Source organism: Diuraphis noxia, unplaced genomic scaffold, assembly GCF_037042655.1.
Source record: "Diuraphis noxia isolate RWA-SAM2 unplaced genomic scaffold, SU_Dnox_SAM2 contig0003, whole genome shotgun sequence".
NCBI classification, from domain to species: Eukaryota; Metazoa; Arthropoda; class Insecta; order Hemiptera; family Aphididae; genus Diuraphis; species Diuraphis noxia.
This window is the reverse complement of record NW_028301713.1, coordinates 53,943,562-54,169,050: the sequence shown is the minus strand read 5'-3', so window position 1 is coordinate 54,169,050 and position 225,489 is coordinate 53,943,562. Positions and strand designations below refer to the sequence as shown.

The 225,489-nt window shown below is 28.0% G+C and overlaps 24 protein-coding genes across 34 annotated transcripts; 12 read left to right on the top strand and 12 right to left on the bottom strand.

Annotated features, from left to right (window-relative positions):
* Nucleotides 1-2,284: 2,284 nt before the first annotated feature.
* Nucleotides 2,285-16,530, top strand: LOC107170223 (uncharacterized). The gene is made up of 3 exons (XM_015520289.2): nt 2,285-2,987; nt 12,239-12,551; nt 13,805-16,530. Exons 1-3 carry the CDS (start codon nt 2,915-2,917, stop codon nt 14,202-14,204), a joined length of 786 nt encoding a protein of 261 aa, XP_015375775.2. The 5' UTR covers nt 2,285-2,914; the 3' UTR covers nt 14,205-16,530.
* A 113-nt stretch (nt 16,531-16,643) lies between these two features.
* On the bottom strand, nt 16,644-19,069 carry thoc6 (THO complex subunit 6). The gene is made up of 6 exons (XM_015520290.2): nt 18,797-19,069; nt 18,452-18,706; nt 18,065-18,232; nt 17,827-17,989; nt 17,527-17,766; nt 16,644-16,974 (listed from the first exon to the last, which is right to left on the bottom strand). Exons 1-6 carry the CDS (start codon nt 18,898-18,900, stop codon nt 16,894-16,896), a joined length of 1,011 nt encoding a protein of 336 aa, XP_015375776.2. The 5' UTR covers nt 18,901-19,069; the 3' UTR covers nt 16,644-16,893.
* Nucleotides 19,070-20,703: 1,634 nt separating this feature from the next.
* On the bottom strand, nt 20,704-22,730 carry Burs (Cuticle-tanning hormone bursicon). The gene is made up of 4 exons (XM_015523916.2): nt 22,610-22,730; nt 22,260-22,447; nt 22,048-22,173; nt 20,704-20,881 (listed from the first exon to the last, which is right to left on the bottom strand). Exons 1-4 carry the CDS (start codon nt 22,635-22,637, stop codon nt 20,744-20,746), a joined length of 480 nt encoding a protein of 159 aa, XP_015379402.1. The 5' UTR covers nt 22,638-22,730; the 3' UTR covers nt 20,704-20,743.
* A 3,200-nt stretch (nt 22,731-25,930) lies between these two features.
* Nucleotides 25,931-29,895, top strand: Pburs (bursicon subunit partner of burs). Its single transcript, XM_089222927.1, has 4 exons — nt 25,931-26,085; nt 26,169-26,294; nt 26,382-26,506; nt 29,424-29,895. The coding sequence occupies exons 2-4, from the start codon at nt 26,174-26,176 to the stop codon at nt 29,592-29,594; spliced, it is 417 nt and encodes a 138-aa protein (XP_089079053.1). The 5' UTR covers nt 25,931-26,085; nt 26,169-26,173; the 3' UTR covers nt 29,595-29,895.
* Nucleotides 29,896-32,408: 2,513 nt separating this feature from the next.
* Nucleotides 32,409-50,950, top strand: htt (huntingtin). Of its 2 annotated transcripts, none has more exons than XM_089223421.1 (52): nt 32,409-32,734; nt 32,794-32,977; nt 33,073-33,197; nt 33,302-33,455; nt 33,823-33,976; nt 34,038-34,201; nt 34,295-34,460; nt 37,765-38,129; nt 38,227-38,419; nt 38,482-38,681; nt 38,743-38,895; nt 39,738-39,898; nt 40,006-40,118; nt 40,195-40,289; nt 40,349-40,461; nt 40,533-40,645; nt 40,714-40,799; nt 40,918-41,035; nt 41,154-41,257; nt 41,336-41,521; nt 41,579-41,893; nt 42,108-42,268; nt 42,347-42,486; nt 42,558-42,700; nt 42,779-42,997; nt 43,069-43,277; nt 43,365-43,498; nt 44,317-44,515; nt 44,593-44,659; nt 44,720-44,899; nt 44,957-45,099; nt 45,216-45,329; nt 45,446-45,601; nt 45,808-45,958; nt 46,025-46,147; nt 46,213-46,443; nt 46,663-46,861; nt 46,921-47,035; nt 47,121-47,415; nt 47,517-47,650; nt 47,718-47,855; nt 47,931-48,025; nt 48,094-48,206; nt 48,265-48,465; nt 48,533-48,741; nt 48,805-48,964; nt 49,054-49,198; nt 49,917-50,001; nt 50,075-50,237; nt 50,307-50,467; nt 50,534-50,621; nt 50,706-50,950. In XM_089223421.1, exons 1-52 carry the CDS (start codon nt 32,670-32,672, stop codon nt 50,802-50,804), a joined length of 8,097 nt encoding a protein of 2,698 aa, XP_089079547.1. In that variant the 5' UTR covers nt 32,409-32,669; the 3' UTR covers nt 50,805-50,950. The 2 variants fall into 2 exon arrangements, with proteins under 2 accessions (XP_089079547.1, XP_089079548.1); XM_089223422.1 differs by having other exon boundaries at nt 44,593-44,669; nt 44,739-44,899.
* Nucleotides 50,865-53,016, bottom strand: Tcs4 (Threonyl-carbamoyl synthesis 4). Of its 2 annotated transcripts, none has more exons than XM_089223425.1 (8): nt 52,796-53,016; nt 52,452-52,671; nt 52,140-52,398; nt 51,932-52,063; nt 51,662-51,866; nt 51,434-51,582; nt 51,157-51,365; nt 50,865-51,056 (listed from the first exon to the last, which is right to left on the bottom strand). In XM_089223425.1, exons 2-8 carry the CDS (start codon nt 52,634-52,636, stop codon nt 50,960-50,962), a joined length of 1,236 nt encoding a protein of 411 aa, XP_089079551.1. In that variant the 5' UTR covers nt 52,637-52,671; nt 52,796-53,016; the 3' UTR covers nt 50,865-50,959. The 2 variants fall into 2 exon arrangements, with proteins under 2 accessions (XP_089079551.1, XP_015379533.2); XM_015524047.2 differs by having other exon boundaries at nt 52,814-53,016.
* Nucleotides 53,017-53,103: 87 nt separating this feature from the next.
* Nucleotides 53,104-54,594, top strand: Ufc1 (Ubiquitin-fold modifier conjugating enzyme 1). Its single transcript, XM_015524056.2, has 4 exons — nt 53,104-53,448; nt 53,532-53,663; nt 53,721-53,888; nt 54,140-54,594. The coding sequence occupies exons 1-4, from the start codon at nt 53,332-53,334 to the stop codon at nt 54,221-54,223; spliced, it is 501 nt and encodes a 166-aa protein (XP_015379542.1). The 5' UTR covers nt 53,104-53,331; the 3' UTR covers nt 54,224-54,594.
* Nucleotides 54,595-55,286: 692 nt separating this feature from the next.
* Nucleotides 55,287-62,152, bottom strand: LOC149057538 (uncharacterized). Its single transcript, XM_089223424.1, has 4 exons — nt 61,280-62,152; nt 60,936-61,082; nt 60,693-60,857; nt 55,287-58,132 (listed from the first exon to the last, which is right to left on the bottom strand). Exons 1-4 carry the CDS (start codon nt 61,401-61,403, stop codon nt 55,626-55,628), a joined length of 2,943 nt encoding a protein of 980 aa, XP_089079550.1. The 5' UTR covers nt 61,404-62,152; the 3' UTR covers nt 55,287-55,625.
* Nucleotides 62,153-65,120: 2,968 nt separating this feature from the next.
* Nucleotides 65,121-66,518, top strand: LOC107173309 (B-cell receptor-associated protein 31). The gene has a single exon (XM_015523799.2). It carries the CDS (start codon nt 65,603-65,605, stop codon nt 66,242-66,244), a length of 642 nt encoding a protein of 213 aa, XP_015379285.1. The 5' UTR covers nt 65,121-65,602; the 3' UTR covers nt 66,245-66,518.
* Nucleotides 66,519-67,922: 1,404 nt separating this feature from the next.
* On the bottom strand, nt 67,923-75,037 carry LOC107173028 (spindle assembly abnormal 4). The gene is made up of 8 exons (XM_089223418.1): nt 74,833-75,037; nt 73,400-73,494; nt 72,005-72,326; nt 71,106-71,929; nt 70,886-71,038; nt 69,631-70,142; nt 68,492-68,687; nt 67,923-68,214 (listed from the first exon to the last, which is right to left on the bottom strand). The coding sequence occupies exons 1-8, from the start codon at nt 75,035-75,037 to the stop codon at nt 68,080-68,082; spliced, it is 2,442 nt and encodes an 813-aa protein (XP_089079544.1). The 3' UTR covers nt 67,923-68,079.
* Nucleotides 74,901-82,026, bottom strand: JMJD5 (Jumonji domain containing 5). 3 transcript variants are annotated; one of them, XM_089223420.1, is made up of 9 exons: nt 81,729-82,025; nt 80,966-81,108; nt 80,744-80,897; nt 80,542-80,691; nt 80,195-80,412; nt 79,981-80,130; nt 79,716-79,887; nt 79,467-79,548; nt 74,901-75,042 (listed from the first exon to the last, which is right to left on the bottom strand). In XM_089223420.1, the coding sequence occupies exons 1-9, from the start codon at nt 81,841-81,843 to the stop codon at nt 75,021-75,023; spliced, it is 1,206 nt and encodes a 401-aa protein (XP_089079546.1). In that variant the 5' UTR covers nt 81,844-82,025; the 3' UTR covers nt 74,901-75,020. The 3 variants fall into 3 exon arrangements, with proteins under 3 accessions (XP_089079546.1, XP_089079545.1, XP_015379377.1); XM_089223419.1 differs by lacking the exon at nt 74,901-75,042 and adding an exon at nt 75,281-75,443 and having other exon boundaries at nt 81,729-82,026; XM_015523891.2 differs by lacking the exon at nt 74,901-75,042 and having other exon boundaries at nt 79,366-79,548.
* Nucleotides 82,027-86,585: 4,559 nt separating this feature from the next.
* LOC107173248 (uncharacterized) lies at nt 86,586-107,420 on the bottom strand. Of its 2 annotated transcripts, XM_015523706.2 has the most exons (10): nt 107,065-107,420; nt 94,071-94,124; nt 91,510-91,733; nt 91,344-91,416; nt 91,092-91,251; nt 89,405-89,553; nt 88,894-89,320; nt 88,760-88,819; nt 88,120-88,624; nt 86,586-88,040 (listed from the first exon to the last, which is right to left on the bottom strand). In XM_015523706.2, exons 2-10 carry the CDS (start codon nt 94,111-94,113, stop codon nt 87,885-87,887), a joined length of 1,797 nt encoding a protein of 598 aa, XP_015379192.2. In that variant the 5' UTR covers nt 94,114-94,124; nt 107,065-107,420; the 3' UTR covers nt 86,586-87,884. The 2 variants fall into 2 exon arrangements, with proteins under 2 accessions (XP_015379192.2, XP_015379202.2); XM_015523716.2 differs by lacking the exon at nt 88,760-88,819 and having other exon boundaries at nt 107,065-107,412.
* Nucleotides 107,421-111,403: 3,983 nt separating this feature from the next.
* Nucleotides 111,404-116,870, top strand: LOC107173037 (uncharacterized). The gene is made up of 4 exons (XM_089222371.1): nt 111,404-111,719; nt 112,282-112,956; nt 114,947-115,331; nt 115,642-116,870. The coding sequence occupies exons 2-4, from the start codon at nt 112,291-112,293 to the stop codon at nt 116,292-116,294; spliced, it is 1,704 nt and encodes a 567-aa protein (XP_089078497.1). The 5' UTR covers nt 111,404-111,719; nt 112,282-112,290; the 3' UTR covers nt 116,295-116,870.
* A 4,023-nt stretch (nt 116,871-120,893) lies between these two features.
* LOC149057537 (uncharacterized) lies at nt 120,894-123,146 on the top strand. The gene is made up of 8 exons (XM_089224000.1): nt 120,894-121,302; nt 121,358-121,565; nt 121,638-121,773; nt 121,845-121,990; nt 122,258-122,428; nt 122,488-122,635; nt 122,761-122,847; nt 122,911-123,146. The coding sequence occupies exons 1-8, from the start codon at nt 121,280-121,282 to the stop codon at nt 123,030-123,032; spliced, it is 1,041 nt and encodes a 346-aa protein (XP_089080126.1). The 5' UTR covers nt 120,894-121,279; the 3' UTR covers nt 123,033-123,146.
* Nucleotides 123,147-123,227: 81 nt separating this feature from the next.
* Ndc1 (Nuclear division cycle 1) lies at nt 123,228-125,039 on the bottom strand. The gene has a single exon (XM_015523405.2). It carries the CDS (start codon nt 124,807-124,809, stop codon nt 123,385-123,387), a length of 1,425 nt encoding a protein of 474 aa, XP_015378891.2. The 5' UTR covers nt 124,810-125,039; the 3' UTR covers nt 123,228-123,384.
* Nucleotides 125,040-127,126: 2,087 nt separating this feature from the next.
* Nucleotides 127,127-127,854, top strand: LOC149057536 (KRAB domain-containing protein 2-like). Its single transcript, XM_089223446.1, has 2 exons — nt 127,127-127,161; nt 127,491-127,854. Exons 1-2 carry the CDS (start codon nt 127,127-127,129, stop codon nt 127,852-127,854), a joined length of 399 nt encoding a protein of 132 aa, XP_089079572.1.
* A 4,723-nt stretch (nt 127,855-132,577) lies between these two features.
* On the top strand, nt 132,578-136,984 carry udt (protein undicht). Its single transcript, XM_015523775.2, has 9 exons — nt 132,578-132,850; nt 133,043-133,306; nt 133,388-133,539; nt 133,655-133,802; nt 134,361-134,570; nt 134,697-134,913; nt 134,988-135,142; nt 135,222-135,710; nt 135,767-136,984. Exons 1-9 carry the CDS (start codon nt 132,802-132,804, stop codon nt 135,916-135,918), a joined length of 1,836 nt encoding a protein of 611 aa, XP_015379261.1. The 5' UTR covers nt 132,578-132,801; the 3' UTR covers nt 135,919-136,984.
* Nucleotides 136,985-137,129: 145 nt separating this feature from the next.
* LOC107173338 (beta-keto L-gulonate decarboxylase-like) lies at nt 137,130-144,393 on the bottom strand. Its single transcript, XM_015523848.2, has 7 exons — nt 144,172-144,393; nt 142,944-143,042; nt 140,633-140,808; nt 139,763-139,936; nt 137,830-137,926; nt 137,570-137,736; nt 137,130-137,421 (listed from the first exon to the last, which is right to left on the bottom strand). Exons 1-7 carry the CDS (start codon nt 144,374-144,376, stop codon nt 137,248-137,250), a joined length of 1,092 nt encoding a protein of 363 aa, XP_015379334.2. The 5' UTR covers nt 144,377-144,393; the 3' UTR covers nt 137,130-137,247.
* A 3,002-nt stretch (nt 144,394-147,395) lies between these two features.
* On the bottom strand, nt 147,396-153,626 carry LOC107172521 (beta-keto L-gulonate decarboxylase-like). Its single transcript, XM_089224386.1, has 7 exons — nt 153,319-153,626; nt 151,223-151,321; nt 150,944-151,119; nt 149,180-149,347; nt 148,215-148,311; nt 147,870-148,039; nt 147,396-147,782 (listed from the first exon to the last, which is right to left on the bottom strand). The coding sequence occupies exons 1-7, from the start codon at nt 153,419-153,421 to the stop codon at nt 147,642-147,644; spliced, it is 954 nt and encodes a 317-aa protein (XP_089080512.1). The 5' UTR covers nt 153,422-153,626; the 3' UTR covers nt 147,396-147,641.
* Nucleotides 153,627-158,702: 5,076 nt separating this feature from the next.
* Nucleotides 158,703-163,197, bottom strand: LOC107173636 (endoplasmic reticulum transmembrane helix translocase). Its single transcript, XM_015524245.2, has one exon. The coding sequence runs from the start codon at nt 162,546-162,548 to the stop codon at nt 159,111-159,113; it is 3,438 nt and encodes a 1,145-aa protein (XP_015379731.2). The 5' UTR covers nt 162,549-163,197; the 3' UTR covers nt 158,703-159,110.
* Nucleotides 163,198-163,703: 506 nt separating this feature from the next.
* Nucleotides 163,704-169,798, top strand: LOC107172703 (uncharacterized). Of its 2 annotated transcripts, none has more exons than XM_089221774.1 (10): nt 163,704-164,166; nt 164,245-164,307; nt 166,219-166,292; nt 167,218-167,701; nt 167,812-167,902; nt 168,077-168,241; nt 168,306-168,459; nt 168,563-168,673; nt 168,983-169,240; nt 169,333-169,798. In XM_089221774.1, exons 2-10 carry the CDS (start codon nt 164,294-164,296, stop codon nt 169,608-169,610), a joined length of 1,629 nt encoding a protein of 542 aa, XP_089077900.1. In that variant the 5' UTR covers nt 163,704-164,166; nt 164,245-164,293; the 3' UTR covers nt 169,611-169,798. The 2 variants fall into 2 exon arrangements, with proteins under 2 accessions (XP_089077900.1, XP_089077901.1); XM_089221775.1 differs by having other exon boundaries at nt 163,704-164,171.
* LOC107173062 (FGGY carbohydrate kinase domain-containing protein) lies at nt 169,711-200,675 on the bottom strand. Of its 5 annotated transcripts, none has more exons than XM_089221772.1 (11): nt 200,657-200,675; nt 181,197-181,392; nt 180,654-180,765; nt 178,294-178,537; nt 177,758-177,888; nt 177,464-177,643; nt 176,573-176,774; nt 176,085-176,235; nt 174,621-174,695; nt 172,962-173,281; nt 169,711-169,906 (listed from the first exon to the last, which is right to left on the bottom strand). In XM_089221772.1, the coding sequence occupies exons 2-11, from the start codon at nt 181,368-181,370 to the stop codon at nt 169,822-169,824; spliced, it is 1,674 nt and encodes a 557-aa protein (XP_089077898.1). In that variant the 5' UTR covers nt 181,371-181,392; nt 200,657-200,675; the 3' UTR covers nt 169,711-169,821. The 5 variants fall into 5 exon arrangements, with proteins under 5 accessions (XP_089077898.1, XP_089077897.1, XP_089077896.1 ...); XM_089221771.1 differs by lacking the exon at nt 200,657-200,675 and adding an exon at nt 200,275-200,452; XM_089221770.1 differs by lacking the exon at nt 200,657-200,675 and adding an exon at nt 195,500-195,632.
* Nucleotides 189,333-192,822, top strand: LOC107173525 (uncharacterized). The gene is made up of 2 exons (XM_015524104.2): nt 189,333-189,493; nt 191,892-192,822. Exons 1-2 carry the CDS (start codon nt 189,434-189,436, stop codon nt 192,546-192,548), a joined length of 717 nt encoding a protein of 238 aa, XP_015379590.2. The 5' UTR covers nt 189,333-189,433; the 3' UTR covers nt 192,549-192,822.
* On the top strand, nt 199,732-214,291 carry shd (cytochrome P450 family 24 subfamily A member shade). Its single transcript, XM_089221776.1, has 11 exons — nt 199,732-199,979; nt 204,026-204,160; nt 208,327-208,458; nt 210,823-211,021; nt 211,424-211,614; nt 211,684-211,879; nt 211,962-212,118; nt 212,907-213,073; nt 213,153-213,231; nt 213,315-213,512; nt 213,580-214,291. The coding sequence occupies exons 2-11, from the start codon at nt 204,028-204,030 to the stop codon at nt 213,685-213,687; spliced, it is 1,560 nt and encodes a 519-aa protein (XP_089077902.1). The 5' UTR covers nt 199,732-199,979; nt 204,026-204,027; the 3' UTR covers nt 213,688-214,291.
* The last annotated feature ends 11,198 nt before the right edge of the window (nt 214,292-225,489 follow it).

The following is a 225,489-nucleotide window of genomic DNA, read 5'->3' as shown; positions in this document are numbered from 1 at the left end:
TAAAGAATGTAATATTAAAGATGGTTCACTCAGCCTATCTATTTTTATCATATTGTTCAACTTTATAAACTAATTGTCAAACAGTTTCTTAACTACTCTGAATCAACTATACACAACTATTATCTTCATTTAAAATTGGTGTATATAATTGAATTAATATTACTCAAATGTCTGAAATGATTTGTATCAGCTCAGAAAATATTAAATTCAAATGTGTTTTTACTAGATTGTCAAACGACTCAGCATTAATTTCATCATTATGTCATGCAAATCGATGAATAATTAAGATATTTTGTTAACTTCAACTGCACATAGTATGTTATAAAATATTACTTTTTCAAAATGTATGTTGAATTTATTTAAACATATTAGATCCTATTTGTCCCTATGTAGTATGTATATTATATTTTTATATTATATAATAAATAATTAATGTCCATTATATGATCGTGTAATTATTAATTAAGCAGTTAGTTCCAAACATGTTACAACATGTAATATATCTTATTATATTATAGCAAAATACGAATAGATTAATGATTCATATAGGAATAAATAATGCATGCATATTGTGGTTGTATTATTAAACTGTTATTAATAAGGATGTTTATAAATTAAGTTTATAAGATGTTTTGTGAAAGACATCATTGCGGTAGAATTTCAATTACTGAGATGTTAAACATACTTATATGGAGCGCAATTTCTGAAGTTACATATTCCAAAAGAACATCATATTTACATTGCTGGAACAAAATATTGTACAGTGGGTATGCATATTGTATATCTACGTTTTATTATAGACAATAGTAGGTACAATACTCCCAGATAAAACCATGTAATATATGAAGCACTTGGACCCAATCATGAAAATACTGTCAAAATCATAAAGTTTCTTAAAATAACCAAATTGTATAACCTTATCTGACATTTGTATTTGTATTTGTATCTATTTTGTACTTTGTATTATTTTTTTGTTTTTTATTTTTACTTTTATTTTTTATTTTCATCTTTCTCTCACTTCCAATGCTGTACCTCTATATATTTTAACATTATACCTTTATAAATAATCTACATTGTACTTAATATTCATAATATTGTCTAGCACCTAATTTAATTTTAACATTGTATAATATGCCAATAACCTTACATAGTTGTTGCGGCTTTAATAAAAAAAAACCATGTAATATTTTTACTTTTTTTTTATATTATATATATAAATACTCGTATAATTTAAAATAAGTTAAATGTCTTAAACAATATTCTTTAAAAAATTTAAAATATATTTTCCTAAAGTATACCTACGATGATTAAAAATTCTGAAAATCAAAATTAAATTTGATTTAATATTAAAGGAAAAATTAGTGATAAATATGTTTAGTGTGAATCACTGCAGTGTATATATATTTCAAAAAACGACTTTATAATATTATGTATAGTGTATTATATTCTGTGCAATTGATTACGAAAGTGATCTATTATACCTATAGGTATATCATATTTACTTTACTATACTTTAGCCTATAGATCATATTTTAGGTACCTATACGTATATACCTTTATTGCTTTATATTTTTTTGATCCAAATGTAAAAATGTTCGTTTAAAAATACTAAGTTCAGCAAATATAATACTATATTAAAGTCAATCTCATGAATCTTTATAGTGAAAATTAATTTTTGGATTAAATAGCTTCTCAAAAGACGCAATATAGGTATGTATACCTATACGTTATTATATTGTGGAGTTAATAATTGTTCAGAGGTTTATTAATAAACTATGTATAACTTTCAATTGTCCTATATAGCAACGATACGGTTTTATGTTCCTTTTGAAAAACTTGGCAAGCTGCGGAGATTGGTCGTGATTTTATGGTTCTCGGGAGATGAAATATTATAATAATAATACATGCGATTAAGAAGAGCGGCGTCGGTGGTGGCGGCGCGTATTTGCGTTTTCAACGGGGACGGCGTCCAACGGGAGGGCCGGGCTCCGGAAAACGCGGACCGGCCAACCGCAGGCGCGCGTAAACGACTACCCCTCCCCCTTCCCGATGGCGCGTTGGTATGTACCACTTGGCGGCGTGGTGAGAGGGTGGACCGCTGGCCGCCTCGCAAATTATGCTTCACAGCGTAATAAATAGTAATACGCGTGTACCATAATATTTATTATAATATAAACATGAGCGGAAAAATACTCGTGTCCGCCGGCGGTGGCGAAAAACGTCGGTTTTTCTACATATAATACACCAACGTATACATTTATCACGTAGATGCGTGTGCGCGTGTACGTGCGTAAACCACGCGATGTGTCACCCCGACAAGCTCCTCCTAACGACTCTTCACCGCGAATGTAGTTTAATCAACCGCGCACGGGCGAGCACCGCTACACGGCCAACAGCTTTTCGTCGAACGTTTCCAAGGACGCTGCAGTCGACGACGACGCGTAGTACATATACCACTATTATATTATAGTACCTACTATATCATATTATACGCGGATCAACACTATTACCTATACTCTTACAAATCTCATAACGATTTCGCAATATCGCATTACTATTTACCGTTTACCTATTATAGGTACAGTACGTAATATCAAAATATGGTATAAACCACTTAAATATATGCTTGCTGCGAAACGGTCTTCTACCGCGGTACAGTCTACAATAGTGTATCGTATATGATACGACCCGCCAATACTATATTATTCTTGAACCCGGCTGCGTCCTTTTTAGATCACGATATCAATTTTAATATATTCGTATGCGCTTCAAATATAGGTAATTTAATATACCTATTATACCTCTATATATTTACGATATACGAAGCTTTAATATCATAAGTACACCTTAGCAATATAATATAATATAATATATATATACATTGCTATCAAGAAACAAATAAAGACACGTCATCATGGAGTGCCCCAAACCTTCGTTTCTCATTAGAGACTTGATCAGAGACGTCTTACAAACTTCAAAATCTTCAGGTAAGCTATAGTTTTGATTATTGTATTATTCTCGCGTGATGTGCAATGCGCAATGCATAATACCTATAATAAAATGTATTGAAAAAATTATGGAAATCTGTATATAGTGACAAAAATATCTACTCGTTGAAGATTTTTTTTTTAACATTATATATTTTTAATCGGTTTAAAAAAATCCTGTTCAATATTCATTGAAATCATTAAATTGTGGAGTCTACAGTTCCAGTCTCAGCAGATGGGGAATTTTATAATATGTATGTCATGTCATTTCATAGCTGTATATTTCGTCCGATTGTAATGTACCTAATTTATTCCGATAAAACATGTATACAGATTATTGATATTGGATTTGTATATTATTATTTTATTTTTTATCTGCATAATTTTATCACTATAGCGAGTAAAGACATGAAATAAGTACAACGTAGGATTAAATGACTATTTCCGCCGTGCAAGTATAAATCAGTGGTATATATAGTTAAACGTCGGCAGGCCCAAACACCTACTAAATGTTTTTGCGGGTCCAAGTATAAAATATTTTTTAATACATATAAAATAAGAATTCCTATCATCAGTATCATCATTTCAATATTTCAAAAATTACGAATTCATTCCAACAGCCTCCTCCCTCTTATAGGAGCCGTAATCGCCGGTACTAGGTAATGATATCTGCCTTTAATAATAATAATATTTATAACATAATACATTTTTAGCTACTATTATTTGTTGACATAAATTTACTGACAGAGTCTTACGTCCGTAAAATGAGAAGGAAAATATATTTTTTTCAAATTATTTTTTGGACTTCATCAGGTTATTTTTTTTTTCTATTGGTATAATAGTATAGCATACTATATACATATAGTACCTATACTATATTAGTATAGGGGTGCGTCGATATTATTAATTAATTTAGAAATCAGATCGCGATTATACCTACAATACAATAACATATTATAATAATGTAGTTGTAATAGATACTAAGTAGGTATTATAAGCTTGATAACAATGATAACATTTATTTATATAAGATCTATATTTAACACATATACTGCAGTCATATAGGTATATGTATAACATACTTAGTATAATTTTGGTAGAAGTTCACAATATATTTTCTTAAATTGAACTAGGTAAAAGCTTGGATGGAATTTAAATACAAAATATATTTAAATTATCTTACCCGAACAATTTCTAAGCAGAATTTATTACCAAGAATATTTATAGTTTTCTAATTTTGTATAGATTTTACATACATGCACCAAAAACAACCATTTTGAACATATTCATATTCTTGGTTATACTGAATTTAAATTGTTAGTATAGGTATATAGTATTGATACAATTTAAGTTTAAAATAATGGTTCTTCTGTTAATTCTTGATTATTAAATATGTACCTACCTATTACCTATTTTCAAATATTTACCCGATCAGTGACTTCAACTATGTTATAATGTAGTAATGTACCTACTTTTAATTTTGTATTAAAAATAAAATAAATTTAGAAATTTAGAATGAAGCAAATGTTGAATTACGCAGTACAGGTGCATATTTCTTTTATTATTCTAATTAACATATTTTAGAATCTTAATTAATTGAAACGGTACCTCATTCGCACTCTGCCTCAAATAAGTATTTTGATAGGTATAATGTAAAAAAATATTTTTTGAACTAATAATAAATACGCCTTCTCGGGAATCAAACTGCATATGTAAGAAATTCTATTAAAGACAATAATTAAGATTCCTATTGTGGGGTAGTGTAAAAAATTCGAACTTCAATAAAATTCAAACCTTTCAAAATATCGCCTTCTGAAAATTGATAAATGCCCCAATTTCATAAAAATTATTTACACGGTAAATAATCAATATATTCGCATGGAAATAGACAAGTAATTCTAATCAATTATATAAAATAAGTATCTAACTGCAAAATAAATCATACATAAATAATTTTGTAAAATCTTTAAAAACAACACTCCTTCACATCATAATATGAAAATATTAAGTTCTATAGAGCCTTATTTTAATCCACTTGACATTTTTAATATTAGATAATAATTACAAATACCAACCATTGGTATTAGACTTATTGTATTTAAATTATTAACAAATAATAATAATTGTATTTGCATCGTTAGAAATAACTAAATCAAATTGCAAGTCCAATATATATATTTATATAATTATATCATATTAGATACCTATGTCGGTACCTATAATCCGAAAAGCAAATAGTAAAGTTAAATAACACATCAGCTTATTGATTTGAGTGAATACTATTGTATAGAAGACCATGATTATCACTTATTAGTTATTATAATAGAAATAAAAATATTCAAAAAATTGTAACCGCCTAATAATATTAAACGAGAGTTCTTACTTATTAGTTATTAGCAAAAATAAAAATAATGGACAACATGAATTTGGTACATAGTTATCTCGAATGCAAAATCTTCGATCATATTTATTTTCACTAGAATAAAGGAGACCAATGGAGTTCAATGGAGTCCATAGGTATAATTCTCGATGAATAATATTTTATCTTTGAACCAATAGCTGAAACCAAACCTACACCACATCCTCTTTTATAATATTATGGACCTTTTTTTTTAGTTTTTACCAATTCGATAAATATTAAAGTTGTGAAGAACCAGTTCACTATATACGAGTAATTTATACAAGTATCACCATGTAACTTACGTTTTTATAAGAAAAATTAATCGTAATCCAAATCATGTACTGAAAACCATAGAGTACTTAATTTCGCTTCAAGTACCTCAATATTTTTATAGTAAACTGGTTAATATTTACGATTTTTGTTATTATTTTTATAGATTTATGGCGTTTTTTACAATTGATATATTTAAGCAATTATAGACCACTTCAGTTATACGAGTTGAAAACTATTTTTATGATTGTATTCGAGTCTATATATAGTGGAGTTCGTTTTTCGGAACAATAGTTGAATTAGTTGAAATATACCTTTAATACAGCGCATTACTGAATATGTCGCTCCGTGGAACCGTACGTTTCTGGTTTATAGTTCTCCCCTGCATAGACACTCATTCAAGTTTTGTAGTTCAATGTCTCCCCGGCCTATAAATAGACTCACGCTTCGCCACTGAAATTTATAGTTTAATGTGCAATTCTTGTAAATGTTAAAATGCAATTTCTATTAAATAAATATAATTTAAAATATAACCAGTATTATTTTGATGAAATATTTCATTTAAATACATATTATATTCTATATATACCTAGGAAGTATAGACGGTACGATTTATATGATACCTATATGTTTGTATTCAGCAGGGTTTAATAGCTTATGCAGTTATGCTGATATTAGGTAAGTACTAAATAGGTACCAAATACTAAATTATAAACTTTACCTAATTTATTAAATTTTTTGAAAGTACCTATAGTAAAATTCTCTGATACTATATCACACTTTATCTTTGAATGTAAATTATTAGTTCTCGATTTTTAAATATTGATTATTAGTATTATTTTCCAATTTTTATTATATAGATACTTAATCGATGTAATATTGAATATAACATTTATATCATGAGTATATTATATTAGAAAACTAAAAATGACATCATTAATAATTTCAACATTTTATTCATCACTCATCTTACTTGGAATTTCGTTTCTTTTTCGAAATGTTTTACAGAACTACACTAGTATTACGCTATCCGTATGTAGATTTCAACTATAAACTTTTACCATTATAACCATTAACCACTATATGTCAGATACCTATATTTATTATATAACTTTTCAGCCCCTTCTGCTATATTTTAATAGATACAACAATAAGGCTGGTTTTTCAATTTAATAGTTACGATCCTTTTAAAATGCATGCACTGATTGCGATGATATTTTGTTCATTATTATTTATTTATGGTGATGTAGTTTTTAATTTTGTATATTAATTATTAATGGTGTAAATTAGTTTGTTTTCAATAAAAACAACTTCAAAAATAAAAAATATAAATATCAAATTATGTTCTCAGCACTTAAAATACTGTATTACAGTATATACTTTACTTTTAAAAGGTAAAATAAGCTTTTAATAATTTAATACATAAGCTGAGTGTACTTGAGACTTAACGACATAATAATAATCTGAATATTGTATTGATTTCTTGACATTAAAGTAAAATTGTAGAAGGCCATACTTATAGCCATTATACCTATATACATTTATTCAAGATAAAGAAGTTATAAATTATCACAAGTATTTCTAGTGGCTAGTCTTAAGATCCAATAAGATACTAATATTTCTCAATTCTCATCAACAATTAAATGTTAAATAAAATTGTGATTTGTGAGTACATCTACAAGCAAACTTAGAACTACTCTATTTGAACATGAACAGATTTAAATAATATTTTAAACTACGTTATATAAATTTCAAAATAGTTAAATCTTATTCTCAGAACAAGATACAAACTAGGTATTTGGAATTTCTTATAGGTAAAATGAATCGAGCATATTGTATAATATTAATTATATCAATAAAATATATAATAAATATTTCAGTTATTCAATAGGAGTGAGCAATTTAATTAATTTTCACAGAAAAATATAGCATTTTTATTACTTTTGTAATTGACTTAGTGTTTTATTCAAACAAGTATAAATATAAGCTGCAGTATAATATAAAAGTTTACAGTATGAAGATGTTATATTTAATAAAATTTCACCGTTTTAAAAAATACGGTAAACTTTAATGTAAACAAATGGTCGACAATTTTCAATTATAAAAATAAAGTTACGAATCGAGTTTATATAACTTTATATACTTTTTTAATTGGGCTCTAAATAAAACGCTTATGGTACTACACTACATATAGGTACTATACGGTTGTTAGATTAAAATTGTCTGGTGGTCGTGTTAGAGAAAGTCTGATATTCACCCGTACACCCCCGTGTAAGTATACGAGTGGTTTTAGAGAATCGGACGTGCTCAAGAGGGTCGCCACATGCGACGGACCATTGAATTATCACGACAGTAATTGCGTCCTTTTATCTGCGAATACCTCATGCTGGGCAGTATGAAAAGACTTAAAACAACTCCCCTGTATGTTTGATTTGGTCGTGTTTTTTTTCTCATTGATAATGATTTGAAATGCGTTTCATTAAATAGGACAAGGGTATTACGTATAAATATTCGCAATTATACATAAATAGAAGTTTACCCCAAAAATCACGACAAAAATGATAATAGACTTAAACTACTGGTTCCACATATATTTGATATATATATATATATATATATATATTTTATAGGGATATAGGGTAACTTTGGTAGGTACCTATATTGTTGTTAAGCATCCAATTGCCAATGTTTTTCTGACCCTAGTTGAAATTATTAGTTGCTAATACGTAGAATCATTGGTCTAGCTATTTGGTATATTATTATAGTTTATTATAGTTTATTTATACAAGTCTTACGAAATTGAATAGTTGTCAATCAGTCAGTTTCTGTATTTTGAAACACGTAAGTATAAAATTAACATAATATTATATATTATAACTTAACGTTTATTCTACATTGTCTTCTCTGTGATGGACTACAATGTATTATAATTGTAATGTGTACTATAATATGTATACAATATTGCTATTTAATATATAATTAATAATTGATTTTCCATTAGAATAAATATAGGTCAAATAAAGAAGATTTAACTTTATATTTTGGCTGAAAACTAATTAATTTGAATTCAATATCAATTAACACAGCAATACACATCAATTTATCAATTTTCTTCTTATTAATTTTGTTTTCTAAAAATGTTTAAATTAAATTTTATTAATATCACGTATGGGTATAGTAAATTTTGAGATTTATTGATCATTGATTAATCCGATTTACATATCACATTCTTCAATTTTTTTATAGATTATTATGAATAAGAGTCATATAGTAGACACGGGCGGTTTGCGTTTGGGCGAATTACCTTTTTACCTGTATAATAAAAGTAATGTGTTTGGGCGAGTTAACCGAGTTTCTTATAATGTGTTTGGGCGAGACAATATATTTCTTTTATTCCTGAATTTTGTGATCGGGATTATCACTTTTCGTATTTTGTTTATCATTTATCTTTAGATTAGACATAATTAGTTAGCGAAGGTTGTGGTTCGACGTAGTACTGAGGATTCAAAATTATTAAACAAGTGATTGACGTGCAGTGCGGACGGTGCGACACAATATAAAAGATAAAATTGTAATGATTATAAGATAAAACAAAAAACAAATATATTTTTTCAATTTTAATTATATTTTGACTTCATTTTTAAAAAATCTAAATCATTTCAATTTTTAATTACACGCGGACACACATAAATAAACAATCCATTTTTAATCATACCCGTGGAATTCACGGACAGTCCTAAGTCTGTCAAAATAAGAGGTAAAATAAAATACAGCATCCCAGGGTATTCAAAATAAATAATAAAAAATGGTCACCCAAACGCATTACAATGTTTTAAAAATTCACCCAAACGCATGATGCCCAGTAGACACAAGGGTGTGTTGACCCTTTTTTTGATCAGGACTAAAAGGTTGTAATCATCATAATAAATTCATGAGTAAATTATACACGCATTTTTTTTAAAGCTGGTCGGGGTATTGAGAGACTGAGATTTGTTTATTTGTTTAAAAAATGTATAAACATAATAAAATATTTTAAACCATTTTGTATTATCTTTATCTCTGTTTAAATTATCACCTTCGCTACACCTATTTCATTATGTTTTAAATACCTATGCTAGGACTAGCTGTTACTGTTAGTTAATAATAATTTTTAAACATAGCATGTATATATTATGTAATTTTTAAAGAATTACAAAAACAGTAGCTTATAATTCTTCTTTTTTAGATGTGATATTTAACATAAAAAATAAATTTTCACAACAACTAAGCTGTATGTTATATAATTTGCGTTTAGAGAATTTGGAATGAACCATTTTTTTTTATTTACAAAATGTCTGAAAATGAATTCTAATCTTTCAATATGTTATAATTTGTTAACTTGATAACATTATCTGTGCATGTGGTTGAAATTTGGTAACACTTAAGAACGCGTGGAGTCACCACGTATCTTTTATTATTAGTAGTGAAATAAATAAAATAATATTTAAAATTCTAAAATAACATTTACTATACAGCCTATATACACATAATCAGTGGCGTAGACATGAAAGGGAGGGAAAAGCTACATACCTAAACAGGAGGGGGAAATGTTGAAAAATCCCCTACCCTTTAGATCAGTATTTAGCGAGATATTCGTGTGTAAAGATTTTCATAAATTGTAAATTAATAAATATGAAGAATCGGTCTACGTGTGTGTACCTATAGCCTACCAAGGTATTGCAAACGATGACGGTTTTCCGTTTATATGAAAATTCATTAAAAATTGTGCAACCACGTTATCAGTTTTAAATATTCATAGTTAATTGCAAATGATCTATAAGCTATATGGCAGTTTCATGTACAATAAGGATCAAAGACCTTGTAGTCACTTAGTGGATGGCTGGAATTACACACAAATTATGTGGAATCACCTTCGGCATTTATTGCAAATTTTACGCTTAAAAATTAATTTAAAATGTAAAAATTATGCGATCGTTTTGAAACTTGCACCGTTAGATTATACATGCTCTTATAGCTATCATCCTAGTTAGTTTCATGTACAACAGGATAAAAAACCCTGTCATCAATGATCAAATAAAACATGGAAGATTATCCACTCCAATACTCCATAAAGTCAAGACTTTGAACCGAACCATCTAAACCTGAAGCGATAATAATTTCACATTCTCATAACTTAATAAAAAGTAACAACGATAATATTCGATAATATTTTAAACACAAACATAATATAGTTAAATAATATAATCATAGACCATAGATCAAATATAGTTGTCATCAACTATTTTTGACCAAATAATTATTATTTTACTACAAATAAACGAAAATAAAATTATATAATGATATTCAGCATAATTGACAAAATCTTCAAAATTCAATAGCTCGATAGATCATATAATATGACAATTTTGTCATTAAACTATTAAAGTGCATCCTACATTCCTACATAATGTAAGCAAAAACAAAAAAAAGCCAATGGGAAGGGATCTAGCCCCACATCTTCCGCTTGTGTACGTCATTGTACCTATACAGGGTGTCCCGCGAGGATTTACCCATTGCGATATCTCACGAAATAATGGAAATATCAAAATTCTGGTTTTATAATAAGACTCACAGGGATAAGAAATAAATTATTTCATTTTTTAATTTATTTTAATGTTTTTGTAAAACATTTAAAAATATATTATTTTTTTATTTAATTATTTCCAAAAATATTAAAGATAGCCATTTTGTAGTTTTTTTTTTTTTGAAAATATTGACGTTTCAAAATTTTATTTTCATTAATTTCCTGGTTTTTAAAATTTTTTTTAGTTTTGAAGAAATAAAATATGATCATAATTTATAACTATTAGGAACACGGAAGGTATTGGGCAGGCCGTATGGGAATGCGCGTGGCGCAGCACCGCGGCGGGTCACATGTTTGAAAACATTAGTGTTAAATAATTCGTATTTTTTCTCGAAACTAAAAAAAATATTAAAAATCAGGAAATTAATGAAAATAACATTTTGAAACGTCAATATTTTCAGAAAAATAAACTCTACAAAATGGCTATCTTTAATTTTTTTGGAAATAATTAAATAAAAAAATATATTTTTTAACTTTTTTACCAAAACATTAAAATCAATTAAAATATGAAATAATTGTAGTTATTATCCCTGTGAGTCTTATTACAAAACGAGAATTTCGATATCACCATTATTTCGGGAGATATTGCAATGGGTAAATCCTCACGAGACACTCTGTATATTATAATTGTATCTTAATAAAAGTACAATGATTTTCATACAATATTTCATGGATAATATGATAATATAATTATGTAAATCCACTAAAATCTAAAATATGTCTCTTATTATAATATAATATAGTATAATATATAATATATATATATATACATACATACATACATATATATTATATATAAATAATATATGATTAATTAGCTATATAAGAGTAACAACTATGTTTTTCTGTCTTATCGATAGACTATCAGACATCATAACGTACCTTTATAGTACCTAAATATAAATTACATAGTCAAAAACACCTAAATATAAAAATAATTTTGCTATCTATTATAAGATATGTCCAGCGACGAAGGCGCCACCGATATGGATGACCGTACGCTGGCAGTCAGTAATTTTTCTGCACTTCCATTGTTGGTCCAAAAACACCACCACCACCATCACTACCAACAACATCAAGACATGATGACTGGGAAGTCATGCGGACGGAAGGTTAGGCGCAGGAGAACAGCGTTTACACACGCCCAATTGGCTTATCTCGAACGCAAGTTTCGTTCTCAGAAGTATTTGTCCGTAGCTGATCGCAGTGACGTAGCTGAAGCATTGAACTTGTCAGAAACACAAGTCAAAACGTGGTACCAAAATCGAAGGTTTGTGATTTGTAAATCGTTAAATATAATAATAATATTTAATATTATGTTTATTGTTTATACACACATACGTGTTCACACACCTGTAAATCGAACGATGGTCAGAGGTACCTTATCTCCCATACAATAGCATCATTGACATATTTATTAATATGTCTATGAATAGCATATATACTTTTTTTTTCCGAGAATGGGTTATACTTTTATAACACCACATGAATGTAAAATCACTAAAAATTTAAAAATCTTTATTTGTAAGTTATAATTAAATTTAAATTATACTATTGAAACCTATTATAAAATATATAATAATAATTTATTAATTATTTTTGTTTAAGGTTTAACACGTCATACTATATGTATATATAAATTATAACGCTATATATAATTATATATTTTAGGTTTTCTTACTCACCTAATTTTTCTTATAATTATTCTGAAAAATTAAGAAGCCGTTTTATGAGTGTTGATATATACATATCCGTAGTGGTATATAGATGGATAGATATAAATAAAGAAGATAAATATAACAGTATAAATACGATTCTGCAAAATTAAAAAAAAAAATGTATTAAATGTATTAAATTTATTGATTCAAACATACAAAATTAAATAGGGGTATCTATTACCCAAGTAAATAAAATAAATATTGAATGTAAATAATAATTAATGTACGTCGATAACTTTAATCTTTAGATCGATGGGTGTGAGGGACACTCCTCATGCTGTTTTTATGGGCGTATATCGATTCCGAGATAAAAAGGCTTAAGATTTAAGGCGAGTCTTTTGTTGTGGGTGTGAGTTGCCCAAATTAACCTGCGCTCTAAATGTATATCTAGGTATCGGACATTTTGGGCGGTTGGGAGAGGTACATTGTTGAGGTAGATGGGAGGGCAGACTATGGACAATGGATGGATTTTGTTTCATTGATTTTTATACCCTAGTCTTTATACCAGGTAGATAAGAGATTGTGAAGATTTTGTACGAGGTTTGAGGCTGTTTCGGGGTCGGAATGGATCGCTAGAAGTGCCTTATCGTCAGCAAAGTCACCAGTTGTAGTGTTGGGGCCTTAGGGGGGATATAATTATAATATTAATGGTTAAAAACCCTGCAGTAGTTTTCGCACACATGGTATACTTGTGTTATAGAACTAAACGTGTAGCCCACCTTTATACACCTACAATAATAATCGTTTACATATTTTATATGACGTCGTGTTCTGTTGGACCCGACGTGTGCGTATGTTGTTATAGGACGAAGTGGAAGCGTCAGAACCAATTGCGCCTTGATCAGCTGCGCCAACAGTCGGTTGAGCCGCAGTCGGAAACATCAGCAGCCGCCACCGAGTACGGACAGCACCACAATAAACAACAGCATCAGCAGCACAGGCTGCACTCGGCGGAACCGCACCACGGCCGACAAGAGCACAGAGTGTACGTACCGTCGTCGGCAGCGTCTACGGACTCTGACATGCAGGCGGCCGCGGAAGTGTCGGCTGCATCATCATTGACTTCGTCGACAGCCGCAGTGGCTGCGGCCGCGTTCATCGGCGCGCCGTACCCGGGAGTGGCCAACGAAGCGCGGTGGAACTTTCTGACCACGGCTGCGGCCATTGTGCGGAACGTGTCGTACGTGCATGGGTGTCACATGTAAACAACAAATTAATAATAATTATAATATATAGGTAGTTTAATGTTATAATTTATTGCAATATGATTTAGTTCACATATTATTATTTTTCATTCACATAATCGGCACGGATTGTATACAGGGTGGTCGTACGAACGATAATATCATAATATTACATACCTACTATATTACTATAGCAAAGTTTTAAATAAATATAAATATATTTGAGCAATAAATCTTCACGCACAATATGTAACGTACTAGTTTCATAAAGCTTTTTGAAATTAGTTATAAATAGTAAGTACTTCATTTAACCTTGAACCGTGGTCTTCTAATTTTTTTGATGGGGATAAGCTAAGTCAATCTTTGTCTTTTGCATGCAATTTTTGACTGCATATTATATTAAGGTATTTGAGTATTGCGGTATTTGAGCTTCCTTTATAAATATAATTTAACTACTTAAAAAGGTCATGGTAGATAATTGAAACGGACTAAGATATTCTTCTTCTTCTTCTTCTTCTTTCGGGTTTGTCGGCCATTAAGACCATCCCGCCGGCCACCACACATACAATTCTCCAGCTTTCCCTATCCAAAGCTCGTACTTTACAATCAGGTCCTCCATTCAGTTCCACCTAACTAAGATATTATAAAATACTACAACAACAGCATTTAAAAAAAGCTATATAGATATGTAATTTATGATTTTATAACCTCCCTATTTGAAAATACCATTTAAGGGAGTCGAGTATATGCACCGACTTCCTGCCTGTTTTGGATACTCGCTTCACCCAGGAATAAAATTTAAATATCACAAACATAAATCATTATATTTAGTATAAATAGTATAATGATAATTACCTTATAGATAAAATTCGAATTTCCCTTTGTTTCGATTTGGTGTGGACTGTATTTAAATGATACTAAAACAATATACGCACTTTTAAATTAGTTAATATTTCATTTATTTTACAAGTTTTGAGTCGCTCACGTTAGCGACGCATAATAGGTACGTTGTGACAGAAATATTGCGACTAACTGGTGAACGATAAGATATTATCATTGGAACATATAAAACACAAACCAGACGACATAAAATACTGACAATATTAGCGATTAAACTATTAAAGCCTTAATAACACCCTTTATCCAATCTATCGTAATCTAAATTACCTATCTATTGATCGTGAAGAAGTATTACTATTTAAATGTATTTGCCACAAGATTAAGAATTAGGATAATTACTAGTTTTGTTGGCATAAATCTATAAACCCCCTCCCCTGATGTAATGGTAATTGGAGAAGAAGAAATATTATGGTAACAATTTTGATTGAATTACACTGCCTAATCATGTTTATGTTTGGTATATTATTACTATACAGAATACTCAGTTAATTGTTAAAATCATTTTAAAATGTTAGGCAAATAGAATTATGATTTCCATTAAATTTGTTAATTTACAAACTTCATCTGTATATTTGATTTCTAGTATTTTTGGTTCACCCATGTAAAAAGTCATGCATATTAGTAATCAGATTTTTATTTAGCATAAAATAAGACTTGCCTGCCACAGAAAATAATAATACCTAAAATTTGTTGGAAAACATTATATTTTAATTTGAATCAATTAATTAATTAATTACCATTGTCATTTGTCCTGTCCATTGAATAGTGAATAGGTAATGTAAATTAATTAAATGTTAACATAAGTCTAGATGTTTAATATTGTAAATATTTTTTTTTGTAAGAATTGTATTTTTTTTTCTATTTACAGTATAGACTACATCTGTTAATGTAGTATGTAATAAGACAAATAAAAGTAGAATAAGCTATTTATAATACAACTAGTTCAAATAAAACCCAAGTCCTAAACTCTATAGCATTAATAATATTCTAATGTTACGTGAAAACAATGCAAGTAATTAAGTTAAATAGATTTTTAACAATCATAAGATGGTGAGTTAGTAATAAATTATTTATCATAATTAGGCCTTTTTTTTAGTATACATTCAAAGGTCTCTTCATTTTTGGATTAAGTTTTGTTATTTAAATATGATTGCCAATTGCTTTGTCATTATTGTCTTTTAGAATATTTGAATTTTTATGATACTCATTTAATAATATTGTTATATTGTATCATTGAATATTTTTTTAATCTTAAGTAATATGATTATGTTTATGACTTACATGTATAAATAAAATGTGTAAAATATACTTAACACATTTTAAATAAAATAGTATACAATAATTAGTAACTCATTTGGTATTATAGGTTTAAGGTACTTATATTGTTTGTATGTCATAAATGTTTATTCAGAATTTTTAATTTATGTGCAATATTTAGTAGAGGAATATTAATTATGTAAAAATATTATATTACTTACACACAGTTTATAATTTATTATCTTCAACTGTTACAATAAATACATTTAATTAATTGTTGATTTTTTAATGAAAGAAGTACAATTGAAATAATAAAACAAATACATTTTTATATTTTTATGTATATATATATATATATGATATACAAATAAATATATTCAAAAAAATTATCATATATCAAGGATATTTTATCTATTATTATTTAAATATACAGGATAAATAGATACATTAAAGTGAGCAAACAGTAAGTACTAAATATTATGGTTGTTATAAATGGTTTTACACTTCAATATTTTTTCAGAATTCAGTACCAAAATTAAAATTAATATTTTAACTATATTCCAAGTGTTGTCATTTTATAATTTAAATTGGTACAAATATCTATTTTATAGCTTGAACCTGCAAGACATGTTACCTGAAACAATCAACAAAAACACAAGTTTCTATATAAAAGTAGATAATAATGATAAAATGATTAAAATGTGAATAAATTTAGAAATATAAGTACATTTTTAAAATTCAATTAGTACCTATAAGCTATGTCATATTTCATATATTTTTTAACTATACATTGAAATTGAATATTTGTTTATTAAGCATTTATCTTATTAGAATTTTACATTGATTTGAATATGCAGCAGCTTTAACTCTAATAATTTAAAATAAAAAAGAATAAATTATTTATCATTTATTATTAATTAAAGCATAACTTTTCATAATTTCAATACATATGTACATTATACTTATTAACATATTATTATATTAAAATTATAATATTATTATGCATGCAGTAAATGATAACTGACAATAGTTATTCTCATTTTTTCTTCTTCAAAATGTACTAAATAATGATAAATAGATAAAAATATTAACTTGTATGTTGTATGTACTTTTAATAATGAATAAAGTCTTATCAAAACAAACCAAATTTAAAAAGAATATATTATTTAAAAAAACAAAAACTCACTTTGAACGGATTTTCTTGGTTAACACAACTGAAAACAGTGACTGGACTTGTTTCAATTTTACACATAATTTCATCTGTAAATGATAACTGGTAAAAATTTTTTGAGCATCCTCCAGCATATAATGTTTCATCCATAAGTTTAGTAACATGTATTCCAGAATCTTCAACACAGTTGTACACAGTCATGGGAGCAGCCATTGAACGATTCCATAGAGACAGTTTTGTTCCACCACCACATAACTAATGAAAAACAAATTAAGTTAAAATAAAAAAAAAAATAGATTAATATTGATATTTTACCATCCAATCTTTAGTAATTGTAACAGATCCAACCCAATTTCCAAGATTGGGTCGTTTAATTTCTGGATTACTGCTGGGAATGATTTTTGATGAATATCCTTTACAACGAACATCCCAAAACAAAACAGATCCATCTTCACTAGCTGAGACGATTGTATCATCTCTATAATTATATGTTATAAGTATAGCATACATAAAATAAAATAATAATAATAATAATATGATAATCAATCATTACAGCTTATCAATGGAATGAACAAAATCACTGTGCCCTTCAAATTTCTGCACAACATCACCACATTCTAAATTAAATGCATATACAGTATTGTCGCCACAACCTGCATATAAGATATTATCCTCTTTGTTTAATATTAAACAATTTACATCTATACTTAACATTGAATCTCTAAAAGTATATAAAAACAATTAAAATAATCATATGTATTTAATACTTAAATGGTGAAAAGCAAAGCTAACAGCAAATTTATAGTGAACACCATTGATTATAAACACTGGTATTATATACTAAAATAGTTTAAGCGATTCTAAAATTTTTTAGCATAAGCTATTACATAAACAACATTCAAAGGTTACAATCTAAATATTATTTATCTGTCGCCTTTACTTGGGTGATGGAATATTAATACTCCAACTAATACTGAGAGGTTCAACTTTTGAATTTTCGTCAAAATTATTGTCAATAATGGTATCCCAATCCACTCCAATAATAAGTCCGACACCACCAATTATTAAAAATTTTTCGCCAGATTCCATGCTGTTTATTTGCATTTTACGTATCATTTCAAATTCATAAGATCGACCACCAGCTGATAAATTTTGATCTTTAAAGTCAATACCCGACTGCAATTCATGTTTTAGACTAAAAGTGTAAAATAAAAATATTAATAAACGCCAGTGTTGACATTTAATTGTGTTGTTTAATAATTTAGTAATTAGTATTTTAGCTTACTTGTAGACTGTTAAAATTCCATAGTTATTACCGGCAATCAAATAGTTCCCACAAGGAGAGAACGTTTGGGATAAAATTGTAGTATAATATTTACTGTCAACCATATTTTAAAATTGTAAGACAATTATTTTAATTTATATATTATATGTATTATCATAAAGTGTGCAGAATTTTATTTTTGGTAAAATATTAAATAAACGAATTAAAAGAACATTAAGAACAAAAAGAACGTTATATTTTATATTCTTTTTCTAGAGCTAGTCAGTTGTCACTTGGTATTAATTGTGTACACAACATTAACTGTTAACATTATCAAATCAACGTTATCACCGGTATCCGTCATATCAGTATATTAGCTGGTATGTATCACGATTTAAGATATATCTCATGACTAAATAGATCTATTTAGTCATGATATATCTTAAATCGTGGTACCTATGTATGAAGATCTCTACATCATGGTTAGATCACAGAAACAGAATAGATTTAATCAAGGTGTATTTTATAAATACACCTTGGATTTAATCTATTTTATAGTTAGATCTTAGATACATAGATGTTATAAGATCTTATAATATCTATGGTTAGATGTAACAAATATTAAATTCATTGGATCAATAATGTCAATATGTCATTTGAACAAGAGAACATTATTAGAAATGTTTTTTTGTTATAAGGTGCCTACTTATATATTTTGGAATAAAATATTTCATTGGAATAAATGTACAAAGTACAATCATATTTATATATAAGTACCTATTATTGTATTCAAAACAATTTAATATATTATATATGACATATTATGTATATTTCAATATTTGTGATTTTAATAAAAAATATATAGGAACAGATAGTTTGCCAAAAAAGTTCATTGTAACATTCAAACTTAACAATTAATTGGTATATAAAATGTATGAGTTATGACCACCGGTGAAGACGAGAGCAACACATATGACTATATATGTCTATAGTCTATATGAGATATGACATTGTCTATATATTATAAGACAATTAGACAACAATGGGTAAAAATGCGTTTTTAGATCGAAGACCTCGGAAGCGTCAACAATGATCGGTTATTTGTCACACGAATGCATTTAGCGCTTACCTGAAGAAATTCGAACTGCAGTAGTGTATCGATACGTAACGTGTATCAGAACAATTTTTAACGTTCAAGAAGTTACACTCGCAATATTCAATAGCTATAAGTATATCGATATCGACCAGTATCGGACGATTATTGTTGCGTATATATATATATATATATATATAAATAAACCACAGTGGTTCCCTTTAATAGCATGTTAATGTTTAAAAAACTTACTTAAAAAATAATCAACTATGGTTACATTTATGGCGAAAAAATGAGAATGAAAACGCTGGCAAGCGCATTTTAAGAATAAAAATAAAACTATATATATGTAGTGTCTACTCACTGCCCCTATACATACGCTGAATAACGAAATCTGTATATAATATACGAATTTTTAAACCAAAAAAAATTAATAATAAGTTAATTGATCAGATAGCTGTCTGATACAGGATATAGCGGATCAACGTTTAAAATATGATGTATAGATGTTGTATATTACAACATATCAACTATAGGTAGTTAAATAGAAAAAAAATTGTAAAAGATATGTGATGGGTTTAAAATAAATTTATTTATAATTTAAGTGTAACTGACATATTATGTGTATACTATATATGTATAGAACTATGTATCATATAAATATATAGTATAACTTACTGTATTAGTGATTACTGTTTAACTAACTACAATAATGGTACGATTATATTATATATATTATTATACGCCTATATATAAAATATTACATAATATAATAATTATAGATACGAAGAGGGTAGTGAAGGTAGAGAATTTGGAAACTGTATAAAAATGAAAGTAATATAAACACTTTCTTTATTTATTTATTGATTAATAATTTAAATAGATTTAGAAAAATGTCCGTTGATTGGTGGCTCATCGGCGGCATAGTTGGACATTTCTTGAGGAATCACCGCACTTTCTTCAATACCCGTACAAGGGCGGCACATGCATTCTAGTGGAGCTTTTGTAGTTACCTGCAAAGAAAATAATACTATGAAATTAATTTAAAAATTAATATATAATATTACATTGTTTTTATTCTGGTTACTGTAGTTCTAACAATATACTCATTAATTTCTAAAGCAAAAAGCCACAAACTATATGTTATATATATATATTATATTATAAAAAGGTGTTTTTGTTAAACTCGTACGAAATTTTCAATTGACTTGAGTTTTTTATTGTGTTTGGTGCATAAATAAATACATCAACTTAGTTATTTTATTTTAAGAATATCGCCAATATCGGAACTCAACTGGCTATTATTAGAACAATAATGCAAGTTATTGGTAATTTATATAGAACCTATGTCACTACGACACTATAAATATAAAATTTATATTAAATATATGTTTTTTTTTTGTTCTGTTTGTGTATTGATGTATTCGATAATAGTAAAATTGAACTCCAATAATGTTTAGAAAAAATACTGAATAAATTTATATGTAATGTAAATGTTAAATATATAATAATGTTATAACGGCATATCCTTCTCAAATATTTTTTAATTATTATAATTATTATATATATGATCATATAGGGATAACGGATACCATATATTATTATCAATATTCAATATTGAAAGAGAAAAACTATATACCGTCACATAGACCCTGCAATACCAAGGTGCTGAAGAGGAGATGCACATTCTGTGATCATATTATTGCTTCGTCTGTGATGATATTAATACCTTTTTATTTGGAGTTTAGTAAGTTATTTGTATAAGTTCCTACTTTTATTCGTGTAGGAACTTATGTATGGATGTTTTTACGTCTCGAGTGGGAACATCTAGTCTGCAGTCATGCTTTACAGGTATCACATTTTAACATTTAAATTATATAATTATCGGTATAGCAATATAACATATACGATTTTTTTTAGCCTACATGTACCGTACAGAAGGTAAGAATAAATGCCTGCATACCTTTATTGACCGGTACAAACAGACACTATCAGATTAAAATGGTATAGTATTGAGTGGCCATGCCGTGCTTAAGTTTTTTCATCGTTTTTACCACCAGGTCCAAATAAACATGTAATCCATAACTTAAAACCATCCGTCCACTTTTTAACATGTTTATTTAACTGGTAAGTGTATTATATAATCGGATATCATGAAGTATGAACACTATGAACCTACCTTTCTAAATTTTTTCTCGCCTTGTTTGGCTTTTGGGCAAAACAGTGATACCGACGCTTCTCGTTCACCGCTCTCTTGACAACACATGCAAGATCTTTCCATTTGCCATATTTTAGACCCAGAAACCTCGTTGAAAAAACAAAATTACATTAAATAATTATAGAATTTGCATTATTATTAAAAAAAAGTTTTTATTCAGAATACTCATTTACTTGTAGATAGCTGCTGCAGCGACCTGTACATGCAAACGATGGTATTGGCTTAGGTACACATCCTGGGTACTGTAGGACATGGATGACGGGAGTTACTTGGCAGTCGTCGCTAGACCTAGCGGTCACAACCACCCCATTACCATTATCAGCAAAGGCCATGCTACACATAGCCAATACTATCAGGTATCCTAAAATGTCAATAAAATATAAAATATTTATAATTTGGTGATGAAATATTATAGAATGGAAATTTAAAAATTAATAATTATATATTTAGCAATGATAAATTGATATAGTTTTTTTTAGGTATAAATCTTGAGAATCATAAAATTATTCATAGTAATACTCACTGAAAAATTCCTGGTTGATGGTAGACATTACGACTCAAAGATCATACTGTGAATAATCTTGCGAGTGGCAGTCTCCTTTGAAGGGCTCGGACTTCCGACATATATGATTTATTAACGGAAATAGGCCTCCCGGAGTGTAAACATGGTTTATGAATTAGATTGCTCAGTCGGCTGCAAGCTACCAAAAAACAAATACACGTAGAATCATTTAAATCTAGACGGTTTGTTGGCGTCAAAAATAGAAAGAGTTCGGTAAAATATTCTATACATAGTTTATAAATGTAGACGAAAATTAATAACTAAGTTTTTTCTAAGGGTAGAGTATTTTGAAAATGGTTTTGATATTAAATTTACTTAGTATATTATTTAGCTATTAAATGCACTATTTTCAGTTTTATACAGATATATAAAAAAAAAATGTGTATAAACAATAGTTACTAGACAAATTTATACGTAAATAATTATTAAAATTAGATAAAAAAATAATATCTTATAGGAATATAATTCGATTTTAATTTAAAATGTAATACATAAAACACATTACGCATAAACAACCATCAACAGATGTGCTAACTGCTAAGTACAGGCAAATGTAATAAAATATATAAACCATAAATTTAATATTTATTATTACTGTACATGCCTAATTAAATAATTAAAGGGGCTTACTGTTAAGGCCAAGTGTCAATACTAATTTAAGTTTATAATTAGTTAATTTATTCAATACGAATATACAATATATAAGTAGGTAAGTTCAATATATTTTATTTAAAGTATTATGTTGATATGTAACTAAATCATATTTTCATAAGCCATACTCAAACTTACATAAGGATATTATTTAGTAATGATGCTCATTGTTTGCAGGCTATTCAAATTAAATAGGTGCTATGTTATAGATACCTATACCTCTAGTAAATATTTTTATCTAGAGGCCTAAACAAAATATTATTTAATTTATTTCAGTTACTGTTAGGTATTTACTATACATTTTAGTAGTTTTCACTTTTCAATAATAATGAAAAATGAATGTTCACTAATAATTGTGTATAATAAGTACGATGTATATATTTCAATCAATGATTAATAAGGCAGAAAACAAATTAAATGAGGGAGGTCCATCGGTTTTTAGTATAGACACTTATCAGTAGAAACCCATCGTTTTTAGTTTAAAATATAAAATCCTTTATTCTTTTTATTATTGATTTATTGAAAATTTGTGAGCTCCAGACTCCTTAATCCCCCACCCACCAAAAAAACACACACACACACTAGTTATAGCCTTGTTGTATTATTAAGCTTAAAATTAAAAATAGGACAACTTGTTGAATTGCAGCTATATACTCATTATAGTAGGTGTCTAGAATAGTATACCTCGTCATTGAATAGGTAATGGATGTGCTAAATTTAAATTCAATGATAATTAATCGCATAAAGGTATAGTAATTCATCGAGGCGCCTTTATATTTTTAAGGATATTTTCTTATAAATTTAAAATTTAAAGTGGTATTAGTATGTATTTATTTTATTTTTTTCCAAATATTTTTTTTTAAATTGTATTGTAAATGGCCTATATTGGCAATAAACTAATAAATAATAATACATTTTTTTGAAGCCTTTAATTAATAAAAAAAAAAAAAAAATAATACATTTAAAAATTAAAATTTTAAATTTCTTAAAATTTCGTTGAAATTGTATTAATTTGATTATTTTAATTCCTATTTCTATAAAAAAAATTGAGACTATTTATTTTTCTATGTTTTGAATTTCAATAAGAACAACTTATATGGTGAATATTTTATTACAGTTCCAATTTTTTTTTACTCACAAACAAAAATGTTATCTTACAGAAATCGAAAATTAACTTAAAAAGTAAAATATATTTTATACTTTGTTATTTTTGTTTTGTATTTTGTATTTTTTCTTTTTGATTTTGAGCCTGTCAACTATTAGGCTATTATGGGGTTTAGGTGTTACGTGTTTGGGTGGAATGGATTTGTCACTATTGACTGATCACCCATCCTGGAAGGCTGGAACAAGTAACACCGGCCGGTGCATGTCATGACATTCAGAACACGTAATAATTACTGAAATATAAAAATATATGTATATATAACCACCCCACATCATGCCACATTTTATGATTATATTATTATTATTCTATAACTATATTTTAATATATATTTGATGCTAATACTTATCATTGTTATTAATTTACTGTAAAAGAATTGCTTTTTTCATCAGCGTATTCTGTGAAAAATTTGTAGGGAGAAGTGGGTTGATATACTTTGAGGATGTTGAACAGGATAAAGGTTATTATTGTCCCTTAGAGAACTCCTGGTTGTATGGTAGAAATTACTCAGATTACAAATTAGAAAGCATTTTTAGAGACAGTTGACAGTATACATACTTATATCGACTATATCAGAGGTATTCAAACTTTTGTATCCCACGGCTCATTTGGGTGTTCACAATATTTTGACTGCTCTCAAATTATTATAAAAAAATTGAAACAACACACTGATAAAATATGACCAATGTGTTATATGAGTGATAATAATTGCAGTGACTTTAATACTAAAAATAAAACTTTAAATGGTCGCTTCGTAAGGTGTGTGATGGCTTTCATTTCCATAATGATTGCAAATAATATTTATAATAATTATACAAGAGTATAAGACCTAAGTATGATGTGTTAGCTTTCAGTACTTTGACTCGGTTCCCTTTGCAAACTCTAGCGACGTACCTGGGAGCCGTGACGCACAGTTTGAATACCTCTGGACTATATTATATTATGATGATTAGTAGGTAATAAAACTATAAAAGTGTTTGTATGATTTACTAATATTCTACATAAATTATCATAAATGTATTTGCTATTTTTAAATATGGCTTAACATTTTAAGTTTTATTTAATTGTATAATAATTGTATAGTGAATAAAATACAAAATATATGTAAATAATCGGTACCATCTATAATATAAAATCAATATGTAGCTACACGCCTACATAGTACACGCCTATAGGTATGTCCCATACCTATTACATATAGGTTATTAGTAGATAGATTTCATTGGGGAAAGGCTAATTCAAATTATATTTTATAAATATATTATTATACTAATAATTGGTATATATTAATTTTGTATTTAGAATATTTATTATTTATAACTTGGAGAATAATTAACAATTTTTTTTACTCCGTTATAGTACCTAAATTATATTTACTTTAATAAATAAAATCTGTTAGTGAGATATTTTGTTTCGACATCACAAAAACGTTATACTACAAGACCCCCTGGTGATCAGTTAAACCACCCTCTCTGTCCAGCAGCACTTATGTTTGTTTAAAGCTAAAGCTTTAATATATACTCTGGAAGTCATAAACAGTTTTGTCGTGAACGTTAACAGTCACTACTATAACTGATCAGTCGCTGATCTGGATTACTTCAATTAACATTGCCAACTAAATTGCGTAAGTACTTATTTACTTATACTGTGTACAACACATATTGTCATATTTTATCACATTTTAATTTTTAACTAAATACTTATTAGCCATTATGTACACGACTCAATTGTTTATCATCTCTGTCGCGATTATTATCGTACATAATAACGTACTTGCAGAAAATAACCCAGAAGAATGTGAGACTTTACCTTCTGAATTGCATATCATTAAAGGTACATTTTAATGTTTTATTTAAAACAATTCTAACATAACCTGTATCAGTTGAATAACAACACTTTAATGTTGTTTGTTACGTTTAGAGGAATTTGACGAACTTGGACGACTTCAGAGGACATGTAATGGTGACATAGCAGTGAACAAGTGTGAAGGGGCGTGTAATTCGCAAGTACAACCTAGTGTCATTACTCCTAGTGGATTCTTAAAAGTTATTATTATTTAATAATTTAATAAAGTATATTTCTTAAGTATTTTTATGCATTTTAATTTTAGATTCTGAGTGGAGTGATGAATACCTATATTTTAATTTTACGATGATATGCAATTTTTTTATGTGTTGGTCATCTTCTAAGATGTCTTGTTACTTTTGGAGCATTAAAAATATTTCAATTTTGAACTTTGAGGGTTGTTTCTAATAGAAAATTTAATCCAGTTGGTACTATGCGGGGAGAGGGGGTAGAAAAAAATATAAATTTATCGCTTGACCAAAAAACTTGAAAATTTCATACGAGATTCCTAATAAGTTGTTATTGTATCTATTTCAAAATATGAATGATACAAAGGTACGATTTTTTTTATAAATATTATATAATTTGAAGTTTAAAGTGTGTAGTCAAACATTTATTAAATGCTCAATTTGTATGCTTAAAGCTTGACATTTTAATACAAGTTTCCTCGTAAGTAGTTCATACTGTGATACTGAAACCAAAAATTCTATAAAAATATATATCAGAATATTTTTTTACTGTAGAAATTTGATGTTCGAATGTGGACAACATTATAATTAATTAAATAAAGAATAACGATTTTAGTTATTCGGCTGTAATTCAAAAATATTATTCATCGGGACTTAAAATTTTAACGTAGGTATACCTATTATCATAATTTATACCAGGTGTCACCAAATGGCGGCCCGCTGACAAGAGAAAAAAGTAAAACCGTTCTGATGTTGTATCTAATTTACCGTTTTTGTTAATTGGTTATAACACCTCCAATTTTGATGGCCCGCGAACAATTTCAGGGTTCCTAATGTATTAGGAATTTATAAAATTTATTCCACATGTGGCCTTTCAAAATTATTAATTGATGTTCCCTAGTTTAAACACACAATGACACAATGACATTTTCAAGCGCAATGTTTTCGGAAAAAATTAATTCAACCTACTTACTATAGTGGTATATAACTAATAACTATATATAACTAAAAGCAATATAATTTATATATTATATCATAAACATATTAAATATTAATCTGACAGACCATATTATCGTTCAGAATTATTTTTGTATGCAGTGATGGTTATATCATTGAATTTAAATTGAAAATACATCACAGTAACTTAATAATTATTCTATGACTACAGCAGATACACTCAATATCTGTACAGGCACGTATCTGGGACCTCATCTTGAGGGGGGGGGGGGGTGATTAATTTTTTTAGGAATACCAAGTCCAAATCCTCTATAATACATTTAAGCCGGTGTGCTCTTACATTAAAAATAATTTGCTGTGCCTAATAATACATTTATTAAACAACTGTAATTTAAATAGTTAATAAATAATCGTTTAATAATTGATAATAATATATAAATAATATGTTATTGTCATAATGAATTTATTACATCTGTCATTTTCTACAATAAGAGATCGGCGTGTCTCCTTTTCATTTTAGCAAACCTTTGTATAATTTCTTGAGTGTCAATTTCTATTTCTCTGTGTATATTCAATAATGCTAATCCACATAGCCGATTTTGTCCCATTTTTGAGCGCAACCAAGTTTTTAATCTACAGAATATGCAAGCATGCAGCAAACATTCAAATCATACAAGCAGATTAGCGTGCACAAGCGGATGCAATTATAATAGAAAACAAGCAAATTTAAAAACTACCTTCTTAATGTTGAAAATGATCTTTCAGCTGAAGCAACGCTAATGGGCAAACATGCAATTATTAAAAGTAGCCTCTTAATATTGGGATATATAACTTCACAGTAAATGTCAGCGGATGTAATAGCATCTAAACTTTTAATATCATATTTCCCTAAAACAAAAAATACATTATTTTATTGGTAATACATATATTGTTGAATGAAACTATAGTAAGTTGATAAACATTTTATTCACCTTCATTTTTTTCCCTTTTCCACTTTGATTTCCAGAGAGATAGCTCTGACTTGAGTTCTAGTTCACTCATATTACAATCTTGAAAAGAAAAATATTTAATGAATAGTTTGACTAACTCATTTTCATCATCACTATCCGCCTCAATAATATTTCTTGGCATTAATTTTGTTAATTTCAAAACTGCTTGATTTTTTTCATTTAAAAACCTATTTTTGAGATCATCTAATACATTGTCAAGCAAAGGAATGTAAATTGACACTCGTAATAATCCTCTATAGTACTTGTTTCATAATTTGATCTTGTAGTTTGACGACATACTATTCGAGGCTTTTTTATTTCTATATCATGCTTTATCATTTCTTTTTTGCATACTTCAAATATTAAGTTGAATTCCTCAGAGCAATTGGTTCTTTTATTTTCCAAGTTATCAATGACATCATGTATAATTTCTGTAGAATTACTTATATCCGAGTTGACATTTTGTAAACTTATGGGGGGGGTCGCCCCTATCACCCCCCTCCCCTCAAATACGTGCCTGTATCTGTAATAATTAATAAATAAATGCCTTACAGCAGATCGGTAACTTACTTTTCTCCTTTTTAAAGTTAGATAGGTACCTCGAAATGTTTAGAATCTATTCTATATGCATGTATCTAAAATTCTTATTAGTTATGAATTTATGATATTTATTCAATATTCATACATAATGCATTAAATATTATCTTTAACAAATATTGAAATATGAATGATCAAAGCACTGAATTCAGCGAATCAGCTGCATGATTTTATGTAGTCAATCGTAAAATAGGTTAATAATGTTATTCAACGACTAGTCTACTCGTTTCTAAATTTTAGAATTTTACTAGAAATCTATATGTAGGTTGTTTAGGAATACAATAAAAATCACAGATTATTCCATTCGAATTTACAGCTAAATAACTAAAATCTAACTAACTATAATTATTATTTATTGTCTTTATGATGTTATATCGTGTTTTCAGGAATGTTATTGTTGTCGTGAAACATTTTTGAGAGAGAGAATAATCGCCCTTACACATTGTTACGATCCCGATGGCGTAAGATTGACCAGTGATAAAATGGCCACGTTGGAAGTAAAACTAAAAGAACCAGCGGACTGCAAATGTTTTAAATGCGGAGATTTTTCTGGATAAAATATGTTTTTAAATCCATATAATATGTAGCAACTTTTTCGCCGTATTGTTTTATTAGTGTTGTAATTATTATTTATTAGTTATTAAATATATATAGGTAGTTTTACAAATCGAGCCTATAAACGTTTTCATGTAGGTACCTACCTCAATATACCTGCATATAATATTATATTGTTTAATGTTTTTACAATTATACATTATTCGTTCCAATGTTTTATACTTTTTTTTTTAAATAAATGTAACAGCATATTAAATAAACATTTTTAATAATACTATAATAATAAAAAAATATATTAAATTACCAGCTATTTAAAATTCCTTGATAAATTACTAGATAGCCATAGCAGATATGATATTCACTACTCCGCTATACCTGGAGCACAATAATAATCCATAATACCTATATAGGAGAATTCATAGATACTCGTGCTACATACAATATAATATACAAAGCCGAAATCATAATTTTAATAAGTTTACAGTTTACACTATGGCATGTCTCGTATGCATTGAAGCACTTACTCAAACATTCTATTTAAAATTTAAAATTTATTTTTAATTTATATTAATTACCTTTAAAATCATCCTTGAGTAATTTAAATAGTTTATAATAGGTACTTATTTTCCTAAGCAATAGGTATCAACTTTTAGATTTAAAAACACAACATTGCAGGTAACAATAGCTGAAAGTTAGATACTATTATGTAATGATATCAAATATATATATAAAAAAAGTTAAAAGCCACGCCGACAAATCACCACATATTTTATTTTAAATATAATTATAGGAACCTCATTATTTATGAATCTAATAGCCCTCCGTCTCCGTGCTAGTTTATGAATCATTCATATATTTGGTGCTTGACTTTGTAAGAAGAAACGCAGAGGGATTGAGCACCTCCACTAAATGTTCAGATATTCTACCTTACCTAGCTATATACCTTCAAATATTTACTTGAACAAAAATTAGGATGCTCGGAACAGTACCTAATATACTTTATTTAAGTTTTTTTTAAAATTTAAAAAGTTAATACATATATATTTTAGATTTTGAGTGCGGAACATAGAAATCTTCATTTTTTAACTTTGGATATTTTTATGGTAGGGAAATGAAACTAGTTTTTACTTTGGGGAGAAGAGGTTAAAAGAAAAATTCTCATTACTTTTTTATAATTAGAAAAAAAATAAAATGAGAATTTATATTACGTAAACAGTGGCGTAACGATAGGGTGGCATGACGGGCAATGGGCCACGGGCCCAGGACTCTAGAGAGCCCTTCAAAAAAAAAAAAAAAGTACATTCAAAAACAAATCACCATTAGTGAAATTTATAAATACGATTCCGTTTAAAAATATATGTATATTCTTGTAAAATAAAATAAATTTAATAACTGATCACGATTATATTTATAGATTATTTTATTTACCAGTCCGTTGACATTGTCGATATTAATATTATTATACATTTAATGATATTGTTATTTGTAGAATGGAAATAAGAATGAATGTTATCGCAATCGCTTGTCTTTGAAACCGAACGTAACATTTGAGCTGTAAGATCAACTCTTAAAAATCAAATAAGTCAACTTAATTCAACTAGAGATCTTGCTCAACTTTTAATCGTGAAAAATCATTCTTTAACAGCCAGTTTCCCAGAAGTATGTACTGCTCTTTTATTATTTTTGACAATTCCTGTTACATCTGCAAGCGCGTTCCGGTCATTTTCGAAACTAAAAATTATTAAAGGATATTTAAGGAGTACAATGATGCAAGATCGTTTAAGTGGCCTGACGTTAATTTCAATCGAACAAGAAATAGCCCGAGAAGTTGAACCTTTGAAAATTTAATCGATATGTTTGCCGAAGCAAAAGCAAGAAAGAAGAAATTTTGTATTGCTTTGTATATATTTTTTAAACCAAAAAAATGTTTAGTAAAATTTTACTATAAAAATAATATTACACCAAACATGTTTTTTATTGTCCGTAACCTTTTATAGAAGGGTACCTAGAATTTTATAGGTGGTTAATTTTTGTAGGCTATTCCTCATATCTCTTTCTTCCAAATTTATAAAACTAAGGGCCCGATTGGATTATTTTGCCACGGGCATTAAAAGTTCTAGTTACGCCACTGTACGTAAAACTTAATTTGATTTTGTGTTTGTGTTTATCTAACTCAAAAACGAAAAGCTGTAAATACCTAAGGTGACATTAAAAAAAAAAATTATAATCGCATTTTCTATCCATATAAAATTTAAAATATTTCTACTCTTTTTGAGCTACTTCAATTTTTTTTTTCAATCGTTACGAGTATTAAAATGAAAAATGACTCATTCGGTCATAAATATTGAAAATTGAGTATCTAAATATGAATATCTTTAAGGTACTTATCTCATAAGTTAATATAGTTTTTTAGAAATATTAGATACCTATATTTACATGATTAGCAATTAGCATGAAGTTTTATTAAAAGCATATTTTGTAATTCAAGTTTTAATAAAATTTGTCAAAATCACAGAAATTTGAAAGTTATCTATAGATCCAAGACCATTTCATTTTAATAAACAAAACATTGCCAGTATATAATAATTTAACAATTTAAATAATATTATAATATTATGTAGCATATTATAATATACTGTTGAAGTGTTGACAATATATCATTGATCATTGATTAATGATAATGATTAAAATATAAATATTATAAATCATTTTTATTTTTATTATTCGGTTTCTTGTTATCGTTTAATTGTTATCATCATATCAGTATAATTCTTATCAATTGTTCACGTTTGAATTTATTATTAAAAATAAAAATTAGCTTATTGTCATTGTCAAGTTGTCAACGCATAAAGATGCCTTCTAATTCATAAAAGTTGAGTCAAATATTTTGGTTTTTTTGGTTAAAAAAATCTTGTTGCCTGTAGTATGATTGTATAAACTCAAAATTCAAATGTCATTTTACATGTTTACATGTCTTGGTTAAGAGTTAGAAAATGACTAACTTATTGACAAAACTTTGTTATTGACTTTTGTTATTATACTTTCTTTTATAAACTTTTGTTTCTACCTTTAAAGCGATGTCGATCATTGATAAACTTGCAAAAGCTCTAGACGGTCTCAAGTCAAATGACTTGATGGGACGGTAAGTGTCAAACATTGAATTTATAGAATCGTGAAAATATAAATAATTTAAATTTGAAGGTCTGGAGAAAAAGAAAAATATTGTCGAGTGACTGCCGATTTAATTTGTGCACCAATTGTTATGAATTTTTCATCATTCCCTGATCTCTTACATAAGTCAATGGATAGTTTATTTAAAATGTGTGATCATTCTGATGCTAACATAAGACTGGTAGCTGAGGAAAATTTAAACAAAGTTGTTCGTGTATGTATACTATTTCATCCAAATTATATTCTAGGCTATTTAATACGTATCATAATTTATATTATATACTATTTTATTGATATATACCATTTTAGTGCATGATTGATTATCGTAAAGTTGAAATATTTGTTGAATTATTAAAAGAAATAAAGAAAAATGATACTGTCCGTCGATTAAGAGCTGCTTTATCCAGATTTGGAAATATATGTCATTTAATCAGGTAGTTTTAAAATCTATTAATAATATATTATAAAAAGTAGTGTTCAATTAACAATTATTGTTGTTGTTATTCTTTAAATAAAATAATCATTAAATTTGTTCCAGTCCAACTAGTCGTAAAAAATTTGTTTTATTCTTAATACCTTGTTTAAAAAAAATTGCAATGAGAACAGAAGATCCTGTGGCTGAAATATTGGCCCAAACTTTTCCAAAAATCATGCAAAGCTTAGGACATATTATGTCTGATAGCAATATAAAAGTGAGTTTTAAAAATAAGTAATAAGTAATAAGTAATAAAAAATGTTATCATCTTTGCCTCTACGGTGCTAAAAATTCCTAAGGGTAGAGGGCACTTTCTCTTCCCACTAATAAAAAAATAATTTACTGGTAGGATTTGTATATATAATATAAAATCCTAGCAGTTGGTTAAGGTTATATAATTAATAATTATATTTTGAATATTATACTGTAATGCTTTACTCATAAAATTCATAATGATAAATTATGGTTGGTGGGTGCTGATACATTTTTAGCTTTGCCCCCTTTAATATTAAAATGTTTTTCTAATCATCTAAAAAGCAATAAAACTATTACTTATTTTATAAACTAATAACAATGTTTTGCAGATGCTGTTAGAGGCATTTGTGAACAATCTCGTTACAGATTCTTCCATCATACGAAGATCTAGTGTTACTTGTATAGAATCATTAAGTCTTTCCAGCAGAAAACCTATGGTTTTCATTAAACACATGCTGCTCATAAACACTGTTTTAATCCATGGTAAATTTCATTCTGCATCAAAATTATTATTGTATAATCATATGAAATATAACTTTTAAAGATATTAACAAGTCGATGGGGACAGAACGTGCATGGGCGGAAAGTTGCGTGATCCTTGGGATATTAAATAGTGTTAAAAATACTATTCTCTATCCTGATCATATTTGTGATAATTCTTACGAATTGAAATTAGAATCAAAAATTCTTCAAAAAATATATTTACAGGTATAGATAAATATAATTTTGCTAATTTATGCTTAATATTTAATCAGTTATTGAAAAATTAAATACAATATTTTTGTTCTCACTTTTTTACAGATATTTAGATTTTGTTGTTTTACAATATTGCATCCAGACACTAATATAATATTGTGTGCATTAGATACATTGACTCAAATTTTTTTATCTTGTCCAAGAGATACACTACAATTGCTTACAAAAAAAAAAATGTTAAATCAAACAAAGCTTTATGAAACTGAAATTGGTTAGTTTATTTTAATCATTATGATTATCTCTTATGATACTCTTATTTTTTTAGGTAATACTAAATTTCTCGCAGGATTATGTTTGATTGAATTGGTTCTTGTTGACAAGTTAGGAATTACTAAATACTCAGTGGCGCCGAACTTAATGTTATTTGGAGGGGCAATAGAATCCAAAAACTACCTTCCCACCCAAACAATTTAGAAAGAACTGGAGGAGGGCTTTGACCACCCTATTCTCCCAACCTAAAACATAAGTTCTCAATTTATTATCAATTGTTAAAAAAAGCATTTATAAAAAGTTAGAAGAGTACTAAGTAGAATAATAATATGTAGAGCACAAATTTTTATGCATTTGTATATTTATCCTAGTTGATTGTATGATATGCTAAGTGAGCATAAAATTTATTTCACAGCCTAAAGATTTAAAAAATGGAACTTTTTAAGTTCGTATTTTGAGATTTATCCATTTTAGATTCTGAACAGAGCGATGAATGTATTGATTTTACCATGATGTGTGTTTTTTTTTTGTGTCTGTCATCACGTTTTGGGGCAGTAAAAGTGCTTTGACTTCAGTACCTCGTTCGATCAGAAAGTGAATTTAGTTGGTACTTTGGGGGGGACAAAAGTGAAAAATTCTCAATACATTTCTAAATAATCGAGAAAAACAAACTAAAAATTAAGGGAAAAACGGGAAATTTTATGCACACTCGTTTTTTGACAAAATCGATTAGTTGAAAATCGACCAGTTGAAAAATAAAAGAAATACAGTCACAATTTTTTTTAAGAAGCATTCAAAGTTTGAATTTTGACAACATGTAAAAATCACGAAAATTCGCAAATTATTTTAAAATAAAAATTTTCTTTTTAAATTTAAGATTTGAAATTTTAATACAAGATTCCTTACAAGTTTGTCAATCTTTATCACAAATAAAAAATCCACCGAAAATTCAAATTAAATTTTTATGAGCATTTGAAATTTAAATTTTTACAATATTGGATTTCCACTGGATTTCACATTTGACGATTTTCTTATTTTGGTGTAACTCTAAAAGTCTACAACAAATGAGCACAGATACTTGAAATTTTCACTGAATGTTTGTATAGTATTATCTATATTTGATAACATTTTCAAAATATTTAGATTTGTTTTGAGCTGTTTACTGACATTTCAATTTTTCAACTTTTTAATTTTTTTTTCTATAAATATCGATAAAAATGTATTTGTTCGGTAGAAAAACTTGAAAATTTAATACAAGGCTTCTAACCCATTTTAACAATATCAGTTGAAAAATAAACTAGAAATCCATAAAAAATTTTCTTTTTAAATCTAAGATTTGAAATTTTTTAATAATCTATAATATATCCTAGACCTAACCTAACCTTCTTCGCTCAGAATCGTTTTTCGTATACAATGATATAATATCATTGGATTCAAATTTAATTCCATCCATTACAGTAACCCACTTGTAACCTACTGTATAGCAGAGCGACATCCACGTCTTACCCGCCTTTTTTCTATTTGAAGGGCTTATTTTACAATTTTAATTGCATATTTCATTTTTAGTGCATATTTCGATGTTTTTTTTAGACATTTTTTTTAATGAATACTATTGGAAATTGGAATATAAGGGATAAATTTTATATTTTCATAGGTTTCGATTGATATTAAAATAATTTTATAGTTATACTTGTTGGTGTAAACGGTTTTCCCAAAGATCATAGACTTTAGATCAATAATTGGTGAAATGAAATATGTATGCCAAGATTAAAATATAATATATAAATAAAGTAGATAAATTTAATATTTATTTTGACCATTCGCCATTGACATTTTTAGAAAAAAAAATGAAGAAAAGTATTTATACTAGTTCAACAATTTTAAAAAGAGGTTGCTTTAATTAAATGTTCAAAAAACATATGTTTTTGTATATTTATTATTTTTCATGCACTTTTCTATGTTTTGATGCATATAAAAATATTTATGCATATTTAAGATTTTTAACATATATTTGGTTGGTTTTAGATACGTATAAATATGTGCTTTAACAATATGCATACACATAATAAAATAAATATATCTAAAATACTGATGAACAATATAATTTTTAAATCACAATACTAAGTTTACTTAACATTCACCCATTCAAACATGGTTGGCAGTTGCCCCTATAGATACCTGGGTTCGGCGCCCCTGTAAATATATATCTTAATTCTATAAGAACATTTAAAATTTTTAAGTATACAATATACATAGTGCAAATTATGACTTTTTTACATAACAACAATTATTATTGATTCTATAGTTCTATTCTATAGACTGTTTTTAAAAGTAATTTTGACTTAACAAATTAACTTTAAAATCAAAACTAAGAGCTATTCAAATTTAATTATAAATATGTTTTTCTCCACCTATTAAAATAATTAGTCTAATGGTTAGGTTAGGTTAGGTCTCCAGCTTAAATTTTTATTATTTAATAATAACTGTAGGTTCAATACTTTAATTATGTATTGAATACTAAATTTAATCAAGATACTAATTACTACATTACAAAAAATGTGATAATAATATCTAAAAATATTTAAAAACTATTCATATAAAAGGATTTAAACATTTAAAAAAAAAGAAAACTATATGTATTTAAATTTTAAATGTCTCATTTGGTTAATTTTTATTTTAGAACTATAGTTAAGTTAAAATTATTTTAAAAAAATAAGACTATTCAAATATAGTTACCTAGATTGGGATCTATGGGATCATAAATAATTATTGATGTTAATAAAAACACAAATTTTGTTGCATATGTGCAGTATGGTGGGATAATACAACAAGATTAAACAGTTTAAATGTTCTTATAAATGTTTTAGCTTAAAACCTTATCATAAATGTAATATAGCCGAAAAAAATTGTATTACCTGAAAAAATTATCACTGCATTGTGGATGTGTTGAGTTAAGAAATATTCTCAATTTTATATGAAAACAAATTATTTAATTTTTTTATTATTTAGCATGACTTACTTAGAAATCAATTAATTCATCAACAAATCCATGTTTTAATCTTAGAAATTTAAATAATATAAATAATTGTACATTAAAATGTAATTATAATTTATTATTAAATATTTTTCAAACATATACTAGATTACAAGTAGGAAAGATTTCAAAATATTAAAACTGAAATAGTCTTCTACGATATTTTTCTGCAGGAATATTTGCATTGAGAATATTTCAATCTTTGCTCAACATTATCAATATGTAAAATTTGTCACATTTATTCTTATTCAATATTATACTATTATTATAGCTAAAATGCAAACAACTGTAAATTCTATTAAAATACCTCGAACATTAGCCCAAAGTCTACAAAAATCATTTCACTACAGTTCATCTGAAAGTTTAGAAACATCATTTGTTCAACTGTCTCTACCAAGATTTGAAGAAGAACCTAGGTCAATTTCACAATCCATGGACTCAACTAGACATTCATTATCATCAGCTAATTCTATGACAAATTTATATTCAGAATTTGGCGATGATAGTTTGAGTGAAGTTGATTCAATTGCGGATAATGTATTTTTTTCTGAATATGAAAATACTCCTGAATTTGATGTGCAAAGTATAACTTCTGAGCATAGTTATCATTCAGCTTCTGGATCAGTCTTACAACTAGTATGTTGTGTTAATTCAGTTGATTTTAAATTTAATCAAAAGCTAAAAATATGTATATTTAATTAATAAGTAAAAATTTTAATATTTTGGTATATAGGAATTAGAATTTTTAAACCATATTTATGAGGATGTTCCTTTAAATGTGCTATGCGTCAAGATGATTTCACTTTTCTTGGCACCAGAACCTAGTAAATCAGTCAGAACTGGTATTAAATCATCAGCACTTGGATGTCTGACAGAAATGTTGAAAATTGATCCAAATTTAGCTTTTATCAATTACAACTTGTCAGGTAAAAATATATAATTTTTTGAGTATTCAATTGCAATGTACTAACGCTATTATACATTTTAGATCCTACAGAAACATTACTTAATGTTGCTATCAGTTATACTAACCATGAAGATCATCTTTTGAGAGGCATGGCAATTAAATTAGTTGGCACATTTATTGAAGTAATTCTTAGAAATAATTTTGGTGCGTTTAAAGTACAAAACAATGAAGTTGGATCTTCAAATATAGTGATTATAGATCTAATCAACATCATTACTCAAGTATTTTTGTACATTGTTTCATAAAACACCAGTGGAACTAAACATATTTTTTTAATTTTAGGGATTAAAAGATGATTCTTATATATGTGTATGTCATTCACTTTCAGCTGTATCAGTATGTTTAATGCCTCTTTTAAATAGTAATGTTTCAAATAGTGCTATCCCTATACTTGAAACATTATTGTCAGATCTGAGTCCTTATTGGCTTGTTAAGGTAATTTTTCTCTTATTCAAATATTTAATTTCCACATTTTTATGTTTTAATTTGATTGTTCTTCTGTTAGCTTAGTAATGAAACAGACAAAATTTATGTTGTGTTGAGTAGTAACATAACATAAATTACTATAACAAAATTAATTTTACAGTTATTTATTTATTATATATTTTAAACGGGCAAACCTAGTTACAATTATTATATTATTATTATTATCATGTTATAGTAATGCTATTAAATTTTATTTAAATTAACGCAATTGTAACAAAATTAATTTTTATAAATAATTTCTATGGAGTATCGTGTTAACTTCCATGGTTATTAAAATAAATTACCAATGCAGAATGTATGATAAAATCTAGTGATGAGGATGTTTGAGAGAAATTAAAAATCAATTGACTTTACTTATGGTTCCAAAAGTGTTAGATAATAATCAATGTTATTAAAGGTTCCTGAAACTAATACTTATTACATTTTTTCTGGTTGAACATGTATTAATTCATTAACAATGTACCTACATCATCAATATTATACCTATACTTCTATACAATTTATACAATAGTTTAACAATTATTTATTAGTCCATAATAGTTATATGGATTGATTTTGTAATTAATTTTTAAATAAGTAACATTATTTGTATTTGCCCACTTTTTGAATGAAAGAGTAACATAACATAATAAAAATAATATCGAATAATGTGAATGTAATTTTAAATTAAGTTATTTAATGTAATGAATAACCTAAATTTGTTACTTTTCAAAAGTAGTCTATCCAACACTGAACATATGGCACACTCTTAATTTAAGTTTTACTTTTCTAAATTATATTTATTTTTACAGGTTAAATTATTGGAAATCATAGAAAATTTGTCTTTTATGACAGTATATTTTGCAACTAATAGTTCAATATATCAAGATAGAGTTTTGAATCGTATAGTTTTTAAATATCTTTATGATAATGAATATAGTGTGAGACGTGCAGCTTCTAAATGTTTGTTAAGGTATAGCCCTAATTGTAAATTTAATTTGTATCAATTATTATTATTTATTATTTTTATTTTTATTTGATTATAAATTTATTTATTTTTTTTAAATTTATTTGTTCTAGCATTGTTCATAATTGTTATTATAAAATTGATTATATGCAACAAGATGTCATTACTTCATGGATTTGTTCAAATACAAATCTATATTGTACTAATATGCTTCAGCTTCAAAATTGTATGTAAAAAGTTTTTGTCATGATTATAATATAAGTCTTAATAATTTTTATGTATTCAATTAATCTAATTTTCAGACAAATTCCACAATATGTATACTGAAGCTTCTTTATCTCGTATAATAAATCGTTTGACTAGTGATCTTATTAAAAATCAATCGGCTGTTGTGGTTGTGAGTTTTGTTTAATGCACTTATAGTTTTAAATAATGACACCGAATATTATGTTATAGGCCGGATGTATTGAAGCACTGACAACTCTATCTAATTCTTTCAAATCACCAGAATATTCAAATATTTGGAAGTGTTCATTTACTAAAGGACTTAATTCAAATTCAAGTATAAGGTGGTGTTATCATTAAGAATTTCATTACATTTTTGTTAGTTTTCATTTACGTTAATTTAATAATATTTTAGTTCATGTTCAGGATTATTCACGTCAATACTTTCCACAATGACATTAACAACTGCTGCTTTTGATTTAGAAATGCATTGCTGGATGTTAAAATTATCTTCAAATTTAATTACAGGTATATAATCCTTTGTAATTTTAAAAAGCATTAAGTTATTTTTAAGCAATAGGTGATATAATTTTCAGAGTTGGTTCATTCATCACCAAATATTAGTACAAAAGAACATAAAATTGATTTCAGCAAATATAACAGATGGTTTGAAGATGATAAAGTTAGTTTATTGTAATAATAATTATATATGTATATAGTGATTTTATGTATTGTAATACAAATAGAAAAATCATAACCATTGTATATTTTCCAAATATTAACCATACATTTTATTTTAGCTAAAGAAATATTATAATGAATTATGGAAACACGTTTTAAAATTATTAAATGTTTTTCGTAATGTAGTACTAGACTATAGAGAACCAACACATATCCCAACTTCGGTACAAAAATCAGGTAATTTACATATATGGATAACTTTTAAAATATTTAAATCACAAAAGAAAATTTATTTTATGTAATTAAAAATTAAAACAAAGTGCTATCACAAAAATAATATTTATCCATTGTTTAGGTGAAAATGAAAAAGACAAAAAAAATTTGAGAGATGTACCAAGTCATAGTAATTATTACTATAAATTGCAATCTATAGTTAAATCATCATACAACAATTACAAAGTAACTAGCCAATTAAAATTTTTACTAACATAAGATATTGATATCATGTACCATTGTAATATATTATACATTTTGTAGGTGTCTCTAGAAAATACAAGTAATGAAAAATTCATAAGATTTCTTGAGTCAGTTTTAGATACTTTAAAGATATTGTTAACATTTATAAGTACAACAGAGTGCCAACAACACATAGATCGCATACTTCTCTGTTTAACTGCAATATTCAATTTAACTCCTAATTGTAGTTCTAAAGTTTTGGCTGAAGTATGAATTCTAAAAATTTTTCTCTTATGCTATTTACTAATAAACACTTATTTTCAGTTATTAAAGTGTTTGAATTCAAAGTATAATATGTCATCAAATCAACAAATATTTTGTAGAAAGGATTGTATGTTCATTAAAAATGATTTACAAACACTCTGCATGTACACTCAAGCATTACAAACACCTTACGAATGTTTATCAAACTTTATTGACACTAAAATTAAAGTTACTCAACATGCAAATAAACATTGGGAAGATGAAAGAGATCGCAGAACAACAATGAGTGGAAAGCTGTATAGTGCTAATTCTGAAAATTTAGATTTTTTTTCAAATTTAAAATGTTTTCGACCATTGACTATTAAGTGCTTGAAGGTAAGTTATATATGTTTTTTGATAAAATTTAATAATAATAATATTTAATTATTGTTTGTGAAGTAAACAAAAATTTCATGTGCCATTACGTTATAATGAAAATCATATTTTTTTTGAATAAATTTAATTTATTTTATAGTTTAAAACCTTTTTTCATTCACTTAATCTATTAAAGTTTTTTCATCTACATTAATAAATAATAACAACATTTTAGGAATATGTAACTACTGGAGATGTAGAATTACAATCTTCAATTCTAAATTTACTTACAGTGTTACTTCAAAGCAAAGTTAACTTAAATGTGATCGACCCAAAACATGAGTTTTTAAACTTTGTTTTCAGCCAATTTGACTATCTCGAAAATGGTTTATTTAGGTAATATTATTAATTTGTTATTATATTATTCATTTCAATGATTAATTGAGTATTGTAACTATACAATTTAAATTATAGAGATCCAAAAAAATTTATCTCAACTATATTTCAATTTTTTATTAATTTATCTGAAGATAAAAGTCAATCAAACATAATTCCTGAAGCAATACATTTATGTGATGGATTAATGGCTAGTGGGTATCCACCAGAACTATATTGTATGTTAATATGCTTATTCAGTACTATTTATTAACATCCAATAAATTATTTAAATTATCAAATTTTCTAGGTATCCCAGCAATATTACCAATTGTTGAATATGTCTATGTTTTAAAATCAGCATTTATGGTTAATTCTTCAGATTTAAAAGAACTTGAAGCTCAAAGGGAGATGTTATTTGCTATGTTATTAAGATTATGTCAATTTAATGAAGTAAGTAAAGCTGTTTAGGAATACATTAGTAATTTAATGGGTGTTTTTTTTCTTCTAAATATTAATCTTTTTATTCAGGTGGTGAGCATTTTAAGTCTTGTAATAATGGAAGGCAGTGAAGAAAAATGGAAAAAACAATCCAGACAATTATATGATACTCTTTATACATCATTAGGTGGTTGCAAAATTCAAGCATCCTTACCATCATTGATTAATCTGTTGTTAACATTACATCCATCTTCTTATAGTATTCAACAACAGCTCCATGTTATGTTCAACACTTGTTATGATGGAGAAGTATGTGTTTGAAAATAATAATTGTTTAAATAATTAAAATAAAACTTAAAATTTTGATGCATTTTTTTTAGAAATGTACTCTGGAACCTTGGTTAAAAACTGTTCTATCCAACTTAATTATAATTCTTATTCAAAAGTCTGAAGATTTAATTCTTCTTAGGATTTCTGAATCAGACATTTCAATCAGCTCAAATTTATTTGAACTTACTACACAGTCTGACCCCTTAAATGCATCAATATTAAATAAAAATAAATGTCCTGGTGAAGATACTTTTTCCAAGTAAGATATTATACTAATTATACATTTATATAATAAAATAATATATTTTACATACTTATGCAATGTACAATTTTGTCTGTCTTATAGGTTTTTGTTTAGAGTTATATATTTATCTACCAATGATATCATATCATCCTTAAGTCATCCTCAACCTAATTGTGAGAGCAAAGTGTGTTTACTATCAGAATTTCTTCTGACTTGTCAATATATTGTACAATCTGGTAATTTTAATTAATCTTGATCAATTATTGCAAAATAAGATACGATTAAATTTATCTTCAAATGAAATATATCTTATGTTGGTACTTATCTGTTATCGAGACTACCTATATGATTTTCCAGTAAATACAATTCCATTATTACTACTACCACAGGTTGACTTTGCGCTGTATTATTCCAAGATAATTGTATTACCTACTAGACATCATGTATAATAATATAAGTATATTGCCCAACAATATGTAAAACTTAAAACATCTGCTAAACATTTTTAACTAATCAATTTCTTGTAACACACAATATGATAGGTACCCACCTAAGTATTACTTTTTTTACAGGATTTCACGTTTCTGAAATTGGTGACAAGATAGTAAAATTTGGATTTGTGACTTACATATTTGTGACTTCTATATATTGTGTATGATAAACTATGTTTCTCTATGGAAAAGTGACAAAAATGTTTCTATTCATAGTAATAATGACAGTTGTGCATAACTTTTATATGCTTTATGCTTTAAGTCTTATCAAGCAAAATTACTTCTATTATTTTGTCTTGTGGATTTAAAAATTGTTTTGAAACATTATAACTCAGTGTTAACCTGTAGCAGTCACAATAATAGAATTGAGTCTACCATAAAATTATGTTGACAGTTCAATAACCGAAAAAATACTCTTATGTAAATCATTATACTTTACAATTTACTAATAATTTGGGTTTATATAATTTTACAATAAATGATTCATTCATATTCATTCACATGCCATGAAATGAAATTTATTCTTGAATATTTAAATACTGTTTTTATTGTTGTTATTTAAGGTAATTTTCCAAAAGTTGTGAATTCTCTACGATATTTTCTTAATGATTCCATATTTATTTCACTTCATAAGAATATTATGACCTTGTCAATGGTCTACCCTTTACTTGTATTGTACTGGGTACAGTTGATTGGTCTTTTAGATCACAACGATATTGAGTTTTGGAAGTCATTAATGAATACAAATTCTACAGAATCTCAGTAATTATTAATTAATATAACTTCTAAATATTATTAAATCTAATATAAACTCTAATGTTTTACTTTTTTTTATATAGGTCAGGGCAGTGTTTTTATCAAAGTATTGTCCAAAAGGGTTGTTTTTTGATCCTATGTGAAGTATTAGTAAGCAATGGTGACTTTTATAAACTGTTGATTTTACTTAAATGTGTCTTATGTTTTTAGAATAAAAATATTAATTTAGATAATGATTTATTGAAATGGTTTTTGTCCGAATGTGTCATTCAACTGTTAGAAATGGGAAATGAGACTTCAACGCAAGAATTTCTCAACTGCATACATAAAAATCAGAATTTAAGTTTAATGCACATAACAGCTGTCACTGAAAAATGTGTTAATGACAAAGTAGTTATTTAAAATATTATTATTTTATGTGCATGAGTAAATTTTTTAATTATTTAGCTAAACCTAACTAATGAGCTGTTACGAAGTATGAATGAAGCACATCCTGCACATTGTGGAGAAGTAATAAAATTAATTTTGCCTGCTGTGTTAGAAGATCCACACTTAGCATTGTCACAATTCGCTAGCTCTATAGTAATCAGGTACTATTGAAATTTCAGATTATTTCAAAACTTTTATTTATATCAATAATTAAATAATTTTAAAACCTAATTCATTTCTCAATAAAAATAAAAATAACACATTTTATTTTTAATAGAAAAATGGAATACCTTCTTGCATTGCCTGTCAATGAAAGTTCTAATCAATTAAGCAAAGAAGAAACCTTACAGATCTTAGAATATTTTAAAAATTCGAATGTTTGCATAAAGAGGTGAGAAATATTTCATTATTCATTTTAATTTGTAATTTATATAAAATAAATTTATTTCTATCAAGACAATCATGAAAAAACTTATAATGATTAATAAATTAAGTCATTTTTTTCAGTCGTTATTGTATATTGATATCATTGTTCAATAAATTTGGTACTCAATGTTATGATTTTTCAAGTGTAGAAATTGATCAAAATAAAACTGTCAATACTTTGGACATAAAAAATATTTTAATAGACAAAAATTGGTTTTTTGATCTAGTAAAAGTAAGGTAACTATGGCATTTTTTGAATGTTCTTCTTTCCTTTAACTAGGGGACTTGTAAATTATTAATATGAACTGTCAATTTTGAGTCAAAAGTATTTTTTCCATATTTTCAAATCACAAATTATTATTGTTATATTTGTTGTTTCAGTCAGGTTAAGTTCAGATGAATCATAAATATGATATTTAAAATAATTTTTTTTCTTTTATTAGATGTTGTCGAAATGACTGTCTTAGTTTTGAGTCAGCCAAATTATTATCAAATTTACCATTGCAAGATGCCATCTCTATTATGCGTTGTGATGATTTCAATCTTGATATACTTCAATATTGTTTCATTATATCCACACAAATCACTATAAAAGTAGATATTTTACTAATCATTTAATATTTAATAAATATATATATCACTAACATATTATTATTACAGACATGGAAATCATTAACTGAAGATACAACTAACTTAGAACTGTGTCCATTGTTTGTAGCGGCACGATTTGTTTTAGTGGAACACATTCAACAAACATGTAGTTCCTTGCCTAGATTTCATCAAGTAAAAAAAAATAAGTTATAATTTTAAAATCAAGTTACTTATTATTTTTAATAACATCTATTTAGATATTTTTACCGATAGTCAAAGAATTAAATGAAAAACAAAATTTATACAAGACACGTATGAGTCAACTATTTGAAGACAGTAAATTTATTAAAATTATATGGTTTTTAACACCAGCAATTTCAAAGTTTTTAGAATGTGTTGAGATTTTATCAAAACACAATTCAAATGAACACATTGTTTCAATGGAATCCAACAAAAATCTTTTGAAATATACAGTTTTACTTTTTGAAGTGAGTAGGTTGTTAAGAAACATTAAGTATACAGTAAAACCTCTCTATAACAGAATCGCATGGGACCAAACATTATTACGTAATTAAGAGTTTTCCGTCATAGAGCGATAGAAATTTCATATATTATTTGCACTGGAACTATTGACATTTTCTGTTATAAGGAGAATTCCGCTTAATAGAGGGACATAATTTTGTCAATGTATATTTTTATTATTATAGGTTCTAAAATGGAAATTGGTTAATCGAACAGCTGCTACTAGCAGAATACAATTACTTCTCAAGTGTGCATACAATATTTTTAACGGCTGTGGGTTGGCAAATGAGTTATGCTCCACAGAACTGGGATCAATTGCTTCATCATTAGTGTCAGTGGTAGAATTCATTACAGAGGATGTACTTTTGATCATGACTGATGACTGTATGTATAAATATATTATGTTCTGCTAAAACTACTAAAACCTATTACTATTTGTCTAGACTATACAGAGACTACAGATTTAGTACCCATATGCCGGCAATTTTCATCTTTGCTTTCTTGGGTGGAAAATTGTCGTCCATTATTGTCAAATTTTCATCTGGACCAACTGACATGGTAATAATATAATACAATATTAAAACTTAAAAGTAAAATGTATACAAGGTGTCTATGTATGTTTTGTTTTTAATTTTTATTTTAGCTCTATTATACAAATTATAAGTCGCCATCCAATGGTAAATGGATTTGTGCGTGTACCTCCCATTACATGGAAAATGTTGCAAACACCGGTCAATATTATTGATTTTAACATACCAACAATGCCTATTGATGTATTACAAGAAACTGATGTACTCAAACAGTTTGTGTCTAGACTCAATGTAGTTGGCTGGAATAATAAACAACAATTTGAAGAGACCTGGATGACTTTGTTGAGCGTTTTAGTTCCATCCAGTGAAACTGATATACCAAAAGAGGAACATATCTCTCGCATACAAGTTAGTTGGATTTTTTTACCCATATCCAAACAAATTTTAAATAGTATTATAAGTTTATGTAAATAATTCTTATAATTATAATTATTATATTGTTATAAAAGGCGAGTAGTGCAGCTGTAAATGGAATTACACAATTGTTTAGTCAGACATTATTTGAATGTTATCCTGGTGATACCACCAACAATAAATTCTTACATGTATCAAGAGATATACCACTCAACTTGACTTGTCATAAGTACTTACATATCATAATATAATATAAAAATTTAAGTTTTGTTAAACATTTTTTAATCAACTATTAGGTGGTTCGTGAAATTAGAAGAAGTCAATGATCTAATATATTCAACATTTTGCACATTTAAGAAAACAGCTGGTAAAGAGGCGTTATTAGATCGTTATGAGTGTAGAGCTAATATTGAGAGAATTCATGACCAGCATCGGTTTGTTATTTTTATATTAGTCAATATCATTTATACCACTTTTCATAATATATCAATTCAACATTTTACCAACAGATATAGCTATCATCAGTTGTCAGTCAAATTTTTACAAATGGCAATGACAGATCAATGGAAAAAGTCCAATAATATTGCAGTACAAAGAAATTCAAGTAATATTTGTCAGAACATTTTTAAAGTTTGTTATCAGTTCATAAATTTGTTTTTCAAATGTGAATAGTGTTAGAAATTAAGTTGTACAAAAGGATCAATGTATTAAATGAAAGTGGCTTGGATCTTAATTCTTGTATATTGCTGTTAAAGGAAGTGTTTAACCAGTGGATGGAACCAAAAGTTTGTTTTAACTACTGCTAATTAAAAATTCCGATTCCAATACATTTTTACATTCTAGACACGAGGTTCTCTATCACAAATAAACGAAATGATAAAATGTCTCCTCGTGATGTCAGATTTGTTTACTGAACGAGAGCATTATACCTGGATGCTCAATGTATGTCTGGATTTATCGCAGTCACATCACCATGAAGATGTATTGTTACATCAATATGTCATAATCGCTGCTGCCAAATCAATGGCTATTTCTAATAGTGAGGTAATTTTTACAAGGCTGTACAGAACAGATACGGGTAATACATAAATTATGAATTTTTGATTAATAGGATATCAGTATTCGAGAGAGAGTGTTGAAATTAATTGACAATGGTCTCAAAAGTAATTGTCGTTTGACCCAATTGGCCGCTTTACATGGCTTACTTTATTTGTTAGAAGGATGTTTTATCATGAATAATGTATTGCCAAATAGTTCAGAAATTGTGCAGATGGCTGTGGATTTTGTACAAAAACATCTGTGCACTGAATACTCAATGTTGTAAGTTTATCTTCTTCTAATTGAGTTCTTAAAATGTGATGTATAATATTTCATTCTGTCAAGATATGAATGTGAATGGCAGCTATGTGTGATATCAATAGCATTCTACATAGTAGAACATGGGTCAGATAATATTGAAGACGCATTGCTCATGTCACTGGAAGGCCTCACTAAATTAGTATCATCATCTAGACATTTTAAACTATATCAAGCTCTTATACAGGTATGATTACACTGCCGTAATCAACAGTATACACACATCATATGTATTTAATATAATTATATGTATATGATAAAAAAGCAAATTTTTAGGGGTTTCAAAGGATCGTATATGTCAAACATTCAAATGAAAACATTATGGAACAAATTACAACATTGGCTTTAGATAGGTTATCCAATGCTCCTCCAGGATTTTCTTTACCAGCATTGCAATTGCTTTTATCATGCATTTATGCAGGTTTGAGACCATACCATGATTTTTTATTTTGTTTTTCTTAGTTTAAGCCACAGATTATATCTGTGGTTTATGCTCACTTTTTTGGGGTGGGGGGTGGGGGAGGTAGTGAAGTCTTTTAAGCAATTTATTTTATTTTTATGATAGATTTTAAAGAATACAATGTCTTTTTTACTATTGTTCATATTTTGGATAACGTAAGCTACATAGGCTTGACTTAAATTCAAACCAAATAATCTGAAAATGAATTGAAAAAAATAGTTTGATCTACTATATTAAGTAAAGTAGATTAAAAGGATGTCATATTTTAATCTTGAAATGAGTTACAAGTATTTTAAAATTGTAAATTGTCTTAAAATACTTATAATTTACTTTAAAAATTAAAATATAATAAAACACCCTTAGAGGTCATCTAAATAATACTCTTACCTTTAAGTTTTATATGGCGTCAATTCATTCTTATGTTTTTAAACTAATAGAGCTAAACATGATCTGCTGAGTGTATAATTTACTATGTTACGCAGTACTCACTTGAAAGACACAGACAACACATGTGGGTATAACGTCCTCTTAAGATTTATCAAGACTGGTTTATAGATTTCATATATAATATAATACCTTAGATTATGAATTTAATGATATGCTTAAGTGCTGCATTGGGCTAGGAAATATGTTTCGTTTATGATGTGTATGTTAGTGTTCTATTTCTACATTTTTTTAGAACATTATAATGAAAATATTGAAGCTGATATTGATCCCGATATGATTGTTGTTGAAATGGAAAAGATAAGTGTCATGTTTGAAAGGTAAATTTTTTACATTTTAATTTAATTATGTCCTGATTTTATATCAACCCGTAAAATTACATGCATTACTTAGAATAAAGAAAGGATGTTTGCTGGAAGTAGAAGTGACAACAGTTATAATGGCTAAAGTATTAACAGATATATTTCCAGCATCATACGTTCTCATGAGGGTTGTCAGTGAATTTCTTTCTCCAAATCAACCTCATCCGACATCGATGTGCACAGTTGTTAATCAAGTCTGTATTTTAGTTTTATTATATTGTCAACTTTTGAAATATATTTTATGGTTTATTTTAATTTTACAGATATTTGAGCAATTGATTAAAGAATCACAAGTGGATCTCTTACAAGATTGGGTTATTACAACACTCAGCAATTTTACCCAAGGCCTTCAAATACCCATGGCAATCTACTGTCTAATCAGTTTTTTTATAAGTTCATCAAAAAATAAATGGCTAAGAGCAATGTAGTTTTTTTTCATTATTCAATCACTGAATCATATGATTTATTATATGTTTGTGATTATTTTTAGATTTCCTCATGTGAGATCGAGGCTTGGTCGTTATGAATATGAAGATAGAAGATTGTTGTGCATTGCCGCAATGGATTTTTATCATAGCGTAAGAATATTGAGAATAATTTAAATATAACTGATTTAAAATAAATATTTAAATAAAATTGTGTAATAACAATTTTTATTTTAGCTTTCTAACGAAAACCAAAAACAGTTATACAAAGAATCATTCCAATCTTCAGTCAAGTCGAAAAATCCTTTCCAAGATATTATATTATGTTTGGAATAAAATTATGGATTCCAAAATATGTTAAGGATAAGAAAAATCGGCAATCAAGTTCCATTACTGTTTACTACATAACATTACTAATTTATTAAAGAATTGTTATTTTATTGCTATCTAAAATAAAACTAAAAACCAATAAGAAAATAAAATGCTGATATTTATTTGTGTCCTTCAAATATTTTATTGAAAAATCCAGAAGGACATCTGATTTCCATATCTGTAATTTGTTGTGAAATGTTCTTTCCTAGTGGTGCTCTAAAATGACAATATTTAACATATATATATAATGATGAATAACAAAAAAATTTAATAATTAAATGTAAATACATATTATTATAAATTGTATAAATCTTACTTGGACTGTATATCAATTTTATCTAAATCAAAGTGATAGAAAATATCTATATGTTTATTAAATTTTTCTATGCCATTCCACGCTATCATTATTCCATTATCTGTACAAAGTTTAGGTGGTGGAACTATTAGTTTGAAATTTTCTTCTTCACATAAAATATTTAAATGTTTGCGAATGAACATGTTGCTTGCTACACCACCAGAAACTACCTGAGAAAAATAAATAAATGTATACTATAGTTTAGTCACTATTTTTAAAATTTTTTTTTTTAACTAACTAATGTTCGATTTGTGTCTGGTAATATTTGTGTTTGGTTAATAAACTCAATAGCTCTTTGTACTCGAGTGCATATGTGTTTAGTAATGGCATATTGAATGCTGGCACATAAATCGAAAACTTCTGGGATAATTTCATCTCCTTTCAATTCTAACAAAAATATAGTACTAAAATAAAAAACTAGTATAATAGGTATGTAAGGATAATACATAAATAATAAATATTCTACCGTGCTTTTGTTCAGATTTTAGAATTTGAGATCTTATAGCATTCTTTAAGCCGGAGTAACTGAAATTGCAGTCTTTATAATTTGTCATGAATGTACCCAAATCAATAGCCCTAGGATCACCTTTCAATGCTGCTTTTTCAATTGCTTGGCCTCCACAACAATTTCTGAAATCTTTCATATTCTTCAACTGAAGTCGCCTGGCTGCCTGAGAAATAAAATATAATTTCATGTCATGTTTAAAAAAACTTAATAAATTGTATGCTTCATTACCTTGTCCAATGCTTCGCCGGGGGCGTCATCAATAGATTGTCCTAGCAGTAGGAATTCATTTACTTCCTTTACAATAGCCAACAAACAATGTCCACCAGATAAAAGTAAGACTAAATATGGTAACTGTAAATCCTAATAAAATTATATTATCAATTAGTCATTGACACAGAATAACAATAAGTCAATAAATAATAAATGTATTTCTTACATGATCAATTAATCTTGCGGTCAGGGCGTGCGCTTCCATGTGATGAATCGGTATCAGAGGTTTCAACAATTTTTTACTCAATTCCTTTGCGTAGTTCATACCAACTAATAATGACAAAGGCAAACCCGGTTTAACAGTGACAGCAATGGCATCTAGGTCATTCAAACTAACTTGAGCTCGTTGCAACGCCTGGGTTACAACATTATCAATGTTTTGCTTATGCAAATCCCTGGCCACTGGTGGAATTATGCCCCCGAAACTGAAGAAATGGCAATTATATTTTGTTGTCATCTGGACCAATTAGTTACATACTCGAGGTGGATCTGCTGTTGAGATTGTAAGTATTCACCAAGGACATTTCTGTCACTGTCTACTATTGCGCATCCAGTATCATCGCAGCTAGTCTCAATACCCAACACTTTGCTAAATTTTCTGTGGGATTGTCTTGAATTCCGATACCACGAACCACATGACCGGAGAAGCCGATATAACTTCATTATATAAAGACAGTAGAGAATGAAGTGATTAAATCCTAAAAAATATTGAACATAGGTTTAAATATGTTAACATAAATGCCCTATAGACCATTTTATTTTATACACATGTTTCATAAATCTATGAGCTTATGTCAAATACAAATATATCTCAATACGAACATAGTATAATATACTCACAGATACAATATTGGCTGTATTTGTGAGTCATCTGAAAGCTATTGGCTAATAGCAACAGCATTGTCTCCAAACTCGAAAAATAATCTAAATTCTAAACTTCTGTTGGTTAGGGGGTTAAGGAGGGCGGAAAGCTGAAAAAAGTCCAAACTTCCAAAAATTTAAGACGGCTACTAATACCATAAAACCGCGGACTCAAGACAGCCACATGGACATGGTGAGTGTTGTTTTTATGAATGTTATCATTTGTCACTTATCAGTAATTTCACATTTTGGGTACGTTGTAAGTTTGTTGCACACTACCTATCCGTCTTGTAACTGTAACAACTAACAGGTAAGCTTTCGCTGCAATGCTACATTCGTCGTGTCTCGTTGGCCATTACAGTACTGCGACTGCCCAGTGCTGAGTGCCCTCAGGATATCTGAGTTGGATATTGAATTGGTGAATTCCAAACAATCAAAAGTTCAGTAATTCGTTTTGATAAATTAAGGTCATCATTGTACATCACTGTCTTTAAGCCATGGAAAACACCAAAAAGGCTCTGTCTTCTATACCACTCCTTAAAACAAAAGCCGGTCCTAGGGACGTTGATTTGTGGCCACAAAGACTCAAAGAAGAATACCAATCTCTAATCCAAGTAAGGGCGGTTGATATTCTTTAATTCATCACATTCCTTATTCATTAGTTCAATTGGAATATTTATTTTAATAATAATTCTAGTATGTTCAAAACAATAAAGCAGCCGATAATGATTGGTTTCGTTTAGAGTCAAATAAGGAGGGAACTAAATGGTTTGGAAAGTGTTGGGTATTTCAGAATCAGTTAAAATATGAGTTTGAAATAGAATTTGATGTGAGTTATTTGTATAAATTATCAATATAAATTATTCATACGATGTATTGGTTTCAGATTCCTGTAACGTTCCCTGCTACAGCACCTGAAATTGCATTACCTGAACTTGATGGTAAAACTGCCAAAATGTATCGAGGTGGCAAAATATGTTTATCAGACCATTTTAAACCATTATGGGCCAGAAATGTACCTAAGTTTGGTATCTCTCACGCTTTAGCACTTGGTGTAAGATTTTTTTTACCATGAAAACCCTTTTTGGACAACTTTTTGCCTTGTGTTTTTTTAAAGTATAAACTATAATACAGTAAAAATGTTATTATTTGATAAAGTTTTAAAATTAACTGTGTCGATTGAATTTTGGGCAAATTAATTACAAATGTAGTAATAACTATTCTTATGTATGCACCTAATAATTATTTTATTGATTTATTTTGATTTATCTTTCTAAAATGTATTTATTTTATCTTCTGTTGTAGTTGGGTCCATGGTTAGCAGTTGAAATACCAGAACTAATTCAAAAAGGAGTAGTTAAGTATAAAGAAAAAGAAGAAGATAATTAATTACGTTTCAAAATTATGAAAAAATTATTTTGGGATAATTTTTGAGAGCTTAAGTGATTTATAATTTTTATGTTTTATATTAATTTTAAAATTAATGTTGGAGATTCAAAAAAACTATTAATTTTTGTTATTTAAATATGTTAATGGAAAACTGAATTTTTATTGTCAAATCTGTATATCAAAAAAATTGTCTTAAAATGTACAAACAATTATTCAAACACTATGATATTCTTAAACTTATTTTTAAATCTTTAAAAATTATTGATACATTATATTATTGTTAATTTTTTATTGTTCTTGTGTATTAAATTAATTATTTTGTCATAAGTTTAAAAAATATTTGATACAAATAAATTTTTTCTTTTATATTATGATGGGCTATTAGGCTATCCATAAGCATGTGCAGACTTAGGTCACAGAATAATCAGCAATCAGCTAATAACAATTCTTATTGTCACTGATGGTAGGAAAATAATTCAACCCAAAAAATTTTATTTAATAAAGACAATAGCTAATATAATTATGTAGCAATATAATAGCTAATAAATACAAATTATATATTAAAAAAAATATGTCATTGAATAGAAGTCAATTATATTATTAAAATATATATATATATTATCATTGATTATACATATTATAGATAGCTCACTGAGCGGTTTTTCGGCGGCGTACAATAAAACTCTCGGTAGATGGCGATAAGAGCCAAGAACATTAATAAATTCGTATTTCATTCCAGTCACCATAACTATGATCGAGTTCGGAACGGGGATAACAGGTTTTTATCGTCACCAGCTGGTAGCTATCATGATTTATGTATTGATTGTATTGCCCTTGTCCATAACCCGTCGCATTGTCGTGCACGTTTCCGATATAAGCTAATAATAATTAAATTGTTTATTTGAGCATTTTTGATCGACCCATATTATTATTCTGTTTAATAAATTATAACAATGTATTATTTTTTTTTAATTTTTTTTTTATTTATGTCAACTAATGCTTTTCTAAGTAAAAAATATTAAAAATTTAATACAAGGTCACCATAAATCGATGTTGCTGGAATAAAAAAAATGTTTAACAAACCGTAGGTATATCTATTTTAATTTTTTATGAATTATTGTAAAATAATCTGTAAAACAACAGGACATTTTATTTACATCGGTCATAAATATACAAAATATAAAATACAAGTAAATAAAGATAAAACTTCTGATGCAGATAATAGATTTTTACATATTATTGTCACTTGCACGTGTTTTCTTTGAACAAAATAAGGTAACTACTAACTACTAAGTACTAATTTACATTAAAATATAGACAATTTAAAAATGTTTTAAAATTATACAAAAAAATAGATAAATTAACAATAAAAAAATAAACTATTTTGTGTTGGTTGTTGTGTTTATTGATGTTGAAATATTCTTAATTTTGGTATCTTTTTAATTGAGTTATGTATCTGCTTTTTTTGCCATTTACATTCTTTATATATACGAATAATCAATAAAAGATTAATCATATAATCTACATGCTGCTGACATGGGAAATTTTTTAATTCTAGCATATTATTCTTATTTAATTTTGTTAAAATCAAATTTTTCAGTATTGATAGAATTTTATTTTCACTTTTTATGTTTTCAAAATGTTTTTCAAATATTGTCAAACTTATGCGACACACATTTATTTGCCAATTAGATGGCAATTTTAAGCCTCCAGTTCCTAATGGATCAATATGTTCAAAAGTTTTGTACAAAATCAACATTTTATTTGGATCGTTGTCTTCTGTGTCAGTTAACATAATATTTGTACAGTCTATACAATTAAAATTGTCAACACAACGTTTAGCCAAATACCCAGCAAAGTATGTAATTGAACAATCTTCTAGTGTTGTTTTGGAATTTTGCATATATTCAGGTTCAGATTCTGACGAGGACGAACTATATGATGAGTTTTGAAAAACTATATTACTACTATTATTATTTTTATATTCTTCTACTGGTTCAGATTCTTGGTGATTTACGTTAGTTTGATTTTGCGTTACGTCTACATCGTTTAATATGTCCACAGTTAAAAAATCGTCTTGGTCTAACTCACAATTACATTTTTCCGACGCCTTCATTAGAGAAAAAGAAGAAATACTTGCAAAGCAACTACGAAACATTCTAGCAGTCGGGTTCCTTGTATATCCGTTTTTTTGTCTTACTATAGAAAACATATTTTCTAATGGGTCTTGGTTTAGTCTATTTGTTAATAAGAAGTATTCTTTATTATTATTTTCTGGTTGAATATTATTGTGAAAATCTAATAATTCTGATTCATATAAATTAAGTACAGATGTTAAAGACCAAATCATACCCTTAAAACACGGTGGTACTGATATTTTTTTGTCCTTGTGACTAATTTTTTTAGCGTCTTGAAATTCTGATATGGTTTTTTTAATAATTTTAAATAAATGATGATTGTTATTGCTTAATGGTCGTCTATTTAAGTTCATATCATATAAATTTTTACTGTTACAGACATCAAATACATTATTTATTAAGAGTAAAAATTCTGCCGTATCTTTTGCAGTATTTGATTTTAACTCTCCCGTTTGAATACATGTTTTAATTGCAGCCGCGACACTATTACTGAAAATTTGGATTGCTAATTTACATGACATCTTTTGAAAAGGATTCGGATAAAGATGTACAGATGACAGTTTACACATTGCCCTTGCTGTATTATTTTTTATATCAATCTCGTATGTCTTAATCACGTCGCCAAAAGATATTATTTTATTTTTAATCTGTACATTTCCTGTTAGTAGATTATTTCTGAGACTTTTTATTAGATGTGGAATATCATATAAAAGATGGATTTTTTGACCATGTATTTCAGTAATGGGATTTACTTCAGTTCCACCGAGAAGCGTAAACAACTTTTGGTTTTGTGTCCCCTGATCACACACAATAGATGTTGGTAGTAATCCGACGTCAACTATGCATTTTACACTTTCTTTTATTAAAATACTTAGGTGGTTCCCATTAACACCGTTGTTAGCCAAAAAATAACACAAAGGGAATTTCCAATTTTTGTACAGTCCTCTAACCATAATGACCAATGCATGTTTAGCTACTTTTGGTGTACGACCTAAGGAACCCAAGTCTTCAAAACCTTCGATTAAGTCTAGAGATTTATTATACTCAATATCTGTCATTATTGACATCTCATCATGTAAAATAATACATTTTTTATCACTATTAGACATTTCTGATACTTTCAATTTTATATGATATAAGTACTCCTTGTTAAAACCAGGAAGGAAATTTATAGATTTTAACCATCGGCGCACTGTACTTTCACCAGGTAAAACTATACCACTTTTTCGCATATATTTATACGTCGAAGGTGATTTATAAAAGAGTGATAGTGCAAATCTTTTTTCAGCCTTTAACCAAGGTTTACGCTTTTTATGTATAATTTGCATGGACATGAGAGCTTTTGAATTAGCAGAAGGAAAATGCACTTGACTAAATAAATTATGATTTTGATTTTTTTCCATATTACGTTTTATTTCAACTTTTTTTTTTAACGATGCAATAACTGCTCTATTTCGTTTTAATAATTTTCTAGAGTTTTTCAGTTTTTCTTGGAGAATTTTATTTTTATCTTGTAATTTTTTTGGACTTAAGCTTTTATAATTTACAGTAGAATCTAGAGCTTTCTGTGGACTTGGAATAGTTGTTAGTTCTGAAACCCAAGCTTTTGTACTTGGTGAAATTGATAACGAAGGACTGTTACAGAATACAAACGTTGATTTTGGAGACATTGTTGGAGTATGCATTTTGAAATTATTTTCATATTTATTCGTAGGAGTTAATACTTTTAAAACGTTTGGCGAAAATAAAGTATTGTTATGACCCAGGGAACCTAAAAATAAATGATTTATTAGATCATAATTTGTATTCTACCCATAATTTAAGTAATATTTGAGCTCATGGGCTTATTTACCATGCTATATGATAAATCAGTTAAGTATGTTAAGAGGACGCGATGTCCGCATGTGTTGCCTCCGTCTTATAAGTGCGTAACATAGCAAATTTTGCAATTGGCAGAATACGTGTAGCTCCGTTAGTTTAAAAATTAGAGTGAATTGACCACTTGTAAAATTTAAAGGTAAAATCCAGGCAATTCCATTTTCCAGATTTTAATTTTAAAGCGAGTTGTGAGTATTTTAAGATGTCCGAAGAATTTACAATTTTATGATACTCACAACTCGCTTTAAAATTAAAAAATAATAAAAAGCATATACATTGCCAAGATAATAATCTAATCTTACCTTTAAATTTTATAAGAGGTAAATTCTACTGAGTATATAACTTGCGATATTACACACTTATAAGACGGAGGCAACACATGCGGGTGTAACGTCCTCGTATGCGCACAAATCTGAACATTCTGAGCCACTATAAAAGAAAATATTCGACTGCAATTGATACAATTTTACATACCTACAACGACATTTCTAGCGTTTAAATTCTGAGCGAAGATTCTTCAAAACTTGTTTTAAGTGAAAATTAAAAAAAAAAAGTTGAAAGCAAATATTTGATTGTTTTTTATTAGCGTCTAAAGTTCGAAATTAGAAAAAAATACGTACAAATCATAAAATTTCGCAGTTTTTTTTATCTAGAAATTCATAAAAAAAATTTGGTTAGTGTCTAAGATTTTAAAATTTGACAAGAGATTCTCCATAAGTTTTTCTACCTTTTTTAAAGAAAAAAAAACTTCCCAGAAAGTCAAACTAAATCTTTATGATCGTTTGAAATTAGACATTGGATGTTCGCCGGTTTTTTCAGAATCGTTTTTCGTATACAATGATATATTATTGAATTCAAATTTAACACCATCCATTATATCCAGGGGCGTATACAAGGGAGGGGATGTAGGGGTCAGATCCCCCATTTGTCTTTTTTTTTAATTTTATAAAATAGTGTTCTTAGTGTTAGCGCATTACAAGGAAACATCGAGAAAAAATTAAATAAATTGTTTAAACCTACTATAATTGTTTAATTCAGGGGCGTCTTTTCAACTTTTTGAAAGGCATGCTATCAACTAGTAGGAAGTCCAAAACCAAATTCAGCAGACCGATATAATATATTATTATATAATAATTATTTAAATAACGTTGGGTTCTATCACTGGATGGCCTCCCTCCTCATGTGTTCATGTTGTAAAAATAAATTTATGTATTTGTTCAAATTTGCTTATTATGCCTATTGTAGCATAGATTGTAAATATTCTAATAAAAAAAAAAAAAAAAAAAAAATTATTATTACAAAAAAAAAAATGTCTCGCTTCACTCGACAATTTTCAATTTTATATTTCGCATGTATTTAATTTATTATGTATATACTAATATAGTATAGAACTTATAATACACCTAATAAATTAATTTTATACTTTATTATATTATTTAAACGCAAATTTAAATATTTATGGTTACGCTTTGTCCTTTAATATCTTCATGTAAAATCACTATATTTAAACGCGGTTTTTTTTACAGTACTAAGTATAAAAATTTTGATTGAATGGCATAAAATTAATTTTTTTCTTTAAAAAATTCAAAAATTTTCCAAAAAAATTTTTACGCATTTAAGAATTTATAATTTTTAAAATGGCAATTTTGTTGAACATATTTTTTAAAACAGTTAAAAAAAAATTAAATAAAAATTGACCAAGTTAGAGCAAGTTATGTTTTTGAATAATTGTAGTAAAAAAATGTAAAACAATGAAACTGGTTACCTATTTTTAAGTTTTTTAATTATCATAAAGTGAACCTAAAATTATGATATTTCACTTCATAATAATTAAAATACTTGAAAATAGGTAACCAATTTCACTGTTTAGCAATCGATATAACACGGCTATTTTTATTTCTATTCAAATCAAAACATTAATTAGGAATGTAAAATTATTGTCGTGTGCTGAAATTAGATATTTAATTATTGAAATGTGAAACAATTGATTTTTTTTACTACAATTATTCAAAAACATAACTTGCTCTAACTTGGTCAATTTTTATTTAATTTTTTTTTTGAACTGTTTTAAAAAATATGTTCAACAAAATGGCATCTTAAAAATTTTAAATTCTTAAATGCGTAAAAATTTTTTTGAAAATTTTTTAATTTTTAAAAGAACAAAAATGAATTTTATATTTTTATGCAATTCAATCAAAATTTTTATACTTAGTACTGTAAAAAAAACCGCGTTTAAATATAATGATTTTACATGGAGATATTAAGTGTGATACGGGACTTTTGGGACATAGTGTAATTACCTATATTTTGTTATTTATTATTTTAATGTGATAGGTTTAAATTTTTTTTCTGACTCCCCCCCCCCCCCCACACACAAAATGTGTGTATACGCAACTGATTATATTGATCTTCTATATAGTAACCTACTCTACAGCAGAGCGACATCTACTTACCCGCTTTTTTAAACTTAGTCGGAGTCGTATCCAATATTTCGTTGACATTACTATTAGCATGTGCTTTTATTTCAGAAGCATTGGAGATTTTCCATCTCCAAGATTTGGGTGAGCTTAAATTAGTGTCCAACGTTGTCTTTAAAACTGGGTCATCAACTTTTTTGACTAGATTATAATAAAATAATTTATTTAAATGCAGTATTTAAAAAATAATTGGGGGGGGGGGGGGTGTTGTAAATTTACCTTCATAGTTCTTTTTGGGTATAGCATTAGCATTGAGTCTCGATTTAACATCATTTTGATTGCTATATTGGTCTTTATCAAAATGTTCTGAGCATATAAACTTTTTTTTTAACTGTTTTGGGCTTAGTAAGTCCAACTCAATGTTCCCTAAAAGGAAAATTGTGAATCAAAAATCTTAATCTAAGTAGATAGATTTAAGTAAATCGTAGTTCGAATAAAAATAATTACTTGTTAAAAATATTATGATAGTATGGTTACTGGTTAGCAATTATTAATCATTAAGTATACATTAAGATTATTCGTATAAATAATGAGTTGATAAATAAATACATCTAAATACATACCAGAATTAATAATCCATTTTTTTATTAAATCAGTATTCGATGGAAATGTATGAAAACGTAACCCTTTATTTGAACTTCTGTGTGCATTTTTGCAATTAGCAAAAGAGCATTTTCTTCCTGACATTTATATTCCTTTCCTTATTAAGTACGTTCGAAAAAAAAATAAACAGTATTGTAATAATGTAATACTGTGAAAGTTAATTATTTAATTTAATAAAATTGAAATTTATTGATAACAAGTTAAAAGCAAAAGGAACGAGTTGACATGTTCAATTCAACGCAGCCAACGGTGTAATGAATATTGAATGTAAAAACTAATAAACAAAATTCCAAATATCATAGGACAACACTATACATTTAAATATATCAGTCTTAAAATGTTTAAAAATAATTATTTTTCCAGAAATAGGCGTGTAGCGTGTTACAATGTTGCACCTCGTTCAGATTGTAAACAATAATTGGTGCACTGCGATATCCTTAATATAAGTTTCTATTAGTGTTTGAATGTTTGATATTTAGTTTATTTTTATTATTCATTTTCTAACAGAATAATTTACTTTAGATGTATTATTATATCGTTGAATTGTAATTCAATATATCACGGGTGTCAAAATTCGACAAAACTCTGGGGTAGCAAAAATAAATAACTGACAAAAAATTGCCTTCTGTTTATTAAAAAAAAATTGTATCAGTATCATATAATCAATGGCATTATTTATTTTGTGGTAGCAAAATTGTACCCTTGCGCCATAAAGGCATAAAACAATGTAGAAGTCCCCTACAATGTGACGCCTATGCAATATCCTCAGACACTCAGTTCAATTTAACAAAAGTATAGTCGGGCAACAGTCAGAAACGCTGGGCAGTGGGCATATTCGTAATTCGCATATTACAGCAATAATTAACAGTGTGGTAGCTGCGGCCGTAGCAATGACTACTAGCGATTTCAACGGTTATGTCCATAATTAAAACCACATACGCAGCGCTGTATAACGGTGCTGTCCAAATAGTAAGCCGCCGAAAAACCGCTCAGTGAGCTATCTATAATATGTATAATCAATGATATTATACATATATTACTAATTTTGATGACTTGTCAGGAATATTTTTACAAAGTAGAAAAAAATCATATATTTATACAAAAAAAAAACATGGTAAAAAATTGTTATCACTAAAAGTGTAAATTAATATTTTAGGTTATAGTTTTAAAAAATCTTGGGAGACCTAAGTTTTATTTAAAATGTTTCAAGTTAAATAAACTTTTTTTTTCGTTCCCCATTTTCATTACTTATCACCTATAAGATAATTTTTTCAAAATTTGTTTTTGTTGAAAAATAAAATCATATTTTAAATATTTTTATAAAGACATGATTTTTGAAAAAGATATAATTACAGGAATCTTAACACATAGATCTTACCAACAGGTTTTGTTATTTATTCATTATAAAAAATCTTATTTTGACTGTTCATATTATTATGGCATGCCTTCTAGAAAAATGCCTATACATATAGTGAATAGATAAGCCATGATGTGCATGCCCTTCATTCTTCGTGTACACTGGTGTAGTAATAATTTTGTTCTACCTAATTTTACCAACCTATGGCGATTTTTCATTTTTTTTTTCGAAAATTATCTTTTCTTAAGCTATCTTAATTATTTTCTATTAATTAACAACAATGGTCCAATCAGAATTTGTTAGTCAGATCTCGGATTTAGTTTCGAAGTTATAGCCTTTGGAAGTTTTTGATTAACCGTCTTTTACGCATGAGCGCAAGTGCGCAACTGTACGTTAATCCAACCTTTCGTGATTTTTTTCTTGAAACATACGTATGTTAATAAGTTAAGGAAGATGGTACAATCAAAATAATTATTTATTATTATTATCGCCCTTTCTCAGAGACTGACTATATTAGAGGGTTTGGGTGACCGGAGCCGGTAGGCGAAGGGAACCACTATACTTGTGTTACTTTAACTTTTAACTAACAAGGTTAAATTTAACTTTTGATTATCCGTTTGTTTGACCATCAAAATTACAGCTTAAACGTTATCGACCGAAATTTAAGAATTTAGGTACAATTTTTTTCAGCATAAATACGGTTACACAATTATAATATTATATATATAACACAGTAAAAAGACAAATTAATAATGACAAAGTAACAAAGTTTCAAAGATATTATTATACAAGTTTGGTACTTTATTTTTCTTTCAAAATTTCAAACACTTAATATTTCCTATACAATATTTTACGACATCACAGGGGTGGCAAACTGGCAACTGGCAAGTGATTTGAACGCTACATGCCAAAAATTGGACAAGGACCCGAAGTGGTATGTTTTGGGACTCTCAGACCTTTCAGTATGTCAATCTGTAAATTATGGGATGATTGCAACGCCGGATAGACAATAAGTTTTAGGATTTTAACCGGCCATAAAAGATCCGTTTTCAAAAATTGATCTACATTTTACGAGTTCAACTCGGTAACTCGCCAGGCATGGCTGATTGGGTACTAAATTCTGTTTTTAATGAATTTTCCAATGTTTTTTCCAAATTTGAATGAACTAAATAAACAATTAAAAAATTAATAATTGTTGATAAGACACTTGATTTTTTTCTTCCAATTATTTGTAATAGCCTTTTAAAGATAAAATACAATTCTGAAAATATGTTACTATTCTTGCAAATGCGTATATAGTATGCAGCTTAATATGACTACTTGAAATTAAAAAAAATCTGATATTTTTTAGAAATGTATTATTGGATAAAAAAACATGGTTTTAATATTTGACTTGGAACATGCATGTTCTTATTATAATCTAGATACATATATAAATTGATACTTAAAAATACGTTAAAAAGGACCATAATATTAGTTTTTTATTTAAAAAAATATAATGATTGTTTTTGTTTTTTATATGATTTAGCAATTAGATGGTCAGGCAACACCCGTTTATTTATCATCCCCTTTGAGTCATCTGCGTGGGTAAGTCAAATGTCAATCCCATGCCGCGGCTACCACCGAAGTTCCTTGTTTACTTGAATGCAGTAGGTGTATTGTTCTACTGGTAATGTGTACCTGGTTGAAAACATGTGTGCGAGTTTATCTTCGAAAAATATTTACATAAATATGAAATATTTTAAATACCTGCCCAATAAATTAAACCTACGTATATTTAAATACTAAAGTGAGAGATTATTACATTCTATAGTCTAGTATATTATTATTTTGGTAGCCGGTAGGTATTTAAATAATTCAAAACTCAGCTGTATTAATGTATTATGAACTATTGTGGTTGAGTCACGTCAAAACAATCTCTATGGCACAATAATTTAATATAGAACATGGTACGTTAATAAGTCGTGTACTTTGACACTTTGGATGTGCGATCCAATGGTTTTTTTCAAAGTCCCGAATCCCAACTCCTAAATTTCCAAACAGTTAAATGGTTCATTTATAAGTGCAAGAGTCGACAGCCATTAGTTTGCATTCGTTACTCGATATTCGACATCGACAATAAGTATTAAAATAATAAACAATCAAACGGTCGATTGTCGAGTCGGCATAAATATTTTGTTTAATATTGTGAAATAATTAATACCTACCTACCTATTAGTTATTAGATAATATTATTTACAAAGAGTTTTAAGTCTTAAACCAAGAAAAAGTACAGAAGTAGTAGGAAACTACATAATATTAAACTAATCATAATAATGGTATTCGTTATACCGGCGACCATCGCGTCCAATTGATCGAGACGCCGAGTTGCACGTTGCACCGAGTGTACGTGTATTAATGACATGACTAATAATTTTATTTACGTTTTCATCTTAGTCATCGTATTATCTTCCATCGTCGATAAGTGAGATTATTGCATTATCGCTGCATTAACATTAATATCACTAAAATATAAAATCCATGCTAAAATATAATATCTATATAATTAATACTATATCACTAAATAGTAAATACTAATCAGTAATCACCGTGTTTTGTGTACTCTGGTGTGATCGTGCAGTGTGCACCTTTCTGTCGTTACTCGTTCTTGTCGTTCTTCCTTTTGCGTTTGCCGTTCAATCTTTTGTGTCCGTCGATCAGGTACGACGTCCTTGACGCCTACTTGCCGGCACGATTTATTTCGTTTTCATTATTTTTTAACGAAGCGCGTACCTAGTGACTTACCACCATTTAAAACTTTTGACGGTATCGCGACCCACAACACCGAGGCCCAGTAGCGATACATCATACGACCACAGTCCTGCCGGTCAGCGATCTCTCCGATTCGGATTCAATTCGCCGTCCGTTGCGACCCCGTGTACACAAGATGAGTCTCCAGTGGACGATTATCGCGACGTTCCTGTATTTCGAAGTGGGCGTGCTGACGCTGTTCCTGGTGCCGTATATGTCGGCCAAGCGCTGGAATCGTCTGTTCCGGTCCAGGTTCTATCAGGCGCTCAGCGCCCAGGCCCAGTGGTATTTCACGTTCTTGCTGTTCATTCTTGTCCTGTTCCTGTTGGACTCCGTGCGCGAAATGCGCAAATACTCCAACCCGGAGCTTAATGACGCCCATCAACACTTGGACCACGAAATGCAAGCCAATATGCGACTGTTCCGTGCCCAGCGTAACTTTTACATCAGCGGCATCGCCTTGTTCCTCAGCTTTGTCATCAAACGTTTCATAGCCCTGGTCACCCTGCAAGCGTCATTGGTGGCCCAAAGTGAGGCGTCGTTAAAACAGGCCCAGAGTGCCAGTGCTGCGGCCAAGTCCTTGTTGACGCGAGATGACAAAGGAGACGGCGAGTCTGAAGTGCTGACTGAACTAAGAAAAGAACTGGAATCGATCAAGGCCGACCGCGACGCAATTAAAAGTCAAGCAGAATCTGTCTCCAAAGAATATGACAGGCTCATGGCAGAACACGAAAAACTTCAGAACACTGTTGGCAATGAATCAAAGAAGGATGATTAATCTTAATTTATAAATTATTAGGCATAAGTCTTAAGTGCTTTATATAATAATGCATTTCTGAATTTAAATTTCAAATTATTTGTTTTTTGGCTTTTTTACTATTTGTTCTATTGTTGTTGGGGTGTTATTTTTTTTTTTTTTAAAAGACCTAGTAAACTAACATTACTAGAATTATTTATTGTACATCTCATAATTAATAAATTTTGGTACTGTAATTCATGTAAAAAATATTTAGAGACTTAATAAATTGATTATTTTGTTATATTAACTAAAAGATTTATTTTATAAACTGAAAATGGTTTTTCTTCACATGTTCTTGTATAAAAGTGGATTAGTTAGTTTTAGAAGCTTGTGATAAAATTAATGCAACTTAACTTAAATATTAATTGCACATAAAAATACAATATAAATTTTTTAGTATAAGGAAATCAATGTTATATCGTAATAATATTTATAATTCTCATATTAACTTCACCAAAGATTTTTAAAAAAAAATGCACCATTTTTGGCATAACATTGACAACAAATACATATTTTGGATATGGAGGTAATCTAATCTAGAAACACAAGCAAAAAAATTACTTCCAATGCTTAAGTACTAAAAAGTTAATTAAAATAAATAATAAATGTAAAAATGAGGTTCATTTGGAGAGTTTGGTAATAACATAATAAATTACTCTGTTATTATACATTGTTACTTTTAATTAGTAAGATCAAGGTAACTTCATTATTTATTTATTGAAATAATGCAAGAGTGATTAAATTAATTATGTTTCAGATGAAACTTTGATAAATTAAGAACATTTCTATCAATTTTTTAATTACATCGTAAGAACTAACATTGGTAAAAAATGTATAAGTGAACTGAAACTTCTCATTTTTATAATCTTCTTTAATTAGGTAGTTATAAATAATAATTTACCTACGATAAAAGTAATGGTTTAAATTAATATACATAGGTTCCTTCAAACACTTAAGTAGGAAGTTAATAAAACCGGAGATATTGCACCAAAATATTACCAAGAAAAAGTGAAAATAATTTAGTAAATGCATTAATCAAATAAATAAATATTAAATTTGTAAAATTGTGCATGTATAAAAACTAGTTATTGAAAATTTAACATCATAATGTAACTAGTTGATCTTAATCTTAAAGAGTAAAGTAGGTAGTTACTTTTTAAAAGTAATTTACCTAACACTGCATGTTTTCGTACTTGAATATTACCTAAGCATCTATTAACTTTCAATAATACAATATTAAACTAAATTGGTTGTAATTAGAATACATAAATTATAAAAACATACTCACTAAAAAATCTAGATCAATTTGGTAAGGCAAGGGACTTGTAAAGTTGTAACAGGAATACAGGATATAGAACTCTGTCATTGAATAAATTGTTAAATATTCAAATATATAATAACATTTTAAATAATTAATACAGTTGTATTACGAACAACTTACTTTATGATTTTTATGCTAAACATTAGCATTGAAAAAGGCAAAAATATTTTTTCCGTGGACATCATGCCACTAATGCCTAATAACTTAAATGTGTATATTAAAAATATATTGTATACCAAGTATAAACTTAATAATAAAAAATAACAATAAGTGTGTATAATATAAAATAACCCTATCATGATATTCCAAAGTAAATTTACAAAAGAGAGTATCATATAAAAATAAACATATTAATTGAATAAGTACAAAAATTAAAAATGTATCAAAAAATAAAACAATATATTTCAAATACTTAAACTACCTATCGTTATAAAACATAAAAATAATAAAAATTTAATACATGGCTCAACAATTTACATTAGTTTATAAATATTTAAGATGAAACACTAGTGTCCAATATCAAATTACCATCTTTGTCTTTTTTTCTAATTCTACCATCAGGATATTTGGTTTCGTGCGACCCATCTGGATAAACGATTTTTGTTGTACCATCAAGATATACTCTTTTCTATAAAAGTAAAAAGCATTCTTATTAATATTCATAAATTGCTAAATTTTATTTTAACATAGTAATATAGTTTCTAGCTTGAATCAATATTATGATAATTAGAGGAAGCTACTTTATTCTAGGTCACTTAATACTCTAACAAAAATATTTTAAATCTAAACATAAAAAATACAACAATTTTATTTAGGTTTTAAGAGAATAAGCTAACTTTTACAATCTTTAACTAATATATTAAGTATTAATGTTAGCTAATTTAAACAAGTTATCATGAACATACTTTGAATTCGCTGGTATGAATTTCCCGTTGACCATTTAGTAACACCAATTCACGATTTCCATTTGGATCTACAGTCAAAACTGAACCATCCAGGTAATTCCAAATCTCCTTACGGTCTGGATACACTGTATGCTTTTTACCGTCTACATATTCAATTTCAACTTTTCCATCTTTATAATGCTTTTCAGTTTGGCCACTACACAATTAATATAAATAAATAATATATTTAAATAGAAAAGGACTATAAGCGCAACTAGCCCAAAAATATGGGGAAGAGGAGTTGAAAGACTGAAGCCTTTTTTTTTTTAAGTAACTTGATTGAGCTATTCCTCAATCCCCCTATTAAATGCCTATTTTTATTACAAAAATAATAAATAATAAATAAATAAATGATTATTTTTACATTAGTTCTCATTGTGTTTTATTATTAATAATGAAAGTGTTTACAACTTGTTTCAAGTTTAACTTAACACATTTTAAATCAAATTATTACATGTATTATACATTTACCAAGTTTTTAAAAAGGTTTATAGGTTTATAGGGACATAATAAATTTTTAACTTTGGCTGAATATGGACTACTTCTATTTGGTCTTAAAATATTCTCTATTCTAAATATTTATAGCTAGTTACGGCACTAGTAGTGAACACAGAGGGACTTAAGGGGTTTTAGCTTCTCTTATTGGCTGTGTTATGATATAAATCTTATAAAATAAAAGACTAAGTACAAACCATGATATTTTTGAAAATAGTTTTAAAGAAACGTTTTGTATAATATACAATAAATATTATTGTTATCAATTATTTGTTGAATTCATTACAGATACAGGATATAGTAATAACCAAGGCCGTAACTACTGTAGGGGGGGTGCCCAGGGGTCCTCTCTCCCTAACCCCTGAAATTAGCAATTAGGTAATTTCAAGTGTTCAGTATCAACATTAAAAAAAATGTTGGACCCCTTAAATTTTTTTCCAGTTAGGGCCTGGGCAATAACGACTTATTAAGGAGAAGGATAGAAAATTCTGATTTACTTTGTTTAGCCTCCTACCCCCCTCCCACCATGACATTGAAAAATTTTGAGTGCACCACTGATGTGACCATCTAAATATAAAGCACATTACTTTGTTTATAAAACTTACTTAGGAAATTCAATTATCTCTAGTCCAGAATTATATGTTGTATGGTATGTTTTATTTTTAGCAAAATAATACCGTTCATAATCATCTTTTGTTTCTTTCACGTCACCATTATAATAAATCACTTTTACATTGTTGCCATCAGCAGAAATTTTTTTTAGATTACCATTTGAATATAAAATTTCTTTACGTCCGTCATCTAAAATAGTCTCACGGACAACACCATAACCACTGTGTTGAGTACTGTTTGATTCATTTAAGTCATTTTCATTATCACTATCATGCAAGAGATTTGTAGAGAATTGATTTTCATCTGAGGAGTTGTCCTCAGATGATTCATTATCAGTCGTCATAGTTGCAGGTTTCCTCAATATAGATGCAGGAATGTTATTAGTTTTTGGATCAATCATTGATGATGTATCGTCAGGAGACAGTTTACTGAGTTCTCTATTGACATTATGAATTATTTTTGTATTTCTTAAAGCTTTTTTTTCAGACGGTGTTTTAAAAGTTACCTGAAATAAAAATTCCATAAAGTTGTAATTTTATTTAATGTATAGTATTTGTTTAACAATACATTTTATTAACCCTCAGTTACTTGTATGGCTTATGTTGGATTGAATTAAGACTTAATTAACAATCAAGACAATACTTAAAAATTAAAATACACATTTAAAGGAAAACTAATTCTCAAAATTGTACCCTCTCAATACACACATAACTTTTTTTTTTAATAGAAACACATAATTATATAAGTTTTTTTTTTAAGTTCATTATACTTCACAATTCCGGATATAAAATAAAAATCATTGAATGAAAGCCATTTTAAATTTGATATTTTACATTTATTCATTTTTTAAATTTTTTAAAATGTTTGAATTTATTTATAATAGTTATATTACATAATAACTACTACATTTAGTAATTAATACATATATGAAAAGTATAACAACCCACCTAGAAGCCACTGGTAACACTTTTGACTCACTGTTACAAACTTATTGAATCTTAACATTTTATAAAAATAAAAATAAATAGGTTTGATTAAATTCAAATGTCTTTTATACAGACAATTTTTATTTTGAAGGTATAATTGTTAAGTAAAAATTAAATTTTGCAGTAAATGTGTGTTTACTATTTAGAAAGTACCCATTAACTTTACAAAAGTCTTAATTGAATATTTCAACTCACTGTAATTCTTAAGAGTAATTAAGTGTTCTTTAAATTCATCAAACACTTGATATAGAATATTGCTTACTTTTTTATTCAATGATGTTTTTCTCAATAATTCAAGTTCATTGCGTAAAGCTGTATTACTATTTTCCAATAGTTTCATCTGAGTCCTCAATCGGGCCTGGCCGGTTGCCCATCTAGCTTCTTTTTTATTAAATTCATCTTTTAACTCAGTTAACTATGAATTAAGATACAATTTTGAAATCATTAGTATATATTTGAATGTAAATAATATTAAAACCTACCTGTTCTTTTAATTTTTTTATTTCTTCTCTCTCTTGTCTATTTGGTTTGTTTCTCAATTCTCTAGCATTTTTCTCAAACAAAACTTTTTCTCTTATGAATTTTTTTCTTTCTTCTGCCAGCATTTCTTCGTCTTTTTTTTTTTCATCATTTAATTTCTTTAAAAAATCTTCTTTACTCTTAAAGAATTTTTGTCTTTCAACCTCAAATTCTCGTTGTAACTTCATTAACTTAGTATTTTCTAATCGAAATGTTTCTATCTCAGATTCCAACTCTTCAAGTCTCTTACTTAGTATTTCTGTATCAAATGATTGATCAAAGTCAACATGTTTCATGATTCCTGATGTTTTAGAATAGTTTTCTAAATATTTCTTCTCATTTTCTGTTAAAATAACTGAATTAACTTCATTTTTATTATTGCTGTTTAAATTTGTATCTTTAGGTACATTCTCTGTTAAATCTAATGGATCACATTCCTGACTAGAGTCAGAATAAGAATCGTCAGAATCATTAACATTTTGTCTAGGAGTGGATGAGTTTATCCTATCAAAATTTAAAGAACGAACTAGTCGTGATGCTGGTACTTCTTTATTACTTTTAGAACTTTGTCCTCTTTCTAATAGTTGACATACGGTAGGTGATGATGCATTTAAATTGGAATTGTTTGCACGTTCTTCTAATATTTCAAATGCACGCAATTCCCTTTGTTCAGTATTATCAGGATTTTCCCCATCATTTGGTAAACCTTTTGGCTCATACCTATTCCAAGAATTAGCTATTTCAACTTTTTTCAAGTCTAGACGTGAACTTTCAGTTGGCTTACTAACTAAAAATAAATTAATAAAATAAAAATAAATCATATATTTCTGACACATAAAAATTATTTATTAAGTTAATTTACCCAATTCTGTTTTAGGGAATGGTTTAACTTGATTCAAACACTTTCTGGGTACTTTAATCTTGGATGGAACTGATATAATTGGTTTCTTAAATTTTAGTTTACCAGATTTTTTTTTTACCTCTTCTATATTTAAGCCATATCTAGCCAGACCTGTGCCTCTTTTTAAATATGGTTTTTTAGGTTTGACAGTTTTGCATTCAATTTCATTTTCTAATTGTTTATCTTCAGCAATATTGGCACATTCAACTGACTTTGATATGCAAATTTTATCAACATTTTTATTAGGTGATAATATTGCTACATCATCTTTTGAATTCGAAGCCTAAATTAAATTTAATTAAAATAATTATTTTAATTTAAAATGTCTAGCTTTAATAATATTCATAAAACCCCATTTTTATGTGTAAGTAGAAAAATCGGGTAAGTCGTGGATGTAGCTCTAAAGTACAGTAGTTTACTGCAATAGATGGAATTAAATTTGAAATCAATGAAAAACGATTCTGAGTGGAGACGGTTTATCTGTCTAGGATATATTATAGATAATTAAAAATTTCAAATTTTAGATTTAAAAAGAACATTTTTTATGAACTTCTAGCTTAAAATAATTTGCGAATTTTCGTGATTTTTACGTATATTGTCAACATTCAAACTTTGAATACTTGTAAAAAAAAATTGTGACCATAAATTTCATTTATTTTTCAACTGCTACATATTGTAAAAATATGTTAGGAGCCTTGTATTATAAAATTTTTAAGCTTTTCTACTCAACAAATATATTTTTATCTATATTAATTTAAAAAAAATGAATAATTATCAAAAATTACATATGCCTATAAATAGTTCAACTTAAGTTGACATTTTTTGAAAATTGGTTGGTGCATAAAATATACTTATAGAAACATTTGGTGAAAATTTCATGTATCTATGTTCATTTGTTTTAAAGTTACATTTACACCAAAAACCAAAATTGATTTGGTTGAAAACTGATTGTGCGTAAAAATTCCCGATTTTTCCTTGATTTTAAGTTTATTTATCCTGATTATTTAGACAAATATTGAGAATTTTTTACTTTATACCCCCCCCCCTCCTAATCAGTAACTAATAGATTCACTTTTTGGTCTAACAAGGTACTGAAGTCGAAAATCAAAACGTGATGACAGACAAAAAAAAAATTTTTTTAAATTAAATAAAAAAAAAAAAACACACACCATGATAAAATCAATACATCTAAAATAATAATAATGCATCTATATTTTTCTATAAAATTTAATGTGATAAGCAAACCTATATTATTTTAATTTAGCACTTTGTATTTTCCAAATTATAAATTATATTTATTCAGTATATTATAATGATAATTCTTCCGAATAAATTCGAACCCTAATTAATACTAACCGGTGATGAAATTATATCTTTTTGGTAACCAAACTTTTTCAATAGTTCTTCATCTATTTCTGAATAAGAAGACACCATATCATCATACTGATTTTCTGTAATAAATTAAAATATTTAAAAAATGTACCTAGCAAATTGAGGTTTGCAACATTTAAGTTTGTATTTTTGAATTACTTATTTAGTTTATTACAACATAAAAATAATAGTAAGCTTATAAATTCAAATCCTTTAAAAATAACTCACATATATGTGTTTAAAATGCAAGTACAGTAGTATTACAGTAATCTGACAAATATCAGATCAAAGTACAGCATCAGTTTAACAAAAACACCAAATCGACCGAAATTTAATAAAAATTTAATTTTACTAGCAGAACATGAACATGAACAGAATATGTGTATTTTACAAAATATGAAATGCATAACTATTTTATATGCTAATGCATTATTTCACTGTATTTGTATTATTCCTTTAAGAAATAGGTCATAAAACATAATTTACATTTCATTCACCGAGACACCATTCTTATCACCCCAAATAATGGACTATATCTAGCAATAAGGAATATATAATATCTTAAGGTCACCACACACTGCAGTGGTAGCGGTAAAATTCTTTTGTCTTGGCGGTGCCGCCGCGGAGGCAGTAAAATTGAGTCCGGCTTCATTTTGCAGAAACAGCCAACGCCACCGCTACTGCTGCAGTGTGTGGCGACCTTTACGAGTATTATTCATTGACATTGTTAAAAAAATGATAAAGGGCAAACCACTGGACTAACCAAATACCACTAAGTAAACAGTGAACACCATATTATCGATTATTTAGTTTAAAAAAAATGAATCCAGGAATAAAGTGTCTTCAAATTATTAAAGCAATAGTTTTAAATTGATCTTATTTATATTTACTTTGTGTGATTTTATATAGGTATGGAATAAAATATTAAGTATTAGCCATTAGGATTAGGACATTAGGACAAACTATAATCCTGCAAAATGATAAATATTTGCAATATTCCTATACTGCATAAGCAATCATTTAACCTTATAAATTTATAATGAATCAATAATGAATTAATAGCCCCAAAAAATTGTTGGTCATCATTCATTATATTTTAGTGAATCATTAAATCAATATATTCATCTCTTCATATGAATGATGACTATTATTTATTTGTTTTAGTTAATTATTCACTTAGACTTACATAATAATAGCAGATTTTTAATTTAGTAGACATTAATAAATGTTAAAAACCAAATATATAATTCATTCATTTTTTATTTTTTAAGACTCCAACAATTGTCGTATGTTCCATTTTGGTAATTAGAACAGAACTTTTATTTCCTTACTTTTAAATTAATATTTTGTATAAAAAAAATATACTTATACATATCTATATACAGAATGATTATTTAAATTATAATCCAATTATGTACCTTGTGAATTATCAGGAATATCAAATGATCTTAACACATCTTCCATTTCATTAGTTAATGTATCCATAGTCGGATTTTCACATAGTTTCTGCTGCTGTGATTCTTGCCAAGCTTTTAATTCTTGAACACATTGCATAACAGTAGACATGTTGAATTCGGAGCCATAATTCTTCATAAGATCCATAATGTCACAATTTGAACTCATATTTTCTACCATAAAAAATTCAAAATTCCAAATAATTGTAAACTGTAGTTTTAATGCATTATCAATTTAAGTTAAATATGTAGTGATCGGACGTTATAGAAAAAGTAAAGTCGCAATTCCACAGCAGAATGTCTAATGATAATTATTATCTTTTGAACACTATTGAAGTATTGACTATAGACTATAGTACAAGTTAACAGTGAACTTAGAACAAAACATTGTTATCAAATACATTTTTGGCGGTAATGACACAGAATAAATTTTCTGTTATTGTGATAATGATAAAAAATATGTAAAAAAACCATAGACCTTATACGCACATGCGCAGAAGTATGAAACAACATGTGCAGCGCAGCCACCGATTACCGCGGGAACTACTAGCTTGCTCCGTCTATGAGTATAAGGTCTATGAAAAAAACAATGATGAGCATTTTTTAGTTTAACAATTTAATATTTTATTACACATTCGACGCATACATTAAAATGTACTATCGAATCTCTTCTTATTATATTTTGAGTAGAAAACTGTAAATACTGTCTAGAATTGTTAAAATCATAGAATTAAATAATCTATGCGAGAATAACTACTAAAAAAAGTGTGATAACATTAAGTGGATGCTACAAGCGCGACGCACATTATAATATTATGTAGTCTCCGTTTTCGACCATAAAAAATTTAGTGAATCGCGGAAAAAATGGCCACGGAACCCCCCCCCCCCCCAAAAAAAAAAAAAAAAAAAAAAAACCCCAAACTAAAAAATACACCCCGGAAAAAAAGCCCAAAAAAATATATTATACATAATAATATACTTACAGTTATTTATAGATACATATTTTAAATAATATAGGCACATAGTATTTAATTAATTTTTTTTACACTTTTAACTTCAGTTAAATTTTGTATTGTTCTAACTTAGCTTTTTATAGTTAATTATCATTATTGTACAGTTAATTTACAAGTAATGAAGTAAATCATGTGATTTGGGTAGTTAAAGGAAATACCAGTGTGTAACTGGATTAACTTTATAGTTCAACCTAAATAAGTTATAATATGTAAAATAGCTATAATGTCAAAATCATTTTGTATTAAATATTGATTCTAATAATTGTAATAATTGTATTAATAAATTAGTTAAATTAATATAAGTAAATGATTATTAATTAACCCTTAATGAGTGTTTTGTTGTTAATTCAACACTAGATTTGTACGTGTGATAGTTAACAATACAATCTATCTTAACTCTTTCACGTCCTTGGATTGTACATACCAAGACGTTAAGAGAATCATTGCTAAAGATGTACATGACCAATGGGAAAAAAAATGGGCAGAACAGACAACCAAATTACATGAAATCAAAAGAACCACATACCCTTGGCCGTTCCCTGCAAATATATCCAGGAAAACCAGATAGTTATTACTCGCCTCAGGATTGGACATACCCATATAACCCACCAACACCTCATGAAGAGAGGAGAACCTCCTGATTGTACCGTCTGTGGCTCCCCTCTTACCGTCAAACACCTCCTCACGGATTGCCGATGCTACGAAAAAGCTAGGAGTGATTTGAACCTTCCGGACCAGCTCTCCGAATTACTCAGCCCCGAGCAGAGCAATCTTACAACTACCCTGGAATTTCTCCGCATCACAGGACTTCTTAACAAAATTTAATACAATAAGTTAACGTAATGTTTCATTGTTTTCTCTCCTTTATATATTGTATCTCTACATAAAAATGTATTACTATGTATAATTTTATAAATATAATGTTCGTCCAATGGCCATAGTAGCCGCGGACTTGATTCTATTAATAAAAAAAAAATACAATCTATATTTTATAATATTACACCCTGTCAATAAATTTCATTTTTATTACCCAACCTTTGATAAGCATTTTGACATTAAATTTAATTAAGTCCAGGAATGTGAAAATTTTGTATTCTAGATTCTGAACGAAGTGATGAATGTATTGATTTTACAATGATGTGTGAGTGTTTTTTTTTTTTTTGTGTGTCTGTGAACAGCATAACTATAGTCGAAATAATGCTTCAATTTCAAACTTTGGGGGTGGTTTCCGATGTAAAAGTGAATATCCTTGGTGCATTATAGAAGTCAAAGTGAACATTTTTCAACAGTTTTCAAAAAAATCGAGAAAAACAAAAAAAAAAATGACAGAAAAACGGGAATTTTTACGTAAAACCAGTTTTCAACCAAATCGATTTTTTTATATGTTTGTAATTCAAAAACTAATCACTGTAAATACTTGAAATTTTCACCCAATGTTTATGTATTATGTTAGTGTTATCTATATACAGTTTCATTTTCAAAAATGTTTAAGTTATTTATAGACCACTGAAATTTTGATTTTTATGAGAATTTTTTTTTGAAGTGTCGGTAAAAAAATGTTGGATTATCAAAAAAACTTGAAAATTTAATACAAGGTTCCTCATGAGTTGTTCTTATTGTAGCCAAAAAACATTAAAAATCGTTAGTCACAATTATTTTTGTAAGCGTTTATAGTTCAAATTTTTGCGAAATCTGTCGAAAACGCGAAAATTTGCAAGTAATTTTGTAGTTAAAAATTCATATAATTGTTTGTATTTATAACTAAGGATTAAAAATACAACACTAAGTTTTCCATATATTTTCCTTCAAGTAGCTATAGAGAAAACTCGAACCATTATTATAAGAAAAATTTTAAGTGCGTTTGAGTTTTAAATTTTTCAAAGGTCATCAGGTATATGTATATCTAAGATAATTTATAAGGTATTATGAATTACTTTTATACTTAATTTATAACTATACATGCAATGTTTTTGGAAAAATTGATTAACCATGCCTTTTTCAAACTGCGTCCTAATTGAAAAATAATATATTTGTTTCAAAATAGAATATATGACAATATTTAAATATAATATTTCTTAGACAAACAAATCATCTCCATTCAGAATCGTTTTCCGTATACAATCATACCTATCATTGCATTCAAATCTAACCTACCTTAGTCAGAGGTCCACCCCACCACCTAATGTACAGCAGAGCGACATCCACTTGCCCGCTTTTTTAATATTTTGTTCTTATGTTCTGTTAAAAATGTATTATTCAGTTATTCTATCACAGAAATAAAAATATTATATGATTGTAAATCCATTATATAATCAACAATCAACCACATTTTATAAAATATTACAATTTACATTTTACAATGATTGCACTTCTATTTTCTTGAGCTTTTTTTCCGGGGTATATTTTTCAGTTAGGGTTTTGTCGTAGCCATTTTTTCCGCTTTAGTATATATGATCAAAAGTCTCCATGTTACACACATACAACATGCAAAATTTTTGTTCACTTTAGCACAGAACTTTACTTTTGTTTCAATTGTGTGCTGCAAGTTTTGATATAGCTCAGATAAAGATAATAAAGTTTAATAGCTTATTATCTATATATCTGTGTATTCGAACAGAACGTATCCTTAAATCATAATAATATACTTTTTTGGATAATTAAAATTGTTGATAGTTTTTTTAAGAGTTTACATTATAGTTTATAAATTATAATGATCTACTATGATTTAGATTTTAAAGACAATATTTGGAACAAATCTACAAATAAATCTGAGAGTGTGTCAATTATGTTAGTAAATTATCAATAAACCAAAAGTACTTAGGAGGATGTCACTGCACTATTTGTTTTCTATCTTTAGCCTACCCTCAGCATAGACAAAATGTATTTTAGCAGAATCATTTTAGCTCTATTTTTAAGTTATCTTAAATAACCCATTACAAAAAAGATAGAGAATAGTTTTTTGAGGGAATACCACATCAATTTGTCTAAATATTGTCTCAAAACAATTTAAACATAATTTCAATTTTTTAATATTATTTTGTCTATTTTGAAAGTTGAATAAGTCATTCATTCAAAAATATTATTCTCTATCTTTTTTGTGATGGGGGATTTTACTCAAAGATTACCTAAAAATGTTGAAAAAATGATTTAGCGTAAATTCGTTTTGTCAATGTTGAATCGCTGAGTGTGGGTCAGAGAGAGAAAACAAATGAAGCGCTGACATCCTGTTATCTTTTTGTATTAGAATAACTTCGGTTACATTCATCACATTTTCTATAATCTTATATCAACTATAGCCTAATAATTTAACTTTTAACACAACTTGCAACTTTAGTAGTTATATTATTAATTTGATTTGTATGATAACTATAAAAACATGACAAAAATATTTCATAATACTGATTTTGCTATACATATACCAGATACCTACACTAGAATTTGTAGTTTTAGCTTTAAGACTTTATGTTAAAAAAATAACAGATGATTGAAGTGTATCACATTTAATTTAATTTTAAAATAGAAAATAATTTGACAATAACATAAATTAAAATGGATAAAATTTAACAACTATCGGTTTTGACTTACATCCACCAAAAACTGACAGAAAAACTCACTGACAGAGATTCAACTCTGTGCCACCAACCTGGTGGTATGAATAACATCTCACCTAAAATAATAAATACAAAAATACATAGTTAGACTTAGAATAAATAATTCAATATAAAAATGTTGAAAGTGGAACATACATGACAAGACACAAAATATTGCTTGTATTGTCACTTTTTTTACACTATTACTGTTATTAATAAAACATATTATTTGTTTAAAACATACCTTCATTTAATATACAATGTGTTGCTTTGACTTGAGAGAAATTAGGAAATTGACACAAATCAGGCTTAACTGGATCTACCTGTGCAGTGTTCTTAAGAAATTTATCATCATATGGATACAAATACTCTGTCCATTTTGGATCATACAAGATAATATATTTTGATCCAACTACCTACAGGTAAATAAATACATTATTAAGATTTATAAAGATTAGATTTAATCAATACAATATATATATTATATATATGTATATATTTAAACATACTTGAGCCAAAAAGTTATTCTTTGGATCATAATGTGTAGGAGACACAGTTCCTTTAGGACCTAACCATGCATTTATATCTGGTTCAACACCATCCATATCTGTTAAATAACAATAATCTGGTACTCTAATATCTTCTTTTAATTCTGGAATCTAAAAGTAACAATCTACTGTTTAAATTATTTTGTTAATTTTTTCATCACTCACTTCAATTTACTTGATTAAAAAGTTGATGTTGTGCAAGGTACATTGGTTTTTCACCTTCTTGAACAACATGAGTGTTAATGAATTCTTCAAGTGTTATTAATTTTTGACTCCAATCAGCATCTGCATATGATGATCCTATTTCAACAGGAACTAATCTAGCTCCTGCTAATTTTACAAGATAATTTAAATCTCTCCATTTATTTAAAGCAGGCCAGTGTTCCATATGACCTGAAAAATTGTAAATTAAATAATTACAATATTTTACAAGGGTTTACTAATAAAATGGTTTATAGTAGGCTAACAACATAATCGGTAACAAAAATAAAAATATTTTTTATTACATATTATGTCATGTACCTGTAATTTTAACAGGTGTTTTAGATTTAAGAAAATCTCTTAAAAATGTTTCTAAAGATGGTTGATGTAGTGTTGGAACATGATCACCATTTTTATGAAGTGCACAATTGCTATCTGATACTCCATTATCACACAATTTAACTGGAACCTCTAAAAAACAACTAGTTAGTTTTGGTCACAGCATATAAATTAATTTTTATACCAAAACAATTCTGCTTTAGAGCTTTACATAATAGTGATGCAGCTACAGTTAGTTCATTTCTGAATTCATTGCCCATTAGCAACCCCATATCAATTGCTTTTATAGTGTTTTTCAACATTCTTTCGTCATTGCCTGTTTTCAATAATAGTTTGGCCTAAAATAAAATTATGAAAAATGTTAAAATATTAGGTACCATTCTAAATACAAATTAAAACTCCTTACCTTGAGCAAACTAGCATGGGAATAAAGTTTACGCATGCCATCTGGAGCATTAGCCCAGGAGCCAGTATGAAGTGACTCCCATACTTTTTCTAAGACAGCTTCAACACTTGATAATGCAACCTTTGAATTTTCACTTTGGGAGTCTAAAAATTAAATTCATGATTTAAAATTATAAAAACAATCAAATTTAACATAGGTATTTATAGTTAAATAAATCATACAATAATATAGTACTAAAACTAAAATCTTAATCACTTCAACTCAAATTTAATTTAATTTAATTTAATCGTAATATTTAGGTAAAAGGTTTTCTATTATTTTACATTTTATTTGACATCTATTGCTTTCTGTTAAAAAATAACTAGTTGAAATAACATGTTCTATATATTAATTAATCATTATAAATGTTTTATGATCCTCTTAATACTAACAACTATTATTACCAATACATAATATATAATATTATAATAACACCTCAAATATCATAAACCTTCATACCAGTAATATTAATTATTTATTTTTTTATCATGTATAAAAATTCAGTGAAGTTCCATCACTGGAATTGGATCCATCTTACAAGATTTCAGTTCAATTAATACATTTACATCGTTTATACTTATTGAGAAAAACATATTTACAGATTGTATAATAAATATTTTATATTTGAAATCAAAAAAATATGATGCATGATGTATTCATACTATATTATAATTTAACCAATAATTTATAAGCTAAATATCATAAATATTTCTTAATTTTTTACCATTCAACGATTTTTGAAATAAATAATCAAGTGATTTATGCACATCGCTATAATCAAATCTTGCTGACAGTGATGATTCTAAATGAAGTAATACTTCATCAACAATAACATTCATAATACTATTAATCAAGATATTTAAGAAAGTTGTATATATTCAAACATTAATGACAAAAGCCAGAATTTAAAACTACCACCATGAAGTTTATGATCTCTGGTAAAATTTATATTTAATTTATATATTAACTATTTAAAATTTAAGAAAAGTTGTAAAAAATTATTAATTTTCATGTACGTAAGTACGTTCCGCCGTTCCACTAGCAATATTTGATAAGAGAATTCAAGGGTTCCCAAAATGTATTACTAATCGTTAATTAGTACAAAAAGTTAGGTGGGTTACTGCCTTACTGGGTTACCCTGGCACCCCAATGTTCAAATAATTTATTTTTTTTAACCATTTATTGCACTATACAGTGAAACCTCTTTTAACGGACACCTCTCAATAGCGGACACCACCAAATAACGGACGGAATTTTGGGAATGGTGAAATGTGTACTCTCTGTATTTCCCCTCTTAATAGCGGACACCTCTAAATACCGGACACTCTCGGTCGCTTAAACGTCGTCCGCTATTTGGAGGTGTCCGCTATTAAGAGGGGAAATACAGTGAGTACAAATTTCACCGTTCCCAAAATTCCGTCCGTTATTTGGAGGTGTCCGTTAAGAGAGGTTTCACTGTACTATAATATTATGCGTATCTCAATCCTGAAGATCTTTTGCTAAGGTTCAATTGTGTGTTTATTGCCTATCTGATTGCCCAAATACCTATATATTACAATATTATTGTTGTTCAATAATATTTGATTCATGATTGTTGTAAGTAAATACAAAATTTAATATTCATCTGACTTACGAAAAATCTATTTCCGTATTTCAATTTTTCAATTCATTACTTATTCAACTTTCAAAAAATCTTCTGTTGTTCAATTTATTCATTTACTAGTTTATTACATATCCCATTCCAGGGGCGGATCCAGGAATGTTTTACGGGGGGAGGGCGCAAAATTGTCCTTATAACTTACGACTAATCTACCTGAATTTTAAGATATTAAGTAAAAGCAACAAAAATTATGTTGGCCCTTAGCCTTCAGGAATATATAAAATAAAAAATTGGATAAAAAAAAAAACAATATCAAGTTATTATTTTAAAGTATTTGAAATATAAGGTTAATGAGGTTAAGGTATACCATAGTATCTAAGAAAAATAAAACAATACATGTATATTTATACTATTTTATTTTTCGTAAATTTATAATACTCTAAATAGTAGTTATAATGAACCACGAAAATAATCGAAATCCCAAAATTACACAAACCTATTTTAGTAATTTTGGAGGGGCGTACCTTCACGATTTCAATTACAGCACTATAATCAATAACACATACTAAATTCCTGAGTAAAAATAAAATAGTTTCCATGAAGTCATAGTTCATACAAATATATTTAGTGTCAATGTATAACAAATTATCGTCCGAAAAAATGTAATTGATACAAGTTGTATAATATTATTATTGTATTTAAATATTTCGAAAAAAAATGATACAAGGCAATCATTAAAACATACATTTATATGCTCTAACTCAAGAAATGTGCAAAAATATGCAATATAAGATTTGGTATTTGAATTATGTATAAGTCAAAACAAATTTTGGCCAAATTCATTTTATAATACGGTTCAGCAAAAAAAAAAAAATTGATGTAAATGCATTAAATTTAAATCCACAGCCTTGTTAATTATAGCTACTAAGTAGTGGCAGCTATGGTATACACGTACCCCACCTACAAAATTGAAATAAAAAAGAAAAATTTTAAAATTGAGAGGGCAGTGTTTCTTCCATTATTATATATAGTTGGTATATTATGATATTGTTATTCATCGTTAATAATTCAATAAAAATACTATCGAAAAAAAAATGTTATCAAATACGGGTGTACCATAAGCCTCATTCACACGATGACATTTTTTTCACGAAATAACTGTATGACAGTAAACTGTGAACGATTGTTTACATTTCTGTCGTACACTTACCTAATTTCCGCGACAAAACTCTCGTGACAATTCTTGTGCCGGTCTGAACATGTTCGAAATAAGGAAATAACCGTCGACTGTGGAATTAATCGACTGTCAGCTTTTTTGTTGAATTAAAACAGTTGACAGTCACGTTGTACAGTTTTGTCTAGTGTTAAATATTTAAATTATTTATTAATAATAATAATATCACTGAAAAAAAAAAAATTACACTTTTTAAATTAATAAATTTATTTAAGTATAGTTTTTAACGAAATATTAAAAACTTAATATTATGTCTTCCTCAAAAAAAAATGGACAATTGACGAAACATACAAATTAATCTCTGATTATGAAAACAATCCTTGTTTGTGGAATCCTAAAGATATAAAATATAAAGATAAACTAGCTCGGGGAGAAGCTGTTCGCCAATTAGCTGTGCATTCAACACTAGTGAAGGTGAAATACAAAGAAAGTTACACGGTTTAAGAAACCAACATGCTGGCGAAACTAGGAAAGAAAAAATAACTAGAACAGGCCAAGGAGCAGACGAAATGTACAAAAGTAAATGGATATATTTCGAATCATTGAAATTTTTATCTACTGAAGGCAACGTTGGTAGAAAGACTGTAGGCAATTTAGTAAGTACCGTTGCTATATTATAATATTGTAAATAGGATATAACTGTAATAATTTTTTTATAACCTTAGATAAAAATACAAACAATATTATGAATTTTGAACTACAAAATAAAAAAGACATTTTTTTTGTGATGAAGATTGAAAAACTTGTAAGGAATCTTATATTAAATTTTAGTTTAAAAAAGAAAATTTTTTTATGAATTTCTAGCATAAAATAATTTGTGATTTTCCGTATTTTGTCAAAATTCAAACTTTTAATGCTTATATAAAAAAATTGTAGTCAAAGCTCCTAACATATTTTTACAATAGCAGTTGAAAAATAAAATAAATATACAGTCACAATTTTTTTTTATAAGTATTCAAAGTTCGAATTTTGACAACATACGTAAAAATCACGAAAATTCGTATTTTATGCTAGAAATTCTTAAAAAATTTTCTCTTTAAATCGAAAATTTGAAAATTTTTAATAATCTATAATATATCCTTGACAGATAAACCGTCTCCGTTCAGAATCATTTTTCGTATACAATGATATAATATCAATGGATTCAAATTTAATTCCATCCATTACAGTAACCCACTATTGTAACCTATTGTACAATAGAGTGACATCCACGACTTGCCCGCTTTTTATTTGTTCAATCGTTTCATATACACTATATATAATAGGTATAATTTATTTTATTTTTCAACAGCTACTGTAACAATATGTTAAAAGCCTTGTATTAAATTTTCAAGATTTTCTACAACAAATAAATTTTTATCGATTTTAATAAAAAAAAACTAATAATGATTGAAAATTGCATATAACTATAAAAATTTCAACTTTAGTTAAAATTTTTTAAAAATTTCATGGTGGATAGAATATACTTATATAAACATTCAGTGAACATTTCATGTATCAATGGTCATTTGTTTTAATGTTACAACAAAAATCAAAATCGATTTTGTCGAAAACTGATTGTATGGAAAATTTCCTGTTTTTCCCTTAATGTTTAGTTTGTTTATACGATTATTTAAAAAAATATTATTTTATATACTTTCTGATTTAACAAGGTACTGAAGTTAAAAGTCGAAGCATTTTTTCTGCCCTAAAACGTAATGACTAACACAAAAAAAAATTCATGGTTTTGACGAATTGTTGTCAATATTTGAACTTCAAATGCTAATAAAAGTAAATTGTGCCTATATATTCTTATAATTTTTTAATGACTATAAGAATAACTTATGAGGAACATACACACACACAAAAAAAAAACACACATATCATTGTAAAATCAATACATTCATCACTTCGTTCAGAATCTAATATACCAAACCTTATAAAATTCACCAACAAATTTTATAAAATTACAAGACTGTTTGTTGTATATTTATTGTTAATAATGATAATAATAATAAGTACATTATTAACTTATACATGATGAAATACTATTATCACTAAGCCAAACTTGAAGGTATAGTTTCCAGGTTTAGTAGACAACGGTTGTATTGCCATGGTAGTTCTCCATCAACTGATACAAAATCGTTCATAAATTCTTTTCTAACATCTTTTGCAGTTGCACTAAAATTTTTTGGTCCATTTCTATTTAAACTCAATAAACTAGTGGTAGGCATCCCTTCTTCTCTTCATGTACCTGGTAGTATTTGACCATCGGAAGTTTCATGGTCTAAGCTTCCAAAGGGTGTGTACAATGATCTAGTGTTTTTCTTAGTAAGTAAATAATTATGAAGGCAAGTGATAGCAAAAATTACACGATCAGCGTTATTTGGTTTAAGCATTATAGGTTTTCGTAAAACTCGAAAAACACTAGCTGCGATTCCAAACGCATTTTCCACAGTTCTTCTGGCTCTAGACAATCTATAATTGAAAACTCTATGAAGCATTCTCCGCAAAACATTTTTTGTTGCAAACAAATTGCTGTACAGCCACTACCCATTTTTTAAAAGATGCTAAAAAAGTGAATTGGAAAAACTTTTGTTCAAGTTTAAACACTTCAATTTCAAAGCATATTCGTTGGTATACAGCTAAACATTTCTGAAACTGTGTCTGCCTATCTCACCGGCCTATACCAACGATGACTGGTCCATGATATTTTATACACAATGCCTATTTATTTTTGAATATACATATAAAAACAAAAATGTGGATTTAATTTGTATGATTATGTAATATAACAATTATTCAACATAAAAATAATTTTAACAAAATTTTACAACAGCATAAATTAATTTTTAAGTACAAATCATGCGTGCAAAACAACTGAAACATTTGTCAAAATAAAATTCAATAAAATTTGATCAAATCGTAAAAATAATTGTTTACACGCTAAGTTATTACATGAATAAATAACAATCTTCGAAGTATCATTAGAAATATACAAAATTAATGCGTTTGATATGTATAAATGTATAATATATAATAATATTATACATTATTGTTATGTCATGTAAATATGTATTATTGAAAAAAAAAAAAAACTATGAACCCAAAATAATATTGTCATAAACATTAATTATTACAATGTGTGTAGGCTGTCATGGTTTGTTAGAATACTAATTTGTAAGTGTGAATTTGGTCTGTGTTTTATTCAACTCTGTAATGGTTGAATGTTTTTTTTTATATACCTAATAATTAATAAGTCCCTAAGGGCCTACGTATAATACATAATTTACACCAGAACACTTGACACGAGACTATTAAATTTGCGGTTCTAGAACTTATAAGTAATATGACGGTACTTTATAAAATAACCGTATGTTATTTATCAATACTAAAAACATTAACATTAATTGTTACATGTGTAATCAAAATAACAAAATGTAAAAACGTGAATTTTATCTTGTAGAATTTACATCTGTTATTTTCACTTGGCCAATTAAAAGATAACCATGTAAATTGTGTTCAATTTATACATATACACATAGGTAGTTACTAGTTACATAAATTAATAACCATTTGTGACATAGAAAATACATAATTAATAATTAAAAACAAATAATAAATAAGCTTACAGCAAGGTTAGTTGTATGTTAAAAGTATTTAAGTTGAAAACATACAGGTAAATTCATATTTATAACAATTAATTCATAAGTAATATTCAAATATCTATTCAGTATAAAATAAAATTTTAGTAAGATTATAGGTAACCAGATGATAATTTATTATTAACTATTAAGACAACATTTTAAATTACAACTTTTAACTAGTAAGAATAACCGTCATACTATTTATTGTAATGAATATCATGTTTAAATTTTTCTTGTTAAAAATGTTTTTATTATTATGACCTATTAAAATAAAATAACTTATGTATTTAAGTAATTTTACTTTTAGGATAGGTACCTACTAAGTTTAACAGGCCATCATAAGATTTATTTTTATTTTTATTATTTATGTCTAGTAAATAATTATAAATTAGTAAAGTTATATAAATATAATGTCTTAGGTTACATAATAACACATGGCATGGCACAGCACATTGGCAAACATACTGGCACCATTGTTGCTCCAGAACTTTGTTTTTCCTTTGATTTGCTTTTGCTTTTATACTTGTACATTCCTTTGGCCTTGGCCTTCATTTGTCCCTGACCGAATTGACCTTGCTGTAAGACATAAATAAAAAAATATAACCGATTGAGCGATAATACATAGTATGTTTGATTTTAAAAACGGTTCTAATACCTGTTGCATTACTTCGTCCTTCTTCACAAACGTCGTTGATCCGGGAGGATAAAACACTGGCGGCCCGGCGACCGACTGAGTCACTTCAGTTTCTTTAACTTCCGACAATTTCTCAGGGCCTTTACTTTCAGGAGCTAGATTATCCGGATGTGGTTTCTTAATCGGAATCGTGTATTCTGCTGCCTTGTCGTGTTCATAATCTTTAGACTTGGACTGGTAATCCTTGACGTTCGAGTGGTATTCTCTATTACTGTGGTAGTTGGTGTAATCTGTTCTGTCACCAAACGATGCCATTAAGTCGTCTAACCGTTTCGGTGGATTCTGCAGCCCAGGTGTGTCAGCTTCATCTCTTGGGAACGGCGAATGGCGTAGTGGCAATTGTTCTTGGTGTATAGGTTTTGTGTACCCATTTGGCTGTCCATATTTTGTGTTCTCTCTGGTCTCGCTTGAATATTTATACGAGTAAACCGTCTGGCCAGGCGGTGAAGTTAAGTTATTATCCACGCTACAAAAAAAAACATTTGTGCATAATTAGGTAATTTATTATAATAGCAAGTTATGTGTTCACGTCACATTCCCTGAACACAACTATGAACCTCACGTACGATCACAATATTAACCTCCAAAACGCTTTACTAACCTCACGGGGAAACGGCGGGTTACAGGGGGCGTGGCATGAGCGACCCAGGTCACCTCTTCGCTGCGACATACACACTCATTACGATCCCACGAAATAATATTTTATATATAGCAAACTAAATGTATAATACTCACTTGATTCTGCTTGGATCAGATGGACTGAACTTCTGGACCGACTGAGGTGACGTTGTTCTGTTCGTATAAGTATGACTACTAGAATAGTTTTTAGGTTCTGGTGGTTGAGCAAACGACATGGGTGACGGCGAACGGTGCGGTGACGGTGAACGCGGAGATGAAGATCTAAGCGGACGAGGAGACGGTGGCAAATCTCTCAACGAACGATTCCTACTATCAGAACGATACTCTTCTGAATAGTTATACACTTTAGATTGACCTTGGTCCGTTGTAGGTGAACCGAATTTTTGGTACGTCGAATAAGTTGTGGTGCCCGGTATTATTTTTTTCGTAGTTTCTTTTGAATAAACCGAGGTCTGATAAGTTCCCGGACCTTGGTTTTGAAGTAATTTAGTATAACTACGAGGAGCATCGGTCAAATCTAAATCTGTAAATAGAAATATTCATGAGTATCACACACAATAATGTCTATACCTACTGGGGTTTTAATTTCCAGTTCAAAATGTTTCACCTAAAGGTTGTCCGCTTGTCGTCGACGTTTCGTAGGTGGAAACCACTTCACTGGTCCCTGGCATTTTAGATCGGTTAAGACTTCCATACCTATGTTCTTCGTGTTTACTATATTGCTGTTTATACGGCGTACTGCTCCTTAATGGTTCACTGTTAATAGATCAACAAAAATAGGTAAGTTAAATTGTAGAAATCAATGAGCCATAGTTCATTTTCACGACGATGTCGCTGGGACAGATACGAGTTGGGAGCTATCGTCGATAACCACAAAATATGAGTTAATAACTAAGCCGAAAAAACGTGAAAAAAATTACCTTTTTATAATAGCCCATATGCCTAAAGCGCAAATAAATTATAAGTTATTACTTATTATCTATAATTATAATTTACAAATATTTAACCATTCGATTTGAATAATAAGTTAAAAAATAAGAGTAACAAAAATGATTAAGTTTTAAATTTAGTATAGGTAAACTGATAAAGTAGTATATTATCAACGGAATTGTTCATATAAATTAAAAATGCCTATAATAATATTTGATAGCTAAACAATATACGTCAAATAGTAACGTATTATTTAAAATAGAACAGTTAAAACTAATAATAAAATTAGTTCATATAGTTTATAACACTTTATATACTTTGACATAATTAATTTCCATTAACCGCCAATAAATTACATTTTAATTCATAATATTTTAAAAATCGATATTTTAATTAAGAGTACCTTAAAATAAATATGAAAATATAATTAGCTTAAATTATATCATTGTATTTTGCACTTTTATAGCCTTTTTTTAAGGTGATAAAGCTCAAATAGTTGTTGTGCTAAAATGTGTTACTTTATATTATAAGTTTAGTAGTCTAAATATATGATTTGCGATTTTCAAACCACCAGAGTTAGAGCCTTGACGGTTGAAGCTAGGGATACTTACAGAATACAGACTACAGGTATTGTACGTATATACAAGTTCGGTTATGGATTATTTTAGGTAGCTACTACTCAAAATGAATCCTCAATGATTTTTGGTAAGCATATACTAAAGTACTATATACAATTCACACTGTTCATTACAGTGTGGCCTAACTAGAAATTTAGGGCTCCATTGAAAACACATTTCTAGACCTTTGAAATTCCATACTAACCACCTTCATTGATGTATATTTAAATGTTTGTTTTACATACGACATATATTAAATAAGATGCATCTCAATTGATCGTGCTTTGTTCTACAGTTAGATAATTACTTACTTCTTTAGCTTTATTCTCATACCAATATATAAATAAAAATTATAAATATATTACATTGTATACATAATGTATCAAAATAATTTGTATCGTATATTTTGATGTAATTAAAAACAATAATATTTAATTAAATAAACACATATTTTAATTATTCTTGCCCTTCTTTTTAATAATCTTTTATTTTTTGTCTTTATAAAATTATAGCAATAGTAAATGAAAATTATGTTTCAACATTTAATCTAGGACACAAGTTGGATAAATTACCAAAACAAATTCGGGACTTAACTAGTAGGTATAACATTTTTATTTTGTGGCCTTACTCGTATGCAGCTGCAGCCATCCCATAAATGCTTTAGTTAGAGCATTGGTCATGCGTTATGGAATATTCAATTTCAAATGCATTAAATCTAGAATAATTAAAATAATTAAATTAACTTACATGCCGGATTCGTTAGTTGTTATTTCGTGTCTATTAACTCCGGAATTGGAAAATCCAACTCTCTGAGCATGATTCAAATCGTCTAATAACGAATCGAGTTCAGAAATACTTTGTCTCATGTTAACACCGTTCGTTTCTTGTCTGGGAACTGTATTTTTGCCTAAATATAGGTAAAAATTATAAATATTTGGTTACAAACGTAATTTAAATAAAAATATAATTAAAACATTTAAAACAATACAATCAACATACTTTCTGTCGATTTATTATACTGGTACGACGAAACCGTTTCGTAACCGGAATTTTTTCCATTGTTGGTTTGTCGCTGAAATATTAAATGTTAATAATAAGTTATTTTATAAGACATATGACACCATAATTCAATTATGATTGCGTTCGTTGATAAATTAACTCCCACCAGTAAGTCAACCGATTGAAGATCGGGTAATCTTTCTGTGAGCATTGTGGATTTGTTGGCCGGATTGAGATATTGGATTTCATATTCCTTGTTAGTTTCTGTTTGACCGTTACCAATCGTCCTTGATGTACTTTTAGTAACTTCTCTGTACCCAGTTGACGATGTGTTACTGAGTCCATGGTTTTTACGTGGAAGAGTGGATTGCAAGTCGTCCAGTAACAGTTCTAAACAATAATAAATGCTCAAGTTTAAACTAATTATGTACGCACGCGTTATACGTCGTTAGGTACCTATTAAACATAACAGACAACAGTGTCAAGGTGTTATTCCTGGAATATTTAATAATCCAGACATTACTATTCTAAGTAAGAGGCTTATTGAAATTGCAGCACATTTATTCAATTATGATTTATTGGTAGATATAATAATAATATATTAATACCTAAGCACCTTGCAGTACCTACAATAATTTTGAGACTACATTATGTATATTTTAATAAATAAATGGAAATGCAAGTATTGGGGCAGAAAAAATTCAAATAATACGAAAATACTTAGTTATGCGAAGAGCTGGAGGAGAGAATACAGGGTGTACAGTACTATTTGACAAATATAGTAGTATTTATAATGGAAATTTGTTAAATAGCCCTGTTACACCTTAACGTGTGGTGAGCGTTGACTTCACAAAATATTTAAATAATGAAATATATAATAATTAACTAATTTAATATAATTATTAGACAGGTAGGACCTACTAAGAATGATAATATCATGACTCATGATATATTATTGAGTACAACCTCGAATGACGATAAATTAATATCCAAGTAAAGTAGTTGAATATTATTTTACATGATGTTATTTTTTGTTTTTATAGTTGGTCGTTTAGAAAAAATAATAATTGTGAAGGTGAAATATCCTTATGTAAATATGTTTGTTCAGGTTTCTATTTTTAATAGTATTAGCTACGGTCCAGACAGCCGAAATGTGTCAACGTTCAAACAAACTGTAACGTTATAAAAATAGCAGTTGTAAATGAACACGTTTTATTTTTTTTTATATATATATTTATACCTTCACCTAGGAATTAGGATGTTTTATAACCCAGACATTTCCTTTATACGTTTAACTATCAAATATTTTTGACGTAAGTAACTATAAAGACACAGGCCACCACAATATTGTACGATTGGTGGATTTTATTGGAGATTTCTACGATTCCGTCAGTACAGGTAACTTAAAAACAACCTATCAATTTCACCACCAGGGAAACCATAATTTTTACGAAATAAAAATATAGTTTTATCTTATTAACATAAATATAATATGAAATACTTGCATACAAATATAATTTAAAAAAAATTTGTATTAATTTATTGGTGTTATATTGAACTCTATTTGAAGATACTTATATTATTATTATTATTATTATTATTATCGTATTAACATATAAATATAATTTATAGTCTTATAGATATCTACATATTGTTTTTAATACATATATTTACAATTTTCTTGTAAGTACTTATATTTGAGTTATTATTTCTAAAAATATTATTTTGTTTATTTTTTATTTTTAATAGAAAATATACAATCTACATTACAGGTAAAATGAATAATTACTAATTTGGAGAAAGGAGCCACTCCCACTGATAACACTTTCAATTTAATTTAATTTAATTTAATATATATTAATATAGTAAATTTCTAGGCGCACCGAGTTGGGTCTTGAGTACTAGGGACTAAATTTCTGCACCATTTACGTTTCAGTTGCCTTGGGGGCTGTATGGGATTTTGAGGGATGATAAGTTCTTAATTAAATGATTTGAATGAGTATAGAAAGACAGTTATAAAATTGTCTACAGAAACATTTAGCTTGGTCATGAATAGTTTATAAGTTACAATCTATGTATATTATACATTGTATATAGGGTATAGTTTGATATATATATAGAGGGGCATTTATTAATTTTCTTAAAGACATATTTTGAAAAGCTTGTATTTTATTTAGATTGGGCTTTTTAGCATTTCCCTATAGCTATAGACTTTAATATTAATAGGGACGACTTTGTTACTAATTAAATGTTTAAGCATACGTAGCCGACTAAAAACTTTAGTTCTTTAATTAAGTCAAAATTAAATATATTTTGTAATAAAGTTAAGAAGGAAACAAATTTACTGCAGCTAAGTAAAAATTGGTAAGGTTGCGGAATTGATACGTTCCCCGTTTTATTGTAGGCTCAATTTTTTTTAAAAACCAAAAAATTCGTTTTAAAAATCTTAAATTGGACTTATCGAATAATGTATTCAGTTATTTATATTATATTTATTTCATAAAACTCGATTTAATATCCGCATGACGCATGAATACATCAAACATACACAACTGGTTTCTTCCGAATGTGTTTTAGACTCAATAGTGTTCATTTATGGAATTAGTATTACCTACTTTGCAGGTGACTAATACTACAATATTAGATAAATTATCTATATTCCATGTAGGAACAGATAAATTCGTGATTAATCTAATTCATGGTGGAAGTTTATATTTAGGTACTTACCGAGTCTCGCTTCGCCTTGATTTTGATTGGGTCTGCTATACATTGTTCTAGATCCTAAAACATTACAAACACTAATATTATTGAAAATTTATATCTACATATAGCGCATGCTATGATAAAAGACAATGATACTAGCACGAGAGAATGTTTATAATTTGTATTTTAAAACAAAAACTATGTTGTAAATAATTTCACATACAAATATTTGCGACTAATACACAGTTGTACAGTTCAATTATGGAATTATATTTTGTAACTATTATTTATATATAGTACATATTACTGTAAATATTTAAGTGCATTATATATTTATATATGAAAGGAGATAAACATTCGTTTAGGAAGTGGCCAATCGGACCTACATATTTACAATATTGACTAGGTACTGACCAATATATTTATTGGATATCTAAAAACATTTTAGTATTTTCTTATGTATTATTTTGCATATATAAAATATAAATCAATAAAAATAAATTTACAAGCTATAATATTACAATAAATATTATTTATTCACTAGGTATAAACTTTTTTTTATACCCGGTTTTAATCGAATGTCGAGATAAAGGTAACTTTTTTGTTAATATCGACCACATGTCCACATGCGCTCAATCTCAATAGTTTGAGTGTCCGTGCCAGTTTCATGGTCTACAATGTTTTTTAAATTATTGACTGTTTTATGAATACATAACTTTTTTTTATAGATACCTACGATAAGCATACATAATATGTATAAATAGTTAAAATTGGTATATAATTAAATATCTAAATATTTTAGATTGGCATCTCGCGATCGATATCTTTATATGTATAATATGAATAATAATGCGTTGGTACAAAAAAAGGATAGGTAATTTATATGTACATCATTAATTTTAAATATTTAACCATGTAAAACGTAAAAGTATAATAGTTCTACATACAAAACTTAATAAAGAATCGGTAATAGATGGTAAGTCATCTTTTAAACTATGCCGAAAAGAAAAATGTTAAAATTGTATTCAAGTTAAATTTATAGGTAATATTATAGTTATTATAAGTCATAATTTGATAAAATTTAAAAATAATAACGAGTAAGAATAATAAAGGGTTTAATAAATCAATTATAATATGCGATGGTCTACACATGTAAAACATGTGTGATCTAATATAACACATTACCAATATTTCAAAATACACCTAACCTCATTTTGTCGTTACAAAACAAATGTTTTCGAAAAAATGTCTGTTTTGTATCTCTAAATTTTTTTAAATTTTTTACGCTTTAGAATGAAAACATACATTTTTCATAGCATAATCCGATGCAGATAGTACTCTGAATGTAATTTGATGTTTTATTGTTTAATCCATAAAAATCCAATTTCGGACAAGTGGTTTAACTTAGTGGTAAATAAATAATAATAACAGTTTAAATTTCGTATTTATAGTTCGATAAACGGAAAAATGGACCAACATTCTGGAGGGTACTTCTTTGTCATTCCACTCCAATAATCTGAAATTTAAATACTTTTTACCTGGAATCTAAATACAATTCGTCCAAAATACGATTTTATCAGAAATTTTTATTTTAGAGATATATTTTAACGACTTAAAATTATGTAAAAACAAAAAAAAATTATTTCAATTAATTACAAATTTTTTGTAAAAAATCATACGCATCTAAGCGCAGTCTTGCATAGGTTAAATAGATTTTAAAATTATAAAAAAACAAGTAATTAATTGATATTAAATTTGTTTCGTGATCATTATCACCAGTGAAATTATGAAAATAAAATAGGCCATAGCAGCTGTTCTATATTTGTATAGGGTTTTTAAAATAAACATTTTTAATGACATACTTTTAATTTTGTAACGCATAATATGACCTATAAATATTACGAAGAAATTAGTTCAATATTATATTTACGTGACTTCGTGAGTAACTAGAACTTTGGATTGACTGCATCAATCTCTAATTTCGTTAAATAAAAAATAAATACACGTGCAGATTTAAGATTTTATACTTCAATTAACTTAGTTTATTCAATTTAATAGTTCATTAATATTTCTAGTATTTATTATTATTTGTTTATTAGTTTATTCAATTATAAATGGAAATTAAAAAATATTGAACTTAAATTTAATTTTCTTTAAATAAATTTTTCAAGATAGGATTTATTAAACCACGTTTTAATGGTTCAGCAATGGAGTGTTGTTTATATTTGTTCTTATGAAATCACCACTCAATTTGGTACAATTGTGAGTTGAAGTTAGAGAACGTTTATTGTAAATCAATATAGATTGAATATTTTATTGGTTTTTTTAGATTGTTCAAAAATGTCTGGAAAATCATGAAAACCATTTCAATATATAGATTAATAATAGCATACCTATCTGAAGACTGATGATAATCGATTGAAGTTTTTTTTAGTAATTTATTCAGAAAATTATAATCATATAGAATTTAAATTTTCATTTTTATAATATTATTGTATAAAATAAATATATATTTTAAATTATAGACTCGGAAAGAAGACAAGAACTTGAAAAATGTTGACATAATTATTGTGCAACAATTTACAATTTATTACCAAGATCCTAAAATATAATAATAAAGATGTCGTTGTAATTTTTAACTGTTACTGAAATATTAAATGTATTGGATAACATTCTTCATATTTTTATAGTAACTATTTTTAAATAAATAGTACCACTACACACAATACACCAATACCTTGCGTCTGATTTTTTTTAATGGTTTGGTTTGTTCTGTAGTATTATGTTTAAATTTATTCCTTATTGTTTTAGTACCAATGTATAACTAGGAAGTTTTCTAATGAATGAAGAACTGGCCTTGAGCCAACCTTATTATTTTGTAATAATATGTGCCCATAGATAAATAGACCAACGAATCGTCATAACATCTGCATTCTGCAAAAGCAGGACAAGTAAATTATTCCCACAAGTTTAATTATATTTAATTTATATTAACTTACATACATATTCGATGTTTCTATGACATAATATGAATATCATAGACATTTTTTTGTAGATCAAGAAATTAGTTGTAGATTTAAGTTGTTTATAACTTATAAGATATCCATACAAATTACAAAATATAACTTATAATAGGTACCTTGTAACTAAAATACCTCTATAATATTGTCATTGGTGTGCAGAATATCATAAAGTAGGAAGACGTACATTCTAAAACGACTGACCTTTTTGCCTAATATGATCAAAAATGTGAAGAAAAAACAAACACACTGATACCTTCACTGCATTTATGGTATTGTGGGTTCGAATATCCTTCATACTTATTAATATTTTGGACGTAATCCAATATGAATCTATTCTGCATTTGTAGCCTGCAGCAGGACCGTATGGAATAGTCTTTATTTATTCTGTTCTCTTTGTTTTCGTTATTCGACAATATATTTGTACACATAACTAGTGTGAAATTTTTGTCGAAGGGTGTGTTCTCTTAATATACCAAATATATTATAGACATTAATGGTTCATTATAAAAATAAGATGAATATATTATACAGGTATAGTAGTTCTAAATTATGTAAATGGCTATTGTTTAAAAATGACTCGTCGAAAACATCGTGTGCAGAGCAGACAAACATGTCGCAGTGAGCATGTGTATACCCTACCTACCAATTATATTATATAGCTACCTATCTCGAGTAAAATACAACGACGATGACGACGCTGTAATGATAATATATGTATTATGCCTAAATACAGTGTTTGGCATTGATGACGCTTTATGAAATTCCATCGCTCAATAACAATTATGTAGGTACACCAATGTTGACATTTCTGTTTGGTGTTAACGCATAAAAAAAAAAAAATGCTATAATAATAATAATAATTATTAGCAATAATATTATGACTGACGTTTACAGGACTCTTGTTTTTTTTTTTTTTTAATGATTTAGTAATGCATGAACAATTCCTATGCTTAAGTGACGCACATTAAATGGAATTTAACACCCCAATAATCTGACAACTATGGCTACTACCCTTCTCATTACCATTTAACATGACACTGAAGAATTATAAATAATTATCGTTTATAGTCGCAAAAGCGATTAGACATCACTAAATCACTATATTTTTGCAGCTCAACCAACTATTATTAACGATAATTGTACATCAAATTTTGGACTTTTCGCGTGCAGTTATCAGTTTATCACTAATTTGAGTTTATTGTACCACCTAACCGCCGACACAATGATGATGATAAATCGTTTGACATCGTCATGCTAAACAATCTTATTAATAATGATGATAATAATAATGTATAATTATTATAATTATTATATAGACAGTAAATTATATATTATATTATTATTTATTATGAGTAACAAAAACGTGACTACAGTTTTAAACATGTATAGGTATGCCAGCTGGTATGCCTGTGCACCTCCTGACATGTTATAACTGGGTTCTAAAAAGTTAGACCCGTTTTTTTTGTTATTACCAAATAAATTTGATTTTTTTCTTAAACACGCCAATAAATAAAATTAACAACATGTATATGTACAACATTTTATATTTGCGTATACTATCGTTATAATATAGGAGTACCTACCACCTAACATGATGTTATAGTAACATCGCTTAATACCATTGATTATAGAATAGAATAATAGAATATTCTATAATCAATGTTAATACCGTTAAAGATATTTAATTCTACTAGGTATTTACAGAACAATAATATTAACGGTTTAAAATTTCGAAAATGTTGATTTAGATCTAACTGAAAATGTAAGATGGTAGGTAAGGCTCTAGTCATTATATATAATATAATTGTCATTGTCATTGATATTATTATTATTTAGGAAGTTTAGATATACACTGTAGCTTGTAGGTATCATTATAACAATATATACATTCGTAAATAACAAAAAATAACAATTTCTTTACGTTATACTCGTCTAGGGGAGGGGACAACTAAAGAAGGGGGCTAAAAATATAGATTCCGTCTGCAGAAGTATAGCTCTGCGGACGACCATTGCAGATTGTATACAAAATATATAATAATATATACACAGATTTTACTATACTTAGCAAACGGATTGTAAGAAAAATATGGGATAAGCTCATCTTCTCGTGGAGTGCAGATGAAGAAAATAAATGTAAGAATAAGCTAATGTCGTGCAGGCGCGCGAACGCGTTCTGGTGCCGATTGCCGATATGGAGTTGCCTCCGTTTTTCTCCATTGGAAAGGACACACGGCACGCACGTACTACGCATAACGCATAGCATTATTATTATTATTGTATATCATAATATACGTTCATAATATACGTGTGTGACCGATACCAAATAAGGAGAAGAGTGGCCGCCGCCGCCGAGGCGTCAATGACGTAAGACCGAAAACGGGCCTGTCCCGCCGGGGGAGTGTCGCCGTCGTCGTTTCTCTGTGTAATGCTGCCTGCTACGCACGACTCTGCGCGTGACCTTGAGAACAGTGCGCCCGCGCGTGTTTGCTCGGCGACGACGACGAGACGGCCGGCTTTGGCGGCGTTGCTTTGACCTTGTCGCTGAAACGTATTTTGTACTACCCGCGCCTGTTTTTTTTCCATTTTTTTTGCGCCTACACCGCCTCCTCCCTGTTTTTTTTTTTGTACTTCCATTCCTCTACGCGCTCCTTTATTTGTTTCCATACACGTTTAAAACGTAAGTATAATTGTTGTTGTGCTATAAATCATGGCATAATGATGATGTGAAATTGCCAATAACATAGGCAATAATTTGTTAATATAATAATATTATAGTTACAAACACATTTGACTTGTTCGTCAAAAATCGATAGAAATCAAAACCCAAATGGAACTTGAGAGTAGACCACGACAAGGTCAGAAGTGTGAAAGACACGATGGACAGTATAGGTACTATATATAGGTACCTAGCATAATATATGTTATGAATACAAAATAGGAATCAAGGAATTTGGTGCCCATTCAAATTTCAGATAAAAATGTAAAATACAAACCTGTCAATATTTAATATGCGTAGTAGGTGGAAATTCAAAAATATTATTTAAATTATTTATTTTTATTTGATTGATTTTATGGAGCTGAATTTAATTTATTTGTATTCAATGTTCATAAAAGTATTTAATATGTACCTAACTACCAAGGTACAAGTATATATAGTATCTGTATATAGTAACTAGTTTGGCCATTTGATTTTATTAGTTGATTGGAATTTCAAATGCAAGATTTTAATTGAGTGTTTGCGTTTATAGTAGAATATAATAATATTATATTCAATATTGTATATAAGATTCCATTCAAATTTAGAAATCAACTTTTTAAATTTAATTTCTGTATATATTGCATTTAAAATCATAAAAACTGCTATTGAAAATTAAAAATGTCCAGCTAATTTAAATGAATTATTCATAATATCCCTTGATTATTTATACAAAATATATACGTAGATATCTCGTACCCATAATATTTAAATATAATCTGTTATATTACAGAGTGAAATAGATTAAATTCATCAAGAATCGAAATGTAGGTACATGTTTGCTAATCATCGAAGTTTTTTAATCTCTGCTACAAAACTTAGATACTTCCTTGTTTCTAAAATATATTTTCCCGCGCGTGTATTCGTTTACTTTTTTAGTTTAAGATTTGTTCAGATTCTACTATTCTAGTATAGATATAAGATTTATTCATTGAATTATTTGAATATGTTTAATAACATACTATTATTATAGCTCTGTAGGCTGTAGCTATATGACCTACAAAACGGCTGTAATATTATTATGGAGTATATACTATATAGTATGGTATATGCTGGACTGTGAACACGATACAATAATTAATATCAACAGCTATTCGCGTGGAAAGGAGTTTTTAAATTGTCTGGACGTTTGCTATTTACAGGCGCAATATAATATCGAAACCTTTGAAATGACACTGTTGCTACACGCAGCATACATTCCACCGTCATCCCGTCATCTCTCTTCCGTAACGAAAAGTAGTGTGACACGCAATAAGGCGATGTATATAATAATATAAAAAATTATATATAAACACATCTCGTTATTGTTATTTCTTACCCCGGTAATAATTCATAAACATTAAACATATGCGAGTCTGAATGTTGAATGGTATATATATATGTAATGTATTTTGTATTATATACACATGGGGTGTGTCTAGGAACTTAATATACGTGCCCTAAACATTTTATATTCTAAACATCCTGTACCTGTATTCCTGTGTATAATTATGCTATTATTGCTTATTTTATTATTATTGTGACGGGTTTGTAATGGTTTATTTAACAAAAACAAAACGCTTTCTTGCGGACGATGGCCGTAATTTTCTGTTGGCGACGGGGCCTAGACGCCGAGTGAGTAGTCGAGTAAAAATCGACGTACTTAAAACTGTTTACGACTTGTCTTTAAAAACAAACCCTATCCCGGCATTCCTCTTCATCCTCCTTTACCACATCTGCTTCAAAGTCAACGGTCCATATAATATATTGTATGTTCCATCGATGCGACCTTTTTCATCGAGTGGCTTATGAATTATGATTAAAAGTAAAACAGTGTATACTGAATATATGACTATATAGATAGGTACTGCACCACAGCAGACGTCTTGCTGTTTTAGGTGCCACGCACGTTTAACGAGTATCGCGCTTAGACCTTCCGTGTCGTTATTACTTATTAATCACACAGAAACACGCTATATCGATTTAACTTTTATTTGTTTTCGTCAACCACACATAATATATACGTATTCCTAGTTCCGACCGTATTGAATGCGTGATGATTATATGTGTATATAGTATAGCGTAAAAGTTACACATAAATGATTAGAACAATTAATAAAATTTACCTCTTCCTTTGAAACAATGCGAATTATAATAAAAAGATAATTTGACGTATCGGATAACAACAAGTTTCACAGTGTGAAGCTAAAATAATAATGGCCATTCAATTTTACTTCTAAAATATGACACTCAAACAGTCGACAAATCCATCCTTGAGAATTTAAACTGTACTTTGACAATGTAATAAATTATTATATTGATGTGTACTTACGACGTGTACTTATATGAAAATGAGCCTATACCATTGAGACTTTACCTATTTGTCATATACTTGTCAGTTGTCATTTTATATTAACGTTGGTTTGAATGCTATCAATAACACAAAACAGACGATTTCTTATAAATGGTTCGTTTCTGAATTTAATCATACTTATTATATTTTATTTTCAAACTATATTATGCTGAATTACTGTCTACTGAACAATTATTATAAAGAATAATAATTTTATGTATTGATATTATAATGTGCAATGACATCGATTATATTTAATTTGAATAATGAGTTCCTTAGTTTCTATGTAGTATATTATGTTACAAATACAACAATATCAAAACATTCATGTATATATTAATAATAAAATTGTTAAAATGAGTGGTAGACAAAATTCTTTATATTTAGAATACTTCAAAAATATTTTGTCGACAAATATGAGTATAGTATTAATGTAGTACATAATGTGTGCTAAATTAAATACAAATAATTAAAATGCTGATTTGGTATGAATTACATATTACAAAAATACGACCTACACAAGGCTACGACAATATTCAACATACAAAAATGACCTTATATTAACGCCTTAAAATCAGACGTATCAAAAAAATTAAATTCATTAATATTGAGTCCGAAATCGCATAATATGTAAGCGTATCCCAATCGGTAAACACCGCCTACATAATTATTAATGTACAAACACCATTGCAATTTTCAGTAAACACTACGATGTGGTAATTTTTACAAGACGAAAACGCTATTAATATAATATATTACCAAACATTTTACTAAGAAATACGCCGAAACAAAAAAAAAGTACAGTAAAAAAAATCAGACAAATTTTAATTAACTAATTGATAGGTACCCGATTTAATTATATTGCAGATAGACGGTGTTGTAAACGTGTAGTACTAAAAATACATGATTATATTATTATTATGTTCTTATATTTTATTATAATTATTATTATGGCACGTGTATTGCGATAATGATCGTCTGGATTTGCATTGTAGGTATTCTAAAAATCTACAAGAAACCGAAATATATAAAGGAATGAGTGAAAAAAAAACATTTAAGAAAAGTGAAATAAAATTATTAAGCAAATTTCGACTTTATTATCAGTATATACTTAAAGATTCTTTGTGCTTGTGAGCTGTGATTTATATTTGTCTATAAATTCAACAGCAGTGTAAGTTATAATGTTATACACAACACATCGCAGCTGTCATGTAGGTATACGCAATGAAACCACAAATTGATTATCTTCAGCACATGCACGATAAATTTAGAATATAAACCTATATGAGAACGTTATAAGTTATAAGCGTATTAAGTATATACTTATATACACATAGCACCAAAATCCTGTGTATTGGTACATGTTTACAGCCTCAGCCTTACAGGGTAATTCACTAAGCATGCTCTTATTAATACTCTCATTTTTTTCTTTTAAATAAATTTTTTCAATTTCTGATTTATGGTATTTTTAAATATATACCCACTTAAAGACCATAATTTAAAATTCTTGTATTTTTTCGTACTATTCTTCTTTACACTTATGACAGTACAAACTTCTGTTAGACTAAAAACCCCCTTTTTTATCGCAAATATTGTAATGGATAGTTTTTTTGAAAATTTTGATGTAGGTACCTAATTTAAAATTCGAATGAGTAGTTTCGTATAGTTATTAAAATGTTTATTTTAAGGATAATAGTCTTTAAGAATACTTTCATAAAATTATTAAATGGACGTATGGAACAAGTATTTATCATATACTTATTGGGCCATTTTTACAAATTAAGAATATTGGTAGATTAATATTAATCATTAAAATTTTTCTAATATCCTCCCAAACTATTATCATAGACCTTTAATCCTTAGAATACAATTGGATAACTTGAAATCTACAAGTACGAATATAAATTTTGATAGTCAAATTATTCAGAAAAATTATTTATAATATAGGTACAGTTGAAAACAGGCGCTCTTTTGAAAAAACAGAAGTTTGTATCTAAAAAGGACACTCCTTAAGATGAAAAAAAATATAAGTCATTTTAAAATATGGTCTTAAAGTATACATAAAAATTCCACACATCAGATTTTGAATAACTGCATTTTTGAAAAAAAGAATGAGAGTGAGCATGCTGATATTGATGTTTAACAATATTTTTATTAGTCGGTATAATATTTTTTTATCATGATATACATTATATATACACCATATATATTATATAACATAATTTATTATGGAAATTAAATTAAAAACATATTTATTAGGTTACCAAAGGATTATTAATCATAGTAAACAGACAACAATTGACAACTGCATTATTACAAGTAATGAGTAGATTATTACAAATTTAATAATACATTCTAGAGTTTTTAGTAAAACATTATGTAATTATGAACGTGTATTTAATATACAGAAGAAATCAGATAAATTAACAAAAAAACTCCAACGTGGTTTTATTACTGCAGCAGTTTACAATAATGACTGTATTGAATCTGGGTAGGTAGAAGATATTTTATAATGTTTAATTTATTATTTTTTAATAGAACATCACTAACTTTCATATGGAAAGTTTTAAAGTTAATTTAATTTAAATTAGTAAGAATTTCGTATTACATATAAATTATCAATATTTATTAAATTCACAAAAATAATTCCGAAAAAATGAATTTAAACAAAACAAAGAACGTTTTCTAATTAATGTTATCCGTTTTTATCAAAAATACTATAGCGGAATGTGAACGATTAAAGTATAAATTAAAAGGTTTGTATATTATTACGTTCATAATATATTATAGTTCCCCGCGGCGGAAGTGATCGCATATTTAGATTTTTTTCTGTCAATGGAGGCGTATACTACGGGAGGGAGATTTTATGAAACCAAGTAATGAAATAACACCCACGCCCCATGAGCAATTTGGCATAGTTTCTATGTTCAATTGGTTTTTTTCGTTAGAAAACTATAGAGAAGCGTACTGAGTATTATTTTTTTTTACGAGTTCATTGAAGGGAAGCAATATAAAAAAATATAAAATGCTATTCCTAGTGTTGGCGCTTGTCCACGGACTGCTGAGTCAGCAGCGGTTAAATTTGGATTCGAAAAAGTGGAAGACTGCAGTAAGATGGCAAAAAAAACGGCACAGAAAGGCCGAATATTTATCATTCGTCTTTATTATTATAACAGTGTGGGATAAGAACGGACGCCTTCGTATCTATTTAGTTTTCTAAGATGCGTGGCGCCCATTTCGAAAGTGCAGCACATCAACCATATTTTAAAGACCGGGCCAAGGCGTTAAAATTTTTATCGAAATTGGCTCAGTCTTTTTTTCCTATCAATATAGTATATAAATATCATATTATTTTTATAACTTGAAAATAAATTTGTTTTTATTGGTAATTGTTTATTTGTGCTAGTGCGTTGTGTATGTATTACCTATACTATATTTTATTACAAATGTCACATCACCTCGATAAAGTATGATAATTGTGAATAACGTCACTGCGTCACTTAGTTATTAATTTTCATGCATTTTCCAAAATTATTGTGTATATTGTACAAATATTATGAATGTTAAATAATAAGAATTGCTAATTTTATGCATATCAATAATTATATAATATAAGGAATGCGTTTTAGATTAATTTAAGATAAAGTTTGATTGAGTTCATTGAATTATTATTTCGCTATCTGTTGTAGTAGGTCGCTAATATGCTTTAACCTTTTTCAAGTTATTTTAATGTTTTTATGTTATACATAATATATTATTATTGGTAGGTAATTTACTCTTATATCGAAGTACTCGTATTAATTTTTATATAATATTCTAACTATCAAAAACAAACAAAAATAATTTTAAAATTGTACAATTCGAATAATTGAGTATACCTGAAAATAAATTTCTAATTTTAATATAAAACAATTATGAAGAAAAGCTACTTAAAAAGCAACCACATTTTTAAATGTTTCTCTCTCTCTTTTTCATCTTGGTCGACTTTAATCTTATGTTAGTAATGTTACATAAATATTTGTTTAAATAATCGGACTCTTTTTATTTTTATACAGGTATAATTAATATACCTACAACCTTGAGCTGCTTTATGAATGTGCAGCTAATATTGCATATTTTCTATAATAATGAGGTAGATACCTATTTAATTATTATTTTTGATCATTATATATATATTTTACGAAGGGTTATTTTCGATCGGTGCTAACTCAACAGTCAACATAAGTTATACAGTAGTAAAGCACCGATTAAAAATTCCATTTTGGGAAGAAGCGATAGACTACGATTACGCCTGTATACGTTTTACTACTACAGCTGGTTTACTCAAACGATTAGAAAGTAAAATATCAAAGTTTGTTCATCAATCGTTATCATTTACACTCATTACATATAATACATTATTATAATAAATCTCAGAAGTCGGGAAGTAGCGAAGGACGTACATTTTAGTAAGCATCAAATGTTTGCCATATTTGCTCATGATATACAACATTTAAATCGGCTGAAATGTGGAATTTCAGGCAATTTCTAGTAGCGTCTTACAAGTACAAACAATAAATCCAAACCATTTAACGATAAAAAATGACCTTACAAGAAAAACAATAATCTTCTCGCCTCGTAGAATAGTCGGAATTTGATCATTTATTATTTGTTATTAATGTTATTATTCTAAAGAAAAAAACTTAAACGAATAAATGGACTTTAATATTTAAATAACCGTGTTCAAAAACGCAAAAAAAATAATTGGTCTAAATAATCAAAATTTGAGCTACAGTATAAACGCATTTATTTAAAATTCTGAAAATGAAGTCCCTATTAGGGTCCAATTTGTCTTAAACATTTCGTTTCGTAATATTCTATAAAAATGCATCGGCTCTGACAGTGCATTAATGGTTGTAAAAAAAGTACCTTGTCTGATGCGGTGTCATGTACGATATGCGAAGAGCAGCAGTGATGCTGATACGCGGTCTTCAGAGCGGCGGGTGTTTTATTTTTTCGGAAACTCACTGCTCCCGGACACCAGCAGTATATTGTTATGTTATGTATTATGCGTCAAGTTGTCACTCGCGATATGATGTTTTGGAGAATTGTTGTTGTTAATCGAATGCGACACACGTGCGTATTGTACTCTGTTGCACCGGGAGAATGCGGTCGCGACGGCGTTGAGCGGAAAACTGTTGTGACTCGCGGTCGAAACGCGTTGCAGAGGGAGGAGCGGTCTCGTACGTGCGACGGGCGCCAACGGTGGAACAGCTTTTTAGTTTTTACGGTAGACCGAGCGTGCGCGTACGGTGCTGATGGCTGTCGCGTACCGCTGATGGTGCGACCGTCGCGGGTTTGGTTCCGGTGCGTAGGCGATAGGAGTGCGTGACGTGGGCGTGGAATAGCGGCAGCTTGGTTCGGCTCCTTTGCGTGGTGGTTCCGGCGGCGGCAGTGGGAAAATCGTCGCAAAATTCCAACGGCTATATCACAGTCATCGAATCGCGATTAGGGGGAGGGGAGGATATTAGTAATTATAGTTATTACTTACATGTATAGATATTTGCAATTTGCATTTTGCATTTTGTCAGCATATGTACGCGTTAACAGGATATAAACAACCGTCGCGCGTTGTTCTTCAAATATAATATCATAGTCGTATAGTCGATTTCCGGAATACTTTAAAATTAAAAACAACAAGGTTCATGACGGTTTGTTTACATACATGTCAACCCTTTCGAATTTTCGATGCTTATATAGACATATAGTACACACATTAAAGAACACATTCAAAGTGGCGTAATTGTGTGAGGTATCATATTGCTTGCCTCCCCACTAAATACTGATATATGTCATCAGTAGAAATCTTTAAATAGTCTGATATAAATAATGAATGCATGCAACGAACGTTTTTAAGAATATAAAAATATTTTTTTCTTCAAATTATTGAATAATAAGGTAGATACGTTTACACTCCTGTAATAATTATAATACGAAATTATCATCTCATTGTTTTTTTTTCAGACAAATTATAATATCTTTTTTAATAAAATATTAATATACCTAATCGTATGAATTTGATGTAATTTAACGATATCCATGGATACATACGATTTGTTCCTAAGCCATAAAATGAGTTTTAAGATTTTCGTAGAAACCAACAATTAGATTATGGTTTGATTTTAGTGAATAAATTATATGCTCCCTTAAAGATATTGTTTTCCCAGTTGCGTTATCACAGCACGTTTATATTATATTCAGGAGCTTCAGCGATGAACATTTTGGTAGACATCCATAATATAGTAACTGTAGTAGACAGTAGTAGGTATTGACGTACAGTGAGTGCATTATTGGCGTACACAGTTTTATGTCAGTTACTCAGGTGCTGGTGAACATTTTTACCTACCCATTTTTCATACAAAAAATTCACAGGACTAGGTATTGAGTAATAATTTGTAATTTTTATACTGTTATAATAATATACATATTTATTATAGGCCCTTAATCCCTTTATTGACTTTGATAAAGTATAGATAGTAGATACCTACTACAGTCGATAGTATTAGTATAATTTATGCACAAAAAAAAGTATTTTGCATTTAATTTATAAATTCTACCTTTGGGTTTCAGTTGAATCATAAAATAATATATTGTTATTTTAGATTCTCAGAGGAGCAATGAATGTATAAGTTTTGCAATGATGTTTGTTTTTAATTTTTTTAATTTAATTTTAATTTTTGTGTCTGAAATAGTATTAGTAATAAGTCAGAATAGGTACGTATTGGTTACTACTGATGGTAACAATGGTGCTGTTGGCTATATACCAAAACTTCAGGAACGTTTCCCCATGGCCAGTAGTTGGTTTTGTGATATAAAGAATGGTTTATCTATTAAAATATATTAAGAGGATCGGTGATAGACAGTTATTTAAACCAAAATATACCAATCTTCTATCCATCATATTATACTGATCGACCTAGTTATACGAATATCGTACAACACGATAATACTGATTAAAACTGATTTAATTTCGTTATTATATCTACTTATTGTGATCTGACCAGTCCACTATTCCTAATTTCGCCCCCAACAATTATAAATTTAGTTTGAATATTTTTAAATTTCAGAATTTTGAAACGTTGATTATTTGGATTTTGGAATTTATATCAGAAATCTTAAAATGTGAACTGATTGCGATATCGAGGTTAGGACTTAGGATACAAACCAATCATAGCGAATTCAGATCAGTTTTCTGAAATATTATTGCATTATTTCTTTGGTCGTAGGATGGACAAAAAGACATAAATACAAACAAATGAATATAGTTTGTTGACCGTTCACGCTCTATATAGTATTTCTTTTACACACAGTAATTTACTATGCACACATTTACAATACCGACATGTATGCAATTTGAAAATTGCCTAATTCGAACTCCTTAAAAACTGTCCACCAAAGATCCCCTCAACTGTGTAAACCAGTGCTTCTCAATCTTTTTTATTATAGGCCCCCCTAAATTTAATGTAATTTGACTATTATTTAAGAATAGTAATCTAACATTAGACTTTATCGAAAATGATTATTCATATGGTCGGTTATAATATAATTAAATAATCGAAAATATTTTAAATGAAATAAATATTTTATGTTCTCCCTGTCATATAGCCACGGCCTCCAGGTTGAGAAGAACTGGTGTAAACAATCTATAGCATTGTATTTGTATAAGTAGTATGATGAGTTGCATTTAAATATGTTTTGGGTGCCAACCAATAAAATGTGAACAATTGCAATATATTATTGTGTTTAACAAAAAAACACAAAATGTAATTCCATCTACCAGCCCACGAGAAATTAAGAAAGCTTTGTCTAAGATATTGAATTAATAAAATGTGTTAAAATCACTAGACATTGAAAACTTTTTTAGATTAAAAATTTATAAAAATGTTAATTTTTACATTTAAGATTCGAAAATTGAATATAAGATTCTATACAAGTTTTTCTACCTTTGCCCAAGAATAAATATTTAAATGGAAAATCACATTCATTTTTTATGAAAGTTTGATTTTTAAATTTTAAGTTTAAATTTTACTAATCATTTCCAGTTAAAAATCTATAATGTTTACAATAGTGTGTATAATTATATAAGGTGGGGGCTAGGAGGCTTAGCCCCTCCAAATATTTATCTAGTCCCCCAAATATTTATCCAGCTTCCACATAATAGGTACAAATTTAAAATAAAAAGTAAGTCTGTGTAACTTAAAAAATTCTAGCCCCCCAAAAATCGACCTTAGTTGCGCCTATATATTTAAATTTATAAATTACCAGCGTTTCTCTACCTCTCGCCTCTTCAATGAGTTATTTTCGTTTAAACCACTAGCTGTTTCTAATATTTTAAATTAAATTCTGTGAGGAATTATTTTATGCCCGACATTATTTCCTGTTGACCATTCTTCTACGGCCCTCACAATAAGCTCGTTGTCATGCTTACCTATAATATAATTATTTCATGCCCATCCCTCATAGTTATTAAAAATGAATACAAATGATAAAAAATAAAATAAAATACTAAAATCATAGAAAAAAAATTATAATTTAATTAAATTAAATCATAAATTATAATAAGTAATCTAGTTAGGTATATGGTATATTGTATATGATAATCACTGATTATTAATCAGTAATAACCACGGCTATCAACAGATAGAGTAGATAACCGTGGTAATAACTAATAATATTCTGATGACAACTGTTGATTCATTATATACTCTTTAAGTATAATAAATAACGGTTTGACATTTGGGCAGAATAATTTACACTTGGCATTTTAACAAAACATCAACTTAACTATTGCATAATTTTTGAGCTGTATTAATTGTCATTTAAAGCAATTAATAATAGAAAAAAAATATTTTAGTTTTAGAATTAGTAGGGACAAATGGGACAATGTTCACAATTTTTAAATAATTAAATAATTACAAACCTTAATATTATACTGATCGTAATATTATAATTTATTTTACTTTTTTTATGAAAACATATTATTATGGCATGTTCGACTAACTGCTTAAGAGTCAAGAATTTTGAGGTCCATGAATTGGAAAATGCAAAATATTAAATGTTTACAATTTGAAAATCAACTGAAACAACCGTTGGAAATCGTTACCAACTTCAGACCTCACTTTTGTTTATCGCTATGACGCTATCCGCCATGACGCCATATCGGTCAAAAATTTATTCTTTACATTTTTACCACAGGTTAAGAATAGGTTAGGTGATAACTGAGATTTATATTTTATGTGTTAGTTATGAAATATGAATCTTATAAGTTAAAACTGTCTGAACTTCTAAACCTTTGCTGCTTATATTTATCGTTCGAAGTGTTAAAGTTCTAACAATAATACTGTAAATTTTAATTGTAAAAGACTATTGTCTATAATTCTTGTCATTCAGCATTCTACCAGTCTGCTACACGGCTGTTGTCTCAATAATTGTCGTTGAATTCATATTTTTGTTTATTCTCAAAGTTTTTAAATCCGAATTTAACTGTATTCTCACTTCAATTTTACACCTATTTAATTTTACAAGTGAGTAAATACAATTGCTATTACACGATTTTGTTAACAAATTTAATTGCTTATGTATTGAGTACCGCCATCACCAATGGTTCCCTCCATTTAGTCATATTGAAGTGGCTATGGCGTTTCTAATAAATGACTAACTTTGGTGACATAAAAATAATATATATAATATATATGTTGAACATTGCCAGAAACTAATTCTCAAACAACTATATTATATTATTTTAATCTCTTGTTTACTTAAAATTGTCACTAAGTTATCATGAAATTATATCTTTTAGTTGCAGATCCATGTTTATTTGTTTATTTTTGAATTGATCTTTCTCTTACATTTAGGATTTGTGCCATTACTGCTACATGCATTATAATGACTAGCATTTTATGATATCGTACATTCGCTTCTATTTATATAAATATTTAATATCATATTATTTTGAGGTGACCATCAATCTGGCATCCAAAATAAATTATTTAAATCATTCACCTTTTGTTTTCTGTGTACAGTTAACATCTATATACAATTTAGCCTAAATCAATTATAAAATAATAATATAAAATATTTTTTCAGATTTGTTCAATGTCTTCAAAAAAAGTATTTAATGTCAAAGATAAAGTCTTTGCAAAAATAAGAGGTTATCCTGCTTGGCCAGCAATAATATCTGGTGTTAAAGCTGATACTCCATCACGACAAAGATATAATGTTTATTTTTATGGAACTGGTGAACGTGCTGAATGTAAATCAGAGGAACTGTTTCCGTATGAAGAAAACAAGTTAAAACTAGGAAAACCAAATAAACGTAAATATTTTGCTGAAGCTTTATTACAAATTGAAGATGATGATGAAAATCCAATTCTCCCTGAAGACGATTTACCAGTACCCGTAACACCAAGTAACACCAGTCATACAGAACAAGAACCACCTAAAGAGGAATCTGAAAACGATAATGAAGTTGAAAAATCAAATGAATCTAATTTAGAAAGTGAAGGAAAATTAACAACCGATGATTCTACTCTATCCAAAAGCAAAAAAGTTGTTGCATCCAGAAAAAGTTTGGGTCTCTCTATTTCTAAAGGAACAAAAAGAAAAATATCTGATGTAAAACCTGAAGCACCTTCTAAGAAATCAATATCAAATAAACCAAAAATCTTGGAAAGTTTGAACCTTAAACAAAGGCGTTTAGCCATTGTATTGGTGGAACCATTGGACCATGGTGTTGTTGAAAGAGCAATTAGTGGACAACAGGTTAGTAAGCTAAAATTATTTAATCTATTTGATGATTACTAGGGAACGGATTTAAATGCTCTAAAAAACAAGAAAAATGCCTTAAAAAAATACGATTTTATGTCTTAAAAAAATGCTTTAACATCAAAAAATGCACTAAAAAAAATGCCCTAAAAAACTTTAAAAATGGGTTTATATTCAATAAAAACAAAATTTTGTATTTAAAACTTATAAAAAAACACATTATTATGAAAAATCTAATAAAAAATATTTAAATACAATACAACCTTAATTAATTAACTTTAGATAAATAGTTTATCGTTTCTTATCTTTATCTTAATGTGGGTAATAATCTGTTGTAACTTGTATGTATATATTTTGTGTCTACACGTATCAACAATAATTTTGTAACATAATACATATTTAGGTAGGTATTTTAATTTTTTTTTAGAATGATTGTGGAAAAAATGTTGAAAAAATGACTTAAAAACCACAAAATGCACTAAAAATTTCAAAAAATGCATTAAAGTCTTAAAAATGCAAAATAAAAGTTACATTTTTTTAATTCTTTGGTGTATGAAATTAACTTTTTGCTTGGAAACCAATGTTTTCGGACATTCAGAAAAAAATGCAATTTGCATTCAAATCCGTTCTCTAATGATTACTAAAAATATATATCATGTGTTAAATTTTAAAGGTAACAGGAAATATTTTGATTCGAGTTTTTTTACTGCCTACAGGACATATAAATACATCTGTTTTTGATAAATTTAAATTTTTAAATATTTTTACTGGCGCATGCTCACTAAAATCAAAATTTCTTAGATGGGAACCCCTATTTTTGAGAATGGTGTAGAATTGCTTTATTTTTTTTTTGAGCTAATTTTATAATTACAGTTTTTTAATAAACCGAGTATAGAGCAAGAATGGTCAACTTGCGGCTTGCATCATAGTCGTATGCCGCTCGCGTCTTAATGAAAAAAAATCAATATAATATACTTATTAACCCTACAGCACACGCTTCACAATCAAAATGACTGGGCTTTTAGAATTTTGTTCATTGTTTCAAAAATACGAAATATTAACCTAACTCAATCTAGGTACCTTCTAATTAGATGATAACCTAAAATTAGATACAACTCCCAAAATATGGGTTTTTTTTTTAAATCTCTTATCGCCGATAAGACGTTATTTTCTATCTATAAAACGTAAATGAATATTTTATTTTCATTGAGACTGGCAAGATTGTTGCTAGTTGACATTGGTTTGCCATACTGTGTGTAACTACAAAGTTTAATTTGTTTATATTATGTCAATAATCAATAAAGTGATTTAAAATGATTAGTTTTTAAATTTTTGATTTAAACATTATTTAAAATCAATAAAATAATGATTATTTCAATTTATCGAGTTTTAATTGAAATATTTTAATACACGGTCAAAAACACCGTGTGCGTGGAACCTCGTGAATATTTTTAATGTGTGTGATCTAGGGTTAACGATATAATTATAAAAATTTTAAAATGTAATTATAAACACTTTGGCTCTTGATATCATTGCATTTATCCTCTTTGTGGCTTGTGAACATATTCATGTTGGCCACCTCTGGTATAGAGTATTAAGTAGTTATCTTCTTCAACTAAACTATTAGTAATTTGTTAGCAAAACACTTAAAACATTGTCTTCTTTTCCAATTTAATTATCTACTGATCGATCAAGACTTAATCATGCTTGTTTAAGGACAAATTATATAAATGAATTACAAAGCAGTTGCTGAATAGTATGAGCAATTGGCTATAAATTCTTGTTACAAAACATTCAAACCGTGTAAAAAAATGGTTTTTTTTAAAATAGATATTTTACTCACAATATAAGTACCTACTTTGGCTACTCTACACAATTTTTAAAAATAAATGTATTATTATAAATTAATATTTTTTAAATGACATGATAAATAAGAAGTACCTACCTAATGCTTATATAATTTAAATGTTAATATTATGGTTTTCAGAAATTGGAGCAGAAAGTTGATAAAAGTGTTAGTGCCGAAGAAAAAGTTACTGAAACAGATAAACCATCCGAAACTCCTAATACAAATGAGTCTGTTCTTGAAACTAGTGATGTATTATTGGATTCCAGTAAATCAGTGAAATCCGTTTCAAAAATAAAAAATAGTCCCACATCAAGCAGTGAAATCTCTTCTACCAACAGTGTAAATGTAGGACATGTATCACGCTCTGGTCGTAAAATCAAACCAAAAAAATATTCTGATTATGAAAATGAATCAGAGACGCCAAAACGTTCAAGATTAAGCAAAGAAAATTCCAAAAATTCAGAAAAGCATAATACTAGCAACAATGAAACAGATTCATCAGAACAAAGTTTTAAAACAAAAGGTAATGTTTTAATTAATTCTTTATTTATTAAGTGTAATATTGTTTATATGTAGGTGGTGATAATTTCCATCATTATGATATTAATAGAAAAGATTAAGTGGTTTTATTTTCAAAGTATATCTGATCTTAGCTAATTTAACTTGCAATTTTTATTTTAGTATTTAAGTATTTCAAATTTTGAACTAGGGTCATTTTGATTAACGGTGTGCTTTGTCTTCATCATTTTTTAACAGTTTTCTAATTAAATATATCATATACAATTGTTTTTCTTAGTGATTTATTTTGTATTACTAAAATTTTATTTTTTTAGATGCAAATTCAGAAGCGAAAAAGCCATCTAGAAGTAATGCTTCAGCATCATCAATACCACATATAAACCTTATACCAGAAGACAAAGAATTAGAGGAAATAAATAATGAAGTCTCTGAAAATGATGAACTTCCAGTGGTAATAAAAGATATCATGGTTGGTGCTTTGTCAAATATAGAAACTGGTTGGGTAAAAGCTGGTCCCAAAAAAATATCTAAAATTGATTTATTACATACTGAAGTTGATCTGCTAGATTATATTCATAAATTACGTATGGCTTTAAGAACTGATCGTGCTGATTATGAAGTAGCATTAGAATTATTGGAGAACATTGTTGAACTGAAAATTAATGCCTTAATGTTAAAAAAACATCAAGAAATTGTGGAAACAATTAAACAAGTGACAAGGTATACTGGTAATGCCAAAGAATGGAATCTTAACGAAGAGGAAACTATTTTACATAATGAAAAGTCAACCAAAATTCGACGCAAGGCTGAAATAATATTTAATAAATTTATTTCCTTATTCACTGTATCTGATGGGCAATCGTTTGAGGAGATATTTAACAAAGAAGTTGAAGACTTTTTTACAAAGACTAAACATTTGGCTTGTGATCAGATTTATGGAATTACTTCAGATAAGGATTATAATTAATTTTTCTTACTATTAAGAAATTAATTAAAACAACCAACATTTTTTTTTATCTTTACAAAACAATTATATATTGATCCACTAGTATTCCGCAACTGTTATTATATTATTTTGTGACGCTATATTGGTTACATCATTTTGTATCCATTATTATAAGATTTTATTCTTAAAATTTAATACATTTTTAGTGTTAATTTATCAATTTAGTAATTCTGTTAAGTGTTAAGTACCTTATATAATTTATAGTATAATAGTGATTTTTCATTACATAATGACATGAGTAAATTTTTCAAATTAATTTTATATGTTTATTGTATTAATTTTGTTTCCAATTAATTGATTACATTTCATTATTATTTTGTATATGTTAAGAACTATTGTATAAGTGAACTGAAAACTAAACATTCAGAATAGTTAGTTGATAATAAATTATACAAGGAGATTTTGTAGACACAGATAAGATAAACTATTAATAAAGATGAAAATTATTACATTTATAATTGATGTAGTGCACAGTATTAGGGTATTTAGTCTATGTACAATTATAAAGTATAATATAATTTTTTTTCTTCAGTTAAACACTTGTGTTCTATTATGTATAAACTATAAACCAAATATTTCTTAATATGGATATATTTTTCATTTAATTATGAATTTTTTTTAATTTTAAATTATTTTTAAACAAATTTCCAAATTCTTAAGATTTTTATATTACTTAAAAAGTTGCTGTAATGATGGCAATGATGCAAACTTTTTTTCAAATGTGATCCCTTAATACATTTATTTAGTAGACTTTTTTTAAGCTGTTTACCTAATTCAAACAAGCAGTTTTTCTGTTATTAAAATAAAAAATAGATCCCTGATCTAATAGGTATATAATATTATACTTTACCGTTTTTCTAAATTATAATTATTGATGAATTAATATAAATAACTAATATTTTCAAATCACCATAGAAGATAAGGAATCTTCCTCCCATCCTTTACACATTATTAGTTTAATTACTCAAAAATAATCCATACAAATGATTTTGTTGAAATTTTCAATAAAAAAAATATCTGCTACAAAATTTACTATATAAAAATGAAATTGTTATTTGAAAAATCAGAAGTCTTATTTCCTTTCTCCACAGGATAGGTACTCAATACGCTGTAAAATAATTTCTAGAATTTGTAAATAATAATAATTAATAAATATGATCTTAAAGAATTTAAAAAAATTAAAAAATCAATGAAATATCTTTATTAAGATCATGCTTGGTGAATCACCTATGGTTACAGAATAGTCCCAAATTATACAAATTATATATTAAAATATTATACTGCTAAAATGTAATGAGATTTATTTTTTGATACTTGGTGAATTATTTTTAGTTGTACAACCAATAAGCAATCTGTTTTAATAGTTTGACACAGGTCTACCACAAGGGGGGGTCGGTAGGGCCTAAAGTACTGAGTCCCAGGGTTCATGCAAATAATTACTTCAATATATTATATAAGAAAAATTGTTTCAAAATTAATTGTTATTTGGCCTAGGTTTCGTTTTGTACCAAAGCCAAAAAAATTATATATAATTATCTGGTTATACATAAGAATATGTGATAAAAGTTACCAATTACCTGGTCATGAAAATTTAGTAAATAATTAACATTTTTCAAATACATTTATGGGTCGTATACAATTTTAAAATGTACAAAAAAATTTTAATTTAGAAAATTAAAAATACTTATAATTCGCTTCATAATTAAAATACAGTAAAAAGCTCATGAGGTTAGTTGTTTAAACTATACTCTTATCTTTAAATTTTATAAGAAGCCAATCCACTCTAATTTTAAACTAACCGAGCTAAACGTGATCTGCTGAGCGTAAAAATTCCCATGTTATGCACTATTCACTATGATCCTTTCTTAGCAGTAAAAAGTCTCCAATCTCACCTCACTCTTATGGAAGATTGGTACACCAACTTGAGATTTAAAATAAATCAATCTAAATCTATCCATACAACGTTCACCCTCAGACTTGCCCCCTGCGATGATGTTTTCATTTATGGGATTCAAATTCCAAGTACCCTGAATACTAAATATCTTGATTTACCCCCGATAAAAGGTTGACCTGGGCCCAGCATATCAAATCCAAAAAGTAAACTTAAATCAACGTTTGTGATTATCAAAAAACCTCATTTATAATAACATGCAAATATACACACCCTAGACACTCTAGTACTAAACTCCTTATTTATAAATCCTTACTTAAGCCAGTTAAACCTAAGTGGACATATTATATGGTCTGTAACTGTAGCTAGGGAAACGCAAAAGAGACTAATTTTAACAGATCTTAAAATGATCTCTTTCAGATCTTAAAATGTTACTATTGTACGATGAAGCAAAAGTATAAAACAAACATTTTCACATTCGCTTACTATCTCTCTCCATTCCGCTTGCTAGAAATCTCTCTTTGCACTCCAACAATTCCCGATAACCCTCTAAGAAGGTTAAAACGTAAATGGTGCCGTGATCTCTTTGGCAACTAAAACATATTATAAAAATTAAAAATAAATATATATTATAATATACTATCTAACGAAAGTGTCACTAATAGGTGGCTGCTTTCCAATTCAATAATTTATATGTTTAATACCTTATGGCTTATATAATAGGTCTATAGTCTATTGCTCTATTCTTGTTTCATATTTACTTATTGTGCCATTTAGTAAACATCATATAAAAAAAAAAAAAAATAAATATTACGCACTTATAAGATGGAGACAACACAGGTGGGTATTACGTCCTCATATTTCGTTAGAAATCGCACATGTAGTTTACATATTTTATTCTGTACTTAATTAAAGATTCTTAATTATCTGTGTTAAATCTATCTAACTTTCGATTGTTGTATTTGTAATGGTCGAAAAATTCATATTTCTTCTTTGAAAATCTTGTACGAAATGCACAGTGCCTACTTACCATGGTCGTCGCAGAAATATATATTTTTTACTATTAAACGTAGGACACTCATTGTTTAAAAAGTATTTTTATTGATGAAAATATTAATTTTTTTCATGGTTTTAAGTTTTCTACTTTTTAGAATTGAATAAGTTTTAATTTTATTTTCGAAAACAGGAAAGTTTTTAATCGGATCCCTAAATCGGCTAAATCGAATTTAGTATGACGTGTAGTTTCAAAAATATTCGTAGGTATTATTTGAAGTTTAGAATAGAATAACGAACATGATCGGAATACTGACCAACATTTTGAGGGAGTAATCGCTCACCTACCATCCTCTACTGTGTCATCTGAACTTGATAACTTTATAAGTTATAAGTTATCTCATAAAATACTCATCCTAAATTCGATATTCATGTATCAAAATACTTGGCAAAAATAAAAAATAAAAATATGAATTTTTTTTCCTAATGACTACATAGACCTTATGTAAAAAATGATTTTCCAAAACATTTACATAGGTATTTTGAAATAAACCCGGTAAATTAATGATGACGTGAATTCGTGCGTTTTTTTAGTGGATTTTGAACAATACCAACAAACAGCGTGAATAGCGTGACGCACAATAGTTTACCAACAGATGCACAGGACCACGATTAAAGGTATTTAAATATATTTTAATAATTTTTAACGTATTTAAACTTAATAATTAATCGTGCATAGAACATAAGTTGAGAACATTTCAGTATAACCATGATTTTGACATTTGAAGCTTGCAAATATGGGTTAGACGTTAGTACGTTACTCGTTTTATATTTGTCTAGACCAGCGTTTCCCAAACCATGGGTCGCGAAATTTTTTTGATGGGTCGCGACTCGCGGTTACGATTACAGTTATTTTAGTCGTAAATTGATAAATAGTATAAAATAACTAGTATTGTAGAATAAATGACGTAATGTTATTACGATTCTGGAATTTTTTTATCTTATTGGTAAATGTGCTAAAGACTAGTGACTAGTCGATGCGATCGGTCTCGGTCGTTTGTCCATAATCCATAATATGCAGTTGAGCAACGAGCGGTACAAAACGCAGTATTTTATAAGAAAACTCAATGATAAAATGGATTATGGTAAAAATCTTATTTAATTACGGCATACTTTTTTTTAGGAGGGGGAGGGGGTCGCGTACCTAATAAAGATCAAATTTATGGGTCGCCATTGCAAAAAGGTTGGGAAACGCTGGTCTAGACCACGGGCCAAGATATAATATAGTCTGGAGTCTCCAGGCACGTAGCCAAGGGGTAGAGGGGGACCAGAGTGGGCCGGACCCACTCTAAATTTACTCTGGCCTGACTCCACCTACCCTCTCACCAAATTCAAAATAAAATAATGAATAAAAGGGCCAGCAATTTTTGGAACCCTTAGGAGAAATTTTCTGGCAACGTGACTGCCGGGGTCTTGACATATAAAATATAAATATGTATCTTGTTCATTTCTCATAATTTATGAAAAAATAAGGCCCAAGTCGTCAGTTAATTGTTATCAGCAATAATAACCTCGAAATCATTCGAATGTATTTAAATTGTTTTGAAATTTAAACGCCATTTAAGTACAACTATCTCATAAAGTTATAACATAACGTATTCTATATTTCTATGGTAATAATAATCAACGACTCGTCTTCCTGGTACTCGAATGCATCGAATTAGATTGTGATGTCGAGTTATAATAATTGTTGAATAGTTGAATGTAATTTAGTAAAATCATACAACATAATATTAAGTATTGCCCATCAAACACGATGTTCTAGTATGATGTTTTAAAAAATGTTATCTGTTATTGATAAGTAATTATAGATAACAACGAATTAATCGTAAATCGTGCAACTTTAAATTTTAATTGACCGTCGTTGAGTGTTTTTCTTTCTATTGGACATCGCTCGTTTTGTTCATTTATTGACTACAATATTAAAATATCCTTTAGATTTTATTCCGTGGAGTAGGTATTTCCTTTCATAGCTGTTGTTTTTTTTTGGCCGTGTCAAAAAATGGGCGATTGTAACATTTTAAAGTAAGTATTTAAGAACTTCTCATATTCAATGTTTCATTTTAATCATTTATTTTAGACCTGGAACCATCGTTGGATTCTGTAATCCATTATTAGACATGACTGTTATTGGCGATCAAAATTTATTAGATAAATATGATCTAAAAAATAATAATGCTATCTTGGCTGAGGAAAAACACATGCCTCTCTATGAAGAATTAATGAATAACAAAAATATTGAATACACTGCTGGAGGTTCAGCTCAAAATTCTTTAAGGCTGGTTCAGGTATTTTCAGAGTGAAATCAAAATTATAATTTTTATTTTTTTTATTAAAAAAAAAAAAATTGATTTATTTAGTGGGTTCTAGAAAAACCTAACGTAGCTGTATTTTTTGGTGCGGTTGGTAAAGATAAATACAGTGAGATTTTAAAACTTAAAGCAAACAATGAAGGAGTTGATGTTAGATATCAATATTCTTCAGAAAAACCTACTGGTAAATATTTAACTATTATTTTTAACTTCTAAAACTTTTTTTTAAAATAGATATTTGAACATTTTATTCAGGCACCTGTGCAGTTATTGTCACTAATAATGGTAAAGATAGATCTTTGTGTGCTAATTTATCAGCTGCAGAAACTTTTACTGAAGGACATTTGGATGTTCCTGAAAATAAAGCTATTATTGAAAATGCAAAGTTCTACTTAGTTACAGTAAGTTTAATTTAGGGTTGCATTTTAAACAGTCTTATTTAATATTTAAACATTTTTTTTATATACATATTTTGTTAGTTGTAATAAATAGATTTTGTTATAAATTATAAATGTTTGGAATAAAAAAAAATCTATTATCTGAAAAAAAAAATTCTTATTAAAATTTCATAATTTATCTTGCTTTTTTTTAAATATTTCATTACTGAATTGTATTTTAAGTATAATACTTTAGCTACTAAGTAATGATGAAATATTTTTTTTTTTTAGGGGTATTTCTTACAAGTCAATGTAAAAGCTGTTCAAAAAATTGCTAAGATTGCTTTTGAACGAAAGTGTCCATTTTTATTCAATATGAGTGCTCCATTTATTTTTCAATTTTATATGGATTCGGTTATGTCAATTTTCCGTTACGTTTCTATTTTAGTCGGAAATGATGAAGTTAGTATCATTGAATTCAGTATTAAACTGGTTCTAATAAATTATTTATTTCATTTAAGGAAGCCATAGCCTTTTCGAATGGACAAAAATGGAATTTGACTAACATTGATGAAATAGCATGTAAATTAAGTACTTTTGATATTGGAAATGGCGGAAATCGTTTAGTTATTATAACTCAAGGCGAAAAACCAGTCCTCGTTGCTAAAGGTAAACATTTAAATAAAAATAATATAATACTTCTACAACTCTCTTATTATGATTAAATTTAATTTGTCTCATAATGTATGTTGTCATTAAATTCTGAATTTTAATTATAATTTTTTATTTCTTAGATGGAGTTATTACACAATATCCAGTGCCTAAAATTCCAATAAGTAATATTGTTGATTCAAATGGTGCTGGTGATGCATTTATTGGTGGTAAGATATATTTTTTAAATTGATTTTATACATAGGTATTTTGTAAAATAATTTTTTTATCAGGTTTTATCAGCAAATATATTTTGGATTGTCCAATTAAAACCTGTATAGAAGCTGGAATCAATGCAGGATCGTATATAATACAACAACCAGGAATGACAAAAGGAGATTCATTTAAAATATAAATATGCTTATATTGTTATAACAAGCCTTGTTACAGTAAAATTACTTGTAAAAGACTAAAATTTATTTTACTTATGAGACCTCTTAATTAAATAACAATTTATTTATATCAACAATTATATTTTTTGTTATGATTATAAGTACCATGATACTCAATAAACACATATGGAATAAGTTTTACTCTTCACTCAATAAAGTAAAAATGTTATATCTTTGTAACTTTATTGTGAAAACATTGCAAGAATATAATATTTACAAAACAATATAATACAATCAAGTTCATCACTGAGACGTGATAGGAAAAATTATTGAGAAAATAGTACAAAATATTTTAATTTTTTATATAGAACGATGTTAACAGTTATTTAACTGTACAATTATTTTTTTAAAGCTATGCAACTGAGTTTCATCTAATCCAATATCATTAGCGTACGCACCAAAATTTAATGCTAGCATCACAGCACAAGTCTTAACATGTGTTTTTAAGTATTCAATTTTCTTGGTCTTCTGGTTGATAAAATTCCTTTGTTGGACGTCTAGTTGATTTTTTAAATCCAAAATTGTACTAACAATTTTCCCCAGTTGTTCTCTGACTACACCATACTCATCTTCCTTTAATGAAACTACAGCTAAATTTGAAAGTATATAACAGCACCAAACTGTTGCTTCAAAGTCTTCTAGTAATTTATCTTTATCCAATGGTCCAAAAAAGTAGTTATACAGCCAGAATTTTTCGAAAAACTTTAATAATATGCTATTTTGATTTAAATTTTCTTCAGATGGTTTGTTAATGATACTACCATTAATATGTATTAATCTGGCATTGCTTATATTTCGCCGATTGATTAACTTAAGTGGTACATGGTTAACTAAATTTTTCATGTCCTCCGTGGTGGATGTTATGTTATTTATACAATAGTTAAATATAATTTTCCAACTCTGAGGAACATTTCCCGCAAAACTTAAGCTAAATATGTCTTTTCTTCTTTCTGCATCTTTAATTGTAGCTTGATAAAGATCATAAAGTGCTAATGATTTTATAATTTTATTATCAACATTCAAAGCATTAAGTAAACAATTATCGTCTTGATTTACGGTCACAATTGGAAATATAACACGTTCAGTCATAGTTAAGAATAAAATGTGCTCAAATGAATAAAACAAGTATAAGACTAATGATATTGAAAACCATAGAATCACAAAAAAATAAACATTAGAACACAATTTTGGTTCAATCACATATAACGGAATAAATATGAATAATAGATACAAAAATGATTTTTTCATTGACTTAAATATAATCTCTGAGAGTTTAGACATAAACATTGAATATTTTGTGGTTTGAATGATTGGAAAGTGAAAGTCTTGTTCAAAGTAAACATTTTCGTAATGGAATAAAACGCCAGCTAGAGCACTTCCAATATTGAGTACATGGCAAATGTTTTCATCTTGACAGAATGGATTAATATTAGACAGAAACCATGTGCTGACCGAAATCAATGCCGCTGGTAATGTAGTTTGAATCGAAAATCCTTTGACAATTTTGTTAAAACGATTTGTACAAGGTGATTTGGATCTCACATACCTACGCGAGCTGGTTATAATGAACAATAAAACAGCTACCAATACAGCCGGCATATACAATAATGAATACAAGCTGAATGTGAAGCTAAGAATCGACCGAAGTGATAATAAGAACGCTGTTACATACGTGAATAATAAAGAACTGAGTGTAGATTTAAATGTCCTTGTTAAAAAAATGTTTGAATTCGACGTCATTTTGTTGGTTTTTTGCAAATTTATTTAACGGTACATTTCTTTATCGTTTAACTTAAAACTTATGAATTGTAATATATTTTATTTACGATAGTTTTTGTTTTATAATTTCAAACAATAAACAGAAGTTTTATAACTAGATTAATTCGTAAGTATTACTTTATATGTAATATACTTAATTAAACTCAAGCCTCAACCGTTAAAATTAAGTTCATTGAAGCAATACAATATACAACACACATGCCAATGCTAATACATTGGTATCATCATATATTCATCTCATTATCTCCAAAAGCCGCAATAACCGTACATTCTCGACCACGATTGGCTACTTTTCAATATTTCACCGGTATTTTGAGGTTACAATTATACCGTGTTACTGAATTAATATACCACTGCTTGAATGTACAAAATCATAGAAACAAAATATACCATTTCTTCAAAGACGTTATAAATTTGATTTCATTATTGGAAACCACGAATTAAGATTATATACCCACAGATCAGCTGTGGAAATACCATAATAATATACATTTTAGTTTTTAGATCGTGTTCGAAAGTCGAAACCAAGGCGACAAGGCCTGTAACCACGGATTACAGAATATTCAATAGATTATTATATCATTATAAAACTAAAAAAAAAACTGAGATACAAAAGAATAAAGGATCAGAATGAAACTTACATATTATTATTCCAATCTTGACCCGCGTTTTAGGTCTTTCGAGTTTATCCTTGAGAGACTTGGACTTAAAACTTAAAAGAATCTCCTGTCTGTAGCTATTTACGGGGTCACCAAGCCACTCCGAGCAGCACGATACGTATTGGCCGTGATTAACAAACTAATTGATCGCAACCTTTTTTTTAAATCCTTTCTTATTGCAGTAAATATGAGAATAATTTTTAGTCCAAATTTCAAGTTCATGAGTTGCGTAATTTTCGAGTTTAGTCCCACAACTCACCCCCGAATTCCATCAATATCCATTTATGACTTTACCTAGTAGTGACTAGTGAATTGTGTAAAAGTTACATATTATTTGAATTACAACATTGGATATTCACTCAATTTCTCTTGTACCGATATTATTATTTTGTTGTTATTCAAAAACAAATAACTGCAGAAACTTGAAATTTACACCAAATGTTTATTTTATAAATTCCTATACTTAATAAAATTTTCAAAGTATTTCAACAATTTTTAAGTTACTTGCAGACATTTTAAATTGTCTGTGTTTTTTTTTTTTTTTGGTTTTTATTCCATAAATGTCGATAAAATTTAATTGATTTTGTTTTTTTGTCCTTATATTCTTTTACAACAGATTTTTCAAGTATTTGTAATTTTTGGAATTAATAAACGTATAGCTCAACCACTGAACAACAAGAATACAATAATCTATTTCAACTCTTAGTAACTTCTCATTAACTATATTATATACATAAATACATAATATTCTTTATTCTAATATTATTAATAATAAACGTACCTAAAACTATAGAAATAAACATTGAGTATACATACTGTCGATACTTTTAACTTATTTTTTAACCTCACCCTAATAAATTTTTTTTTTTTAAACATTGAATTTGAAAATTGTATACCGTAGGGTATATATGTCGCATCCACATAGTGAAACCACTCATTTCATGAACTGCAGGATATCCAGATGGTGAAATTTGTTCAGTTCAAGAATTTTAACAAAAATACATTAGCTATTTGGACATACATTTCATGAAATGGATAATACCTATATCGTGTACTTTGTGTAATTATTATAAAACAAGATTTTTATGTTATTATATCATAGTAGGTACTATATAACTATAATATAGATCATTTTCTATATTGTGCTATTTATTGCCTATTAACTAAAATATAGCAATCATAGTCAATAAACTATTATATCATATGAGTTTATATTTTTATTTAATTTTTCATAAACCATACGCATATTTATTTTATAAACGACCAACTTTACTATATACTTACATAACATACTTTTCTCGTACTTTTCAATATAAATAAAGATAATAATGTTTTATCCGTGATCTATATTTTATGAGAGAGATATTAAATTTAATTTCGGTAATCCTATATCCGATATCAAATGAAAGGTTTCTTGTCGGATGACGGTTGACCGGTTGACGAATCTCTAAACGCCTGTTCAAAAATAACATTTAGTGAGCGTTCGTGTATAACTTCATTATTACTAATATTTTTGCAGTTTCAGTTAAGAAAATAACGTATTTTATGAAAAACTAGATGAATATTATAAATTGAAATCTAAAAAAAACCCCGTTCACTAAATATGCTTAATTACATAGATGATTGCTGAAATAGAAATGACTAAAATAAAAACGTAAGTAATTTTGGACTTAAATAAAAATTTATTTAATTAAATCAAATATATATTTTAACACGTTTAAACAACAATCAAAAACTACTCGATAATTGATACAAATTGTAATATTTTTTATTATTATTTATTCTAACAATGGTAAAAAAGATCGACGACAATACTATCTACTATCTACATAATATGATGTATTAAATATTGCAGAAGAAAAGTTTTTAATACACAAATAAAATGTAGCTGATGAAAAAATAAGGTTAATTAATATAATATTTTAGTTAATATTATTTGAAACCAGTTTTTTTTTTTTAATTTTAATTTTTTTTTAAATTTAGGTATTTGGTGTGTTATGAAGACCTTTTTGATAAAATTAAAGAATTTCATATTAAGACAGACCATGTTGGTGATGTAAAATTATGGAATGCGTTACATGATACGTATTATGTACCAAGACCACCATTTGAAATTTTTTTAACCGTGTGTGAAACGTGCAATATTGTAAAAAAACCAATGAATAAGAAACTTGTAATAAAACCTATCAAAACTGTAGATTTTAATGAAAGAGCACAAATTGACTTGGTGGATTTTCAGTCGGGACCAGATGGAAAATTTAAATGGATACTAAATTACCAAGACCATGTGACAAAATTTGTAATTCTAAGACTATTAGAAAGTAGAAAAGCCAACCGAAGTTGTTAATGAGTTACTATCTATATTGTTGACATTTGGAGTTCCAAAAATATTACAGAGTGACAATGGTCGCGAATTTGTTTATTCAGTAATTAACGAACTTAAAGACTTTTGGCCAGAATGTGTATTGAGAGGTCTAATCAGGATGTAGAACACATGTTACGAGCATGGACTGCTGATAATTAATCAACAAGTGGAGCGTTGGATTAAATTTTGTTCAATTCCAAAAAAATAGTTAATTTCATCGAACAATTGAACGTAGCCCTTATAAGGCTTTATTTGACTCAAAAATTGGACCAAGTACATCAAATTTGCCATCTGATCTATTGAAAAAATTAACAGAAGAATGGTTTTTGAAAAATAAAATAAAAATATTACCTATGTAATAATATGATATAATAGAACAATATAGAAAATTACCTAGGTATATAGTTATAATAAAATAATAATTACACAAAGTACGCGATATAGGTATTATCCATTTCATGAAATGGGTGTCCACATAATGTATTTTCGTCGATATTCATCAAGTGGACAAATTTCACCATCTGAATATCCAGTTCATGAAATGAGTGGTTTCACTATGTGGATGCGACATGCTGACATATATTATATATATTATATTTTAGCTGCTATAGGACCACATTATATTACAGACTGCATTAATGCATTGCAAGTTTCCACACCACCTTAGCTTATTAAACGATGACAATCTATGTCGTATTTAATGTAACATGAGGTATTGCAAGAGGCGCGTTTTTTTTATTGTGGTGTCCCCATGTAGGCCTATTCCACAAAAAGGAGAATAATGGGAGTGAATTGCCGGCCAACGAAAATGAGAGAACCTAACCTAACCGTAAGAGATTTATCATGTTATACATTATTTTATCCAATATAATAATGCAGGTTAATATAAATATATAATAACTTGTATAGATTTAATAATGTATCTTTTCGCTAACCGCAATTCTCCCAATGTCCCCTGTGCCGTATTAAATTCAAGACGTGGACATCGTCATTGGTAATCTTTAAAACGTGACTAACGCCAAATCAGGGAAAACAATTACAAAATAAATGTATTCTGTACATAAAAACATAAAATAAATATGATGATGTTTATACATATTATAATATAGATATCAACTGAATTTAACACGGCAGTAATATCATATTTCTACCTATACATAATTTAGTTATAAATAACAAATATAATAATAGTAGCTACTATTACCTATATATAATATATCTATAGTAATACTATACTACTTCTAGCTTATTGTTGTAAATTACAGTTACTAATATTATTTCTGGGAAAAATAACAATAAACTCAAACAAATAAAACTATCTATCAAAATATGGCCAAACCCAGTAATCAAGCTCACACGACACGAAGAAATCATGGTCACCAGAGTATATATTGGACACACTAGACTCACATTACATTATTTACATTCCCACTTAATGTGTAAGAAGACCGAACGCCCAAACACCGTCAAAGTAGAAACATCACCTCAACCAAAGAAGCATTCGGTTCCGAACAAGAAAAAAGAATAATCGTCTTCATCAAGATTGCTGAGCTCATCACATCGAATAAATAAAGACCACGGGAAAACGAACTCATCGCAACTATAGTTAAAATTTAAAAATAAATAAATATTCAAAAGTTAAATTAGTTAAATGTAACAACATACATGTAGCGATTGTAGTCTAATAAACTATGTATTTGAAGACTTAATAATAAAAAATAAATAAAAATATTATTTCTAAAAATAAATAAAACTAAACCTATAGCTTATATACTTGCTTACTACCACCATTATCACCGTTAATTGCTTTTTTTTATCCTGAAAGGCTCTACAACGTTAGTCATATAATTTAAATTTTATTCACGTACCATTTTAATTCAGTATACATTTTTTGAGTATAATAAATAATAATTATAGCTTGATTTGAATATTTAGAAAAAGCAGTACATCTGAATTAGGTATAATCGTGTTTTATTATGATATATTCGCTTGTGTCTGAAAAATAATTCCCTATAATAACTGAAAAAGAAAACATTAAAATACATTTTCGTAAAGCAACTATTTAAACAAAAAATTGACTCTGAATAAAGCATTAAATAAAAATATTAGATTCATGTTTAAAAGTTTGAATAAAAAATAAATAAAATTAATAACTATAAGTAGAAAATTATATAATAACTGAGAGTCACAAAAGACAAAACACTTAATGAAATAAACATACTAATATACTTTCGTTATTATAGGTAATGAAAATATGTGTAATAGCCACCACAGTTTTTAAACTGTTTACTTAATTCCAGCCAACATAATAATAAAATAAGTTGGTTTAAATATTCAATAGATAGATGTTAAATCAAAATACCACACTACCACATTTGTCATTTATTATAGATATTGTTGATTGTTTGAGTCGCTGTCTCTCCGTAGAAATTGTCGTCGTTATTATATTAGATTTTTGTGTATTGCATCATCGCACCTTAAAATCCTTGTCAGTTATCACTTATCAATGGTGTAACTCGATACTCGACCAGCTTATTGCAAATTGAGTGCTTTAGGCCGTCACGTGTTCGATATGACTTTCCGTATGCAAGAGCAATTTAAAGTCGTAGGCTGTGTTTGTCGTTTGAGTGTCTAGCAAGTCAGTCATCATCGACGGACGGTGATAGTCTATAACTGACTATTAATTGAAGACACAAAACGTTGAGCAACAATAAATGACATTGAAATGTTTCGCAAAAATTCTAGTTTAAATGTTATATATAGTCATAAAATCACATCTTAATAATATATGGAGATGGTGCGTATAGTCATTCGCTTGGATAATTAAATCGAAAACATCCCTCTATAGTCGGTTTGATATGTGAAACCACCTTGATGGGTAGGTCTTGGAGTGAAAACACTGAAAACTATAAGTGTTTTACGGTTTAAAATCACATATCATGGACCCGGTGGCGTGGTCACTTGATCCCGTTTCCCGTTGTTTGTTAAACTATATAATATAATATAATGAACAATGATATAATAAAATGTATAAAGTACCTACCTAACTGATATTATTTTATCATTTAATATTTTAATTGCATATTTAATTCAAAGACAATTATATTTACTTATAAATATATTAATAAGTAATAAAGTTCAATCATTTACTAAAAATAAAAACTACCTAATACCTATATACATACATTTTCTACACGAACTCGTTTTATTAATAAAATAGTAAATATCAAACAAACATGCGAAACGGAGCGATGATGATAGAAAATCATCAGTTGTATTTCTAACTCCTTGCACAATTTAAACGCAATATATATACACTGATTTTAAACGACATGAAATGGGTCATATACTCATATACAAACAAAAATTTCAATCATGAATAAGAATAATACAATCGTTAAAATGACAAAATAGTGAGTTTTTCTACGGTTTATAATTAATTTCAAATTTTAAATACTAGTCGGGGCCTGGAAGACTGAACATCCTGACTATTTTGCATTTACGCTCTTGCTGTTTGCCAAGTAGGATTTTCAATATCAGTAGAAGTATGGTATAATATAAGACAGTGATGAACAAAATGTATTATATAAGTACGTATAAAATATCATAGCTTAATGTGTAAGCCAAAATAATATATATAGGTATATATTACAAAATGTTCAAAAAATTTACAGTTTAAGCACGCGTTGTAAAAATAAGAAATAATTTTCGATCATATTTTAAAATCATAAAATGTTGTTGATGAAACAAATAACCATAAGGCGCCCAATAAAAAGTATATAATATATTCAATTTTAATGTTATACGTCGTCGAGCAACCTAGCGAAGTAGCGAGACTAGCGGGCGCGCTGCACTGGGCGTACATACCAATACATATTACGAGTATATAGGCTGTAATATTATTTATATTATATATTTAGAAAGTTTTGCATTCAAAAAACACACAACTATACAATATTGAACATATATAAAGATTTGAACCGTTTATCATTTTATGGGTACTAAACGGGTGTATAATAACTATAATATGAATAAACATAATAATTGTTATTAGTAAAACTCATAGGCGCAATTTCAATAAAAAAAAAAATTAAGAATAATAATAGTATAAGACGTTTCCTAATAAAAATAATGTCATGTGCATGTCCTTGCATCTTAAACAAATTGTATATAGGTATACATATACCCTATGTTTATTCTATTAAAAGGTAACTTTTTTTCCGAATACTGCGATCGAAATAACTGAATTTAACATAATAATAGATCTTCCCTCATTATTTGACTTATTATAATCAATGAAATAAATAAATTATTAAATAAATAAATTTTACATGATAATATTTGCAATACAATGCAATAACAATCTATAATAAGCAAATATTATGGATATTTTATCAAATTTATGAGGGGTGTCCAAAGTTTGATCTGGCAGCTGCCTGCAGGTCCAAAAAAATAAATCATAAATTCATAAACTAATGATTATGATTTATGATTCATAATAATATTAATAACTATTATTATAATACATTAATACCTATCTAAGATTTAAGGTAATTATACAACTTTACTGTATCTTAGAAAAATAAAAAATGTCCAAGACTGATAAAGGGGAACTAGTTGACGGATGATCAAGTTGATGTCTATTTTTTTGGGCGTACCCACAACAAACAGTCAACAACATTTTACTAATTACAAGTCGAACTTCCAAGGTCCAAGGATGTAATCTTTTATTACTATACTATACGTCTTCACTCATATCTCAAATCCAAAACAAATGTATTATAATTATTATACTACCTGTTGGATTGAATTATATTAGTATTCACTATATTTTACTATTCTCTTGTGCATGATGTTTAAGAAATGTGTTAATTTTTTTTGAATGATATAAAATAAGCAACTATAGTGTTCTATTATTATTTTTTTAATATGCATATTCTACTAAAATTCATTACAACAGCGTTTTTTCTAGCCTCATGTAAGTTATATGTATTTTAACTGTAATTTCTGTCAATAAAAATATCTGATGTTGGTGGTGCCCAATCAGACAAATGTTAAATTTTTAATTTGTACATTTAAATTTTTGATTAATAATTAGTGTAGGGAGTTAAAAATTCATTAGAATTTTAAATATATCTAATTCAATTGTAATTGGGATTAATAATTTTAGTGTGTGGAAGTTATGAACTTAACAAGGTAAATACAAAGTGTAATATTCCATTGGTAATTCGTGGACAATGGTATTCTTGGGAAAATGGACGCAGTACAACAACAGAAATTGATGCAACAAGTATGTCTAAACGAGGAAATTGCATTCGATCAATGGAAGAAAATCAGGTGAATTTCACATTTGTATTTCAAAAGAGTGCTGGGGATTGTTATACTTGTGTTAAATTTATGGTTCGAACTGTTAATGTATTGGATAAAATGGAAAGTAAGTTACCTGTTGAAAAACATTTACATTTTGAATACTATAAATTAATCTTAATTAAACTTAATCTCCAAAATATTTAAGGTGTTTGTATGACTCTAAATCCTAATGAGTATGAATCTCCTGACAAAATATGTCAATTCCAAGACACACAATTAATTACATTGTTTTCGGAAAATTATATACCCGTAAACTGTCGGTCCAGTCTTGAAGGCGTATGGCAATTTGCATACCAGGTATTATAACCAAAGAATATGTTTTATTGTTAACCAATTGGTTGGTTTTTGGTTTAATATGTTTATGGGTAAATGTTTTATAAAATAAATTTAATATTCAATTTAAATTTTATAGAACCGTTTTCGTTTCACTGGTGAATGTAATAATCCTGAAGCACAAATTAAATCTTGTCAAACTGCAGGAACACAGTTTTTAATAACTAATCAAAAATTTAACATAACATACAAAAAATGCCCTGGTATGACGGGCACATTTGATGGAGGTAAATTTTTCTATTTGATAAAAATAGGTACTTTCCTGTTATTAGAGATTACAGCTATTATCCAAAGTCTGCTGTTATTGAAAATACCACAATATTATCAATTTTGTAACATTCTGGGAAAGGTCCTCAAAAACTAAAACTATATTTTGTTTAATTTATGGGACACTAGAATAGAATGTAAATATTATAAATTCACTTGAATTTTTTAAATATTACCAAAATCTTATTTTCTCCAACAGATAATCTTATGTAATATTATATATTATATTCAACCAAATGAATTTTGTTGACCAAAAAACATTTAATTTTTGTATGATTTTTGTATTGATCATTGTGATGAAACTTTTTAACATTTATACTTACATAACATTTTATACATAATGAAATACCATATCAAGAAATATGATATTTTGTTAAAAAAAAAGAAGGTTAGATTAATAATAGGAAAATAGCAATTATTGATGGTCTTATAGATACAGGATTATGACATTTCTAAAACAATGTAGCCTTGTATAACAGAAAAGTACTAAATATACTAATTTTTTTTTTTTTTACTAGTTGTTGAGTACAGTTGCTTAGGAGACTGGTTCGTAGACAAAAATCATTTCTTTGCTGTAGCTAATACTAAAGAATCTCGAAAAGATGAAAAATATCGATGTTTCTTAAAAAATCGTGATGATGATTTGTATATTGGTGTGTCTATTACGGCTGAGTGTAATACACTTCAGACAGTAGAAAAAAGTCCAGAGAGATTACATATAAATCCTGGTAATTAATTCTTGAACATTTAATAAAAGTTAATTATTTATGTAGCCATGTAGGTAGTATTAATATGATTAACCTAGCTATTAGCTAATAATACTATTATAATTTATAAATTATATATTCTTGCAGTAAAAGCTGAGGTTGTGGAGGCAGGTTGTCGACTACCTCAAAATTTTAGTGGTGAATGGGTAAACACGGCCAATATGGATGCTGATGTATTCATCAATGAAACTCATGTAATTGAAACATGGTATCCAGATGAAGCAAGATTTAGAAAAACGATATACGTATGTCGTGAACAAAGAGGATCTCGTTATATGATGGCACGGCTCACTGTTGATGGATGGTATAAATTATTTCAATTTTTTAATGTTTTAATGTCTTTTTAAATGTTTTTATTTATTTTAATTTTAAATATAGCCAAAAAGATTATGTATGTTTCGATTTTGTGCCCAGACATCACAATATTATTCGTTATAGAAGAGGTATAGCATTTATTAGAGATAATTTCCATACTGTATGCTCTTGGGTACAATTTCCCAATAAAGATAATTGGAAATATGATATTTTTGTCTGTAAGCATATTTTTTTTTTATTTCCTTATAAATAACTAATTATTGAAAATAATATAAATTGTTGTGATAATATTTTCAGCCAAAAATCCAGTTCCTATAAGATGCCCAGTTGCAGGTAAATTCAACTTCACTCAACATGGTGATTTTTTGTTTGAAACTCGTATTCTTGGTGGTGTTACACTATCACCTCGTCCACAAATTACATGCAAGGATGTAATATCAGATTTTGCTGCTTGTGATGGTGATCAAAAAGAGATTACTATTGATGAATCATTTTGCCTTGATGTGGATCATCGTGGACAGCCTGTAGACATTTATAGTGATCCAGACTACCGATTACATTGCATAGGTTACTGGAAGGAAAATTTGAAGTCTTATTTAGTGACTTATGATCCTCTTGATGCTGCTAGCATGTATAGATGTTGGGTATATCAACGAGCTGATCTTAACCGTGTACTAATGTCACAAGCTATTGGTTCATTTTGTGATCTTAAACAAGATGCATTTAGTAGTAATTTTACTGAAGGAGCCACTGTTGCTATTGAGATGACCGAATATGAACGTGAAAGTAAGCAATTTTGAATGTTGTAATAATTCTAGATAAATTCATTTTTTTAATTTTAGGAGATCAATGTCCAATGTATTTTGATGATGGCGCTAATCCATGGATTCATGCAGATAATTATATACAAGTTTTTAAATATGGGCGATCATCTACATTAATTGTTTCATCCAGTTTGCTCTCAGTGGCCATTCTCTTTACCATTCTGTTGTAAATTTTAATTGGTTTGTCTCACTGAGCTTTCATTTACACTTTAAGTAGCATTATCAAATATTTGTTCAGATTTAATTATTTATTCATTGTTTATGTATGATACCCGACATCCTTTTTAAATATTACCAGTTGACTATAATAATAGTACATAAATTTTTTGTTTGACTGCGGAAATATTTTTATTTTGAAACTTAGTTTTTTGTGTCTATGCCCTGCACTTAATATCATTTAAAACATAATTTCTTATGAAGGGTGATAGTAATACATTACGATATGTTTTAATTTTAATTTTGATATCACATTATCTATTCCATTAATTTTTATTAAAATTCTGTTCAATAAATTTCAACAATTAATCAATTGATTAATCCTATCATAAGTATACACAAATGAACAATTTTAGTTTTTTAAATCACAAAATTGAAAATATAAATAAATATATTTAATCACCCACCTAATGTCAATAATATGATAGTTGTTTAAAAGAGCAAAAAAGATAACATAATGTTATAAATAATGCAAATTTGTCTTGCACTAGTTGAGTTTATTATAAACATAAACTAAACATGTTTTTTTAAATGTATTGTTTAATAATTGAGTAATGTCATCTTATATGGTTATTATTAATTTTAATATATTTAATGATTAAGAACAAAATGTAATGAACAAAAACTGACTATTCATTATATTATAATTTTTGTTATTCTTATGTTAAAAATTGTATAAAATATAGCTTTAAATATACAATTATAGATACTTAGATCTTAACTTCATTGATTTTATATCGATAAAAATAAATTTATATCATATTTTTATGAATAGTTATTAAAATTAACCTACCTATGTATAATATTTTACAATTTATTATAAGAAACTTAATTGTGATAAATGCATACGATCCGTCCATTTTTGTGTTCGCCACATACTAAATTATATAATAAAAAAGTATGTTTACATTAAATTTATTTTTAGTTACACATTTTATTTTATATAAAATTTAAAAACATAATTATAATTGACTTTTTTATTATTATATCACTGAAATAATATGTTTATTTTTATCTAAATATTTATTTATACTTATTTCAAGTAGACAACCTATCAATCTCTTAAAGAAGTAAAATTTAAAACTTAAAAAAAAAAACAATTGTATAAAGTTATACTCGTTATAGTAATTTATAGATTATATAAATTACACAGTAAACACAAGTATATAGAACATGTCAATTTATTGACCAGTCATCATTACTCAATAGTGTAAATTATTGAAACAATTGATTTAGGAGAATTATTATTTATTTAACAATACAGCTACGTGTTTTCAGAAAATTTAATCTTTGCCAAACAAGAGAGCTTCTTCTGGCTGGTCAACTCTGATCAATTTTTTGGCAACATTCAAAAAAGCCGTGTATTTTACAGTCGTTGGTTCTGTGTCATGATGATAGTGTCCACCTTCTCCTTGATTACCAAACAAGTGAAAGTGTTGAGGTCTTAGGTCCAAACCCTATAAAATTTAAAATATTAAATTGTCAGTATGATGTTGTGACAAGAAGACAGTAGTTTATAATATTATTAATTAATTTCATAAAACACAATGATTAGGAAATTTAAATAATGTAAAATGTAAAACATATGTATTATCATTTAGTCACCGGATCGTGAGAGACGAGATAACCTAAAGCCACTAATGGTGTGGGCACTTCAAAGAACTTAAGCCAATTGTTCAAATCAGTTTCCGAGAGGAGTGGTGTTTTTGAAAAATCAGGCATAACATGAACTTTTACTTTACTTGTTTCAATCAAAATCACTCCACCCAAACCTAAAAATAAATCAGCAGAGACGAAAAGTCTGAATTCAAGTTGTTGAAAACAATTACATATTTTATTGCAATAATGTATTGATGAGTTCTTACCGACTGGTTTGTCGCCAAAGTATTTTGCCAACGCTTGTCTGATAGACGTTACAAAATCTAACGGGCCATTCCGAGTTTCACACACTATTTTCAAAACCTAAAAAAATTATATTTTTTGTGTCACATATTAAATTCACATAAAAGTTGCATTTTTAAATTAATTTAATTTTTATTTATAAAGAAATTATCTGTATCGATGAATAAACTTTAACCCTTTTGAGTTTTTCAATTACAAAAACTGCAGGCTCTCGCTCATATTAACGATAAAATCACATTTAAGGTGAAAAAACATGTAATAAAAAAGAAAGAGAATAATTACTTTAAAGGATATAATGACATTTTTTCGAAAAACGTATTTCATTTTTTTTTTGGATTTTTAATCCAGAATTTATACAATCCATAGACGTCATTACGTGGTAACAATTGCTACCCTACCATTTTTATTGAAATAGCAAATTAATAGTTATGATACTCTAATACTCTATGAACCAGAAAGAAGCACGAGAAATTTATGAAAAAAAATTAAATTTTCTTGTTTTTTTTCTTCAGAAAATCATTACATGTATTTTTTTTTTATATTAAAAAAAAAATGGTAATGACTAATTTATTGGTTAATTAATAATAACGCCACTTTTAACTCTTTATATTATTATGTTTTTATACCGTTTAAGAAGTCTCCTGTCAAAAAACAATCGTGCAAATAATATATATTTTTAATTTATTTGAATAGCTATTAATTATGATAACGACTTGACCGTTTTATTAAATTTTCAAGCTTTTCCTCTTAGTGAAAAATGTTTTTGTCAACATTTATATAGGAAAAGAAAACTAAAAGAATTGAAAATGTTCATAAATAGCTAAGAAAAAAATCAAAATATTTAGATACTTATACCATGCGTATATCAGAAAATGATTATTATTTAAGAATTACTTACAACAAAATAAGAAAACCATAGCCTGATGAGAAATCGTTGTTTTACGAGTGAATATTTAATTTCGTCAACATTTAAAGGAGCATACAACACAACACAAAAAAATATTTAAATTATTTTTAAATGTTAAATTATTGTAGATATAGCTATATGAAATGATTTAGTGAAAATCTGATGCAAAAAAATTATTACTTTAAGAGATATTATAAAATGTAAAATAGCCGCGTGACGTCATTGGACCCTACTCTTCGTAATCGCCTATCTTATACGTGTAAAAGTTCCTCACTTCTCACAACGATTTACCCACCTAAACATTTTATTTTTGAAAGTTAATTTACGTATAAATGTGTGGTTTTGTGTGTTTAAGACGACGCAAGAATCAGAATTTCTATATGACGTTTAGTTTTTTAAATATTTAAAATCTTAAAAGTCATATTTTTGTTAAATTGCGCTCCATGGCGATTTAAATACGAAATAAAAATTCAAAAATTTCTCTTTTAAGATTTTAAATATTTAAAAAACTAAACGTCATATAAAAATTTTGATTCTTGCTTCCTCTTAAACACACAAAACCACACATTTATACGTAAATTAAATTTCATAAATAAAATGTTTAGATGGTTAAATCATTGTGAGAAGCGAGGAACTTTTACACGTATAAGATAGGCGATTACGAAGAGTAAGGCCCAATGACGTCATGCGTCTTTTTTCAATTGTTCATAACTTATTGAATAATGTGAGTAGAAACGTAAAACTTATAACATTATCCTTATAATTGAACATTCTTTCAAATAAAAAAAACTTAATTTTTGTGTTGTGTGCTCCTATGTGTTGTGTGCTTTATGAGTCTCATAAAAATTATGTTTGGTATTACGTTCAACTTTTTTTTTTTTTTTTTTAAATCCTCTCATACAAATTACACAATAATGTAATGCTTGTATTTGTACACAATTAGTACTGTTAGTAGGTATGTCAGTAAACTATAATAGTATGTATATTACCTCTCCTCTCATACCGCGACTTGTGTAAAAATTGGCCAACAGCGCGAATCGCGTTTCGTCTTGAGGCAAACAGTGGTGCACTTGGCTCCCAGTCTTGGGATCGACTTTGTAAAGATGAGAACAATTATTATTGTTAACGTTATCGTCGGACGTCAATCGTACGTTTCCGATGAACTAAAAAATTAACCACAATTAACAATTTGACAGATTTTAATGTTTTACTATTCTGTATTAGTTATAATAATAAATAATTCATTACTTTCGCTACCACTTATTATTATAATATATAAAGTTGTGAAATAATATTTCGTTGTTTATATAACTATTAAAACATTATTGAGAATCGTTACATAAACACGAGTAGGTAGGTACTATATTTACCAATATTGTATGCACAGCCATCAGTCATCACACATAATATTATATTTGATCAATTTAAACCAATAAGTTATAAGTACTCGTTATAATCGTTATATATATAGATTCAATATTGTACGAAGCATTATAGTAATATGACCTATACACGCCAATAACTTATCCGTTTATAGTTTAGGTAAAAAACTAGGGTGACCAGAATAAAAATCCTAATAACCACCGCACAGTTTAAATACATTTGAATTATATATTTATAGTTAATTATTTGTTTTTAGTACTTTTTACACAAGTATTAAGGCCCGTTTTAATATTTAAAACGAATTGTAGATAAATATAGTATAGTTAGGTTATTGTAGGTAGGTACCCATGTTGATAAATAACATTAAATAGATAAGAGTTTATTGGTAAAAAAAATTGTCATATCTGAGGTGCAAGTGCTCCTTTTGCCTTCCCCGAAATACTACACCACATTATATATAGATACACGTGTCTTACTTCGCAATTGACTCCAACGTGCGGCCACGGACCGGCACCAGCTCCAATCACGAACAGAGGGTCCGTCCCGGTAACTTTCGTGAAGTCTCTGATGTCATATACCTTGTCTAAGTTCACCAAAGGCAGCAAGAACGACGGACTGCCGATGTCGATTACCATTTCGTCACCACTGAGTCCTATATATAAATAAACATGTGTGTGTAGTCAGCAAACTGCAATGAACACTTCAAAAATAAATTAAAAAATATAAATTGTAATTTGTACACAAAGACCTTAAAGATCCATTTAATGGTGGCTATGGTGTTTTGAGTTAAGAAAAAAAAATCCAAATTATTATAATAATATATTGTTTATAGGCATTGAATATAATATGAGCCGGTTATTATAGAAATCATACACGGTTACTATATGTTGGGATACGGCGTCATTTGATTACGGGGCCGTTTCAACCTTTACACATTATACCTTTTCAGTGTCAAGACGGATAGGAAAAATTATTTTTCTTACCTTTTTTGTTCTGATTGCGTCCTATTGTATAATATATAAGCATTCGATTGCAATATTTTAATATGATTTTGGTAACCACTATTAAATACATTCGTAGTTCTATGATTGATATACTTGGACATTGATGCTATGTGTAGAAAAAATAGTTAAATTTTGAATGAAATCTTTCACAATCGTTTGTAGTTCACTGCATACTACTGATCATTTCAGTCCAACTAATTAATTTTGAATTTTGAATACAAACTATAAAGTTTAAAGTATCTCTAGATTCTATAACGCACTTCACGTGCTTATATTAAATCGCAAGGTACGTGATCGTAAATCGATAAGAGTACCAGACTACCTTATGATAAAAATGTTCGTACACTCATCAAGTAGAAACCATTTTGTGTTTAAATATACCTTCACACCATATGTGAAAAATATAGGTATTAGATTTAATTGTCAATTTATGTATCACATTAACGCTTATATACCTTTTATACAATAGGACGCAATCAGAACATAGAAAAGGTAGGAAAAAAATCGTTTACTTATGTGTCCGGGATTGCAATCGATAAACTCTGGTGGGATAACGGATAGTAGGTTTTAGAATTTATAGGCTTTTACAATTGTTTATGATCTAAGATTTTAACTAGTAGGTAGTGAGGTACCCATGGTACCTATACGAAACTAAAACCTTGGTGGTATGGGGATGACGAAAATTTTTTTTCGGTTATCTTCTTGTAAAAAAAAGCGTATACTGAAGGGCGTCATATTTATGTCCCCATATATTGGTCCTTATAATGTGGCCCTGGATAACTGTGTAGGAGTACAGGTGACTTTTCTAAAAACCTGCTTACAAAAATACTATTTCAAAAAAAAAATTCGATGTCAAAAAGCGTATGTGCGAAGCCATAAATGCAATTACTTAAAAACATTGATACAACTGCGTGAGAAGTGTAGAAAAACTTTAAAATATCGTTTACGAATAAGCAGATTTTTGTGATTGTTGAACGAAGCCTATAATTTTGTCACTTGACTCCAACAACAGTATTATATCAGTGAAGACGAGGAAGACGATTTTTTACAATAGGTAATCTTATTTATTGTAAATATTATACATTTTTTTACATACGAGTACATTATTACCTATTATTATTATTGTTAATTATCATCATTTAATACATCGTGGATTTTATTGTGTACATTATATATCAGGTATTTTTCTTTTTTTTTAATAACATTAAATACATACATAATATATACTATAATTTTAACTGTATATTTGTATGTAACATTTTTAATGCACAGTTAAGTTCGAATGATTTTTAATTTGGCGCGAAATAGTTTTCTGACCAGTTGTCGGCGACCACCGACGAGAAATTGACACGCTACACTGCTAGTCAACCGCACGTTTTCGTAACGCCACTAACGCGTACTAAATATAGAACATTGTTAATATTATTATTATCATAGGCGAAGCCAGTCTTCACGTTCAGGGGGTGCAAATATTTTTGTCCCTCTCCCTCCGAAAAATATTAAATTTAAATTTAATACTATACTTTATTATATTCATAATATTACATCACAATGATAATTACATACGTAATGCCAATCACAATATTATATGACGTTTGAACTCCACACTAAATTGTCTGTGCGTTTAGGGGGTGCCACCGCATACCCTGTACACCCCCTGGCTACGCCTATGATTATTATACTATTATTTTTTATAATAACACAAGATAATTTCAGAAAATTTTCAAGTTACACAAGCGTGTTATATTATGTGGATTTTATCTCGATATGATTTTGTACTTACCTTCGGCAGCCAAGTTGAACGGCGAGCAGGTTAAATTGGGACATTGTACCACGTCCACGCTCACGGTCTTAAAATTTTTCGACAACTCTGGTAAAAGGGCTAAAATCATAAAATCAAATCAATCCTTGTATATTATATTATTAAATAGGTAATACTACATTGTACATGGGTGTTATTGGTACAGTGTAAAGTGTATTACAAGTTATACATATTATCATAATTATTCTTATACAATATCAATCAAGAACTACTGTGCATAAGTCAGCTTTATATGCCCATAGTTTTTGTACCTAATAAAATATGAGCTTAAATTAAAAATGTACGAGATATTACCTGTCAACACATTATTTTGTAACAAAATTTTTGATAAATTATAATTTGTTATTAAAAACATTATAAAAAAAATAAAAAAATATTACATGCAATTTCAACGAGTAGTACTCGACATGTTCTTTATCACCTATTGGATTAGCATTAGTTAATAAAATGCGAAAATCATCGAAGAGCTTTATAGTATTACTTATGCTATTTTTTATAAATGTAAGTTGAAATTTCAACCGATTTCAAAATTGATTTTTTTTCTCAGTATTCTGAGTAAATTCTGCAGTATCTGCATTGTATTTCGAGTTTTAGAAAATGATGTATTTCGAATTAAATATTAATTAACATAGGTTAGGTTAGGTTAGGTATAGGTATACTATATAAATTATAAATAGTAGTATTGATAACTAAAAATGTATTTGAAGTTCTTTTTTGTTTTATTTTACAATATATCTGTGCTCAACCAGCATACGTAATATATACTATTTTACACTTCTACAAATATACTGAGGTTAATTTCTCTGGCAAAATTTTGTTTGGTTAGACACACATATTTTTATCATAATCTAATATTACCTCAACAGAAGAGATAATTAAAAATTATAGCGTGTTTTATTTAGGCACTTAAATTATGGAGGTAAGTATTTATGTTGTGTATAGAGTGTTCGAATAAATGACATTATATCAAATATAATAATATACGATATGTCTTATGAACAATATTATCAAATGTATTCGTGATACACTCTGTGTAATGTTTGTGATGTATAATATTGCACTGTACATAATAATAATAAGTTGTTTAATGATTTAAGCAACTAATTATTTATTAATATTAATCATATCAGCTATCGTGTTATATAGTAGTTTGTACCCATTTATTACACTGCGTTTCCTAAATTCCTACCTTCGATGATTCGGTCCAAAGGCGGTACGCTGAGATCGATGCGCACTGTAGGCAGACTGTTCATGTTCAAAGTCGCGGGCGAACTCGATTCAGCCATTATAAAAGAATATTTTAAATAAATCTTTGAAAGAAAGCGGCAAAGTTTACGGGTAAGAAAAATTGAAGTGTCTGCGATAACGTTCCGCGATGTACTGATTACTGTCATCACAATTCACAGTTCACAGAACATTATTCTGTCATGGACAAAATATAGGTATGTCAGCAACAATACCAATTTGAATCTTGTTTGCGCATCCCCACTTTTCTTTATATATAAGGTTCTCATATCTTCATTGGTCCTTAAAATCAAAGATTTGTTTAGCTGGTTACCGCGTTAATATGAATTTCTTTGTTACATTTCAAGACAAATTTATATGCTTACTGAATCTATTATCCATCAGAACTTATTAATTATTTATTTAATTCTATTTCTCTATAGCTCTAGAAATTCTCGCCTCGAATCGTAATATACTACCTATTGTAAATTGTAATTTTAATAATTTTTCATATATGTACTTATATTATATTATTACATAGGACATAATAATAAGTATTATAATATATACATATACTCAAGATTGTAGCTGAAATTGCTGAAACAAAACATTTTGACTTATGTGATCTATTTATTAGCATATGAAATTTTAAATTATAAGGGCCACACACACTGCTGCGGTAAATGAACCGGTAATAATCCTATATAGATACGGTAAAAAATATTTTATTTGTGCGTTAATTTTTACCGTCGTAACTTTCACACTGATCCAGTACCGATATGGATTACCGGACGGTAAAATACCGTATCGGAACATTATATTATGTTATAATCATATTTTTTAATAATATAATTTAAAATTATTTGAATTATCACAACCCAAATACGATTTTTTATTTTTATAATACATATTTCTCAGAAATCTATCCAAATAATTGATTATATTATATATTTGATATACCTAAATTATAAGTTCAACATTATGAAACTGTTTTATTTATTTACTTTCATATTTTGACTCCCGATGGTTAAATCCTACATACAGTATCCATAGGCGTGCGCAGGGGGTATGCAGGATATGCAGCTGCATACCCTGAAGTTCTGTGAGAGGTGAACATCGACTCTGGAAGATTGAAACATCCAGTTATCAGTTATCAACTACCAAGTATTTGCGAAATACATACTTCTTGTATTATGTAATGGTATTCATTACAATATTTTTTTAATTAAACAGTAGGTTTTTTCAATATTTGTGAATTGTGTATACATATTATCAGAATTTTACGAGCTTAAAATAACTTTCAGGGCGTGTTCCAAAACTGTCCTTAATCTTCTTGGTCTAAACGCAGCTATTGTCAGCCTTCTGCATATCCTGAAAAAGAGGCCTGCGCACGCCTATGACAGAATCTCTCAATAAATATTTTTTTAGCCAACTAAACAACGCCAAAAGTGCAAAATATTTCAAACTCAGCGATAAGCCTACCCTCCGGCGTCTCAAGCGCGGACGTCCTCATGATGCCCTTTCTCAACACCAATAAGATTAACAAAAAAAAAAAAAATTCACTTAGATTAACTAATATTATGATTTCATATTTTATTATTTATTTATTCATCTTTGTAATTTACTGTATATATTGTAATTATAATTTACGCTTAACAACTTAATGATGTTAAAAATTCTTTATTATATCAATAAGTTTGATGACCTTGTATGCCAGAAACACTTTAATTTAATAAAAAAAAAACTCATATTTTCATGAAAATTTTATCATTTTTTAAAATTATATACATATAGGCATATAGCTAGACCGGTACTATAGATACGTAAATATTAATAAAAGACAGTAATAATGGTTCGTTGTTCTATATATTCGACATTGGATCAGTATTAGGTTTCTACCTTAAAAAAAGTGTACTCTTTATATTCATTACGAATCTAAATATCTTTATATTTTAATGTTTAAAATTATACCTAAATAAATGCTTTCATACATTTTGTAAATTAAATATGGTGTACCTACAATTGTAACATGGCCAGTGGAGTTATTTCAATTTTATAGTGCTTCCAAATGACGCCCCATTGCCCTTGATCCGGACCAACTTACTTACCAACTTACTTGTATGACCATCTTCATCAATCTATTTCACCTCCCATTGCCTTACTGATTTCATTGACGAATATCTGGTTTTTTTTTGTCTATTATTCTTATATTACAGATGTTCTCGATATTTTTGAACTTCAAAAATAAGTTTTTTTGTGTTAATATAAAAGTTATAAAAAGTTTAAAAATTGTGTTCACAAATTAAATTGAAGTTGAGTTATGAAAAAAAAAAAACATGAGAAAAGAAGGTTTGGGACTTGCAGGCAATTGTGTTTCAAAAAAGAAAAAAAAGCGGGTAAGTCGTGGATGTCACTCTGCTGTACAATAGGTTATACAAGTAGGTTACTGTAATGGATGGAATTAAATTTGAATCCAATGATATTATCATTGTATACGAAAAACGATTCTGAGCGGAGACGGTTTGTCTGTCTAGGATATATTATAGATAATTAAAAATTTTCAAATCTTATAGATATAAAAATAAAAATGAATTGTGAAAGAAATGAAATGAAATGAAAATATGAATTTCTAGCTTAAAATAATTTGTGAATTTTCGTGATTTTTACGTATGTTGTCAAAATTCAAACTTTGAATGCTTATAAAAAAAATTATAGTCAAGGCGCCTAACATATTTTTACAATAGCAGTTGAAAAATAAAAGAAATATACAGGTACAATTTTTTTATAAGTATTCAAAGTTTGAATTTTGACAACATACGTAAAAATCACGAAAATTCGTATTTTATGCCAGAAATTCTTAAAAAATTTTCTTTTTAAATCTAAAATTTGAAAATTTTTAATAATCTATAATATATCCTTGACAGATAAACCGTCTCCGTTCAGAATCGTTTTTCGTATACAATGATATAATATCAATGGATTCAAATTTAATTCCATCCATTACAATAACCCACTATTGTAACCTATTGTACAATAGAGTGACATCCACGACTTACCCGCTTTTTATTTGCTCAATCGTTTCATATACACTATATATAATAGGTATATACATAATAAATACTAAATAGTAACACCACCAGATTAAAGGTTAATATTTTAAATAATATTAAAATTATTAAAACAATAACGTCTGACGTAAAATCATTTCTGTATTCTATTTTTTTTAAAGTTTTAGTAAAATTACCTATTTTATCTATATAGGATTTACTTAATTACATACTTAGCACAAGAGAAAAAAGATTAGCACAGCTGCAGTAGCTAAAACAAATATGAAATACCGATGTGGCGATATGTTACTGAATCGTCATTTTCGTACGTAAGAACCGTAATCATTTTCGTACAGATATCGATTACAGCATAATATAATGTTTGAATTTAATCAATTTTAATAAACTGCTTAGAAACACCAAAATAACCAGTATATTTTATGGTGTTCGGTTCGGTATCATTGTGGTAATGTCCTCCTTCATTGCGATCAGTGTACAGGTGAAAGTGTTGAAGTCTTAAATTCAGCCCCTAAAAAAAGGGTAAAAATTTTAGAAAAACATTTAGCACAACTGCACAAGGTATATTTATGCTCAAAAAAATAATGTTTGAAATTACAGGATCATGAGAGACTATGCATCCGACACCCACTGACGGTGGAGATAATTCAATAAAATGTAACCAATTGCCCAACTCTTTCTCTGATTTTATTGGTATTTTCGCCAAACTCGGCTTAATGACGTGAATTTTCACTTTTCCATTTTCGATGAGTATTACTCCGCCCAACGCTTTATTTATTTCACATGTAACAAATAATAAAGCAATTTTATGTCATTCTAACTCTGTTTTACTTTAAGTACAGTCTATACGCAGTAATAATAATATTAATGTATATATTTCTAGGAAATGTGGTACCTAATACTTTTTGTCATGATTAATAGGATCAATATTAATGTACTCTACCAATTATATCATCTCCAAAATGCTTTGCTAATGCTTCTCTAATGCATGTGCTGAAACTTAGCGGTCCTTTTCTTACTTCACACACAATTTTTAAAACCTAAAACTCACATTTACATTAAAATTATTAAGGTTATCTTACAATTATTATTATGTGTGTAAAATAAATTAAGTTGTTCCTATAGAGTATAGATAAACGGTAAGATTGCAATTTAAGTATGTTTATTTATTATAAATACCTAACAATTTATTTTAAAAACTTGTACAGCTACTAGCTAGTACAGTAGAAAGTCGAATCGTTCGGAGACCAAAAAAAAAAAATTGAATTACTGAAAATTTGATAGCTAGGTATGGAAAAAATTGTATAGGTACCTATACCAGTTAAAAAAAACACAGGGGTAAGACACTCCTTTGATGTAACAACAATTCGACTTAAGAGGAAGTCACACCCGTATTTTGTTGTCTCAGTCTTACAAACGCGTAACATAGCAAATTTACGAACAGCAATTCGAGTTTCACTCCGTTATCTTAAAAATTAAAGTGAATAAACCTATTATGAAACTTATTGAGAAGAATGGTAAGATCATCATTGGACATTGGTGTTTTGTTAGAAGTATTTTTACGATGATTCAGTTTTTAAGTGAGTTATGCACAACTCACTTAAATTTGCTATTTTACGTGTTTGTTGTTAGACTGGGACAACAAATACGAGTGTTGCGCCCTCTTATAATGACGTTCGAGTTATCAATGTTCCTTATTTGTATATAATTTAATGAATATATATTTGATCATTATAAATTAAAATAAATTTCTGTTGCGCGACCACTCGTTATATAATATATTATATCAAACAAGTATCGTACAAATAATATATTATAAGATAAAATAAAAATAAAAATCCAAACCTTTTTTCGTCAGTTAGAGAGTTATTGTATAACCTAACCCTCTTTCGGCTATTTTATATTTACCTCTCCTTTAAAGCCGTTACTGCTGAAGAAATTCGCCATCATTGAAAACCTCATTTCGTCATCAGGTAACGACTTATGAAAACACTCCGCAATGTCATCGGACATTGTCATGTGAACGTGTGTTCCGTTTTCCACATGGTCGCCAGTCATTTTAACATTTTCCACGCACTAAATTATAAATTATAATTGCATATAATATGTATACCGTTATTAATTTTAGAATGTTTATGACGTCATATAAAATAAATATACTTAACATATATGTGCTCATCCACATATATTATTCAGTAATGCGTTTATTCAAATTTTCATTTTTAGATTTTTTATAAAAAAGGTACCTATATGCCTATATTATAATATATACAAAAAAACGAATCAAAAAACACACAAAAATGCCCTATAAACTTTAAAAAATTACCTTTTCCATACAGTTTATAAATATAATACTCGATAAGCGTAACGTTTGCTAAGCGTGTATGTTAGGCGTATGTTTGAAAGAGCACTTGTTTTATTTATATAAATAAAACATTTATTTGGTACTTATTTTATTATTTCCAGGGGTTATAAATAAAATTTCATTAAATACGAATTATGCATAAATCCAAATTTTGACTTACTCTAACTTGGTCAGTTTTGAAAATAGAAAAAAACTGTTGATACAAAAAATGCTCAAAAAAATAATAATCTATCCGAATATGTAGAAAAAAAATAGTGTTTCTATTTAAAAAAAATGTAATTTATATTGCGCATGCGCACACCAAAAGTGTTAATAATTTGAAATGTATCCAAAAATATGTATTTAGTACTCCCCATCACCTCCCGAAAACGCCAGTTCAATACAAGGTCATGCACCTGAGATATTTAGTGTTACCATAAATCGTTGTCACACTGTATAACACCCAAAGTCTCAAACAGTTAATCCAAATCCAAAGTTATATTTTAAAATTTTAAATAAATTAAATTTGTTTTCAAACTTGGTTTTAACACTTGCTATAATTTAAAATTTGAGAAAAATGTCCCACATTGTATAAAAACTACAAAAAATGACTTAAAAGATGAAAAAATTACTTAAAAATATTGAAAAACGACGTTAAAAAAAAAATGAATATTCTGCATCAAGAGAGTATGAAACAAATTTTTAGCTAGGATAGCATTGTATAGAATCAAAGGAAAAAAAATTCAAAAGTTGTCAACATCCTATCTCTACTAATATAAGTAGTTTCTAAATATTATTAAGCGCTTTGAAAGCTAAGAATAAAAGTCCATATTAGGTTAATGATATTGAACATTTTAGTAAGTAATTATTAGTTAGTAATTAGTATCAAAAATCAATAGGTGGATTGGAATATTTAGAATTTTATCTTTTGTAAAAATTATAAGAGTCTTAATAGCATAATAAGTACAGCAGTGAGCAGTTTACATCTATAAACGAATAATGGATGAAATATTGTATTTTTATATGAAACAAATACTAAGGATTAGTATCCTTATAATTGAATTTCAGTAAGTTATAGTAAGTAACAGTGGCGTAATTAGAAATTTTGTTTGGTAAGGGGACTATATGTTTTTAGTAAAACCTGTAAGCATCCCACCAAATATAAAATGTTAGCAGTAAAATAAAAGTTTTGGGGAGATCTATCCCCTCATCCCCCATTAATTACACCACTGGTATAAGTACATTAGATAGGTATGAGCATTAAATGGTAAAAGGAAAATGAGCGTTCTTGGTGATGAATCAGTTTGTATAGTGACAGAAATACTTGCCTCGCTGTCAGCTCCGAAAAACGGAAATGGGCCGCCACAAGCTCCGATGATGGTCAAAGGATCGGACCCTGTAATCTGTTTTAAATCTTTGACATTATACAATTTTTCTCGCTTGAACGAAGGTACAAAATTGGTGACATCGCCGATGTCAAATACGTTTTCGTCACCACATAGTCCTATATGCATTAATAAAATATAAACCAACAAAATATACCAAATGGCGAATTTATACATATTATAGGTATATCTTATATAAGTGAGTAAATATTTTAAGCTCACCTTCGGAGGTCAAGTTAAACGGTGGTTGGGTTAAATCTGGACATTGAACTACTTCTGCACTTACATTTTCAAAGTTTTCTAATAACTCAGGTAATATGGCTGAAATCAACATAGAAATTTCATTGTTATAATAACAATATATTCTTTAAGCAGGTGTACATAGGTTTATTCATAAATTAAAAAAAAAAACTCGATGTATAACTAATTATGCATTAGTAGTTAGTACAACAGTAGATTAAATTAATTTTTTAACTATAAAATAATTTGAAAATTTTCTAGATTTTGATAAATTTTGTCAAAACTTATACATTAAATACCTATAAAAAAAATAGTGCCTATAGAATCTTTAATTTTATCAACTGCTATAAAGACTTTTAAGGAACATTGCAATACATTTTCAAGCTTTTGTTTATCCAATAAATAAAATTTTATTGATATTAATAGAATAAAAAACTTAAAAGAAAAGTCTATAAACAAACTAAAAATTAAGGGAAAAACGGGAAATTTTACGCATAATCAGTTTTGGTTTTTGATGTAACCTTAAAACAGATGACCATATAGATACATGAAATTTTCACCGAATGTTTATATAAGTATATTCTATCCACTATGCCATTTTCAAAAATTTTCGATTTAAGTTGAACTATTTATAGGCATATGCAAATGCAATTTTCGATCATTATTAGTTTTTTTTTTTAAATTAATATCTTTGGTAGAAAAGTTTGAAAATTTAATACAAGGTTCCTGTATAATTGTTACAATAGCAGTTGAAAAATAAAAGAAATATATATTCACAATTTTTTTTTATAAGCATTCAAGATTTGAATTTTGATATTAAAATACATTAAAATCACAAAAATTCTCAAATTATTTTAAGCTAGAAACTCATAAGAAAATTTCTTATGAATTTTAGATTTGAAAATTTAATACAAGATTTCTTACAAGTTTGTCAATCTTTGTCACAAAAAAAGTGTCCACCAGAAAGTCAAATTAAGTTTTGATGAGCGTTTGAAATTTAAATTTTTACTACAACATTGGATTTTCACTAGATTTCTCATTTAACGATTTTCTTATTTTGGCGTAACTCTAAAATAAATGACTGCAAATACTTGAAATTTTCACTGAATGTTTGTATAGGCATTTTTTAAATTTGATACAATTTTCAAAATATTTTGATTTGTTTTGAGCTGTTTACTGACATTTTAATTTTTCAACATTTTAGTTTTTTTTTTCTATAAATATCGATATAAATTTATTTGTTGGGTAGAAATGCTTGAAAATATAATACAAGGCTCCTACTATATTTTTACAATAGCAGTTGAAAAATATTAAAAATACATAGCCACAATTTTTTTACAAGCATTAACATTTTAATTTTGACAACAGACGTTTTTTTTTCGATCACGAAAATTCGCAAATTATTTTAAACTAGAAATTCATAAAAAAATTTCGTTTTAAATCTAAGATTTGAAAATTTTTAATAATCTATAATAATATATCCTAGACAGATAAACCGTCTCCGCTCAGAATCGTATTTCGTATACAATGATATAATATCATTGTATTCAAATTTAATTCCATCCATTACAATAATCTACTGTACAGCAGAGCGACATCCACGACTTACTCGCTTTTTTTGTTGTTTAAGGGGAATATTATATAAAAATTTTAAATCTTACATACATAAAGAAAAGTCTTTATACTTACCTATCGATTGGGCAGGCGTTTAAGAATGGATAAGTTTAATAAATTTATAGAAAATTAATAATATATTAATATAGGTATTGAAAAATTAAAGTCACATACAGAATACATAATGAAATAATAAATAATGAACCTTATTTTAAAAAACGTTTTCATCAAAATCACCCAGTTTTTACCTGAAGGTTTCAAAATCTTGATGTTATTAGCCTATTTATACATATTAATATGTAAATGTATAAAGATATGATTTTTTATTTTAAAAGTCTGACCAGTGTAAACCCTTATTCAGTTTATCAGCTTTAGTAGGTATTGACGGAACTTGAATATTAAAAAGTGAATTAAATAATAATTAATAACTTAAAAACAAACATTGAAAAGTAATCGGTACCTACATTCAATAATGCATCTTAAAGGCGGTGTGTTTAGTTTGATGCGCACTATGGGCAATTTTCCCATATCCAGAGTATTTGGAAAAGTGCAACTTTCGGTGTCCATTTCAGAGAATTTGTATTTATTTTTTAAATTAAATAAATGAAACTAATAATAATTATAAATAACTGTTATAGTACCTACACCACGGACATAAATTTCTGCAATTGATTATATTATACAATGTACTTCGGTCGACGACACATATAAGGATAGGACCTAATATTACAGCATCTGTTAGAATACACTTGTAAAAAACACAACGAGAAAAAAGCTCACGTAATACATACAGTGAATAATCATTGCTGTTATTTATATTGGTATTTTATATTCTGAGTGGAGAGGTGAATGTATATTGATTTTACCGTGTTGTTTTTTTTTCTGTTCGTTGCATTTATAATGTAATATATATCACTGTACTCACGATTTGTAGTTGAAAAAATCAATTGATAGAAGATTACTTAATCATTTTAAAGTATTGCCTATCTATACATTTACCTACACTACGAACCTATTCACACCATACAGCGTTATGTAGTTTGGAATTGACATAGAAGTTAATTATTTAAATTTATAATAATATTATACTATCATAGTATTATACCCTAGGGGATAGGTGGCAGACAGTTTATCTTATCCAAAACATACTAATATTTCAGAAAACTGATCTGAATTCGTTATTATGTCTACTTGAGATCAGTATCAGTCACTTCACTTTTTTTTATTTCCTAGCAAAGTAGCAAATATCAATAATAGTTAGGAATATACTGAGTGCTGACAAATAATCTCCATGCGCTTAGAGTTGTTTTACATTTTTAATAATTTATCATTAACTTAAATTTTAACATAATATCCATTATACATTTATACTGACTTATTCTATGACGGCGAGATACATATGCGACTAGATATTGTACAGCAAAGTGGTTTCTATTATATTTTCCCGCTTTTTTGTTTTTTATTCTAGTATTAATTATCCAAAATGCAAAAAAAAAAATAGTTTTCTAATAATTTATGTACTATATGTATTGTATTGTATTGTATTGTAATAACTAGGGCTCGGAAGTTGTAGGAGCTAAAAAAGGTAAAATATGCACGAAAAAATGGCAAAATATGCATTAAAAATGTTAAATATGCAAAAATATTATTCTGAATTCCAAAAATATACGCACTTCACCTACTAACAATATGACGTCTAAAACGAAACTGTCACTGTCAAACATCAATCGTGTACAATCAAAAGTAACGATAAACGAAGAACGCATCATTATATTTACGATAACTTATCGACAATAAGATAGTACTACAAATAAGTATTTTGGCATACTAGCGTGATAGATTAAATGCGTATCACATCAGTACATCACTGTTATTAACTCCGTAATTGACTATGGAGAAGACAATAAATACCTTCGTTGGTCATTTTGAGTTTTATATTCAATATTAGTTGAAATAAACAGGTTAAGAAAGAAAAAATCAAAAAAATCAATTATTTTTAGAAAAATATGAAATATGCATAATATGTGTATAAAATTTAAATATTCACTTTTTAGCTAAAATTGGCAAAATATGCATTTTCAATTTTCAATTTTATAACTCGCAATTGTATATTTCAAATTTCTAGATAGGTCTGCTATAAATTGAGATCATACAGAACAATATGCAATTCCTACAACTTCCGAGCCCTAGTAATAACCCTAAAATAAAGAAATAAAATAAAAATTATAAATTTGTTACATTTAAATTGTAATTTATTAATTAAAACAACTAATATTTAATTGTAAATTAATTAAATTAATTTATAAATAAGGGAGAGTGAGTTGATATTAATGGGATCTGATCGTTCTCTACTCTTATAAGAGCTAAAATAAAAAGCTTAAACATTTTTAATCAATGTTATATCAAAAAACTGAAAAAACTCATCTTGAGATTATTTATTAGAAGCATTTATTATTATGGATAGCAGACTATAACAAACCAGTACCAAAAATTGTTCGCTGTTTTAAAAATGTAATGGGTACAAATGGTGAAATGTACAAAAATGTACAGTCGTATACAGATTAAAAAATTGTCTACTATCGGGATTGATTACCTCCTAAATCTTTATAACAAATTATGGACACAGCACATATTCCCAAAGCAATGGAGACAAGCAATAATCATGCCAATCCAGAAACCAAACTCAAACAAATACGAAGCTCAAAATTATCGTCCAATATCCCTGTTATTTACACTCAGAAAAATCTTCGAAGATATAATAAATCAACGATTAATATGGTACCTGGAAAAAAACAAACTCTTAGCCGAAGAACAAAATGGATTTCGGAAACACCGGTCAACACAAGATTGCAATCACATGACATCTGCGAAGCATTAGCATGCAAACAGCATTTACTATTACTCAGTTTAGAGTTTAGATATCAAAAAAGCATTCGATACAACATGGAGATACAGGATTATTAAACAGCTACAAAATTGGGGACTTTTCGGAAATATAATATACTTGATAAATAATATTTTAAATGATAGAACATTCAAAGTTGCCATCAGTGAACTTCATTCAAACCAATATAAATTATACTTGAAAATGGAATACCGTAAGGTTCGCCCATCAGCACGACACTATTTCTAGTTGCAATTAATGATATGATCCATCAAATACCAAAACGTCTCTTTATGCTGACGACAGTTACATTTGGATCAGACATAGAAGTCTGAAATACATAGAAAGCCAAATCCAACAATGCACGAATAGTCTAAATAATTGGGAACAATCATTGGGTTTTTCCTTTTCGCCAGAGAAATCAAAATACATTATATTTACTAATAGTAAAAACCTAATTAAAAATTAAACCGAATGTTACACTAAATAATCAACCTATACATTTCACTAAAACATCGAAGGTATTAGAGCTAACTTTTGATGAAAAACTCACATAAATAACGTAAAAATAAACACGAAAAATAGATTAAATAGGTACAATAAAAATGCTATTAAATATACACTGGGGAGCAGACACAGACACACTACTTCTAATACACAATTCACTTATCAGATCAGTAATAGATTATGGCTCAATATTTTACAGTACTGCGAAAAAATCAATACTTAAAACATTAGAAATAATACACAATGCGGGTATAAGATTGAGCATAGGAGCATTCAAAAGTAGCCGGATAGAAAGTATATTATACGTAATTGCCGGTAAACTACCTTTAAAATATAGAAGACACAAATTACTACTCAAATTTGCTGCTCTAAATGCAATGTATAACCATAAATCTACTTACCACACAATATTCAACCTCCGATACAATAATACATTTAACAACAACATAAATTTAAAACAACTGATATACAGAAGAATAAATAAGCTCTCAAAAGAACACCAAATCAATTTAAAATACATAACAAATTATGAAATACCCAACACCCCACCATGGACAAATCAAAAAATATCTCTGAATACATCATTAACCAATAATAAGAAAAAAAGTACATCATTAACCTCCTATAAACGACTTTAGAAACTAATTGAAGAATTTATCAATTTCAAGCATATTTATACTGCAGACGCGTCAAAAACTGAAAATGGTTCTGCTATAGCCATTATCGCTCCTAATTTTCAAAAAAAGATAAAAATAAGCAATAATTACAGCATATTTTCTACCGAAATGTTAGCAATATACACAGCTATAGAATACATAAAAAACTCTCAACAGTCTCAACTACCCAATAACTATGCCATATTCACCGACTCACTAAGCTCCGTAATGTGCTTAAGTAGCCATGAAAACATCAACAGTCTTAAATCAAAAATAATAGAAGCAGTAAATAACTACGAAAACAAAATAACTATTGTCTGGATACCTAAAATTTGGTACCTGAAAACATGTTTGGCACATGGGATGCATAGAATTAGCGAAATGAATATTCTGCTGCTGATAAATTAATAGCGAATTAGTGACGGTTAAATAAGTATTTTTAATAGCTCTCAGCCGAATTATCAAATTAGTAATTACGTGAACTATTTCCGGATTTACCTTTACCGCCACAACCGATTATCACTATAGATGGGGTACATGGTTAAAAAATACAGTAGATTACTATTCAGATATTTTTGAATCAATCAAATCTGTAATAGGTATCACATTTAGACAACGGAACAGAATCAACTAAAAAATCAAAAGAATTGTTTGAAGACAAACATTTACAAAATGATTTAGCTTGTTTAAAAAGTAATTTTTGTTTTCTCATCCAAGCTAGATAGTAGGTATATTACTAATCTTGAAAAAAGAAAACTATCTCTTGATGGAGGCTTAAAAGTTATTTTAAATGTGAAAGATATACTCTATAAATTTAACGGGAGATAGCAGAATTGGCAAAAAACTAAAATGGATTTCATACTAATGAAGAATAAAGGATTCAAAACACTTTTAAAAATTCGTAGCATTATAAATGGTGAATATGAAGAGGAAGATGTTAAAATTAATTTAACTCCAGGACAAATCGCATTAGGAGTTAATAAAAATAAAAATCTATTCTACGTTAAAATCGCCGGTCGTCCGCATTTGAAAATATGAAACAAAATAATCAGCATGTAATAAAATTAACTAATATTTAATGTAATTATATGAATTAATTGTAATAAGTAATAATAATAAATTATGAATTATAATAAATAATAATAAAAAATTTGTTTTTGCATATTTTTGTAAATTAAATTCATATTTAAAATTTTTTTTGTATATAAATTCTAGCCCTAGTTATAATGCCTTTATTACTTTTTATGATATCAGATTATATTACAGATAACCAATAACTTGTACTTAAATAATTAACAATATAAACTGCATAGAGTAACAATAACAGAGTACGAAAACAATCCTTAGTAAATACATTTCTTTTTTTTAAAACCATTAAACGAGGACATAACACTATAATGTAGGTATAAAATTATAATTTAAGTATTTAACTACAAATTGGTTTCAATGAAATTAAAATCCAATAAAATAAAAAGTAATCTTTTATATTTAGAATACAAACGACTTACATTTTATTAGGTTAATACTAAAAGATAAATTACTTATGACAGAAAAAAAAATTATAATACATACCTACCTATATGTTTTTTTTTTTCTTAATAAAATGACAAAAGAAACTATATTGTCTTCTAAATATTTTTTTCACCATGCATGTATTTGTATTAAAAAAAAAAAAACACATATATATATATATATATATATATATATATATATATATATATAATAAATATAAGATTTACCTCTGATTAAAATTTTAATAAATTATTTATGCATACAAGAGGGAAGAATTAAAATGTGTATCTTTATTCTTGGGTGAATAACAACTTTATTGTGAAAATAGTAACAAAATATAAGTAATGAATATTAAAAGTAGGTACAGTAAAATAATTATTACAATAATTTAATTTATCATTAAATAAAATATTTTTAAATCAACAACATATAATACCGTAGTCTTATACAATTTTGCAATTAACACAAATACAATTTATTTCTATAAATATTAAGTTTTAAAAAAATGATACATTCTTTTAGATTACGTTATATATAATATAAGTAACTTTAACAAAAAATAAGCTGCTGTAAGCAATTATATTCTTCTTTATTATTCCATATTATGATTTTTTATTCTAATTTATTTACTAATTTCACAACAATACAAAATTATGATTTATTAATAATTATTGTATTCTAATAATAACAAAAAATTTTAAACAGGTACTTTTTTAAATTTTCCTTCACCAAAAAGCCACAAACATAATCGGTCCATTATATAAGAACCAAAGTAATCTAAAGTAAGTACACTAATTAAAATAACTCGAAATTCATAGGGAAACTGAACAATTTCAAATTGCTCATTAAGTCCTTGTAAAGTGCCCATACTTAAAAACAATATTACCATAATTGTCCCAAGTGTACTGTATAGCAATGGCTTATTTTCTACTAAATTTTCCATGAACGGCCGTCCTCGATAATTGACTGAAAAGGTACAAATTTGCAATGCCATGGAAATAATAAATACTGCACTGTTTACCACATTAGGTTTAAATTCGTCTACATCCAAATCAGTAGAATCCAAATTTGTACCATTGGATGATAAACTGTCATTTGAAATTGACAAAGTAGTATTCACAGAATCATTTTCCACATATACGCCAGCTTCTTGGACTAAGAATACTAAACTACAAAAGTGTATAATAAATTGTAATAATACAGTTGAAATTGTGTAGATGTTGAATATATTTGGCAGTGGTCTTTGCTTTGACAAAACTTTTAAAGGTTTTGACCGTGAAATAAATAAAAATGAAGCTGCTAATAACAATCCTTGTAGTGTCGCTTGAGAATCACTAAATTTTATACCTTTGACATAAAGTACAGACTGACTATAAGCAGCAATAAGAGCATTCAGTGCTAATATTTTAAACATCTGAAGAGTAGTAACTAATGTACAACGACCTTGTTTAATAACATGACATACACAAGTTACAGATGAAAATTTACTTGTAAAAGGAGCAGCAATACTAGCATCCCCTGACTTTACTACAGTCACAGATTCTTCATCCATTTCTTTCATTAATCTTTTCATTTGATCACCAACATTTTCTCCTGGTTTTTTTGATTTATTGGCAAACATATCTTTCTTTAATTTTAACTTTTCTTTACCTCTAGCAAGTATAGCAATACCAACATGTGCATGTTTCAAGGCACCAACATCATTAGTACCATCTCCACACATCAAAGTGGAATAACCTAATTCTTTTAATGTTACTATAATAAACTCTTTCTCTTTGGGAGCAACTCTAGCAAACACGCAGACATGTGGTAAAATTTTCTTTAGTACATCTTTGTGATTTTGATTTAGGAAAGCTAATCCATCTCCTGTCAAACATAAATCATATGAATCAACTAGTTCTTTAATACTTCCATTTAATGGGACTTGAATTTTATAACTATCACTCATCCAACACCATGTTTTGTTAATTTCTGAAAGTGTTAAAATGATACGACTTGAAGATCTTGTGAAATTTAATTCATTAGCAACATAACATGCAGTCAATGCATTATCTCCAGTTATCATAGTTACCATATGGGATGAGTTCAAAAGTTCCTTAATAACATTCTCTGAATCTTGTTTCAACGGACATGAAACTACTACAAATCCAACAAAATTTAAATCGCATTCCAAGTCTTCTCTCTTCAGATTTTTTAAATCATTTGGAATGGTAGTCATTTCTTTTCTAGCGAGTGCTAATACTCTGGCACCTCGACCAGCTAGTTCAAGATATGTACTATCATAATTATTAGGAATATTTAACAACATTGACCTCAGCACTTCTGGTGCACCCTTGACACTTGCTATATGTATAATTTTATTTGCTGTCTTTGTACACTTATAAGCTGCTAAAACAGACATCCTCTTTAATGACGAAGAAAAATAAAACCTATTTAATATTTTCAACGGAGGTATTTTTGATTTCTTTGGAACAATAAAATCATTTTTGGTCAAAATCCAATTTATCGCGTTCAAAGAGGCTTTTTCAACAGGATCACCAACTAATGTATCTTCCAGTTGGACCAATGAGTGACAAGATGCTAAAACTTGAATAGTATGTTCAGGGGCTTCGTTCATTGGAATCATATCTTTTTCAACACCGGCTATACCTTCAACAATTAAAGCATCTTTGGTTAAAGTGCCAGTTTTATCAAAACAGCATATTTCTACTTTTCCAGCAAATGGAATTCTAAAAGGTTCAGTACAATATATTCCAAGTTTAGATAAAGACAAAATTGATGAATTCACAGCCAATGATAATTCAACAGGCAGTTCTGGAGGTATAACAGAAGTGAGAATAAGGGTGCATTCAAGGAATAATTTATAACGACTCCTATTTGGATCCTCAGTACCTTTAATCCACAAATAATAAGCTGCAGCAATTGCAAAAATCAACAAAAATAAAATAAATGCTAATGTTTCCATATTATTTGCAGTGACATGCTTGACACCAAACAATATTGTTTGAAGTAGATTACCTTGCGATGTGTTAAAACCTGTTCGTAACACATAAGCAATACAGCCATTATCTGGAGGGGCACGTACGCTTGATGTTACTTTCATAGGAGAAGTATGTTGAACTACTTTTGTACCACTAAATAAAATATGTAATTTCTTATCAGATTCAAAATCTAAATTTCTTGTATGATCAGCAATATTTTCAATAGATTCTTTCATCTGTGGAATAGATTCACCAGTCAGTAAGCTTTCATCAACAATACATGAACCTCTTAAGAGTAATAAATCACAAGGAACAGTTTGGTCGTTATTAGTTCTTGTAATAGATACAATATCACCGGGTGTAAGTTCCTCACTTAACAAAAACTGCCATTTTTTATTGCGATACACGTGCAAATGAATTGGTTTATTACCCATATTCCTGATTTCTTCCATATTACGTAACTGTTGCTTGACTAAGGTACATTCAAAAAGTACCAACATCGCTAAGGTAAATAAAGAATAGTACCAATACTTATCAAAGCACCACAAAGTAATACAAAATACTTGAAATACAAAAAAGGGGGCTGTTGCCCTTTCGATAAACAAATCATTAAACTTAGGTAATTGTATATTCAGACGATTTCGACCATACAATTGTACAGCTCTAGATAATTGTTCATCGCTATTGAAGCCTTTACAATTTCCATATTGTTCTATTGTATTGGCAATTGGAAATTCTAAAGCATTAAAATATTTTTTGTCATCATTCCATATATATTTGATTTCTTGGTACCTAAACCATGTAACAGTCTTCAGGTCTTGGTCTTGAAATGTATTTAACATCACTAATTCGGTGAATCCATTATTTGGAGTTGGTAATACTTTTACTAAAGTAGCTTCAATAGGGGATGTAACACGTCGGCATGATAAATAACATCTAAATGATACTGACCAATAACAGCTTAGAGAACACAATATTTGGGCGACACCAATCGCAAAAATACCAACAAAAAAGAAATCGAGTAGATTGTCGGTGAAATAACAAGCGGATGACCATGAGATGTAGAGGACAACAAACGGGAAGATGGCTCCGTGAAATGCGACAGGACGGGGCACATATAAAGACACCGAGTCAATCAGATTGTCAATAGCCATTGTCGCAGCGTTGAAATTGGAAAACAATTAAACAATTAGTTATTGATACTGACTAGCACATAACAACGGTAAATTGGTCGAGTTGGAACTGGGGACTGGGGAGGATGGTTTATGTCCAAAGTTCCAAAGTGAATGCATAGTTTATCATCGTTGTGTGGCTCGAGATCGTCGGAACGAGGACGTCTGGTGGACCGTGATCGGCTGGCACAGAATGGGTACAATTGGCAACAGGAAACTATATACGTACTGAATGTTGACGATAACGACCGAAAGTCCAAAAAGCGTACTTATTTTCGACCAAGGATGGTGACGGTGACGTATTATGGTCGTCGGTTTGTTTCTATTAGTAAGGCTTCACACCGAGACTGAACCGGCAACAGGTCGGTAGTGCATCAGACATCAGAGTACCAGTGGACATGAATCTTAAACATCGTTAAGTAGTCAGTTTATGTTCGAAAAGACAAGAAATTTAAGTATTTAAATACCAAATTTTATTTGGTAGGTTCGTATAATGAAAATCGATTGACAAAACACTAGACGTGTGTCGTTCACTCGTACTGCCATGTAGAAGAGATTAGAGAATTAATGAGCGAACAAAATAAATGTACCATTATTTCTATTTGTAAATTATAATTCTGCATTTCTGGCATTTCTGCTTACGCCGCAGATAAGTGATAACAAAACGGGAAAGATGTTTAAGAACATGCCAGTGCGGCCAACTACAGAAACATGACCGACAGCAAGACGAATAGCAGCTAATACCACAAATTGTATTTATATATATTTTATACAATTTTATCAACTCCGTTTTATGAATTATGATTTTTGATGACATAATAATAATTATAAATTATAATGCAATATATTATTCATAGATAGACGGCATTGCTCCAGGGCCCAGGCTGCAGCAGCTGCTTGCTAGATAACATGGCCTATGAAGCTCGGGTTCAAGGTGAAGATTATTGATATCTATAATCGGTCCTCAGAATGCCGGCAATATCATATCATATATTCACGCGTTTATTTTTCACCTGCAAGCCGGTTGCACCGTCTAGCGGTACGTCCGACGCCGATTGGTCGAAATTTGATTTGACAAGAGTTTAACGGTTTTAAGTTTGGTCCCGAGATTTCGTCGTTTTCGATTTCGATACACCCTCGACCCTGTTTCGGCCGGCCACGGTGTAATACTACTAATACTGAAGTTACTAATGAGTGAATGTGAAATGTACTCATGTAGTCTATGATTTGTGGCTCGTGACTCGTAATCTCTGAGATTTTTTGTTATTTATTACTTGATATTTAAATATTTATTATTTACTTTGCAATTTCAGTTTCTCTTTTATACGCTTATATATTATAGCAGTATATTATATTACCTATTCTTTTTTTTTGAATATTTTAAATTAATTACTATCATCATCGTATGCCAGTATTACTATAATTTATATGAATACTGTATGCGATTGTTTTTTGTATGTTACATTTTATGGTCTTTAGTTTTTTTGCATAGTTATTCTGATGTAGGTATTGTTTGTGAATTTTTTTTCAATAACTTTGTGTTTTGAATAATTCCTTTTTTTTGAACATAAGTCTTACACTTAAGTCTACCTACACAAACGTAATGTATAATAGCACAACTATTTGAACTAAATACCGTTGTAGGTATTTAATACCTATTTATACTTTTATTTTGTAGGTAACTCATTTGTTGTTGTTACATCGCAGTATCAAATTAGACAACTACCATGGCTACCAAAAAGTGAGTTTGAAATTGAAACTGATCAATTATATCTACTGTTTAGGTATCTTTTTTACACTTATTAATATACACAGGTATGCAGTAAATATGTATGAATTCTAATTATGAAGTAAATATAATATTGTATTTATTTCTCAAACAAATCTTTTAAGTTAGATTTACATCAGAACTCTCATGATTCAATAAAAAAAAAAATTGTAGGTACCTTCCATTATTTAACACGTTGACTGCCATGTGACTGTTGACAGTCATTCACTCAATATGTTTAATTGTTAATAATATTTTTCAGTGTTAGGAATTCCAAATTTGTATTTTTTATTATATTTGAATAAACGCTTTAAAATAAAAGGAAAATATGTTTATTTCATCAAAAAAATCTTAATGATTTTTGCTATGCCAGCACTCTTTTATAGTTATAATAGTTTTGTAATTAATTTAGCTATGATTTTTCAATTAAGCTAGTAAACAACAAAATGTACTGTTTATCATTAGTATTAAGATGACGCCACACCCGCATGTGTTTTCTTCGTCGTACAAGTTTGTAGCATAGCAAATTTTACGCTCAGCAAATCTCGTTTATCTCCTTCAATTTAAAATTTAAAGTGAATTGACCTATTATAAAAATTAAAGGCAAGATTATTACCGAGGGCATCTCATAGGCTTTTTATTATATTTTAATTTTAAAGCGAATAACGAGTATTTTAAAATTTAAAATTATTTCTATATCTAAAAATACTCATAACTCGGTTTAAAATTAAAATATAATAAAAAGCCTATGAGATGCCTTCGGTAATAATCTTGCCTTTAATTTTTATAATAGGTGAATTCACTCTAAATTTTAAATTAACGGAAATAAACGTGATCTGCTGAGCGTAAAATTTGCTATGCTACGCACTTGTATGGCGGAGACAACACATGCGGGTGTGGCATCCTCTTAAGAGTTAATCTGTTGTTAACATTAATAGTCACACCCATTTTTCTGTGTTTTACAAACTTAAATTGAACATTTGACTTTATACTTCATACAAGGTTGTAAATATTTAAACTGAAATATATAATTCAGTACTTACTGTATTATATAGGTAAACAGAGAGTCCCACGAGGATTTACCCATTGTGACATCTTACAAAATAATGGAGATATCAAAATTCTGGTTTTATATTAAGATTCACAGGGTTAAGAACTACAATTATTTCATTTTAATATTTTTGTGAAAAATTTTTAAAATAAATTTTTAATTTAATTATTTCAAAAAAAATTAAAGATAGCCATTTTGTAGTTTATTTTTCTGAAAATATTGACGTTTCAAAATTTTATTTCCATTAATTTCCTGAATTTTGATATTTTTTTCTATTTTTGAAGAAATAAAATATGATTATAAATTTATAACTATTAGGAACACAGAAAGTATTCAGCCGACTGTATGGGAATGTGTGAGGCGCGGCGGGTCACATGTTTGATAACATTATGGTGTTAATAATTCACAATTTTTCTCAAAACTAAAAAAAATATTAAAAATCAGGAAATTAATGAAAATGAAATTTTGAAACGTCAATAATTTCAGAAAAGTAAATTCTGGAAAATGGCTATCTTTAATTTTTATGGAAATAATTAAATAAAAAAAAATATTTTTTAACTTTTTTACCAAAACATTAAAATCAATCAAAGTATGAAATAATTGTAGTTCTTATCCCTGTGAGTTTTATTACAAAATCAGAATTTCGATATCACTATTATTTCGGGAGATATTGCAATGGGTAAATCCTCAAGGGGCACCCTGTATATATATATATATATATATATATATATATATATATACACACATTTATTTATATTTGTTATAATAATAATAATAAGTAAAACTATGTACCTATTTGTAATAACTAAGCATTTAAAATGTGTTTCTTGTAGTAAATCTCGAAATATAATGAAGGAAAACAGAATTCCAATTGGAAAGAAAAAACAAAATATAGAACTAAAAAAAAGTAAGTTATATTAATTTATTTATATTTGTTATAAATACTATATGAAATATAGGTTTCAATTACAGATATTTTATCTCTGACTATCTATTGTCTTAATTTACTGATGTTTATAAAAAGTTGTGCTTTTGAAGTTATATTATAATGTTAGAAATAAAAAAGTGATTAATATTTTAACAATGAAATAAGAAAAGAATGAGAGTGTAAAGCCAAGACAAATAAATAAATAGTATTTAAACAAATTTAAAAATACATTTTAAATTTATAAAAAATGTATGTGCAATGGTTAATTTTGATGATTTACTTACAATAATAATAATTACAAATATATAAGGTATAGGCCTAGTGGTGCCACTCGATAAATTAATTTGGTAGAATTAAAGTAGGTTCTTAGTCTGGACTGATAATAAGTCTAGCATAAGCCTTACTAATACTCTTAATTCAATTACAACATTCATTAAAAAATAATCATATCTGATATCTATTGAAATTGGTTTTATATTTTTAAATGTTTTTTTGTAAACTTAAAACTCAATTGAATTTTCAATTATACAATTTTATATGCTAAAATAGTTAGGTATGTCGGTGGTACTCTCCTGGGTCAACATCATGTTTACCTGAAGGATATATACTCTCCTAAGTTTTAAATTATTTCACAATAATAGACACCAAAAGTTTTTAAATCATTATGATCAAATAATAATTAAAATGCTAATTTAATTTGAAATTTATTTAAATTATAACTATTTTTATGATTTAATGACAGAGTCTGTAGAATTTAAATGAATCCTTAAAGTAATACTGAAGTGGGTCTCAGAGAGTTTACAGGTCATTAAAAATGGGATAGTCTACTATAATAATATAGATAGTTGTTATACAATCACTAGTGCAACAATAATTAAAGCTATTTTATAATTAATTATTCTAGATGAAGAGTTGGTCGTTGATCATGCCATTTCAAAAACAAAGACATTGAAGACATCCAAAATATCTAAGATAACAAATAAAACCAATGAATGTAAACCTCTTAAGCTTGTCAAAATCAATGTTGAACCTACTGATACATCGTTAATGATTCCAATTAAAAAACCAAAAATAATTCTAAGTACAATTAAAGAATTAAAAGAGTTTGAGGAAAAATCCAACACTAAAACCACATTGAATAAAATAAAAATTGTAAAAGATGATACTTCAACATTGATTGAAAAAGAAAATAATTTACAAGGAGATATTGATGTAGAAAATCTTAATAATACAATTGATGTAATGAAACCAGAAGTTCCTGAAATTGTGCTAAGTCCTTTTGTTTGTACAACACGTGGCCAAAAGTGGAAACCAAGTCCTCGGAAACCTCCAAAATTATCTGAACTCTATGATAAATATGAAGATAACACTGTTGCTGATAATTACAGGTATGCATATTAAACAAATACCTTCTGTATTTATATGAATTGTTAAAACATTTGAATAAGTGTTTTTAGTTAAATGATAACTATATATTTTTCTTGTATTAATGTCATAGGAAAAACTTGGACAGAAAAACTATTGAACTACAGAATAAAGTAAAATATTGGACAGAATTATCTTCTGGAAATGGCAATGATATTCCACAAGTAAATTATAGTTTCAATATAATTGTCTCATCAATGTTTATATATTGACTAATTAACTTATTAACTAATAAATATAGTATTATATAAATACTATTTTAAAATATTTGTAGAAATTTTCTAAACTTAAAAGTTATCATTATATAAAATGACATACATATATGAATATTGTTTTAGTCTGTCAAAGATGAAATAGATGTTGCTTGTGGACAAACAAAACTTTTGACAACTGATAAATTTATGCAAATGCGTACTCTAATAAATGAATATGATAATAAATCTGGGCAAATGCTCATAACCACTGATGATTTAGATGGCTTTTGGGATATGCTATTGTTACAAGTAATTACAACTTAAATATTATGTTATGATTTTATTATACTAAATATTGTAAAATATGTTTTAGGTTGAAAAATTAGAAGGCCAATTTAGTCAACTTGCTATATTGGAAAAAAATAATTGGACTCCATTAAAACCGATTGCTTTAAAGGTAATCAATAGACAACCTACAGTAAATAAGCATCCAGTCGTAAAATCAAAATTTGCGGATTTTATTAAAAGTAGGTTTAGATTATTTAGTATGGTTTTTTTTTCAGTAATATATATTTTACTTTTTTTCATGCATTGACAATACTTTATACTTATTCATATATCATTTAACAGACCAAAAGTCAAAAGAAAAGAAAGCTACATCTAATGATGAGAAGTCTAATGAAAAAAATGATTCAAATAACTCAAAGTTCAATGAAATGAAACTGTCTAATAATACTTGTCGTGAGTTTTTGATTTGATTTAATATTAATATTTATTTTTTTTTTTATTTTTTTGAAAATTTAAAATGTTCATTTAAAAATAACATCTTTTATCTAGCAATAGATTTCCATTGTTATGTTTATTGACTATTCAAGTTACAGGAACTATGTTAAATTGTTGGGTCTGTTGTCAATTATACATAACGATAAATTATTTAAATTTTAATAATGGGATCTTTTATTTTTTACTACAAATACTAAATAGAACAAATATTTCATTAAATATAAATGTTTGACTGTTCAAAGTATTGAAATATTTATTTAAAAATAGTTACATCTAGTACTCCAACTTCTTCAAATCAAAAAAATACCAGTTTTACCCCCATACTGTTGAAGACCATGGAGTTATCATATGTGGCTCGTAGATCAGGCATGACTCCAATAGTACTAGGTACACCACATGTATCTCCATTAAAACCAGCGTTGAAAAATTTAGAAAATGAGAAACGGACAAAGAGTAAAAACATAAAATTTGAATCTCCCGAAAAAATTGTTGATGGATATGTAACCCCAGAAAACTCATGCAATGGTAAATTTCAAGTATCATTAATTTTTATATTTTAAGTTATTTTAGAGTATGTTTTATACAATAATGATATTTTTACTATGTACACATTTTAGATGAGATAAACCACAAAACTATTAAAAACAGAGTTGTCACTCCACATGCTTTGAAATCATCTAAGGTAAACCAGAGCAACGTTATCAGATCTCAGAAAAACCTCATTAGTTCAACTACTAACCACACTCGCAATAAAATTAACTTAAAAAGTACTATCAAAGCACAGACAGAAAAGGAGACATTAAATGAAATGTCTGTTGGTGTGCAGGATGGCAAATCATCAGTGAGACGTTCTTCTCGACTCGCCAACAAACCTTCAAAAAATTACAAATATTAATATGAATTTTATGATTTTTGTATTTTTTTTTTTTTTTTTTATAATTTAACAAAATATTTAAATTTAAAACAACATCAATAAGTAAAATCTTCGACTATGATGAAAATGATTAACTTATGTTGTATTTTATTCAAATGTTTTATTCTGATTTTTTTTAAATAAATAAATGTGAGATTATACAATTTTAATTTTATTTAAAATATACTTATTTTCATTGGTTGCTTGACATAATATTCTTGTAAGTATTTTGATGTTTTAGCATATTCAAGTAAACCATATACTTTCTTTTATGATACCTGAAAATTAATTAAATGCCCATATTATGTAATTTCAATAACAGTATTCAAAGTATAATTTGTGTTATGTACAACGTTGAATTTCCAGTTGTATATCTCAAGGAAAGATGTGTAGATAATTATATGAGTTATTAGGTGGATAGCAGTATAGCACTGATAGTAGACTGCTTTCTGTATTATGCATTTTTTGTAAAATTAGTTTCCTGGTGATCTATAGTTATCACACAAATTGGTTATGATGAACCTCCAACTAAAAAATATAATGTTCATTTTAACTTTTCAACTCTAGCTGAAAAATATTGTATTTTTGACCTACAACACACTAGTTTAATTCCAATTTCATATATGATTGCCTTGAACTCCTAGGTATTGGTATGGTTAATACGTTTGTGTTGATAGTCATATAAGCTATTTAGTAACTATGTAGTGTACCTATATGTTAATATTAATAGCTAATAATAAGCACCCCTCCCGAATTATCTTTTTTCTTGAAAAATATTTTATTACGTTTCTTAAGTCCTCAAATAATTAAGTTTATTGTTTATTTAATTATTAAATTTATTTATTTGTGTCGTAGGTTAGGAAAACCACAAAAAATACAAAAGTTGTTGCCGTGGAGTAATTTATTCAATCAGAAAAATATGTAGGTTGATATCTACTTATTTAAGACGACGTGATACCCGTATGTGTTGTCTCCGTCTCACAAGTGTATAACATGGTACATTTTACACTCAGCAGATCACGTTTAATTATGTTAGTTTAAAAATTAGAGTGAATTGACCTCTTATACAATTTAAAAGTAAGAGTATTATTTAGACGACCTCATGGGCCATTTACTATATTTTAATTTTTAAGGGAGTTATAATTAGCTTAAAATGTATAAAAATATTCGTATCCTCTTAAGGCAAAACAAATTTTCTTTAGTTAAATACATAGCTAGCTTAGCTATGGAAAAGAAACTTTACTTATTAGTGCTGTAGCCTAGTATAACAAGTTGTTACAATAAGTTTAATTGCCCTCATCCACATAATATGCCCTATTAGTGCCAATCAAAAAATTCAAACCCATCTAAATAACATCCTCATCTCATAGTTGGTTCAATAAATAGGTAATAAAATATTAAAATCAACGAATCAAAATCATCTTAAATAATAACATTCTCACTAGTCACTACGACCACAAGACTGCTCATCGATCACTCTGAATTCCATCATACTTCACTATAGGTAGGTACATACTCTCAAATAAAATACCTCGGCCTCAGACTAGATAGAAAATATTGGGATGCTGTCCTTAAGGACAATCATAAAAGTTAAACAGTAGACTTACTAGGCCATTGCTTAGGTCTAACAGCAATATTCAAAACAAACTTCTTAGTTACAGAAATTTCCTATGGATCTACGCATACCTTGGGGTCCAGTAAAAAAATTTAATATAGGTACCCAAATAATTCAAGCCTTCCAATTTATTTGTGTTCCGTGTACGTATCATCGCTAAAGTTCCATAGTAAGATTGATACGTGACGAAAAATTTGCTCTAAGACCACCTCTAAATCAAGGTGAGGTTACAACTACAGATACTTTGTAAGACTGAGTAGATATATAATACATCAAATTCATTGTAAAAGGTGATTCGATTGCAAGTCTCTCTTCAAGTCATTTACCTACTCATTTACAGCCAGTAATCTGTATAATAAAATTCTTTCAACGAATTTACTTATTGTTTGTAATGTATAAATTATAATAATCTATAAACACCTACCCACTTTAAAAAAAAAGGTATAAGTTTATTGATATAAGATAACAGAAAAAACGATAGATTCGAAGTACCTACCTACCTATTGTTAGGTATTTGTTAGAATTTTCTATTCAATAAAATATTTTACACTTTTATTAGGTTTTAAAAATAGTTTTAAATTTGATTTGACATTAATATTATTAATACCAAATTTTGACAAAATATTTAAAAAATCATGTGTCATTACTCATAACTTATAAAGTCATAAATCATAACCTATTTATCTAACTTGAAAGTTGAAACAAAAATATAAAATAGAACAAATAAGTACCTACTTATACATTTTCATAAAATCCATGCTCTAAAATCATTTAAAGTCAATTCAAATATAAGAGTATAGGTACTGTTATAATATATATACATATATACATATATATATATACCTACATTATCTTTTTCAAAGTACCTAATTTTTTTTTCAAATTCATGATGTAGTAAGGTAATATTTTCTAAATGATTTTAATATATTATTAAAAAGAGTTGCTCTCGGGAAAGTATTAGTTTAAACCTCAGAAATAGGATACCTATATAATTAGGTACCTATAGCTATTTTTGAATAACTTAGAGTTATTATAAGCAATTGAACAAATAAATAATAATGTACTTATTAATACACAAAGTAATAATTCATGTATTCAATTTATTTAGAATTATATCGGTTGTTATATTTTCAAGACAAATTTAATCAAGGCAAATATTTTTGTATTGAAGTACAATTTTTTTGGAGGGAGTAAAAACCCAACTATTTTTGCTTGATTGTACTATTTGATACCCATTCTTAGACCTTTACACCGATTACCACATTTTTGTAAATAGCTTAAAATAAATATAAATCTACACAAGAATACATTTTAGATTTATCTTGGTATAGGTATATTATAATTAACAAATTTCAATTTTTAATTTTTTAATTAGGTAGATGCCTAGATATTTTTTCCAATACATCTTAAATTTATAATCAATTGATAAATTCTCTTTCAATTTTAGTTATACACTTATACATAGGGAAATTCGAGAAACGGTATTTCACGGCATACTCGTCAATCTTAATTATAATGTCTTCCCAAATCGAAAAATTTGAGAATTTGTGCTATGAAAGTATTTGAGATGAATTATGAGCACTTCGAGTCCCCACCAATTCGTACCCATATATTATATAGTAAAGTTTTTTATAAGCTTGCTATAGGTATCGATGTGTTATCACAAATTATATGAAAAAAGTGACTATTTTCATGTTATATTGCGTGGTGTTACTCACTCCTGCAAATCCAACGAAGGGTGTACAGTGCGCGATTCGCTGGCCATTGCCGCGATGGCGTCTCTGAGTGACGACGTCCACGGACGGAGTTCAGTCTGTGATTTGGACGACGTCCACGCAGCTGCGGCGCCCAGCATGGCTGAGCCGATGAGGACGGGATCGTCTTCCATGGAAGTGCGCACTGGAAGCGCAGATACGTCAGCCTGGCACTGTATAAACACCGGATTTCGGCTCAGTCCACCGCACATGAGGATCTCTTGGATGTTTAACAATCCTCCGCTTTTTTCCTCCACAGATTCTATGATGTGTCTGGTTCCGTACTTGACCGGACATGCAACAATTAAATGAACGTGATATAGAAGTATATGATGTGTAGGTATGTGAACCATTATTTTATTAATAGTTAACATAGGTATAATTTGGAATTTGGTTTGGGGGGAGCTAGGAGATTATGTTTTTAGCAAAATCTGTAAGCCTCGTACAGTAACCTACCCCACTAAATATAAAATATTAGCAGTAAAATAACCCCTAACCTAAGTGTTGGGGGGTTCTATATACTCCTTCCCTTAATTACCTTAATTACGCCACTGATAATTAATGCACTATATTGTCACTATATAATATATATACATATTTCCTAGATACATCTAATGACTTTTCTGTTAATTGTTGTTGTGGATTTTGAAGAAAATATGTTTTTGTAGGTATAGATTATACAAGTGCGACTAACTCCTATATAAGTCTATAATAGTTGAAAGAAGCTAGCTAGGTGTGACATTCATAAGCTTAACTATATATATAGGTATTTATTTTAGGTTAGAGTGAAAGACTGAAAGGTAACCTGGGATGGTAGATTGATCAGATATCTGTGAGCTATAAGAAATTCTATACATAAAAAAAGGAATTTGTTAAAAATTCGAATTATAATCAACAATTTATCACGCACATTTTGATGTTAATACAGTACATGATTTTTAGCATACATATGAATTTCAATGTTTCCATGTTTTTTTTTAAGTACATAATAATTTTTAAAAATATTAATAGAGCTTAAATTAAAGAAGCATTTTATGAGATATTTTTCCTTTACAAGGAAAATTGAGAAATTATAGATATGTTTTCGGGTAAAGTACAATGGAAAATTGTAATGATATGCTCACATATCAGATTGTATTTTGTATATATTATCTGTATACATCTATATAATATAATATATATATATTTATATCATATATGATTAAATAATATGTCATATATGAATTGCACGTCTTTTAAAATAGTAAATATTAATAGGTCCACAATAGACAATAATAAATTATCATTAGAGGTATGTAGAATTGTATGATTGTAAATTCACAATCACAGCTATTGCCCGGAGTAATACTCCCATAAAATATGCAACTGAATATAAGTAACTGAATCCTATATCATATATTGTCCATATTATAAAAAAACTATGGCCTACAACTCACGAGAGAAGTAAATCGATTCGTACATGCAGATTGATGGCACCGACCATTCCTAGTTACCATCACCACTACCCCGCCCCACCACCTTGCAATCAATAGTACCTAATATCGTTGATGACCGTAATGTATTATATTGTTTAAAAAGTATATTCGTAACAAAATTGTAAATATATTAAATTATTATACTTACACACAGCGCCTGTATCGTTGCCAGATAAATAAGTGCCAAGTTCTCTTGGTCCACGGATAGCGTCAACCCGACCATCTAAAATACAATATTGCATCTAATATAATAGCATTGATTATAAATACTATAGTATGTATATAATCAATGATAATAGTTATATTTTATACTGTGGTCCAATCTGTAGTAAATTGAAATAGATTCATATCGGATGTATAATACTTATATTGCCCTATATCTTGCAAAAAATACGTCTATCATTCACTAATCGCTATTGATAATAATATAGTCCTCAGCTTTTTTGAAAGTGGGCTGGGGGTTAAGAATTTTTTACTGTTCTATAGACCATATCATATAGCGGTATTAAGTATAGTTTCATTGTTATATCATATATTTTAGAGGACAAAAATAATCTAAAAGGGGAGTATGACACCATCTCCCTTAACGCCCTGTAATATAGTGTCAGGTCTTATTTTTTAGTGAACCCCGACACAAAGTGTGTAATCCGAAATTGAATGTGTGCACTACGGATTCGAGAAGTGTGTATACCTATACTAAATACTAATAAATAAGACTAATTGCTAGATTATAGTAATAGGTAGTACAGAATACATTATACACATTTTTAAAAAATAAAATTTTTTTAGCCCCCCACGGTTCTGTATTATTTCATGGTACATTAAAATATGTGTAGTACGAATTTTTGTGAAAAATAGGGGTTGTATAGTGTAGTACCTACTAAAGTTATATATTTCGAAAAGTTATTTCATCCCCTCCCTACATCTCACAAATATAAAATAAAATACAAAACTCTTACATCACATCACATCATCGCCGACTTGTCGGGATTATCAGAGATATGTATTGAGGTCAAATGCACCTAAAGGCTAAAGGCAATGATTTTATCTGCATCCCTTTTCCCTGCAGTACCCTGATTATTCTAGAAGGCTGTGTCCGCCTACCGTCATATCCAGAGCCACATTTAACATTAACGTGCCTATTGCCTAATACAAATTAAAACATATATCCCCCAAATTTCCTAGCGTGTATTTCACGGAGGTTTAAGTTGAATTTTACCACTCCCCCCTTGCGAGACAAAATTTACTTAAGAAATATGTTTTTTAAAAGGCAGATAAAAAATATTTTGAAAAACTCTAAAATAGAATTATATTAAATATTTTTTTACTATTAAATATTTCAATATTTTAAACTAGGTATTTACCATAATATAAAGGTTATTTAATTATTATTTTTAAATTGGATATTATGGAATTATGGTTAATTATGTTGTATTATAAATACGTTAAGATTTCTGTAATTAAGCACGCTTGCAGGATGAGTTTTCCTAACTAGTTTTTTAATAAATGCTAAACATATAGTTTGATCATCTTTGTTACCATTATTTTTTTTGTCTTACACTTTTAATATGAAAACAATAAATGTGGAATATTTTTAAAAGCCTTCACGTACCATTCCTTTAAGTGTGAGATCCGCTATGGGGGATCGGTTTCCGTGGAAGTCAGGATATACGTGAAAGTCTTCTGTCAACATATCGATCGCATCCAAACCTTTGTCAGCGGCCATTTTCACGAGTAACCCGTTCAGGTAGTCTTCCGCTCTCCTAATACGTATATAAAGGTGGATGGAAAAAATTGAATTATTCGCAAAAAAAAAAAAAGGAAATCTTAATCATTGCAATCTCCGTGTAAGTTACATAGTACCAAAAAGAATATTGTAAATATCTGATTAGGGCGAATGTCAAGACATGAATATTGTAAATGTAACATTTTTTTTTTCATAAATTAAAATTGAAATAAAATTACTCTTATTCAACAGTTATCATATTAATACCTACATTAAATTGTAAATCTTTAAAAAAAAAAGCTCATGGACTTATTTATGTATTATATTATAATATAATATAGACATTAAGACATGCTATATGAATAGGTACTAACAGGTCATCTGTGACGTTCAAATGTTTGGCGGCAGGATGAGTGCTGATTACATGATCGATCAGTTTGCCCGTGGCTGATTGGCCGCCTTCTAGAAGCCAGAAGCCCGGTACCATGGCACCGTAATATGGTCCCCAGATGCCGTCCACGAACACTTCTTTGTCGGTGAGTAACATATGACACGTCGACGTACCCCCAATCATTACTGCAGAATAATTAGCATCATTAATATAAATAAACAAACATATTTTCTTATATAACATAGTTAGAATATAGCATAGAATACCATAACATATTACATAGGTAGATATAATATTATACCTAAACCTATATAGGTGTAGTTTATTATATATTTACTAAACCTATATATATATACTGAAAGGTCATTGAATTGTGTAAAAGTTGGAGGGAATTACGTTACGTTTTTACTTATTACATGGAATCCTCATTAATTTATAACATGGGATAAAAAAAAACTCATTTATTATATTTTGTATTATTGTACAGGTAATAGATAATAAGTACGTTTATACAATAGATATCACTGTATAAGTGGTTTTTTTATTGTTATTATTATTATAATAGTATACCTAGTTATATACTTATATCTTTCAAAAGACATGTGCAGCGTAGAGCGGGATTGTTGATAGAAATTATAAATTTATAGCAATATTGTCATGTATTAAATATGTACCTATCTACACTTTTTTCCCCAATATTTTCGATTGGCATTTCTCTACTTGATATGTTTTCCACACTTAAAAATTAGAATAAGTTTTTTCCTGCATATTTTTAAAAATAAATATATTTCAGTAATGTAGGTTTTAGGTACCTTCAAATTCACGTATAATAGTAATAAGTACGTATGTCGTATTTAAATTATTTAATACTTACCTAATCGGTTTCTGGAGTTCGTCAAATTTTTTGACCCAATCCCGATCATTCCCAGTCCTCCGGCGTGTGCGTCAATCAATGGTGTGGCCACCGGAGTCCCGACGGCTAATCCCAATTCACGGGCTGCTTTATCGGTCAGTCCGCTACCACATGGTCGTCCGGGCTCAAAGATTTCGTTACCTGATTTATAAAAAATTAAAGGCGTTTATTTCAAAGTAAAACAACCGCATTGGTCGGAGCGGAATTAAACATCGTGACGTGAGGAAACAGTGATAGTGATAGTGTGATACTAACCTATCGCCGACCAATCGTTTTGGCTCAAATCGTCCAGACCAATTTTTTCGAAATACGAGCGATCCCAACAACCTCCCTGCAACGTTTGATCTGCACAGTACGTCCATTTGCAGACAACCGTACACAGTGACCTGTAAACGAAACAGTCCTTTTGTGTACAGCAAGTCACCGCGGTGTCGGCTTATAGGTGTATATGCTATTTTTCTAATATTACAGTGTAATATGTAGTGGTTTTCAACTTTATCGAAATTGCAACCAATATTATTTATTATTTATTATATTATAGCATTTATAGCCATGTATGTGTTTCAAAAAAAATAAATGAAGTTGATTAATACAAATATAAGTACCGGTTTATATATTTTATTGTGTTAACAGCAAAAACAGGTCAAATTTTTGAATCGAATATAATATTTTAATTACTTGTTAAAAATACAAGTAATACTGCGGTCTGTGACTTATTTTTAAAGCTCTTTTGACCCAGCGCGTGAAAACCACTGCTTTATAAATTATAATATATTATTATACAAACCAACCGGGAAACGGCATTCGTAGCTTTCCAAGTTAGGAAGTCAGATAAATCGAAGAACATACCCACTCTTTGCCAAAACGTGTTTTTTGGTAGATTATTTTTTAACCAAAGAATTTTCGGTGTTTCCATTTCTAACGATATTTTACCTCCCACATACTTCAACACTCGATGGTTCGTTGTGTTGATGAAATCTGCTTCCTTCTTGGCCCTATGGTCCATCCACAGTATTACATTTTGTTCTTGTTCGCCTATAATCATATACAGAGACGTATTTAGAGATTTGGCCCCAAGGGTCAAAAAGATTTTTACCGCCTCGTACTTCCCTTCAAATATAAATCAATAGTATAGGTTTTAGAAAAATAAGCAGTTTTATCAAAATTAATATTATACTTTTTCAACGTTCATAATCAATAAACAATAGTTAGGTATATAAAATAAAATGATAAAATAGTTAGGTATAGTTAAATGATAAAAAAAATTATATATATTATATAGTCTCTACTATAACTTTTGAACTAATAAAAATTTAAAGCATAGTATAGAACTAAAATTTAAAAAATTTAATTCTTCTTGCCACCCTTAAAATGTTGCCGACCGTGGCCAAGGCCCCCTGCCCCCTTTATACGTCCCTGATCATATATTTATATATTTCATATTTGTAATTATAATACGATATTATAATAAATACAAATTAATAACTTGTCATTGGAAATAAACTCTACTTGATATTTTGAATTATTTTTTGAATATTTAGTTTGGTACTCGTTACTTAGATTTATTTATACCTACAAAAGCCTATTTAACATTAGTATTAATATAACTTAGATTTAAATATTGGGTAAGTGGGTAAGTCATTTTAATTGTAATAGGTACTTTAATTGTTTTGTATAACATTAACTTAGTGGTTACATGTTTAGAAGTTCGAAATAATTTACAAACAATTGTATAATATCTGAATAGTCTCGATTATTTCCCTGATTGGATGCAACCGGCTTACACACAACACACACTTATAAATACAATTTGGTTTAACCCTGATATGAATTTTATCAAAAATTAATATTTATATAATTATTTAGCAGTATTTAATCACAGAATAGATTAAATTTTAATCTATTCTGTGATTTAATGATCTGAATTTGAAAATAGGTGACAATGTGATGATATAATTAACCAGATAAGGTAATTTACGTTGTAGAAATAGTTTAATTAGAAATAATGTCTTTATTTTTAATGAGTTAAAAATGGTTATGAAATTATAATAAATTAAGCCGATTTGAAGTTTATGATAGATTTATCAGTATTCAATTGTATCGAATATCTGTACACACAGACAGACAACAGTAGACACCGCGCCCGACCTCAAGTACACCAGTACATAATAGTAAAGACCACGATTATTAACGATTGTTTTAACTAGTTTCTATCTATTAAAGGTACTGGTCATAAATTAATTGAAAATAAAACTAGAATTTTAGAATAAGATCAGCACTTTTGTAGATGGCATTGTGTGTTGTTGAAAGTTGAAACGTTGAGTTTGATATTTTGAGAGGCGTTATAGATTATAGTGCAGTATTGGGATAAATCGTCTTTGAAAATTAAATAATCGTAACAAAATGAAGTACCTACACTCACAGATAATGTTCTTAACTTTAGGTTTGATAATAGGTAATTTCACTGTCATAGACCTATGTACCTAATAATGATAATTTATAATTCCACAAAACCGGTGTTGTTGAACGCAAATTTATTATATTATGCTGTGCGTTTTTACAAACAACGATTTCATATGACTTGAAGACATGATCGTAATTATTAAATTATCTACCTACTTACCTACCTACACTATATTTTAATTTATAGTGTACGTATAGACCGTATAGGTAAACTATATAGTATACTGTATATGTTTGTATTCTGTATCATGTGGGTATAATTATATTTTATCTATTAATTTGATTATGTGCATAAAACATATAATATTATGTTCAATAAAATTGTATTGTGCATATTTTTGATAATAATGATTATTTTAAAGGTCAAAACATCAGCATGTTTTTGTTCAAAAATTGTTTTTAACGATTTCAAATGTGTGAAAAAATATTTTCAAAAATGTAAATAGTATTCGAAAAAATAAGTGTTTACCTTTAAAATAATCTCGCTCTATAATAATTATATTCATCTTTATACTATTTACAGGCCGGGTATTATGAGACACATCTTATATTATGTAATGTTAAATAATAAAAAAAAATATGAATTTCCCCTCTCCCGGCTCTCCCTGAACTAATTCCTAATTACGTCACTTTATTGCTTACTTATATATATCTATATTTATATAAGATATAACAAAAAAATTCTTACCGTTTTTGCTTACTGATAATGGTAGTCCATCACTGTTCACAACTACCAGAGAACACGTAGCATCAAATCCAATACCTCCGATAGTCTCGGATGGTACTCCTTTGGTGACTTTCTATAACATGTATATATATATTCACATTCCAATATTTATCGTGTAGGTTTATAAGTATATTAGAGTATTATGAACACGGAATTTCTAACATTACATTTACACTTTTAGGGCAATATCATAAAGAAAAGAAAGAGACGATGATGGTTCTCACTCGCATAATAGCAGCTTTTGAACGTTAATGAAACTTGCGTTTAAACAAGAGAGAAAAGAGATGTAACTAAGTTTCAGTTGACAATGATATCAGTCATAGTAGCTTACAGATTTATGTATAGAATGCCACATCCATATAAATATAAGTTTAATATCAACAATGGTAATCGCCAATTGGTATTAGGCCAAAAAGAATATTATTATACTATATATTATCATCGATAATTTTCGAATAATATTAAAGTCGAGTTGTAGGGACAAAGTAGTTTCTCGTTCCTTACCCTCACGACTTTGCAGCAACTCTGCCATATGTCTTGGGACGATTGTTGATAAAAGTTCTCTTCGGGATTCCACGTTTGAATAACATTGGTAGATTTTTTTAGAATTCGTCCAGTACCATCGACTAACGCCGCCCGAGCACTTCCTGTACCGACGTCCACTCCAACGAAGTACATATTACTATTATTGTTCCTAAAACTAAAAAATAAAAATAAATTAGCATTATGTTATACATAGGTTAATAATAATAACAATAAACAGTGTTAACATAATATTATATAATATTTACGAACATTTTTATGTTATAAATGTATATTGAACAGCCGTATCATATATCATGATTCATGCATGATATTAATATTATTATTTATTATAGTAAGTACTAAGTGTAATACATTTGATAGCTACATATACATTGGAAGTAAAGTGTGTCAATCATGTAGTATAGGTAATATATAATACAACAATATTTTATATTTTTATTAAAACAACTTATTATGCTAAACATGTTTTTTACATAAGGAATAAACAAGAATATCTGGTTAAGGCAGTTGTGTATTTAAGGGGGGGGGGAGGTCTCCACTCTCCCTACTATATTATTTATTTTATATATATTTGTAATATTACATTGATAGTTATAATCGTATTACATCGTATAAAGTGGCGTATTTAGGATTTTGTCGAGGGAGGGATATACCTACATTAGAAAAAATTTCCCTAAGGGTAGAGGGTAGTTCACTTACCATCGACATCACAATATTATAAAAGTAACAAATGATAGCTCAAGGGGAATCTTTCCTCTATATCATCCCCGTAAATACGCCACTGATTATATTAAAATGCTTAATACATTTTTAATCACAGAAAAAGATTTAAATATTTTTTTACTGTTATATAGTTTTAAGGTTATATTTAATTTAATCTTTTCAGTGAAAAGTTTTCACTGCCTGTGCCTTGTGACGTAACGGCGCGTCTTTGAGAAACGCCTTCCACACGCCCGTGACGCACTTATGCATTTTATATAATTGTTCATTATAACGAGCGTCTAGATACAGCGCCTCTTATCAGTATCACCCTTGTCACAGCAATTCGCTTATCAGAAACTTATAATAACTTTTATTTATAAATAATAAGTTTTTTTAAATATTTTGTACATAGTATAATTGAGAATGGAAATTATTTATTTGGACGGATAAGTACACCATAATATCTCTATATATTGTGACGAATTTTAGTTGGTACTTTGGGAGGTCAAAAGTAAAAATTCTTAATATTTTTCTAAATAATCGAGTTTAACAAACTAAAAATTAAGGAAAAAACGGGAATTTTTACGCACAATCAGTTTTCGACGAAATCTATTTTGGTTTTTGATGTGACTTTAAAACAAATGACCATAAATACATGAAATTTTCACCGAATGTTTATATAAGTATATTCTATCCACCATGCAATTTCGAAAAATTTTCGACTTGTTGAACTATTCATAGGCATATACAATTTTCGATCATTATAAGTTTTTTTAAAATAAATATCGATAAAAATTTATTTGTTGGGTAGAAAAGCTTGAAAATTTAAAACAAGGCTCCTTAAATATTGTTACAATAGGAGTTGAAAAAAAAAAGAAATACATAGTCAGAATTTTTTTTTATAAGCATTCAAAGTTTGAATTTTGACAAAACACGTAAAAATCACAAAAATTCGCTAATTATTTTCAGCTAGACATTCATAAAAAATTTCTTTTTAAATCTAAGATTTTTAATAATCTGTAATATATCCTAGATAGATAAACCATAAACCGTCTCCGCTCAGAATCGGTTTTCGTAAGTATACAATGATATAATATTATTCACTAATATTGGATTCAAATTTAATTCCATCCATTACAGTAGCCTACTTGTAACCTATTATACAGCGAGCAATATCCACGACTTACTCACTTTTTAAATTTTTTCCATTAAATTTGGTTCACTCCAAGGTTATAATTAAAAAAATTTAATACAAAACGCCTAAATAAATTTCAATAAAATTAATTGTATGTAAACTAATTATTGAAAAGAAAAAATAAAAACCTATTTTTTGATTTAAAAAAAAAAACAACAACTTATTTCTTAATTTTTTAACAATATATATAAATAATTAAATATAATAGTGAAATAAATATATATAAACTAACAGTTATTAAAGTCTTGGATCATAATTTTTTCACGAGTTTTAAAATTAAGAAACAAACAATTTTTTTATGTTTTTAGTAAAAATTAGGTATTATTTTATACCACAATAATTTTTTTTTTAATCTACAAATATATATATATTATTATAATTTGTACCGATAAATATATTAATTGTATTTGTCATCACTTATTTGTTAATTTTAAACTGTATAATGTTCATTTTTTACTCACGTCTCACACATAGGCATGACCCAATTGTATATGTCTTATGAATAGAATGGTTTTAGAATGAATTGATTCAAAATATGTGCGTTGGTTGCCTATCAGGTATTGTTTTATAGCAATACTTTTTTTTAATAATTGCATAAAAAATAAAATAATATAATAATGACAAAGCTGCGACAGCAAGTACTATAGTAAAAGATAACATTACAATAGATAAGATATACGTACCACGTACGTATGTATGACATATTGATATTTGTAAAAAATTTTAATTATTATCATCGTGATTCCGAGAATCCATTAAACTGTCGGTTGGTAGGCGGTGGCACGCGATATTGGATTACACAAACTAATGTTTATTTTTACAATGACACAGTTCGTCAAATGGACGTGTGACGTGAATTGCCTAAATATTACTCCTTAAAATACTTCTTGGAATGTTGGAACCCTCTTAATGCTTATTGTTTATTTCGATTATTACTTTGAATAATTATTGATTTAGAACCTATATCTTGTGGTATGAACGATGATGAAATACTAGCCAAATTAGATTAACTTCTAGCGAATGCAGAATCTGACGACGAATTTGGATTCTTTTAGATTATTTATATGGTTCATAATTTCATAATGGGAACATAAAAAATAGAATCAGGAATTAAAGAATAAAATCAGTCTTATCGAATCCTTTTTTAATTATTTTATCAGAAATGTTTTTGCAAACATTACAAAAATAATTATAAAATTCATTTGCGATTTCCTTTTCATCACACAATAAGAGCGAATAAACTTATTACTTTCAACACAATTGATATTCCACTTGCACCTTTCTTATATGGTATCACACTTACTTATTATGCATTATGTATATGGTCGTATGGATTGTAAATAAAGTTTTATGAAAAAAAAATATAAATACTTTTCATAACACAAGCCTAATCTTTTGCCTGCATACTTGAATACTTTTAAATAGTATTTCTTACTACTTTACTAGGCTCCCAATTTGGAGCACTATATTTTTTTTGCTTCACCTGTTGTATATGATATCAGTACATTTGCAGCGTCGTTCAGTATCTATAACATTTTAAACAAGGATTGTCATTTATCAAACTGCGCTGCTCCTCACCTTAACCAGAATGTACGAATTTCATTTGGGTTAAAAACAAGTAATGTTCGAATTCCATTGCACTCGATCTGATCATTTGATAGAACTTATTATTATAGTAACTATAGTTGACAATTGAATACCTAATGTATGTGTCAATCGGTTTAGTATTACAACTAAGTTAGGATTTTGATGCAAGGGCATCTTTTTTTCTGATGCTTTGAAATTTTAGTCCGTAAGTATAAAATGTGTTTTGGGTGATACTCATTATTTTAAAGTAATTTAATTCTTTTAATTTTTTTTAATTTTTTGACAAAATTAACTTTAAATGTATTTTTAGTGTATTTTCTTAGTTTTTAGAGTATTTTTCACAATTTATTCTTAAAATGAACGAAAATTGTTGCGATTAACAAAAGACATTCGATAAACAGCCAACGGTATGAATCATAAATTATATAGCCCGACAAGTTATCGTCAATAACAATTTTATTATGGCCATGCCTTTTCACTAAAATTATCGCCGTTATATAGCTGTTATGTATTACTAATTTTATTACCACCAAACATACAAAGGAAAATAAATAAATACACTACCATAATTTAATATTCAATTTGTTTCAATTGTTTAAGCTATAATAATTTAAATACATATTTACAGTGCATTTTTTGTGTTTTTAAGCCATTTTTGAGAGATTTTTTAGGATATTAAGCCCTATATACTTATAGTAAATGAAAATACATACTTATATATAATTATTTTTAAATTTTAACTATGTAATATTTAAATTTCAAGTATTTATTAATTTTGATATAATAATTATCATATTGTTAAGATATTAAATTTAAGCTGTAGCTCATCTATGTACTATGTAATTGTTATAATAAAAACAATAAACTTTAGATAGGTATTAAAAATACAAATTTTTTTTTCGGAACGCCGACTGATATTCATTGGTAAATGGAAACGAGTGGAGCATTCGAACATTGACCTTTTTATGTCCCGAGTGCAATTCGACAAAAATAGATGTAATTCGATCGATTAATAATTAAAACGATCTCCGCTTAAAGCGCCTAACGTTTAAAATATTAGGTATGTACATTTATATATTGCATAGTAGCAGATACTTTAGTTCTCCTTTTGTAAAGTCGTATACTACTTTAGAAAAAAAGTGAATAATTTGTTATAAGACAATAAAGTGGCATAAACTACCTACCATTGCCTTCAATATAAAACTTTATTATCTGAAATTTAAATCACTATGTTTTCTAATAATAACTATGTAGGGCAAGTATACAAAAAAGAATTCAACAACTAAATAATAAGTAATGGCTTTGTTTGACACAGAATATTCATAGTGAAACACATTACGACCAGTTGATATACCCACACATAATTCGTGATAATTTGAAAATGTATATAATATGTACATAATATATTACATTTTTTAGAACTAAAACGTGTCGTTAAAAGCCGAGGGTGTTACTTTGCTCAGCATAAGTGTTCGTCATCATTAAGTAGGAGTGTAGGAAACTATAATTGTTATGTCGTTTTGTGATAAATTTGAATTCAATGATAAATCATTGTATACGAAGAAAGCCGATTCTGTATGGATGCAGTCTGTCAGAATATATTTCTTAGGATATTTTATAATTTATAATTATATATATTTATATTGATGTTACTGATTTATTATTATGTTAGTTTGTAAGTAGTACCTAGAGTATGTTAAAATGTTTATTTTAATAATTAATAATATAATGGTAACTCTAATATTACTTCATAGGTATACCTTTATAAAATGTCTAGTAGGTGATTGTTTTCAATTTATAACTTAAGAGGACGGCTACACCCGTATGTGTTGTCTCCGTCTAAAAATTTTGTCTGTGCAATATCGTTTTTATTTTTTCGATATCAGAACTACAAAAAAAGTTATTCATGCTTAAAAAACACAAAATTAATATATTATAAAACAATAAGAATTTTTTTTGTATTAGTGATATCGAAAAAATAAAAACAATATTGCACAGACAAAATTCTCTTTTTTATGTGGTGATAATTTTGTTTCTTAGTTATAACTGTAGCCTTCCTGGTTCTTTCCCGCGCGAAACAGTTTTTGCAATGTTACGCACTTGTAAGACGGAGACAACACATGCGGGTGTAGCGTCCTCTTAACTAACGAATCTGAGCAAAGACGGCCTATCAGCCAATAATATTATACTAAGTAAATAATATAATATTTTAGTGATTATAGTACCTAATTCGTTTTTAGCAATAGTACTACAATAAGTTAAATTTATTTTTTTTCAAATAATCACATTTGAAAATATCATTGAGTGTTTAAAATAAAATAATATTTTTTAAATGCTTCGAGTATCCACGAATAATATTTTAAAATTACAACAAAATAGCTAAAATCATTATAATATATATTCAATTTTAATATTTAATTTCGTCCGAATTTGAACTTAAAATAAGGACATAAGAAAATCTGCGTTTATGGTGATTACTGATTATACATTTTTTAGATTTTTTAGTTACAGAATGAACTATTTACGTTGAGCTTTATTTTAAATTTTCAAAACGAGTCAAATATTGAACATTTTAGCAATTAAAGTCGATTCTCGATAATTTGAAGTTGATGGGACTGTTGAAAACTTTCGTATTATTGAATATTTCAAAGTAACGAGAGAGCAAAAAAAATTAAAAATTACTGAGAATTAAGAAAAAATTTTTGTTTCTTTTAGTTTTGTACATAATTATTAATTATTTCAGAAAATCAGGTGGCATATATATTAGATCTATATATTGTTTTTAAATTGTAAATTAAATTATATACCTAATAATTATACTATGTAAATTAAATTATTAGAATAAAAGATTATTATTTTTTGATGAAATCTGTAATGGTTTGATGCTTCATTATTTTTCAAACCCAAAATAATTTTAAATTTTCGTGATTTTTATGGATTTTATTAATTATTGTCAATTAATGTCAAAAATTACGTGTATTTACGCTAATTATTTTTATTTTCACTTACAAAAACTTATCAACTTATGAGGAACGTTGCATTACATTTTCAAGTTTTTTGACCGAGCGAAAATTATTTTTATGTATCAATGCATATTGTAGGGGAACGAACTTTTACAAAATATGGTATCAATAAAAAAATCTGAAATTAAATAGTATGAACATCTCTAAAAGTACTTGTTTTATTTATCGTAACTGTAGTCTGTAATAATACCTACGTATTTTACAAAACTATAAATAACACAATTTTTTTAAATATAAAATATCAATAAATAATTAATATAAAATATACCAAATTAAATTTTTAAATTATACGAAATGCTTCATTTTTATAATTTGTCAGACTTGAAATAGGCATTTAACTAAATATCTAGGTGGATAGTGAAGTGGCATAAACATTAAATTCTTTGACTATTTAGTAAAATGCCTGATTTGGCCATATGTCTATTATATGCCTACGACATACATAATATACTGCAAATAATAATACTATATTTAGCGATAGTTACTAATAATAACTCTGTTAAATACATTATACAACTATTGTATAATAATTATTAATTATTAGTTTATTATTTATATTATTAAATGTTCGAACATTATAGCAATTATATACTTATTATATGCAGAATTTCTAATTCAATAGATTATGAAAAGAGATTATGGTAAGATGTCTATACAAATGGGGTTATAACAATTAATATTATAAGTATATTACAGTCGAATAACGATAACTCAAAGTTCAAGGGGGATAAAAATTCGATTCGAAATATTAATTATTCAAGTTACTTGAATCGAATTCATTAAAAATTTAATTTTAGGGGTACAAACAAGTTTTTCCAGTTATCGAGTTATCGCGATGACTAGACTGTATAAGTATATTACATTATATTACAGAATTAAAATAAACAACAATATTTGAAAAAGTGCTATATTTGACATTTTTAAATTAAATACCTAGTAGTTTGTATACACATATAATCGAAAAACAGTTTTTTAAATGATAAGCGTCGACGATTTTGGTCTAATCATCAAACGTCAGCCAACCATACATAACATTACTTACAATAATAGAAAACTGTTTAAATTTATTATAGTCTTAATAATGATTTCATGCAAGAAAATTAAATATTGTAATATATTATATATTGTCTATTATATCGAAGCCACATATTCGAACACTATATAGCACAATAACTAATCATGGTGTCATAAAAAAAGAAAACAACGCATCAAATGTTCAACCTCAATAAATTAAACTTAAGATGTGTTTGGTGGTACTTTTATCGTCCGAATGTATATAGAATTTATCGTGATTGTTTCAAACGTGTTTGTTTCCAAAACTTGACGTTTGCCATCGACAGTTTAAACGAAATATTATCCTATCCACCAAAAATGCGTTGTTAAGGTTTGCATTGTTGCAGGGTGTTACGACTAATTCCAAGCGACGTTTAACAGATGTTTTAGTAATTTTTCTAATTTTTCAATTATTATTTATTTTGCAACAAAAGCAATAATGTATAATAAGGCATTTAAACGTTTTAAACTTTTTTTCCCCCAATATATTATATTTGCTAACCATTTAACCAAAGCATATGTTCAAACACTTGTGCAATACCGTTTCGCTAAGTATAAAACCTAGTAATTTTTTATCAGAAGATTGTTCAAACACATATATCGTCGTTTCGTTCTGGATACCGATTATTCACAACATGGGAAGTTACAAATTATACCTGGCCGTCATAGCAATAGCTTGCATAGCTGCAGTACAGGTAAACACAAAACATCTATATTATACAGGGTGATTCTGGATTCGCCAAGCACGCCCGTCATCAATTTTTCTTTTGATAATAAATCGTAAAGTGTATTCTGATACTAGAAATTTTATATTTAATGACCCTAATCTTCGGTTATTTTGATTTTTTTATACCATTTATAAAAAAAAGGAGTGTCTTGTGACACCAACTTTTTTTAATTCAATGAGTATCGACCTTTTCCTTGTAAGTTGTTATGAGCAGATAACTTTTAAAAAATGTTGATGAATCCAAACTGAAATTTGAACAAGCTGCAGTTAGTGAGTTATTTATTGACTTTGTGAGTACTGTTATGATAATAATTAATAGATAAAATTGAATTAGGGTTGAGTCTAATATTATATACTATACATACAAATAATACAATACATATATGATGTATATATAGTAGGTATATAAACTAATAATTTTAAAGATTACATTTATTGTATAGTTTTCTGAAATTTTTGGTGACTATTATCTTAATTTCTTAGTCAGCAATAGGTATATTGCTTGGTATAATAGGTATGTATATTTTTATAATTCATATATAGATACCTACTACTTGTTAAAATGTTGTTTTAGATAGGTAGGTACATCAAAATTTTCAAAAAAATCATTCTCTGGATGGTTTACAGTAAAAAGATTGGTTCTCGTTTGAAAAACAATAGTTTGTGTCATCACATGCGTTCCTTAAATTTTGTAAAAAATCTAAGAATTAGATTATTATGTGCATTGATATATAACGACATATAAAAATCGGAATTTGGAATAATTACTAAAGGAAAAATGGCGGTGAGCTACATGCTCGGCGAATCTCCCTGTACTCTGTAGGTACGTACCTATCATAAAATATAAACATCATAGACGATAATCGTTTGCTGGAATGAGTATTGATCGCGATTGTTCTACATAAAAATGATCGCCGGTCATCAGATACCGCTCGTACATGTTTTGACGATGTTGCATGTGCAAAAATTGTTATCGATATAACTAACAGATTAAAAAAAAAAAAAACATTCGATTAGGATCTAATACATTACTTGAAATGGGTAATGAATCAAACTAACTACATAGATGAAACGTGTGTATCCGGAATGCGACGTTTCAATTTACATTACGCCAATATTATACGTATTATATTATTTATATATATATTTTTTTTGTTCTATATTGAACACGTCTTTTTATTTGCATCTAAAATGGGTTAATTTTATAACTGCGCGTAACCGCTTTTTTTTTTGTTAGTACCAATCGTTGTACAACGGTTCCGATGAATATTCTTCGATACATTTGCTTAAACAAACCAATACGGATTTACGAGCATAATAAAATACGCATAAAAACGACGATCCGATATAAAGTCTCGCCTACTTCTGTACAGTAAATATGTATATATTTTATACACAAAGACTACAGGGAAAATGTGTACCTAATGTTTTTTTTATTCAAATAAAATTTCCAATTTTGCTACAATTATAATATAGTTGAAACAAATATAGAGAGGCTATTATGAAGAACATACCCCTTACCCTATAAAAAAAACTCTGCCAAATAAAGTCCTCGTAAACACCAAGTACTGATATTAATACTTAGATGTCTATTTTTTTCTATAAATTTGGAAAAAGACCCAATACAAATTATTAAAAAAAAAAATTGCAAGCGTAGTTTTACAGTGGTGCAGAATAATTAGTGGTGCAGAATAAGTGATATATTCACGGACAATACTCAATATTCAAAAATCATTATATAATAGGCTTGAAATAACTGCATGTGGCCAAAATTTGTCTACTTCAGAAAAATGAGACTTGAGACATACCAGCTACTGAGAGATACCTATGACTTCAATAGTAGGTATATTTCAGTCTTTTCAATAATTTACTGCTCGATACGATTATATACCCATCAATTTATATCAGAACGTATTTTTAGTACTAAGAGACGGTCATAGGCACAATTAGGGAGGCTTAGAGGGGGATTAGACCCAAGTTTTTGTAGTTCTCCAGTTTTTTAATCTTATTAATAAAGGGTTTTGCAATATAGAAATAATTAAAAATATATATAATATGTATAAAAAATTATTCTTATTTCTTAAGTTATACAATAAATTATGTTAGTACGACCAATACCAATATGTCGATAACTATATAGTAGTTGGATGGTATGATGTCTCAATTTAGACTAATTGCACCTATGGATTTTTAATTATTTGAATCAAAGTTTTAGTGGTAGTGGGGGATGAAAGATATATCGTTTTTACCGACAAAATATTTACTTATAAATTATAATTATCTATATAATATGGGATGTCAGAGAGTTATTCTATATAGTATAGGTGTGTTTCATATATTATGAAAAATATGTTGTGTATGCATAGGAAGCTAGTTGCTCTGATGAGCAGGTACAGTACGATGATGGGGAAGAAGTGATCGGATTAGAGAAAGAGCAGGAAGAAGTGTCCGAACCAGATATGGAGGAAAAAGAAGAGCCAGAATCAGAGATGGAGTACCATCAGTGCGAGGAATACAAATCGAAGATTTGGGACAATGCATTTAGTAATAAGGATGCTATGGACATGATGAAACTGACGTTTATAACAGCTGAGAAAATGGGCTCCGACGCCGTGTGCACTGACACAGCCCGGGCCTTCATAAACTTCATCGAAGTGATGGCCACCAACAGTAACTCCCAATACACGAGAAGTATGTTCAAAAAGTTGGTGGCGTTTATTGTTAGAGAGTTGAACACGACGTCGGACAATTTCAGAGAGACGTCGGAGGTGTTCGAACGTATCTGGACAACTCCAGAGATTCGTGACTTTATCAGGGACTCAGTCACTCGGACCAATAACGTGCTCAAGGAGCCCCGTATGAGAAGCCGACTGTTCAAAGTGATTGAAGCAGCTATGGATCTGATGTCGAAATCCAAAGACGGAGAATCAATGAAACAGAAGTTTAAGGGGATGTACAGAGCTCCCACCAAGATGGCAAGGAGTGCCATGGATAAGGTTGGAAATTTCTTTCGAAAACTTTAATAAGAATGTCCATACAGACTAGTGATATATATATATATATATATATATATAGCATATACATATAGATAAACATAAAGTGCAGATTTTCTAAAAAAAAATGTTAACCTAAAATCTCACTTCCCCGCCTCTCTGAGAGTCGTCTTCAGTGTTTTGTACAGTATCATTACACATTCGGTATATCTAACATACCACACACCGCGTTGTTCTTGCAATAAATATTGTTATTGTTATTATTTTATTTTGTTCTAAATAAACTCAATTGATTAACGAATAATATATTATTTATTTGTTCTAAAACAATATTCCTTTTTTTATTTAACGGCGTGTAGTTATCTACCTAATTGCGTGTATACGAGGATAGCACCTTTATGTTGTGCAACAAACAGACGTTTAATTATACATAATATTTAAACAAAATAACGCACTCTTATATAATTCATAAGAAAATTTGACCGAGGAGACAAAAAGAAAACTATTAAAGTATTAAATGATTAAATAACAAATAAAATTGGTACTATGTAATCTGTATAGATATCGTATATTGGTATACCTATATAATAATTATATTATATTCTATTGAAACATCGGGTGCGCCTATCCAAAATAAGAGTAGCGTTTGAACCCGCGAGTTTGTTTATAAATTATAACCAAAAATGCTTCTTTTTATTTAGTCTTTATGCATAATAGTATATTATTATAGTTTACCTTTACTTATAGATTTCTAATTAATGTGTTTTATGTGCTAGTCAAAAAGCTAGTAAATGTATATGTTATAAAAACCATTTAATAACTTATAGAGTATAGGCATGGGCGTCCATAGGTAAAATTTTAAGGAAGGTCAAAATAAAAAATTCTCAAATTTAAGAAAGTAAAGATTTAATGTTATTTTCACATATGAATGTAAATATGCATGTTATATTTGTATTGTCGTATATATATATATTATATATATATATATATATATATAAGTACAGTTAATTCATATTATTTTTTATCCAGGGGGAAAGAGCCCTATATTCCCCCCCCCCCCCAATGGGCGCCCATAAGTATAGGTATATTATTATTAAAATAATATTTTATTGAATTATTAAGTGGTACACACTAAATTAATAATTGTTAAAAACTTAGAAATTAAAAATATTATCTAGGCCCTAGGGTATCTCATAAAGGCTTTCATTGATATTCAAATTTTAAAGCGAGCTATACTACTTATAAATAATTATAATATTTTATAAATAGTTATAATTTATATTTTATAAGTTATAAGTTTATAACTCAATTTAAAATTAAATTTAAATACCATCAATACGGTCATTTGAGGTAAGGTGTCCTATTTATCCTCCTAAGGTGTATTATTTTTAATTGTAAATTTGATGATTGGTAAATTCAGTCTAATCATATTATAAAGTTTAGCTGCTATCGGCAGCTTTGTTTAAACGGTCAATAACTATTATAAAAGGAGGAGATTGAACCCATGAAACGGTAGAACGTCGGTAAATTTATTTCACCCCTATTTTACAAGTTATTATCCTCGGATATTTTTTTTTCACGTATAACTTATCATAGGTTTACCATAATATTATAATATCAGGTTACAAATGAGTAATGACCGTGGGGAAGACAATTAAACCAAGTGGAAAACGATGGGTGCATGGATATTATATGCTATACGCATGTGTATTCAAGTTGTACAAGTATACAACAACAACAATATGATATTTATTATTATTTATCTTATCCACTAATTAAATTTTATTTGTTCTGTTCAATTTAATATTTAAAATGTCTTTATGCGCTTTTTAGTTGGCCTGGTTAGTGATTGGGCTAGTACATAATATTCAGCCCGTTCGTTTATTGATTCCATACAACAAATTGATTTATGTCAAGTAAAATTCAATTATTCTGTAACGCAATTCAATAAAAACTAGAATATATACCTAAAGGTTTATAATAAAACTAAATCCATTAAAATCAAGGTTAAACTATTTTCAAACAATATAACATGGTTGATTAAAATGTATATCACATACATGACACGTCCCATTATTCTGTAATAAATATTGTTTTATGATAAAATTCAGATATCTAATTTACAATAAAATAGTAACTAAAATGTAGAATACAAAATAATATTATAAAGTGGTGATGGTTAAAAATATTTCGCAACTAAAAATTATAGGTGTAATCTGTATATAGATAATAATTATGTATAGGGTTGAATTTGAAGGGAACATTATCGCATTAGGGCCAATATTTAAGAGTCCATTAGGCTAAAAATGTAAAAATTGTAGTATAGGTTTTATTTTAGATTAAGAAAAAAAAATATATAGGTTTTAAAAATAAAAATATTATTTTAGGAAATTTTTATATTATATGTCGAATAAAAATTATAAAAATATATACACTGAGAACTACAATAGTACATATTAGATCATTATTTTTTTTTTAGAAATTATGAAGATTGTAAGTGATATTGTATATTTTGTAATTTGATGATATAATAGATGAATTTATGAAGAAAAAGTCCAAAATGTTACTCAACTTTTGAATGTTGAAAAAATATACATTTACAATATTTTATTTTTAATCCAACACTTTTTAGCCACTATTTTATGCACCTATAACTAAGTACATTGTACATTTGTAGATGATATGCATTACTATATTATGAAATAGTGATAAAATAATGTAGATAACATAATTTATAATTAAAATTAAAAATATATTTACACAAGCTATAAAATATGCAATTTTTTTATACCAGAAGCTCCTGGATAATTTTCTTTGCCCCTGGCCCCTTAAAGTTTAAATTTAGCCTGGCTTATATAGAAATAAATATAATATTATTTACATTTTACTTACTTGTACAGTTATACCTATAGATATACTGTTGGACATATTAAAAAAAAACAATATTAAAAATCTTAACTTACAATAGTAAAAATTATTACCTTATTAATATTGTATTACCAAATACCACATAATAGGCTGTTATATTATGTATACAATGATGGTTAATGACGCTGAGTAAGAAAAAAATTATATTATAATCACGAGCTGAGTACAAAAGACAACTAACTTCAATCAAACCATCATTGCTTACAAATTGAAAAAATATCTATTTGACCCCATAAGAATTGATACAGTTCAAACTGCGATAAGGTTAATGTAGGTTGTATGTATCACAATTAAATATTTAGAGATCTATACAGGGTGATCTATTTCACTAAACAACATTCATTATTTTAAAAACTATTGACTTTTCAATTTTTTTTGTTCGAAATTTTAGATTCACGAATCACGATGTTCTAGAACTATATAACTTTTTAATATCTTTCACCCTTATATTTATAATTAGGTAACCCACTATCAACAAAATGACAACCTATACTTAAAATTTCATAAGCTAATATTATTAGCCTAATAAGGCTATTTTTTTTTTATGAATTTTGTCGTACACGAGAAAATCACGAGAAATAGTGGTAATATGTGATAGACTAGGTAAACTAGGTGTAATAAATATATTATGTACTAAGTAAAATATGGGTGGGTGGGTGATTAACTCTTGAAGCTTGCTCCTGCAGGAGTTTTGCAGACTCAAGCCGATTCTGGCATGTGATACACTCCTATACATGGAACTAGTCTTTGACAAAACTCTACTAGAACTATTTTATTTACATTATACTCTTATATAGTTATATTTATATGTACCTACCAATATAAAATCTATTTTTTATTGTGTATTTTTATACTGTATTATTTTTGTGGTTTTGACGAATCTAGTCAAAACTTTAATTAAAACAAATATATATAAAAAAAAATCATGCTCGTATATTATATATTTGAATATTTCTTATTAATCTAAAAACTCTTTGTATGGGATCTTGTATTATTTTTTTAAGCATTTTAGCCTACTGTAAAAAAAAATCATCACTCAAGTTTCAAGTACCCAACGCTTAAAATTATGAATCACTATATAACTAGAAGGTATGACAGATTACATAAATACAGTGACCCGACCATGATGTATATATATATTAAACGATAGAGCTAATGCCTAATACAACGCTGAATAATTACGTTGATATCTAACTGACGTTCCGCGATTAAGATTTTTTTTTTGAAATTAATATTTTAGGATGTTTTATTTAAAGTACTTTAAGAAATAAACAAAAACAAAATAATGATATATATTTTTATATCCATAGAATGTAATGTGTGCTTATTATTGTTAAATTTACATATATAATGTATCATAGTAAATTATATATATACATAGAGAGAGAGAGAGAGACAAGGCTCGTCAAGGTGATCTGTTGATCTTGGGGCTTGGAGTACACGAAGTCGACTATTTCAGCGACCTGTTGAAATGAACTTTTAATCTTTTAAATGTTAGACATTTTGATAGAAATTCTTATTTTAAATTAAATAGGTAATATTTTTTTGGGCCAGCAAAAATATGTAGAACACCGGCCCAAAATTTGATGTGAGGGGCCATGCTATGAAAGTGGTTATTTATTATCTATATTCAATTTTCTACAATAAATTACGCTTAAAGTTGAAGATATAAATAATTTTTAATGCTTTTAAAATTGACAACGGTTAAAAATAGTAATAAATACTTATTATTGTATAACCAAAATAATTTAAAATCATTAAATAGGTATGCATTTTTAAATGTTTTATAGTATTGGTATAAATATATTAATCTGTTTTTAAATTACGAGTATAATTATTACGAATCTCTTTAAATAAATAGTCTTAATGATATAGTTTGAAAATTATATCAGTCAAATTTACTTGCTATTTACCTATTTCATTACATTTGTGTTTCATATTTCATCAAAACGAAACGTATAGATATTTTCTATGTAGCTTATGTAATATGTATACATAAATATGTTGTGTATAAATCTTAGCCCTAAATTAATAATTGCCGTTGACTGTTATATCGTATGGTTACTTGTAAGATATTTGTTACATCATTTATATAATTTACATATATACAATATACTGTATATATGTACACACACGTACCCACACACTCGCACAGCACACACACGTCATCTCCAAGTCACCTAGACAACAGACGCGTTTGATTAATGAACTAACAACCCCTACACATGTTGAAAGGGTTGAATCCAACGACGTCTGGTCTTTTTTCCTATTCAATAAAATGATAATCGTCGAAAATTCTAAGGTAGCTGCTGACATTTTATTGTGATGTGTCGACAAGATTATTTCGTACTAATAATAATAATAATATATTCGTGTGCTAACACACAAGGATAATATTATAATATAAAAATATACGGACCGATTGCTACGTCTTTTTCTTCTTCTTATAACACAAAAAGGCAATAACCAGTAAGTATTATCATAAGCTATAAGCACGATGCACATATACGGTGTTCGATTATTACAAAGGATATTCGTCAGATTGATTATCAGCTGTTCCAATCTCATGTTTTATTAATGTGAAAATAGTTAATTAATTTCAGAGACACTGGAAAATGAATAATAAACAATGACTAGGTACTTAAAAAAGAAATAATCAAGACTCGAAGTATCTAAATATACAATATAATATATATATCAATTATAATTAGGGTTCGGGACTTGTTGAATTTGAATATTCTTTAATAATGACTGCAGAATAATCTAAGTAAGATATAAATTTGTTTTAAGACGTAACGGATTGAAATACAAAAATTGTGTTCGCATATTTGACAAATTTTCGCAATTTAATTGTTATTTATAGAATATTTGTACAGTTTTCATTTCATGTTAGGTAAATTTGTTTTAAAGGTTAACATTATTAATTTACTTTCATGCGTCGGTCAATTACCTATCGGACATATACACAGTAATAGTAAATAAATAAATAAATTTTTATCAATTAACTAATAAATAATAATATAATGTTTATTGTTGTAAAAAAAAAAAATTATAATTAAAAAAAATATTGTTCTAATTTAAATAAATAAAGATTTTAATGGCTATTAAAAAAATATCGAGTTGCATATTTTCACGCGTATTTCGGTTATTTTAAGTGCATATTTGCATGAATATTTCCTATAACTTGAGTGCAATAAGTTCCAAACCCTAATTATTATATTATATAACAACGTACTGTTATTCATAATAATTATTATAACTGATGTATAAAAAAAATATCTCGGTACCTTTGAACTGTTAGACATATGGCAGATATCTTATATTATATTCATTATTAATCAGTAATAAAATATATAACTAAAATATAGTTTACCCCTTTCTGATCCCCCAAAAAATCAGAAAGTCTATATAATTTAAATTTTAAATATGTCAAAGGTTAAAAATGTTGCAGTATTAAGAAAAGAATCAATCTCCTTTCTATATCATACGCTGCAGTAATATAATTCATTTAATGATTATAATAATATTCATTTCTTAACCTTTTAATTCTTATTCTATATGCAAAAAAAAGGAACATCTTTATTTCTGACAACAATTATTATAACACATATATTTCAGGAATTAAGTACATAAATGTACAAATGGATAAATATTACGAAACGTAAAATGTTAGAATTTGCGGAGTCTGATCTCGGCAGTATTCATCGCGTTCTATATGTTGTGTTGTCCACATACCTATATATAGGTGGTTGATTCAATAGTTCCTTAGTGCTATTATATATTATGTTTTGTTATTGAAATTACTTATAAGATTTATGTATAATTTTATAAAAATATGTTTTGATTTTCGCATTTCTAGTTATCTATAATATTACATGTGTAAAAAAATAAATAAACCATATGTCAGTAACTTTGAAATTTTGGAATTGTCATCAACTAATATAATAATAATTAGTAACCATTACATTAATAATTATCCATTATAATAATATAGACATTGCAAATTACAAGATACTATTTGCGTGTAAAATATAGTAATAAACACTGCCGATTTCTGCACACCAAACTCTTCCCGAAAAGAAACGATTTAGCGGGGTGGTAACTTGTAAGTGTGTCCGGCGTGTGCGGCAATGCACGGAATAGATATTGTGTACCGGTGGTGGGCCACACGACCTTGGCGCGAAGTTAAAGGAAGTCGTTATGCTGGTGGAAGAAAAAAAAATAAAGAAGAATGCGCTAGTGTACAAATGTCTGTTCAACTTGTATCTTGGGATAAATACGATATATAACAACGGTGCGCCTACAGAGTCGTCTTGTACAGTTCGTCTTGTTCTCCGTGCAGTTTACGTACTACCGACGACGGCACTCGCGAAGAATGGTGCCTATGCCTACCTAACTATACCTACCCATATGTTCACATATCCAATGGATTTCCGTGCGGTCTCAAAGAATACAAACTGTAGCCAACGATTGTTTATGCGTTGAACGCATAACGAGCGTGAAAAAAGGAACCTGCGCGTAGACGCTTCACGGGTGAGTATAATAATATACTATTTTTATAATTTATATACTATTATAAGTACCTATAAATACAACATATAGCCAGTATAATCATGTACAACAGGTGTCCGCGGTTTACTATGTATTATTATAATTTACAGCGAACGAACATAACGTCTCGTCATTGTGCTTCTGTTTTCTTTCTCTTCGGGACGATATTTATTATTATCGTATACGTTAAGATTTTTTTTTTTCATCGAAAAAAATCATTTCGAAATATGTCTATTTTTTTGCTGAAAACTTGACTTTTAAACGTATAGGTACTTACTAGCATCGCCCAGTGTAAATAGTCCGCGCATTTAGGACATTCTAGCTACACGTGCATACGTCGTGCGAATACATTTCACTACGTAACCGAAAAATATATATACAACACTACAATAATAGGTAGGCATAACAATACGTAACAAAAGTATACGGAAAGACGTCTTCGATGACGTCTGCGCTGCACGAGATTGGCAAGCCGCGTCGTCGATTATCAGCCGCCCGTCTGGGCATTTAATTTATTATTATAATTAGGTACGATTTGTATTACGTCCGGCCAGCGCCCAGATCACAAGTCGTTCACGACGTACGTTATGATATTATTTTTATTATGTATACGTCGGACAGCAATAATAATTATTAGGGTTTCAAGGTCTTATACGCACTTATCTTGTACGAGCCGTTCAATCCGTTTCTGTGCTGTACTTATTATATACACCACCACGCCGGTGGGCAGTGGTATAAAGGTACACCTCTGGACCTCTGTAAGTATACGACCAATACAATAGCATAAAAAAATTCATAAATAGGTACCTACAAACGGAGGGAGGGGATCAAAAAAAAAAAAAAACGCACGTGTATAATCACCAAATATTTTGTATTTAAGCTCGCGCACGCACGACAACGGCAGCTCTAAGGCGTGATAACGAACGATGTTAATAATATTGTTATGTCTACGAACGATTACGCGTTATGTCACATAATCTCACGTACAACCCGTTTAATTGACGCTTAACGACTGGCTATAGTAAATTTGTTTTAATTCTGATGGTTGTGACGGGCGACGGCAGACAGCTACCGCACCATCGTGGTCGTCGCATTTTGTTACCGTATAGTCTTGTCATAGTTCTACGGCGCGATGACGAGCACGACGGCTTCAGTCGATTAATTTTAAAGCTGATGATGTACCATTATCGCATGGGAGGAGATACGTTTTTCAGCAGGAACTATTCCTAAGGTTTTTTTTTAAATATATACATATTTGCGTGTTCTCACATACGAGAAAAACAATATTTTTATTAACTGTTTATTTTAAAAATAATTTTTATCTACAAAATTAGACCAGCATGCATTTTTCACTTCAGTGAACCTTTAAAATACGTCTCCAATTGTGATTTATATTTCTATACAATTATTTAACAAAGCCAAACTACCCAAACCACATCATCATAAGAGATTTTGTCTCATATCTTAGAACGCTTCAAAATATTGAATGAAGTTAGGTATGGCATAAAAGCTTAGAAAAAAAAATATAGTGATACAAGTAGACGGGTGCAGAAGTACGCTATTATTACAGAAATTAATAAAATATATAAATTTATCTAAAAATGACTGCATTATTAATTTCTGACCATGTATAATTTCAATAGGACAAGGCTTTAAAGGGGGAAGGTGAAAATCGATTTCTTACATAGTTCCCCTAAAATACAAGTCATTTTGGAATAAATACATGAGGAGAATTAAGTAATTTATTTTTAAACTAGTGACAGTGTTTTTCGATATAATTTCACGAAATATTAAAATCCCCCCGCTCGCATTGTCTAAACATATCATTATTTTTATAAGCATGAAAGGATTATTTATATCATCTTACATCTTGTATGATACAATACATATGGATTTAGTAATTTGGCTATCACTTCTAGGCTAACATAATGGAGGGAGGTAGTGAGAGGGAAACATTAGGTTTTCTCTCGCACCAAAGCATGATGAAAAAACTTAAATTTGAACAAGAGAGAAAAGAAATTTAACAATGTTGAAAATTATGGTTATACTCGTATAGTACTAAAATGCCAGAACCATAAGTTTGTTACCAATGCATTCCATTAACTTTATATATATATATATAAATAACTGACATATTTAGAAGCCCATAAAATTATAATATATGTAGGTACTAGGCAGGTATAGCTGACACGATATATTTCATATATAATATTAGACTAGCCACTAGCATATAATATTATAATTGTTATGTAAAAACTGACATTTTTATAAAATATTTAAAATATTAACTTTAAAATTATACCTAAATGTATAACATTATTATATAGAAAATATTTCAGAGAAAATAGGTCCGCTATTTACAGTTAAATATAACAATAATGAGTTCAATATTTATAATAATATAGTATAATATAATAATAAAATATTATGTTCAGTTTTAAGTGTTTTAACCATTAATCAATTTAACTGATTTATATAAATCTTAGTATAATATTAAAATAAACACTATTTTGTTTATTTTATTTACCCCTAAGCACCTTGGTACATATTTTATCGACTAGTTCCACATTTTGTAGCAGTATATATTTTGCATTTCGTTGATTCCGTTAGTCTCATTTCATTGGGAAAACATACTTAGTAAACATACTAAGTACACCTATTCTAGTAACCAGATTGTTTTTATTTATATTTTTTATTGAATTAACGCATGGTAGGCTCAAGTAATAATTAATTAATTAACATAAGTATATACAGTATGATATATGAATATATAGTATGTTATATTAAGTATGATAACATAACTGATATTATAGCATCACTTGTACTGATGGAATTTAAATTGAATTGATACAATTCAAGTGGAATTTTTCGATACGTATTTTTATAAACACTTCTTAGATACCTACCATATTTCAATAAATTACATGAAAACTCTGAAGCCGGATTCACTCTATACCATGTCATTTTGTGTTACGTATTTATAACACTTAGGTAACAAAATGTTGGATGGTATCACATTACCTACACAAGATGAAGATATTCAGCTATACATGACACTCATCCGGCAACCCACAGAAAACTGCATTGTTCTAATGCGTTAAGACAGTTTAATGATGTGGATATAAAAACGAGAGACTTGTATTAAAAGTTAAAACCCTGATAAACACACTAATTCAAATGTTATTATTAAATAGCTGGAGTAATACGCCACTCGTCTCGTTAATTTATAATAAAAAATGTTAAGTAGCATAGGTATAGTTATGACAACATTCATATAAATGTGGTATTTGTTTCAAATTTAATGTCTTCGTGAAGTAATAATATATTGTTGTGTGTAGCTACTAACCAACAAGAATGCGTGAACATATTTTTTCCGTGCATCAATGCGTTGTGTAGTTACTATATAATGTAGGTAGCCATCATCTATATTAAAATACATACTGTAATTGATTAAAATAATAAAATAATAATAATAATTTTACTCTGACAGAAAAAATATTTAACGGAAAATCATTTTAGATTTATTTAGTACTAAATTGATTTATAAAAATGGGGTTTTAGTTTTGTTTAAAATAGGTTCTTATTTTATACATTAGTACATTACTAGAATAACGTATAATATTATCATAACACGTTTGATAAAAATATATTCGTTTAATGCATTAATTAAAACACATAAACATATTAATAATAAATAATAATAGTATATCTATATTATATATATATATATATATATGTGTGTACATATCCAAATAATATCATTATTATAATTATTATTATTATTATAGATTTATATAAACGAAGCGAATTAGGTATGTAAATTATATTCTCGTTCTTATCATTATTTCGTACTGACTGATCTTTATAATTGCGTACCTGACGAATGTTCTTGATTCTTTTTTTTATGCAGGTTTCAATCTTATTCGCAATTGTTAACGTATTATTGAACTCACAGTTGGTACATACAGTATTATAAGAATTCACGTGTCGCACTAAACCCGCTTAAATTAGTGTTATTTTTTTTATAGGTATGGTGCTACAGGAAAAATATTGGAACAAAATCGAAGGTGCCTTTTTCACAGTGATCGCATTCATCACGGCCCTTGTAAAACTCGTGTCGAAATACATCATCGGCACTTATTCGATCTTCGGATATTCGTCCGGTAAGTCTAATCAGTTTCAAATATAATCGAATTTCTCATGAGAACCATCTGTTCGTAATTCATATTTATTTTTAAATATTAAGACTTACCTTACAAACCCAAGTAAACTAAAATTATAAATATAACCATATAAGTGTACGCTGTAAAATAGAATCTACCTACTGTTATGCTGCGCGTAGACGCAACTGGTTAAGTCTTAATTATAAATGTTCACATAAAAAATAAGTATATTTTTTGATAATTTAATTATTTAAAAATATTGTAATTTACGTTTTAATCTGAGATTGGCTTGTATGGATTTGTAAATTGTAATAACATTATTTTGTAATTTGTAACTAAAGTTTTACGGCTTATGTAAGTTTTTAATATTTTCTTACATTGTTGTCAACAAATAATAAACGGTTAAAAATATGTTTTTTTAGAACTTAATAGATACTATCAAAAAAGATTTCCTTGTTTATTGTTTGTTCACGAACATTTTTTCGATGGTTCTTGACATTGAAAACATTCCAATATTGTAGCCGATTCCAATAACATTGTTTATAAACATTAATGTACCTAAGTCATGTCCAAAACCGTGAAATAATTTAAACTGTTTTTCTGAAGTCATAATAATAAGTCATAAGTCATTTTAATGTTTGGTAAAACATAATTTATTACTAAAATTATTACAATATAAAGTAGAATTTTTTATTTTTTGAAATCATTATAATGGTATTCAATTACAGCATAATATTTAAATAAGGTTAGTTCTAAATAAAAACAATCAACTTCATTAAAAAATTATTGATCTTTAAGTACAAAACCGGTTCATCATTTTGATCTAATTAAATCTGTTTTACGAGATTTAGTATTTATTAAAGTTAAATTATTTATCATGTCACTTAAAGAAGGAATAATTAATTTTTGAGAGGATGCTACACCCGCATGTCTTGTCTCCGTTATTAGAAACATCCAACATACTAAAAACTTTTTTTGTGCGGGACAACTTTACTCCCTCTAGATTTATTGCAGGATTACTAAAACTCCATAACGCACAGGGGTGTAAATTATGTGTGCCGTAGCATTTCTATTATTTGGATAATATAAATACAGTTTAAGTAATCAGTTTAAGAAAATAAGATTTTTTTTCAAATTAATAATTTTAAATTATTGGTTGGTACTATCAAAAAAATAAAAATACTTCGACAATATTGAAATGTTGGTAATTCTGCAATAAATACAGAAGGAGCAAAGTTGTCCCATAAAAATAAGTTTTTGCTACCTATGTTGTATGTTTGTATGAAAAAGACAACACATGCATGTTGTGTGTATAGCGTCCTCTTAAAGGATAATTATTATGATTCCTAAAAATTAACGTTTATATTAATTATTGTTCAATTAAACATTTTTTTCATCTCTACTTTTGTAATGATTTATATTTTATAACAAAGTTGCCAAACAAATAACCTGAAAATATTTCTTTCCAAGTTTATTCAATATCTTAAATATATACCCTTCTAAGGTTAGCAGCACAACTATGACAAACATATATGAAACACATCCAACAAATTTGTTGGACATTGTTGGATTATTCCCAGAATTTGTTGGCCTTTTTTCCGCCAATAAAGCTTTTGACACTTTTGTGCTGCCAAATATACTACAACAGCACAACTTTATATCATAACAAATTCACCCCCATAAAAATAAAATATTAGTCATTAACATTAATGTATCAATATTAATAATTTGTAAAAATGACTCTGTATAATAAATACTAGTTCTAATATTACGTCTATATTATATTTTTTCTTAAACCATTTTTAACAACTATTATCCTTAGTACAAACATTTTAATAACTAAGAAACTTCTCATTCAAATTTTGATATAAGTACATAAACATTTTCAAAAATAATATCCATTAAATAATTTACAGTAAAAAGGATGGGGGATCTCAAAGGAAAAACAGAAGTTACTGGAAATTCCTTAAGTAGCATAAAAGAATTCAAGAATTGAAATAACTTAATTATTTAAGAGGAATAAATAAAATGAGGGTGAACATGCTAGTCATAAGGTATAGGCATACACGGTTTGCAATGGTTCTTTAATCCTGCAGGTATTCTACGGCAGAGCGAAGGGGACGAGCACAGAATCTACATTTATATTTAAGAATAGCTTATAAACCATTATATTTTTATATTATTATTAAAATAATATTAATTCACTAGATAAAACTAATATCCATCAAAAACTTCTTATAAATTGAATTAAAAATGTTGTCAAACTGTGGTATTAATATTACATTTCATCAAATAATATATAGTATAGCTTTAAATTAATATCCAATTCTATAAAAATGTTAATAATATAATTTAATAATCAAACAAACATCACTATTAGAAAATAATTTTTGGTTGTTATGATTTAATTGTCTATGTCTACAAAACTAACGTGGAACATAAGTACCTATACACGATGATTATATGTATGAGATTATAGTTAATAATACTACAAAATGTTTCATGATTTTGTCACTAATTTATTAAATCTCGTATTTATAAATTGTCATATTATTACTGTATAAAGGAATATATTTTTATAGCCAAATTATTAAAACTTTAGTAAAAGTCTTAAATATTGTCAGAGCTTGCGCTAATGTGCAGTTGTGCATAAAATGTGCAGTTCTTATTTAAATGTTGTGCAGTTCATAAAAAATATTATGATTTGAATTTTCAATAATTAATTTTATATTATGTCTACGAACTTGTAACATAGGTACCATTTGACATTTTGTTTCCTGAATTTATTGGAAATTATGATTAAATCATTGATAATAAATATTTATCTATGATTGTCAAAAGATTAAAACTACGGTCATAAAATACGTGTACATTATGACGTATAATATAATACTATTATATATTAATATAATTTTGTTTTATATGCGAGCGAAGCGAACATCAAATTTTTTTACTTCTGTAATACAAACAGTATATTGTGTAGTTCTAATATTTCTTTAGCGCAAGCATATTGTATTTTTGTTGTAACTATTGTTCTTATACTAACCATTCTGAACTTCAACAAATATTAGATATGTAGGAGAACCAGGACTAGTTGCCACAGTTTTAACTAGGTATTTATTTATTTTTTTAAAGATACATGTTATTTTATTCTAGTGTTGTTTGTTACATTATTCAACATATCATGATCCTTGGAATATACTAAATAACCAAACATTGATATTAAGTTTTAAATTTTATAAAAAAAAAAAAAAATTGTGACACTCATCTACCACGCTTCTGGGTCGTGGTTATTATATCATCGCGATCATGAGGTTTGCTGTCCCAGGTGAATCAAATGATAAACCACATTGAAATTAAACTCTTAGTTGTCAGTGTTAACTTAGTGTCAAATAACAGTTCGATACAAAAAAATTAAATCCATAAATAAAAAACAAGTTAATTTAATGTTATAAATTTAGACATATATTTAGTATGAACTATATAAGTTGTAACGTTATAAGCACATGATGTGGTAACAAAACTTATACTTTGTGACAGCAAATCTCAATCCCCTATTTGATGGCAAATCAAGTTTATAAATTATATTACTTTTCAATACAAACGAAAAAAACACGTTAAGTATACTCTAATTATTTTTCAGGTTAATAATTACAGCATTAATTTTAGCTATAGTACCTAGGTATATAAATGGCTGCAAATATTAAAATATGTATTCACGTTAAAAAATTACTCTCAGACTTAAAAATTGCTTTTTTTTTGTCTTAAAAATTAAAATTCATTGTACAACTATCATCATCAGCCCATAGTACAAAATCACCGTCAAGTTTCAGAGATAATAATGTTGTGACAACTAGCCTCGGCTTCCTCTTTATTCTATATACAGAATTAAGTATGATTAGGTATTGCAGTTTATAGCAAAACTGCAAAACTAATGAGACTTATACAGACTTATAGTTAATATGGTTATAACTTATAAGTGTTAAATTTAATTTGAGATGCGATAATAGTGTTTTAAAATCAGACGTATAGGTTATTGCATTATTGCAATATATCCAGTTTAAATTTAATATAATAGACTTTTGGTTTTTGGATTGAGCAAGATAATTTTGTTCAAGGCCAATGTTTACTGTTCGAGTCATTGATATAAATAATGGTTGTTTCAGATGCTCAACGAAAAATATACAAAACTATTGCGGATATCCCAGGACCAAGGTCGTTGCCTGTACTTGGAACAAGATGGATCTATTGGAAATTCGGTTTGTATAAACTGAATGCCGTTCACTTGGCATACAAAGGTATACAATAACAATAAAGTATACTATAGACAAAATAATATTATCATATTATTACCTATCTTGAATTTAATTTGGGACCCATCACGGACAGTTACGCATCATTCCGCACGTTATTGAAGGGAAAACAATATTACCTGCATATAATAATTAGTAAAATATGTACATTGAGTAAAGCCACACAAATTTAACATTTATAATATTCATGATGATGAAATTAAATTTAAAATTTTTACCTGTATAATATTAAGCAGCAAGTTTAATTTCGATTGGTGTACAATACAACATCGTTTTAGCATCTATTTCCAAGTTATTATATTCTATATTATCTATACAACAATATATTCTCGATTAAATATTTGTGTAATCAAACGAAATGATTCTATAGTTAAATTAATACAACTTCACAGGATAATCAAAAGGAGTTAAGAAGATGTCAGCACACTATTGGATTTTTTTCTCTGGCTCACGCACAACATAGAAAAAACGCATTTCCGCAGAATCGTATTACTATTTTTTTTGGTAATCTTAGGGTAAAACCACACGTTACAAAAAAGATAGAGAATAATATTTTTGAGGGAATGCATATTGAATTGTCAAAAAATTGTGTAAAATGAATATAAACATCATTTAAATGTACAACATGTTTTTGTTTACTTCGAAAGATGAATACAAAATCAAATAACAATATAATATAATATCGATATGTCATTCCTTTTTTATTCTGTTAACTTTTTCTTTCCCTCTAAACTTGCTCAAAAGTATAAAGTGTTACATTTTTTCTGAAAGGTAATATTCTTGAGCTGGGACTTTAGAAAGGTCATTTTTCGATTTTTGAAACGGTACTCGAAATAAAAGCGGTTGAAGGAGAAAAAAACGTACGATTTCACAATTTTATAATATTAAATACTTACGAATGACGTTTTATACCAGAAATATTGCTTCAAATGAAAAATGACAAGAGATATTTATTCTTGTATTTCGGATCTTGTTCCTTACGGTTTCTAACCTTACGGTTTAATGTTCGGAAAATGTTATCCATTTTTAAGCTATTTATTGACATTTTAATTTTGGGAGTTTTTTTGTTGTAATTCAGTTAAAAACATTCGTAAAATCTTGAAATTTGGGTTGTTTACTTATATTAGTCTTACCTAGATATGGCAAAATTTTCAAAACATTTGAGCGACTTTTTAAAGCTAAGATTTGAAAATTTTTAATAATCTATAATATTATATCCTAGACAGATAAGCCGTCCTTGTTCAGAATCGTTTTTCGTATACAATGATATAATATCAATGGATTCAAATTTAATTCCATCCATTACAGTAACTCACTTGTAACCTACTGCACAGAAGAGTGACATCCACGACTTACCCGCTTTTTAGATTTTTGTAATTGGTGATTTTACTATAAGATTACCTAAAAATATGAAAAACAGTGATTCTGGTGCGTAAATGCGTTTTGTCTATGTTGCATGTGGGCCAGAGAGAGAAAACAAATTGTGCGCTGACATCCTCTTAAGCTTAAATTAGTAACAGTTATACACATTTTTCCAACTTAATTAACAAGAATAATTTAATTCATGTGACTATAATTTTTTTGTTTAGCTTTTATTAAAGTAAGATGTATGTTTGACTAATTGTTTTGTGTTATATTATTTTAATAGTTAAGCTATATTGATTATATACTATAGTTGAGCTCTCAATACTTTTTTCTAATATTTACTAATACTAAATGGCTATTATTTTGGTAAATCAGTCTCATTTAGAATTTGTTTTTCTATACTATGAATAGGGCAGAAAAGTTAAAAACATTCTTATGTATTAAGTTGTAAAACAATACAAAAATAAATGCATAACAAACTTTAGTTTAATTTGTATTTTAGTTATTAAGATTTACAATTTTAATATCAAGAAAACCATTTTATACGCCAACATATTTAATATATTATTTTCAAAGAATATTTAATAAACTCAATAAACATTAAGTACTGTAAAAGCCTACTTCTTAGGCCAAGAGTCCTTGGCCCAAGACATAGAAATTCAACTATCGTTTTGATTTATTATTATTCATTAATTAAAAACCTAAAGTTACTTAACATTTGGTGTGTAAATAGAGACACAGGCGTAACTTGGAAGGAGGAGGGGGGTTGTGATGTTTTAACCTAAAAAAAAAACAACTCTCGAAACTCGCAAATATTTCCCAACTTAACCTCCTCGTATAGGTAAGTATTATTAACTATGTTAGTACTCGTTAATCTATATTTCTAGTACCTCCTGATATTTACGCTCATAAATATTGTGATACATCATTAATTTGCATTATAATTGGATTATATCAGTAATAAGTTTTTTAATAATTTCACAGACATGTTTATTCGATATGGCGATATTATTTGCGAAGAAGCATTGTGGAACATACCAGTTATAAGTGTCAAAAACAGAGATTTTATTGAAAAAGTACTTAGACAAAACGGAAAGTACCCTATCCGACCACCAAATGAAGTAACAGCAAACTACAGAAAGTCCCGACCAGATCGCTACACAAATACAGGGCTTGTTAACGAGTACGTACTTGTGTATAAAATATTACGAATATTGAATTCAATATTCGAATTCAAAGTACTTAATTTTAATTCCACGAGAACGCAGATTTGAAGTTAAAATTTACGCATAATAGGATTGTAAAAAGTTCTTGAAAATGAGTTGTATTTGAAAATCGTATTGAAAATTCGACTATATGACTGATATGGACTAATAAATATTTTAGTACATTAATATGAATTAAATCACGATTACTTATTCTCGTTTCGAAAAATGTAAGTTCATCAGAGCTGTTTATTATTTTAGTTACTTGTTTATTTTATTTAAAATATAATATTATAATCTGTAGTCTGTAACTACCAGCGCAACTATACATTATTATATACTAATCACAAGTATGTACACTGTACTTACACGTGTTGCAGACAAGGTGAAGTCTGGGCGATGTTACGAAATAAATTGACACCGGAACTCACTAGTCCCAGGACAATACGACGTTTCTCGCCAGAAGTTAACCAGCTAGCAGACGATTTTAATGACCTGATTTCCCAAGCGAGAGACGGCAATAACGTGGTCACAGGATTCGAGGCGTATTGTAACAGGATGGGATTGGAAAGTATGTGTGATAGTGGCAGTGGTTATTTAATAAATGTGATTTCCACGACTTATATATTGTCCATCGTAGGCACGTGTACGTTGATTTTGGGCAGGAGGTTTGGATTTTTGGACGGAGAAGTTAACGAAACGGCTACGCGGCTGGCAGACTCCGTGACCAGTCAGTTCCGCGCGTCGCAGGAAGCGTTCTACGGATTTCCGCTTTGGAAATTGATACCGACCAAGGCGTACAAGGAATTCGTAGCCAGCGAAGATGCCTTATACGAGCAAGTACAACTTTTAGAAAAGTCAAACGTACACATTGTACGATCCAAACAAACACGTTGTGAATTGTTCGAATTTTTATAGAATCGTGTCCGAAATCGTAGATTCGGCGTTGATTGACGAACAACAGTCTTGTACGGATGTACGCAGCGTGTTCGTGTCTATACTACAGGCCCAAGAGTTGGACAACAGAGACAAGAAAGCAGCGATTATCGATTACATCGCTGCTGGAATAAAAACAGTAATTTAACATCTCATACGGCCTACTATAATTATTTACAACCGTCTGTTTTATGTTAACGCTATGTTATAATAATCGATGATGATAATGATAATAATTATTATTATAAAAATAGTTAATTTCGTGTACTGCAGTAACTGAGTGCATATAGGTATAAATAACAATAATTAATGATTTATGTACTTAGTACTAGAATTCTAACAATCAGCGAAACAAAAACAATTTGCATTATAATTTATAGTGTTATACGTGTATCTCAAACTGTAACGGGTGCGTATAAATACACCAGAAATAAGAAGATAGAAAAAAATATCTAAATAGGTTCGAATGTATGCGATACCATAAAACTTTGTATGTTTCTGTTGTTGTTATTATTATTTTAATGCGTTTTCACATAATTTATTGATTATAATTTATAGTCAATCAATACATATTAGTTATCTATTCGAAGTATCGATATTCATTTTATATTTATTGATTTGCAATAATTTTGTTTTTAAACACCTCAGTTTGAGACGTCATTTTCGGGAGTCAATAATTTCCATAATACATGATTGCAGTCTCTTAGTTTATAGTCATTTATTCCCATTACCTGCCACACACAATTTCAACTCTAACTAAAGATTTTTTTTATCATATGAGACACCGTTACTTATATGTTTATGCATATTTATAGTATTCCTTTGTCGCAAATAGGTGGGGGTGGGAGTATCGGGGCTTGGATAAAATTGATTTTACTTTTTATATAAATATTTAAATATTATACATATTGTACGCACGTTTTTTAGTTGGGAAACACCCTAGTGTTTTTATTGTACTTGGTCGCCAAACATCCGGAAGTACAAGAAAGGTTGTATAACGAGGTGTCGGGACTGGCTCCGGCGGGTACATCTATTACCACTGAACATTTACACAAGGCCACATATTTGCAAGCATGTATAACTGAAGCTCACAGGTAATGGCATTTAAGTTATGATAAAATATACAATTATTTTTTTATTGATTAGCTTATTGATATGTATCACGTTCTCCAGGCTTAAACCCACTGCTCCGTGCATTGCAAGAGTGCTGGAATCGGAAATAGAATACGACAACTACCGATTGCCATCAGGGGTAATAGTTTGGTGACATCATTTTTTTACTCGTACCTTAATAATCATTATTTTACGAGTATACGAATAATATATTTACTTTAGACTGTCGTGTTGCTGCACACTGGGTTGGCGTGCTTGGACGAAAACAATTTTAAAGACGCAACCTTGTACAGACCGGAAAGGTGGCTGGACGAGTTGACGAAAAAATCACCGTTTTTGGTCGCACCGTTCGGTTGTGGCAAACGAATGTGTCCGGGGAAGCGATTCATAGAACTAGAACTACAAATTGTCTTGGCAAAAGTAAGCAACATATAGCATTTACAAAGTGTGAAAATCAACAATTAATTATTTATTACTTTGTTTTAAGATGGTCAAGCAATTTCATATCGACTTTGAAGGACAACTGAAAACTGAATTTGAATTTCTTTTGACACCCATTGACGCAAATTTTATTTTACGAGATAGAATTTATTGATGTTATTAAATTTAAATGATTATAATTTAATACTGGACCTATAGGTACATATATTTAATAATAATTTATATTATGATGTTCAAATTTTTACTTTATCGTACCTACTGTGACAAAGTTAAACATATCACATTTTACCTATATTTTTGTTTTAAATTATGATTTAGTGAATCCACTATACAATATACATATATAATCATGTGTATAATTATATATATTATAGCATAAACTATACATTTTTGTATGAGTGGCCGCGCGTTTGTGTGTTTTTTATAATTATTATTAAAAAAAATGCATATACATATTAACGTTTATTCGTTTTAATTTTATCCTCCAAATGTGGGTAAGTAATATTTTTTTTAAAAATAATCTCTTGTTAGTTTTATCTTTTTATTATTATTCAAAGCCCATTCATAATGTACTCATGTACTCATATGTTTCATTGCACAGTTTCAAATATGTGTTATTTATATTGTTATTATTTATAATATACCTACATCAACAATATTTAATACTCAGTTTTATTATTAAATTGTCATAACAGGAAAAATATATTACTATAATTATTATAATAAAAAATCATATTTTATGTTAGTTTGCCAAATAATTGTTTTTGTTATTTTAAATTTAATTATAAAACAATAATAGTTATTGTAATAAAGAATTATGTAGGTACTATATTTTCCTGAATCAAATGTTATCCATTAATCATAGTTGTAAAATATAATTGAATCATCGCACAAACATCACATTTCTTAATTATTCTTAAAATAATAATAATAACGTTTATTTATGAAAAACACAATATAATGAATATTTTATATATTTTTATAATATATAATCATATAATACGAGTCCATTTAATTACACTTATATCACGTAGCGATGTAGCAGACCGAAGTATCGTTATTTGTTATTATATACAAAGTAAAACAAAACAAATAGTTGCACCTATGTAGTGCAGGACGCAAGTACTTCGTGATGATAAAGAAAACGAATGTAAGAAAAGCTATTCACTGGGATATATATACGTAATATCATATAACAAATCAAAAACGTATATTATATACATTTATACTAAACCCTTATTAATAAGAATACCTAATTAGATTTTTTTTAAAGAATTGTGCTGAATTTACATCAGGCATAAATGTGTCTTATTGCACTCCATTATTGATTGCCAATAAGGCCTATTTTAGAATTTGGGTATGTGTTTTCCGCGTCATCTCAGTCTGGTCCAATTGATATAAGCTTGAGAAATAACACAGTCGCTTTTTATAAATATGTTTGGTTATAAAATTGGCTTTATCAATACGTCTACTTCAAATATTGCTATCCTCATTGGTCTATAGTATGGTTAGTGTTATACTTGTAATCGGAAGCACACTGATGATTTGTTAGTGTTAGTGTAAAAATTAATAAACGCTACGATAGATCGTTTTTGAGGGTTTTCATCACAAATTGGATTTAAAGTCCTTTCTTTTAAATTTTTATTCGAGGAGAAGTTTCAAGATGGCATTGATGTTATACGATCAATAGAGCTATTTTTATTTAAATAGAAATAAAGACCTTAAATTTGCAACAAATAGTGACTATAATATCAAATGGTTATAACATTGATACAATACGGAAATATAATTTTATTAAACGCCTATATAATATACCTACCAATATCGTGAAGGTTGATATAGATATCTATGCTTTTTTAAAAATTTAATACATTTTAAATCCAATGATATCTAACTATTGTATTTTTTTTTCTACAGTCTACAATTGTGTACCTATATAGTACCTATTATTCATACTAAAATGCTTGATAAAAACCTAACCTAAGCACAATATTAATATATATAGGGCGATCAGTTTTTAGACTATGTAACGTTTTATAAAAACATCAAATGATTTTAAATATTAATAATATACTGTGTATTGCTAAATGAACTTTGGCTATGATTTACTAATAATATCATTTTTTGTTTTGTAAGTAGGTACTTGTTGATAAAAACTTAATGACTATTTAATTAGCAATTGTATACATATTATATTTAAGATCTAATGAGTATAGGTTTATTGTGTAGGTATTGATTAAAGTATTTAACTTACTCTTAACTACACGTCTTATACATGTATGATAATAATATAAATTGTAGATTTTTTATGTGCGTAATCTGCAAAAGACAGTAGATAGACATTATAAAAACATTTTTCACGCGGTCTGTGTAATCTATTAATTTGTTGCAATTATTTTCAAATAAAATAAATCAAATTTTTTTTCATATTTTAAATTTTTAAACCATCCAAGTTGTTTTTGTTACTCACAAGTGGATAATTATTTTAAATATATTTGATTTGATTTCGTACCTACATTTTAAAGGAAAAAAAAGAGAGAGAGTATCCATCACACTTCATATAAATACATCGGTAGGTACATGTATAATATTGTATATGTTATGCGATTACTGGTTTCATTCGACATTGAAAGACAGAATTAAATTATTAATATATTTAAAAATTAAAAATTATTATAGTTACCCTTAGAATCTAAAAAGTACGACGAGGTTGCTATAGTCATGTAATTATTACAAAAAAATACAACAATATTTTACTCTGTCGACCAAACACGACGACGAAATGATAACGCTCTTGGTGTCGCACAAATTTATAGAATGACCTCAGCTATATGACATATATATGCATGTTAAAATCTTGATTATATTGCGAATTTGCGAGTAGACAATGACCGTATAGTTTTCTCAGCAGCTTCTGCCACGCCGCACGATTCTCAATCAAACCGTTTTCGCGAGTGTTGTAGCAGTCAGGCGCGTAGCCCTCTTTCAAAAGGGGGTATTTTAGTTAATAGAGCTGTCACACATATAATATATTTTTGGATTATATGGCCGAAGAGTGATGATCCGATACCCGAAATACTTTTGGTACACCACTGACCACTGGTGGTAGTAATACTATGTTATATACATATAGTAATTTAACACTAATTTATTGTTCTTTTAACCATCATGCTTGTCAGGATGATGCGTCTTTTGAAATATGATTTGAATAACTGTACTGTATTATTTACACATGTTATATCTAATATTGAGTTTACCGTTTACCCGTATTTGATAGTAAATAAATAACATATATACATGGGTACCAAATATTCGTAGTAAAGAGAGGCCATGAGGTAGGACGAATATACTGTAGTGTGCAGGAACTTTATAACTTAATAGTGATTTTTATAGTAATATAGTGTTACATTTTTGTAACTAACATTTTATTTTATTTTTGTGGGAACAATTTATCATTTACTTCGAGTTAAGCACTGATAATGCAATTTTGAACAGCAACATATCATGATTTTCTCAAGACTGTGTTCTAATTTTATTGTTTTTTGTTTAATTTGTTTTTCTGATTTTATCATAGTATAAAACATATTAATATATATATCATTTATTTTACTGTAGAAAATTGACATTTATTAGAAAGAGTGTGACAAAAAAAAAATATATATATATAAATATTTATAGCACCGCAGAGGTGTGCTGAAAATTATGAATGCGCCTGTGTTTATAAAAATACATACTATGGTAGACATTTTAATATTATGGTCATAAGTGCATGTGCTATGTGCAGTTTAACCATCGTTATAAAATGTATATAATTTTACACAATAAACTGCGAATTCCCTATTTTATATTATAGTACTATATTCTCCTTTTATAATAAATTCGATGCAAACACCAACTATAGTTAGGGCATCTGTTCGTACAACCCCACATCTAACATAAAGCACTTACGCCCCAATCATCATAAAGAGAAAAAATCAACAACAGTATAGCAGACGAAGGGTGCATTGTATACATATATACGAGGGAAACATTCCAAGCCGCCGAGCGTTTTCTGAAACACGTAGGTTGAATAGTTTTCATTTACGCTATAGAAATCTTTTTTTACATAGTTTGCCTAAAACAAAAGGGGTTCAGTTTAAATTATCCTGAATATTGGTTAAATCAATTTTATCCACAAGGTATATAATAATACATACACTGCAGTAAATGCTAACACCGTAATGAATATATTTATAATATATTTATACAGTATAGGTATACTTCTAGAGTCTAGATCTAAATTTTGAAATCAAATCTTTTAAAATCATTATACTTTTATATATTAGCATTTTGTATATAGTGGTGTAGTGAAGCGTAAACATGGGTTATACGACGGCGTATGACGACTTTTCCAGTTTTTGGTTGATGCGTATACTTATTTGTGATAGAAAGACATAAGAGTATTACTCTTATACTAGCTATAATATTATAAACACTAAACAGTATAGCAACCAATAATATCAAACATATTTCTTTGTTATTACGTTTATTAGTAACGGTTATTATTTTTACATTTTCAATTTCATTGCATGGACCTTTATTTTATTATTTATAATATATACATATATATTGATTTATTACATTTAAAATTATATACCTATTTATATGTATAACGATCGCTGAGATGCACGGCCATATCCATTACTGAAAATAATTTTTGTCAATAAATATTATTTCGTGTACGCTGTTTCACTGTACAGTTTCACCACAATAATAACATCAGTAGTTTGTATTTGTTAACTGCGTTCATACTAAACTCACTTGTAAGAAATTTATTGCTTTATTGTTAAAGTGACATTGATTATTACTTATTATTTATTATAATTTATATTAATATATACATTAATATTTCATTTCATCGACTCATTAAAAAAAATCCGATTAGGTCTGCGGATGATAATAGGTTAGGTCGAGAAAACTGGCCCTTCCAAATCTGGAGAAAAAGGATTCTTTGTGGAAAATTTTGTAATAATTTATACAAATTTGAATTATTACATATTATATAATATATGTTACGGGCAAAGTAGGAAGTCGGGCGTTGTTCACAATGACCGGGAACTGTGCCCAATGCCCGATTTTCAAAGCCAAAGTTGAAATAAGTTAACATCACCCGAGCGTTGTATACAGTGCCCAATTAGATTCGGACAATGTAGATTAAATATATTTTAAAAATTAAATAAAACATCTTACTAACATCTTTCTAACATCTTACTTAAAAAGTTGTTTTTCACCGACTTTATCACTTACATCACTTTTTTCGTCTTTCTCGTTTATGTTTTCGATGCCAGTTCCACTTTATCTAAGTCTTCCTCTGATTTTAAAATAGAGTTACAAAATATGAACATAGATAATACCTTAAAATTTTATAAGAGGTCAAATTCACTTTAATTTTTAGAATAACGGAGCTGAGGTAAACGTGATTTACTGAGCGTAAATTTACTGTGTTACGTATTTGCAAGATGGAGACAACACATGCGGATATGATGGCGTATTGGCGGCCTCTTAACTAATAACAGACTACGCGACGTCGACGTCCTGATAATAATCATTAGAAAATATCGAATAGGAATTTTTCGATTCCATTTTGAAATGTCTAGATTGCCTAATCGTGTAGTACCTATACTATGTGATCACTTTATCGTTAACATTACGGATCTGTTCGCATTATCGGCAGCTATCATCGTGTACGAATAAAATATCTAAGTATAGTTTTGTAGTGATATTGCTGCGTATATAAATGCAATTTGTTATAAATTTGTGAAGTACGCTGTATTTAATTTATACTTTGTCTACTTAAATTCAGTCAGAGTACACTTTGTCCGGGCAATCTAGAACAATGACCGGTCAATGTATGAACAATTTGAATATTAAAATGATGATTCTTACATTGCCCGAAATATTTGGGCATTGTGCATAATGCGCGGATTTTCTACTTTGCCCGTAACATATACATATATATTACAATTGATCCACAAAAAAATTATGTTTTTATTTTAATTACTTAAAATTGTGATATGGAAATTAGTAAACTTTTAAGACTATAAGTATAAATAAAAATTTAAGGTTTTTGAATTTAAAAATAATTGGCGAGGGGGGGGGGTTATTAAATTAACATAGGTAATTATAAAAAACTTATATATATAATAATATAGGTATATATATATTTTTTTTTTCAGAAATACGCCTTAACTTCCAGGGTTATTGGCGTTTTAGATATAGGTATACATAGTATAATTTAATTTTAATTTACATTAGGATTATAAAGCATAATATAAATAAAAATAAAAAAGATGTATATAAGATAATTAATATGATACAAATATATATATAATAATATGAATTGTATGTATGGTATGTTAAGTATTTATGTTATATTTTTTGCAGCAGCAATAATATATTTCTAGTAGTACCTATGGTAGTAATTAAGTGTATATAATATTATAATATATAAAAATAATAATTAAGTATTATATAATAAGGGGTGTGAAGAACGAAGACCCCCCCCCCCCCGTTTACATATCACAACCATTTAAACGTATACTCATTAAAAAAAATTACAACTACATCACTGCTTACATGTATCATAACAACTAAATTTTCGAAAATATATTAAATTGGTTAATCATATACGCAAATCTTGGTCCAAAATATCTTACAAATTTTATAAAATTAAAGTTTTGACTTTTTGGAGAAATGTTTGTCAATGTAAAGAAAATTTTCTTTTAATTGAAACGTTATGCGTATACGAGAATGTATCACATAAGCAACTTAAAATTAATTTAAACTATAAATTAAATATATTATATTTATTTTAATTTAACTATTCTAAAGGCCTCGAGCATTTATGAAGAAAAACTATAATTATTTACGATCATAAAAAATTTAATGGTTGGTAAATTAATAATAATAAAATAATTCTTACATCGGAGAAGTTTTTATCGAATTATACTACTTTATCGACAATGATCATTATCTTAAATTGTAATTAGAACTTTAATGATATAATAAACTAGTAACTGTTACTAGCGTTACTGTCTGTTACGACCATTACGAGTGTAATCAACGGACTGCAATCGTGGTATATTTTCTAGATATCGTGCTTTTTGTGCTTTGTTAAATGTTATTAAATATTTAAAATGGTGAAATTGTTGAAATAAACTATGAAAAAGATACTTTTACTTTAATAAGTAACAAAAGAAAATACATTTCTCGCTCCGCTCAGAACCTAAAAATCATATTTACCTGCAAACAATTTAAAAAAAAATCGTCAGTACAGTCAGTGGCGTGCACAGGGCGGGATGATGGGGGGATATATCCACACATGGGCTTTTTTTTTTAGTCTTCGAACATGACTGAAATTTGGATCTTTAGTTCATCAAAATAATGTGTAGTTAATGAACATACATCGAGGCATTTCATTATCTTCTGAACAAATAATTAACGAATTTACTGTAAATCCAGAAGGATGAATTTCTGCCTTGATAACATTTTTTTTTTTTGTGAAATGATAAAGACTGGAAATAATACATTTTTATTTATGAAATCCTCCCCCCCTCAACCAAGTTTCTGGGCACGCCATTGAATACAGTTCAGAATAATATGTTTAATTTGGAGTCATGAAAAACGAATAATTGTGTCATACGTCTAAATCTAAGTACACTTTCTGACGATAGCAAGAGTACAAACAAAATTAAGCCGCTACATTAGACATTTTATCACAGTATTTTATTACTACGCAGTAAGCCGCTCAATCGTGGGGGATACTTAAATCCTATATTATTGTATTATTGTATTTTTGATTACATTTTGGCTGTAATCAAGATTGAAACATCACCAATAAAAAATTCCATTGGGGGGGGGGGGGGGTATCAACCGACGGCTCTCCTCTTAGCTATGTATTTAATTTCTTATAATATGAACACCGAATATCATAATAATCCAACTTAAAATTTTTTTAAAGAAAAACTCATAAAAAACTCATCAAACAGTTTTATTTGACACTCATTCATTATACCTACTCATAAAAATGATACATTTATTATAAGCAAGTTAGGTATAGAGTTTACTACAGTAAGAGTATCATTCATTTCAAAAGTGACTTAATTAAAAATAATATCAATTCTTTATTAATCAATATATCTTTAGGGAATAGCATTTTCATAACTTAAAAAATACACTTAAAAAATACGAGAGAAATAACCTGTTCCAATGGTAGGTGTTGTAGTAAATGTACAAAAACTATATTTGATAAAATGCGCTAAATGTATTCTCTTTTGTTAGTATTAATTTATAATAAAATGGAGAAAAAAGTTTTTAAATGAACGAGATAACAACTAATATTCTAAAAAATTCAGAATAATATTTTAGTCAGGTATGGTTTTTTAGCATGCTTTAACTTTTAAATAATGCTAGTACAATAAGTCAATAGGCAATAAGTAAAATACTACTCGTTGAAATTATATTTAATATTTTTTATTTATTTTAATATTGTTCAATACAATATACATCCACCATGAACTGCTATGCACAAGTTAGGTCCATGGTTTTTGTAACAAAATTAGACTTATATTTAAAAAGACACGAAATACATCAGTGACATGTTAATTTTGTTACAAAGACAATGTGTCCAAAAAGTCATTCACTTATGTAAATAGATTTTTACCTTTTTTTAGACATGATTTATGGATGTATTATTAATATATTGCAATAAAAATAACTGCAATAGAATCTCTGCATCATATTTCGAATAAGATTTATTGACTTTCCAATCATCTTACTACAAATCTACTGAACAGCTAGTCCAAATTTATATGTTTCAGATTTTTACATACTCCTTATTATAATATAAAAAGTTAGGTAATGTTAATTATTCAGAGGCTGCAAGAAATGTTTTGCCAGTGAGACAGGAATTATTAAGTTGCATTTTTTTTTTGCTCAGTACTACGAACCCATCATATACACACACAATTTAATCAAAGCAAATTTATTCTACCTACTATAAATTCTTATTATACCCACTTCAATAAAAATATTTTCATAATTGTATAAATACTGCTATTATATTACACACCTAAGTCGGAATATAACACATGTAATTAATTTAAATTATGAATATTTTGATAACTTAAAATGCTTCAACTATAAAAACTAATTATTTTTACATAATACATGTACATACATATATATATATATATTTATGTTAAAGCTTGGGTTATTTAGGATTTGAAACCCTATTGAAATTTTTGATTTCAGTTTCAATTCGGTTATAAAAAAAAAAGATTTCTTACAACTAGAGAAGAGAATAAAAATTCCTGTTCCGTTGGTATTCAGAAGTATTCAAAAGTAAATAACAACTAAAGTATGTACAAACTTCAAATATAAATTTCTAAGATTAAATGATAGTTCACTTGATGGGTTATAAACTTTTAAAATAAATACGCTATCTATTATTTTAAAGACATTCAAAACAAATTGTAATAAGCCTTGATTGACAACGAAAAGCGTAGTAAAAAGTTAGTAACCAGTAGTCAGTTTATCATAGTTTGATAAAATCAATTCCTTCTCTATTGTCTTTATCAAGGGTGATTTTATTAGTTATACGTAGTAGCTTAGATTTTTATAAGATATGACTGAGGCCAAATGTCTGAATTAGTAGTTCATACTTATTATTTCAATTGCTTAAACGCTCAGTCGCCTGCTTATACAACGGAATACCCGAGCCTTGATAAATATAGATACATACCTATACATTTTTATGATTGAAAATTATATTTATATGAATGTTCAGTCATTCCTCATCAAAATCCATTTCATACAATCACTATAGTTCCTTGATTAACATACATTATAGCTGTGGTCTGTGACCTCCACTTGTAAGTTTTAAAAGGTTAAACTTAAAATGAATATAACAGCAATTGTGCAGTATATTGAGATTTTTTCGATAAAAATCATATTTGATAGGTAAATAGTTATAATTTAATACTTATCTGACATTTTTGGTCTATTTTATTTTCATGGCAAACTATTCACGTGTTCGGCATGTATTATATAATACGCATATTGATATTGTATACTGATAAGTATATAGATAAATAGGTGTATATTTTATTTATTAATCTAGCTATGTCATAAACTGATGACAACTTACGTGGTTTACGGATTACGTATTAATGACGGTTTTATTGTTTTAATAATCATTTTATTAGTCATCACTCATCACTATAACGTAATTATTTAGATGTCATCATCCAAAAACATAAATAAACTTTATTGAAACGATCGTGAATCAATGCCGTTAACGGGTGAGTGAATAACAATTTATGCATTAAAATATTGAAAATTGCTCATCTTTTATCGTTTCTGATTATTATAGATTGAACCAAAAAATGAACTATTAATAAATATCGATATATAGGTTCTGGTCTTGAGTCTAAAGAAATTCGTAAAAGGATTCTGGCTTTCACATTTTCAAAATATTCTAATTCAAATATTCATTAATTTTGGTTTCAAGTTCTAGACTAGTCTTAAAGACAATTAAATTAATATTTATTTTGTAACACGCATGTAAATTTAGTTTGTAGTAACTAGTAATTTTAATTATTTGATAACATTTAAAAAAAATTGTGATTCTAAGTAGGTACTGACTTTGTCTTGATGTTTAAACTATACTGAACTTACAAAAATAAATGATTTTTATTGATAAAATAATACTATATCTGCGTTTAAATTAATATATATATATATATGAGCTCGGCTGTTTGATTTTATAATAACGAAGAAATCAATCCAAAATATGTGATAACTGAACGAAAAAAAATAGATTAGGTATTAACTAAACCTGTCCCACAAAATTATGTTTTTAAATTATTCATATATAAGTAGTTACCTATGATTTAGGTACTATGGTACATCTATTATGCTATACTTAAGACAAATTTGAACTTTATCTTTGTATATATTTGTAGTAGATGATCATATAAGATTGATATTAAATTCAAAAGTTTGGTCTTGTTTTAATTATATGTATAAATAAGTATTAATTAATGTACTATTCAAACTTCAAAGATTCAAACACGAAAGATTTTATATTACTTCTTATATTTCTTATATTATAGCTAATGTTAGTCACCTTTGAATCTTGTGCCATACATATAATTTCATTAAAAGCTCATTTCACGCTGAAAGTATTCAACTTTGGATTTTTAGTTATCATTTTTATTTTTATTTTTTATTCACGCGTATAATAGATAAATTTGCAGTTTAAGTAACTAACAGGATATCCGATGTAGATAATAACATCAACACCAAAGAATTCAATTGTTTTATAGTATTGGATAGTATGCATGCAACATAATTTTATATTTTAGATTCTGAGTGGAGCGATGAATGTATTGATTTTACAATGATATGTGTTTTTTATTTATATATATATTTTTCCTTTTGTTTCTGCTTACACGATAAGTTCTCGAAATAATGCTTTGATTTTCAACTTCAGTATATAGCTTTTCTGGTTAGGAAGTGAATCTAGTTTTCAAAAGCGTCGGTATTGTAAAACCAATACATTCCTAGCTCCGCTCAGAATCTAAAATTTATTTAAATATTTGTTCAGCTAAAAATTTAAATTTATGGTTAATGGCACATCATGTGAGTGCTTTGATTTTCAGCTAATTGATAAATTTAAAAGAATGGGGATGATGATGCTCTCCATCATCGATGGGATCTCGGTGTACGACCTCATAGTACCTATTTTTAAACACTTCAGTTCCCCTTGGTTCTTTTATAATACTAATTATTATTCTTAACAATTTTACTCCGAAAGTAACAAACTACACACCTACTCCAAGTGTAGCACTTCTACAGCAAATACCAGTCTAATAAATTATAATAGAATATTAGAATCTCATATACGTATCTAAGA

Bases quoted from the DNA above. Each gene is read 5' to 3' on its own strand.
- LOC107173028 (XM_089223418.1), bottom strand. From the start codon at position 75,037: ATGAGTTCAAATTGTGACATTATGGATCTTATGAAGAATTATGGCTCC. The intron at 71,930-72,004 runs GTAAATTAACTT...ATTTATTTTTAG, and splicing joins ATTCCCTAAAACAGAATTGG to TTAGTAAGCCAACTGAAAGT. The intron at 68,215-68,491 runs GTATGTTCATGA...TTACTTTTATAG, and splicing joins TTCATACCAGCGAATTCAAA to AAAAGAGTATATCTTGATGG.
- Pburs (XM_089222927.1), top strand. From the start codon at position 26,174: ATGTACACGACTCAATTGTTTATCATCTCTGTCGCGATTATTATCGTA. The intron at 26,295-26,381 runs GTACATTTTAAT...TGTTACGTTTAG, and splicing joins TGAATTGCATATCATTAAAG to AGGAATTTGACGAACTTGGA. The intron at 26,507-29,423 runs GTTATTATTATT...TCGTGTTTTCAG, and splicing joins CTCCTAGTGGATTCTTAAAA to GAATGTTATTGTTGTCGTGA.
- LOC107170223 (XM_015520289.2), top strand. From the start codon at position 2,915: ATGGAGTGCCCCAAACCTTCGTTTCTCATTAGAGACTTGATCAGAGAC. The intron at 2,988-12,238 runs GTAAGCTATAGT...ATCTATTATAAG, and splicing joins ACAAACTTCAAAATCTTCAG to ATATGTCCAGCGACGAAGGC. The intron at 12,552-13,804 runs GTTTGTGATTTG...ATGTTGTTATAG, and splicing joins ACGTGGTACCAAAATCGAAG to GACGAAGTGGAAGCGTCAGA.
- htt (XM_089223421.1), top strand. From the start codon at position 32,670: ATGTCGATCATTGATAAACTTGCAAAAGCTCTAGACGGTCTCAAGTCA. The intron at 48,026-48,093 runs GTAATATTTGTC...AAATGTGAATAG, and splicing joins TGCAGTACAAAGAAATTCAA to TGTTAGAAATTAAGTTGTAC. The intron at 48,742-48,804 runs GTAAGTTTATCT...CATTCTGTCAAG, and splicing joins TGCACTGAATACTCAATGTT to ATATGAATGTGAATGGCAGC.
- udt (XM_015523775.2), top strand. From the start codon at position 132,802: ATGCATATTCTACTAAAATTCATTACAACAGCGTTTTTTCTAGCCTCA. The intron at 133,540-133,654 runs GTATTATAACCA...TAAATTTTATAG, and splicing joins TATGGCAATTTGCATACCAG to AACCGTTTTCGTTTCACTGG. The intron at 133,803-134,360 runs GTAAATTTTTCT...TTTTTTTACTAG, and splicing joins GACGGGCACATTTGATGGAG to TTGTTGAGTACAGTTGCTTA.
- Ufc1 (XM_015524056.2), top strand. From the start codon at position 53,332: ATGGAAAACACCAAAAAGGCTCTGTCTTCTATACCACTCCTTAAAACA. The intron at 53,449-53,531 runs GTAAGGGCGGTT...TAATAATTCTAG, and splicing joins AATACCAATCTCTAATCCAA to TATGTTCAAAACAATAAAGC. The intron at 53,889-54,139 runs GTAAGATTTTTT...CTTCTGTTGTAG, and splicing joins CTCACGCTTTAGCACTTGGT to TTGGGTCCATGGTTAGCAGT.
- LOC107173309 (XM_015523799.2), top strand. From the start codon at position 65,603: ATGAGTCTCCAGTGGACGATTATCGCGACGTTCCTGTATTTCGAAGTG.
- Ndc1 (XM_015523405.2), bottom strand. From the start codon at position 124,809: ATGACGTCGAATTCAAACATTTTTTTAACAAGGACATTTAAATCTACA.
- Burs (XM_015523916.2), bottom strand. From the start codon at position 22,637: ATGTCTACCATCAACCAGGAATTTTTCA. The intron at 22,174-22,259 runs GTAAATGAGTAT...TTTTTCAACGAG, and splicing joins GCTGCAGCAGCTATCTACAA to GTTTCTGGGTCTAAAATATG. The intron at 20,882-22,047 runs GTAGGTTCATAG...TTTTCTTTGCAG, and splicing joins GCGAGAAAAAATTTAGAAAG to GTAACTACAAAAGCTCCACT.
- LOC107173248 (XM_015523706.2), bottom strand. From the start codon at position 94,113: ATGTATAGCAGACCCAATCAAAATCAAGGCGAAGCGAGACTCG. The intron at 91,417-91,509 runs GTGGGAGTTAAT...TTAATATTTCAG, and splicing joins TTCAATCGGTTGACTTACTG to CGACAAACCAACAATGGAAA. The intron at 88,625-88,759 runs GTTAGTAAAGCG...TTTTTTTTGTAG, and splicing joins ACCCGCCGTTTCCCCGTGAG to CGTGGATAATAACTTAACTT.
- shd (XM_089221776.1), top strand. From the start codon at position 204,028: ATGGTGCTACAGGAAAAATATTGGAACAAAATCGAAGGTGCCTTTTTC. The intron at 211,022-211,423 runs GTACGTACTTGT...CACGTGTTGCAG, and splicing joins AATACAGGGCTTGTTAACGA to ACAAGGTGAAGTCTGGGCGA. The intron at 211,615-211,683 runs GTATGTGTGATA...TGTCCATCGTAG, and splicing joins TAACAGGATGGGATTGGAAA to GCACGTGTACGTTGATTTTG.
- LOC107173062 (XM_089221769.1), bottom strand. The intron at 173,282-174,620 runs GTAAGTATAATA...TGTCCGGTCAAG, and splicing joins CAACGATACAGGCGCTGTGT to TACGGAACCAGACACATCAT. The intron at 169,907-172,961 runs GTGAGTAACACC...ATTAATTTTCAG, and splicing joins CCTTCGTTGGATTTGCAGGA to GTATCATAAAAGAAAGTATA.
- LOC107173037 (XM_089222371.1), top strand. From the start codon at position 112,291: ATGTCTTCAAAAAAAGTATTTAATGTCAAAGATAAAGTCTTTGCAAAA. The intron at 112,957-114,946 runs GTTAGTAAGCTA...TATGGTTTTCAG, and splicing joins GAGCAATTAGTGGACAACAG to AAATTGGAGCAGAAAGTTGA. The intron at 115,332-115,641 runs GTAATGTTTTAA...TTATTTTTTTAG, and splicing joins ACAAAGTTTTAAAACAAAAG to ATGCAAATTCAGAAGCGAAA.
- LOC107172703 (XM_089221774.1), top strand. The intron at 166,293-167,217 runs GTAAGTTATATT...TAATTATTCTAG, and splicing joins AAATATAGAACTAAAAAAAA to ATGAAGAGTTGGTCGTTGAT. The intron at 167,903-168,076 runs GTAAATTATAGT...ATATTGTTTTAG, and splicing joins ATGGCAATGATATTCCACAA to TCTGTCAAAGATGAAATAGA.
- LOC107173525 (XM_015524104.2), top strand. From the start codon at position 189,434: ATGGGAAGTTACAAATTATACCTGGCCGTCATAGCAATAGCTTGCATA. The intron at 189,494-191,891 runs GTAAACACAAAA...GTGTATGCATAG, and splicing joins CTTGCATAGCTGCAGTACAG to GAAGCTAGTTGCTCTGATGA.
- LOC107173338 (XM_015523848.2), bottom strand. From the start codon at position 144,376: ATGACAGTAATCAGTACATCGCGGAACGTTATCGCAGACACTTCAATT. The intron at 140,809-142,943 runs GTAAGTACAAAA...ATTTATATATAG, and splicing joins GTTCAACTTGGCTGCCGAAG to GACTCAGTGGTGACGAAATG. The intron at 137,737-137,829 runs GTAAGAACTCAT...ATTTATTTTTAG, and splicing joins CTTTGGCGACAAACCAGTCG to GTTTGGGTGGAGTGATTTTG.
- thoc6 (XM_015520290.2), bottom strand. From the start codon at position 18,900: ATGGTTGACAGTAAATATTATACTACAATTTTATCCCAAACGTTCTCT. The intron at 17,990-18,064 runs GTAATGATTGAT...ATATAATTATAG, and splicing joins GTTCATTCCATTGATAAGCT to AGATGATACAATCGTCTCAG. The intron at 17,767-17,826 runs GTAAAATATCAA...GTTTTTCATTAG, and splicing joins CAATTACTAAAGATTGGATG to TTATGTGGTGGTGGAACAAA.
- JMJD5 (XM_089223419.1), bottom strand. From the start codon at position 81,843: ATGAATGTTATTGTTGATGAAGTATTACTTCATTTAGAATCATCACTG. The intron at 80,692-80,743 runs GTATAAAAATTA...GTTGTTTTTTAG, and splicing joins TCTAAAGCAGAATTGTTTTG to AGGTTCCAGTTAAATTGTGT. The intron at 80,413-80,541 runs GTACATGACATA...ACAATTTTTCAG, and splicing joins AACACCTGTTAAAATTACAG to GTCATATGGAACACTGGCCT.
- LOC107172521 (XM_089224386.1), bottom strand. From the start codon at position 153,421: ATGGACACCGAAAGTTGCACTTTTCCAAATACTCTGGATATGGGAAAA. The intron at 151,120-151,222 runs GTGAGCTTAAAA...TAATGCATATAG, and splicing joins GTTTAACTTGACCTCCGAAG to GACTATGTGGTGACGAAAAC. The intron at 148,040-148,214 runs GTAGAGTACATT...AAATAAATAAAG, and splicing joins TTTTGGAGATGATATAATTG to CGTTGGGCGGAGTAATACTC.
- LOC107173636 (XM_015524245.2), bottom strand. From the start codon at position 162,548: ATGGCTATTGACAATCTGATTGACTCGGTGTCTTTATATGTGCCCCGT.
- LOC149057536 (XM_089223446.1), top strand. From the start codon at position 127,127: ATGATTGCTGAAATAGAAATGACTAAAATAAAAAC. The intron at 127,162-127,490 runs GTAAGTAATTTT...TTTTAAATTTAG, and splicing joins GAAATGACTAAAATAAAAAC to GTATTTGGTGTGTTATGAAG.
- Tcs4 (XM_089223425.1), bottom strand. From the start codon at position 52,636: ATGAAGTTATATCGGCTTCTCCGGTCATGTGGTTCGTGGTATCGGAAT. The intron at 51,867-51,931 runs GTAATGAAGCAT...TTTATTTCTCAG, and splicing joins CCGGCGAAGCATTGGACAAG to GCAGCCAGGCGACTTCAGTT. The intron at 51,057-51,156 runs GTAAGATTTATA...TTGTCATTTTAG, and splicing joins AAAATTGATATACAGTCCAA to AGCACCACTAGGAAAGAACA.
- LOC149057537 (XM_089224000.1), top strand. From the start codon at position 121,280: ATGGGCGATTGTAACATTTTAAA. The intron at 121,303-121,357 runs GTAAGTATTTAA...CATTTATTTTAG, and splicing joins GGCGATTGTAACATTTTAAA to ACCTGGAACCATCGTTGGAT. The intron at 122,429-122,487 runs GTTAGTATCATT...ATTTCATTTAAG, and splicing joins TTTTAGTCGGAAATGATGAA to GAAGCCATAGCCTTTTCGAA.
- LOC149057538 (XM_089223424.1), bottom strand. From the start codon at position 61,403: ATGTCAGGAAGAAAATGCTCTTTTGCTAATTGCAAAAATGCACACAGA. The intron at 61,083-61,279 runs GTATGTATTTAG...TTTTCCTTTTAG, and splicing joins AAAATGGATTATTAATTCTG to GGAACATTGAGTTGGACTTA. The intron at 58,133-60,692 runs GTAAGTAGATGT...ATTTATTTTTAG, and splicing joins GACTAAGTTTAAAAAAGCGG to GTTCCCTGGGTCATAACAAT.